Source organism: Silurus meridionalis, chromosome 13, assembly GCF_014805685.1.
Source record: "Silurus meridionalis isolate SWU-2019-XX chromosome 13, ASM1480568v1, whole genome shotgun sequence".
Lineage (NCBI taxonomy): Eukaryota > Metazoa > Chordata > Actinopteri > Siluriformes > Siluridae > Silurus > Silurus meridionalis.
This window is the reverse complement of record NC_060896.1, coordinates 13,903,215-14,170,027: the sequence shown is the minus strand read 5'-3', so window position 1 is coordinate 14,170,027 and position 266,813 is coordinate 13,903,215. Positions and strand designations below refer to the sequence as shown.

General features: G+C 37.3%; 14 protein-coding genes across 25 annotated transcripts; 9 read left to right on the top strand and 5 right to left on the bottom strand.

Moving 5' to 3' along the window:
• Positions 1-8,114: 8,114 nt before the first annotated feature.
• Positions 8,115-17,017, top strand: calb2a (calbindin 2a). Its single transcript, XM_046863855.1, has 11 exons — positions 8,115-8,296; positions 9,444-9,520; positions 10,275-10,364; positions 10,565-10,645; positions 13,084-13,140; positions 13,949-14,026; positions 14,410-14,465; positions 14,556-14,595; positions 14,674-14,727; positions 16,120-16,179; positions 16,274-17,017. Exons 1-11 carry the CDS (start codon positions 8,215-8,217, stop codon positions 16,391-16,393), a joined length of 795 nt encoding a protein of 264 aa, XP_046719811.1. The 5' UTR covers positions 8,115-8,214; the 3' UTR covers positions 16,394-17,017.
• A 4,215-nt stretch (positions 17,018-21,232) lies between these two features.
• On the top strand, positions 21,233-27,009 carry got2a (glutamic-oxaloacetic transaminase 2a, mitochondrial). Its single transcript, XM_046865179.1, has 10 exons — positions 21,233-21,420; positions 23,435-23,591; positions 23,818-23,946; positions 24,094-24,153; positions 24,241-24,402; positions 24,808-24,912; positions 25,049-25,199; positions 25,456-25,621; positions 25,807-25,957; positions 26,050-27,009. Exons 1-10 carry the CDS (start codon positions 21,338-21,340, stop codon positions 26,170-26,172), a joined length of 1,287 nt encoding a protein of 428 aa, XP_046721135.1. The 5' UTR covers positions 21,233-21,337; the 3' UTR covers positions 26,173-27,009.
• A 2,659-nt stretch (positions 27,010-29,668) lies between these two features.
• Positions 29,669-34,292, top strand: si:dkey-12e7.4 (uncharacterized protein LOC558132 homolog). Its single transcript, XM_046863817.1, has 6 exons — positions 29,669-29,967; positions 30,398-30,449; positions 30,550-30,737; positions 32,475-32,633; positions 32,934-33,044; positions 33,792-34,292. Exons 1-6 carry the CDS (start codon positions 29,821-29,823, stop codon positions 33,903-33,905), a joined length of 771 nt encoding a protein of 256 aa, XP_046719773.1. The 5' UTR covers positions 29,669-29,820; the 3' UTR covers positions 33,906-34,292.
• Positions 33,933-42,727, top strand: syt19 (synaptotagmin XIX). Of its 3 annotated transcripts, none has more exons than XM_046863816.1 (8): positions 33,933-33,951; positions 35,903-35,997; positions 36,337-36,532; positions 36,716-36,771; positions 38,702-39,106; positions 41,207-41,326; positions 41,607-41,718; positions 41,828-42,727. In XM_046863816.1, exons 3-8 carry the CDS (start codon positions 36,358-36,360, stop codon positions 42,130-42,132), a joined length of 1,173 nt encoding a protein of 390 aa, XP_046719772.1. In that variant the 5' UTR covers positions 33,933-33,951; positions 35,903-35,997; positions 36,337-36,357; the 3' UTR covers positions 42,133-42,727. The 3 variants fall into 3 exon arrangements, with proteins under 3 accessions (XP_046719772.1, XP_046719770.1, XP_046719771.1); XM_046863814.1 differs by having other exon boundaries at positions 33,937-33,951; positions 36,698-36,771; XM_046863815.1 differs by lacking the exon at positions 33,933-33,951 and having other exon boundaries at positions 35,907-35,997; positions 36,698-36,771; positions 38,702-39,094.
• Positions 42,728-53,957: 11,230 nt separating this feature from the next.
• On the bottom strand, positions 53,958-64,283 carry chka (choline kinase alpha). Of its 2 annotated transcripts, XM_046864467.1 has the most exons (12): positions 63,534-63,899; positions 63,151-63,259; positions 61,968-62,015; positions 60,515-60,628; positions 60,202-60,335; positions 59,501-59,605; positions 59,325-59,383; positions 58,101-58,188; positions 57,074-57,179; positions 56,499-56,605; positions 56,049-56,130; positions 53,958-55,622 (listed from the first exon to the last, which is right to left on the bottom strand). In XM_046864467.1, exons 1-12 carry the CDS (start codon positions 63,716-63,718, stop codon positions 55,563-55,565), a joined length of 1,197 nt encoding a protein of 398 aa, XP_046720423.1. In that variant the 5' UTR covers positions 63,719-63,899; the 3' UTR covers positions 53,958-55,562. The 2 variants fall into 2 exon arrangements, 1 of the variants encoding a protein (XP_046720423.1); XR_006927668.1 differs by lacking the exon at positions 53,958-55,622 and having other exon boundaries at positions 57,057-57,179; positions 63,534-64,283.
• Positions 64,284-77,285: 13,002 nt separating this feature from the next.
• LOC124396052 lies at positions 77,286-85,635 on the top strand. 2 transcript variants are annotated; one of them, XM_046865007.1, is made up of 7 exons: positions 77,286-77,368; positions 80,001-80,070; positions 80,367-80,436; positions 80,576-80,714; positions 81,143-81,373; positions 81,925-81,984; positions 85,440-85,633. In XM_046865007.1, the coding sequence occupies exons 1-6, from the start codon at positions 77,306-77,308 to the stop codon at positions 81,979-81,981; spliced, it is 630 nt and encodes a 209-aa protein (XP_046720963.1). In that variant the 5' UTR covers positions 77,286-77,305; the 3' UTR covers positions 81,982-81,984; positions 85,440-85,633. The 2 variants fall into 2 exon arrangements, with proteins under 2 accessions (XP_046720963.1, XP_046720964.1); XM_046865008.1 differs by lacking the exon at positions 77,286-77,368 and adding an exon at positions 78,146-78,198 and having other exon boundaries at positions 85,440-85,635.
• Positions 85,636-89,510: 3,875 nt separating this feature from the next.
• kmt5b (lysine methyltransferase 5B) lies at positions 89,511-100,088 on the bottom strand. The gene is made up of 10 exons (XM_046864190.1): positions 99,507-100,088; positions 97,813-98,119; positions 97,516-97,663; positions 97,221-97,386; positions 96,627-96,736; positions 96,376-96,542; positions 91,668-91,687; positions 91,434-91,570; positions 91,159-91,355; positions 89,511-91,032 (listed from the first exon to the last, which is right to left on the bottom strand). Exons 2-10 carry the CDS (start codon positions 97,964-97,966, stop codon positions 89,693-89,695), a joined length of 2,439 nt encoding a protein of 812 aa, XP_046720146.1. The 5' UTR covers positions 97,967-98,119; positions 99,507-100,088; the 3' UTR covers positions 89,511-89,692.
• Positions 100,089-101,445: 1,357 nt separating this feature from the next.
• On the top strand, positions 101,446-106,134 carry si:dkey-12e7.1 (uncharacterized protein LOC557553 homolog). 3 transcript variants are annotated; one of them, XM_046864192.1, is made up of 3 exons: positions 101,446-101,661; positions 103,644-104,829; positions 105,940-106,134. In XM_046864192.1, coding segments are annotated over exons 1-3 (1,218 nt in total). In that variant the 5' UTR covers positions 101,446-101,630; the 3' UTR covers positions 105,941-106,134. The 3 variants fall into 3 exon arrangements, with proteins under 3 accessions (XP_046720148.1, XP_046720147.1, XP_046720149.1); XM_046864191.1 differs by lacking the exon at positions 105,940-106,134 and having other exon boundaries at positions 101,447-101,661; positions 103,644-105,912; XM_046864193.1 differs by lacking the exons at positions 101,446-101,661; positions 105,940-106,134 and adding an exon at positions 102,919-103,221 and having other exon boundaries at positions 103,644-105,912.
• A 3,634-nt stretch (positions 106,135-109,768) lies between these two features.
• On the top strand, positions 109,769-119,614 carry anpepa (alanyl (membrane) aminopeptidase a). 5 transcript variants are annotated; one of them, XM_046864516.1, is made up of 21 exons: positions 109,769-109,941; positions 110,251-110,882; positions 111,563-111,702; positions 111,913-112,058; positions 112,327-112,447; positions 112,534-112,688; positions 112,802-112,915; positions 113,076-113,219; positions 113,325-113,390; positions 113,530-113,595; positions 114,100-114,233; positions 115,611-115,693; positions 115,890-116,023; positions 116,148-116,203; positions 116,378-116,525; positions 116,618-116,706; positions 116,785-116,889; positions 117,786-117,953; positions 118,034-118,174; positions 118,408-118,489; positions 118,617-119,614. In XM_046864516.1, exons 2-21 carry the CDS (start codon positions 110,290-110,292, stop codon positions 118,773-118,775), a joined length of 2,844 nt encoding a protein of 947 aa, XP_046720472.1. In that variant the 5' UTR covers positions 109,769-109,941; positions 110,251-110,289; the 3' UTR covers positions 118,776-119,614. The 5 variants fall into 5 exon arrangements, with proteins under 5 accessions (XP_046720472.1, XP_046720471.1, XP_046720470.1 ...); XM_046864515.1 differs by having other exon boundaries at positions 109,769-110,081; XM_046864514.1 differs by having other exon boundaries at positions 109,769-110,113.
• A 443-nt stretch (positions 119,615-120,057) lies between these two features.
• Positions 120,058-125,503, bottom strand: arpin (actin related protein 2/3 complex inhibitor). Its single transcript, XM_046864518.1, has 6 exons — positions 125,309-125,503; positions 125,128-125,203; positions 124,591-124,723; positions 121,652-121,858; positions 121,383-121,546; positions 120,058-120,249 (listed from the first exon to the last, which is right to left on the bottom strand). The coding sequence occupies exons 1-6, from the start codon at positions 125,398-125,400 to the stop codon at positions 120,241-120,243; spliced, it is 681 nt and encodes a 226-aa protein (XP_046720474.1). The 5' UTR covers positions 125,401-125,503; the 3' UTR covers positions 120,058-120,240.
• Positions 125,504-129,733: 4,230 nt separating this feature from the next.
• On the bottom strand, positions 129,734-135,368 carry fam169b (family with sequence similarity 169 member B). Its single transcript, XM_046863901.1, is given in 10 exon segments — positions 129,734-130,347; positions 130,583-130,638; positions 131,060-131,188; positions 132,628-132,699; positions 132,702-132,809; positions 133,244-133,418; positions 133,595-133,680; positions 133,763-133,865; positions 133,957-134,075; positions 135,292-135,368. Coding segments are annotated over 10 exon segments (888 nt in total). The 5' UTR covers positions 135,329-135,368; the 3' UTR covers positions 129,734-130,344.
• A 6,344-nt stretch (positions 135,369-141,712) lies between these two features.
• Positions 141,713-230,142, top strand: igf1ra (insulin-like growth factor 1a receptor). The gene is made up of 21 exons (XM_046865138.1): positions 141,713-142,801; positions 156,353-156,913; positions 206,377-206,680; positions 207,310-207,446; positions 207,715-207,859; positions 209,209-209,417; positions 209,608-209,734; positions 210,104-210,330; positions 210,643-210,810; positions 211,474-211,681; positions 215,287-215,570; positions 215,894-216,036; positions 216,123-216,288; positions 216,506-216,608; positions 216,698-216,768; positions 217,347-217,576; positions 222,393-222,500; positions 223,343-223,505; positions 223,692-223,821; positions 227,342-227,476; positions 229,577-230,142. Exons 1-21 carry the CDS (start codon positions 142,651-142,653, stop codon positions 230,001-230,003), a joined length of 4,197 nt encoding a protein of 1,398 aa, XP_046721094.1. The 5' UTR covers positions 141,713-142,650; the 3' UTR covers positions 230,004-230,142.
• Positions 230,143-232,926: 2,784 nt separating this feature from the next.
• On the bottom strand, positions 232,927-240,469 carry pgpep1l (pyroglutamyl-peptidase I like). Of its 2 annotated transcripts, XM_046865140.1 has the most exons (6): positions 239,607-240,469; positions 239,487-239,526; positions 239,309-239,361; positions 238,142-238,258; positions 237,407-237,633; positions 232,927-235,709 (listed from the first exon to the last, which is right to left on the bottom strand). In XM_046865140.1, the coding sequence occupies exons 1-6, from the start codon at positions 239,673-239,675 to the stop codon at positions 235,484-235,486; spliced, it is 732 nt and encodes a 243-aa protein (XP_046721096.1). In that variant the 5' UTR covers positions 239,676-240,469; the 3' UTR covers positions 232,927-235,483. The 2 variants fall into 2 exon arrangements, with proteins under 2 accessions (XP_046721096.1, XP_046721097.1); XM_046865141.1 differs by lacking the exons at positions 239,309-239,361; positions 239,487-239,526; positions 239,607-240,469 and adding an exon at positions 238,658-238,875.
• A 147-nt stretch (positions 240,470-240,616) lies between these two features.
• Positions 240,617-248,027, top strand: synm (synemin, intermediate filament protein). Its single transcript, XM_046865139.1, has 4 exons — positions 240,617-241,562; positions 242,765-242,889; positions 244,259-244,320; positions 244,442-248,027. The coding sequence occupies exons 1-4, from the start codon at positions 240,765-240,767 to the stop codon at positions 246,682-246,684; spliced, it is 3,228 nt and encodes a 1,075-aa protein (XP_046721095.1). The 5' UTR covers positions 240,617-240,764; the 3' UTR covers positions 246,685-248,027.
• The last annotated feature ends 18,786 nt before the right edge of the window (positions 248,028-266,813 follow it).

Here is a 266,813-nt window from a genome sequence, read left to right as displayed (position 1 = left end):
ACCTGAGACTGGGACGGAGATTTGTCTACCAACAAGACAATGATCCAAAACATAAAGCAAAATCTACAATGGAATGGTTCACAAATAAACATATCCAGGTGTTAGAATGGCCAAGTCAAAGTCCAGACCTGAATCCAATCTAAAATCTGTGGAAAGAACTGAAAACTGCTGTTCACAAATGCTCTCCATCCAACCTCACTGAGCTCAAGCTGTTTTGCAAGGAGGAATGGGCAAATATTTCAGTCTCTCGATGTGCAAAACTGATAGAGACATACCCCAAGCGACTTACAGCTGTAATCGCAGCAAAAGGTGGTGCTACAAAGTATTAACTTAAGGGGGCTGAATAATTTTGCACGCCCAATTTTTTAGTTTTTTATTTGTTGAAAAAGTTTGAAATATCCAATAAATTTCGTTCCACTTCATGATTGTGTCCCACTTGTTGTTGATTCTTCACAAAAAATTACAGTTTTATATCTTTATGTTTGAAGCCTGAAATGTGGCAAAAGGTCGCAAAGTTCAAGGGGGCCGAATACTTTCGCAAGGCACTGTACATATACATATACAAGTCATTACAGATGAGAACTAAATAATACAAAACATAAATGCATCTGTGGACATTTGAAGGGAAAAGAAGTGTAATTTTTCATAAATGATGTTATTTGTATGTGTGTCATATAAAAAAAAAACATGTTTGCATTTATTCTAATATTTAATAGCATGTAGGTTTTAAATAGCATGTTTTAAAGCAGATTAATTCTGGTATTATTCATCTTTGCAAAATATTTTGGACTTTTTCATTTGTCTAAAATTCTTCATTTATCTATTTTGTAATTTATAAACTGTTTTAAAAATATAAAGTGAGCCTTTTAAAAAAATTTACTGATGACCATATCAAACTTTATAGATGATTTTTTTATGGTTTAAACAGTAAATATGTCAATTGTAATTAATGGGCTGAGGCACAATAAAGAAGACTTATAAATGAGTAATATAAAGCAAAATGTCATAAGGAACACCAACAGCTTCATTATTTTTAAGAAACATTGCCCAGCCACACATAATAACTCATGAGGATTAAACCACTCCACTTTCTTTAGACTGATTTTTCACCATCCACTATGTGCAATAAACAGCTCTCGGTGATTGTACCAATGGCATACACAGGTTTAAATTTTGAAGTTGAATTTTAAAATTAAAAAAATCTAAATAGTAATAATAAAGAAAAGGTGATATCATTCAATTATATTGATTTAACCTTTTAACAATGAAAAATGTATGTGAGTAAAGTAACAATAGTACACATAGTTTGCTACTATCACTATTAGTGAATACCTTCATAGAGAGTGAAACAGTGAACAGAATTGGCCTATAACACAGTAATCCTTTGGGATGTTTGATTGCTCTTTATGTCATTCGTACAACCATCCCTGAGGACTATTAATTTGTTAAGTATGTCTATGAATGATGCTTTCACTCAAGGAGGTCATTGAAAGTATATTACATTTGACCAGGCAGTATCCTTGCTTGCTCTCTGAAGAATTTGTATTGGTAATGCTATTACTGGTGAAAGCATAATGAGACATGGTAGACAGATTTATGCTTTTCATTTGATGTTAAAGTAAGTTTGGTACAATTGTTATTGTCAAGTTGTATATTCCACAGTAGTCTCAGCAATATTGTTTCATGATCATGATCACAATCATGATTATTGTTCTCCTCTGCCAACTTCAGCACTACAAAACATTAACTGGTGTGGTAGAAAAATCTTTGCTGTGTTGCTGTGGTTTCAAGTGATCAAATCAATCAATCTAAAGCTCTCAGGGTTTTGATGCCAAAGAATGACTTACTTGAAAGAAGTAATGCTGAGATAGACCATTGAAAAATTCTAAAACACACTCTTAGCAAAATTTTTTAAATACATTTTGAGCATCACTCGTTTTTTTTTTACTTTGTCGCAAATGACCAACAGTTTTTAATCTCATTATCTCCTTATCTTCTATTTCAGTTGTTTGTTATACAAAGACATACCATTCTCATTTCTAACTAACGCACATCTTTTATCTCAAATTCATACATAATGGTTATTTACTTTATAATAAAAATAAAATTATTAAATCATGTTTAAAATGGTTCACTTAATCATAATCTGAATTATTCATACACAATGTTCCTATATGCACATTGGATTAAATTATTTGAGCAGATAAAAAACAGACTCAGGACACACTATGGGTATCTGATCCTCTCAGCTGATTCGGCACTTCTGTTATTTATGCTTTATGAAGGTTGGACTTTCAGTCCACTAAAGTCCAATAATCTTTTGTCTTGCATGATATCTTTTTATCAAACTGCTATGACAGATATCTGCTATCAATTCAGCTGTGTCTTTACAATGTGTTCTCTGAAACATAGTGCTACTCTAGTTTTTCATTCAGTCAGCTTCTATTATCAAATCAATTGACAGTCAGGAAGAACGGTTGTGCAATGGGCAGTTATCTGATATCATCTACAGGACAAAAATGCCAGTCAGTGTGTTCTGAAAGTGACAGTAAGTTAATATGATGCGTGAGGGACACTGAGTTAATAGCCCATCTGGCAGCCCCAACGCATGCCTCTTGGCTGGGCACCACTAAGGTGACGGGTGAGATGAAGAGTGTAGAAAGTCAATGTTCAGCAGACATGTCAAATTTTATTTCCTTGGCTGCTTTTGTGACTGTGAAATCAATCACTCTGAGAAGTTTATTGAGGAGGCAAGGATAAATGGATTATCATTTTAAAATGAGATGCATTACCATGGGTAATGCAAGTAAGACATCGACCCCTGCAGTGGATCCACACTTCAGGTTTTTTCTATTCATGCCTTTGCCTCTAGATAGTGGGGGTATTGTCTGTCAATCTGCTCATCTATCCATCTGGCATGTTGGCTGTAAAGTTGGTCTAAAGGGTTGGTCTAAAGTTATACCTAATTTCTTCTGAATCCCATCTTTCTCTACAATAATAATATGTTCTCCTGCTTTATCTGTGTTTTGCAGTCTAGATAAGTTACTCTAATGTACTATAGAAAAGATTGTTAATTTAATTTTGTGCCTACAGTGTATTTAATTCAGTGTTGCAGGCTACGCTGGATAAAGGGATTTTCCTGTGAAGTTTATGAATGCTTAATGCAGCTTTGTCTCTTGTGCTGTCTCTTCCTTTTCTCCTTTTTCTTGTGCTGCCTGTTCCATATATAGGCAGGCGTTTTTTTTATAAGTAGCAAGGATTGGATTAGTACAAGATGAAAAAGAAAAAAAAAGGCCTGTGTTTTGGGAGCATAAAAGGAAATAATGTACTATTTGCAGAGAAGAAGAGCAAAAGAGCTCCTTCCTTTATCTAAAAATTGATTTCAGTGATGTTTGTCTGTGTGTGTGTGTGTGTGTGTGTGTGTGTGTGTGTGTGTGTGTGTGTCAGTGTTGTGTGCATTACTAAAGTACAACTCTTAAAATGATCCAACCTCCCCCTTTAACACTTTTATTTCTCATATTTTTTAAATATCTGATATCTTTTACATTTATTACACTACATGCACTGATGCCCAAATCTTCGCATGACATCAAGAATGCTGCCTGATCTGGACCACTGATGGATCAGTTTATAGCTTGAGACAGCCCTAAGAACAGAAGAAAAAAAAAAAAGTCTCATTATGAGCATCTACAGTTATAATAAATAAATGCAAGTCATTCAATATGAATTTTTAGCATAACATAAAAAGCATGGTGTTTTAAAAACAATATTCGGAATAACATTAGGTTTGGTGGTCTGAATTTAATTCATTTTACTTATTTAAAAATATTTAATTTGAATATATCAAAATGGGCCATTAACTATTAAGCTACTGAAAGTCCTTAAACATATTTATTTTTATTTAATCAATTATTTTGAAATTTTATGAGTTTACTGAATTGTCATGAATTGAAACACATGCATGGTAAAGATCAAGTACATGTGTAAAAATGGACATATATGGTAAAAATCAGGCAAGGGACACAGATCAGGTAATTACATACAGTATACAGTTGTGTTCAAAATTATTCAACCCCCAATGCTGTAAATGGTTTTAGGGAATTTAGTGTACAATTGTAATTGTATTCAGAATGAAATCCTACAAGGACTTCTTAAAGAACCATATGCAACTAAAATGACATCAATTAGTTTTGTAATACAGTAGTAAATGTTACTTTTGTGAATTCTTCATTGACATAATTATTCAACCCCTTAAAGACTACCACTCTGAAGAACAGAGGTTCAATGAAGTGTTTTCAATCAGGTATTGAAAACACCTGTGGATATCAGGGAGCAGCAATAAAGCCTAATAAGCACCAATTAGGCAGCTTTAAAATGACTGTGATACTCAGCTCCTTCTAGACATTTACTGGTGTGGTTACAAACATGGTGAGGTCAAGAGAATGGTCCAGGAAGACAAGAGAACAGGTGATTACTCTTCACAGGAAGGGCAATGGCTATAAGAAGATTGCAAAGATGTTAAACATACCAAGAGACACCATAGGAAGCATCATTCGCAAATTCAAGGCAAAGGGCACTGTTGAAACGCTACCTGGTCGTGGCAGAAAGAAGATGCTGACTTCGACTGCTGTGCGCTACCTGAAGCGTAGAGTGGAGAAAAGTCCCGTGTGACTGCTGAGGAACTGAGAAAAGATTTGTCAGATGTGGGTACTGAAGTTTCTGCTCAGACAATACGGCGCACCCTGCGTAATGAAGGCCTCCATGCCAGAACTCCCAGGCGCACCTTGCTGTCCCCAAAGAATAAGAAGAGTCGACTGCAGTATGCCAAAAGTCATGTGGACAAACCACAGAAGTTTTGGGATAGTGTTCTGTGGACTGATGAAACAAAATTAGAACTGTTTGGGCCCATGGATCAACGCTATGTTTGGAGGAGGAAGAACAAGGCCTATGAAGAAAAGAACACCTTGCCTACTGTGAAGCATGGCGGGGGGTCAATCATGCTTTGGGGCTGTTTTGCTTCTGCAGGTACTGGGAAGCTTCAGCGTGTGCAAGGTACCATGAATTCTCTTCAGTACCAGGAGATATTGGATGACAATGTGATGCAGTCCGTCACAAACCTGAGGCTTGGAAGACGTTGGACCTTTCAACAGGACAATGATCCCAAGCATACCTCCAAGTCCACTAGAGCATGGTTGCAGATTAAAGGCTGGAACATTTTGAAGTGGCCATCGCAGTCACCAGACTTAAATCCGATTGAGAACCTCTGGTGGGACTTAAAGAAAGCAGTTGCAGTGCGCAAGCCTAAGAATGTGACTGAACTGGAGGCTTTTGCCCATGATGAATGGGCGAAGATACCCGTAGATCGCTGCAAGACACTTGTGTCAAGCTATGCTTCACGTTTAAAAGCTGTTATAACTGTAAAAGGATGTTGTACTAAGTACTAAGATTGAATGTCACTTGGGGGTTGAATAAAACTGATAATGATGTGAGCTCAGAAAAGACATTTGTGGTTATTTCATTATAAATGTTATGTTATATTTGTCTGACCTACACGTGCCTCTTTGATTTAATTGTAAGCAGGATGACTGAATGATCATAATCAATGTCAAACCGACCAAAACAATCAATTTCAGTGGGGGTTGAATAATTTTGAACACAACTGTATTAAAATCAGTGGTTTCTGGTTTTACAGAAGGAAAGCACATGAGAAAGAAACTTGACGTACCATTGTATTTTATGGTCAAACAAGTAGAAGCTGAAGACATCTACAATACTAAAGCTTGCCACTAAATGTCAAACATTCTGACATTAGAAGTAGTTTCCCCTTTTTTGCTGGTTTAATCTCATGCTTTCACACATGCATAATTCAGCATGCAGCTGGCCTTCTGCAATCTGCAGCACTCACTACCAGTCATTAGTAGCGCACAGCAACCACCATGTTTCTTTCCCCCTAAATGAAAAGGTGTGCTTAAACAGCTAGTGATAAGGTATGCGTCCAGTTAGCTCAATTGTAATAATGTCAGATGTAGAGCAATGTAAGAAATACAGGAAAGCTATATATTTTAATAATAAGAAAAGAACAAATGTAAACTATAAATCGTTTGGTTTCTAATAGATGAACATTCACCTTTTGTACTACAGTCTTCCTCTATTCAAAACCATTTTTCTTTCTAGAAATTTGTTAAAGTTTTGCATTTTTATATATATATATATATATATATATATATATATATATATATATATATATATATATATATATATATATATATATTTATCAGGTCACTTTATACAACTGCTCCAACGAGTCATTGCTGATTTTCAAGTAGGACCATGTATATATAGTACTACACAAGTGCCACACAATCAACTGACCAGAAAAGTCTCTCTGAGCAGGATTTGGTGTGCTGTAATAATTAATTCATTATTTAAGTCATTACCCCAAGCATTTCGCCTAATTTGTATAGATCAACTGCCATTTCTTTCCTAAGGGTTTTCCTGTGTCAAAAACGTATAAATATCCTTTTTTTTATCCTGATCCTGGTCTGAGCCCTGAACAAAAAGCTTAGAATCTAGATTCATATCAATGTAATATTGTGAACCTAAAGTAGATTCTCCCCAGCCAGGGCTTGTGAAATTGTGTAATTAGTCTGGCCTTGCATGAGTCAGTGCAGGAAAACGCTTGTAATTGGCGTTAAAACTTTTGAAGCAACACATGTGCCATTTTTTAGTTCTTTTTCAGCAGCAAGCGCTCTGTAATTACTACGAAGCTGTCACAGTCCCTGTGGTAGAAGAGCTTTGGGCTACTTCTCCCATGGTATGCTCCCTGCCACCAAGGCTCTGTTTCATGGAAGGTGCTGTAATCTACATGCATGAGTGCAATGGAATAATTAGCCCCTGATGCTGCAGACTCCACAGAGACTGATGCTTTTCTTATCATATCTGTAAACATCTCATAAGGTATTCAATGGTCAAAACACCCATCTTCTCAAATTTGTGCACTATTTGTACTGAAGATTGTGGACACATTACTGTACCATCATACCCATATGTGCTTGTAGTATATCCCAATTAGGTTTCCTTTTGTGATAATAATAACCTCCAGTCTTCTGGGAAGGATTTCGAATACATTTTAAAATATGGCTGCAGGGACCTGCTTATTCAGCTACATGAGTATTAGTAAGGACAGGTTCTGATTTTGAGTGAGAAAGTCTGGGTAGCAGTCAGTTTTTACAGGTCATCAGAAATGTGTTCATTGGGGGTTGAGGTCAGGGCTCTGTTCTTCCACTCCAACCTAGGCAACCTATTTGTATCATGCAAAACATGTTGTATGTTCCATGCTGGAATTTTGACTCCTTAGTTCAAAGTGAAGGGAAGATCTTAAAGCTACAACATTCAAAGACATTTCAGTGCTTTCAACTTCGTGCTAACAAATAAGGCAAGGCTGAAATATGGCTGACATAATCAGACATCTGCAAAACCTTTAGTCATATTCTCTCTCTCTCTCTCTCTCTCTCTTTCTTTCTCTGTCTTTGTCCTGCACACACACTATAACAAATCATTTTCCCTTAAGTTCATACTCCAGAGGAATGCATGAAAACCTTCATGCTACAAATAAACTGGATTGGTTTCCAGAAATTGAATTTAAAGCCACATGCAATGGCATTTCCCATACTTTAATATGCAATTAAAATTTTAAATGCATAATAATATTGTGCAATTAAATGCATAATAAACAAAAAAAAAGCAAACATTGATTTCTTAGAATTATAAACTTATCTCAATTATATAGTGCAAGGATAATTACACACGCACACCGGCACAAACATACAGAACACGATCACATTCCTTCTAATGAGCCATGCTTACATTTTTTTTCATATATATATATATATATATATATATATATATATATATATATATATATATATATATATATATGAAATAACAAACGCGAATGACATCATACTGGATGTGCATCACGATCTAGCACTCTATGGTGCGCTAGGGTAATGCATCAGTGTGTGTTTGTGCAGCCCTGATTGTTGTGGGGGACAGTGCGCCACCCGGCCGCCTGCGGTGGCACTGCAGCCTGTAGCGCTCATTTAAAAGCTGCGGCGCGCATGGGGAGGGGGAGAACCAGAATTGACTGTTGGACGAAGTAGAAGTTCGCCAGGGATTTGTCTTTCTTGAGAGCAGCAGGGAGAAGAAAAAAACATGGCACAGCCTCCTTATCTTCACTTGGCGGAACTGACGGCATCCCAGTTTCTTGACACCTGGAAACATTTTGATGTTGATGGTAAGTACAAGATGAGTTCGTGGAGACTTTAATAAGATGCTTAGGATGAGACACAGTATAAGCGGGGTTTCGGTGTTATGTGGATAAGGAAAACAGGACGGACACGCCGGTATATATCCAAGTACAGTGAATTTCAGTCTTTTCCACCGAGACTGGTTATGCTTGTGTTTTCTATTAAAACTAACATATAATGCATTTTAATGTTAATTTCGAGGAATTTCCTTGGTATTTTTTGCTAGACCTATTTATCAAGTTAAAATATGATTGGCTTATTGCCATTATTTAACAGTAAATATTTTTATGTCTGTTATTTATTAATTTTAATATACTTTATGATCAATTCCATTTTAGTAAATGACAACTTGCAGATTAATTGAAAACACCAACCGGATAATTAACTGGAAAAATTACAAATGTACATTAAATCATATTTATACACAAGAATAACATGAATTAGGTTTCCTGTGTACATTAGTACAAAGTATGTGTGGTCTCTTAGCTGTAGACACTGAGCCAGGTCTGAAATTCTGCATAATCCAGGTGCTGTCACACGGCTGCACTGCGAGAGCTGACAAAGTTGTAATTATTTTTTCATCATTTTAAAATTGGGATGCTTGCTAAAATGGTGTCTTATTGTTTTATGCTTTTTGTACACACCACAGAGAGAGAGAGGATCCTCTTCGAATATTAATTTTCATATCTGCGAATGTCACTGTTGTCAGACAAATATACTGACATCCTCATCAAGATCCCACATGGAAATATGATGTTTTGTGTATTAGCATAAACCAAATGAAAATGCTCTCTTAAGCATCTAGCTGCAAATCAATCCTTTGTAATAAATAGAACCCCCCCAACTTTAAAAAAAAAAAAAAAATACAAAAATATCATCCCTTCTACAGCAAGGCCCTTAATCATTCCAAAATCAGAAAGATAAACATTCAAAGCATGATTGGGAGAACAGCTGTCAAGATTTTTTAATTAGGTTCTGTTGTTGCTCTGATTTTGGGGCCAGTCAAAAACTCTTTAAAGTTAACAAGCATTATAGATAGGACATCATCCAGAGAAATAAACATCATTTAATGCAAATTTCATGTAGTCCTGTAATATAAATCCTAGATGCTTGTGTAATACTGATCTCCTACAGGTAATGGCTACATTGAGGGCAAGGAGCTTGAAAACTTCATTACTCAGCTGGAGATTGCACGAAAAGGAGCAGGTGTGGTAAGTAAACGAAGGAAAAAGCAATGGATTTGAATTTGTAAAAGTCGGAATATGAAATCTGTCAAAATATAAAACATCTAGCAGAAACAAAAATAGGTTCAGTGCTGTAAACCAAACACACTGAAAGAAATGAACAGGAACCACTTTTTTTCTAAGCAATAAAAAAAGATTAACAAGCAGACAGATGGGATACTGTGAAATCTTTATTGCCATCCATTAGCAAATATAACCTAAAATATAAAAACCCATTTAAAACATTGGTGGGTGGGGTAATGGCACAGAGACTAGAACAACACTAAACCAATTCAGTACTGAAAAACCAGGAGGTTTAAAATCGATGACTTTGGAAAAACAAGTGGTAGCGGATACAGCATTGGTAGTAACAGAGATGTCAGGGAGATGTTAAGAATTCTGTTGCAAAGGTGAGACAAATTAAAAAGTAAAAGAAAATATTTCCTAAATGACTGAGCATATGGTATTTATTTAGAGGATCTGGCAAAAAGCATTTATTTCCCTGCATGTCATATAGTTAAAAACCAGGATTCATGTGAACCTCTGGACTATGTTCTGGAATGTGATTTATACTTAGACTTATGTAATCAGTACCTATTTAATAGGGGATTTTCCCTATTAACAGTAAAGAGCACAATTATATTCATCTAACATTAGTAATGTGAATAAAGGTCAATGGTGTTAGCGGAGATCTAAGGCTAGATCTTGACCAAAGCCCTCTTGGTATGCTTGTCTCTTTCAGGACCCCTCAAATGCATCTTTCAGAGACAAAATGGCAGAGTTCATGCAGAAATTCGACAAGAACAATGATGGGAGGATTGAGCTGTCAGAGGTAAGAAATTGCATTGCGATTGTCTGTCGCCAGTGCACTTGATGAGGTCGGACTACGAATCGCCTTCAAAATTGCAGATATTTAGAGCCAACCTGCCTATTTTCAGTGCTTAAAAATGAGAGCAATTTAGTGTCACTTTAATTTTCACACTTGTCATTTAGATTCTAGAAGCATTCATTCTCATGTTATCTATGTCACAGCTGGCCCAGATTCTGCCAACAGAAGAGAACTTCCTGCTTTGCTTCAGACAGTTTTTAGGCTCCAGCTCTGAGTTTATGGCGGTAAGAGATCATACAGACAAATTTCCACAGTACATCTTAGCAGCTTCGCTTAATGTTTGATTTGATCTTTTTTTTTGTATTCCACTTACTGAATACACTGACTAGTTATAAAGGGAAATGGTACAACAGATAGTGTGGCTAGAGATATACGTTCCAATCAGTCATATCAACTGATAATCAAAATTAGAACAAATACAGCAGCAACACCAGCCATAGACTAGTAAAGGTGCACATACTGTCATACAGGCATATATATTACAAAATATGTTTACAGTTAGTTCTGGATAAGTGTGATCACATAATAAAACAATCGGGATCAGACAGCTGAATGTGAGTGGAAAAGCAAACTGATTGTATGAATTCCTTTGTCAGGAGTGCTTGGTTTGAAACAATGTGAAGTGCTTGAACTCTAGTCCTGCTGTAACCTCTGTGTGCTGATGCACTTTTCCTACTCATTCTACCACAGTAATAGCAAGTAAAGTATGACATATTTGAAAGCTAATTTTAATCCTAATTTCCCCATAGTTCATATGACAATCAATATGGTTAATCATCAATCTGACCTTTCTGTGCAGACATTGCTGCCATGAGCAATTTTATTGTAGACCCTGAAACAGACACTTTTATTTGAAGATCCTAAATATTGCAGGATAAATGATAAAGCATTTATACCCAGAGTGTTTCACATAGTTTACATTCAGCTAATGTGTAGATGCAGCAAGTAGATGACCCTTTATGCTAGTGACGGGATACTGGAGTCACTCCTATTCAGAAGGAAGTCAGTCTAAGACCCATATTTCTTCATGTATGTGGTCTACTGTAACCAAGTGACCTGTTTACCCTCACAATAAGTGAGTTTACTGTCTGTTCAGAAACATCCACTTTTCTTCATGTGTATTGTTACTGAAATAACTGATACTGATTAACATCCTTTTTTTTTTTACTTTACTTTTTCTTTTTGAATGCAATGTTTTTTTGGATGATTACCTGGAAACATTTGCCATTATGATATGGCTGATTTCTGAGGTTCAGATTGAATAAACGTCTGTGATTTAAGCTCTTATGTATTTTTAGATGTGCCTTTTTGCTTTTAAATTAATCAAGTTCAAGAAGCATGGTCATGCTCTGATCTTACAATAATCAGTCTTTAATTGAATCAAGTGAGTCAATAATTTGAACAAATCAGTATTGGACACTGAGTTCAAGTACTGTTGTGGTTCATTCAGTACACCCTGTAGATTTCCAGTACTTTAGGGGTGTAATTGTAGAGTTGGCTGCATGATCAGACTGCACATTTGGGCAAAGTGTAATTGAATGTATCATTCGACTAAACAGAATCAATTAACTTGAATCAGAATTTCAAATTAGTTCTAGGTGTAAATGTATGTATACATGCAGCAATGAAGTTGGGCTATTTGTTTCAAGGATAGGTTCAAGATCTGACCTCGTTCCGGAAATGGTTACCAAAGATGAATGCATGCATGCATGGATGGATGGATGGATAGAAAGATGGATGGATGGATGGATGGATGGATGGATGGATGGATGGATGGATGGATGGATGGATGGATGGATGGATAAATGGATGGATGGATGGATAAAAAATGGATGGATGGATGGATGGATGGATGGATAGATGGATGGATGGATGGATGGATGGATGGATGGATGGATGGATGGATGGATGAATCCTTAAATGTGAAAAGTCCATTAAAGGCTTATAGTAAAATGAGAGGTAAAAACTTCTAATTTCTGAGTAGTACAATAGGGAAGAGCCACATAAACTCTTTACAGATATGAAAAGACTGGTCGGAGAATTTATCTTTGTGCTCTCTAAGCTGAGCTGAATAGAAGATGGGGTTAAATAAATGAAAAAAATTTAGTAAGCTTACTGCATTGACACTTGCATGGCTCCCAACAGTTTTTGCTCCTTTGCACCTTTGATTTTGGAAGGGAATAATTAAAGCCTGGAAATGGAAACTGATCATTCTTAATTATGCTTTTTTTTTTTTTTTTTTTTTTTTAAATTTCAAGTGGAACTTGACAAAATCAATAAGGTGAACAAATTAGTATTGGAGACTAAGTTACTGTACAGGCTCCTTTAGTTCAAGCTGTAGATTTCCAGCACTTTAGGATACATTATGGATAAAATGATGCATATGATGATGCAAAGGATGCATTATAGATAGATTGATGCATATAGGCTACACATATGGGCAAACTGTAATTGAACATATCATTTTACTTCACAAACAGATTCAAGAATTTCAACTTTACTGGTAAAGTAAGGTAAAGGTAGCCTAATGCTACTTTTGTCATGACATTTATACGATATCATTTTAACTGGCAATTTTATCATGGGCAGGAAATTGTTGTGATTAAATAAAGTGATTATTTAACTGTAATGCTTTGTTTTGTGGATATTTGTCAATTTGTAGGCCTGGAGAAGGTATGACACAGACCGCAGTGGCTTCATTGAAACAAATGAACTCAAGGTAATATAATTGTTTACATGTTTTTATATACACTATAAGAACAAAAGATTGTGGACACCTGACCATATGTGTTTTTTAATCATCCCATTCCACATTTGGTCCACGTTTGCTGTTATAATAGCCTCCACTTTTTAGTAGGTCTACAGAGCTCTACAACAGGACTCTCAAGATCTTTTACTTTAACACATGTAAACTATCTTCTTTGAGCTCGCTTTGTGCATAGGGACATTGTCTTGCTGGAACAGGTTTCAGTCTCCAAGTTCAAGTAAAAGGAAAATGTCATTCTAAAGGCATCCATGTGAAGAACCACAAACTAGTAGAATAGTCAGGTGTACCAAAATGTTTGTATTTATAGTGTAAAATATCAATCAAAATTTATTTCTAAAAAATTATGCAATTCATTAGAATGCAATGTACAGTGGTATAGTGTATATACGTTGATCAGTGTGAGTTATTGTTCTAGTCTGGTTTGTTTGACAGATTTCAACCTGAGTAAAATCTGTCTAATCTTTGCTAGTTAAACAAAATGAAAGCACGCAAATCATGCTGGCCAAAGCAACTGCCAGTCAAAGGAAATATTCAAATCTCTCAACAGGTTCATAAAGTGCAACCCTGTAATTACATGCTGGAAATCAATTTTTACCATAGTTATAACAGTGTGCAAATTTTACACTGTCAGCCAGATACTTTTTTAAGGATGGCAGTAAATCCTTGAGAGGATCAGGCATTTTGGTAGACATAGACAGAGAATAATATTTTCAAAGTAAATTAAACCATTTTCTTTCTATTTTTTTTATTTTTTTTTTAGAACTTTCTCTCAGACCTCTTGAAAAAGGTGAACAGGCAATATGATGACCAAAAATTGCAGGAATATACACAGACAATTGTAAGTATGTCATTAGGAAATGTTCATGTTGCCATATTAAAAGAATAACCTCAGTAAAATCATCTGTTACTTAGACTGATACATTGGTGGCTATACTCCGTGCTCTTATTAGCATGGTGTACAATTGAACTTTTCACTAGGACTCTATCAGATGACTGTACATCTTGTACACTGCAACATTTTGTCATAATACTGTACTACTTATGTTATCTTGACAAAAGAACTACAGCTCTGTTATAATTTATAAGACTAATTACACTTAATAACAACTCAATCCTACTCCAACATACTCAATTTGTTTGCATTTGTGACACAATATATGAAATGACAGTAAGAAAAGTAAACATTGGTCCAATTATTTTGATCTATTATTTTACTTTCAGCTCAAGATGTTTGATCTGAATGGTGATGGGAAGCTGGGGCTCTCTGAAATGGCAAGGTGGGCTTAAATCTTTTCCACAGGTAATTAGATAGCTCATTCTCTCTTTAATATATTGTGCTGATGGACTGTTGCTTGTTTACATTGAAGGCTTCTACCAGTTCAGGAAAATTTCTTACTGAAATTCCAGGTGAGTTATGTTCACAATTTGTTCTGAAATTCTAAAGGAATGAATTGCAACCTAAATATTGATTTATCTGTGTTGCAGGGCATCAAGCTGACTGCTGACCAGTTCAATAGCATCTTCACATATTATGACAAGGTAGTGTGCATTGTTACACTAAAATAAACATGAAATGCAAGAGCCTTGTTATTCAGATGTGACTGCAGAGAAATACACTGCAGTATTTTTAGACCGAAGGACTACACTTCATTTATAATTAAGTATCTACCCCAGTTCTCATAACAAGCTTTCTTGAAGATAGTATGTGGAAGAGATCACATCAATCTCTAACTTTGGTAAAAACAGTTAATTTGTATTTATTTATTTGTTATTTTTTTAGATCATTTCAAGTAAACTAATGTATCATTTCTATGTTTGCTCAATTAAAGGGTGTCTTCTCAAAACTAAGAAATCATAATGCTTAATAGCAATAATGGTGCAAAAGGTCATCTGACAGTTTGGATTAGCTCAGCAAATGAAGAATTTGCTCATCTTTTTTTTTTTTTTTTGTACATCTGATTTCCCTCACTCTCGTGAATCCCTTTTGCATGCAGATGAGTACGTTTTCCATTCACCTGAGCAAGTAAATAACCACGAAAGTGCACCTGCTGTTAAAACATTTGACTAACAATTTGGTAGATGCGCCACTAGAGGGTGTGGTTGAAATTCTCAAAAAAGATAAATTAATTTCTTTAGTTTTTTAATTCGTTTGATAATGCATAAGCTTGGTGTAGAAAATTTACATAGTTTTAGAGTGTATGCTCTTTTCTGTACTGCTTTCTTCCTCTAAACCAAATTATATGAACACTCCCTAAATGTATGCTTCTGGATTTTAGCAGTAATATTTTTACCAAGCCTGGTTTTGTTCATCAGGGTGGCTGCATGAGTCCAGTCCTGCCAGTCCGCAGCAGAAATCATGGACAACTTAACAAAAAGTTTTTATTGAGCAAAGTTGAGATTGACAGTATATCTTCTTGTATGACATTCTTGCTATGAGAACTAGATGCAGATAAATGAACTGTAGCCTTTCAATCTAAAATTTCTGCAGTGTATTTCCCTGGTATCCTATCCCTCCTCCAGTCTGATGCAGTCACATTTGAATCATAGGTATTTCCAGTTGCCACAATGAAGTCATGTGTAAATAAATAATAGCATGAGTGGAAGGCACACCAGGTCAACTAAAAACTGACACACCTCACAGTGCCTGAACAGGATGCGCTGAGCTTTGAAAGAATGCAAATTGTCTGGCAACATGCAAAGCAAAGCAACTCACCCAAAGATGCAAAAGAAATAACAAGTACCTTCTCTCCTCTGCATTGTTTTAGAGTTATGACCTCATCCAAACTCATCCAAACTACAAATAAATAGACTATAGAATCCTATGAATTGATAAATAGGAAGGCAATCCACTGTGTAAAGCCAATACACTCCCTGATTTAAGTCCAATATAGACAGGGGTAATTCAGTATAACCTCTTTTTGTGTTTTAAAGGATGGAAATGGCTACATTGATGAGATGGAGTTGGACTACCTTCTGAAGGACCTTTATCAGGTGAGAAAAGAAAACCAATAGCTTTAAGTGGGTGTAATTTGAGGTAATTAATAATAATTAACGATGCTCTATGTGATTATTTTCTTGATTTTAGGAGGCTGCAACACAGGATTTAGCTGGCTATAAAAAGAGCATCATGGCCTTGTCAGATGGGGGTAAACTGTACCGCACAGAACTGGAAATCGTACTGTGCCGGGAGCCCATTGTACTGTGATTATACTGTGCTAGGAGCTCTGAATCACATTTCTCTTTCTGCTGCCTGACTACTGTAACCATATGCATGTGTCAGGCACTTCCACTTTCATTTATGTGTGTTTTGAATGAATGTGCACTACAAAGCACAAAAAAAAAAAATCTTCATTTTTTAATTTTCCGCCTCATCCCTTTAATCCCTCCTGCTTTATGGCACATTGCTCAGCTAAGGTGTTGACCTCTGCTAAATTTTTAAACAGCACATTTCAAATTAATCTTATTGAATCTTGCTGATAGAGAAATATCAGTAGTATGAATATGCGGATGATGCTATTATTTATTCATTTGTACTGTCTATTTATTTATCTATATTTTCATTTATTTAATTGGGTCCCTCTGCATCCCCTGGTATTCTGTCAGGTTTTCTTTTTCTCTTTGGTTTGATTATCTCGCTATTGTTACATTACAACTGTTTAAGGTAATGGCATTTTATTTCTTAGGCTGATACTGTTAGAGGATATTACTGAAAGAATTAATAAAAGACTAGGTTATGTGAAGAATATGGTGTTTTTATTAATCTAATTATTTGTTTATTCATTTGAGGGATTAATTAACTGGAATCGGGGTTAATAAAAGTTGGATGAAAAATAAACCCATTGGTCTCTTGGTCCGAATTGGTAAAGATTGGTTTAAAGGCTATGAACGGCTATGTTGGTGTTTACTTTGCATAATCTTACACTGAAAACACAATGGAATGATAAACTCTAACTAAAACATGCTGTAAAACTTAGGTTGCTAGTAAACTACTGTTCATTTTACAGTACACAACTAAAGAAACATTTACAGTAAAGTAATATAGTGTCTTAATGTTGTACAAAATAACACATAACCCAGCACACACATGCTTATTTGGCTGATACAGGATGCAGCGGGGCTGAAGATCAGCTACTGTATGAGAGCTTGGACAAGCTGGGATTTGAATACCTTCAGATCAGTGCCTCAAAGCCTTAACCACTGATCCACCATAATTAAATCACATCAACACCACAACTAGCTTGTACTGATTTCATTACTTCTACCACTAAATTAACACCACTAAAAGATAGCATTGCATCAATGTAAGATAATTAGAATAGCTGTGGCACAGATAATAAGGTATGTGTTAAAAATCACTGCCTTGATTAGGTTTCTTGAGGTTAGTTGTGTTCTGCATTGTACAAATGTATTGGGTTATTTTCTACTATGTACTTTAAAGTTGGGTACTGTATTCTATAGCACTTTTATTGGAAACCCAAGTTGCAGTAAAATACTGTAAATTTAACAGGGTTTTTTACAGTGTAAATGTAGAGTTTAAAAGAAAAATCAAAAAGTGTTTTTAACCATGTGTTAAAATTATTTGCACTCTTTTAATAAGTTCAGTGTATAATATAGAAAAGGGTATAGTGTAGTGTTTTGTATAATACTTAATAGAATACAAATCAAGGAATTTAAAAACACACCTCTCAATCTAAAATCTCTCATAATCTTATTAGATCACTTGCCTTCTCCATTGGACTGCTCCTGTTTAGTGTACCTCACAAAGAGGTTTTCCAGTCCCCTGAGCTAAAACGAAATTTAATTGAATGTCGAAAGTTTGATTCTGTGGTTACTGAACCATTCGTCTCATTGCCTTCCTGAATATTTAAATTGTAACCTGGTGAAAAAGGCAGCAAAACATTTTAGAATCCCCTGATATTTTATAATGTCTAGGATGCTATCTATCTTCCTATGGCCAGACAAAACAGCTATACTATTATAGATTTGAATTCTTTCTTTCTCTTTTCACCAAAGCCTCATTTAAGTAGTGTCTAGTGAGCTACAAACATTTATATTTGTGGCTAGTTCAAAAAGAATTCTTCTCAAGGTATTCCAAACAATTTCTTTGGCATAGAGGTCATAGGTAATTGCAGATCTGTAGACTGTGTTGCCATAGAAAACATCTGCAAAATCCAACCATTAAAAATAGATCGATTTTTTACTGTATAGGCATTTTCATGTTTGAAACCATTTTTATTCATTACCTGATTACAAAAAACTAATAACAGCGAGTGCATCAAAAACTGGCAGGACTTATTTACAGTATGAATGAATTTGGAACATTTTGAAGGTTCAACAAAATAAAAAATAAATCATGAAATTTGGAAAGTAAAGCAAATGTATTCTGTAATTTTATTCTTTATATTTCATTACTGGAATGCATAACATGAACCACCTGTCATGTTTTCCTTTGTAAGTTTTTTGATCAGCTATGCATTTTAACATTAAAATAGTGACAATTTGGCTTAAAGCTTTGAAATTAAATGAGCGTGCATTACATGATAAATAAAACAAAATGTGGATCAATGCATTAGAAAGATGTACTTTTACAAAGAATTAGAAACTATTACTTCTACATGTTACAAAACATAAGAATTGTTACAAAAACATATTGAATGTTTGAACTGAGGAAATGTACTATTTTATTGAATTTGGTGGCTGTAACATATCTCTAAAAATTTGGGAGAGAGGCACTTTTGCCATTCTGAAACATCCCCTCTCTTTTTAACAACAATCTATATGCATCTTGTACCTGATTCTACATACTCAAAAAAAGTTTTTAAATGTTTCCAATAGGTGAAAGGTCTGGGCTGCAGGCATGCCAGTTCTGCACCCGGACTCTTCTACTATAAATCAATGCTGTTGTATTAGATGCAGTTTGTCGTGAAGCATCGTCTTACTGAAATATGCAAGGGCTTCCCTAAAAAAAGACTATTTGTGGAGCTACATTGCCACCAAGTGGTTAAATTGTGCTGTTACACAATTTCAAAAAAAGCTCAATGCAGTGTATTTACAGGATTGTGCAGCTTTAGATCTTCAGAAAACGACAAAAGACAGAGAGGTTAGCACAGCGGCGCATAAAAAGAAATATTGTGGCATTTCTTCCACGGGTTTAATTAAATTTATAAAAACATTGTTTAATTACCAGTAATTTTATGCACTACAATGGTAAACTATGTATATTAAATTATTGCTGACAAGAAATGTACGGTAGTTGAGCTGCCCTAAAAGGATTCAAATCGACATATGGATTTCCATTTCTACATGATTTGGCAAATTTGGGTTTGGTTGCGTTTTCTAGAAGAAATATTATCTGTCTAGCTACCCGACTCCATAGCCCAGACATATGTAAAATACAAGAGATCATACAGAGAATGAACAGTACTTGTCAGATATTTCTACAGCCCATTTAATGTTGCTGTGGGTTTTTTTGGAAACACCTTTAATATGTTTTGACGTGTCCTTTCATCAATTTGAAAGCAACCTCCTGTTTTGTTGGTTTCACTCAAGTACATCTATTTTCTCTATTTTCTTGATGATGGCCTCCACAGTGTTCCAAGGCACATCAATGTTTTGCAAATCTCCTCTCCTGATAAATATGTTTTGACAATAAAATGTATTTTCTGTAAGCTCTTTTTAGACACTTAATTTAACAGTTGAATGTAAACTAAGAAGATGTCTAGACAATTAACTTGAAACCTTGTGTTTGTCATGATAAATATGAATGTAACTGTTTTATTCTGAGGACAGTTACATGTCAAATTGGGTAATTTGCCATATTAAAGGTAAAAAAACGATCTGACATTTTTGTTTAGCACAGAACCTTGCTAGTGGTAGTATGTAGGCTTTTAATATCCACTTTTTATATCCAAATATGTCCTGTTCTCAGTGGTGGACAGAAACAAATTATTATTCGTTCCTCTAACAATAGACAACTCCTTAATTAAAAAGGATTTGATGTAGAGAATAGAACACTGAATTATTTTTCTTCCTTTCTTTCTTTCTTTCTTTCTTTCTTTCTTTCTTTCTTTCTTTCTTTCTTTTTTCTTTCTTTCTTTCTTTCTTTTTTCTTTCTTTCTTTCTTTCTTTCTTTCTTTCTTTCTTTCTTTCTTTCTTTCTTTCATGAATCAATTAATTAATGGACAGTAAGGAAGGTGTGTGTGTGTGTGTGTGTGTGTGTGTGTGTGTGTGTGTGTGTGTGTGTGTGTGTGTGTGTGTGTGTGAGTTCCATTTCAGTTCTGTGTATTGAGCAGGATAAAAAAAAAGCAGGAAAAAGCTGTTACACAGTCTGGATGTGACGGCCCAGAACCGCTTTCCTGATGGCAGGAGGGTGAAGAGTGTGGGTGACGGGTGTGTGTGTGTGGTTGTCCACAATGCTGTTGGCTTTGCGGATGCAGCGTGTGCTGTAAATGTCCATGATAGAGGGGAGAGATACGTCGATGATCTTCTCAGCTGTCCTCACTATCCTCTGTAGGGTCTTGCGTTCCCAAACCAGGTAGTGATGCAGCTGCTCAGGATGCTCTCAATAATCCCTCTGTAGAACATGGTCAGGATCGGGGGAGGGAGATGAGCTTTTCTAAGCCTTCTCAGGAAGTAGAGACGCTGCTGGGCTTTCTTTTTTTTTTACTGACACGCTGGGGCGAGTACAATCTCCTTTGCATTCAGTTGTATTTCCACGCTTCACCACTAGAGGCAGACATACAGTTTACCAAATCATGATAAGTTGCCTTTGACATCACAGTGCATGATTCCAGTCATTCAGCAGTGGCATTCTGCATCGCGCAACCTACCAAACAGCAGTTAGCAATTGACAGCAAGATTTTTTTTTATTAATTTCTTTATTTTTAAGTATTACTTAAACAATTACTTTTTTTAATCAAACCAATTGAGAAATAAAAAAAAACCCCGACTATTGCACCAGAATGAGACATTTTCCTGTGATCGGTGTCAATTGTCTGTGCTGTTCCGGTGCTGTCCTGTTGTAGGCGCTGTTCGCTCTGTGTGTGCTTTAATAAAAAGCTGTGCTGCTAGTGGTAGCTTTTCTCTCTCAGCGTGTGAGTGTGTGTGAGTGTGTATTCTCCTTTAGCTTTAATCACGCACTGCTGCAGCAATGGCCCTGCTGAAATCGAGCAAGGTTCTCTCAGCTGTTGGGGCGTATAGCCCCGCTCTGGGAGTCTTTCCTCTACGGGCAAGGTAAAGTCTGCTTTTTTGAAAAATGAGCTTTAAACTGTAGCGTTGCAGGAGTTTAGTTAGCCGTGTTAGCTTCTTTCTCTATCGGGTCATTCCCATCATGCATCTCTGCGTTGGCCTGGAACCCAGCGATTTTATTATGTGGCTGCTTTATTTCTATCCTCGGTAATTAATGTGCAGGTTTATACACGCAGTGTATGCTAAACAAAGTCGGTAGTTATGAAGGTCACAGCAGGTAGCTACCGGCTAGAATCAGTGAAAAGTTGCTAACAGTCAACGGCGCTTCCTCGGTGTCACCTTGACGAATCAAACAGCGCGTGCCGCTAGCTTCCTTCGCGTGAACTGATTAATGACCTGCATCTGCTACGACTTCCTAGTTAACCTGCTAATCCAACCACCAAAGTAACTTGTGTGGATAATTCAAAGTCTTTATTTCATATTAAAAGGCCGCTTAGCTATTTTGTAGGAGTCTTGATTATGATTTCTAGGCCTGCTAGAGTGTAATCAACTTTTCATAAAAACTGCTGTGGTTCCAAGTTCCGGTCTGCGTGTTACGACCCACAAGTTTTAGATCGCAATATGTTACTAATGTTATATTGGAGAATGGATAAAAATGTATGCATAAAAAGTGCATTCTTAAAAATGAATGACAGCTTGATCAATATCCTGTGTCTGTATGGATCATCACCATCCTGTGCCCATGTATGCATTCCTTTTATTTTCCTCCTTTTCGACTGATCTCTTTTAACCAAAACAGATTAGATGTATACCTCTAATAATGGTTTCAGAAGAGTCATTAATGAATATTGTGCATCTTTATAGGTAGTCTTTATCCTTCCAATTCCACAGACTTCCACAAAGATGTGATGTAAAAACTCGTGTAGTTTTTTTTTTTCTTAATAATCTTTAATCAATACATTTGACAGAAAATGGTGCACTAATTCTTCTTTAGATTTCTGCTTGTTAGTAGTAGTTATATTATTAGTCATTATGTCAAGGCAAGTTGCCTTGGGATGTGGTGGTGTGATGTCAGATACTGGTTCTTATTACAGTGATGTCAGGCAACAACAACAAAAAGAAAAGCACAAAGATGTTTGCTTTGATTTATAAATAATAACTTGTAGGCCATTGTAAGTTTACCTTTTGTGGCTATTGGAACAGAGTTTTACATCATGTCTGTAAAGTGTTTGGACCTTGGAGTGTTTATTGAGTGATTGCTTATTACTAGGAGGGTGTGGATTTGAGTTGTGCATCTCATTGGATTATCAGTCTTCCTGATGGGGGTGGAGGTGTAATAACTACTCCCTATGTCTAACTACAGGCTATGATGAGCTACATGAATGAATAGTGTAGTCATGCAAAAAAAAAAATATTTTTTTAACTTTTTATTTTTATTTTTTCCTGAATGTGAACTGAAAAACTTGTACTTGGTGTAATTGATGCATAATAGTAGTTGTAGCTGAGAGCAACTAAGGTGGAAGATTAATATTATGCAGTTAACTCTTCTCTAGCAGCATATGGTCATAGCAATCAATCTGCAAATAAATATAAATATTAGTGATGTTCTACACAGTATACACTGGTAAGGCCAGGTACAGGAAGCAAAGAAATCTTTAGGAAAATGTATTCTTGGTGTTAATGCCACATGAATAGTAGGGTGGTCCTGAGAGACTGAAAGACAGACTGGACTGTAAGTTGAACCCTAGATATTGGCAGAAATCCAGATTCCATAAAGATTAGTCTATGACCCCGGGTACATGATAGGTTTGCTGGTCTTTGAGTCCTGCAACAAATATTTGACCTTTTTACAAGACCATTACACTATAGACTTAGTTTTGTTTATGGAGACTTGTTTACAGAATGAATACTTGTATGTATTTTAGAAATAATATAATATGCAATCCTATTTTGTGTTCTTATTTTTTTATGGTGCTATGTTACAGAGAAATGTCAAATCTAGTTTTGCTATACAGAGGGCAACATTGGTGTAGGTAAAATAATTTTATCTGCATTGCAGCTCGTGGTGGTCTGAAGTACAGATGGGCCCACCTGACCCCATCCTTGGAGTGACTGAGGCCTTCAAGCGTGATACCAACCCCAAGAAGATGAATCTTGGAGTGGGGGCTTATCGTGACGATCAGGGAAAACCCTATGTTCTCAACTGCGTCCGCAAGGTGAAGCCTAAAATATCTCTTCCGTTTTATATAGGGGCTTAGAATAAATTCTCATAGTCTTCACTAATCTATCTGACACTGACTGGAAAGTTAGGGGACCAACCCAATCTCCTATTTATTGTTTTTAATTTCTTGATATCTAGATCTTCATAAAGATTAATCTTCATCCACTGTTAAGACTGCTATTATTTATTTTTCTATTATTTCATATGTAACACATTTTCAGGCTGAGGCCCAGATTGCGGCTAAGAAGCTGGACAAAGAGTACCTTGCTATTGGAGGCCTGGCAGATTTCAACAAGTCCTGTGCTCAGCTGGCTCTAGGAGCTGACAATGAAGTCCTGAAGAGTGGCAGAGTAAGAAATGTTATTTGTGTGTGTGTGTGTGTGTGTGTGTGTGTGTGTGTGTGTGTGTGTATTTGCAGTTTTGTATGATTTTAAGTTTTTGATGGTTTGTACTTGAAAATAAAATAATTTCTTAAATAAAATGATTCTTTCCCTCAGAGTGTCACTGTCCAGACCATTTCAGGAACCGGATCTCTGCGTGTTGGAGCCAATTTCCTGGTTAGTAATTTGTGAGCCTGTAATTTAACCACATAATTATGGATCTATTGTTATCTTTACTATTTTGTTTCTCCTGTTTCCTTGCAGTCTCGGTTCCACAATGCAGCGCGAGATGTGTACTTGCCCAAGCCTTCATGGGGCAACCACACACCCATCTTCAGGGATGCAGGCATGCAACTGAAGGCTTACACCTACTATGACCCAAAGACTTGCGGTTTTGATTTCAACGGAGCCATTAATGACATCTCGGTAAGGAGCACTATAGTGTTTGTCATTTTTGTTTAATCAAAGTGACTCTCACCACAACAATTATTTATTTATTTTCTTAATTGGATTATAATTTTTAAAAGCTTTTAAATTTTAGGTACAGTTTTATTTTATATAAAATGTATGTAGAATATTTTAGTAGAATATAACCTGGAATATAATTTATTTGGTTGCATTTAATTACTTTGTAACTTGGTGTTTTAAAGACAAATTGTTTCAGTTGATAAAGTCTGAATTGAAAGTCCTGTTAACAATAAAGTCTATATCCAAAAATAATTAGTAGTTAACAGACAGTATATATCTTATGTTTTTGTAATTTGTTTAATATGTATTAAATTACTATGGAATAAAGTTCGGCTAAGGTTTTTTTGTACTTCTTTTCTTTAGAAAATCTCAGAGAAGAGTGTGATTGTTCTGCATGCATGTGCTCACAATCCTACTGGAGTTGACCCAAAACCAGAACAGTGGAAAGAGATGGCTGATGTGATCAAGGTGCTGGATTTATTTATTTTATTTTATTTTATTTTTGCACTTATGAGAAAATAATTTTGTAAATAAAATGGGTAAAGTTTTAGAACACGTTAAGCTCGTTATTTGTAAATAATATCCAAGTTTTTCTTTTTGACAGAAACGAAATCTGTTGGTGTTCTTCGACATGGCCTACCAGGGCTTTGCGAGTGGGGACATTGACCGGGATGCTTGGGCTGTGCGCCACTTTATTGAACAAGGCCACAATATTGTTCTCTCCCAGTCGTTTGCTAAGAACATGGGACTGTATGGTGAGTGCTGATCAGAGTGAATAGTCTTTGTACATACATTTAAGTTATAATTGGTCTTTTATTTAAGTTTTTGTGTCCTTACTTTTATGCATTTATCTTTCTTTAGTGTTTTGTTAATTGTATTCTAATTGTATTTGCATAAAGTGACTAGAGTCGTTTTATTTCTTTGTTTACTCGCAACTGCAGTCACTTCCAGTGATGTGATTTTTACTATTGGATACAATGTAAGTGATCTTTGGCCATGTCTGATGTCCAGGTGAGCGTGTGGGAGGTTTTACTGTTGTGTGTAAGGATGCTGAGGAGGCCAAGCGAGTGGAGTCCCAGCTGAAGATCCTCATCCGTCCTATCTACTCAAACCCACCTATGAATGGAGCTCGCATTGCAGCAACCATCCTTAACACACCTGAACTCTACAGTGAGTGGTAAGTGTTGGCGTAGTGTACAGCTGTGTTTGGGGTGAATTGGATTAGATTGGAATTGGATTATTACCTCATAAATGCTCTTTAGGTTAAATGAGCAAATCGCCACAGCAATGTTCAATGTTCTCAAAGTCTAGTGGGAAAACGTTTAGGAAAAGTAAACAGAATTTGTGTTTCCTATCTCATAGGTTGGTTGAGGTGAAAAGCATGGCAGACCGCATAATTAAAATGAGGGAGATGCTTGTCTCAAACCTTAAAAAGGAGGGCTCTACTCTTAACTGGCAGCACGTCATTGACCAGATTGGGATGTTCTGCTTCACTGGCCTCAAGCCAGAGCAGGTTAGTAAACTAAAAGTCGGACTTTACATATTTTTTCAGTAGTTCCTAATCGTATATCTTTTTCTTTTCTTGTTCCCATTCTCCTTTTTCAGGTGGAACGTCTAATTAATGAGTACTCTGTCTACATGACAAAGGATGGACGTATCTCGATGGCAGGTGTGACCTCCGGAAACGTGGCCTACCTTGCACATGCCATCCATGCCGTTACCAAGTAAATCAAATCTGTTGATGTTGTATACTGTAGTGAAGATAGACACGAAAATGCTTCCCTTCATTTAAACTGGGATTTATTTTGGAAGGGTGCTAAGTAGGACTATCCTGTTTTCATGTCAACTCATCTTGATATTATTGTTTACCTGTAAAATAAAGAAATTAAGGATTGAAAGCAATGCACTTATGAATTTCACTTTGAGCAATGATAAAAATCTGACTATTGATATTAAAGTTCCCAAAGAGCAGTATTTCTTTATGGCTCTAGTTTTAATATATTGTCTGTTATTTTTCTGAATTTAAAGCACTTAAAAGTAAACTATATAAAGACATTAGCATGAGCCAGCTGGTCTGCCCATTTACAGCAATTGCAATTTATCTAATGATTGGATTCATGTTCTTTTGTCCCAGTAAACTCATGGGTATTTAATTCTACAAGAAGCAAAAGCACTTTTTTTTAGTGGGGAATGAGTTCAGAAGCGGTGGATAACAGACTAGCTGCAGGGTATGTATTGGATGTCATCCATTGTGTGTAATTTGTCATTGTTAAAGCACTTGTTCTATTCCGCGAAATGTAGATTGTATATCTACAAGTTGTATACTGTTACAGCTAAATCAACATTTTGGCAAAGAATAATCATAATTTCAATTATTTTGCACATCTGATTCAACTACTGGTGGATATGGATTTTGTAAGTTTAAATACATATATAAATATATAAAGAATCTGATTGGTCATCAGTTATTTAAAAAAGTCAAAATGTTCTCAAATGTGAAATGTTCTATGTATAACAACTCTTATTATGTGCAGTAAACAAATAAAGATGAGCCTATCAAACCAAGAGTTTCTGTCCAGAGTTTGTTTTTTCTTGTTGTAGATTTGAGCTAATATACTGTTACTTAACATTGGATGGATGGCTGGATGGATATCCATTTATCTATATATCTTTAAAATGCTGCCCAAGGTGGCCAGCAATGAATTATGCAACTTATACCTTTAAAGTGTGGTACAACGTAAATTGGTGCACAATATTGACAGCAAACTGCATTCTGTGTGGCTGAATATCTCTCCGTGCCTTTAGAGGGCGCTGCAGCATTTTTTACTGGCCAAGATACCGCATTGAAAATGCAGGTAGACTATGTTGCAGATACGAGTCCCTTTCAGAAGCTTGATTTGGTGAACCTTTTTGCAAATTCATTAGAACACCACAATAATAGAAACTGCTCCATCAATCTTAAATCTCTTGGAGTCAAGGTTGCTCTGTGTCTCCTCACTTGTTTCTCTTGGCTGCACAACTTCTTTCTTCCTTTCTTATTTGCAGTTCTGTTCATTATAAGTATTAGTAATAGGTATTAGTATTGCTGACAAAGGTATTACTATATTCTTACCAGGCAGCTAGCAGATGACCCTGCCCTTGAGCATATTAAAACCTTTTCTTTTTTTTTTTTTTATCTAAATCTTGATAAATGTCAACTGTTAGCCATTAACTCCAGTTTGTCTGTTACTTTGTTTGGTATTCCAGTTAAGCCACAAGTGACACATTTGGGTGTAGTCATATGTAAGGATTAGAAGGTTAGATGTGAATTCAATTTTGACCCAGTGGTTTAAAAGGCCAAAAGGAAATTACATTCTTGGTTACAGAGAGATTTATCTCTGAGAGGTCGAACTCTCCTCGCTAAAGCCGAGACTGACCTGCCCTGTTCTCTCCTTTTATGTGGACAAATCTGTATGTGCTGACATTGATAGTGTTGTATAACTTCCTGTGGAAACATGAGACATATCAAAAAGTCTGTGGTTAGTAGTTATGAATATTCTTTGTAACCTTGTTTTCTCTAAGTTGGGTGGCCTTCTTTTCTAATTATTGTGTAATTGCAATACTGTATATCTCAACTGACCCTAAAGACCAATTTTCATAAGCAAGTGCTTTTTATATATATATATATATATATATATATATATATATATTTTTTTTTTTGCCAAATGATCTATAAACATAATTTTAGTCCTCATAATATTTGTTTGGTCTTAGTAAATCAGTCCTGATGGTCACCTACTCTTATTTTAAGTTTCTGTCTACATTTAAAATACCGGTTACTCCATGGGAGTTTGCTATTGTAATGGATGCCATTCCTAATAGGAGTTATGTTGCTTTTTAATAACTCGGCCAGCTCTCAGGACTCTGTCTTATAGATCATACTTTTGAAACTAGTATAGGAACTATCTTATTTTTTTTTTTTTTTTTTTTTTTTTCTCCACTCCTTTGGTCATAATAAACAAATCAAACATCTGTTTCAGAAGGAGATCGTTTATTTCCCCATATGTTGTGTACTATTGGAATTTTTGGAATTATTTAATTGCAACAAGTTTTATGATGTATCTTATTACATACTTCATCTCTTCTATCCTAACAAGCTTTATTTTAAATAAGATATTTCCGGCCATTGACACTTTATGTTCCTTCTGCGGAGCTAAGGATGAATCTGTTTTTCATCTCTTCTCATATTGTGCACATAGTTTTGTTTTGGAAGGATTTTTGCATCTTTATTTGTGCATTCTTATCACAGAGTTTTTCTTTGTCATGCAAAGAGGTTCTGTTTGGTTGCTTTGACATAAACTAAAAAAGGCAATATTTTTTGATAAACCTATTTATTTTTAAGTTTTTCTTACACAAATGTAAATTGAAGTGTGCTAAGCCTCATTCTTCTGTGTTTTGTATGGAACTTAATCTTACCTGGACATTCTCACTACCACCAGCAACTCCAAAGCCCTTAAAACTGTTTCACTGTGTCATTTGTTTCATTTTATTTTATTTATTTTTTTTACAACTTTGTAACATGTCATTTTAATTTGTACCCGTTTTGTAGTTTTCAAGTTGAATAATATGAAACTGTATTTTATGTTCATAGTACATAGCTGTAAATTACTGTTTAAAGTAATAGCCAAAATAGCAAAATTTTGTTTATAGCACATACCCTTCTGTAAATTTCAGTTTATAGTAATAGCCATCTGTATATTATATTCATAGTACATACACATCTGTAAATTACTCTTATAATACCATTTTATCTCATTTATATAACTCTTGTAAACACTCATTATCCTGCATATCTTGCTGCTATTGCACTTCTGGTTAGACCTAAACTGCATTTCGTTGCCTTTTACTCGTGCATGTGTAATGACAATAAAGTTCTTATTATTCTTTAGACTCTTAAATATAATCTAATAGTCTAATTACTAACGAGCGACATCTAGAGGTCTTCTATCGTATCTGCAGCATTATTTAAGGTGGAACGGGGCAGGTTGAGTTAGAAGGTAACTTCACCCCGTGTGATTTGCTGCATGTTGAAAAAAATGCGCAGTGCATGCTGTTATAAACGTGTTCATTTAGTTGCAGGTGTAAGTGGTTGGTTAAATATGGGTCAATACGTGTATGTGCCACATGCAGCTCAGATGTCCTGCAACTGAGCACCACTGATCTGGTGTTTGCAAGGTCAAAGGTTTAGATCGGCTTACTGTAATCACCTGAGCGAAATTATTTAACGTGTCTACTTTGGTTTACTGAGCGAGCACATTAAATTAGACAGCAGACTGCAAGGGACCTCAACCCCCTCCAAAAGAAGGAATTGATTAGGTGGGGGGTGTTGATCGCATCATGAGTGACGCGTTTAAAGTCTGCAAAACTGTCCTTGTAACCGGTGCTAACCGAGGCCTCGGTTTACAAATAGTTAAACGCTTAGTAACTGGGGGATGTTTTCCAGGAAAGATCATCGCTACTGCGCGCAATCCGGATGAAGCGAAGGTAAACCGCACTAACGCTGATCCATAGGGTTGGGCAATACCACTGACTGCCAATGTCAATACCAACAATACCAATCCAATACTGATATAGATTTAAAAAGGGGACAGTTTTACTTTGCAAACATTCATTTGAAGAGTTGTATGCGAAATAAATAGAGTATCAATCTGTTTGCATGCAAAAGGAAATGGTGGAAAGTGAAACCAGTAGTTCCTTCAAATGACTAATATATATATATTTTTCAGGTTCACCTACAGTTTTTTTTTTTTTTTTTTAAGCATGCAGTATCAATCGAATAGATTTTTAAGATAAACCCAGCCATGTACACTCACACACAGCAGCACAAGATCCAACCCTCTCAGTACCTGGTAAATAGCTCATGCAGGTTTTGTCAATAAATGAGTGCAGCTTTGGTTGTCATTTAATTCAACAGGAATTACAGAGCATGTCCAAGGACCACCCAAACATACACATTATCAAACTTGGTAAGAACTCAAGAGTTTTGACCTTTAAATCCCACTGTTATGTTGACCACATTGCATTAATGTTTGTTTGTTGTTTTTCCGACCCCTTCCATCTGTCTAGATGTTGTCAGTGAGGAGAGTATAAAGAAGGCTGCTGTAGAGGTTGAACAAATTGTGCAGAAGGATGGCCTCAACTGCCTTATCAACAACGCTGGCATCAACATCATAGCCAACTTTGAAACAGTGACCGCTGAGAAAATGTTGGAGAACTTTCATACAAATTCTGTAGGACCTCTCATGATCACCAAGGTGATTTGTCTATCTGACCTACATAAATAGGCATTCCTCACTCCTGTAACTACATGACCCACAGTAGATACTAAACAATAGGCTTTAAAATTAATAACTGAATACTAAATTGGGACATTCCTGGGGGTTAAGACAGTCCTAGTTTGTACTTTTGGGGCTGTCATTATTGAGTATTTAGATAATTGATTAGTTGACCTCTTATTTTTATTAATGATTATTGCTTGTACAGACAACTTTCTCCTGTAGATAAATGCTACAAATGAATGCAATCTAATTCTTAATATATATTAATAATATTCTGACTATTTAATGTGAAATAAATTCCCGTTATTGCATTTTTATATAATGTATATGCAAAATCTTATATAAATCTTATTTTTTGAACAGAAATTCTAGTGTGTATATATATATAGTGTGTATATATATTGCTGCTCCTTTCTGTAAGTGAGAGAAGCAAGAGAAATAAAAATAATAATAAAAAACTCATAAATCAAATAAAGAAAATAATGGATATAAAATAGATTTATAATTATGACTGTTATAGGCAAATCCATTAAAATTAAAACAGACTGTGAGCTTTATTGTTGCAATGTTACCAATTATTATTAGTACTTGTTATTGTCAAAGATGATTAGAGTACTATGAGTTATCTTATAGAGGTACTATAAGATCAAGTGTTAGGATTACCATTACTAATAAAACAATTCTTGAATAGAAAAGAAAATGTTGTACTCCAAATATCTGTCTGAATAAGAAAATGATTAATTGAAATAATTTGTATAATTAATGATTATTCAAATTTGGCCCACAATGACCTTTAACGTGGCCTGTTATGCCATATATAAAAATAGTTTTTAAAAAAGAGATCTTTATTTCTATTTTAACATTTAATATATTTATTTATTTTTGAGCTGCAAAAGTGTATTTTAAAATAAAATTCAGAGCATATAAATGAATGTCTTATACCAATTTGGAAAAAAAGGTTTTAAAAATTAGGAACAGCTTCATGTCTTTCATTGCAGGTCACTGATATTACAAGTGGCTTGTTGCTTGAATAGCTGCATTAGGCTTTGAGCTCAGCTATAAATTAGATTTTTCTGTGTTTTTATTGTTAAGTTCCAGTGATCTACACAACTGCATTATGAAATCATAAATGAGTGGAACAATTGTAACTTTAATTTGAATCTAATACATTTTGATATAACATTTACTTTTGTTCCATGGTCCTCAATCAAGTTAAATTCTTTAGCCTTCATAGAAAAGTTTGTGCTTGCTGGAACATGACTATACTGTAGCATTTAGCTTTATCACAGAGCAGGGCATCACATTCAAAGCAGAATCATCTAAAAGTAGTTTTATGCTGGTTACTGAACATGCTCATATATTCCCACAGACACAGCATAAAAAAACATAAACTGTCTTTGTTTTAGTCATCCTCTGTTATCTCCCATCATCTACACTCCAACATGCATGGGGATAGAGCAATAAAGAGCGTTGCTTTCTGTCATGATGATAAATGCCTTTTCTCATGGTTTGATGACAAGACATTTTGTGGCTTATTATCGCCACCTTTTGGAGTGTCACTTCACTTAGATTTCCAATTTGTCATTGATTATTCTCTGTATCCTCATCCATAAACTCAAAATCTATTTTAATCATGTATTTGTGACAGCCAAACAAAACACATGCCTAGTTTGTCACAATGGGTTTTAGACTCTTGATGGTTTTCTTTGTTAGGCGATGCTTCCAATGTTAAAGCTGGCTGCTGCAAATGCAGTGGGAATGGGCATCCACCGAGCTGCAGTCATCAACATGACCTCACTTTTAGGCTCTGTTGAGCTCAACTGGGGAGAACGTGCTAAGGACTTTAAATGGTACCCATACAGAACATCAAAGGTATGATCCCTTTAACAGTCTTCATTTAACATCCTGTGTACAAAAAAAAAAAGAAAAAAAAGAAATAAACACTGTAACTTTGTAATGTTATCAGAACATTAGACAAAATTGTTTATGTAGCTGAACACCACAAGACTTCTTTGAGAATGGATTTGGCATTCTTAATGAGCCTAAATTGCAAGGAACAGAAAATGCAGGCCATCATTTAAAAAAAAAAAAAAAAGATTATTCATAAGCATAATTTATTTTTTGGAAAAGAAAAAAATAAGATGCTGCTTTCTGATTTGAACAATGTGACAGAGTGCACTGAACATGATCACTAGATGTATGGCAGTGGACCTGGAGGCTGATGGGATTCTCTGTGTGGCTATTCATCCTGGCTGGGTGCGCACAGATATGGGAGGTCCGGAGGTAAACACATTTCATTGCTGCTTAGTTTCTGAGATTTGTACTTATGGAGTTAGTTAAAACAATTGTATTCAGGGTATTACAGCTTATAGTACATAAAACGCATGTCATTATATCCCTTGAACTGCTAGAACAAACTCAGGCTGTTCCTAAACTCATCAGTCATGCTCATAACTGGTCTCATCTAGCATCTGTTTTTTATTTACACAAGGAGACTAATTTAAACCCTGTGACTCTATGAGGAAGTTATTAAGGATTAATAAATGAACACAGTAAATGTTATGACCTAATGACAGGGTTTTTTTTTTTATTATTTGAGCTTTGTATATGGCCGGTTGTTGTACCTGCTTGAAGTAAAAACTTCCTGCACAAGCAGCCTTTATTTGTTCCTGTTCTACATGAACCTAGTACTGTTGCACACTTCAGCCAGATCCCTTGGAACCTTTCTGACTAGCTACCTGAAAAACTGTTCATTTAGAACATATGATTTGAAAAATTGTAGTCATAGTTGATTAAATACAGAGTTAATTTTTTAAACAAATTAAGAAATAAACGTTGACTGGTTTACCACCAACAACTGCATGTTAACATTTAAGTTAGCCAGTGTCTATTATATTCAGAATTTGTTGTTCTTGGAGCTGAAAATGGATATTTGTACTTTACAGTCCTGTTCCTGTAGTATTGATCCACTTATACCTAAATGTAAAAAAATAATATGTAACAAATGCTTGTTTTGCATTCTCTCTGTAGGCACCATTGAGTATAGAAGAGAGCATTAGTTCTGTCTTGACTGTGATTAAAGGCTTGAATGAGAAGGACCATGGCACGTTTCTGCATTACACTGGTGAAGCTCTGCCATGGTGATTTTGCTGAAGAAAATATACATTATAAATGATAAAACTGCTAAAAGGTTTGTGTTATTTGTTAGTATGCTTCATTTCGTTACTAAATGTTCTCTAGGGGACTATTCTAACCTTTCCAAGTTCATTTGCAATAGTTTGAGTAATACTAATTTTTAAAAAAAAAAACGAAACGAAAAAAACAAAACAATACTGTCAAATATAAAATAAAGGCAAACAATATATAAAGAAAAAAAAAATTTAGTGGCGGGCCGTGCTTTTGGTCCCTGGGCCTTCAGTGAGATCTTACCCGACTAAATCCACCTCTTAATACCACCACTATCATGTTGCGATTATAGAATTCAATTCAATTCAATACATTTTTATTTGTATAGCGCTTTTAACAATGAACATTGTCTCAAAGCAGCTTTACACAGATAATGTGGTGATTAAACGTAAATATGTTCTTTGTAAGTAAGTTTGTCCCTGATGAGCAACTGTGGCAAGGAAAAACTCCCCGAGATGCCATAAGGAAGAAACCTTGAGAGGAACCAGACTCAAGAGGGAACCCATCCTCATCTGGGTTGCACCAAATGTCCATTTGAAGCAGATATACAAAGTTGCGGGGTACAGTGATGATAATCAGAAGCAAACTGCACTCCCGAGTCAGTGCAGCAGACCGCCGACACCAACTACAGTCCAATCCGTCCTCAAAAGCACCCGTTCTACTCCGGAATTACATGGAACCACCCAAGGTGTTGATGAGAGACCGTCCCAAGCTGCACAGAAGTGTGAAGATCCACGGAGGGGAGAGGGGCAGGAACAGTGGTCACTGGAACCTCAGGAGCATGTTTAACTCGACCGAGAGAGAGAGACACCATTTTCAGAAACCATTAATACTATACAGAAACACAATATAACAACGCATGGAATTTCAGAGAGAGAGGCATTTCACATATAGAGGGTGAATATCATTTTACTAAAGCAAGATCCTAACCTCTACACTACAACCGCAACTGTGCCACCTACATCATCTGGAGCAGTACAGAATCAATATTTGTCTAATAACATGACAAAAATATAAATAAAATACAACCTACTCACCAGAGATGCAGAATCAGATGTATTATTGTGTGCAGAGCTACAGACGTGTTTTGCTAGTCAAACTTGACTGTAACAATTTCCCTCTGACCAACCAATCAGAGGATGAAAAAATGCTGACGCTATTCTGGGCCAGACAGCTGCCCTGTGAGGCGAATATGAAATCTAATTGGTTAAAGAAACAGACCCATTGCTAATAGAGACTGAGGTAAAAAGGCCAGCAGTACTTTGAAGGCCCTGGGCAGATTAGATTCACATGGCAGCACATGATATACGTGATATACACGTACTGGAAACAGTGCAGCCAAGGGAAACGCTAAGAAATGAAAAGAATAAACTGTTGAGAATAAATTAATACAATTTCATTGAACAATTATTAGAATTTAGGTTGTAAATGTAGGTCAGTGCTTCTGATAGTGTTTAGGCCAGCAGAGAAGGCTTTGTTGGCCCAGACGGCCCACCACTGAAAAAAATAACATTTGCTTTCAGACAGAGCAGAGCAGAGCTTTTATATGTGATCTCTGACGTAAACATCATTGTCATTGGGGCGTGTTTACTAGCAAACAAACCTAAAACCTTACACCTTACCTTGTTCCTTCAGCCACAGTGAGCTCTGTTTACTTTTCTTGTTAGTTATTGTTATCTGTGTTTTTCATTTAGTTACCTGTTATATTGCTTATTGTAAAAAAAAAACATTTTATTTATTGAATGAAGTTGCATAGTGCACATATAGAGGAATGCTAAACATGGTTTACAAATAAAGAAAAGCAATAAAGACATTTTGTTAAACTGGATGCATTTGCATATGTGAACATACTTCACTCTGAGTTCAGAAATTATAAAGGTAAAGAGAGTTTCACATCTGGTAAATAAAAAAGTGCTCTGACTGGTTTTCCCTGGTGTTTGCTGATCATCTGTCAGCTGCCTGCAGTCAGCCTGTTTGAGGATTAATACAAATTGAAGCCACCATAGCTGAAGCCTGTCGACAACCAAAGCTGAGAATCTTATTTTAAAAGGTACAGTTTTTGTTCAATCAAGGAAGAAAGAAAACCAATAATATTTCAAAACCATTATATTTTAACCTAAAAACTTAACAGTTCTAAAAGTAATTGGTATTATTATTGTTTTGAGTGATTCTTATGTAATACTATATACATTTATTATCTTCAAGTTTGTCTTGTTTTTAAAGTTAGATAAGGTTGACATTAATAAACTGTGCATTTGTCTTTTCTCTCAAAACTTATATCACCAAACTTCTGTGTTCATGTTTTGTATTTTAAAATGTTATCTGTAATTTAAATAAGATCAGTTAGTGTAACATACAGCAATAACACCATGTGCCTTCTTCATAATAGTGCTGTAGATGGCAGAGGAAAATGTTGCTGTCGACTGCTTTACAGAAGTCCTTGTGGGGCATTCGGATACCATTCTCAGAAGAAGTTAAACACTTGGCTTTAGCGATTTCCTTGTTTCTTTTTCTTATTTCCATCTGTATTTTAATATGGCAAATCCATCGATACTGCACACAACAGACTGCTTCCAAGCATGCTGGTATGTTCTCCTGCAAACCTCATAATTACACATTTATAAGATCAGTAAATAAACATTTGCTGTTATATTGTTGATGAAATCAGGTGGACAATTATTTACGAAAAGAGACACCAAACAAGTAATACTGTGAGAACATGGTTAAAATATTTGTATATTTAATTGCAGTTTATTGTTCACAATCAGACAGCCAGTCTGCAAAAAGTGAAATGTTTCAAAACTCGCAGATGACCAACAACCAGGTGAGTAATACAGCCATTCTGTAATGTAAGCGATTACTATAATTAGACACTAATGTACCTCTTCCCATGGTATATCATTTATAGCATTGTTATTTAGAATTTGTGGATTATGGTGTTTTATCTTTCTTTTTTATTATAATCTGAATTAAATTAATATGCATTAGTCTTGTAAGTAGCTATTTCATATCGAAATATATTACAAATTAAAATTCTACCAGGCAATAATTTTGTCAGAATTAATAGACTGATTCAATTGTGAACACAGATGGCACAGTTGTGATGATCACAGTTTTATAAAAGTTAACTAAATAAAAAATTTGTTAAATATATTCATGGCACAATTATTGGCACACGTTTAGCCATTTGCCAAGACAATAGCTCTCATCTTCTTCTATAATGCCTGATGAAGTTGTTAAATACATGGCAAGTTAAATGAGACCATTCCTCCATACAGAATCTTTCCAGGTTCTTTAAATTCTCTCCTTGTTAGTCATCCTCATAGACTATCTATGGGGTTCAAGTCAGAGGACTGGGATTAGTATAACAGGACCTTAATTTTGTGGTCATGAAACCATTTTTGTGTTGATTTTGATGTACAGAACTGTGTAAACGTTTTCATGCAGGTGCTGTCTAGAATGTGGTAAAGTAAGAATGCCTTCAAAATAAAAGTGGTAATAGTTTATTTTTATCAATTAACAATTTGAAAAGTGTATAAATGGAAGAAAAATCCAAATCAAACCGATATTTTGTGTGACTACCCTTTGTCTGCAAAACAGCATCAATTATACTTGCTGTTCATGGTACACTGGCACACAGTTTTTGAAGGAACTTAACAGGAAGAACTACCCACAGATCTTATGGGAATGTAGGCTTCCTCAAATTTTGAGACAGACTCAATGACGTTAAGATCAGGGATCTATCTGAGTTTGGCTGTTCCTCGCACAGTTCCTCGCCACCTATAAAGCTGGTTCTGTTTGTCAATGACTGTTTCATCCTAGATATGAGATTGATGACCATCAGCGTCTGCTTGGTATAATTGCTGAATCATACACCTGTCTCTGAGCTTATAAAATCCCTGACTTTGTGCAAAGGTTTACAAAGTGTACAAAAGTAAGAAATGAAAAATTTCATTTGGATTTCTCTTCTGTTCATTTACCTAAATTTTTTTTACATTGATAAAAAATAACCTATTAACACTTTCATTTTTGAAAGCATTCTCACTCTAAAGCATTTTTCAAAACTGCCCAAAACTTTTGCACTGTACTGTATGTTTTTAATTATTGTCCTGCTGGAAAATCCAACAATTTATTTAAGCTTTCTGACAGAGGCAGTCATGTGTTCATTTAATATCAGTTGATATTTAATAGAGTACATGATGCCATGTATCCTAAAAAATTTCCATATTTAACTGTTGGCATTGGGAAACTTTTCTATATGGCTTCATCTCCGTGTACAGTATGTGTCAAGCCATAATTTGGTTCCATTTGACCAAAGAACCCAATCTTATTTAAAGTTCCAGTAGTGTGTATTCATATAAAGACACTTAAGTTTGTTTTTTCAATGAGATTAGAGGCTTTATCCTGAAACCCTTTCAAACAACTTCTGTTATCTAAACAATGATGTGGCAGCAAGACAATTTATAGAATCATTGGAATACGTTCAAGAATTTTCAGTTATTGTTCAACAGGCAAAATAGGGAAATACTGTTATATTAGTGAAGAATATATATATATATATATATATATATATATATATATATATATATATATATATATATATATATATATATATATATATATAAATCATATATTCCCCAAACAAGTAATTAATACGATACCAATTATACTGTTAAGATTTTAAATGGAATTTTACTTATAATCATGGACTGGAATTAAGCTTATAATCATATATGCCAATGCTCCTATTAAAGCTGTATCTCCTGCATGATGAAGAGAGACCCTCCTACCTGAACAGCAGCTCTGATCTGGCTGGCAGTACAGACAGTCTTGGGAATGTGGATGAGGAACACATTCAAGGGACGCTACGTTTCTCACTCTTCTATGATCAGCTGCAGTCTCGGTTGGTGGTGACTGTATTGGAGGCAAGAGGCCTTGCAACACGTGCATTCAGCCAGAGTGTGGACCCATTTGTTCATGTAAAAGTGCTATGGGTAGCAGTGGAGGGTAAAGAGCAAAAGCAAAGTTGTGTACTTCAGGAGTGGCAGACACGCCCAGTCAAAGACAGCTGCAATCCTAAATTTGGGGATCAGTTCTTTTGCACAGTGACTAAGGAAGACGTGCCCATGATCACAGTGCGGCTAGAGGTGAGGAAGAAGGTGTGGGATTCTTGTCTTCTACAACGAAACAGTGGCTACTGCTGAAGCGTTGCTTTTTGGAATTTTACTAAATAATGCTTTTATACTTAAAATCTCATTGTTAAACATGTGCAAATTATGTGGTAATGTGGTAGTGACCTTATTATTTTAGCCTCTGGATTAGTTTCCTTGGCCATTAAAGTTTAACAATGCTCTTGATCTTGTTAAAAAAATCATATGTTTTCATTTTATTGTATTATAGCAACCAATCATTTGGAGGACTGGTTAGTCTCTCATAAATCTTGCTTCATGGCACAGTTCTTAGAAATATGAACTAATCACTAGTAAAATGCCTAGATCTGTCTCAAGTTTTTCTTTGTACCCCTTCAGTATACAGTAATCCCTCGCCTATCGCAGGGGGTCTGGAACGTAACAAAAATAGGCAAAAATCTGCGAAGTGGCAACCTAATATGTATACAGTACAGTGTACAGAATACCTGTTTATCTTAAGGTTTTATAAACCTTTCCTCTGCTCCTAAACACTTTTAATATTCTAAAACCTACGTAATTTTAACATAAAAAATTGTTAAATGGGTACTCACTAGGCTATATGGGTACTCACCAGTGAAGATGCAACTTGAATGATGAAGAAGATGATGAATTAGGTGTGCAGAACTAATGATGAAGGTGATGATTATTTGAATATACTGCATTACAGCTCTTCTTAAAGGTTTTGTTAGGCAAGAAAATGATTATTTTACTGCAAAAATAATTCAAATAACTCAACAATACTACCTATATACTACAAAATCCCACGATACAGCGAAAAATCCGCAAAAAAAAATTAGATATGTTCCATGTAAAAACCTACGTTTCTCCACAGAGCTGTGGAGAAGAACAGACTTGCTGTTGTAGAGCTTAACTTTGGTTCTAATAATACTCTTATTAGACGTAAAGATGGAATTAAATCTGCTTTGAATGCAGAATCTGGCTTAGATGTACTTTTCTGTCCTGCTGCCATGTTTGATTATGCTGGCTGATGCTGAGGCCTACTGTATCTGCTTTGGGAAAGTTCTGCACTCTGTCTTCTCTGGTAGATGATTTTCAAAACTCTTGTTTATATAATCTTATCACTTTCTGAATCCAGCCTGCCCTTTTCTGTGCATGCAGTCTAGTGCATTATCTATACATAACAATAAGATCTTGACAGAATAATTATTAGGTTTACTTCTGAGCATCAAAAAAAGGACAGTTATGTAAGAATGCTGTTCATAGACTTCAGCTCAGCATTCAACACCATCATTCCTCAGCACCTGATTGTGAAGCTGAGCCTTTTGGCTCTAAACACTTCCCTCAGCAGCTGAATCTTGATCTTTCTGACTAAGAGACCTCAGTCAGTCCAGATCTCCCTAGGGTTGTGTGCTCAGTCCTCTGCTGAACTCACTTCTGATTCAAACTGTGTAACAATGCATGGCTCAAAGTACAGCGTCAAGTTCATCATTAGCTAATAGACTGACACCTCTTCCCCTCTGGCAAAAGGTACCAAATCTTTTAGGCCTTCATGTCTTGACTGTGTAAAACAGGGGTCACCAACCTTTTTGAAACTGAGAGCTACTTCTTGGGTACCGATTAATGTGAAGGGCTACCAGTTTGATACACACAGTTTTCAGTATGATCTAAGATAACACATTTGCTCAATTTACCTTTTATTATATGTTATTATTAATAATTAATGATATTCATCTATGTGAAGACACTGATCATGTTAATGATTTCTCATAATAATTATCAACAATGATTTAACAAAGTAGGAAACAGCTATTTTTAGAAAAGGCCCGCTGGCTACTCATGTGGTCCTTGCGGGCTACCTGGTGCCTGTGGGCACCATGTTGGTGACCCCTGGTGTAAAAGATCCATCCCCCAGGACTTTTTAACAGAAAGAGGCTCAACTGATACAATCATACACATTTACACATACACTTAATTACAAAGAAAAGTAATTTCAGATGATTATCACATCAACATTGTGTCTCCTGCTCATAAGTCTGACCCATAATATCTTCATTCATTACACATATGACTGTATGTTGTTTCTGTATTAAGCTTTATTTGTTATTTTAGGTGAGAGATTTTGATAAATACTCCCGACATGGTATCCTGGGGGAGGTCCGTGCATCTCTGGATGGTCTAAAAATCTCATATCCATTGGAAATGCAGGCAGACCTACAAAAACCAAAGAAAGTGAGTCTATATAAGATGGACACAAATAAACAGTCTAAAACATGTTTTAAACCAGAAACATTACCTGCACCACAAAGTTGCAGCACAGTTTTGAATGCTTCTATCATTATAAATGTTAATTGATTAAGTCTTGTGATCTGCACTTCTGATCTAATTTCATAAAGATAGTAGGTAAAAATGAATTTAGGTAGCATGCTGAGAGAGACTAGAGAACTTGCTAGAGAAATTGCGGGAATCTGGTAAAATAGCTTTTGTATTGATTTGTATCCTCAATTTGCAGGACATTGTTGGTCAGGTCCTTCTGTCTCTCAAATATATGCCTACGTCTCATAGACTAGAGGTGGGAGTCCTGAAGATCCGGACAGTTTTCCAGTCTAGTAAGGTGAAAAGAGGTAGGAGGAGCAATTCTAGAATGTTTTGTGAAATACTTGAGCTAATTCAGATTGTTACAATTCACATAAAGTCACATAATGACACTGCATTTTTTGTTTTTGTTTTTAGCTTTATATGCCAAAACCAAAATTGTGTGTAACCAGTGCAGGATTAGACATCAGAGAACCACTGAGAGGATTTTTTCAGACATGACTGTGTTCAATGAGGTCCTGATCTTCAGATTACCAGAAGGTCAGATTAATGAATTCACCCTCGTTTTGTCTGTCTATGAGCTCTGTCGTCGAAAAATATCCAAGCGTCTAATTGGTCAACTAAGCTTTGGGAAGACTGAAAGCATGGAGGACGAGCACTGGAGGTTAATGATGAATGCACTTCGACAGCCAGTAGCCAAATGGCATTTTCTCTACTTGTAAATGTAACCACACCATGGACTTAACACAATGAACAGTATTGTGTTATTAAGGTAATAATAAAAACAACATAAGGTAGAAACACCAGCGAATTGTACAATAATTAAATGTTAAAAATGTATTTAAAAAACCCAAAGATTTGTTTTCCCAAAAATCTTTCATAAAGCACATCCTGCAACATCTTCATAAATTTAAGGCATGGGCTTTTTGATCAAAACATTTCATTGTCCATTATTGTTTTTTAGTAAATGATCATCATTTATCTAAATTCTTTTTTAAAGATTTATGCTGTATAATAATTTATATTTTTATTTTCTTTTGGACCACAAGGCAGAAATCGCAGTACACTGAATTAAAAAAAAAACTGTCAAAAATGGAATAACAATGTACTTATATGAAATTTAAATAAATGCAAAAATAGTAGTGTAAAAAATATACACAAAATATATTTGAAAGCAGCTGACAATATTTACAGTTAGATATGTATTGTAGTATTGTAAATAAGATTGTATGCCTTTTACAAATGTTTACACATTACTGTTAAATGTACTTTTGCTTAGAAGTTAATTTCATACAATAAATATGCTCGTTAGACACACACAACGCTGTTTGTTTTTACTATGAATAATTTGAGATGATAGATTTGTATATACAGAGATAAAGAAAAACAACTTTTGAACAATAAATATTTTTAGTTGAAGAAATGCATTGACCCAGATAGTACATGGCTGCTTCTGGGGCATGCTCATTATTTTTTAATGATAATTTAACATTGCCTGCAATTTCACAGAGAAAGTCCTTCAATCTAATTGGAAGGTACTTCATAACTGGAAGGAAAAACGTTTTTACCAAGTTAATCAACAGACCTTAATACAATTGAGCATGCATTTCACATACTGAAGAGGAGACAAAACCCTCCCCCTAAACAAACAGTTAATAAAAGAAGATGTAGTACAAATTGGAAAACCATCACAAAAGAAGAATGTAACAGTTGGTGATGTCAGTGGGTCACAGTCTTGAGACAATTGACTAGAAATTAGGTGGTCTGGCACCAAATGTGTCAGGTTAAAAAGTGTTTTAACAAATCTAGACGCAAATAGCAGTTATATAAAAGCAAAAGCTAATGTCACAAAAAATGCCTTTCATTTCCAAAAGTTTTTTGGAGGTGACTGTGTGTATATGCACATAAATTTCAGCTAATTATTTCTTTTTTATAACCATTTTGATCTGTCTTCATGAACACTGCCAGAATTTTAAGAGACGGCTGTATATTTGTTGCCACAAGATGGCTCTCCAAGTACATCAACATAAGCGTGTATGAACGTAATAGGCAAATGACGAGACATGGGAGAGCTCAAAAAGAATTCACATCAGAACAGATCAGAACTTCCGCTTATCCTCTTTTTAACAGTTTGTTTATTATGTTTTAGCCTATTATAACCCAAATAATAGCAGATCCAGTTTGAGTTATTGTTATAATTTTTTTTATTTTATAATAGTTTGATAGCAAAAACATGTTTACATTTTGAATAATTTCATCACATGCTAAAAAGGCACATGAATAACTGTCAATATCGGAGATTTTAAATGATAAACTGTGGGCTACTTTGCTTTTTAAGGCCTTTCCCACGGATTCCTCTCAAAGATGTGAGATGTGAAACCATCCACTGTTTGCTAAATATGAGCCATCAGGTGGGCCTCCAGTAAGAAAAGCACAGTTCCACAGCCTTGGAAATGATAAACACCCTCCTAGTTTTTGCTGACCTTTTTGTTATTTACTTAGTAAATGATTCTTCACCAACTTTATATAATCAAAGGCATAGTCTAATCCTCCTGATGGCTTTCTGTAGAATGTCCATGGAAAACTACAGAGGAGTTGCAGTCTTCTTTGAAAGTAGCAGCTCCAGTTCTGTAGTTTTCTTATACACTGAATACAGTTTTTTCTGACCACGTCTTCCTCAAGGATGATGCTTTGCCTCTATCCTTCTGGGTTTTAACAATGTTCAGGTTTAACAATGGATAGTGTCTAACCCAATTTTAGTTGTTTCAACTGAGTCTCCTTAATTTTTAGATGCAGGCCAATAATTTAGCCCTTTTGAAAAAGAGTAACTTCTTTTCCATGACCACAGGATATGCCTACTGACATGGTTGTTTAAGAAATAAGAGGCAACTTACTGCATAAGTTAGAGTTAAATAACTTGTTGCCAGCTGAAAAATATCAATCACTGTAGTAATTGTTCAGTCGAAGGCTCTTAACTATTTTCTTAGAGTATTTTTGACATCCCTTGTTTCATTTGTTTTATTTATAATACAAATGACATTTTGTATACTTCAAACTCTCTGTCCTGCTGTAAATATGTGAATTTTACTTTGGAAAAAAATATCTATCTACAGTGAGGAAAATAAGTATTTGAACACCCTGCTATTTTGCAAGTTCTCCCACTTAGAAATCATGGAGGGGTCTGAAATTGTCATCGTAGGTGCATGTCCACTGTGAGAGACATAATCTAAAAAAAAAACAAATCCAGAGATCACAATATATGATAAACAAACTGTTTTGAAATCATGCATGGCACGGAAGGTTCCCCTGCTTAAACCAGCACATGTCCAGGCACGTCTTAAGTTTGCCAATGACCATTTGGATGATCCAGAGGAGTCATGGGAGAAAGTCATGTGGTCAGATGAGACCAAAATAGAACTTTTGGGTTATAATTCCACTAAACGTGTTTGGAGGAAGAAGAATGACGAGTACCATCCCAAGAACACCATCCCTACTGTGAAGCATGGGGGTGGTAGCATCATGCTTTGGGGGTGTTTTTCTGCACATGGGACAGGGCGACTGCACTGTATTAAGGAGAGGATGACCGGGGCCATGTATTGCGAGATTTTGGCAAACAACCTCCTTCCCTCAGTTAGAGCATTGAAGATTGGTCGAGGCTGGGTCTTCCAACATGACAATGACCCGAAGCACACAGCCAGGATAACCAAGGAGTGGCTCTGTAAGAAGCATATCAAGGTTCTGGCGTGGCCTAGCCAGTCTCCAGACCTAAACCCAATAGAGAATCTTTGGCGGGAGCTCAAACTCCGTGTTTCTCAGCGACAGGCCAGAAACCTGACTGATCTAGAGAAGAGTGTGGAGGAGTGGGCCAAAATCCCTCCTGCAGTTTGTGCAAACCTGGTGAAAAACTACAGGAAACGTTTGACCTCTGTAATTGCAAACAAAGGCTACTGTACCGAATATTAATATTGACTTTCTCAGGTGTTCAAATACTTATTTGCAGCTGTATCATACAAATAAATAGTTTAAAAAATCATACATTGTGTTTTCTGGATTTTTTTTTTTTAGATTATGTCTCTCACAGTGGACATGCACCTACGATGACAATTTCAGACCCCTCCATGATTTCTAAGTGGGAGAACTTGCAAAATAGCAGGGTGTTCAAATACTTATTTTCCTCACTCAATCTATCTATCTATCTATCTATCTATCTATCTATCTATCTATCTATCTATCTATCTATCTATCTATCTATCTATCTATCTATCTATCTTTGATGAAGTCTTATGTTGACAGTGTGTTTTAGGTCATTTTTATATTGCATGATAAAATTGGTTTGTTTGCATTTCTCAATAAAAACATCAGATTAATTCCATAGACTTCTAAATTTATTCTGCTGCTACCATCATGAGTTAGTACTTCTTGCTGCTAAAATTCCAATCTCAAAAATTCAATTTTTTATCTCAAACCGAAATCCGAGATGTGGCAAAAAATGGTTATCTGCTGCTGCACTTTTTTCTCACACCCTCTTATCCCTTATAGGCAAATTTCACAGTTTTTCTGATGACAAGAGAAATTGCTTCTGGGACTTACAAGTTGCTGCTTAGTAATTAATCATTTGTGCAGTGTAGCATAATTTGTGACTTTTGGGTCTAATCGGTAGACCACAGATGTTATGTAATGCCCTGTGGTGGTGTTGTTATTTGGTGGTGTTCTTGGAACAAACTTAGTTTTATTCTAAGTTAGTGGGTAGGTGTGTGCCTATTATACATGTTACAACCTTGCACTTACTTCAAAACAACAGATACTGTTCTTATTTTATGATTGTACAGTACAGTTATATCAACTTGGTATATATCATTTTATTAATCATATATTTTTAATAAAATAAAAGTAATACATCAATTTTGTGTCCTCCTTTCAAAACTGGTAAACATGATTACTTATGTAACACAGTGGCACACCATATGGTAATTTTGTATGATAGCAAAGTTCGTGAAACCATAAAATGTGTTCACTTAGGGTGTGCTCACTTTTGTTGGCAGGTATTTTGACAATAATGGCTGTATGTTGTTATTTTTAAAAGACATTCAATCTGTACTGCTAACGTGTACTGTTAATCTGTTTTATCCTTCATGTACTCTTTCTGACCCTGACTCCTTTTCCTATTACCTCTTAGCCACTGAAGCATTTCTCTATTTTTTTTCCCTCAAACATATACCTCCTCTGTCCCCTGACTACTAAACCCAAGAAAACGTCTTGTCCCGCCCCCTGGCTGTCAGAAATTTTGGGCAGCATTCATCAAGAACTTAGATCAGCGGAGAGAAAGTGGAAAAAATTGCAACTTTATGAAGACCTTTGCCTTCCTCTATGCTCTCCTGACCAAATTTCTTGATGTGACTTCTGCTAAAACTGCCTTCTACAAAAATAAGTTTGAGGCCTCTGCACAAGATCCTCGGAACCTTCACAACATTTACTCTTCCCTACTCAACCCCCTGCCACACCTGCTCCATCCTCCCTGACTGCCAAAGACTTTGCCTCTTTTTATGAAACGTATCTTTTTAGCAAGGCCTACGCATAACACATATCACATATCATAAGCTTGTGCTCCAGTACATCTGATCAAATGCACATTATAAACTTGTGCTTGTTAATATTATAAACAGCAGCTACACCAATTACTCTCCACTGCTTATCTTTCTCTACATATCCCGAGGCATCCTGAGGTTGCGCCAGCTCCAGTCACGTCCCACCTCATGAAGATTATAGACCTTTAAAGAACTAGATGCCGAACCCTCAAACATCCCGAACCATCTAAAAACATACAGGCGCCATTTGGATTCCACTTCATGTAGAGTTCCATGATTATCTCAAATGTTGAGCTATTTTATGAGTTGTTCAGTAGCTCCTGGTTTCATAACCTCAAATGACTGTAGAAGACTGTAGAAAGGACATCGATAGTTCTCACTCTCCAGTGATTGTTTTGTTTTTAAGATTTATAATCACACTCTTGATCACCCAAATGAGGATTGGTTCCCTTTTTGAGTCTGGTTTCTCTCAAGATTTCTTCCTCATAACATCTAAGGGAGTTTTTCCCTACCACAGTCGCCATGGCTGCTCATCAGGGATAAATACACAGCGTTCACCTTAATTTTGTAAAGCTGCTTTGAGACAATGTCTGTTATGAAAAGCGCTATAGAAGTAAACTCGATTTGACTTGACTATGATAAGAAGATTGAGGAAATCTAAAGCAAGTCTTGCTTTAAAGTGGCACATTCCACAGAGCCGGCCCTTTTGGCTGTCACTGAGAAACTACATGCTGCTCGATCAGCCAAGCTGGCATCTGTACTTATCCTCCTAGACCTTTTAGCAGCATATGATGTAGTCAATCATAAGATTCTCTTGTCTACCCTCAGGAGCCTCAGTATCCATGGATCAGCATGGGAATGGTTTGCTTCCTACCTGGAAGGCTGCTTATACCAGGTAACTTGGAGGTTGTCCACACCACGCAGACTCTCATACTTGGTCCTCTCCTTTTCTTCCTCTATACTCGCTCCCTTTGTTAAGTCATATACCAACATTCATTGTATTACCACTGCTATGCTGATGGCACTCAGCTCAGCCTCTCTGCCCCTTCCTCAGATACCATAGCTTCCACTTGGATCTCGGCATGCCTGGTGGACATATCTTCATGGATGAGTGCTTATCAACTATAACTCACTCCCAGCAAAACCGAACTGGTCGTCTTCCCAGGTGATTCAACTCCAGGTCAGTATCTCGGAATGTCTCTTTATAACTCTCTGCTCTCCCCTTCAGTCACCGCTTGCAACATTGGGGTTATGGACTATGGACAGTCAACTGTCCTTCTCCACACATGTTGCTAATGTGACTCCGTCTTGTTGATTCCTTCTTTACAACATCAGAGGCTGCTCAGATGCTTGGTTAGGTCTCTTGTCATTTCAAGACTTGTCTACTGCAACTCTCCACTGTCAGGTCTACCTCTGAACAATATTGTGTTTAACCTGCCCAAGTTCTCCCACATCACCCTACTGCTGTGCTACATCCACTGGCTTCCGGTAGCCGCACGTATCAGATTCAAAACACTGATGCTTGCCTACAAAGTAAAAAATAGACCAGCACCATCTTACCTCAGAGACCTCATCACTCCTCACACAGGACCACACTGCATGAGATCCTCCAGCACTGCTCGACTGGTACATCTTCTCTCAGGGTAAGAGGTAAATATACTGTTCTGTAAATGCATACTGTTAAACCTGTTCTGGCACTGAGGTGGTGGAATTAACTTCCAGTGTCTGATCAGCGGAGTCACTGGCTATATCCAAGTGACGGGCTAAGACCTAACTTTTTCTGAAACAATTAAATTAGCACTTTTCCAGGTTTGCTTTGTTTTATACATTTTAAAAAATCCTCTAAACAGAGTTGTAGGATGATTTATCTCAAGTTTGTTGTCTAGTGTATCAGTTTAGATTTATACATTGATCGAGATTCAAAGCCATTTTTGATGTCGCTCTGGACAAGGGCGTCTGCTAAATGCAATGAATGTAAATGTAAATGTCTGTACAAGATGCACAGTGACTAAAATATATCCGAGTTTCATTTCTATTGTATTGTCCCTTGAGAAGATAAACTAAAATGGTTGCTGAAATGTGAGGCGTGTGCTTATTTTTCTGAGATTGAGAGTGTACATACTGAACTTTGTTTAGGGTGGGACACTGTCTTTATTGCTGTGCGTTGTTGATGTGTTTGTTAATTATTAGACTGTAATACCTAGTGTGCCGAATCTAGATTAGATTAACTTTACATTTATGGCAAATTCACTTTCAATTTACTGCTGGCTCTGTTTTGACTGTATGTTTTTGTTGTTTTTTGTTTTTTTGTTTTTTTAAGTGATCTGTTACATAACATGCTGCTTTCTTTATTGACACAGTTTTGCAATCAAGGATTTTCATATCCCCACTCAACAGTGAGTCCGTTCTAGTTTCTGTCTCAGGGCATTTACAGTTGCCAGCATACTTTGTTACTCAGGCACTCTTTTTGTTTTGTTAATGCTGATTGACTCTTTGGTATGCCATGGCTTGGACTCAACAATCCTATCAATAAAGAGATCCGGTCTAGTAAACAGATCACACAGTAGTCCCATCACTGTCATGAGCAAAGCCTCCTTCCACCCACAGTAACTCATTTGCCATTTGTAGGAGAAACCTTTTTTAAAAATTAAAAAAAAAGCCAGCTGTATGATTTATTCTCATTATTGCAATATTGAGCTGTCTGGAACCCACACACAGTCACATTTATTCTCTGCCTGTATCAGAGGAAATTTTAATGAAAAAGTACCTTCAGGAGACACTCAACCTTAACCCTGATAAGACGAAAGTACTTTTACTAGGACTACATGCAGCTAGATGTAAACTTTCGGCTTATGTAGAATCTCTGGATGGTCTTTTCATCTCAGTGTGTACAGCAGTCAAAGACCATGGTGTGATTATTGACTCTTAGTCTTATAGTCTTTCCTTTGAGGCTCATGTAAATAACATAACAAGAATTGCCTTCTTTCAACTTAGAAATATTGCTAAAATTAGAAATATGATTTCATTACAGGATGCAAAAAAAATAAATAATGCTTTTGTTATATCTAGATTAGACTACTGTAACACTTTACTGTCTCGGTGTTCAAGTAAGTGCATAAATAATCTTCATTTAGTCCAGAATGCAGCAGCAAGAGTCCTTACCAGATCTAGAAAATATGACCATCACCCTGTTTTAATCAGTCTACACTTCTACATTGGCTCTCCATAAAAATCTTGATTATAAAATACTAATACTAATGCACTGAAGAGTCCTGTGCTGCAGTATCTGAGTGAACTTCTGTACCATTGTGATCCCCCATGCCTACTTAGGTCAAAAGGGGCAGGCTATTTGTTGGTATCTCAAATAATGAAGACAACAACAGAGGGCTGAGGGGGCTTTCTCCTACAAAGCCCCACAATTATGGAACAGCCTTCCAACTAGTGTTCGGGGCTCAGACTGATACACAGTATCAGTGTTCAAGTCAAAGCTGAAAACATATTTAGTCAAGCCTTTTTTGGTAGGTTTTTCTTAAAGAAGCAGATCATGGATATAAAGTGTTCGGTGAACTGGGATATTTGTATGCTGTTGTCCCCTCACTCTTATGTCTTCACTCAGGTTTGTTGACGTGATGTGGTGAGTCGTCTCTTTTCCCAGAGATCTCTCATGTCTGTGTTACTTCCTGGCTCTCCATTTTAGTTATGCTGCCATAGCGAGTCTCGTCAGAGTCCCCAACTGCACAATGTCCTTTACTTTTATACAGCAATATGGATACTTAATAATCCATATCTTTCTCTCCCTGTCACCCCTCTTCTGTTCTTTCTCTCTCTCACTCTCTCTGTCAAGTTAAACATGCTCCTGAAGTACTAGTGACCAGTGTTCCTGCCCTTCTCCTCGGATCTGCCCACATTGACTATCAGGGTTTCAAAAGTTTATTCACAAAATTGCGCAACATACAACCAGCGGCACATCAGGAAGGGGATAAGTAAAAGACAGTGTTTAGTAGCATGTCAGGCCACCTCAGATATCTGGTCTAGCCATATGGGTTTTCTAGTGACCCCTCTGTTTTCCAGTGCCTCGTGAGATTCCTGTCTGACCTCTTCCTTCAACCTGTCCTTCACCACTGCAAACAGTAAAGGACTCAGAGCCAATCCTTGATGCAGTCCCACCTCCACAGCGAACCAGTCTGTCGTTCCTACTGCACAATTAACTGCTGTCACACTGTCCTGCACCAACCTCACATACTTTTCTGCCACACCCGACTTCCTCATACAATACCACAACTTCTCTCTTGGCACCCTGTCATACGCTTTCTCTAAATCCACAAACACACAATGCAACTCCTTCTGACCTTCTCTATACTTCTTTATCAACAGTCTCAAAGCAAATATTGCATCTGTAGTGCTTTTCCTCGGCATGAAACCACACTGGTGCTCATGGATGGTCACCTCCTCTCTCAGCTTGGCTTCCACTACTCTTTCCCATAACTTCATGTTGTGACTGAACAACTTTAGTCCCCTGTAGTTACTGCAGGTCTGCACATCTCCCTTATTGTTAAAGATCGGTACCAGCAAACTCCTTCTCCATTCCTCGGGCATCCTGTCCATCCACATGCTTTTTTTCCCTGACTTGCAGCAAATCTTTCCGAGCTTGTTCTCTCTGCCTAGTCAATCGGTGCAAATTCTTTTCTCCTTCCTAAGTGTCCAACTTCACATACAGCTCCTCATATGCCTTTTCTTTTGCTTTTGCCACATCGCTCTTTACCTGCTGCCACATCTCCTTGTACTCCTTGCCATGAGAACATCTATCTGCCGATCCCAATTCTGTTTTACAACCTCTTTCTCCTTATGATTTCCTGCACTTCCTCATTTCACAACCGCATCTCTTTGTCTTTCTTTCTCTTTCCAGGTGTCACACCAAGTACCTTCCTAGCTGTCTCCCTTATCACTTCTGCAGTAGTTGCCCAATCATCCAGCACCTCTTCACCACCAACAAGCCCCTGTCTGACCTCTTCGCTGAATCTCACACTATAGTCTTCCTTCTTTAGTTTCCACCACCTTATTTTTTCAGTCCTCACTCTCCTCCTCTTCTTCTTTTCTCCAAAGCCATTCTACAGACCACCATCCGATGCTGTCTAGCTACACTGTCCCCTGCATTCATCTTACTGTGTGCACCTTCTTTCGCTTCTTCACCTTCTTCCGCCCTTATACATCACCCCTTCTTCTTAAAATAAGTATTTACCACTGCCATTTCCATACTTTTAGCAAAATCTACCACCATCTGCCCTTCCATATTCCTCTCCTTAAGGCCATACCTACCCATCACCTTCTCATCACCTCTGTTCCCATCACCAACATGCTCCTTGAAGTCTGTCCCAATCACCAATCTTTCATTCCTAGGTAAACTCTCTACCTCTTCATGTAACTGACTCCAGAATCTTTCTTTCTCCTCCATCTCACAACCCACTTGTGGTGCATAAGCACTAATGACATTTATTTTCAACTTCCAGCTTCACGTTCATCAGAAACTCTCTTCACCTCCACACTCTCACTGTACTCTTCCTTCAGGATCACCCCTACACCATTTCTCTTTCCATCTACACCATGGTAGAACAGTTTAAAACCCACCTTCAAGGTTGCTGGCCTTACTTGCTTTCCACTTGGTTTTCTAAACATACAACATAACTACCTTTCTCTGCTCCATCATATCAGCTAACTCTCTTACTTAACCAGTCATAGTACCAACATTTAAAGTACCAACCCTAACCTCCACTCTCCTACACTTCTCTCTTCCCTGCTGTCTCTGTAGACGTCTTCCTCCTCTCCTTCTCCTCCTTCGGCCAACAGTAGTCCAATTTCCACCGGTACCCTGTTGGCTAACATTACCTGTGGCGGTCGTTGGTAACCCGGGCCTTGACCGATCCAGTATGGAATTTAGTTTTGTGATCCGCATATTTGATTTGGCATGTTTTATGCTGGATGCCCTTCCTAATGCAACCCTTGCCATTTATCTGGGCTTGAGACCGGCACTAAGAGTGCACTGGCTTGTGCAACCATAATGGCTGGGTTGTGTATAGGGCTTCCGTTTTGGTACACATTTGGTATCAAATGCAATCGTTTTTAAGTGCGGAACATAGTTAAAATTTGGGTTCCCTCAGGAAGGTATAAAGTGATGGACTGCAAGTTTGTTTAGTCTCTGTCTCGAGGTTTGAGCGCTTTTTCTCTTTTTTATTATTAAACTTGCAAACATAAACAACAACACCAGGGGTATTAAAAAGAAACAAGAGTTAGCACAATGTCACTGTGGCTACTCACCCAATATCGGAAATAAAATTCGTTTTGCGCATGCATGAAAACACTAAAGAATCCATAGCGCTAGCACTGGCCAGGAAGTGGCCAGCGGCTAACCCTAACACTATGGATTCTTTAGAGTGTCCAGCTTAAAGAATTTCTCTTAATGAAGGAAAATGAAGAATGGAAGGAATGAAGACATTTGTTAGACTATGCTGAAACAAGTAGAACAGTTAGGTAGAATCTAAGTAGAATCTTTAGAATCTATAGACATCTTTAAATTAAATATTATAAATGTAAAACATACACACACTTACATTCACATCTGTACAACCCAAACGGTCTAACAAATGTAAACTATTTAATTTAATTTTTCAATTTATTTTATCATTTTCATTTGATTCTTCAATTTAATCAATATAATAATAAAATGCATTAATTTGATCTATTCAATTTTGTTTTTATAAAATATTATTTTATATATTTTTTAACCAAGCAGGCATTTTATTTAAAACTGTTCAGATGGGGATGATCAAAAATAATAAACTGTGTTGATAAAAAATGACAAGCAATTTTATGTATTACATAATTCCCTCTAACCGTACCAAAAATAAAACCTAGGTACGTACCAAACTGTCAATTTTATTTATAATAAATAAGACATTTCATTTGGATAGTTTTGCATATTTTTATTAATACTTCATTTTACTACAGAACATGGTTAAACATTTTTTTTTAATTGAAAAGCCACTTTCTTACTTCATTACAATACAAAAAGAGTAAACTGTAGCACAAACTGTAGTTTGGCTTTAAATTGTCCTGTAAAATTGTACATACATGAAGTCAGATCATGTCTGCAGTATATAATTTATACACCATTGCATTCACTTATATATATATACAACTATTTGTTTTCCATTGGCCCCTTGTTTTTATAGTGGAATTCAAGATTACATTTTCAGAATGTGTATGAATTTCTCTCAGCTTAGGAAAAAGGTTGACTAGGCACACTGAAAAGAAAAAAAAAGGAATTAGCAAGATTTAAATGCCTTCACAAAACAAAACTTTCTTATTAAGGAAAATCCCTCTTCCATTAAAGGACAAAACCCAAATTCCACTTTTTACCAACCAAAGAAATACTTTATACATGGCTCATGAGTGACACACACTAAAGTTAAAAACAAAATTAAATACTGTAATATACACCTGCAGCTAAATATAACAAAAGATATACTCAAAAATAGTAGCAGAGAATGTAAAATATTAAAAAAATAATTTTATCACAGTTAACACAGTTAAGCTTATACTCCAGGCAATTTATAAATTATAATACATTTAAAGAAATGACTTATGTCATTGCGCAGTTTAAAAATCAATCAAAAAATTGATCTTATGTGGATCAAAGAGTGTTATCTATGAAAAAGGGAAGGATCATTAATATGTAGCACAAGTTAATAGTGAACACTGTATACACAAATTGAAATCAGTTAGTGAGTTAGTAAGCTAAAAAAAAATATTTTTCAGACTCCAGTTTCTAATTTAAAATCAGATCACATGCATGATCTAATTTTCACGTGAATACAGGTGATCACCTTCCACAAAGTATTTTTGATTTCTTACACTATAGCCCTCTTAACCTACTATTATAAAAAAAAAATTATAATCTTTCTAGTGGGTCAAGTATAGAAAAAAAACCCCACACCAAACACATGATCATAAGGCTTCACTAAGAAAACAAGTTGAATGTCTAACATCACTGAAAAGCCATAGTGCTGAATCAGTTTGGTCTGTCATGCCACCATATAGCTCAAGGTCCACGACTGTAAACCTCACGTTTTCACATTTCCTAGTGCAGGCTGTAAAGATAACACAGCAGAGATTGCTTGCCATAATAAAAGCAGACACGCGTAACTCTTTGGGGTCAAATACTCCCACCTAGCTGAGCTTCTAAATGTTATTGCAGTAGTTGAATCAGTTTTTTTATTCAAGAGTCAACCCATGACTTTATATGTATTAGGTTTTTTTTGTTTTGTTTTGTTTAAGTTGCATAGAAGCTTTCAGAATTAAAAATGTGTTGAACTTTTCGATCTAAAATACAACACTTGGATAAACTCTGACAAGTAGCATAGTACACATTTAAACTCTCTTTATATAAATGTGCAGCACCATATATGCATCATAGTAGCAAAGCATCACTTTAAGTTGAATTCAAAAACCAGGTCTGCTGTTTCCACTTCACGCTTCTTCGCTTTTTTGTATCTTCTGTAATAACATGGCTTTTAAACTCCCAGCTCCTTTTTAAGTTTGAAGAATGCCTTAAATCTAGCTATGGCATAGTCCTGTCAGGATGAGGGGGAAAAACAGAGGGAGGAAACAGAGGGGGTGGTGAGAGACAGTATACTGATCACTTTATAAATAAATAAATAAATAAACAAATAAATAAATACACACGGTGTAGTTCTGCTGTCAGCATGACATTTTTATCCCTTAAGGTATTGCTGGCAAATTTCCTAATTGTTTCCCTTTACAAGTAAATATTTAGCTGCATAAGGTTTTGTCATGCCACCCTGAACGGACAAATATTTGAACTTTGCTCAGCGGCAGTACTGCATTAACCATGTGTACACACAACTGTTCTATTAATAAACTGTTCTGCTTCCTTTCTATTGCAGCCCATATGCACTGAATTACAATTTACAGTTTAACTGTCTAAAACCCACCTGAATGTTTAATTTCCATAAACTCTATTAACCAAAGAAACTCACCAGGTAGGGAAACTTGATTGTGGACAGTCTTGCCTGAATTATAGACCACAACCCCCAAAAAAAGTGTGATGCAAGACCAAACCTATGACAGAGAGAAAGAAAAGAGATTTATGTCACACATTGTGGAAGCCACATGACTAAAAAGAAGCTGAGACCCATTTTGAGGCCTCTTTCTTGGAAATAAGCATCACTCTTGGACGAGCTCCAAATGGGGGCTCAATCTCCAGCTGTACAGTAAAATGGAGGCCCAGAGAGTATTTGTACAATATCATATGCTAGTTAACAGTTAAATTAGTTTATAAAGCAATTATAAAACCAAGCTTACTTCTTTAAAGTGTAATAAATAGATTCTTTATAATTCATATCCATTCTTGGTATCCTCAATGAAATGTGAAAGATAATAATTGTCAATGGAATTAGAAATACGGAAATATAAGAAAATATTCTTACCTGCTAACCTCCACTAACACATCCTCAAAAATTTTTATCTGGTTTTCCTCACTCAAGTTTTTCAGTTCAGGGTCATATTCCAACAGGTAGCTTTTAATAAAATGCATCTGAATAGAAAGAAATAGAAATATATATTTACTGTGTTGATATTTTAGTGAAGGTTAGCTCACAGCAGCATAGGTCCATACTCAAAATACTAATTTTAAGATTTAAAACAATATTCTTCTAGAAGATTAGAGCTTGGTTTTTTTATTATCCTGATCTGACAAGCTTGTCATTAACTGTCACAAAGTGAACATGGAGCTGCATGATTCATGCCCAAGTTGGCTTCTATTGCCACGTGCAGTAATAACATTTTGGCACTAAACAGGCCAAGTGACTCACAACATCTATATATGAAAGCATTTTGTAAAACATTAACTTTTTTAAATTGTTGGTCACTCAAAAGAGGTAGTTAATAGTTCTGCTATAAATTCAATATTTAGTTGAAAATGAGGAATCAACATTTGCTGCACAGTTGATATGGTGTATCTGCCTCATCTATGAGGTAAAGTTTACCTTTTCAAATTCCATACCTGCTGAGATCTGTTTGGATAATTCTTGGTATTTACAGTGAAAAAGGGTGCGTCACAGTGGTACTGGTACATCCATTCACAAAAGTAATTTGCTATGTCGAATTCTCTGTAAGAAAGATATAATCATTTTAATGACGTACATTACACAGTTTCCTGTATACATTTTGCAGGGTTTCTGATCTATCATAAATTTCAGTGTACATGGAGCCAGAAAATGTGATAATCTGCTGGCAGAGCACCTCAAACTAAGCAGATCTTTCACGCAAGCCTTACAACTGCCATGGAAACCTAACAAAAGACCCATCTGACTTGTCTTGAGGCCGTGTACACCCAGCCTCTAATGCTACACTCAAACTGTAAAACTCTCCTTAAGCGATTTTATGACCCAGGAGACCAACTTGAATGAAAAGCTTGAAAAACAAATCATGCCTGCCAATGGTTGGCCTTTTCAGGTTTAATTCTGTCCAAATATCCCCTCTTCAGTGAAGCCTTAACCAGCTAAAAGTGCACTATATTTTTTAGTTGGGTGCCCATGGATTATGAGTAAAACCCAATCCATCTTGAGCTATAACGTGGGAATGTGAAGTCGTGACAAAAATATTTTGACTGGCCTGTTGGATGACTGCCCCAGGTTTCAATTGTAAGTCTCTTTGAAGAGAGGGGTTCTTGCCTGGCATTTTAAACATGAGACTGCCCTGGGAAACCTTGGAGGCAAAGACCGAGAGCACTTTAGTAGTCTAAATGAATCTATTTGCTCAATATATTACTTCAATACAGAGCTGGGTTCTTTTGATAGCAGGCATTAAGAAAGGGCACAAATCTACTGATGTGCATCTAATTTTGTCAGGTGTAGGCAGAGGATGCTCCTTTGCATTAAGCTACACAAAATCAAGAAAATTGTAGTAAAGGATTTCATGTGGCTATGCACTTTAAGAACAAGTTCATTGTTTGACTCATTTGGCTTGAACTAACTGTTCATTACACACTGACAAATCTCATAAGAAAAACTACAATAAGACATACAGACCTGTAGTTGTAGCTGCTGTACTCAAAGTCAATCAGCATAAGCTTCTCCTTTTCCATGTTTTCCTGGTCACTTACAAGAAGGATGTTTCCTTTAAGCAATAACAAAATGTTAAAATCAATCAATCAATCAATCTATCAATCTATTAATCTATCTATCTATCTATCTATCATATATATATTACACACGGAATACCAGGCGTCAGAAACCGGGAGTAAAGCAAGGTGAAGTTTATTGATCTTAACAGAGTAAACAAGGAAATATCAGAGAAGGGAGTGCTGGAAATAATGCCCTAACCCGGGGTCGGGGACCACCCTGGAGCCTCATCTCAACAGAGGTTGACGGCAGGTACTTGGGACGAATGTCCTCCCCTCAGGGTATTCCGTTTCAGGTTCCAAACGGGTGGCCATCCTAATTTGGGACTGAGGATGAGGTCGGGTGGAATGATGAATCTGTGGGATCGTCGTGCCCTTGAAAGGGCATCCGCTTTACCAATCTTGGAGCCTGGACGATAGGTAATGGTATAGTGGAAGCGTGTGAAGAACAATGCCCATCGGGCCTGACGGGGTTTGGGTGTTTTGCTTCCTGAGGGTATTGGAGGTTCTTGTGATCAGTGAACACGGTAAACAGGTATGTCGCCCCCTCCAGCCTGTGCCGCCATGAATGTAGACCTCCACATTCTGGGATGGATAGCGGGTAGATTCGACCCTTTGGCAGTTTGGCACCTGGCAATAGGTCGATAGTGCAATCCCATGGCCGATGAGGTGGTAAGCAAGTGGCAGTCTGCTTGCTGAACACATCCTAGGAGGACCGATACTCGGGAGGGACCTCCGACTGGACTGGATCCGTGACCGGAGTTGGTTGGGGATCCATGGAGATCAGTTTTCAGTCTGATCTTCTGGAATACCAGGCGTCGGAAGCCGAGAGTAAAGCAAGGTGAAGTTTATTGATCTTAACAGAGCAAACAAGGAAGTATCAGAGAAGGGAGTGCTAGAACTTAGCTGAAGCAAGGTTCTCGAGAAGAGTAGCAAGGAATATGGGAAACAGTGGGAAATGCAGGATCCGTGGGAAGTCCAAGTGATCTGACATATGTATACTGTAGATCGGAATGCAAGTGAAGGGGAGAGGAATCTTTTAAGGGTGCTCGATTAAGGGCAAACAGATGTAGGGTGATGAGTAGGAGGGAAAGGCTGAGTGGAAGTGTTGAGGGGTGGTATAACTTTTTACCTTCTTGTAAATCATTGTGGCAGAAAACAACAGGAGACTTGGAGGGCTCCAGAAGGCACCTATAAACACAATTAGCCCGTGTAAGACTGCAGCACTGATGCACTGAATCACTGTTAATTCAATGGTAACACTCCAACAGTTGTTACTCTTAAAATAAAATTCCTTCCTTTATTTACCTGAGGTTCTCCATCTCCTGAGGTAGGTTGTAGCTCATAAGGAGGTTGAATTTTAGTGTCTGGATCTTACTGTTAAAGGTTAGGCTTTGTATCTGGTTCATATACCTACGATGTGGGAAGCAAATAATTATGTTGAGACAGGAGATTCAGGCCATAAACATTCCACCAGTTAGAGGTCTTCAAATATGTGAGGATTCCCACCTAGGCCGAATGTTTGTCTATGTTCTACAAATCAAGATAGATTTGGTGTCAGTAAAAAATACATTTTTGGTTTTTGGCTGATTTTAAGGCATTGATTTAGGAAATTCTGAATTACATGAACCTTTTAATATACTTTAAAGTTGGCCTATATGCAAAATACCAATCCAGTTGACAGTCCAAATCTCACTCCAACGGGCTTCCTTTTTATAAGCCTGACTCAATCTGGTGCACTTTATCTTTCTTTTACAGAGCTAATGAAACTGTTTTACCTCTGTTAGGTTGATTCGGGTAACCTTAATTGACAGTGTTGCAAGGGTTGGCTTTTACAATTAAAGTTTTTATTTATAAATAAAATCTTACTGACAAGAGAGAAGTAACACACAAAGGTAAGGATTAATCTATTATTCAACTACTGCAGTCACCCATATTATAAAATATGACATCATAAGATAAACTGTTAAAAGAAAAAAAAAACAAAAAACAGTTGCAGTGTCACTCACTTTTCCATCGTGCCAAACAGCCATTTGGGCTCTTTGTTCAACGGCATCTTCATCTTGTGGAACCTAGCAATTTTCTCTGCAATCTCAGTAGATAAACTGAGACTTTTCTGTTCCTCTTTGGAAAGATTGCAGCTCTATACAGACAAAAAATAGAATTGAGAAATGGTTGGAAATAGTATCTGGATAATATGTAATAAATTTTGCTACCAGTGACATCTGTATTCTTTTTAATATTAATGAACCAGTTATGTAGGCTTGCACACACTGACATCAGCACTCGCTGAGCCATGAAACTCCATACTATAAGACTTACTGGGAAATACTGTTCCAGTCTCCCTTGGGGAAAGATGCCATAGAGCTTAGGCCCAAGCTGCCTTTCTGCCAGAATGGCAAACATCACACTTTCCAGAACCATAGAATCATCTCCCTGCATAACATACACACATTATTTAAAATATGCATGCACGTTTGACCTTCAGAATCAAAGATAAAGTACATTACAACCGATGTTTTTAGGTTAATAGAGCATATCCCCAGGTATAAGGGTTTGAAGAACCTTAGAATATTAAAGTCAGTAAGTGTAACTACCTAAGCAATCACACACACACACACACACACACACACACACACACACACACACACACACACACACGCAATTGCCCACATTTAGTCTGCTAATAGTCACGCCTCATAAAATTCATCTTTCAATACTCAGAAATTATAACATAATTTTTTTTTGTCCACCATTATTAAAATCTATCCTTTAATTACAATTAATGCAAAGCAATATATAGTTGACTAGTGATTAATAAAATTAGGTATTATGCGTATAATCACAGCACAATGATAAACACATGCGCATATGGTGTATAATCTAAATCGTCTTGATTTTTATTAAATCTAGACTACCATACATAGCTTTCTATTTGTCTTAATTAGCTCTGTTTTCATTTTTTATATTTTTTTATTTAGAATAGAGTAAAATATTACTTATACAGTAGTTGCAATGTGGTAAATATCAAAGCCTCCAGAAAAAAAAATCATGCTCATAGACAGAGCAAAAGATTTTTGCTGGGTAAAACAATAATTTTTAATGAATGATCAGTGTTTTGTTCTTATGAGAAACAATTCGCTCAATTGTTTGATCTCTCTTTCTCTCTGTCCGTCACTCTGTCTCTCTCTCTCCCCTTCACTTTCTATAACAAAGCAGTCATGTGCTTTCTGGGCTTGGCAGCAGCTTGGGGGATTTTCCATTGCTTCATGCACCATAGAAAACAAGCCATAACTAAATAACCATGCACGTATTGAGCTGAAAGTGGTCCACAACATGCAGTAAGCAGTGACAATTTAGCATGGTGTTGTGACTGTAATAAAGGTGTATTATGCTTATACATTTGCATGGAGCACAAGTAACAGACTGTTTCAAAACAATTAAATCTACAGTAAGAGATACTGAAATGCAGAGAAGACATGTAAGCTACCTGACATCAAACAACAAGGGATAAAGTGAAAGTAAGCTTCTACAGGATCCATGTCATGTGCCTTTGCTGACTCTGGGAGTTGCAATTTCTCAAAATGTATAGCGAAAAAGTTTTATAATAGCGTGGTCATGTATTGTTGATGTAAAGACCTCTTTATGGGTGAATCAAAGGCATGATTTTTGAAGGTGCTTAGATTTAAAGGACCACTGTCAATTTACATGCAAACAACACAATTGACATACATGCAAAAACAGCACAATCCAATTTCGAAGATTTTGAACTTACTTGAGAATGATTTTCTGACTGTCCTGAGTCTCCTTTATTACAGGACATCTAGCAATTAGAGAAAAAGTCAAACACTTACCATGAGTACACAGTCTTACTGGTTTTTTTTGTTAACCTTTTGATCTTCATAAAAGCGGACGCAACACACAATGAAAAGTTTTTCGCCAGTAAAAATGCAATAACAACAGTATATGCTACAATAACATATGCTACGATAAGGGAAGTATAATTTTCAGCTGTCTTTGCACTCCTGGTTGGCTTTGTAAATGTTATTTGTCTCACATCTGGAGAATTTGTTTATACGAAGCAAAAAAAGAGAGAGAACATTTATGACAGAGCAACACACAAAAGGTCAAATGTCAAATGGTTAATGCGTTTGATATTACGGCGAGAACTTGGCCGACAGTGCTTTAGCTTCTGGGATCTAATACTGTACCGTGACTGGTAATGGTGGACCACCTGGAAACAAGAGTGCTCAAGGCACGCTCCTTGGGCAAGCCTACGGCAAAGAAGACACGCAGGTACAGGCATGGAGGTACATCACCCAACAAAATACGGCATTCCTCATTCAAACATCCATGCTCTCACCCAACAAGCTCTCATACATACTTTCTTTCTTATGCATACACACAGTATAAAACATGCACACACACTCCCTTTCTCATTTGTGAAATACAAATTAGTTTACCATTTAGTGAAATGTTTGAATTCTTTTTTGCTTTGATTCGAAGGACAACATTTTTTTTTATATAAATCTTTCAGTAAAACAGTGGTAAGATGATACGCGCCCTGAACTGCATGTTATATTGTTCTTTTAACTGTCCAAACACCCATTTTCCACCTAGTGATTTACTTTTTAATGAACTGATGGGTTCATGTCATACATGGCTGGATAACTGCTGTAAATTGGCATATATTCAATTGAATATAATCAGACACAAATGAGTTATGTGGAGTGTAGAGGAAATGAGCATATTTGAACTGTTGATTAAAGTCTATTCATTTTGCGTTGTCCTCCATGTATCCAATCAATTTGTCCAATGTTTTTATTGTGGCTGCTGACTCTATGGGGTGTGTGGACATGTCTTAATCATTTGAATGTTTTCCCAGTGCAAATGTGGATCTAAGTTGCGCAATGATTAATTATATTGTGGTATATAGAATCGTAACATGGGAACCACACCTGAAGTATGGCTCCATATAGGCGAAGCAGCACATTCCTTGGCTCATCCCCAATGCTCTGCTGCACCTCGGGTAATGCACAGAGGAACAGCCTGTTGCTGAGACCTCCTCTGCCACAGACAAGAAAAATATAAATAAATTATATATTTATGGATGGATGGATAGACAGACAAAGATTTGTATTTATTATGATTTTTCTCATTTGTAATATATAATTAGAATTTTGTTAAATATTTATATAAAAGTACTACATTAAAAAATATATAAACATAATATATATAATAAAATAGAAAATCAGTAAAAAACAGGATATGACTTGCTGCTAACCCAAGAATCACATTCCTGCATGCCGATGGGGATCGCTACTGAAAAACAATGCTCTACCTGACTGCAGTTATCTGAAAATCCTCTTCATCTATACACTTCCAGGCTCCGTGCAGAAATTCTTTACACCACAGATAAGCGTTGTGTTTGGTCTCATGATCGGGCTCTTCAGCTTCTAGAGTTGTGCAGAATGGCTCGGTTTCATCCTGGAGCGCATTCCCATTTTCCAACAAATCTTGAGACATGGAAGGTGATGTATACAACGGGCTGATGAACTTAATGTTTAGTCTTTAATAGAGAATAAACCAAAAAATGTATACAAGGTAAAAAAGGACTTCGTGCTACGAGTCTTTTTTTTTTTTTTTGCTTATCACGACGTTCGCATGTTGGAGCCCTATTTAAAGATGCTGCTCAGAACTTTACGTCATCAGAATCTGTTCACGGCTTCTCTGATTGGACGTGTAGAGCAGGCCCTCTTCATCCCCGCCCCAACAAGCCACGCCCACGCCGGAGAGCTCGTGAAAGATTAAAGGACGTAAAAGTTAAAACGCAGATTTTTCCTTGAGTTTGCCCCTCTTTGCCAAGTCACGTAAAAATTGTATAAAAAAGTGCAAGAAAAACAGCAAGTACCGACATAAAAAAGCATGTTAATGGAAAGGCAACTCTTGTATATGAGAATATAAGTATATAATTAAGAAATAGTTGAAGAAAGTTGGATGCTTATTAAAAGTTTTAGTTCCCCCTTTAAAGATCCAGGATTTAAGATTTTGAGCAGGTAGAGGGCGCCATACAGAGAAGTGCATATGAAAATGTCTTTAATTTAAGGTACATTTATTTACTATGAAAATATTTCTTTTTCTATTTTCTTTTTAAATGACCCTGTGTATATTGAGTAGGAGAAAGTTTTACACTCAATTCATATGCCATTATATTCACATTATATTCATTATGAAAAATAAACACATCAAAAATTCAATATAAAGAAATTTTAATAAAAAAGTTTTAAAGCCCCTATTGACTTTTTTGAGACTGTCAGGTGCAGAAATTTTATTTTCTGCTTAATTTCTATATGCTATATATGTTCCTATGTGTTATCCCCTCCTTTTCAGAACTTCGAACTTCTATTGCATATGAAAATTGATATGGTGCACATTCAGAATACTGTCTGAAGACATTTTACTGTAAAATTTTACCTTTAATTGTAGACCTGGAAATGTAACATTTGAGACTGTCAGATGCAGATAAATTTGAAATTATATGTATATAACATAAATATATATCATTAACAAAAACATCTGTAAAATCCAATTGCCCTGCTACCTTGAGATAGAAGTAATTGTGCCAACACCTATAGTAACTAAGAATGGGAGCAAAAGCTGGTACATTGCAGGGCCTATCTATATATTCCACAAGGCCTGGCTGTGAAGAAAGAGAAAATAACTGGCAGTTTCTGTTTATAGATAGATAGACACATGGGCGTAAATCCTGGGGGGGACGGAGGAGACATGTCCCCCTCCATCCGAGGGTTGTCAGATGGAGACTAATTGAGACAAGAACAAACAAATTCAGTAAAACAGAACAACGACACCAACCAGAAACAGAAGACTAAGTAGAGAATCCATGGTTGTGATGTCAAAGTTTCAGGCTTTATTCTCGCAGAAAACAAAGTCAAACCGTTCCATGGAAGTGTTCAAAGTTACAGCCCAACACAGCCTTTTTATACTCTTTTTACAGCATGAATAACAACCCTTATTCTTATTTGTCAATGGTTACCCTCATCCCCAAGTTTTAATTTGACAAAAGCTACGTCGTCTGGCACCATTATTTTCCAAAAGGTACGGTACTTTCTCCTTCTGATGATTAAATGGTGGTGGAGCCCTTTCATCTTTATAAAAAAAAAATCAAGCCTGTACCAGCCGGAACCAAAACTCATTGTGTGGGAGCAAAAACTCCCTATAAGGCTGCAAAAGGAACTACTGACCATGAATGCGACTTATGCTTTCACCCACTCACACATAGGTCTTACTTGTGGATATACTGAGTGCACTTTTTTTTGCTTATACTGAGTGGTACACATATTAAAAAGTAATACAAAAAGTAATAACACTGTGAATGTGAAATGTGCCACAATAAATAATAACAAAATAAATCACAAGGAATAACATAATAAATAACTAAATTATGTGACATGTGCTAAAGTGATATGGGCTACAAAAAATACCATATATTCCCTCTTCTGAGGCTTAAAAAGAATCACACACAAAGCTAAGAATATACTAACGGAGAAGAACAATGAAGAGGCCCAGTCCTTTCTTTTACACAAACCTCTTGAGGCCAAGCAACCTCCAAATTCAATACTAACAACATCCATTTCTCTACTCTGTTCTCCTTCAGGAATCAGGACCAAACATCTCCCCCCACACTTGTCTAGGGAGGAGTAAAAGATCCCTCGTCTTGCCAATTTGTGCACGTGTCATATGCACAATGTCTTGCACACATTGTACACACTTGCATGCTTATCCAGCAGTTTCAGACATGCAGTAGTCATGCAAATAACTATAAACTAATTCAATACGCAACACACTAGGTAAAATAGTTGGTACCTGTCATTAAGCTAGGATAAGATTATCCAGTGTATCTTGAGTAAACATATCATACTAAAAGCATATAAATGATCAGTAACATGAGCACTATCAAACTTCAAACATCTTTTCACTAGACAAAAGTCCTTCAACCAGTACCTTCAGCATAAAGAATTAATACATTCGAACAATAATTGAATTTATACGAGCATTTATGTAAATGTACAGTACAGACCAAATGTTTGGACACACCTTCTCATTCAAAGAGTTTTCTTTATTTTCATGACTATGAAAATTGTAGAGTCACACTGAAGGCATCAAGGGCTATTTGACCAAGAAGGAGAGTGATGGGGTGCTGCGCCAGATGACCTGGCCTCCACAGTCACCGGACCTGAACCCAATCGAGATGGTTTAGGGGTGAGCTGGACCGCAGAGTGAAGGCTAAAGGGCCAACAAGTGCCAAGCATCTCTCGGGGAACTCCTTCAAGACTGTTGGAAGACCATTTCAGGTGACTACCTCTTGAAGCTCATCAAGAGAATGCCAAGAGTGTGCAAAGCAGTAATCAAAGCAAAAAGTGGCTACTTTAAAGAACCTAGAATATGACATTTTTCAGTTGTTTCACACTTTTTTGTTATGTATATAATTCCATATATAATTCCATGTGTTAATTCATAGTTTTGATGCCTTCAGTGTGAATCTACAATTTTCATAGTCATGAAAATAAAGAAAACTCTTTGAATGAGAAGGTGTGTCCAAACTTTTGGCCTGTACTGTATATGTGTGGGAACATGCATAGTATATATGTGTGTGTATAAACATAATTCAAAAACCTTTCAAACAATAATGTGTGCTTTGTTAATATATGTATGAGTGTATATGTGTATGTATAAGTCCAGAAGTCCATGTGTGTGTATGTGTGTGCATGTGTATGAATATACGTAAATGTGTTTATGTGGATGAGTGCATATATGTAGGTAAAACAAGTCACTGTGAACAAAAACAAAAGTGCATAGTCCAATTTATGTGTGTTAAAGTCTAACGACCAAGTATCAGCAGTAGTCAAAAACCAAAAATTAAAACCAAAAAGTAAATCCATGTCCAGAAAATCGTATATCCAGTTCAGAGATCAGGAACCAAAAATCCAAACCCACTGATTCTTTGAGCGTTTAATCCACTGTATCACTGTCCATGTCCTCATCTTGCTATATAATCTTGCCCAAAGACAAATAATAAAGTCTAAAACTGTAACTCATTCAACAGAGGTGCCGTGGCTGCTATACCTTCTAGTTCAGGTTCTTAAACTAGAGGTGTTGTCCATTTATAGATCCCATGCATCTCCAGGTACTCATCAATTGCTCCCTAGTCGGCCGTGTGCCAATCAAAGACCTCATTTAGAGCACCAGGAACGTCAGCAGAGTCCACGAACCCTTCAACCGTGTCACAAGAGCTCACCAGCTGTTTTTCTGTGTTTGGAGCACCTCACATCACTGTCATCTGTTTCACTGTCACCGTTATAAAAAAAGATAACAGGAATAATGCAACAGAACAACAAAGCCACAGCAACTAATACCACAACTGCAATTACTCCAATCCTAGTCAATATCCAACCCCATCTCTCCCAAAGGTTCCTTGACCAGAACCATGTATCAACTCCCCTGCATTCTACCTGCAACTCCTTCCTGCCTTAACCTTTTTTTCACAGTGTTCATTACTAAATGGATTGGGTACTACTATCTTAGATCTCATAAGTGATAAAGTACACACTAAGCAACTATCCTTTTCCATGTCTGCTACCATATACATAGCCCACTGATACCAGTCATTTTGAAAAGCACCTGCAAAAAGGGTATCACCATTACCAGGACTTGATACGTCATTTGTTTTAGTGGCTTGGGGACGGGTCAAATGGTGGTGACCATTCAAGGGCAGAAGGAGACAAGTGTGGAATTGGTGGGGTTTCTCCATCTCTTGTTCCCAGTTCAGGCTCTCCTTGTCTACCCAGGCCACTAGGCCCAGGCTGTGGTTTATTAGGTATATCAGGCACACGTCAATGTCAAAGCATGTTAAGTGTCATGTTCAGTGTCACTCTCATACCTTTCAGCAGCAGCCTTAACTGGAGGTTCTATACCTCTTTCTCCTCTGGTGCTTCCTCCTCTTGGTCAGGAGTGTCTTCTACGTCACCCGTTGTTACTTCACGGGGTCAATCCTTTGGTACTCTGGTGCAGTGCTTCAGCTTATACCAAGTGGTACTGCCTTTAACTTGCACTGTAAGTTAGCAAGTAGCAAGTAGTGCCATTCACTTGCTCTACCATCCCCTGCGATTGTGGATGGTACACACATCCTGGCCTCTGCTTTATCCTAAATTGCTGCAAAACCTGTTTCACTGTTCTCTGGATAAAAGCTGATACATTATCTGAACTTATCTCTGATGGTATGCCAAACCTATGAATCACTTCTCTTGTCAAAAACTTAACCACTGTTCCTGCTCCCTGGTTTGCTGTTTTTTTTTCTGGCATTCTTCTGGACACATACCTCACATGTAGATAAAACCCCATCTACTGTGGACTGCAGATATGGAGATTAATACCCCTGCTGTTTGATTTTCTTAAGAAATTCACTCCTCCCACAGTGATCCATGAGCATCTGCAATCAGAACCTGCAAAAGTGGTGTAGGGGCAACAATCATACCTTCATGTGAACGCCAAAAACCACTTGCATTCTTTTTTAGCCCCTTTCTGATTAAACATGCTCATCTCATATGGACCTGCTTGCTCTTGAATGCGAAAAATATCATCTGGCTGTACCTGGGGTTCAATTAGTACCTGAGAAAAGGTGTCATCATGGCAGAAATAAGTTGACCAATCTGTTTAGCATACTGGACTGGATACATAGCATGTTTCATGCAGACCTAAACAAATGACACACTCCATGTGCATAGGCACAATCAGTATAGATGTTGGCTAATTTTCACTTAGCCAACTGACATGCTATAGTAAGAGCTTTTAGTTCTACTAATTGTGCTGAACAAGGTTGAGAACAATGCTGTGAATCAACATTGTCAAACTGATCACCATCTTTTCTTACAACTAAATAGCCTGGATGCGAACCAAGATGATCTCTGAAACATGAGCCATCTACAAAGTAATCTACATCTGCATTAGGAATGGGTGATGACTCTAAATCTGGGTGCAAACGAGTGAATGCTAATAAATATCCCATACAATCATATGTAGTTCCCTCAAACTTTAAAGTAAGCAAATCTGTTGGATTTACGGTTGTACATCTTTTAATTGTCACATCAGGATACGTCAACAAAGATGAATATGAGAGTGAACAAGCCTGAGTAAAAAAAAACCTTCCTTGTTCTAATAGTTCTGCAACTTTTTGGTGCGCATAAATAACAGGATAACCTGCTTCTACCTTAACATTGTCATGGTAGAAGCTTGTCCTCCTTGAGCAAGTTTAGTTAACACCATGATAGAATATTTATGACACTGTTCCAAAGATAAAGAACAAATTAGAATGTCATCCATATACTCTAGTAACACACTATCCAACACTAATTCTTCTAAGTCTGCATTTAACACTTAATTAAACACATGCGGTGAATATGCGGTGAACATATGCAAAAGAAAACAAATGTCCACTTTCCTCTGCCAGAAGAACCCTAAAAAGTCTGAACAGAGATCAATAACAGTGATGTACTTAGCATCAGGTGGAACAATTAGCATTTGTCAGCAACGTGTGTGGATTAGGAATCTCTGATGGGTAATCTTCCACAACTTCATTCACAGCTCTTAAGTCATGAACTTGGTGCCATTTAGATTTGACAGCTTTAGCAACTGGCAATATTGGTGTGTTACAGAAGCTGGATGTCTCAATTAAAATTCCAGCTTTCTGCAAACCTTATATAGTCTTATGGATGCCCTGTTCTGCTTCAAGACGTATTGGACACTGTTGCCTTCGAGGCAAACGAGCACTTGGCCTAACTTTAATCCTAATGGAGCTGGCTGACTGTACCAACCCTATATCTGTGTCATGCTGAGACGATAGTTCAGCTGGCACTTCCTTCTCCATTTTAAAGAATAGCTCATCTTATCTAGATATGCTTGTAGTTTGCATGTGCATACCATCTATAAACATTACTTCTCTAGAAGTACCTATCATTGGAGTACCACACAAAATTTTTATATACATCTTTTCTCTTGAAAATGAAACATTTTGTAGAGATTTCATCATTTTCTCCACAATTTACCTATATACAAAGAGACATGTGGAACTGAATCAGGCATTTGAAAACATTTTTGAAAAAATGTACAATTGTCTATTTGTATGTCTGCCCCTTGATCCCCAATGATTATATACTGAGACAAAATTGGTACCTTCCTTTGTCCTGTTTGTTGTTGTCATGCCTCTTCCAATTCTGGCTCGCATATAGAATCATAGATCATGGTACAATGATATTCAGCCTTAGGTAATCTAGCTTCAGGTAGCTGTGCTTCAATATATTTAGCTTATTTATCTACATTGTTCTGTACATCAACCCCTCACTGTCCCAACCAATACACATTAGCCCTAAACTTAGTCATTACCATCTGTGTCTTTACAGCACTCTCCCTATTAAATCAATAGGAGCTTGTTCAGATACCAGAATAGGAAATACAGCTGTTCTATTTTTTATTTTTGAGACACCCGGAGCTGTCATTGGAATTAACTGAGTTTGTCCCAAGAATCATATTATCTTTACGAACTTACCAGACGTAGGGAGGTGTTTTGCATAATTTGGACACGTGTAATTCCATGATTACAGAATTCTTTGTGAGTTTTAGAAGTCAAACTGACTACATCTTCCAGCTTGCTTTTCACAGATGCTGGCATAGCATCCATGATGGATCGCCTTCTGTTTCTTGCTTTCACCTATTCAGTTGTCTCTGCACATGGGTGATTGTATTCTCATTCTCCCCAGTTGTTCTAATTTTTTGTTCTCACTAACTCTGGAGGGATACAGTGTCCTTAGAGCTAGCTGTATGTCAAGGGACAAAACCTATACCATCCTGCAGGGGATCATAAATTGCACTGTCATTGAAAATCTCTGCTATCTATGAAACACTTACAATCTTTGCCAGGAGAGTCTTCATATCACACAACACGTGAAGCTCCCCCATGGTTTCTTCTTAGAAATCCCTGCATCTACTTCCCAGCACCCTCGTGGATTGTTCAGCCCATTCAGATCCTGGGATGCTCATTGAACATATTGTCCTCTTATCCCCTTAATTATTTTTGGAAACTGTCCTTTTGGTGTTATGTGTGGTTCTGAATGCCAGCCAGATTTCAGCCTTCCTCTTTTTATTTAGACCAGTATATTTCTCTGACCGCATTCCTGCTCCTGTAAAAAACAAATGTCTTCCTAAAATCTGCTTTTCCTCACCTTTGTCTTCACCTTCCTCTCTCCTTCTATGCTTGTAAAATCGCTTTGGTTAACTCAATTTCTCTAGCTATTTCTTTACGTGTCTCTTCCATCTCATCTGATACTTCTCTCACACTTCTCATCTATTTCTATATATAATATTTTTCTAGCATGTTTTCTTAAACTTCTCAATGTGTCCTATGCTTCCTTTTTAAACATATTAATCACTTTCAACTTTCTGCTTCTCTTTAAATCCCTCTTTTTACTTTTATTACTTGCTTTGTAATTTCTAATCAGTTTCCATCTTCTCACACAATGCTACATTGAATGCACCACCTTCAAACTAGACCTTCAGTGTCTTTAATCTCTTAGTTCTTTGTTCCCACTTTTGAGTACTTTGATAAGTTTTTTGATAATGTCTCTGCTCAATGGATGTTTAGCTCCCAACACCTTTACCGGTGTAGTAGCCATTTTTACACTTCTCTTATTCTGGGACTTTCCCAAGCTAATCTTTCAGGGAGACTGCTTTCTAACTTATTAGGGATTATTGTTATAAGTAGACTTTTCAAAGTTGAAACTTCCACTTCTTGGTGCACCATCAACTGCTCTGGGTCGAGTTGACCACTGTGCCTTTCTGCAGTGGTCCGTTTTATTTATTATCTGAATTTGATGTTTAATTTTGGAAAATTAGCAGAATCTCTTCGCCACATCTGTATATGACTCACTCTTGAAGCATGTCAAGATGCTTGCCTCGGTCACATGTCTTACCTCCAGCCACTACCTTCTTAAAGGGGCTGCTCCGGCCGGTAACACATAATACATTACGGCTAAATTGAAACCCCCAAGCTAGCAAAATAAACAAAAATCATGTTTATTATTATATTCCAAAAAATACCATTATAGATATAAACATAGTATCATTTTATTTTGTTGTATTTATCCGCCACACCTTAAAGGCCGGTCCGTGAAAAATATTGTCTGACATTAAACCGGTCCGTGGCGCAAAAAAGGTTAAGGACTGCTGCCTTACTGGATCTACTACAATACTGGAAATACTGGAAATACTGGAACTACTACAAAGTGAGGTTCTTCAATCTGTCTACCTATTAATCCCTTACCTCGGCTGTATCCCAACTCCTCGGCTTTGTCTAGATATGGTTCTACCTGTTGTGTTATGTTAAAATATCCACAATGCAATGGCACTACAGGATTGGAAACAATATCCAAAAAAAAGTCTAACTATTCTTGGCTTTAACAACTTGTCTAAGATAGCTACCCAACATATATATGGCCACTTGTCTAATATTCCTTGCATGTCCTTTACAATCACGATTATACCCAACAAATCAAACTTCTTCTCTAAAGTCAAGACACGCACTCTCCCATATATGTCCTTGTATAAAATCTCTCTCCAAAAGTGCATATAAATACCCTTAGTCTTGTGCTGTGCAATGGGGTCAAGTATGTCCTCGTAGTCCTCTATTAAATCAAGAAAGTCCTCAGCCATACACTCAATCGCCTTCAAGGTCAATACTAATTCCTTGTAACTTTCAACTACTGCATTTACTTTTTAGCTTTAAATATTTTATATTATGGAAGAGACTAAAATAAATGCCATTTATTAATAAAAAATTGGCTTAGCTCAATTTATAGCTTCTTTAAAATACGATAACCCAAAAAATGTATCCATTAATTTTAGATATACTTATTCAATAATCAAACAAATAGTATTTATTTTAACAAATGTATTGTTTCACCATTTAGATTACACTTCTTACAATTCACTATCCAAACAATACAAAAACCAAAATTTATACAAAAATAATTATTCTCCCCTGAGAATAATTATTATTTACTGGTTGACCAATAAATCTAAAATACAGTTTGCTTTCTTGAGTTTCTGCAAAATAACTTTTATGCAAATTACACAACTCTTAACCATGCATAAAACTCACCAGAACCACAAACAACTGATCTTATTCACACCACTGCTTTGATATGCTGTCACACACACACACACATACACAGCCGGCAAACATACCCTTTTCCTTTCACACTCCACTGCGCAGCAACACACATTCACTCCCACACACTCTCACTCTCTCTGTCTCTGCTCTCTCAGAGACTCACCAAGGAGAGGAGTTCAACAACTTTATAACCTCAAAACAAAATATACAACACAAAGACCTGCTCCTCAGGTGCCTGCACCTCCTCTAGGAGTGATTGGAATGATCTGCCTCCTTTCACCTAAAAGGCAGTATTCACAGGATTTGGCATGCAATACTGTTATCCATCAAAGCCCACTTAACAGTATACTAAAAAAAGTGTATGTACTATAGCTTTGACATCAAAACCCTGTTGACTGGTTATGTTTTTTTTTATGTTTTTGGTTAACAGAAGCTTTACAAGTGTTTTCAGTACGACAGACAGGCCACCAATCAATCCCACAAGCACCAATTATACTTATGCAAATATGCTTACCGTTTAGCGGCTGCTTCCTGGGGAAAACCAAATTGTCCGCCTGTGACAGCGAATCCACCGGGGCCCACGGCGTGCCCTGGCTCCTTGCCTATCCTGCCAGCAATGACAATGAAATATGTCATGGCTAATTGAGACAAGAACAAACACATTCAGTAACAGAACAACGACCCCAACCAGAAACAGAAGACTAAGTAGAGAATCCAGAGTTGTGATGTCAAAGTTTCAGCCTTTATTCTCACAGAAAACAAAGTCAAACCGTTCCATGGAAGTGTTCAAAGTTACAGCACAAACACAGCCTTTTTATACTCTTTTCACAGCATGAATAACAACCCTTATTTTTATTTGTCAATGGTTATCTCATCCCCAATTTTTTATTTGACAGCAGGTACGTCGTCTGCCACCTTTAGTAGCAAACGGTAAGGTACTTTCACCTTCCAATGATTTAATGGTGGATGTTTTGGAGACAAGGTGAGAGAGGCACGATTGAAATGGTTTGGATATGTGCAGAGGAGGGACATGGGGTATATAGATAGGAGAATGCTAAGGGTTGAAAGAGGCAGATGTAGAGGACGGGGGGTGTGGAGACGGATGATCCACTGTGGCGACCCCTAATGGGAGCAGCCAAAAGAAGAAGAAGAAGAAGAAGAAGGAGAAGGGGCTCTTTCATTTTTATTAAAAAAAAAAGAAACGGGCCTGTACCGGCCAGAACCAAAACTCATTGTGTTGGAAGTGAAACTCCCTAGGAACTGCCAAAGGAACTATAAACCATGAATGAGACTTATGCTTTCCCCACTCGCACACATTAGGCCTTACTTGTGGATATACCGGGTGCACTTTTCTTTGATTATGTGTATGTAGATAGTTTAACAATTCTGAATGTGTTAAGCAGAAATGGTTGTGTGGCATCATCCAAAATGAAAACATAAGTATGCATCAACCGCCAAGTTCATGTGTGTTTTTTTTTTTTTTTTTTTACAAATTCCAATAGTATATCCCAAATGGAACAGAAATAGTGAAAAAGGAACCTAAGAAACCTATGAATGTACTTTAAGTATGTACTATATGTATTCTATATGTAAGAATAGGTATATACATATACATATCGTTCTACTACGTTAATTCTTTAGGTGAGCTTATGTAGCCAGCTATGTAGTATCTTCCATTTAGGTATCTAAATGACAAAAAAGAGCTGTAATGGAAATATTTACACTCTCACCTCCATGTTTCTGGCTTTATATTGTAGCTATGTAAATAATATATATCAATTTGAATAATGAAAATGGATTTCCCTACTTAGTTTGTTATCCAACAATATATACAGTATCTTTTTTAATTTTCACAGAAGCAGTAATGGGGCTTCAATCTGGTGTTTCTACTCTGTACTTGCTGATTGCTTAATGTGTCTATACTTTACCATGTTGTTAGACCACGTTGTCGGATTAAGGTAACAATGATGAGCGCTCGGTGGAGGTCAATAAATTACCTAAATAAAATGAGCACACCCAAAGGCTTCACACCTGAGGAACATGAGTGAAATAATGAACTTGTTTGCCAACACACAGTGCACGCCGTCAGTTTAGTAATGCATGGTTATTTATTACAGTCATGTTCAGTCATACGTGGCCATTTCACTTACCACACCCTAAGTGTTACAAAGTGCTTCTCAGATGGAAGACTGCATTTTATTAGCGTTTAAATGTTGAGAAGAATTATTAGCCTGAACTGTTTGTAGATGCAGTTACACATATTTCTTTATCACACAACATTTCTTTTAGCTATGTAGTAAAGAGTAAAAAGATAGAAGTTGAAACGAGTTTACGTATTCACCAGCTTCTTACTTTTATTCGTTTCCAATTTCTGACTAATTTCTATACAAATATCATCTCATCATATCTTATCATATAAAATATCTGTTGTTTATACTCAGCATTGTTTGCATAAAATTCCTGTGGGTTTAATAATGAGTTATATAATAAGGAGAGAGTAGTGTAATAATAATGGTGTAGAGACTATTTTTTAAAAGTGTAGGAACTAGGAAAAGTGCATGATTTCTTTTTGAACGTTTTGTAGAAGAGGAGATAATGGTGTGAAAAATTCTACACTGTACTAGTGGAGTTCATGGCACTCTCAGGTGCGTGCTCGTGAGACCTGCTCGTTTTCAAGGTTCAACAGAAAATCTGCATAAGAAGCACACTCTTCCTCATACTTAGCTAACGCTCTCTCTTTAAACTTCTATTCAACTGGATGGCATGAAATCGCTTGTGTGATAAAGAAATATGCCTAAATGTATCTTCAGACAATTCAGTGGCTATTTACTACTTTTTGTCATCTTTTACATGAAACTTAAATACACTTTCCCTTCTGCTAAGCACTTAAGATCTGTTTATTCCTCCATATCAGAGACAGCTCCACTTTTGATAGGGTTGGGTTGGCTAACTTTCAGAGAACTGCTAAGTATGCCAAAAGTCAGAAGCAAGAGATTGCATAAGCAGGAGAGTCATTTTAGAAGTGTGAGACAATTCAGTGCTTCATATTTCAATAATGGTATTTTATAAGCAGAGAAAGGGGTTATTTGGTCAGTTCATCTGGTTCTGTTAAGGAGCCTTGATGCTGCATTCTGGTTTAACCGCAGTTTGTTTCTGCACTTGCTAGAACATCCAAACAGTAAAACATTACAAGAAGAGGTAAAAATGGCATTTTCTAGTTTTTAAGTGGAGTGTTTTAAAATGTACTGTGGACATTTGCCAATACTGAGAATTTAAAGCTGTCAGTGATGTGTGTAAACTTACACTTGACTAAATTATTACAAATCATGGTTCATTTTTCGTTTTTTTTTATTTTATTCATTTTTTTAATCTGTTTACGTACATTACAGGAAATTAAACATGAGGAAATTGAACCTCCACCTTTTTCACAAATTGATAATTGCAAATTGTATATATATATATATAAATAAATAATAATTATATAACATTAAAGGCTATATAATATCTATAACTCATCTATAATTGCTAATCCTTTGTAGAGTTATTGCTATCATCAATCTTTTATTGGTATGCTGTTATATTATTGTACTATTCAATACACACTATTTTATTGTTATTGTCTTCTATTCTGCAATTAATACTCCATATTCTATTTATTATTAATTCATTTGTTTTATTATTATTATTATTATTATTATTATTATTATTAGACGGCAAACGCGAATGGGGTGTCTACTGTATGTGTATTTTGGAAGTACCACTTGTGGCGTTGTAGCACCTGTGACCTCACTTCACCTCCAAACGTTTTGAAGTGTTCTGTATATAAGCTGCGTTCTTCGCGAGGTCTCGAGCATTCGTACGGTAAGCTGTATTGTATGCACGAAAGACTGTTTAAGATGCCAGAACGAGTAACTGCTCGTCATTCGAGGCCATTGAGGGTATTTACGTTTACATCAAATGCTATAGATAGATAGAATATGTAGCAATCGTGCAAAAAGTGCAGATAAATATGTAGCATATTTACAGCATGTGATTTATGTTAGCATATGTACAGTGAATAAATATAAAGGCTATAACAGTGCAGAGATGTGTGGACATCATTAAGAAGTACAGACAAATGGTTCTAAGGCTATGGCATTGAAGAGGAATGTGCAGAAGTGAAAGGTTATATGATTATGGCATTTAAAAATGTGCAAGCTGAATAAACAAGTACTACTACTACATGTATAAATACATATACAGTGGAACCTGGTTATGTCGAGGGCCTAGGGGGGTGCCAAAAGCTTCGAGATAACTGATGAGCGAGATAAACGAAAACCAATATATTAACGTGCTTAAAATTTCTTTATGTACATAATGTGCGTTAATAAATGAGAATGTGCATGCACGTGTTTTTGGAGGTTTTTACACAACAGCGTTGCCGCGATTTGATTGATTGTTCATGCGGATCGAGGTAACCTGTAATGCGGATAAGGAGGCGGAAGCCGAAGTAAACGCAAACAAAGTTTATTGAGAATACTCAATAGAGAATCCATCAATACTTGTAGCGAAGCAGTAATATCCAGTGGTGCGCTCCGGAATCGCGGTCCACGAAGTTCTGTGAAAGCAGAGACAGTTCGTGTAGAGAATCCACGGATCCGCGCTATGGAAAGCGCAGCGCGGGGCAGCAACGGATAAACGTGGTGCAGACAGCGTGAACATGGAAAACAGCAGGACCGGGGTAATCCGGGGTGCAGCCGTTGAGAGAATGCGGAGTCCGAGAAGAAGGGTACGTAACGGGATACGTATACGCGATTACACAGACCGCCATGAACCAACACATACGATCATGCACAAACAATAACGGACCGCGAGTGTGTGGAGGTGAGGGGCTTAAATAGAAGATGGGATGAGTGAGTGAATGAGAGTCAGGTGTGTGTGATCAGCATGACTGCGACGAGTTCACCCGCACAGGAGAAGAAGCAGGGTGCTTCCGGGAATGCCGCCGCCGAAGGGGGCGTGGCATGGGGATTCCTGACATAACCGACGTTAAATGGCAAATTTGCCCCCCTTGTGCTCGAGATATTAGGGTTCGGCGACATAAAAAAATCGACATAATCGATTCAAAAATGCTAAGACAAAGTGAGAATTTCAATATAATTATTAAATAATTAATAATTATTTTAATAATTAATAGGGTTGGCGAGTTAACCGAGGTCGAGATAAGTGGGTTCCACTGTATGTATATATATATAATATGTGTGTGTGTGTGTGTGTGTGTGTGTGTGTGTGTGTGTGTGTGTGTGTGAAATGTTGGGCAGAATGTACAGTAGGGATATATAGATACATATAGATAAAAAATGTATGTATTGCAAATGTAATGGGGAGTAAAAAAGATATACTATGTAATATGTACATGCATAGTACAAAGGTTATATGCAGTGTTTTGTTTCGTTTTTAGTTGTCTAGCGGTGTAGTGTAGAGTTAAGTAATGTGATGGTGGATGGAAAAAGGCTGGCCCTGAACCTGCTGGTTCTGGTGCGTATGTTTCTGTATCTCCTTCTTGGAGATACAGAGGAGGTTAAACTGTTTATGACTGGGATGTGAGGAGTCCTTAATGATATTGTGAGCTCTGTGCAGACATCTGCTGTGGTCAAGGTGCTCAATGGCAGGTAGATGGGTGCCAGTGAGCGTTGGGCGGTTTTGACCACCCTTTGCAGGGCTTTACGTTCACACACAGTGGAGCCTCCGTACCATACAGTGATGGAGTTGGTCAGGATGCTCCCGATGATGCATGAGAAATTCGTAAAAATCCCTGGGGACAGTTGAGATTTCTTGAGACTTCTCAAGAAGTACAGGCGTTGTTGTGCTTTCTTAACCAGAGCTAAAGTGTTCTGCTGCCAGGACAGATCCTCAGAGATGTGAACTCCCAGGAACTTAAAGCTGGAGGCTTGCTCTAACTCAGTAATATTGATGTTGACTGGTAGATGTCTCCTGCTGTTGGATTTCCGAAAGTCCATAATGTGCTTATATAGAGTTTATATCGTAAATGTCTCTCTGCTATTAAATGCAACGCTGCAATTTGTTTTGTGTTTCCGTGCGCATATGGGAGGTACAGGTCTAAATATTATTGGACAGGATATCAGTATGACACAATCTATACGACCTAAACTGTGCTGTTGATCTTGGAGCAGCTAAGAGAAAAAATAACCATACAATAATCAGGCTAATTAGAAACAGAGACACTAATTTTTATATTAGGCTTAATAACGAAGTGTGATTATTTTCTTATCCTAATCATTCTGATGAATCCCATTCAATTTCCTCTGAAATGACAGTTATTGGTCATGAAAGCTGGTGTGAAGATTATCTCCTTACACCTACTCCACATACTGCAATTTCTTAGGGCATGTCAAGTACTGTAAAAAAACAACAACTATGGCTCCACCATGATTGATACATAAACATAATATTTTCGATTAGCTCTACAAAATGACTGCATTGTTCTGAATGCTGTTGCCTGGATTCTCCTCCTAAAACCGAGTTTATTTCTAACACTTTTTTTGCTCTCTCTCTCTCTCTTTACTTCAGAGGCCTGTTATAAAGATGGAGCACTTCTGCACAACCCAGCCACCTGCTCCACCAGCTGTCTCCAGAATAGGTACCCGCTAACACCATAGCCTTTTTTAAACACTTTATTGTTCAGTAAGCATGCATACTTCATACAGTAAGAGATAATTATAAAAAAAAAATCGAAAGAAAATGTTACAGTACCTTTAAAAACAAAAAGGAAAGCTCTAGTCTAGAAGGTTCTTGTGTGTGTAGATTGTTTTAAAATTGGCATTCATTAGTTTGTTTCACATGTAAACCAGAAAGGGACTTGAATGCAATTTTTACATTTTTTATACAATATAATGAGTTTTCAGTACAGTCTATGTGATGATTGTTTTCTTGAAGAATGTATGTTGAGGCAGGAAAGGCAGGAAATACTCAAGGACTTAAATCAGCCCAACATGCACACAGCATGGTAACTATACAATAAAACACTGACTGACATCTTTAACTTGACATTGTACATATATTCTTTGTCACACTTAGGTAATTTCTTCTAATTATCTCTTGGTTAAATTGATTGCTTCCACTCTTACACTCTTTCATTGCTATAGTGAATCTCATTGGGTGACTACTTATATGGAGAGCTATGGTCCCCAGGGAGATTTACCTCGTGCTATAAGGACAATGAAACCGCCCTTTCAAAACACTCCTGAACGATGTCCAGTGTACCAGGCCAACTACGGTCGTAAGGTAAAATAATACTTCATGCTAATCACAAAATGGCAAATACACGTTATTTATAGTACTTACAATGATTTTTATATGCCAAAATATTGGAATGTCTACTTATTTCATGCTGGTACAAGTAGATCAGGGATTAAGAATATTATAAAAGTAACTATGGAGATATGATCAAGACAGATACGAGCTCATATCATGATTGACACTGCTGTGTGATGCTCAGACATTTGTTACATTTATGATTTAATTTATACGTCTGAATTGCAGTTTCTTTTTATATAAAAAAAAAATTCCTTATGTGATATGTTTTGTAGCATGATTAATAAACATTTTGCTAAATATATCATGTTTGCTTCTTACACAGTTTATAGCAAGAAATAACTGTTTTTGCACATTACCATTGAAAATGACCTTATGCCTATTGTGTTCTCTTACAGAAAAAACAGAATCTATTGCCATCTTCAGCTGAGAAAAACACCACCGGTTGCTTCCAGTGTATTAGCGAGTCTAAGTGGATGACTCATTATACAGAAAACTTTGGTTTTCAGCGAGTTGTCCAGCAAAAACCCCCCAAAAAAGTTTGGACTTCAACTTTTAAGACTACACCTGACACTCTGTTTGTGGACAAATATCGGCGCACGGAGTACCAGGCTGTCTACGGTCCCAAGGTAATATAACTTTCCACTCTACTTACAATGATTTCCAAACTCCATCACATGTATTTGGCAGGCTTTCTTATCCACAGCTACATTTACACTATAAAACTAAAACTGTCTTGGGGAGAAGAAAAAAGAACAAAATAAAAATTCATTTGTGATTATTTTGTTATTATATTGTTTATTTAAGTGCTTGGTGAAACACACTGGGCTAATCTCAAGATGTTCTTCATTTTAATATTTGTGATAGTTATGAATATTATTGATTTAATAATAAAATTATTGATTGTTTACTCATTTAGGCCGTTACTTCAGCATGTAGTGTGTAAAGCTAAGTTTCTCTGTTCTTCCCACTATTGGTACTATATACTGTCCCACCATTATTTTTTACCATTTGGGTGGAAACTTGTATGTTACTTTGGATAGAAACCTTCTTCCAAATGAAGGTTATTAGATCTCATTAGGGCATATGAGTTAAATTACTTCTCCTTAATTGGAAATTGTAGCCATAATACATAATTCTTCATTTAACACTCTTTTTTTTTTTTTTGGTTGTTGAGAAGTTCCGGACAGCACATTTCAACACTACGCTGTACAGACAGATCCACGGAACAGCTTAAATGGTAATTCATCAGAACACACACAGCAATAATACAAGCAGCAGATTACATGGTTCTAAAGATGCCAACTTCAGTTCATAACAGTCACCATAACCTTTTATAAAATCATATCACAGCATCACAGCCCAGTTATAAACTGGCTTACTTATTTAGCTAGTGCTTTATTGATACCCAAATTACAGCACAACACAATCTACACCAATAATATTTCAATAATATTCAATAGTATCTCACCATATGGTACAGTTTACATTGGAATTGGAATTTCTTTTCTTACACATTATGTAGGATGTCAACATTTTTAAATATCTTACAAAATCTTACAGGATTTTCTCTTCTCTCTAGAACAGGACATTTTGAATTCTCGTTTCTTACATACAGTGGATATTAGAGATTTAAACCCCTTTACAAGAAAACCTTAAATATTTCTGTGTTGTAAAAAAAAAAAAAAAAGACACATAGTAAGAAATATTACAACCCCAATTCCAAACAAGTTGGGGAATATGTAAGATCTACAAAAATTAATATAGCCACTGTATGTTCACAAAGATTGATTCATGAAGCATGTTGGAGAACAGAACATCAACTTTTTTATATACAGTGGGTACGGAAAGTATTTAGACCCCAAAAAAAATTTTCACTCTTTGTTATATTGCAGCCATTTGCTAAAATCATTTAAGTTCATTTTTCTTCATCATTAATGTACACATAGCACCCCATATTGACAGAAAAACACAGAATTGTTGACATTGTTGCAGATTTATTAAAAAAGAAAAACTTAAATATCACATGGTTCTAAGTATTCAGACCCTTTGCTCAGTATTTAGTAGAAGCACCCTTTTGATCTAATACAGCCATGACTCTTTTTGGGAAAGATGCAACAAGTTTTTCACACCTGGATTTGGGGATCCTCTGCCATTCCTCCTTGCAGATCCTCTCCAGTTCTGTCAGGTTGGATAGAAAACGTTGGTGGACAGCCATTTGTAGGTCTCTCCAGAGATGCTCAATTGGGTTTTAGTCAGGGCTTTGGCTGGGCCATTCAAGAACAGTCACGGAGTTGTTGTGAAGCCACTCCTTCGTTATTTTAGCTGTGTGCTTAGGGTCATTGTCTTGTTGGAAGGTAAACCTTTGGCCCAGTCTGAGGTCCAGAGCATTTTGGAGAAGGTTTTTGGTCCAGGATATCCCTGTACCCTGTACATTCATCTTTCCCTCGATTGCAACCAGACGTCCTGTCCCTGCAGCTGAAAAACACCCTCCACAGCATGATGCTGCCACCACCATGCTTCACTGTTGGGACTGTATTGGACAGGTGATGAGCAGTGCCTGGTTTTCTCCACAAATACCGCTTAGAATTAAGGCCAAAAAGTTCTATCTTGGTCTCATCAGACCAGAGAATCTTATTTCTCTGTTTTTTAGCAAACTCCATGCGGGCTTTCATGTGTCTTGCACTGAGGAGAGGCTTCCGTCGGGCCACTCCGCCATAAAGCCCCGACTGGTGGAGGGCTGCAGTGATGGTTGACTTTCTACAACTTTCTCCCATCTCCAGTGATCAGTGATCAGTGATCTTTGGGTTCTTCTTTACCTCTTCTTCCCCGGTAGCTCAGTTTGGCCGGACGGCCAGCTCTAGGAAGGGTTCTGGTCATCCCAAACGTCTTCCATTTAAGAATTATGGAGGCCCCTGTGCTCTTAGGAACCTTAGGTGCAGCAGAATTTTTTTGTAACCTTGGCCAGATCTGTGCCTTGCCACAGTTCTGTCTATGAGCTCTTCAGGCAGTTCCTTTGACCTCATGAGTCTCATTTGCTCTGACATGCATTGTGATCTGTAAGGTCTTATATAGACAGGTGTGTGGCTTTCCTAATCAAGTCCAATCAGTATAATCAAACATTTCTGGACTCAATGAAGGTGTAGAACCATCTCAGGGATGATCAGAAGAAATGGATAAATCTGCAAAAATGTCAACAATTCTGTGTTTTTCTGTCAATATGGGGTGCTATGTGTAGATTCATGAGAAAAATAAATTAACTTAAATGATTTTAGCAAATGGCTGCAATATAACAAAGAGTGAAAAATTTAAGGGGGTCTGTATACTTTCCTTACCGACTGTATGATGCCCCATACTTTATGGATTATTTAGCCTCTTCACATCAAGACACCCAGTCTATTTGCACAAAACAGTACTCCTTAAACACTAGATCATCTTGTTTTTAGAAGAAGAGTAAAGGAAAGTTCAGAAGAGAGTAAATCAAACAAATAAATTAACAAACAAATAAACCAAAAGAATGATTAGGGGTTTTGTATTTTTTGTGTAAATATATAAAATAAATGTACTTCTTTTCCCACAGCATACCTGGTTAGAGCAGTCATAATTGGAAATTAGACTAGATTGGATTAGAATTCTTAAAAATATACATTAATTAATCACTTTTCTAGTCTTGTTAGAACCTGCAGACCTGCACCATGTTGCTAAGTCAGTTGTCTTGCACATTGTTTTGTTCTTTAACCATGCCCAGTGACAGTCGATGGAAAATGTAAAAAGGTCATGTTAGAAGAAATCATGTTCTCTGATACATTTACCGCTCAGAAGCCATTAGCAGGAATTGTACATAACTATAAGAGTTCGTTAGTTAACATGATAAGGACTTTAACACAACACTTAGTCTTGCATGTATTAAAGTTATGCTACAATTTGATGTTGGGGGATTTCTTGATTAGATGTCTAGATTTCTTTTTGGCTGATTCTTAAGATCTAGTTCAAAGTATATAGATGGGGAAGTGGGTGGGGCGTCCAGAAAAACTATTCAAATGATTATCCACAATAATCTGCTGTAAACATCCCTGGATATTGTGACAATAACATTTTATATTAACATTCATGATGTTAATATTTTTATATCACAAACAGTTGCAGTGCTTTAACTACTGTTCCAAGTGACAGTTGAGGAGGAATTTAAGTTTCCATAAATTTATTTAAGTAAATGCAACATAGACTTCTTCCTTACCACTGTTGCTCTCATGGGATTAAGACACTAGCGATATTATATAGGCAATTTAAATTTGATCTATTAAGTGTATCCTGCAATATTGACTTGCTTAACAATATCAAGGTGTAACATAGAAGTTTAACCAGTGCGTTCTTGTAAATAAACAGAATTTCCATATAGTAGAACTCAGTACGAGTTTATCCAAAGTCACAATATTAAACAGAATAACACCCAAGAGACCCTTTTCCTTTATACTGAAAATGATCACAGAACATATTTACATTTCTCACATAGATATTGATTCTTTCTTAGTTTCAAGCATGTATAAACCTGTATATAGTATATATAATAGCTTAACCAATGGTGATTTGTAAAATTCATGATACCCACAGCCATGTTGAAATTCTCATGTACCTTCAATAATAAGCAGCACCAGTAAATATAAATCTTCTTCTTCTTTTGTATTTTCCTATTAGGGGTCTCCACAGCGGATCATCCGTCTCCATACACCCCTGTCCTCTACATCTGCCTCTTTCATATTTAAATAATAATAATAAGTATAAATCTTATAAAACTATTTTGGGGAAAAACAGATATTGTGATTTGATTCATATTACTTTAATTGTTGTTTTTTTTTAATGAAAACATTTAATATGAAAATTTCTCTGTAGTATTTACCCCCTTGAAGTTTTTTACATTTGGAACTAAAATTTTATTCATTGGTTTTTATAGTCATTGAAAAATAACTAAAAATGTATTTAACTACAAATAGTCTAGACTAGTGTTTGAGAGCGATCAGTATTGCAGTATTCAATGCGGCATTATTTACATATAAAATTCCATCCTAGTTCTTTAATTGTTTTTTTTTTTTCACTTTCTTACCGTATATATGCCCAAAGTTATATTAGTCTGTTTAGCAACAAAGCCATTATGGTTGCACAAGCCAGTGCTCTCTTAGTACCGGTCCCAAGTCCAGATAAATGGGCAGGATTGCATTAGGAAGAGCATCCAGTGTAAAACGTGCCAAATTATATATGCAGATCACAAAACAAAATTTCATACTGGATCGGTCGAGGCCCGGCTTACCAACGACCGCCACAGGTATTGTTAGCCAACAGGGTACCGGTGGAAATTGGGCTACTGTTGGCCGAAGGAGGAGAAGGAGAGGAGGAAGACGTCTACAGAGACAGCAGGGAAAGAAGGTTCCATTTATTTTTATTATTTATTATTTTTTATTAATCAATTTTATCTGTGCCAATTTAATTGATTACTCAATCAGTGAGTTAAAAAAAATTAAACTGTTGAAATATATAAAGCCCAGTTGTATTTTTATTTATAACAGATATGCATGTAAACAACAGTAATTATACATTACCCTTAATTTGAATATTTTCATATATGCACCATATGCTTAAATGTAAATTTTTTTATATGATTCTACTCTTTAAATGACTACTGTGGCAATTTTTTTAAGCACAGCACCATTACCCATTAACATGTGGAAGGGAATGTCATAAGTTTAAGTAAACTAAAGCTTTACTCATACAGCTTGCAGAAGAATCCAAATTGTAGAACAGTATCAGGAACAAACAGAAGGCAATGGTCAGGAGACTAGCAAATAGCATAGAAAGGGCAAGACAGGATTTAAAAATAGATTAACCAAAAAAAAAAAAATACAAGGGAGCCAGCCCTGTACCGATCTAGGAAAGACAAAGAGCGTATATTTCACAGTGAGATTCTTCTTTTTTCGGCTGCTCCCATTAGGGGTAGCCACAGCGGATCATCCGTCTCCATACTACTCTGTCCTCTACATCTGCCTCTTTCAAACCAACCTACCTGCATGTCTTCCCTCACCACATCCATAAACCTCCTCATTGGCCTTTTCCTCCTTCCTGGTGGCTCCATCCTGAGCACATGTCCAAACCATCTCAATCTCGCCTCCCTCACCTTGTCTCCAAAATGTCCTACATGCGCTGTCCCTCTAATAAACTCATTTCTAATCTTGTCCATCCTTCCAACGAAAACCTCAACATTATATTTCACAGTGAGATTGTGGTCTGGAAATGCTTTTAAAGGCCATCTTGGCACAGTCTGCCACATCAGCAGCACGTACTGCATGTCGCAGGTCAGGCACACCCCCCTGATAAAGATTGTCTATGTAGGTGCCCGTTTCCTCCTGTTTTATTGCCCTCCTACATCTTGGACAAGATTCTTGGGAAGATGTCAACTGGCCTTTAGGTTGGAGATGTTAATCTGATGGCCAGGCATTGTGGGAACAAAATGGTCAGTCTCCACTTTTTGTGTTACCCACAACCTTGTTTGTGCTGCTTGGCTTTGGGGCATGATTTGTAGAAACATCTCAAGGCTGATCGGTGGAAACAGGATTCCCCTGAGCTCAATCTTACTGAAATTGTGGTTTGCAACTGATTAATCTGGAAAAAAACAGACCTGTCAAAGAAAGTGAGTTTGAGGAGACGCTATTGTGTGTATTATTACATTGCAAGTGTGCAGCCTGTTAATTTTATTTTGGGTATCCTTTTAGCCCACTTCACATGTACATATACAGTCTTAAAATCATTTTTAGATCATAATTAAAATACATTCCATGGGACAGAAGATGAGGCATCAAGAAACTACTCTCTGCAGTATATGACAGTGAGACATATATAAGGCAGTCCTAAGTCTTTGAGGCTCAGTGCAATGTAGTGTCCCGTACTGCAAACACTGTTATCTACTTATAAAGCAGTATATCTGGCAACCACAGTGATGACACAGGGTGCACTGAAACCTCCTTGATCCTTTGACCAAAGTATGTCACCTATAAGGAATGTACTCATTCTTAGAATTCACAAGAAGGAATCAAGAAAGAGAAAATATGAAGCTTTTGGAACAAATACACAGGATACGTACGCTTCCTGTACTATCCTACAAAATAAACTTCCATAACAATGCAGACTGTAAACATTGCCGCCTCGAATTACAATAACACACACAGCCTTAAATAATGACTACCTTCACTTGCATCACTACCTATTTGGATTGCGTTGTAAGAGTTTCCATGAATACGCAGAATAAACTCCAGACCTTTTATCTCCTTTTATGTAAAAAAAAACAAACAGATAAAATCTGGCCAATAAACAGCTATTCATATAAATGTATACTTTTCAGCTGGTTAAAATTATAGTACAGTACAATGTAAAAAATAAAAAAAAAAAACACTTAAATTATATCTTAATTGCTGCCTTTAAAAATCTATTTCGTTGGTACACAACGGCAAAATTGTGCTGTTTTCCCAATATTTATGGATTTCACAATATGTTATGAGGTCTATGGAAGTGTTAGTCATTTAGCAGCATATTATATTATATACAAGTATTTAAGTTCTTATCATTACAAAACTGCTTAAAAGGCAGATATACAAGTGCAGAAATGTTTTATGCATTAAACCAAGAACATCATTACCACTGCTGCAAACTACACAATGCACTGAAATATCTCATTGTTGTGCATCAGAAGCTGCTTATGTTGACAACTAGTGCATATGAAGCAATAGCCAGACATCTCAAAAATGACTTTAATATTTTCAAGTACTCAAAAAGAGTTAAATAAAAACAGGTTCCAGAATATACAGTGAGCAAGCCCCCTCCCCCCCCCAAAGTGCAGGTATACATCACATATGTCCATAATCTAAAGAGAACCATTTTGGTGGGATTGTTGTGAAAACTAGAGTCTGGGAAACTGTAGCTTATAAAGAGCATTAGGGGTACCAGAGAAATAAAAAATTGAAAATAAACAAGTCAACTGTCAGCTGCCTACTCATAAAGTGAGAAAGGAAATAAAGGACTAAATGCTTTCAATAATTACCTCATTCACAAAGCACAGAACTACAGGCCCAAATCATGTTATACCCTCATGGTATAAATTTGTGACCAGACTACTCATGTTTATTTTCGTTTTTTTTAACATGGCTCAATTTCGACTGGCGTTTGTTTTAAAACATTTTCCTAAAGGATTTATAGAAACATGTCAGGTGGATCACAGGCCACAACAGTGAGCACCATGGCCTTTGGGTGGACAAAATAGTTTGATGCAAACATTCAATCATTAGTCCAGTTGTGAGATTTCTTCTTTTTTACCAGTTTACCAATTAGATTTTTTAAATATTCCCTTTAATCATGTTGAGTCAAGCAGGATCCTGCACACTGCTGCTTTAATAAAAAAAAAAGCTGATAGCTAGCGTTGAAGGTGAACACATGCATCGTGTTTTTTAAAAACAATATGAACCGATTCCAGCCCTTTTACCTCCCACCAGACTGAGATGTTAAAGAAATAGTTTCTAAAAACCTTAATTAAATTAATGATTGAAAGTCTGCAGGTCAAGTTTGAAATGAAACTCAGATTACCCCAGCTATGCGTTTAAACCACCCTGTTAGCTTTTTAGTGTTGATTGAACTATCCCCCTCTAATGGAATAAAAACGGCAAAGCTGGACAAAACACTGATTAACATCTGCACATTAAATTGACAAATAGAATTCATACACATCTGTACAGTTTCTACAATATTTATATATTTATGAAGAATAAACAATAAAGAAGTGCCACCATTAAAATGTAGAGAAAGATATCTTGTGTTGATTTCACTGTACATTCGCCATTCTTATTCCACATTTAAATTAATTTATTCAAAATGAACACATAATTGGTAGGATTGAGGGTTATTTACATAGCTTAGGCATTGAGTCTGAGTGACTGGTCCTCTCTCCTTCTTGAGGAGATGTCAATATCTATGGAATCTTTGCCCACAATGAGCCGCAAACGTTTCGCTGGTGGAAGAGGGATAAAGTCATCCTCATTGTCAAAGTAGTCCTCCTCTTCATCTTCCGAAGTCAGCGAGTCCTCTTTGAGGTTCCGACCCATCTGAACTCCCACCTCTCTCTCCAGAACTTCACCCTCCTCCCTTTTGACTAAACCTGTAAAGGTCACATCCTCTTCACGCTTTAGCTGAATCTTTAGCTTGGTGGAGCTACCATGAGGTCCATGACCAAAGCCGTTGTTCAACTTGGCCACATACAGGCCAGCATGCTCATTTTCCCGCTCTTTGCTGAACTTGATGCTGATCTTTGATGAGCCTCGCACAGCTTTGGTATCTCGATGCTCTTTCTTTTTGCTGCTGTTGCTGTCATGTCGCCGCCGCAGTGTTAGCTTGGGGATGCCTGTGTTGTTCTCTAAGATAAGTTGTGCATCATAGCGTGTGATACGCCGCTTTTTCTTGCTGCCTTTCATGCGCCGTGATACCTTGGAACTCTCGGCCAAGCCTTCGTAATGCCGTTCTGGTATCTCAAGTGGCATCTTGGCACAGTCTGCCACATCAGCAGCACGTGCTGCATGTCGCAGGTCAGGCACACCCTCCTGATAAAGATCGTCTATGTAGGTGCCCGTTTCCTCCTGTTTTATTGTCCTCCTCCGTCTTGGACATGTCCCTTTTTTGGGACAACTGGCCTCTAGGTTGGAGATGTTAATCTGATGGCCAGGCATTGTGGGAACAAAATGGTCAGGCTCCACTTTGAGGGCCGTGTTACCCGCAACTTTGTTTGTGCTGCTTGGCTTTGGGGCACGCTTGCCTCCATCACACTCATGAGCACCAAGAGAGGTCCTGCTGGACCTGCGAGTTCTATATGGGCAAGACACATTGCCCTTGCAAGCTGAAGCACCCTTGAGGGAGTTCTGATTGTTTTCATGATTTGCAGCAGGCTTAATGCCACCCCTGCAGCCAGGGAACTGAGAGACTCCTCGACTGTCTGCCTCTCTTTTGCAAGGCTGCTTGAGGCCTGAGGCCCCTACATTTGCCCTGGTGGACGATTTTAGTCCTGCTGTTTGAGGCCGTCTCCTTCCTTTAGACAAAGGCTGTGTGGGTTTTGACCGAAGTCTCTTTGGTAAACTTGAATTTATTGTTTGACTTCGTTTATGGGGTGAGGTAGAGGTAGGAGTGCTTGGCCGAGTTTGTCTCGTCACAGCTCTGCCTTTGCAGTGCGCTTTGAGACAGGGTTGCGACATCCTCTTCCGTAATGCTAATGGGAAAATAAAGTGAATAATTAATCCCAACTCCAAAGTTTATCAGAAGCTTAACTTTCTTCAAACGACAAAATACCCCCATATACTAATGTCATCAAAGGCCAGTCTCATCATGTTCTTACATGTCAGTCCACTGGGTGGTTCCTGAGACTCTGCTTCAGTAGAGGCAACAGACTGGCTGTCTGATTTCTTACTGCCCTCTTCCAGCTTCTTTAGTCTATTAAGCCTCTTATCAGTCTCCCTCAGGCCATACTTGCTATTGATCACTGTGACCTCAGCAGGCGGTCCTGCTTTTGACTTAAAAGCACCAGTGCCACGCCTAAAATCACATAAAAGATGTGTCAGGTACTTGTTTTCAAAATTACTTCAAAACATTTAGTTGCCATGTATACAGTACCTTTCACATGTATAGCATTCACAGAATTCGTTGTTTTCTCCAAAGAAGCCATCTCCATAGTAACATGAGATCTCTTCCCCTGGTTCAATGTCTCGCAGGACCTTGACGCATGCAGTGTCCCGACCTGTGGACACAAACTGTAACAAACATTCCTATTAGTTGTGGGGTTTTTTGGCCCTACAACAAACCTCAACTGAAGCAATGCGGCAGTAATGTTAATCAATGTATACTAACCTTGCAATTTGGCCGGCAATCTGTAACAGAAAAGACAAAAACATTATAAGTTAATTAAAAGCCAATTAAGAAAAGGCAGGGAATAGAGAGTATGTGCAGAACTGTAACCATGTAATATTCATCACAAAAATAATGTTGTGAACAGATATAGTGGTTAACTGTGATATTAATTATGGTCTGCTCAAAAGCAATAAATAGCATCAATTCTCATGTAATTTAACAGAAGATGAACCAGATTAATTTGAAGGCATCTTCTTATTTTTCATTGATTCACCACATTAATACTCCAGATCCACATATAGCTGCATGTTTGCTCACAAAGTGACAGAAAAAACTATATTGTCTTAAAACTATATATAAAATATATTTAAATAAATGGATATATTTTATTTTATATATATATATATACATATATATATATATATATATATATATATATATATATATATATATATATATATATATATATATATATATATATATATACATACATACACACACACACACACACACACACACACACACACACACACACACACACCAAACTTTTGGTCTGTACTGTACATATGTTATATGTACAGTACAGACCAAAGTTTATATATATATATACAGTACAGACCAAAGTTTGGACACACCTGCTCATTCAAAGAGTTTTCTTTATTTTCATGACTATGAAAATTGTAGAGTCACACTGAAGGCATCAAAACTATGAATTAACACATGTGGAATTATATACATAACAAAAAAGTAAACTGAAAATATGTCATATTGTAGGTTCTTCAAAGTAGGCATCAAGAGAATGCCAAGAGTGTGCAAAGCAGTAATCTAAGCAAAAGGTGGCTACTTTGAAGAACCTACAAAATGACATTTTCAGTTGTTTCACACTTTTTTGTTATGTATATAATTCCACATGTGTTAATTCATAGTTTTGATGCCTTCAGTGTGACTCTACAATTTTCATAGTCATGAAAATAAAGAAAACTCTTTGAATGAGGTGTGTCCAAACTTTTGGTCTGTATTGTATATATATATATACACAATATATATATGATGTAATATGGCAATTAAATGCACTAAAAAACAAATGAGAGAACCCTTCTTTTATATATATATATATATATATATATATATATATATATATATATATATATATATATATATATAAAAAGAAGGGTTCTCTCATTTGTTTTTTAATTGCATTTAATTGCCATATTACATCAATAATAAAACATTATAAATAAATAAAAAATCATAAAAATATACATTTCAGATTACTGTTTCCATTTTTCTTTATGTTTTAGTTTGAAATGATGCCACAGGAAACTTTCTGGCTCTTTCTTTAGCCTGAATTTGTGGAAGCCCGTTTCCACCACAAACATAGTTTGCCTAATAATTACTTTATTTCTCGCAATTTCGACTTTATTTCTCGTAAACATCCAACATTTCGGGTGCATCCACCGGTAACCATGTTGTTGGCCTGAAGTTTGAAGCTGTTGGTGTATGAATGTGGCCTCATCTGCTTTATCTGTCAGAGGCTTAGTTTGATACCATGCGATTCTACTGATTGTAGACTATTTCCAGTGTAAAGCTTTATGGTACTACAGGGGGGGTGACACTGCCTGATTGGCAAACAAAAATGGGCTACTGTTGGCCAAAGGATGAAAAGAAGAGGAGGAAGACATCTACAGAGACAGCAGGGAAATGAGTGTAGGAGACTGGAGGTTAGGTTTGGTACTTTAAATGTTGGTACTATGACGGGTAAAGGGAGAGAGGTAGCTGATATGATGAAGAGGAGAAAGGTAGATATGTTGTGTGTTCAGGAAACCAAGTGGAAAGGGCGTTAGACCAGAAACATTGGTGGTGGGTTTAAACTGTTCTATCATGGTGTGGATGGAAAGAGAAATGGTGTAGGAGTGATCCTGAAGGAAGAGTACAGTAAGAGTGTAGTGAAGGTGAAAAGAGTTTTGATGATGAAGCTGGAAGTTGAAGGAGTGATGATAAAAGTCATTACTGACTATGCTCCACAAGTGAGTTGTGAGATGGAGGAGAAGGAAAAATTCTGAATTGAGTTAGATGAAGTGGTAGAGAGTGTACCTATGAAAGAAAGCTTGGTGATTGGGGCAGACTTTAATGGGCATGTTGGCAAAGGGGAACAAAGGTGAAGAGGAGGTGATGGGTAGGTATGGCCTTAAAGAGAGAAATAAGGAGGGGCAGATGGTAGATTTTGCTAAAAGGAGAAAAAGAGAAGTAAATGGCAGTGGTGAATACGTATTTTAAGAAGGAGGAGCATAGGGTGATGTATAAGAGTGGAGAAAGGTGCATACGTGGACTCTGTTCTATGTAGGAGATGCAACCTAAAGGAGATTGGAGACTGTAAGATGATGGCAGGGGACAGTGTAGCTAGACTATAGGTCTGAAGGATTGCATGGGAAGTGATGAGAGGTTTTGATGAGTTTAGGTCCCTGGGGTCAACTGTGCAAAGTTAGAGAAGTGAAGAAAAGCGTGCAGGCAGGGTGGAGTGGGTGGAGAAGAGTGATAGCAGGAGTGATTTGTGATAGAAGAGTATCTGCAAGAGTGAAAGGGAAAGTTTATAGGACTGTGGTGAGACCTGTGATGATGTATGGTTTAGAGACAGTGGCATTGAGTAAAAGACAGGAGGTGGAGCTGGAGGTAGCAGATCTGAAGATGTTGAGGTTTTCGTTGGGAGTGACGAGAATGGACAGGATTAGAAATAGGATTAGAGGGACAGCACATGTAGGACATTTTGGAGACAAGATGAGGGAGGCGCAATTGAGATGGTTTGGACATGTGGAGAAGAGGGACATGGGCTATATTGGTAGGAGAATGCTGAGGATGGAGCCACCAGGAAGGATGAAAATAGGAAAGCCAAGGGGGTTTAGGAGTAAGAAAGTTGGAATTGCAAGAAAAAAGTCGGAATTAAGCACATTCATTTCATATATATGGCGAAAACGGGTTTCCATATGAACTTTTTCCTTGCCCCTTACTGTTTTCTCCACGTATCTCCATTTTTTGTTTCATTCTGCAGCATTGCTGCCGTGTTTACTTGTCTAGAACGCTCCAGAGTTTATCGGGTGGTAAGTCAGTAATAATGCTCCGTGGAGAAAACACAGCGCCATGTGTAGTTAAATGGACTAAACAAAAAATTTTTGTATTCAAATTACTCGAGGAATCGTTTCAGCCCCAGTATCTGCTTATCAGGTTCTCAACTCATGAAGTAGATAAACATTACGTTCAGAAAGCTTATTTTGAAAGAGTCATTTCACAAGGAAGTGATTCAGTAGTGGATGATAGAAAAATAGTAGTAGCGCAAAAACCTCCTCTGTGCATTTCATATAATTCTTATCAATTAAAATCTTCCTACTTCTGCTATTGCTTTTACCTGCTCTTTTTCCCCCTATCCTCCTCCTTCTCTTCCTCTACTTCCTCTCTCTGTTGTTGTATTTGATATTTCCGCTGATTCTCCAGTGGCTCTTCCTCATTGCCTTCTTACCTACTAAAGCACAATTAATTTTGCCAGTAGCCCTGCACTGTTATTTTCTTGCCATATACACTTGCCAGTCACTTTAATTGTTACAGCCATTCACCTACTCAGACTGACCAGACGGGTTGTTTTGAGTATTTTAAAAACTCAAATTTCTACACACAACACCGTCGAGTGTTTACGTGGAACACCCTGGGAGGAGAGGGTCTGCAGGTTAAAACACCTTAATGACACAAAGCACACAATACATCAAACTTTGGAATGGATGGACTACAGCATCAGAAGACCACATCAGGCCAGCCTCTATGTTTGTTCTTAGATATCATGGGCAAAGCTTCATCAAAAGCAGACAGTTGAAGGCTTCAGAAAAAGACTGATTTCTGTGAGCCTGTGCCCAGTGTTGCTACAGATTCTTGGCAGCAGGAGTGGAACCCAATTTGATCTTCTACTGTTGTAACCCATAAACATCAAGGTTTGATTATTCTGTGTATAATGAGACAGTTGTAAAGTGATTTATATAAATTACTAAACCTTGCTGGCATTTAAAAATGTTAACGGTAAAAATATTAATACCATGATCAAAGTCACAGAGCTCACACCTTTTTGCCTAAAGTGCTTTACTGGTGCCTGCATGGAAATACTGCAATACCTGCAATACTGGCACATATTTGGTTAGATAAGTATGAAATTCATCTAGCACAACATTCGATTTAATTCATCAATGCCAAGTAATGTATGGCCTCCAGCTACTTTACTGAAAATATATTCTTAAAATCTAAACATTTTTTTCTGAAATGTTTTCTTCAGTATACTGGCTCATTTACAGAGAGAATAACTAAACCTGGACTAATTAGCATGACCTACCTATGATTCTACTTTAACTGGTGTGCCAGAATGCCCAGTGGAGAACATATACTAGTGCTTGTTTGGTGAATAATTGTGAATTGTACATACATACTGTATATGGTCAATGATTCTACCTGTAACAAGGATATAAAGCAGGGGTCTTCAATGTAATCCAGAACCACATCAGATTTCAATAATCTAATCAGTCCATCTTCGTCTCCAAACAACTACCAAAGCCTGCAGTCACACCAGCATTTTGTGGATAAGAGACTAAAGACCCCTTGTCTAATGGGAATTTTCATGTAGTTAGAGGCATATAGTGATGACATCAGATGGCAGCAATATATATAAAATACATACCATGATTAATAAAAGCAGCAGGTCCCAGCCAAAGCTGAGCACAGTTCTTGCGCGTAGAGTACATGACACTGAAGTCATTCTCTCCATGGCGTAACAACATCTTCTCTTCATTAGCAGACAGCTCAGCAATGCAACCCACAAGGTGTTCAATTTCATCATTCCTTTTCCTTAAGTACAAGAACAGAAATAAGGCACACTTGCAATAAACTTACAATACAAAAGGCAATCTGATCAGATGCCATGCAGCTTACCAAACTTTTGTTGCTACAATTTTGGCTCCATTTTGCTCAGAGGAATAGCGACTGCATGGAAGAATTTCAAACCCACTGTCTGTTGCAAACATGCGCAAGTAAACGAAGACCTGCACAGAGAAAATTGTGCTGTTTAAATTGATGCCCAGCTGTGAAAAGGAATATGCCAGGTTTATACTTGCTAAAAATGAGTAGGCACATAGTAGATAGTATGCTCTCCATGTACATTAGGTTCATATACCCAAATAAATTGTGTCTATCCAAATAATTAATAAAAAAACACTGAAAATCTACCTGGTATACTACAATGTGAACGGATTTGAATTTGCAAAAAAAGGGTACAAAATTTTGTATGTACCATTTAGGTTAGTGAATTTGCAGTTTTGCTTACATGATCCAGTTCTTTAACATCAGTCGAACAAATGTGTGCATTAAATTGCTTAATAGGTTATTCTGTTCTGGCAACCATATAAACAATGACACTCATGTAGCTAAGGAAACTGCAGACAGCGCTTCAGTCACAAATCAAGTGTAACTCTGGCATTATTGTGTCCACATTTTATTATTTATTGTAAAAGAAAAAAAAACAATTACATGTGCTTTAAACAGCTTTTCCTGGGCCTTTGTTTTATTGAGAAAATTATGCCTTCTCCAGTCTGAAGACGTCAAAGCCTGGAAAGCTTTTTCCATGTTGTCGTTCTTCTTAAAGCTTTCGATCACTTGTCTAAGCTCCGATTGTCGACCCTTCATTGGGCGAAACCTAAGAAAGTGAATCATACTAATGTTATGCGCATGTACCGTCCGTCTTATCTGAAGGCTGGCCAGCAGTTATAAAACTGATGTAGCAAGTTTAAAAAAAGTTTTACTTAAAGTTTTAAGATATTCAAACCTCATATTCATCTTGTGAGTCTGAAAACCCAAGTAAGAGTCCAGAATCAGGCTGGTGGATAAGTCGTCATATTCACACAGCTCTTTAGCAGTCATCCCTGATGAGGGCACATGGCGCCTCTCTGGCTCTGGAGCTGCACCACTGACACCTAACAAAAAATGAGGCATAATTTGATAGCAGATTAAATCAGTTACAATGATCCTTGCAATCTAAGAAATTATTTGAGGGCTCTTTTTCTTTTCTTCCTTTTTTGTTGTATTTTATTTGTTTATTTATTTTTTGGACAGGAGCACTTACGCCTGCTGCATCTCCTGCCACTAGGGGAGCTTTTGCTCTGGCGCAGGTGGGCCCTCTGGCTATTCTGCAGCCTGGTCTTCCCATTGGGCTGATTGCTGGAGAACCTACTGCCATGTCTCCTTCCATTCAGCACCATGTTCTTGGATTCTCCCATCTACTTCATACCAGCAGGCTTTCTGCTGAAGGCTCATTTAGCTTCTATGTACTTGTGAGAAATCATAAGCAACATGCAAGTAGCTTTTTCGCCCTTGCTCTCTGGGCAATCAGAATATATGCTGTAGTGTGCAATTTTCAATCCAGCTTGCACCTGTTAAAAAAAATTTAACTAATTTATTGCAAATATTTAGAACAAGATAAAAGAGCACATTAAAACCAAACCAAAAACTACAAATTAAAACCAACCAATGTGTGAAATAGCGCACAAAAAAATTATAAAGTAGAGTGTGATTTGAGTTTAAAAATTTGGTTTAAAAACCTGATATGGTCTGGGTTAACTGTGAAATGTTACTTTATGCTTTAAAAAGCTTGAAAGTGCGTTATGTAGTTTTAAACAATAATTGATTATGTAAACCTGACGGGTTAAAAGGGTCCACCACCTATTAATGACACCTCTAACCTGGGTTTGAAGAGAAAGCAGACCCCTTTGGATTATTATTTTTTATGCTATTTTCAGAACAGTATTTTTGCAATTTATTGTTCATTATTAAATATAAAAGTGATGCAAACGCAGCTCTTTGCCCATCAATTTAAATACAATATTTCAGAAGTACAGCACTGACAGCTGATAAACTGGCCCAGTTGCTTAGTAACTATAATAAGTGTAGACCGCCGCCTAGCGGCTGCTAAGAGAATCGAAACCACATGCTTTAAAAAGGGTGTACGGTTTCCAAAACATTGTTGGCGTTATGGTCTATTGCCTACTCGTCATTTGGGGCGCTTTTCTATAATTATAATTAATTTTTATTAATAACACGTTGTGACCGAATGCGTGTTTCTGTTTGCACTACCTACGCGCCCAAGCTAACAGGCAAATGCTGCGGTCCTTTTAACTACCCAAACGACGCAAAAGGGCGGTGAAGCCCAAAAAAAAAAGCAGCAAAACTTAGAACGCAACATGCAATCTATCGTCTGGGGCATTAAATAAAAGCGAGCGCTAGCATGTGTTTTGTTATCTTTGATAATGTGTAGGATAGAGACAGCTAGTTTTAACTAGCTCGCTATTTATCTATCCGGTTAGCATAAGTAAATCGACGATCATACAATATTGCTCTAAGCCTGGACGCTGACTAAAGAGCTGTCCCTGTTCGCTGCTAGTTAGTGTTTGTAAAGAAGTAACCACTTGGCGTTTTGACACTTTGCCCAGCTGCCATATAGCTCACTAGCTAGGTTGCTAAAAGTCACTAAATCAATAGGCACCACAATAAGAACAGTGGCTGCCAAGACCGGGTTGAAACGTGCTACATGGCGCTCTGAGCCACGCTGTGTCGAATGATAGCCACATATTTAGGCGAGGAGCAGAATCCAGGCCTGCACACTGCTAAGTGCTAAGCCTCTTGCTAACCCAGTCCTGAGTGCTAAGCTAGCTAGCCAAGCCTAGCTGATAGCTCATATGCTACCTACCCAGCAGGCTAAACCGGACCAGGAAAGTGATAATGTTTCCGATAAAGAGAGCGACTGTGTACTTTAATACTCACTCTATCCTTTTTTCCTCGGGTTAAGCCATACCCGTTATAAGAGGCCAAAATGAGCGGGATATCACCTAAAATCTTCCATATAGCAAACCTCAAAAAAACCCTGCAAGATAATTTACATTAAAATTCAAGATGGCGACAGGGTTTGGCTATAGTAGAAAGATAGGCCACAGAACCTCCTCCGGAAAAAATAGACCCAAAAAACCCTATTGTTCCTGTCGTCTGGCTTGATGTACGCTGCTTTTAAATCCACAGAAAGCCCGAATACCCTTCACACGCACGCATACAGGGGATAGTTTAGCGAATTCTTGGAAAAACCACGCAAAAAAAACTTGGCTGTGTACAGAGAGAGCGTTGTTATTTCCCTTTAAATGTCCACTGGTGTGAGTGCGCAGCTCGCCGGCGTGCATAGCAACAACATCCTCTGTCTATCAGCGACTCGAGTTCCCTGTGAGCGCTCCAACTCCGCTCCTCACACAGTGCTCTGTCTGTAAGAACTGCTCGAACATCACACTGTGCGACAAACATCACGCCGTCCAGACATGACACTGTTGTTGTTGAATGGTGCCACAAATAAACGGATTTGACGTTTCCTCAACAAAAAAAGTGCACTTTTACACGCCATGTTATAGGGTCATGATCAAAGTGGAGCGAGATGTGGCCCAACGCGATGGTTTCTTACACAGCATGTCCAACAAGTGTTTTTCTGCCTCAGTCATTATTCAATTTTTAACCTTTATTATTCAAACTAATCTTGATGCTTTAAAAAATATTCCTAATCATACTCATTTATAATCACTTATCATAAAAAAGGCTTTTCTTTCTCTCTCTCTCTCTCTCTCTCTCTCTCTCTCTTTCTCACATACATACATATATATATATATATATATATATATATATATATATATATATATATATATATATATATATATATGTATGTATATCTAGAGAAAGAGAGAGAGAGAGAGAGAGAGAGATTCTTTCTTTGCATACAGCACCCCTGGAGCAAAGAGGGTTAAAGACCTAAGATTGGCAGTTGCCATACTGAGGCTTAAACCACCAACCTTCCATCAGTAAGCCACAGCCTTAACCACTAAACTACTACTTACTTTAGCAAGGAACATTTTAAAATATATAATGTTATTCTGTTCAGCTCCTATCAATGCACTTTAATCTACAATCTCATAGGTTGTCTATCTGATTCTACACAATCATGCACTTTCATTCTCTCTCTTTTTGTTGATCTTGCACCTCACTAGCACACCTTATTTACAATCACTTAAGTTCCCACCTGTATATACAATCATGTACAAACAGTATATTATTATTTTTTACTTTTTTAATGCACCTTAAATGTACAGATCTCAGGTTCCCAACTGACTGCACTAATGTAAACAGTGTATCATATGGATTTTTTTTTTCTTCAATAATATTTCTACCCTCTTTGTGATTTGGATCTTTTAATCAAACCTATCTTTAATGTTCTACATCTTATTGCTTGAACTTTATTGTATGTCGCTGAACTTTCTGCTGTAACACTGCGATTTCCGTTTGGGATTAATAAAGTACTCTATCTCTAAACCTTTGTTTGCTTGCCTCTAACAGATTGTTTTTGCATTTTCTTGAAGACAAAAACATCTTGTCATATACCAAGAAAAATTGAGCTTCTAAAACATTTTTGCATAAAAATCCTCTGGGAGAAAATGTGGTGGCTGTAACACTGCACAAAAACTTGAGACTCCGTCCTCTATAGAAAATTTCAGACTTTTAGACTAATTAACTTGGTAATTAGAATCCTTCCAATTTACCCATTTGTATATGTTATTTTTGTTATTTATTTTTTTTCACTAAATCTTCAATATACAAAAGAAAATAAGAAGTCTCTCAAAATGAACAAAGTTACTTGTTTCCTTTTTAGATGCATTTTTTATTGATGAAATTGCATTCAAGAATATCTGTGCAAACTAAAAAAAAGGGGTAAACGCACTGTACGGTGTTTTCTTTATATTTTAGTTTAAAATGATCCCAAACTTTGGAAACTTTCTGACGTTTTATTTGGCCTGAATCTTCTCCTCGTCCTTTGCTGATTTCTCCCTATGTTTCATTTAGCAGCGTCTTCTGGGTTGTATGGAAGCCCGTTTTCGCCACATCGAAAAAGGTTTGCCTAATTTCGACTTTATTTCTCACAAACATCCAACATTTCTGGTGCATCCACCGGTAAGCATGTTGTCGGTCTGAAGTTTAAAGCTGTTGGTGTATGAACGAGACTCCTCTGACGAGGCTCCTCTGCTTCATGTGTCATGCTCCGTCTGCACCTGAGCTGATTGATATACAGAGTTTTCTCCAGGAATCCGAGGCTTTTTATATACCAAGCAATTCAATTAAATCTAGCCTTTTTCATTTTTAGTGTGTAAAGCTTTCTGGCACTACAGAGCGGATGACGCTGCCCGATTGTTTAAAAAATGTTTGGCATTGCGAAAAAATAAAGTCGAAGTAGGCAAACATTTTCTTTAATATGGCGGAAACGGGTTTATTGTTTACCTGTCCAGAGCTGGTTTACCGGTCCAGAGTTTATCAGGTGGTACGTCAGTAATAATGGTCCGGAAACCCAGTGACCCGTGTGTAGATAAACGGCCTAAACGAAGAATCGAGGCAAATCATTTTTGTATAGGAATTGCTCGAGGAATCGATTCAACCCATCTGGAGCTGATTTTGTTCTCTGTATTTGGCTGAATTCATCCTTCCCTCGGGTGGAGTCATTTCTACTGTCTCTGCTGCTTATCTGTTAATAGGCTTTAATGATGTTGGAGTTCACATGGAGTTTACACATACACATAGTTTTCCTAGAATTTCCATTAATACCAAACAAATTTCTAACGCGAGAAATAGCAAAAATGCAAGAATAAAAATTAGTTGTAGTGTGCAGTGTCTTACCTGTGAGGGTGTATTCAATGTACTGTTTTTGTTTGTTTGTTTGTTTGTTTATTTGACCGATTTACATAAACAAGGACAGCTGATGCAGAACAATGGGCTTTAAGGTCTTGAGTACTTTATTAACCACAAAAAAGTACATTCATGTAATTATACATTTAATCCATGTTTGTTTGTTTGTTTTTTCAACTGCCATGGTATGTTAAAGACTTTTAATACACCTGAAGTTCAGAATGAGATTAAATACAAATTCAGAGGATTTGAGATGAGAGATTTTGCTTACTTTGAAATTTATATATATATATATATATATATATATATATATATATATATATATTAGATAGATAGATAGATGATGATTTTTTATTTTATTTTTTATTTTGTTTTGTAATTTTTTTAGTATTTCACTTCCTGGTTTGTAATTCCCATTCGGAGATCGACGTTCTTTCGAAATCCGAAACTGGGAATTACGATTTTTTTGCCGCTTATGATATTAAAGACAGGGATATGAAGTGTTTTTTTTATTATGTAAGCCTGTCAAGGTGTATAGACAAATAAGAATAATGTGTTTATTTACAAATATAGTTGGGAAAAAGATCAATATGTTCGTTTTTATTGCTTTTTGCCGATCAGCGAATACACAACATTGAACAGTCCACACTTAAAGGCGGATCTGCGCAGCACGCTGATGATGTCATGAGCCTCACAACAGCAACAAGAAACAAACCGCTGAAACACACAGTGTAACATCGGCCTATTTAATATATGCTTAAATGCTTGATGCAAAGTAAGTTAACCTGTTAGGAGAATTGCAAATGAGTGTGAAATGACCTCTAAGATGATATGCGGTTTATTTTGAAAGCGCTCGGAACCGAGGCTCAGTTAGCTAGCCGTGGTTTGTTTCTCTTCTTTACTAGCTGTTCAGCATACTGGTGTCACCAATTTCGTGTTAACCTCGATGTCATTGTCAGGAGGTTTAACAAGTCGTTTTGATTGTTGCCTTTAGTGCACAATGCAATGTTTGGTTGCATAAACTTCTCATCAGTTAGATAGCATCTGTTGATTTGTTTATATGCTAGCTAGATTCGCGCCTAGCTGTCAGCCATACTCAAAAGAAATATTGCTCTTTCTTTATATAGACGTCTGCAAATTGTGTCCACGAATGTATCGGGAGTATGCCTACGAAATGTGCTATCTTTTCTGTCTTAGGAGCGGACAGGTGTAAATGGGTCAGTGACAGAAGTAACAGAGGTATGGTATTCCTGTCGGTCATAATGCCTCCAAGGAAGAGACCCCTCATCCCTGCTAGTGCAAGACGGCGGCCAAAAGATGACGACGATTACTTCCCCTTCAACTTGCTGCCAGTAGAGTGTCAGCTCCATGTGCTTTCCTTTCTGAATGAGGTGGACAAGTGCAACTCTGCGCTCGTGTGCTCGAGCTGGAGCTGCCTGGTGCGCTCTGGGAAACTGTGGAGAGTTGCAGACTATTCGCGTCGTGGCGTATTTCGTCTTGGACAGGAAGGACTACTAGTGTCCAACAGAGAATTTGAGCGCTGGAAGGCATGGGTTCACCACTATACTCACCATCTCATCTCCCGTGGGGCCAGTTTGCTGACTCTGAAAGCGAGCTTTGATTTGGGGGACCAGTGCAATAAATGGGGAGAACTCCTTTCTCATCTGTTAGAGAATGTCCACTGTAGGGACCTCAGTCATTTAGACTTGAACTGGACCTTCACTCTGCTTGAGCCGTTGGACCTCCGAGTCCATTCGGGCTCTAGCTCACACCAGGATGTCATCACTAAAATGGACCAGGTCAATAATTTCCAAATCCTTCTAGCCAAATTTGCCCAGAGCTGCCCGCGAATCACCAAGATGCGGCTGCACTTTGATTGGTCTGACAAGTCCATTGCTTTAATAGCCCAGTTTCAGCACTTGCGCATTTTGGAACTTAAGTACTTCTGGGTTTTTAAAGGGGTGAGCCCAGGTATTTTGCAGACACTGACTAAATCGCTGCCTAACCTCAAGTCCCTTACTCTCAATGTTCTAGTACCACTAAGGAATTTGGGCATTTCATACACTCTGGAATCACTGTCACTGGAGTTTCTTGATGTTTCTCTTAGCCGAGGTCTGGTCTTCTCTTGCCTTAAACTGCCTGCACTGAGAGAGTTACGGGCTAAAAAGATTGTACGGGGGATTACTTTGGACCGCCGGACCCGTCTCCGAATCCAAAGCAGGTGGCCATGCCTATATCAGGTCTTGCGAGAAGGGACGCCCAAGCTACAGATGCTCAACAATGAACGACTCCTTCCAAACTGGAAAGATCAGCCTTACGACGAGCTCACTTCCATTCTCCAGCAGTCTTGTTACTGCCTGCAGCATCTGGATAATTGGATCTGGTAAACAAACTGTCAGAAATTAAGATACAGAAGTTGAAGCGAAGATGACTGGAATCATTTGTGAAACTGATTTTATTACCATTTATTAAATGTATATACTGATTTACAGTACAATAACCACCATAAAAATGAGAGAGATAATATAAAGCACAGATGTCAGTGCATTAGTTTTCCAAATACTTTGGGTCAATAACAATATGATTTGAGGACTAATTACATTTTTATTCTTAATCTGGTGATTTAGATTGCTCTGCTCAAATAAAAAAAAGAGACAAAATCATATAACATGTTGGATAGAAGGCAATGAGTGGTCTAAATCCTGGTTTGCTCGATACAGAGGCCTGGGAAAATATTGTCTTTTTTTAATTTCGATATTTTTCTGCATACAAACAGAAAAGCAGTGTAGCATTGGTTTAGAAAGGTTGTAGTAAACAGGCCTAAATATTTTCAAGATTTGCAAACAATAGTTTTACAGATTTCTTTTTTTTTAAACTTCAATTTTAAAAAATCCCTTCTAAACTTTCCCAATAGGAAAATTCACAGGGTTGATTATGCAGCAGGTCAATAAAAGGATAAAGCTAACATGTTGATCTCACAATTTATTGTAAAATGTATTTATTTAAACAATTTATTTTTAATGTATCGATGACCAGACTGACCATTGTGCATTACAAAAACATTACAGTTTACAAAGCTGTGTTAAATCTCTCTTTCTCAAGTATAATGCAAAAGAATAGTGGGGCACAGACTTGCAAAACCTCCAAAGATCATAAGGACCAACTGATGTGAAATGTTTTCATTTGTTTGATGTACATGTAACCCCCACATAAGTGTTTTTCCATACATTCAATATTTTACGAATAGAGAGAACCAGTTTTGTATGTGTAGTGCTTCATACTTATCTGTAGAGGTCCTCTTAGCTTCAGGTTTTGAACTACTATCATTTTCCTTTGTGCTTATTACTCTAATTTGAGTTTGCACTGATTTTTTTTTTTTTTAGTTAAAGGCAATCAAGCAATTCAGTGTTTATTTAATATTGAATTGTTAAAGACTGCCAGAATAAAATTGAATGGTTTGAGTGTCCTTATAGTTTTTTTCTGTGTCTTACAGATACTGTAACAGGCATTATAATATGTGACTGTTGTCGGAACTCGGAGCCAATCTCCAAGTGGACATTCAAAGGGTGGCTCATGCCACTCTGTTCCTGAGGCTCAAATTATTTATCGCAATTTAAATAATAAATTATTATAGTAAATTGTTCTCACAAATATATAGAATAAACAAATAATGTTTAGAGTTGTTTAATTACGTTTACTTTAGTCTTCATGCCAATACTGTTTAAATTCAAATTCCAAGTATTAAGCAAATTAGTTTACTTAACCAATCTCACTATACATTATCTTCACTAATGCTTAATCTTCAAACGTGGATGGGAAGTAGCAAGCTTGTTTAGCAGTCAGTCAGCAGGTTTCACAGAGCTCTCAGAAGGCACCTCACAACAACAATGGCACACCCCAGCAGTTGCAAGAAAGTGCGCCTCAAGTGAAATTTTCCCCACTTTTATCCTCTCAAAAGTCGCTTTGTCAGCATCTTTTAAACACTTTGACTCAAAATTACTTTATTTTCCATTTCCTTTTCTGTAAACTCTTCCTGTTTTTCAGCTTTATGTGTACTCGGAGTTTAAACCCCTAATTTTTGCTTACATAAGTACAATTCACTTCATGGTTTCCTTTCATATGATTTTTCTTATATTTTCTCTAGTATTTCCAATTTCCCAATAAAGTACTTTTATTTGTAACTTATAGTTTCAAAACTATTATTGCTACACACTTTATATGTAGGATTCTCTATTTTCAGTGCTTAAACGGAATAATAAATGTAACTATTGCCAGGTTTGTGTTAAGTACTGTTAACCTGATTATTATTGGAAATTGCTACTTACTAATGCTGCTACAATAGATCATTTTTCCACACTGTATCAACCTTACTTTTTTATTTGTATATTTTGAGATCTTTCCAAAGTTTCCAAAACCTGTTCCAAAAGAACAATAATAGTTTATCAGTGTGCTTTAGATCTTCCTGTATCCCTTCTTGACTACTACTTCTTCTTTCGGCTTCTCCCATTAGGGGGCGCCAATGCGGATCATCCGTCTCCATACACTCCTGTCCCTGCCTCTTTCAAACCAACTTACCTGCATGTCTTTCCTCACCACATCCATAAACCTCCTCCTTGGTGTTCCTCTTTTTCTCCTTCCTGGTGGCTCCATCCTCAGCATTCTCCTACCGATATACCCCATGTCCCTCCTCTGCACATGTCCAAACCATCTTTATCTCGCCTCCCTCACCTTGTCTCCAAAACGTCCTACATTTGCTGTCCCTCTAATAAACTATTTTTTAATGTAGCCTGTCTTGACATTCTTTTATAAATAATTTTTAAATGAAATCTAAAAGAATCTAAAAGCTTTTTCTAGAAATTTCTTCATGTAATTTGACAAATTCCTAATAGGATATAAAGGTGACTGTGCTGAGATTTTTATTGATCAATTACTTCTTTTTCTTAAACAAGTTCCCCACTTGGATGATGCTGGATTATAAGGATCAGGAAGTTGGTAAAAAATTCAACACCTACAACATTGATTCATCCCAAAGCCATAAATCCACCCCCTTTGCCCAGGAGTCTTTTTGTCTTTTATTGACCTATTTTCTTTTTGTTCCCTCAGGACTCTAGAAATGCCCACCTGTGATAATTCAAAAAGCACTTTTTTATTTTGAATATCCTTCATGCAACAAGGTTTCCATGACATGCTATGCTCATTCTTGGTTTTTCAATACATTTCTCACTTCACCCATTCACCACCAGATTACCCATTAAGGGCAACTGTATTTAAACCCCCCACCAAAAGGGATAAATCCATTCTAATTATTTGCTAATTGTCAGAATATTTCATGTTAGTCTAAGTAACACTTTTTGATTACTTGTGTCTATGTATGGAAAGGGTGCTTGGAGTATTTAATGAACTGTTGCACTCCTAGTATTTTTATATCTATAATATAAAGAGTTTACACAGAATAAATAATATCCCTGAAAACATACAACCTGTTGGTAAGCAAGATCAGAGGAAAAAGGCCAGATACATTTGAGCTGACTGGAAGGATGTGACGATTCAAATTTTTTTACAATTGAAATGAGCAGAAAAGCATCTCCAGATGTACAGCACATTAAACTAATGAGCTCACCACATCAGGTTCCACTTTTGGTAGCCAAGATCAAGTATCTGATGCTGCAATGGCCACAAACTCACTAAAACTGGACATTTGAAGATTGGGAAAAGACCAGTCAATGTTTAAAAATACACCCCATTAAAAATCTACAACAACAGCTCTTTGGTTTTATTTTAGAATCCACAACAGCTCGTTGGAAACTTTTCAATAACAATCTTTCTAGTACAGATTGTGCAGGTCCGTCTACAATGTCTAAATCCAGCAAACCTCCACAACTGGGGGAAAAGCAAGACACCTTCCCCTTTGTTTAGAAAGAGGATACCTAGAACCTAGACACGTTAGCAGCTGCCGAAAAACCTTTGACGATGGGTCATATCGCTGGCGCTGGAGCTCACTGTGCCCTAGGAAGAGCGCATGGACAGGGACAATGATGGGAAGCATGCAAAGTACCAAGAGCTAGTTGAAGGCTGGCAAAGTCTTTGTGAGTCCCTGGAGGTGGACTGTAGAGGGTTTGCAAGGCATTCACTCTAAATGATGAACAGCAATCACGCTATTAGGTATCACCTGGGAGTCAAAGCGAAAGGCGATTAGAACCGCAACTGAAGTCACAAAGAACGCCACAAGGTGGCTTTAGATTGAGAAGACAGAACTGTGGGCAATCATTGCTGGGACACAGGCCAGGGCCTAATTAACCCCGGCTTGGTCGCCTGGGTGCGGGTGTCTGATGCTGAAAGACCCAAAACACCCAACGACCCCAGGATACATTACTGAAGTATCTTTTACCTAGCATCTACAACAGCTCTTCTGAAACCCTCAAATAACAACCTTTAACAACCTTTCAGTCACTAGTACAGACTGTGAACATTATCAGAATTGACAATAAATTAGTATTGGACAATTAAACAAATCCAAGATATATTAGAGCTTCCACTGACAAAACATAACTCGTGTTAAAACTTGGACAGTGATCTGAAAACTGAACATGCTTTGTAGCTATAAAACGTCTAAAGAATGATAAATTTTTCATTTGAGAAAGTTTGTCTATTAAGTTCTATTTAAATTGCTATTTAATTTGTTAAATGTGATCATACAGTTATGCAGCATAGAGAAGTAGTGGCTCTGTATTTTCTGATCTGGTCTACATGATATGTATCTTGACAAAACTTTAGTTTTAACTCTAGTGCTTTTCTGTTTCTAACCTGGCAGGTTTGTCATTCACATCCAAAATAAAAATACATTTTTAGACTAATTTACCAATTTGACCTAGAATAAAAAAGCTGTTTATACGAAGGACCAGGAAATGTTTTGGCAATGAACAAAGTACATTGCAGGTTAAACTTTGTACATAAACCATAAAGATATAAAAGGGTTTCCTGTACAACTCATAGACCTCAGTTTAACATCATTTTAATATCCCTAGACATTTAGGGCTATATGACATACACATTACTCATTTTTTCTTTTTTCTTAAATGAATGTTTTCTTAAGTTTTGTTTGCCACATCCAGTTCAAATACAAACGGCAAATATTAATTACACAAACACAAAACCCAGCGTCTTTTAATTTATAGTTGCCTTAGTCTGGATTTCCACTTTTTTCTTAGCTTTTTTCTAATGCAGTTAAGAATGTGTAATCCAGGGAGGGGAAAAGGAGCTACGATCCCCTCCCCTTCTTTGATACTCTTTTTACAGAAACAGATGCTACCAATTTGATTCTTGTATGTGCATTAGACCAGGACTAGTGAAAGACCAGAGCGTTACAAAGTTTTAGGAAACCTACAAAGAATATGTAGCTTTGGTGAGTGAGAACGTAATTTAGACTTGAATGTAATCTAGAGGGGCGCAGGATGGAATCAAATGGCAACCTGTGGAAACATCACTTGCTTTATAGGTTAGTACCTGTACTTAGAGAAGGAGACAGAAAACCATACAGCTCTTTTTTATGCCAGCATGTTTTAATACTTTGATCATGTTTGTGGAGCAAAGCTTACTTCTTCCTCCTTGTTCTGGACTCGTCTGTGGTGGGCAGAGGTGAAGACAAAATCCTGACAAACATATGCAAAGTACTTGATTATTTGATTACCTATTCTAGTTAATGTGTAATCACAATGTAGGCGGTGCTGTCATGCCATCCATTGTGTACAGTTCCTTGATTTACGGAAAAGTTCATAGTCTAATTAAAGACTGCGGGTTCCTCTAGGTTGGATTCAAATGTTGGAGTTTCTCACATGGGACAGACATGGCTAAAGGAGTGTACATCTCTAAAACTCTGGCTATTGCCACAGTGGTGCTGACACTTTCTGCGCTTGGTGGCATCATTGTTATGGTCACCCTGTACCAGATGCAAATAGCAAGAAACCGACCAGTGCGTCCACCGAGCCCGGTTCCTACTACACCGATTCCAACAGGACTTCCACCAACTCTGAGACTTCCAGAAAATTTGATTCCGGAGAGCTATGAACTCAACCTTAAACTACACCTATACACGAGACTGCCCAACGCCACTGAGCAAGATTATCTTTTTGAAGGAAACTCAACAGTCAGGTTTAAATGTGTGAAAGACACATGGACTATCTTCCTTCATGCCCTGGATCTATCTGTTGAAACAGTTATAGTGACCCAAGAAAACACAAGAGAAAATATAGGAGTAGAGAGATACACTTTACACAATGACTCTAATTTCTTTGAGATCCTGCTTAAAAAACAGTTAAAAGGAAATGGGGATTATTATGAACTTTTCACTAAATTCAAAGGGGAACTTTTAGATGATTTGACTGGTCTTTATCCAAGCCAGTACACAGAGAAAGGTCATGATGATAAAGAAGAGAAAAGGTAAGCATTTTGAAATATTTAATTCCCCTATATTAATATGTATTATGCTTTTGTTGCTTAAATGACTGCTTTCTCAGCCTAGTACTATGTGGACTCACTGTTCTACATTGTTTTTGCATTCCCTGTTCCCAACACACCTGTCTGAGCTCATAAATAGCTTAATACTTAGGTAATGGTTTGATCGGATATTTCAGTCGAAGAACCTGAAGCAGTGTAGGGCTGTGGGGCTTGATGAATACACTGTGTAAAACGTTTATTCTTTATTTTGGCTCTGTTTTTATTATGTAAATTCATTTCAGTTTTTTGGCAGTTCTTTATAGCATGATACTCATGGAAATCATGCATTCGTGAGAGTGTGTGTATGTGTGTCTCCAAAGAGAGAAAAGAACACGGAAACTCACACATTCCCTTCCAAATATCAGATTACCCAGAGCCATTTCTTGGCCATGGCAGTATTTATGTAACTGTGTTTATTGTAGAAGGAGCCCCCAACCCTGTTCCTACCCAGTTTTATAGCTTTCTTCTTCACCTATTTCCAAGGAAGTTATCTCAGCTGTAATGCTTTAAGCAGAGCTAATGTTCTGAATAACACATGATTGTATCCATAACTAATGTGACAAGGAATGATTCTTTGAAATGTTTGGATTTCCTGTCTATGTTTTTGGACACTTTTTCAACAGATTTCTCGTCGCAAGCCAGATGCAAGCCACAGATGCTCGAAAAGTATTCCCTTGCTTTGATGAACCAGCTATGAAAGCAGTTTTTAATATTACCATTATCCACAGACCTAATACCAGAGCCATTTCCAATGCTAAATTAGGTAAGAGACACAAAACTGGTTTTGTGATACAATCTAAATAAGATTAAGTTGGCAGTTTGTCTAGGTTGATGTCATAGTTAACATGATTGGCCTTGCTATGATAACTTTTTATTTTATATTATTTACATTGTTAATTACATTGTTTGCCTCAATCTAGTTTGCCTTTAAACGTGGATAACAACAGTTTGCTTTGTATGTTGTATCCAACAGACAATGAAAGATATGTGGAAGAAGAAGGAAATAAGTGGATTGCCTCTACATTTGCCACAACACCAATCATGTCAACATATCTCCTGGCTGTCACAGTAAATGAATTTATGAATGAGCACGATGAACATGATAAGAAGGAAATATCGGTGTGTTACTGTATAATAATATACTTAAAAAATATATATAATTTGAGTATATTCATTTAGTTAAAAATGCAGTATAAAACTGTTGATTTTGTCTATAAATACTGGTATACAGTCTGACATTTATATGCTGACATTTATATTTACATTACATCTATAATTTATATTATATGATAAAAGTTGGACTAAGATTGAATTTGAAACTTCAGGCAATAAAAAAAAATCTATAAGTTTGACCATCATTTTCAATCTGTTTTCTTTGTTTTTAAAGATCTGGGCCCGACCCGAGGCTGTGGCTGCTGGACATGCCACATATGCCATGAGTATCACTGGGAAGATTCTAAGCTTTTATGAAAAGAAATTTAACTTAAAATACCCATTAAACAAACTAGGTGAGATTAAACGCATGGGTTAAGAAAAGTAATAAAGCAAGTAGCAAGCAACTGGTCACTTACACCAAATATGCTTATATTTATAGATCAGGTTGCCCTGCCTGACTTCAGTGCAGGTGCTATGGAAAACTGGGGTTTAACAATGTACCGTGAATCAGCTCTGCTGTATAAGGAAAGTGTGTCCTCTTCTTCCGATAAAGAATGGGTTGCCATTGTGATAGCACATGAGCTTGCACATCAGGTACATTTATTCATTATTAAATAATTATTCTGTATGAGACACTATGTGTGTACAGGCAATGGCACATTTTTATGACAGCATTAATTTAATAATTTTCATTGATGAAAATACAGTGGTTTGGAAACCTTGTCACGATGAAGTGGTGGAACAACCTTTGGCTAAGTGAGGGATTTGCAACGTACATCTCATACCTGGGAGTGGATGACATCGAGCCTACGTGGAACATAGTATGTTTTAACCATTTAAACAAATTATTGTACATTGACATTTTAATTTACAGATAATTAATAATTTTCCATTTTCTGGGCATCAATGATGCTTTAATTGAACTTTTTTCTTAACTTTAGCTGCCACACAGGAAATTACATCATACTGTTATTTTTTTAGAGGGATATGTTTGTGCTGAAGGAAATCCAGCCAGTTATGGAGCTAGACTCACTGAACGCTTCTCACCCTCTCAGCTTGAGCGAGTCAGAAATTGAGACAGCATCTGAAATCTTGGGACTCTTTGACAGCATCACCTACAACAAGGCTGGTTTAATGTCTCTTCAATTTAAATTTAAAGGCCCGTGTATACATTTACTAGAAATGATTTATGTGTGATTTGGTGAGCAAGATTTTCTTTCCTCTCCATAGGGTGCAGCTGTGCTTAGAATGTTGTCAGCATACATGGGGGAGGAAAAGTTTTTTGAAGGACTTAGGGTGAGTGTTGTGTCTGTCAGTGGTTATAACAAGTCTGGAACACTTGATACAGTTATATATTTTTGCTTTATGCTTTTTGAAAACCTGAATTAACATATAAAGTATATTTTAATACTGTATTACAAATGTACTATTTTAGAAGTACCTTGAGAGATACAAATACAAGAATGCTGACACTAAAGACCTGTGGACGTGTATGAAGGAGGTAAATGTGCTGTAGCTACTTTCACCCATATAAAGAATACAAAAAAATAAACAACACAATAGCAAAGAATAAACTTATATTTGTCCCTGAAATTTCACCTTGTGGCCAAAAGTTTGTGTACACCTGAGCTTTTGGAAAATCTCATTCCAGATTTTGTTATAATAAGCTCTATTTCTCTGGGAAGGCTTTCCACTAGATTTTGAAATGGGGCTGTGTGAATTTGCCCATGCATAACTATGTCTTCATGGACTTTGTGTTGTGCACAGGTAGCATTTCAATGCTGTAATAGGATTGGAAGCCTTAGTTTTAGAAAAGAAAAACGCTACAGCATACAAAGACTACAATAACCAGCATGCAATTTGTGGAATTTTCAAAATTGTCACAAGCCTTTGGTCATATAATGTTAATACCATATGAACATACCTACTCATCACTTAATAATGCAATATAAGGTATTGTCCTTATCAGGTTATATGGTATAATATAAGGTATTGTCCTTATCAGGTTACACATGAGGAAATAGAGAGCATTATGACATCATGGACTGAGCAGGTGGGCTACCCAGTCATCAACATAAATACCACCACTGGAGAGATTGCTCAGGAGCAGTTCCTTTTAAAGAGAGGAAAGGACCCTGGGTGAGCTACAAGAAAAATTAGATATTTATTTGAAATCACTTATTTATATATAGATATCTATTTATATTTGATATTTATTTGAAATGGCATTTTATAAAATATTTGAACCTATAAATTATTTAAGATAAATATTCATTCATTTATTCATTCATTAATTTATCTTCAATATCCACTTTAACAGTTGAACTAAAGGTTACTCGACTTACAATACGTGTAAGTCGAGTAACGTATCTCCAGATAGAACAACATTGCACACACATTTAAACCTAAGGAAAATTGAGCAAAGTTGAGCTGCCTAACTGCAAGCATTTGGACAGTGGGGTGGAAACTGTGCAAACAAATAGAGAACACAGACAGTTACCCAAGTTTAGGGTCAAACCAGGATTTAGAGCTCTGAGACAGCAATGCTACACATTGTAGGACAATCCCACCTAAAATACAAAAAACACAGCAATGCTACACATTGTAGGACAATCCCACCTAAAATACAAAAAACAATCTTCTGTATTAAATACACCTTTATAACAGATCTGTTTGTTTTAGTGCTTGTCAAGCAACATTTAACTTATGTTTCTGTAGGAGTTTGTATAGACTGGTATTCATCCTGTAACGACTATATATATATATATATATATATATATATATATATATATATATATATATATATATATATATATATATATATAAGTAAAAAATGTAAAGTAAATTTAATCACTCTGCCTTGTGTTACTTTAGTGCAGAAAGAATGCATATCCCTTGTAGTGCATGTGCAGTGCACTGTGGGTAATGTAGTAAAATATGCAGGAAATAATTTGTCCATCACAAAAAGAAAATGTGGCAGCATCCCAAAGTTGTTGTTACATAGGGAACCGATTGCCACAGTGAAGTTCAAACTAAACTATACACTGTGGGCTAAGAATAAGTAGTTATAGCCTACAGAGACATAAAACATGGCTCACAAGCTGTGGAAATATTTGCGAATATTCATTGATTGAGTAGACACTGGTGTGCTTTCAACGGTCCGTTCTCATTCTTAAATCCTAAGTTCCATCTTGGCAAAGAGTGCAGTGAGTGACCTCAGACTGCAGAGAGCAGAATCAAAACTTTGAACAATCTCAGAGGTTGAGCACCTGAGTGTTTTTTTTATTGCCCAATAAGTAATCTGTATTTACACTGAATAATTGTCATAGTCAATAAAGTAAGTTATCTTTAATACTGCACAATTTCAAAACGAAATCACCGTAGTCATCCACTCATTCATAGAACCATGGTAACCTTCCGTTGTTATGAGCCAGTGTGAACATATTTTGTTTATGGAAAAATTGACAAGCCCGTTCTGTATTAAATTTGAGGCGTAACTCTTTTCTGTTTTTCCAGTAGACTTGAATGGCAGGTTCCAATTACTTATATGAAATCGGATTTTGTTCAGAAGAAAGATTTACTAAAAGATAAGGGGCCAGGTAAATCTCTCTCTCTCAATTTACTAAATCTTTCTGTCTGTCTGTCTGTCTGTCTGTCTGTCTGTCTGTCTGTCTGTCTGTCTGTCCAAAACTGTCAGTGAATTATTCAATCTGTTCTTGTTATAGGAAACAAATATAGAAAGCATCTAATATGACTTAATACTAATGCCCACAAAAAAAAAATGTTTATCTACAGTTAGAAAGCCTGCTTATGAAGTCACTGATGATGGATGGTTACTAGTCAATCTAAACTGCAACGGTTATTACAGAGTGAATTATGATGAACAGAACTGGAATAGACTTATCAATCAACTGGAGACCAATCATGAAGTGAGTATGTTCTTTTCCTAATTTAGTGCAAAAGGTATTGATGATAATCTAACTGTTGTTCTCAAAACCAACAGGGAACAGTCATTTCAATCCCTCCTGATAGTATGAATGTGCTTCTTTCTAGGTTATCCCACTCATCAACAGAGGCCAGTTAATTGACGATGCATTTAATCTTGCTAGGTAAATCCATTATAATTTTTTATCTGATTAGAAATGTATAATGATTTTAAAAAAGAAGTGATTATTTTTGCATCGTTTATATCACCTTTAACAATCACATATCCTATATCAACATTGTTCTCTCTAGGTACATTACAAATGTAATTTACATTTATGTTACCTTGTTTTGTGAAGGGCCAAATACATCAATGTCACACTGGCATTAAGTACAACCAAGTATCTGATAAATGAAACCGAGTATTTTCCATGGGAGTCAGCCGTAAACAACTTGGATTACTTTATTCTCATGTTTGATCGCTCCGAGGTCTATGGCCCTATGCAGGTGAGTATAATGTACAGTACACCCGTAGACAGTGAGTTCACAGATGAGTTGGGGACTATAGATTGGTCTTTTATTCCATGCTCTGTTTACAGAAATACCTGCGAATGCAAGTTGTCCCGCTTTACAATTACTTCCAAGAGTACACTGACAATGCAACTGTTCCAAGGAACCTTACTGACCAGTATGTATCTGTCTGATGTATCTATGTTTCCTTAAAGTGTTAAATGCTTTGTGTAATCTTTTTTTAATCTGTCTGCAGATATAACCAAATCAATGCCATTTCATTGGCATGCAGCAATGGTTTTACTGAGTGCACAGACATGGCAACAAAGCTTTTTAATGAGTGGAAAAATGGGACAAATCGGTAGGTGAATTTTACATTTACTGAACAACATTATCATTTATGTTTTGGCTTACTATATTCTGAACTCACATTAAATGTATTAAGCTAATATATTAATATACAGTGGATTTAGAAAGTATTTTAACTTTTTTTGTTGTTGTTTTTTTTTCCAATCTACCCTCCATACCCCATAATGGCAAAGCAAACCATGTTTGGTGATAATTTATTGTGCAAAAATATTTAGACCCCAAACTGACCAACCATGTGTGAAGGGTCTTAGTAAAAAAGAACTCAGAACACAGCCACAACTCTACTTTAGCTGCAAAGACCCGATGAAAAAAGTCCTTCCATTCAAGAATTGTAGAGGTTGCTGTGTTTTGGGAACCTTCAGTGCAGCTGAATATTTTTGTAGCTTTTCCCAGATCTTTGTCTCAACACATTCCTGTTTCTGAGCTGTGCAGTCAGCTCAGTGGTTTTTGCTATGATTTCATTTTCCGGTCTTAGACCCTATAAAGAGGCACTTTCCAAATCATGTCCAATCATTTGAATATGCCACGGCTAGACTCCAATCAAAATGTAGAAACCTCTAAAATGATTCAGGGAAAGGGGACATAGCTGAGCAACTTTATAGTGTTATAGAAAAAGGTCTGAATATGAATATGATATTTCTGGTTTTTCCTTTAAATAATAATCACAAATCATTTTTTGTTTGTTTGTTTGTTTTAGCGTTATACTATATGCTGTCATTACACTGTCATTACAGTGTAGATTCATGTTAAACAAATTAAAAGCATTTTAGTATAAGCAACATATAATATGAAAACATTAGGGTCTTTGAATACTTTTTGGATGCACTGTATAAGACAATAAGCGAAGATATTTGTAATTAATATCTTAACAATATTTCTCTTGTTAAGGATTCCAGCTCACTTAAAGCCCACCATCTACTGCAATGCCATAGCAGCTGGAAATGAGGATGACTGGGATTTTGCATGGAAAAAATATGAAGAAGCTACACTTGCAACAGAACAAGATGTCCTGAGATATGCACTCTCCTGCACCAAAATAATTTGGCTCTTAAACAGGTAAGCATTTTGCAACACAATGCTCTAGTTTCTTTGGCTACACATATTCAACACTAATAATGCCATTCTTCCCAACCCAGATACCTTGAGTACACTCTAGACCCCAACAAGATAAAAAAAATGGATGCAGTGTCTACCATAAACTACATTGCCAGAAATGTAGCTGGACAAGCTCTTGCCTGGGATTTCATTCGGGCCCAATGGACCTACATAAGTCATTTGTGAGTTGGAAACCCTAAATTCCTGTGTACAAGCTTGTAGAGTTTGACCATTTCTCATTTCTATTTCATAACCCATACTATAAAGTAATAAGAGCTACGAAGCTATCCAAGATTGCAAGCAATTCAGCGATCGAAGGTTAAGTTCAGCAGTTAGTGAGTGCTCAGCGTTTTTGTTCCCTTAGTTACTAGGTAATACAATTATCCACCTGGCTAACACTCATTTCATTAAACAGGTATGGAGGTGGGATAATATCTGTTGGTGGGATAATTGATGATGTGACCGAGAGGTTTTCTACAGACTTTGAGCTCCAACAGGTGATATATTAAAAGTTACCAACCAGGGTGACATTAGATTACTTCAATGCTAATGATACTTTCTATTCCGTAGTTCCACCTCAGAACTCATGATTTCACTCACACTTCTCTTATTGTCTTTGTCTAGCTAAAGCAGTTCCGAAATGAACTTGATGAAGATGGCCTTGGGCCAACTACACGAGCTCTTGATCAGGCAATTGAGAGAACTGAAGCCAACATTAAATGGGTGAAAGAGACTAAACAGACTGTGCTGAACTGGTTTATAGAACAGACACAGATTCACTGAGCATTCACAGGTTTGCACAACTCAGTATGCATTGTACAGCCTGGGCAATGAGAAACAGATGTAGAGTAATGGTGCGGTTAAAGAGACAACATCCTGTGTTTCACAATAGTTTTTTCCACAAGAAAAGCCTGTTTCATAAGGAGATCTGATCATTTTGAATCGGAACATAAAAAAAACATGCATTTTTCTCCCCCTAGAACTATCTGATTAAAAAAAAGAAGAATTATGTAACTATGCAATTTATCCTCTTCTTTTTTAACATAGTTAATAGGAGATTATCTCAGATAATTTTAATATCAGCACATTGCTTTGAAAATAATTGTAAAATTGCATAGTACAGTGCAATTGTATAGGTATTTAAATAATACTGGTGCCAGTTTTTGTCTAATTGGCACCAAATTAAATATAAAATACATATTAGTCTTAACATTAACCTAGAAATTTTGTAGACTTTATGGCTTCATTCATGTGTAGTACTGCAAATTAAAAAAAATTATACAGATGAAGTAACAAAAGTATGTTACTTACTTAGGAATATTGAGCATTTTAAATAAATATATTTATTTACTCAACATTATATTTTGTAAGTATAGTAACTAGTATAAATGAATATACTCCTTGCCTTAAATCTGTCTGTTTCTGAATGCCAATTAAATTATAAAACTTTTGGATTATTTTTATTTTCTTAAAAAGGATTTTCTATTTGGTTGATAGTATGTATGTATGTATGTATTTATGTATAGATCAATATATTGGATCCACATGGCCTTTATGTGCATATATCAGCCATTTTATCAGGTTCACTTACCATAAACTTGACCGTTGTGGGTATAATGCTATGTCAGTTGTGCCAGTTGTCTTCTCTCTGTTAATTGAAGAAAGACGTCAACACTACCCAGATGTTTTTCCAAATAAAATCCTATAATTTCTTCGGCACTAAACACACTTCAGCAAAACAAACAAATGTGCCAAGAATGCTTCACAGCCCAAAAAAATTCTAGTTAGTCATGATCACATTCCAGAAAAGAACTGGTGGACTGTAGCTAAAAAACACCACTAAAACAACAAAAAATCTGTTAAAATCTTTTTACTTGTACTCATAGCATGCAATTTAAACAACTGAAACCTTTTTGCATTGAATAATTTTTGCAGTTAAACATATTCTTCCATTATGTTCAAAATAGCCTCATATTTTTAATCACTGTACATTTGTATAATTAATAAAATCATAACATTTTACATAATCCGAGAATTAGAAAACCCAGCACACAGACACAAAACCTCAGTTATTAATTAAATGCCATTTATTAGTACAGAACATAAAAAAAGATCATGCATGAAAGAATTTATGGTATAAATTATATCTTTGTGGATAGTATAAAGTATGTCTGGGTAAGAAAATGCTCTTCACAATGTTTCGTCATTCTGTCTTCAATGTTTCACCATTCTCTATTTTGTATATTGCTCAGTCCTCCTGCAAAATGGATACAGCCAAATGTGACACAAAATGTAAACACAAACTTATTTATATCAGGCAAATTTTGAATTTACAGTAAGTTATGGCAGCACATTCTATATATTTGCATCTAAAACACTAAAGAAACAACATTATTGGGACAAATATTAAATTTAGCATGACAGTACAACATGATTTTCAATTATGCTTAGTGCTAATTATGCTTAGTGCTATTTTTCTACACACACACACACACACACACATATATATATATATATATATATATATATATATATATATATATATATATATATATATATATATATATATATATATATATATATATATATATTAGGAGTGTAACGGTACACAAAATCCAGGGTTCAGTATGTACCTCAGTTTTTAAGTCACGGTTTGGTACGATTTTGGTACGGTTATGGAGAAGAAATGCAAAACATAAAAATGCTTGTGTTTTTTTTTATTAATGAAATCTATTATTTGTAACATTTTGAACATCAACAGTTTACATTTTTTAAACAATTTGAAATAAAATGCCTGCTTGGTTAACTAATATATAAAATAATATTTTATAAAAAATCAAATAGAATAAATCAAATTATGCAATAGGCTTTTTTATTATATTAATTCAATTGAGTAATCAATAAAAATACAACAAATGTAATAGATTAAATACAATTAAATAAATGAAAACATTTAAGTAGTTTACATTTTTTAGACCCCATTTCTGAAAAACAGATGTTTGTGTGTGTGTGTGCAAAACAAATCTTATTTCGGGTATGGAGTGAGTAGCCACAGTAACACTGCGCTAACTATTTTCTTTTTTTATAACCCTTGCACTGTTGTGTATGTTTTCAAGTTTAATAATAATAATTTAAAAAAGCAGAGACTAAACAAACTTGCGGTCCTCCATTTAATACGTTTCTGAGGGAAGTCAGATTGTAACTTTGTTCCGCATGTAAAAAGGATTGCATTCAGTACACATCTGTACCGAAAAAAATCGTGTACCGTTACACCCCTAATTATAGATATCTTTAGTTAATTATACAATTCTACTGGTAAACACAGCCGGAAATATGGCCGGCTACATAAGGCATCACCGGGATTGATAGTCTGAGTAGTCACTATCTTACCCACTCGTCCTCCTCAGCCCCTTCACCAAGTGTGGCTGGCTTTGCTTTACATTGTGCATCTCCTTTGTTTGCCATTATTTTGTCTGTCCATGATCCCCCAGCTGCTTCATCTCCTGCAAAATTGCACTTTGTCACTGTGCCGGCATCCAACTTTGCAAAAGAGACTTGAAACACACAAAAAGAAATAATGCATTGATAGGTTTATATGCATCCAAATCTAGCTATATATCCCAACAGCTACTGTAACAAACTGCCATGGTAAAACTCACAGATAAAGGGACCATCTCCTTTAGTCTTCAAGCGGATATCCTGTCCTATCTCCAGTTCTGTCTTCTCCAGTTCAGTCTCCAAAATCCAGAATGCAAAGGCCTGGCTGGGACAATGCTTTTGTGTAATACTAAGTAATTCTTTTTTGTTCACTATGCCCTTCAAATGCTCCTCAGTAAGACGATCTGATTCACCTTTAGCCTCCAGTTCTGTGTAATAAATGCATGATCATACACAAAATCAAGTGTTCAAATGTATATCGGCCTGATAAGAACTGAATAATTTTCTTGGTATGAAGAGCTGCTCTTAATGTGGAACCAAGTCACTTCTGCAGACACATCTGGAACTAATGGGATTTCCTTTTAGAAAAAATAGGATGGAATGTTGGAATCTCTTTTAGACAATTTACAAATAAAATCTTTTGCATTCCAGTATCTGTTTATAATAAATCTAAACGTGAGGTTATATGTCTGCCTTAAAGTGTTGGCCAACTGAAAACTGAGAATCATATAGACTGCTAAGAAAATGCTATATATTCACCAGCTATTTTAATAGGAAAATTTTCTAATCAACCAATCACTTGACAGCAGCTTAATACATAAAACCATGAGCTTTAATTAATATTCACTTCAAACAACACAATGGGGGAAAATAGAATCCCAGTAGCTTTGTACTTGTCACAGCTGTTGGAGCCAGATGGGCTGGTTTGAGTATTTCCAAAACTGCTGGTCTCCTGTGATTTTCAGCCACAACAGGCTACACTGAATGGCATAATAAACAAAAAACATCCACTGTCTGGCACAAACAACCATGCCACAGTCACACTCTCAGAGGTCCCAGTCTTCTATTCTCGTGTTTAGTGTTAACATTACCTGACATGCTTAACCCAGCCATTATAGTTGCATAAGACTCTCTTAAGTGCACTCTTAGTGCCAGTCTCAAGCCCAGATAAATAGGGAGGGTTGTGTTAGGAAGGGCATCCAGCGTAAAACATGTGCCAAATCAAATGTGCGGATCACGAAAGAGAATTTCATACCGGATCAGTCGAAGCCCGGGTTACCAACAACTGCCACAGGTATTGTTAGCCAACAGGGTACCAGTGGAAATTGGGCTACTGTTAGCCGAAAAAAGAAAAGGAGAGGAGGAAGACGTCTACAGAGACAGCAGGGAAAGGAGAAGTGGAGAAGAGTGGAGGTTTGGGTTGGTACTTTAAATGTTGGTACTATGACTGGTAAAGGAGAGAGATAGCTGATATAATGGAAAGGAGAAAGGTAGATATGTTGTGTGTTCAGGAGACCAAGTGGAAAGGGAGTAAGGCCAGGAACATTGGAGGTGGGTTTAAACTGTTCTATCATGGTGTGAATGGAAAGAGAAATGGTGTAGGGGTGATTCTGAAGGAAGAGATTAGTAAGAGTGTAGTGGAGGTGAAGAGAGTTTCTGATGTGATGAATGTGAAGCTGGAAGTTAAAGGGGTGATGATAAATGTTATCAGAAAGCATCAGCTGGTGGGCTGTAGGATAGCTTTGGAGGTAAAGAAGAGAAGGAGAGTGAAGACTGAAAAAAGAAGACTGAAAAAAGATGGTGGTGGAGACTGAAGGAGGAAAACTGTAGTATGAGGTTCAGGGAAGAGGTCAGACATGTGCTTAGTGGTGGTGAAGAGGTGCTGGATGATTGGGCAACTACTGCAGAAGTGATCAGGGGGACAGCTAGGAAGGTACTTGGTGTGACATCTGGAAAAAGAATAGAAGACAAAGAGACGTGGTGGTGGAACGAGGAAGTGCAGGAAAGCATAAGGAGAAAGAGGTTGGCAAAACAGAATTGGGATTGACAGTGATGAGAAAAGTAGGCAGGAGTACAAGGAGATGCGGCAGCAGGTAAAGAGGGATGTGGCAAAAGCGAAGGAAAATGCATATGAGGAACTGTATACGAAATTGGACACTAAGGAAGGAGAAAAGGATTTGGACTGATTGGCCAGGCAGAGGGACCGAGCTGATGTGCTGCAAGTTAGAACAATAAAGGATGCAGATGGAAATGTGTTGACTAGTGAGGAGAGTGTGTTGAGAAGATGGAGGGAGGATTTTGAGCAGCTGATGAATGAGGAAAATGAGAGAGAGAGAAGGTTGGGTGATATGGAGATGGTGAAGCAGAAAGTGGCTAGGATTTGTAAGGTATTAGCTATTAAGAGGGTGAAGAGTGGAAAGTAGGTAGGACCAGATGACATACCAGCAGACGCATGGAGATATTTAGGTGAGATGGCAGAGGAGTTTTTACCCAGATTGTTTAACAAGATTGTGAAAGGTGAGAGGATGCCACAAGATTGGAGAAGGAGTTTGCTGGTAACGATCTTTAAAAATAAGGGAGATGTGCAGACCTGCAGTAACTTCCCTGGAATAAAGTTGCTCAGTCACACCATGAAGTTATGGGAAAGAGTAGTGGAAGCCAAAAAGAAGCCGAAAGAAGAAGAAGACCTGACATGCTTAAAATGTATTTGCATACACTTTGCTGCTGCCACATGATTAGCTGATTTGGATAATTGCCTGAATGTAGAGGTGTTCTCATTACACTTGGAAAAGGGTATACTGCATTCATTCATGCATCTGCTGTAAACACTGTCCTCTGGTCACTATAACAGTGGCTCTGGAGCCGGTTCCAGTAACACTGGCCGCAAGGTGGAAGAATTTGTTTATTGCCTGGCAATATGCATTTACAAAATCACACACTTATTCACACCTATGGACAAGTTAGCATAGTTAATCTGCCTCCTTGCATGTTATTGGTTGCATGTTATTGTGGTAGCAGTGTTTTTTTTTATTATTTAATATATCAGTAACTTGGCTGTTTATTTGTTAGTATTACATACTAATCTATCATATATTAAGTACAAAGGTTAGGCAGTTACAGGGATTTCACAGTAATCATCAGCTGCAATATAAGTACTTACTGTAAGATGACATAAGATAGCCTGTGTTGACTTTCCTGGTGTCACTGAAGTTGGGCTCTATCTCATTGCCCTTGGAGTCATATTGTCTGCAGTGGATTCGACTTGGCTTGACGTACAAAATGTTATATCGCACCTACAAGGCAATCAAGCAGTGTTTGCACTAGAACACATTGCAATAATAAAATAACAAACATTTTGTGGACCCTGTATATTTTATACCCGGCAACAAAAAGTACTTAAAACGAACAAGACTGTGATGTAAAAGTCTTTTTTTTAAGGCCCATACTTCATTTTTCCAATAGGCTCTGGCTCTTCCAATCCTGTCCCTGCCACTGATGACCAAACTCCTATGTCTACACTGTACATTTAAAATACGACAAAGGGTGGTGATGGGGAAAAAAAAAGTAAGTCTGACGTCACTACGTTTTATAGCAGGCCTTATGTCCATTTTGAAAAAGTAAATGAATTGACGTTTTTATTAAAGGTCCCCAACATGTCAAAGACGTGACGTCACAGTCTGCTCCGCGTCTGAGTTACCTTTTTATTGGTGTTGTCGATCAGAGCATGGCGAGACACATCAACAAATGTCCCCTCTAAAATAACTCCAGGGCCACTGAAACGAACATCAGTCAAACTTATACTCGCGTTGTTTTTGTGCTGAGCAAGTGATTCAGTCTGCTTGCTCTCCAAAACATGTGCCAAACGAACACTTCCTTACCTCTGATAGACAGATGGCTCCCATAAAGTAGACAGTTTCTCGTTATGAACAGGTTTATTCTGTAACGCTGCGTTGTCATATATTCGACTCATTTTGCAGGATTAGCGTAAAGGTTTTAAAATAATAAAATTGACCAAACAAGAAAAAAAATCCTTATTGTCCCTTCCTTGTTTTACGTCATCAGGAAGCGACAACGTTCAGGAAGAGGCGAGGAGGTGTATTTGGATTACGGAACGTCTAAGCATGTCTGTGTACAGTCACTGGTTTGAATCCTTACAAAATTATATAATATAGTTTTAGGTTAAAATTAAAACATAGCAGAGAGACTTGCCAGCGATTACTAATTTTCTTAATGATGAATGAAAACGCGTGCGTTTTGTAGTTTATAGTTATCACCTCATAGCAGCTATAAACCATCGAGAAACAGGAAATCACAAACGTCCCTGCCATAAAGAAAAAACACAGACTATTACAGTGGGATCATATTTGAGTCTTTCTCTTTAAAGGTATATAATAGAAGCGTTGTTAGAACAAACGCTTTAATATAACCCTGTGATTTGCCCTGCAGCTTGCACGAGTGCCACAGTAATACTGTTATGAAAGGAATAAAAGGGGTGATGGTGATTAAAAATAATAATTTGCCATAAATGTGATATGGCAAAGTGCAAAACAGGGGTCTTGACCAACTATTTTATACTATGTATGATTACACTTAATGCAGCTTGTCATGTTCCTGAGAAAACTGAAAGGCAAAGTAAACCGAAAACTCAAATTCTTCTGCCTCTTCATGTAATCCCAGACAGACTCAATGGTCAGAGCTCCATGGTGGCCAAAACTATTTCTTGCTAGGAGTCCTTGTTCTTCTCTACTTTGAATAAAGTTCTTAATTACATTAGCCTTCATTCCAACCTCCACCATGCTTCACTGTTGCCTGCAGACACGCTCGATTTTGATACAGCCAAATATTTCAGATTTTGACTTATCAGTCAAGAGCACCTGCTATTTTTCTGCACCTCAGTTCCTATGTTTTGATGCATAGTTGAGTCGCTTAGACTTGTTTCTACGTCAGGAGGTATGGCTTTCTGGCCTTAATTCTTCCATAAATACTGGCCAGATTTCTTAAGACAATAGGGTGTACCTGGGTCCCTCTGGTTTCTGCCATTTATTTGCTGATAGCACTGTTGGATATCTTCTGATGTCAAAGTGAAGTAAGCAGGGTGTACCTTTCATCTGCTACAATATATAGACTAGGAAACTCTCTACCTCATCCTCACATTAGCATCTGAGCTGTTCCTCGCCCAGCTTTAAGCCTCTAAGCCACCAGTTTCTGTTAAAGTGAATGACTGTGTCCAACCTACATATGATATTGATCTGCTTCATGTGGAGTTTGGACACTGGACCTCCTTGAGTGTGTAAAGGCTCTGGCATGGAGAAGCTGGTGTTGGATCTGTGATGATCGCAAATGTTGAGCTGTTTTATGAGTTGCTCACTAGCTCCTAGTTCTAAATTCACAAATGACTGTATAAAACTGTAGGAAGGACATTACTTATAATCTTACATTCCAGTGCTCATGTTAGTTCTCACTCTCCAGTGTTCTGTATTGTTTAAAGACTATAATCACACTCTTGATATCACCCAAATGAGGATGGGTTCCTCTTTTGAGTCTGGTTTCTCTCAAGATTTCTTCCTCATAACATCTAAGGGAGTTTTTCCTTGACACAGTCACCATGGCTGATCATCAGGGATAAATATACAACGTTTACCTTAACTGTAGCTTTAAAAGCAGCTTTGAGACAATGTCTGTTGTGAAAAGCGCTATAGAAATAAACTTGACTTGACTTAGGTATATTTAGTTAATCATATGCCTAACGCTGATCCTACAAAATCCCTGATTTTGTGCAAGTGCACAAAGTGTATTCACACCAAATATTGATTTGATTTGGATTCTTTTCTGTTCATTTCCATTTTTAATTAATAAAAATAAACTATTACTATTACTTTTAAAAGCATTCTCGGTATATGTGAGGAGTTAGATATTTTAGTTTCCAATTACCAGATATAGAATTAAGCAGCACTTTGTTATAGGACATTAATGTTTAAATGCATTATAAGTGTAGATCAGTTCATTTTGTTAATGCCCATTTTAATTTCATGTCTTTTAGTTTGTCATCAATGTTCTATTTCCACCAGAGCTGGGCCACATTTTTCTATTTTAAGCAAGAGTAAATTATAGTATTATGCAATTCGCAAGCAAAGTACACAAAACATTTTCAGCATGTTTGATATTCTCAAATGGCAAGAATAAGAAAAAGAATGCAATACAAAGCCAACAAAATGGATTTGCTGCCTTTCAATAAAAGTGACAGAATTAATTATTTGTCTAAATCATACTAATAAGTTATTTTATACCATTAGTGCAGTTGATTTTTTTTTTTTTTATCTGTGTGGTCAGAAATTGTTCTGTCACAAGGCAAATCACACTTTTATATTTATGTGCTCGTTCTAAAAGGCTGTTTGTTCTAATACAGCTCATTCACAGGAACTTGCAAGGTGAACATCAATACTTTAAATCTTTTTCAGGGAAACTCGACTCAGCACTTTTTGCATTTTCTGATCTCTCAATTACATTAAAAGCTAGGTTTTTTTTGTCTCATTTCAAGGCAGAAATTTCAAAAGAGGAAGAAGAAAAAACACTGTGGATTATCTATCTATAACACCTCATCTTGTCATGTATTGTTACTTAAATAACAGTGTGAAGTAGGCTTGAGTGTAAGAATAATTGCTTGGCACCACAGAGTTTATTGACAAATAATAAGATAGCTGATATGTTTAACCTCACCACAGTTTTTTCAGGCAGCAAAAGTGGACATTGTTTATAGACAGGTCACTGTTGAGTTTTTATTTTTGGCAAAAAACTTTGTGTAAAATGCAAACAGTAAACAAGAATGGCAAAACTGCCCAGGATTAATAAAACAAGTGACCACGGCCAAGTCGCACTCCCTCCAGTCACTAAGAAGTGCAAAAGGCTGGTTCTACAGCACAATAAATCTAGTCTCCCACCCTGTTTTGACCCTCATCAGTTTGCCTACAAAGCAAAAATGATCAACAGAAGATGACATTGCTCTTTACACTGCACTAAGTCACCTTGAACGTCAGGGGAACTATGTGAGGATGCTTTTACTAGACTTCAGCTCTGCCTTTAATACTTAATAATCTTGGGTATTCCCTACCCATGTGCCACTGGATTAAGGACTTTCTAACAGATCGCCAACAGTCTGTTAGACCAGGCCACTACCTGTCCTCCACACTTAAGATCAGCACTGGCACCCCACAAGGGTGTGCGCTGAGTCCTATCATTTTTGCCCCTTACATTCAGGACTGTGCATCAACACAACCCAACATCAAGTTTGCCGATGACACAAATGTGATTGTTTTCACTGTTTCAAAAACAAGAACTTTATCATAGACTTTTGTAAGCATAGCACTGTTCCTGATCCGATTTACATCAATGGGGACTGTGTGGAAAAGGTCACCACTTTCAGGTTCTTGGGTACAAACATTGCTGATGATCTCACATGGACAACAAACACTACAAACAACAAAAACCACAAAAGCGAATCTACTTCCTGAGGATTCTCAAGAAAAACAACTTATAAGAGGATCTGCTGTTGTTTTAATATCGCTGCTGTATTGAGTGTTCTGACATACTGAATAATTGTATGGTAGACCAGTTGCTTTGCAGCAGAAATGAACAAACCCTTCAGAGGATTATCAACACCTTCCAAAAAATCATTGGCTGCTTATTACCCTTCCTGGAAGAACCATTCAGCTCTCGCTGCTACAACAGAGCAAACAACATCCTGAAAGTCCCAACCCACTCTGGACACCATTTGTTTGACCTTTTACCCTCTGGTAGATGCTTCACACACAAACAGATTCAGGAACAGTTTTTACCCTGGAGCCATTAGAGAACTGAACACCAAAAAACACAACCTGTAAATGCTTAGACTATTTGCAGCACACATCACAGACTTCGAACTTGTTTTTATTTCTTTTCAACCACAAACTGTATAAAGACTTCGAATGTTCAATACCTTAATATTTTAATGGATCACATGTTTACATTTTTAAAACTTTTTTATTTTTATGTACCATAAGGATTAAAAGTTCATTTCTTTGTACCCTGTGCAATGAAATAAAAAATAGATCTATCTACCAAGCAGTAGTGAACCAAGAAAAGGTTGAAAACTTACCATATTTATCTTTAAAATGAACACTGAGACATGGTCAAAGCTCCATTTATGCGGTTTGAATGTTAAACATTTAGTAATGGAGACCCAAGTATTAACCAAACCTCAAATACTATGAGGATTTATTCAAACCTGTAGTTTGTAAACCACTGCAATTTCCATTCGATCCAAAAAGTTTGGTTAACATTTTTATTACATTATTATACATTTATTACAGTATTTATTACATTTATTACAAAAGAAATGCAGATTATTTATCCCAAATTATAATACAATTATATTAAATACTTATACATTTTGACAGCAAGTAAGAAAAACAACATGTGCTTTTTGTAAATGTGCAATATGATTTATTGTTTTAAACACTCGGATTATAATTATTAGTACCAGTTTTAAATTTACTTCACCAGTGATATTATGTACATCCTGAACACTTGGAAGCAGGCTGTGTGGGTTGAAAGATTCATTTGTATTTCTCGAAAGGAAAAGAGTTCCAGATGTAGAAAAGGGTGCATTAAAAATGACAGCCAAACTAGAAAATATATATTCTTTTGTCATTGTTATAACCTTCAGTTAAATGTGTTTTCTGAAATAATCTTTTTATAAGAGATGAAATGCTACATAACGCTCTAGCTGACAGTTCACTAATATGGTTATAGATTAGTTTAAATTTGAATGTTTAATGTTTTGTAATGATATGCGCATGTCAATGATCAATGAACTACCATTACTGCTGTTAAATCCAGATGTAACTTCGTTTGAATTTTTCTCTCTCTTTTTTTTTCCTTACTGGTGGCCCATAAGGAAGGTGGAAACATAAAACAGTAAAAGAGGATTTACTAAGAAGCTGTCAATAGTTGATCTTGATTAGAACAGTCCCAAATGGTTTTAACTAAAACTTTATCATTATTTATAGTTTTTATTTATTGTACTTGATTCACATGATGGTGGATAAACACAGCAGCACTATGAACTTTCAGTAAGCAATGATAAACTCATTTAAAAGTGGATTATATAACCTTACCTTCACTTTATTGTCTGTGAGCTGCTTGTCAACTTGGGTGGTGTGTGGATTTTCATCTGAAATTCATGTACACACGATTTATACATTATTGCTAAGGTCACACACAATATGATAACATCAAAACTATGTTTGTCACCTAAAACAGTAAATTAAAAAATGTAGTATTATTGATATGCTGGTGTTTTCTGTAAGAGGATGTTAAATAAACATTGATAAAGGTTACTCCATTACTATCTATTACTCTCTGTTCATCACTGTTTATAGCTACTATAATGTGATTTATTGTAATACCTAACTATGTTGCAAAAAATTCAATAGTTAATAAATGTAACTAGAAAAAAAAATGCTGTTCATTAATATAGAAAATGGTAATCACTGATAATAAGGAATTAAACACTTTTGGAGTCTTTGTTTAGATTCACTTTCTTACTGAAAATATTTAACTAAGTAATCACCCCACCACTAGAGCATGCTCACCATGTCTTGGCCCATGCTGGACTCGGACTCTCAGCCACACATTGCGCCGCTGACTCCAATTCCCAGGAGCCTCCACCTCATAAAGGCGATCTCTTTGTTCCTGGTGAATCTCTAGGTACTTCTTGCAAACTGCACACAAAGATTATGACAACATGCATAATAAAGGTTCCACAAATTTACGAAATTGGAAGATTTGTGGACCCCTGACCATAAGATGTGTATCATGATGCATTCTAAACATCAAATTCCACTCCCTATTTCTTGTTATAATAACCTCCACTCTTCCGGGAAGATGTTCCACTAGATTTTGGAGTGTGCTTGTGGAGACTTGTGCTCATTTATCCAAAGGAGTGCTAGTAAAGTCAGTCACTGATGTTCAGCTAAGGATTCCTGGGACACATTCAGTGTTACAAATCATCCAAAAAAGCTCTATATCAGGCCATTCAATATCTTTTACTCCAAACGATGTAAACCATATCTTCATGGAGCTTTCTTTGTGCAGGGGCATTGTCATGCTGGTGTGATGTGATTGGAAAATGTAATATTACCACATCCGAATACATTTTATACAGTTCTTTGACTCCAACTTTGTGGAACAGCCTGAGGAAGAATCACACATTTGGAAAATTCAAATGAATCAAAGAGTTCTCTCCAGGGATCGAACGCTTAGATTGATACCATGTGTTTCTATTGATTGTAGTTGTGTAAAGTGTTCTGGCACTACACAGGGGGTGACGCTTCCCAATTGACAAAAAAAATTCGGAAATGCAGAATTGTTTTTTCCGAATTAGATATTTTTTTATGTAGCAGAAACTGGCTTCCATATGAATATTCTCTTCGGGCCATCGCTGTTTCCAGTGGGATTAATGTATTCAGTACTGTATATATTCAGTATGTATTCTGTTGAGAGAGTTTACCGGGTGGTGCAACAGTAATAACGGTACATGGGGAAACACAATGCTCCATGTATAGTGAAATGGACTAAATCAAGCATCGAGGGAATCTTTTTAAAATCTTTTTTATCCTTTTTTGTATTCGTTTTAGCCCCTATATGTATAATGTATATGTGTTTGTGTAAGTGTGTTGATAACAAACCACACTTGTTTTATAAATGATAAAGAAGGCCAATAATTCTGAATTATTAGCCTCACCATCAAAGCAAATCATACATTTTTACAAGCACACATTGTCAGGATAACTTTCCTCTGGCCTTGGCAATAGTCTACTTCACTGAACCACAGCTATTATCTCCAAATCAAAAACAGTTGGACAAGAAAATAATAACAGGAGTAGCCAGCCGGCCAAAATTTCTCTAAGGAAGCATTGACAACTCATCCAAGAAATCACAAATGCTTCCAGAACAACATCAAAAGAACCACAGGCTTCTCTTTTTTCAGCTTAGGTCAGCGTTCATGTCTCCACAATAAGAATGAGACTTTATATATGATTCATGGGAGAGTAACAAGGCAGAAACCACTTCAAACTAAGTGAAACAGTCTGCACACATCGGCACACCCGCAAATTGCATTGAACATGGCATTTTTTTTTTTACCTTTATCTTATCTTACCTGCATACATACTGGGAGATATGGGATAGCTAATGCCCAGCACCCTCTGTGTGGGCATGGACATGCAAAATCCTGCAGCATCTGCATAGCTAGGCCTTTCCTCCTCCAACGGCTGCGCACAAACACAGTGTCCAGCACAGAAAGAAGGTAACTCTGACCGGTGCAGCCATCGCACAGGCTCCCTTGAAGAACGAGAAAAAACAAATATTAAAATACACAATGGTCCTGTTCAACTCAACTATGGAGGAACAACAAATTGTATTGCAAGAGATGTTTTTTATTTATTTGTAACAGCATGGCTCTCAGTTTAGTTCTAGCTGTAACATAAATCAAAGATTTATATCATCTGCTTATTCTAATATGTTACAATAGTAACAAAGATTTGTATGCCAGATAATTGACATGATTTACGGCTAATAATAATCTTATTTTTCACTTATTTAAAATAATAATAATAATAATAATACACCATAGCTCACATTAATGTGAACTGAAATGTAGGATCAGGTTTGTGTGCATATATATATATATATATATATATATATATATATATATATATATATATATATATATATATATATATATATATATATAAAATATACATTTAGTGTCAAACCTTTCTTTTTAACAGTGTAAAAGCCAACTGCTTCTCCATCCTGCCAGAAGACTTTGCCATACTCTGACACAGGATGAGCTGAGAAGTACATAAGTTCGTGTGGAGACCTTTCCAATACACCAAACACAACTTGATTTAGCAGGTAAAGGATAACTCTCTCAATCACTGACTCCACCTATAATGATAAAGGTAATAATTTTGATAAAATGGCTGGTATCAATATTTTTATTACTATGAGTCATACTGTAAAGAAATCTAACTTATACACAGGGGCAGATTCTCCTTTTGCCTACATCAGAAAAAAATATTTATAATTTAGCTAAATCTTTTTTAATCATGTGATCAACTTACAATCACAAGTCCATTTCTGGATTTGTCTGATGTCTTCAAAACATCACTGATGGGCCACCATCTTTGATGCATGTATACAGCAACCACTGAAACAGCAATTTACATTACTTTAGAAAAATATTTTTTTTTAAATAACTGACTTGAATAAAAAGTCATAAAGCTGTGAACCTTGGGTTTCCTCTCCTGGTAAATGGAGGGCAAGAAGTGAATGAGGTGGATCATCTTCATCAAACAGTCTGAGATGGCCTATATTGTCATGAGATATTTTTACCTGTAACCAACGATCTTACAATTTATCAATGTTCTTTAACAGTATAGTAGGTTATTGTTATCTCTACTGCTGCGTAGTCATGAACACCGACCTCTGCACCACTGGGAAGGTGGAATGACTTCGTGCCTGACTCAAGACTTGACAGGAATTCATGGTCAAGACGCAATGCGTCATAATCCTGACAAGGCAGATCCACCGGGTAGGAATTCCCTGGGGCAATTAATTTAATGCAAAATATGTTAGAACAATATGATGGTATACATTGTCAATAATTTTCAATTAATTTTCAATCATTAATAATATTTTTTTAAATAAGACTTTGAGCAACTCATGAAATATTTTCCATAAAATAAAAACAGACTAGCCTTTTTTTTCCTTACACTTTTCTTCTTATTTTTAAAATTCCATTTCCCACCTATTAGCTGGTACTCCCTATCGGGTCAGGAATTTAGCAAGAATTAAACAAATCGAAAAAGTAACTTGTTATGGGATGATTTTCCTTTGGTTTCTTGCAAGTAAACCTTTAGATAACATTTTTATAAAACAAAGAGTAAATGCTTAATTCACTGCTGCAAACTTCAAATGCTTAAATTTTAAGTTTGTGCTGATTTTTTAGATTTTAATGGTCATTGTTTTACCACTGCATGCAGGAGTGAATGTCCCTGTTTCTAAATCCCTCTAAAAAGAGTAGAAGCAAAAGTAAATGAGCAACTATGAACACACAAGTTGTCAAGACTGCTTTGTATAGGCCATCTTTCTGTCTATAGTGTTTGTAAGATAAACATTTTTTCCCATGGTTTTATAGATTAATATTGATAGATATTATTTTATCATTTGCATTATTTGTTATCTATTATTTATTTGCACAACAAATAAGAAAGGAAAATGGTCTTTTATTTCTTTTATAAAATAAGTGACCGCCTCCATGCAATGATTTGTTTGAGGGGTTTTGGGAGGATGGAGACCTCCTGTATGTGAAGCATGTACATTTTTTTTCTCATTTTAAAACAGGTTGTATGCTCCAAGTTGGTATAATAGTAGTAATAATAATAGTAATAGAACTGCAGAAAGGCGGCGCTAAAACAACCGCGTAGTGTAGTCAGCGTCATGACGTCACTACGTCCCTAGGTACAAATAAAAATATCTGAAGTTAAAAAAAAAAAATTAAATCAAATATATGTTTCGGTAGTTAAATTAACTAAATAAACTCTATTACAGGACTGACCCTTTTATTTCCAAACTGTTTGTTTTAGAAGTTTGGTGGATAAAGTCCATGTTTTGCGTGGCCCAAAGCTTCAGACTGTGCGCACAAACTACTTCTCCTATTTTAATTGCGCATAGATGACTGTTTGCAATAAAAAAATTTTTTATTATTATATAATCAGTTTAACGTTGGATCCAGTCCAAGCCAGTGGTTTATTCTTACCTTGATTTCCGACAGACAACTTAGAGTTGGATTCCATTTTGTAGGAGCAATAACCTTTAAAATCAGTACACTTGAGAAACAGCGCCCCCTGCTGCATCATAGAAGGACAGCGATTCATCCATTTTACAAACTGTATGTTAACGTGGTATGACTACAATTTAAACAATATATTACACTTTTAATAAATAAGTGATCATAATTTGAGTACACAAGAGGTCTGACCCATCACCAGTACATCAGGTTATCATTAGTGCCCTACTGTGCCAGTAATAATGTATGAGTTACCTGATTTATTAGTGAGGAATTATTGATTATTGTCTATGTAATCTGGCATTGTCAACTTTTATACTTATATCAATACATATATATATATATATATATATATATATATATATATATATATATATATATATATATATATATATATATACTTATATATAACACAACTGAAGCCACCCTAAGTGATTACAGCTGTACATCACTTAACCATGCAAAGCCACATGTCCTATTTATCATGTTCATGACTCTTTCTGCTTGATAAGACCATTTAAATTAGATTATCTTGTATTTAAACAGTTAAAATGAGCTGCTTTGAGTACAATTCCCTTATACTGACCACTGGATGTTCTTGCTGTGCATCAGGTGCAACAGCTGCTTAAAAAAACAGATGCATGAGTGCTGCCAGCTTTGCTTTAGAGGTTGCAGAAGCAGAAGGTCCGCTTGTCAGCGCTCAGACCATGTGCAGCACACTGCAAGAAGTCGGTTTGCATTGCCGTTGTCCCAGAAGAAAACCTTTTTTGAAGCTGGCTCACAAGAAAGCCTGCATACAGTTTGCTGAAGAAAACCTAAAACCTGGAAAATAGTGGAACCATGTCCTGTTGTCTGATGAAACTAAGATAAACTTGTTGGTTCAGTTAGTGTCCAGCATGTGTGGTGACACCCTGGTGAGGAGTACCACGAAAATGTTGTCTTGCTTACAGTCAAGCATGGTGGTGGTAGCATCATGGTCTGGGGCTTCATAAGTACTGCTGGTACTCGGGAGCTGCAGTTTATTGAGGAAAACATGGATTCCAACATGTACTGTGACATTCTTAAGAACATGATGTCCTGGGCCGAACGGCCAACTGGGCCGCATGACACTTTTCCAACATAATAAGGACTCCAAACACACCGTCAATATGGCAACGTATGTAGCCAAGTATGTCGCCAGACCTGTACCCTATTGAGCACCTGTGGGGCATCCTCAAGCAGAAGGTGGAGAAGCACCATAAGTGGAAGAGGATCCCAGCAACAACCTAGTGAATCCCATTCCCAGTATGATTAAGGCAGTGCTAGATTTAGAATATTGACAGTTTAGACACAGTTTTGACATATTGACTTAGAGTGTCTTTTGTTGTCAGTTATTTAGACAGTAATGGCTGTATGTTGAGTTATTTTCAGAGGACAGTAAATCTGTACTGCTAAACAAGCTGCACATTTACTACTCTAAAATATATCCAAGTTTCAAGTTTCATTTCTAGAGTATTGTCCCTTGAGATGATATACTAAACTTTTTTGGTGTGACCATCCTTTCACCTGCTGCCATTTATTTCACCCCGGTTCTTATATTTTTGTGCATAATTAAGTCACTTAGCCTTTTTTCCATGTGAAAGGTATGGCTATTTGTTTGCAATTCTTCCATTCTGGCCAGATTTTGTGTGAATAGGTGTGCCTGGGCACTGATGGACATCTTCCAATGTTGAAGGTACGTAAACATGATGTGTCTTTTACCTACTGTTTCCTTGGCTGACCACTGTGTCTATAGCCCTTCTTTGTATTTTTTTTAAATAGCTTGAAACAACACATATTGAAATCCCAGTCTGATTTGGAAATCTATGCTTGAAAGACACATTGCTGATGCAGTATAACTACCTTGGGTCTTCCTGTTGTGCTCAATCTTGCCATGGTGTATGGCATATAACATAGTATTGTCTTCCTCAACCTCACCTTAGTAGCAGAGTGTTTCTGTTTTAATTAATGTTCCAACCTACATTAATTACCCGAAATTGATTATCATTTGCACCTGCTTGGTGTAATTGGTCAATCATACACCTGATGCTGATCCTACAAAATCCCTGACTTTGTGCATAGTGTGCAAAAGTAAGAATTAAAAGCCAGAGGATGTTCACACAAAATATTATATACATTTAAATTTTGTAATGTGATAAAAAAATACATTTTTAACACTTTTATTTTTAAAAGCATTCTCACATTACAGCATTTTTTGAACCACTTCCTGGTTAGCGGCTAACACCAGATCTATGGATCCTTTAGCGTTTTCATGCATGCGCAAAACAAATCTTATTTCCAGTGACACTGCGCTCATTTAATTTTGGTACCCCTGGTATTGTTGTGTATATTTTCAAGTATATATAATACACGTGTGTACACCAAAGCGTGCCCTGTACCTGAAAAAAATATATATTTCTTGTTCTGCTCCAATTGTGTCTTTCAACTGAGGATCAAGCTACAATGCTTTAATAAACAATTACTCTATATTAAATAAATATATATATATTTAATATAGATAGAGTAATTATATATATATATATATATATATATATATATATATATATATATATATATATATATATATTCATTCTTTAATATCTTATTACCCCACTGTTTTCTACTCTATTGTACAATATACAGTTCACTGTTATAATGTAAACAAGGCAAAAAAAAGTACAAAATAGAAAGAAATTAAATTCATTGTTGCATTGTTTAATTTTTTTAAGCTAACATAAAAGAAAAAAAATGAAGGAAGTTATTTCAAAGAACTTCCTATTCTATACCATGTACTGCTTTAATATAATATTCCCAGACAATTTATTGTAATTTAAGAGATTTATAAAGTTTAGTTTGAGTTAAAATGTAGTTTGTAGTTCTCCCACTAGATGGCCGCTATGTTGAGTTAATCACAAAGAGTCTGTGGATCTGCATAAATTACAGAAAGCATGTTGTGGGTTTAGGTATACGATCTAGATCACATTGCTTTGTTATCTGTCTCTGCTCTAACTCAATTTCTCTAAAAAAAATAATGAGCATCACTTCTATAGTTGAAGTGACTGTGTTAGAGTGGGAAAAAGAACATGTGCAGCCAGATTGTACTCAGGGAATAGGGGATTGGGAATTGTTTGCAATGCTGCAGAAATTAATTGAGACATGTCAAAATTTGATTTTGATATCATATTTTTTTCCTTATTGTATCATCAAAAGTACCATCAAAAGAACCTAATACACCAACCACTAAGATGGGAGGATAAAGACACTTGTATATAACTGTTTACTGTACAATTATGTATATTCTATTCCTGCTATGGTTTCTTTGGTGCTGTGGATAATAGCCACTGGTAGCTTACAGTAAAATTGGATGCACACTCTGAAATACTCTTCTTTCAGTTTCTTCAGTTTTGGGTTCTTTCATCTAATTACACATAAACCACCAACTTCCCACTGAGAAATTGTTCACATTTCTGGAATTCCTTTAACAGGGAAAGGCGAACGAAGCCTGCTGAATTTGTTTTTGTTCAGCTGTGGTTTTATGATCTTAAGGGCTCAACTGTCACCCATCTGTTTAGCAACTCAAGTGTTTTTTTGTTTTTTTTGCCATTGTTGCATTTGGAGCTATTGGAAGGAAGGTTATGGAAGGAAGCTTGTCTAATGTGTCTACTGTTAAAAAACACCTGCAGCAATGTTATCTGAAAGGTACTACAGCAACAACAGACCCCTGTTGCTCCTAGATGTGTTTCAGATGTGATCTGTATATTTTCTTAGTGTTGTTATTATTTGTGTGTAATGTACTTCATGCTCAGTGTTGTGAATGTCTTCCATTCTGTCACATTAAAAGACTGTCATAAAGTGAGTTAAAATTATAAGACAAAAATAAAAGGAAAATAAATTGATAGTCGATGAAGCTACCGTATAACAATTAAAATGAATAATAAAATGATCTGTCTTTAATTTTAATTTATACATTTCATACATATTATGACTTGTAGTAGAAGCTGATATATTTTGCCTTATATATATATTTAATATAGATAGAGTAATAGTTTATTATAGCATTGTGGCTTGATCCTCAGTTGAAAGACACAAATGGAGCAGAACAAGAAAGAGAATAATTATAGTGTCACATACCAATACAGCACACCACTGCCAGCTTGAATATGTCAGTTCTAATCATGTCCTCTTGCTTCAAACTTGCCTCTATTTTCAACCTTGTGATTTTCAGGAATTTATTTCTGGCATATAATATAAGACATTCACAAATTAAAGTGGAGAGCACCACCTGGGGAGTGTGTTTTTGTGGAAAGTAACTTGTTTTCCTCATAACTTCGATAATGAGGACCTGACTCTAATCCTTTATCTTTGTTTTTTTTAGCTGGAATGTTGTTGAAGTTACATGAAATTTAATGTAAATGCAGTTCATGATATCTGTAAAACACATGATATTTTAATACTAGACACTGTACATGGGTTTTGCTCTATTTTTAAACATTGTTTAAGAAAACATTGTTATTCAAAGTTTAATAATTGTAGACCTAAAAAGTTTAGTTTACTAAATTGTATATTAAAATTGATTAATTATGAATAGTATTAGATATTAATTGGGCGCATTAACATGTATTTAACTTAAGAAATATAATGGTCAGACTTTTTATTAGGCTTTTTTTTTATTTGTAAAAATCTCGTGGAAGCAATTTTTTATTAATCTAAAGGGGGCGCCAAAACAGTGAAGATGATGATGATGATGATAGTACAATGATGAGCATCAATATAGACAGATTTTCGGATGCATACTGAGTGCATACATTTATGAAAATCTTGGTCATGTGTTGCAGTCTTGAATTTGAACAGATCAGAAGGGGCTTATAATAAACATTTTTGGTAACTGCCCTATTTGCACCATTTGATGAGAGACAAGAATCACTGTACTGTACTGTGGTGTGCATATATATATATATATATATATATATATATATATATATATATATATATATATATATATATATATATATATATAAAACAAAAATTTGCATCATTTTTGCAATACCAGGTGGGGCCACTGGGAGGCGCAGATCACAGTTTAAAAGAAAAGCACTGGCTCAGCATCTGCTTGTAAAGAACGAGTCCATATTTCGTTTTTTATTATTAGTATTGAATATCTACATAATGTTATAGCTAATTTGTATTATGGCTCATTCACATATGAAAGCAGTTTTATATACCTATTCATATATATATATATATATATATATATATATATATATATATATATATATATATATATGAATAGGTATACTGCTTCTGTTCTCTACTAAGTGTATGGAGTAAACAGATCCATAATTATTCTTCCTTATTTACACTGCTGGGGGTAAATGAATCAAGGCTCAAATAATAAACTATTAAGCTTTTAATGGTCCTAACGACAAAGCATTCGACAGGAAACTGTAAAGCAATATAATGCATTTAGCATAATGCACGAGCCTGTGTTGTTGCAGTCAGTGATGACATCAAGTACATAGTTGAAATAATCTGGGAACTCAAACATGTGTTGAATTTTACATCATTTTGATAAATTCAATGCTTTACCTTTACATACAAGCCTATACAAGTGAATCCCCCCAACACCCCCCCCCCCCTTAAGGAACAAAAACAAAAACAAAAACAACAACAATTCAATGCGGCAAAAGTTGCAGAAAGTGCCACAAGAGGTCTATTGGCAATTCCTGCTACTCTTTTCACCAATGATTTTGTTATTGTGACCATTCCGAGCTTCATATTTAGTCATTGTCGGCATATATTCTCGCCCTCCCTATCCCCCCACCCCACCCCCCAAAGAGTTTCCTTGTATGAGCGAATCTGTCACACAGAGACATGCTGGTTTTTGTTTTTGTTTTTTTGTCCAAAATTTTATTTGACAGGTTTTACAAGCCTTAAAGCAGAACAAGGAAGCAGGTTAAAAATGAAATGGTTGTTCTCTGTCAGATCTGTTGGCTCTGATCTGAGAGAGAGAGAGAGAGAGAGAGAGAGAGAGAGAGAGAGAGAGAGAAGCGTTTAAGGTATCAAGCTATTATTTTGCTTCTCCATACCACAGGGGAGCTCCTGTTTCCACTGTAAACCATGATAGACCATGTTCTTGGTGTAGAAGATGCTTGAGGACGGTGGGCTGAAATGCTGAAATGTGCATTCAGATGCGAAGTACATAAATGGACAGAACGAAATACTTCAGTAGAAAGAGATAGTGTGTGTTCATGGAGCTCAGGGGTGCGCGACTGTAAATGTGCTGGAGGATTCCCACACTGGCCATGTCGACTCCATTCCGTTTTTTCCTGCTCGCTGTACGTGTGTGTGTGTGTGTGTGTGTGTGAGAGAGAGAGAGAGAGAAAGAGAGTGAGTGAGCCCGAGTGTTGTTTACAGCGGTGATCCTCGGAGCAGCACACACACACGCACGCACGCGCGCGCGCGCACACAGATCACAGGAGTCTGGGCCGCTGCAGTGCAGCTCGTGCCGCCGCAAAGACCTTCAGCACCTATCAGTATAATAACAACAACAACAACAAATCGTTTCTATTAGTCGACGTGGAAAAATCATCCGCAAAGCTCGGTGTTTAAAACGGATTATTTCTACTGCAGGAGGAGGAGGAGGAGGAGAAAAAAAAAATATCCAGGTCGTGAGAGCGATCGCAGACGGAGGGAGGGAGAAGGAGAGGAGTTGCAGTTGGTCGAAACCATTTTTGTCCTGGCGGATATTTTGGATGTGGCCCTATTGGGAAGCTCATTGAACGGAGGGGCTACGTGTTTTCATTCATAGCCCATCCAAGTGATCCTCGGCTGAACCCTGAGCGCGCTGGTTTCCTATCAACAACGGTGGCAATTAGGCCGTGGAGGAAAAATAAATACATGCATATACAAATAAATTAATAATCCCAGTGCGTTTCGAGTAGTGCATTTCAGTGTTGGATGAGAGATTATAGATCTTTTTTTTTTATCCGGTTGCCGAGTGTGAAGTGAACTCGCTCTGCGTTCTGTGGGTTTTTTTCCTTCTCTCCGAGAAATGGAGGCTGAAGATGCGGATTGTCGTGCGTGTGAAATGCACGGCTCGAGACGGTTCAGATGTCCCAGGCGTTGGCAGGAATAATGAGGCTTCGTTGATATGAATGCGTTCTCGACACGAAGATTTTGATCCCCTGTCCAAGTCTGTCCATCTTGCAACAATTTTTTTTCCTTTAGTGAATATAAAAAAGACGGAGATCGGAGCTGTTTTCTTCTTTAAATGTGTACTGTTTTTTTTTAAGATTATCTATTTATTTATTCATGTGGAACAAGGTCTTTCTGTTGTTCAGAAACCCGTTAAATGCGACAGGAATGAGATCAGGAACAACAAGAAATATTTCGACCTTCTTCTGGGGTCTGGTGCTGTGTGTGGGCACGATGCGCCAGACCGCCAGCGGACAGATCGGAGAGAGTAAGTGTGTGTTTCATCTTTTCCAGCGGTTATTATTCTCACTAAAACATATACGCTATATATTTGATAACCCCTAACGTGGTCTTTCCAAAGTGCCCCCGATGCACGTGGAGTGTGGTTGAGTGTTTTGGCTAGGCCTGGTGGTGGGATGCAGGTATTCCTCTGCTGATGGTGCATCCCATTTTGGCCAATTCAGTTCCTCTGTATTGCGTTGATTGTTGTCGAAAAAACAACAACAGTTGTAGGAAATCTAGGCAATCCACAATACAATCTTATGGCAAGCTTTCTAACACACCTGTGCTCTCGCTGCTTCACACCTGGGGTTTTCATCACCATTCCTGGAGACCCTTTAACCTGCAGAGCTTCATGGTCTTTTTACAACTGAAGAGCAAATGTTCGTGAGATAAGGTGGAGCAGGAGCAGGCAAACCATGTACCATGGAGCTGAGAAGCCTTTTGCAAGGGGACAAGCAACTGCTGGACACACCAGTGCTTTTGTGTATAATGGGAGAAATAAAGGTGTTTTTCTGGAAGGTGTGGTCTATGAAGGAATATCAGCAGAACATATAAAGTATATATATTTTTTTGTAATTCCTGGCAATAAAGTATTTACAGGAGAAACCACGCAGTCTTGTAGTGAGTTTTTGTCGAGGAGAAGTTTTGCATTGCAAAGACAGTTTTAAGTGGGTTGTGCTTCACTTCATCAGGTTAAGTAGGCTGGATCGCTGTGTCTCCAAATGATTTGTTGTGCTGGAAAATGTTGCTGTTGTTTTTGTTTGCTGCTTTATGCCATGTGATTTGGCCTTCAGCCTAAACCAAAATGTTTAAATATTTTGGTAAGAATAACTTTTAGTTGTTTTGGGTTATATCACTTTTTATATAATTTAATACTGTCTTCAGTTATAGAACGTTCGAAGGACCAAAAAAATAAAGCAGACTAAACAAACTGGCTAATGAAAACTGCAGTGCTGTCAAGGTCTTTCATACCATAATTTCTAACTCATACAGGTTTCCACTTGTGTGTAGTTTTAGTGCTCAGAAACATGCCCCAAGTTGGAATGGCTACTCAAAATTGCCTCTAGGTGTAAAAGAGTTTGAATGTGCATGTCTGGCGCCTGGCAAAGACCTGGTGTTTCATTCTCAGTGTATTCCCGCCTCTCACCTTGTGTTCCAAATATGGGTTCAGGATCCACTGTGACCCCCTGACCTTGATAAAACAGCTGCTGGTGATGAAATAATCAAGTTTGAAAGAACCTTGCTAGAAACTCACTTGTCGCATGTTAATGCTGCCTAAATTCAAAGTTAAAAAATGTTTGTGGTTATACCTTTAAAATAGTTTTAAACCAGTGTAGATAAGAATGCCACATGTAAAGAACCAGCAAAACTGTTTTTCTACATTGAAAAGAAAAATAATATCCTGGAAGCTAAGAGCATTCATCTTAGTGAGACAGCTTTAGACACTGTAAATATTCTGCAAAAAATAGACCACACATGCGCCAGTATTGGATTACTTTAATTTCACAGTTTCATCTTTTGAAATGTGATAGTCTGTTTGTGAGCTTATGGTGGATTTTTTTTTAATTATTGCAGAAAGGTGTGTGTTTTGGGGAAGTTGTTTTGCTTCCAGACAATAAAACCATATATGTGTTTGCAACTGATTCAAAAACAAAGTTAGGTATTGAATAAACTATGCTGCGATGTTTGCGATGTTTATGCCAGACACTCAGGTGCACTGTATTTAAATGCACACACTTTTCAAATTGAAAGTTTGTATTTTATTGTTTATTATTTATTATTAATATAATGAATATTTATTATCGATTATTAATCGATAATACATGTTGAATTAATGCCATTTCTGTTTTTTTTCCATTTTTAAAATGCGCTCTTAGTCATATCACATCTACATTCAAGCCTATGAATGAACACAGAAATATTTCTGTACAGAATGGCTTTAATCAGTACACATATCTGGTTTGATTTATTAGACTACAGGAAGGACAAGCAGGTTATGAAAGCACTTTGCTGTTATAAACTGCATTAACTGCATATTTTCCCTCAAACCTAAACAGAAAGAATATCTGTTCTATTTGTCTGAAAATTATTTAAGAGTAATTTAAAGTAATTTTAAGAATAACCTTTTTTATTGCTTATTGGGAATTCAGTTACAGGAAGGATTCAGTTATAGGAAGGATTCAGTTATAGGAAGTGATTTCATGTCCAATAATTATCAGAGAACTGTTGGTCTTGGGCCCTCAACAGCTTAGCTATACGCTTGAATTGTTACATATATTATTGACAACAAAATTGTATTTTCTTTAGAAAAGTTTACAAGAGCTGTTAAGTGTTTTTAAAATTCTTTTTAGTGAATTTAATCAGTGAATTTTTCAATATTCGAATATAGTCTCTCTTCCTCCAGATATTCATAATCATGTAGAGTGAAAAATCTGCCTTGAAATATTCACTGCTCAATTAATGGCTATGTGCCATTAGAAAGTCCTCATTGGTCTCATAAACTTTTTCGTACTGTTCATTTTAATAATCTGGTCAGACTAATAAAATGTAATTTAGCCCCTTTCAAGTTAAACCGCAGCGAACTTTCCATGCCTTTTTTCCCCCAACTGTATGGCAAACAAGCATCTACGGTTCATCAAGCAAGAGGCAGTGGAGAAACTCAGGGATTTTAAAATAGAACATGTAAAAATACATGGCCAGGGGAAACAGACAGGGTTTTGTTGATCATAAGAGTGGGGAGTGTGTGGACTGTTTTGCTGGTCTTTGCCGTTCACGCAGGTGGTCTCTGGCCTGCCGGGCTGCTTAACGTGTGAGTCGGCACCCAGGCTGCTGTCAGACTCTGACACACACAGTATTTAAAGATAAAATCTTTCTGCTGTGCTTCAGGATTAGTCATTAGTTTGCCGCTGTGACTTCTTAGCTGGAATTTTGAACTCGAGTGGATCAGTGGATGAGAGGCGAGATCGAGAACTTGTATCTGTTCTGCTGGACACTTATTTCAGATTGTCTAATCACTGGGTTCTAAAATGCCATACCGGCAGTCATGTGCTATGGTTAATTCTGTAGCCATTGCGGCTAAAAAAATGGGCAGAAATGGCTGTCACCAAAGTGATATTCTGAAGGCAGAGTGTTTTTTTTTCCTTTTTCTCAAGACCTTTTGTCTACCTTGAGCTCTGCAGTTCTGGGCAGTTCTCTCGTTCTGTTTTTGCTGCTCGTGACTGAGACAGTGTGGGCCTCTGCTCTTATGACTCACACACTCTGCATTGGCCAGACTGTCAGACACACTTTTCTCTCTCTCTCTCTCTCTCTCTCTCTCTCTCCTCTTCATTCCTCCTCTGCTGAAGGGGTACCAGTAAGGGTGGGACATGGGGGAGCATTTGTACTTGCTCTGCCTGCATAACAGGGCAGCGTGTGAGTCATCAAATCTGTGTCACTGTGCTAGTTTGTGCCTTCAAAGCAGTTGCAGCGGGCAGAGCATCTCTGCCGAGCAACTAGATGAGCTTTACGGCTTTTAGTTTAAACAAGGAAATCATATTATCCACTTGTAAGTAATCTAGGAGCCACACATACACCATCAAATACAAGGAGAGTCATTTAGCCTAATGGGCCAAAATAAACCACTCCTCACATCTCATTGTTTTCTATAGTGCAGCATAGCTGACTGTGGAGACAGGCTTTATTTTTACAGGCTGACTTACTGTTATATTTGCTGCCTATAGAAGTGGTGAACTGTTTCGTACATATACAGTACAGACCAAAAGTTTGGACACACCTTCTCATTCAAAGAGTTTTCTTTATTTTCATGACTATGAAAATTGTAGATTCACACTGAAGGCATCAAAACTATGAATTAACACATGTGGAATTATATATGGAATTATATACATAACAAAAAAGTGTGAAACAACTGAAAAATGTCATATTCTAGGTTCTTCAAAGTAGCCACCTTTTGCTTTGATTACTGCTTTGCACACTCTTGGCATTCTCTTGATGAGCTTCAAGAGGTAGTCACCTGAAATGGTCTTGAAGGAGTTCTTGAAGGAGTTCCCCGTGAGATGCTTGGCACTTGTTGGCCCTTTTGCCCTCACTCTGCGGTCCAGCTCACCCCTAAACCATCTCGATTGGGTTCAGGTCCGGTGACTGTGGAGGCCAGGTCATCTGCACCCCATCACTCTCCTTCTTGGTCAAATAGCCCTTGATGCCTTCAGTGTGACTCTACAATTTTCATAGTCATGAAAATAAAGAAAACTCTTTGAATGAGAAGGTGTGTCCAAACTTTTGGTCTGTACTGTATATTTAAGGCATGGAAACGATCATAGATACAGCCTGATAATCAGTGCTCGAAGTTCAAAGTTACATTTATGCAATGACTTGGTTTGGTCAAATGAATGTGACATTAGTGGCATACTGAACATTTTCAACATTTTGTAAAACTACCTGTCAGTTTATATATATAAAAAAGTGTGTTCTTGAATATCAAGAGATCTTGAAAGTAATAAGTAATCATTTTTTTCTGCCTGAATCTCAAGTGGAATTCTCGTAGAAATCGAGCTAACTGTTTTCAAAAGTACTTATGTGTATTATTTCAGCAAATTACATTACAAACATATTGATTGTTTATAAAGCATGACTGGGTGAACTGGGTTAGATTTATAAAAAGTCAATAACACTTGGCTTGCCAGTTCCCACAATCATTTTAACTTTGATAGAGGGTATTCATGTGCACCGAATAAGCACAGATGCATGCTAACCAATCATATTGCATCCTATCGGTGATTTATTGACTGAATAAGATTCACCCCATCATAAATTTCTAAACTTTTAGCAAGCAAGCTAGATGGAAATGCTAGTCAAGCTGATAAGATTCTCATGTGAAGATAAAAGAGAATTTTGTAACCTGGAGGAGGGTGAATGTGTTGAAAGGGAATAGGAAATGTGTTAATTGCTTTGCCCTTGAACAGCTTTTCATTCACCTCAAATTCTAAGTAATTGTGGTAGCTTAGTGTTAGTGTTTAAGGTGTTGGACTTTGGATCCGAAGGTCATGACTTTAAATCCCAGCCACACCAAGCTGACACTTCTGGGCCCCTGAGCAAGGCCCTTAACCCCAAAAGTTAAATGAGAATATTGTAATTTGCTCTAAATAAGCCAAATGCCTTTGCATGTATGTTATGTGCACTGTTATTTGGTTACAATATATAGAGTAAGTTCTTTGCAAATGAATAGAATTTACACTATCAGTCTATATTTTGTAACTGAATAAAATATAATAAATAATATAATAATAATGAAAAAAAACCACGAAAAAAATGTTAAAAGGGTATTTATATATTTATTATCAGTATTATATACTATAATTTCAGCTTGAATTCAATGAAAATGTTACATTAACATAGTTTCCATAAACTTTCCTATTTGTTTCAGCAGTTGACTTTTCCGTGTTTGTTTTGTATTTTAATTTTCATTTGAACTTTTCATTTTCAGTCCTTATGAAAATGGCAAATAAAAAGAGTCAAAGGACTGAAATGAACGGCAAATTGAAATGTGAACCTAAAAAAAAATTGCAAATGATAGAAGATTTAAATAAACACCAGAAAATTTAAATTGAAAAGAAACACCAAACACACTGACATAATTCTGATATATATTTTTGGAACAGAAAATGTATATTAGTGTTTAATGTGTCAAAATATGTTCTTGTCGTTTGTTTAAAGTAACGTTTTTTTTTTACAAATTGTAAAATATATTTTTGACCATTTGTGCTTTTCTCTGTAAGGAAGCACTGCAGCCATATTTCCCAAGTAAACACAGAGCATAAGGTTTAAGCGACAGGTTTGTGTGATGTCTAGTCTGTCCTCCAGCGACAGAGTTCATGCAGACCTAGCAGGGGATCAGGAAGAAGTAAAGCTGGTGTTGTTTGTAGCCGGACTCTGACACATGAGCTCATACTTTTGATGTGAGGGCCACAGAAGGGAAGTGTAGCACAAGACCAGTGGTCAGATGACTTCCAGCATGTGGGGAGGATTAAGCACAGTTGAGGTGGCAGGTGCAAGCTCTTTTGGGGGGAAGCCAGAGTCTTGCTTTCGTGCCTCTCCACGTGAGAGTGGTGTTTGCTCGATCCCATCATCTCTTGGGAGCAGTCCAGTGCAAAACATTTTCTGTAATTGAATTAAATGGACGGTAAACGTTGCTGCTTTTATTATTCAACAAGAAATGCACAGACTTGAATAACTGACTAGCGATGGACACAAATTCAGATTTATTGTTACATAAAAACATTTCAGCTCACTTAACATTAATAGACAGAAGGAGGCCAGAAAAAGGCAGTTGTGTTCTCTTGTAAACAAGTTACCTGCTAATAAATGCTACCAGTATCATCGGATACTGTGATATTACTATTAACAGCTACTGATTAATTAATTAATTATTGATTCATTTATTCTTTTATAATTTTTTTTATTTTTTATTGGGACAGTGCCTAATTATTAGTTATTTTTTCATATTTTGAATTAATTAAGTAAGCCTATTATCTAATTTTTTGCTTATAAACGGCTAAATTGGTTCAGTTGGCTGTCTCACTGTCTCTTAGGGTACTTTTACTCATATCAGACCTTTTGCCAACTTTGTCATCAGAGTGAAATTCCTAATTTTGGTTTACTTGCTATTCGGTTTAATTTGGTGTTAAAAATCAACCCATTGAACACAATAAAAATAAAGCAAAAGGATAAAAAAAAAACATTGGCTAAAGGAAAAAAGTCTGAAAACATACTCAGAAAACGAATTTATCCATTAGTCAGAAATATAGTGATAAAAAAAAAACTTTCCCACATATGGACCACAAATCACAAAAATCAACAGTTGGTTCTAACAAAAAAATATAAATTTGACAAACTTTTATGTATCGCATGCTGTTTTTATTTCATGTTTTTTATTGGCTTGAATAATCAGAATGTGTTCTTTGGCTTAGTTTCCATCTAAAGGGTTAGTTTAGGAGCTTGTATCTAGAATAAAATGTGTGTTTGGGTTGGGTTTACTTCCTGCAGTTGGGTCGATTCAGAGTCAAATCTTTTTATTACTACAATCAAAACATATTAGAGTTTACTTGGAACCGGACTGAGTCCACCTCAGACTGTGGTGTGCACTGGAGTGTGATACTCACCTGCCTAAATGAAGGGCATCAAGAGGGAAAATATATAGCCTTTTAATTCAGATGGATTACAGTACACATGTGAAAGCACCTCAACAGTACAGGGCAAGTCTAATCACCTTAATGAGTGCCAAACTAAATCTAACCATGGGTTACTACTACTAAACAACAGTCCCTTGATAAATAAAAACCTTTCGGCATGCAGGGAAAATTTTTCATTGGAGCAAAACAGTCATGATGAGTTGAAATTGTGAATTTCCGCTAACATTCCTCCTGAGCACCTGGGAAGTACTTGTGAACCATTTCATAACAGCCGTGTTTGCTCAGGTGCACTATGGCTTGATCACACAAAGGAGACCCTCGTAGCCTCCCCTGCTTTAGAGATTCCTGTGGAAGGCCAGGGTCAGGTTATCAAACACAAACAGTGGATGTTGGATTTCCGATATGTCTGTTTGCTCAGCGGTGTGAATAGCATGCTGAGAAGAAGAGACGCCCGGCTTTCTGTTTGCTTTTTCTGAAGCACTGTGGACTCTAGACTTATCTAATGGACGACACTACGCGCAGCCTTTCGATGCCACGATTAGATTTCCTGCAGCTTCGTGTTGCTAATGAGCGAAGTAAAAGAGTGTGAGAGGGTGTGGACTTACTGTTGCATGCTGTGCATCTTATCTCATGTATCTTACAAAAAAAGATTGATTTCCCTGCTGTGACGTTATCACTGCTTTCAATGGTGTCGAATTCAGGAAATGCTGTTTTCACATACTTCTCAAGTTCAGAAAATTCCATGGTGTGAGGGTTTACTAAAAATGGTAAAGCTCTAAAATAATTTTAATGTCAGACATTTATCTTAAATATATATCTATACAAAATGACTGCTTTTTGATAAGTGTGTAAAACAATACTAGTGAAACACATTATCTCTTTTCTATTTTTATTTGGAAGTGACATTGAACAGAACTGATGAAAATAAGAATGCAATGCAAATGAGAGACCAGAAAAAACAACACGATTAAAACGAGAGCAATATAAATTACAAAAATATATAAAAAAGTAGATTAAAATTCTCTATTCAGCTTCTGGTGTCAGGAATCCAATTAACACAAGTTTGTTTATAGTGAAGCTCTGACCTAATGACAAGTTGGCTTTTGACTATAGTGAAAAAAATCTATCGATGGACACGTTTCTATCGACCTGAGATATCTTATATCCACATCGCATATCTCTATATAGATTGATTGAGTGCACAGTGAACTGATTCACAGTTAAATACCCCAAAACACAAAATATCCTGGGATATCTAATGTTTGTGCAGGAGAATGGTATAAATGATTCTCTTTTTGTCAACATCTGAAAATTGCTAAATCAATTTTTATGTTTTATACTTTAGTGACTTTTTTGATTAACATGACACCCTGTCTAATATATATATATATATATATATATGTGTGTGTGTGTGTGTGTGTGTGTGTGTGTGTGTGTGTGTGTGTGTTAAATAAAGCATGTAAATTCACACACTATGGTTAAAAAGCACATAAAAACCTTTTGATCTGAGTTATTTCAAATGTAAAGGTTCTTGAGTCAGTAAAAGCAAATCAAAGCAAGTGTAGGCTAAGTGGTTTAAGTCAGAAAATTGTGAGCTCAAACGTTTGTTTACGTTTTTCACAGCCAAAAGACCTTTTGCAAATGTCAGAGTATATAGTCTGTGATATCGAAGTTACTGTATCTCAGTGCTTGCACCCATAATGAGGAGGTAGTGACTATTGGCTGATCTAAGTAACACAGAGGGAAGGTTAGATTTCAATTTTATTTCTTATGAACACACCTGTGCAATTAACTCCCATATAGAATTCTTCGCATCTTGGCAGACCTTTTATTTTTCATTACAGTGTGTTTCTAAAGTCTATGGGGCCCAGAAACTCAAGGAGGTGAACAGGCTTACAAAAAGATTTGAATAATGCAAATATATCAATACATTTTTATCCAAGTACCTTAATGTTATATTCTTTTAGGCCAATTATCCGAATATAAAAATCTCCATGAATTGACACCTATTAAGTTCAGATCTCATGGTCTTATGCCAAAACCTTTGAATATAACCTTCAAATTTCATTAGAATCATGGGTTAATATGCATTTGAACTTTTTTTTTTAATAAGATTTGAGATTTCACATTGAGATCTGGTCCCAAAGCCAGTATGTAAGAGAAGCAAGAGGATTTTTATGTTCAGCTTATTGGATTTCAAGAATTGGAATATTGTCATATTAAAGTACATAATATATACAGTATTTAATTAAAATTGGTATTTTTTTGTAAGCCTGTTCTGAGTTCCTGAGCCTGGGTAAAAAAAAAAGGATGTGAAGTTTGTGGTTTCAAAATTAAATGATTTATATAATATTTATGTCCAGATGTGTGCTTACTGGCGAGAAATAAACATTGATGAGACATTGCTTGAGATCAGTTTTTAGTCTGTTCCCATTACCTCAAATAAGTTCAAACAAATAAATCAGGAACTCCGCGCAATACCAAAAAGTTTAGTAGAGTTACCATTCAGACACCGACAATCTACAGCTTTATAATCAAAGGCACATTTTATAAATATCTAAACATTATGAATGATTATTGAAAAATACCTATACAATTATCAGTTATTTATTTATTTAAGTCATTTTAAAATGACAAAGTGGGGACTTTTGACAGGTCTTAAGAATTTGAGGGATTGGAAAAAAGTTATGTTTGTTTCTGGATAGTATTTTTTCCCATCACTCTTAACATGTCAAACAGAAATAATAATATACTAAATAATTGGTATACAATAGTCAGATATTTTGAAAACTGCAAAGACTTTGTCTACTTTGAGTTCAATGCAGTCCTTGTGGGCCGGACCAGGGGAACAGGGCATTAGATGTATTTCTCACTGAGCGTGTGTTTACGGAAGAGCTGGATCTCCATAACAGGAATGGGACTGGAATTGGAGCTAGGAAACAGGTCTCAGATCCCTGTTGGATTTACAGCAGAGGTCAACTGGTGGGCACATGGCTGTGTCAGTTGGCTCCAGGCAGGTTGCACAGTACTGCCAATACAGACATTTTGTTAAATGTCTATATAAAAGTGTATATAAGAGAATAATTGGTATTTTATGTGTTGGAGCTGAATTGTTTCGATTAATTAGTTGTATGCACAGATCAACAGATACTCTTCCTGAACCGTTTCATTCATGTAATGCTAGACTGATTTCATTAATGAATCCAACAGGAACCGAGAAGCAGAGTTTCTCTTTACCAACAAACAAATTAGTCTTTGTGTTTATGCCAATCCAGCCCTCCTCCTCCTCTCTGGCAGCAGGAAGAGAAAAAGAGAACAAAAAAAAATCCAAGGATGAAACAAAGGGGACATACAACTCCCTGGCTTCCGAGCACGGCCGTGCAGTGATACGAGAAACAAATACTATTTTCTCATGGAGCAGTCATTTCCGTTCTAAATTTGGATGCCCCACCAGGCTGACAGGAGCTTAATAAACAATGTGCTCACTATTTTGGGCAAGCTGGGTGAATGAGAAATGTCAAATGGGATTCACGTTCTTGGCAGGGTGTCATAGGGGTTGTTCGACTTCTCAGATGTGTGTGTGTTTCTCCTGAGATTCTTCCTCATAAGAAAATAACACGACAGGAAAAGACCCTCTGTAAAGGGTTTCGACGTGCTGAGATTATCTGCAGATTTGCCCTCAGTTTTATTACTGCTGTAGTGTTAGACACATATTGAGATAGTGTTTTGGATGTTTGGAAGTGATGTGTGATACTAGCTGTGTGAAGCAGAGCTACCCAAGTCTTGCCAGGAAGCTAAAAAACAAACGTAAGGAGTGCACTTATTCACATGTCTTGTGTGCCACTTAAGTTCTAGAAAACAGCTTAATTTTTTATGTAGTTGTTTTAGTTTTAGTATAAGATTATTCTTTTGTTTTATAATGTTAACTAATGTTATTTACATTATCTGACTTTTTGTGATTGCGGTTTGATCATATCCGTTGGTTAAGATAAAGAAGGTACTGTTCAGTTCATGATTTCTGATAGAGGACCAATAAGCTTGTGCACAATATCACAGCTTGCTTGTCTAATATAAACTATGGGAGCTTTTGTCCATACTCAAACTTGACTCTTCACCAGGACTTTTGTGTAACTGCTAGTAGCTTCTTCAAATTGCTGTTTGAAAGCAGATATAAGTTTTCCAAAATAAAACATAGATGCTTTATTTGTGGTCTTTTGTGTGAGTGAGAGGAGTGGATAAAAAAAAATACTGGGGCTCTAAACTCAGGTTTTGCATACAGGTTGCTTTTTGTGTTACTTGTAGACACGGGTGGCCTTTTTTAAACACTGGGGTCATTTGCGGTGAAAAACATTTTTTAGAAGACTCTTGGATCCCGTATCCCACAAAACTATACAGAGAACATGAGTCTCCACATAAATGCCTGTTTTTTTGTTTCCCAACACATTGAACTGCCACACTGAGCTTGCCTTAGTTGACTCTGTCTGTTGGCACCACTTCATAAGAACAAGAAACAAAAGCTATAATGCCACTTGTGTGTCATGTGAACAAAATGTGGATATATTTAGGGCTAATGATTCTTTTGATTATTGATTAATAGGGTGATTTATTTTTCTTGATTAATCAGATATAAAAATATGTTTTATCTTTAGTTTTTTGTTGTATTAGATGTATTGTTTATTATAACTTTATAAAATCCTAATTCAGGGTATTTCTGTATAAAAGTGTCTTCAAAAATGCAAAAGCTAGATATTGAGTTTAACTATCTTAATGGCTGCTTGTTAAGAAGTGCTTTTTTCTGCTTTTGAACAAATTCACTCATGCTGTGATGTTTCCTTCTGTAAAAAAAAATAAATAAAAAAATAAAGCATTTGAGTATGCAAGGTGAAGCAATTTGTGTAAATCAACATTTGTATTGTATTTCGCAGATGGCAAGTTGACAACCATGTTTAAAAATAATCAATATAAAATACAATATAACATTGTTTTGACAATTGTTTAAAAAATACACAGATATTTTGTTCATTTGTGAAGATATAAGCATCTAGAAGAAATAATTAATTTAATTTGGTATAATAATTAAATGATATGTGCATAAATTTAATACAGAAACATTGAAAACAAGCATTTGCACAGATAAGCCAACTGTTATAGTAGACGAAAGAGAATGGAACGGAGAAACGCAGCAAGCTAACAGGCTTGATTAAAAAAATAAAATAAAAATAAACATGCAATGGTGTAAGAATGCATAAGCATTTGCGGAAAAACCACAACAGTGACTTTTAGATTTAGATGCTTTTAAATGTAGTGTTTGTTCGCACCATTTTAATGGAACCCATCACTATGTCGTGAGCGAGATGATTGCGCTTGAACTTGATGCTTGTGAGTCATGACAGAACAGATCCAGTGCGACCGTCCCGAAATTAGCAAACAAACAGTTTCCACAATAGCACTTTGTTGACTGTTGACCATGTACTGTTTGCCATTTTCGCATGTATTATCTTTTCGTCATGGTAGCCCGTAACTTGAGCAGCCCAACTAATTGATAACGGCATTCGTTGACAACGGATTTCATTATCGATTTTATCGATTAGTTGTTGCACCCCTAGATATATTTCAGCAATATTGCACAACCAAGTGTACAGTTTTACTAAATATTGGCATGGTTGTGATTTGGCTTTTGCCACTAGTCTGCAGGTGCTGATATTTAGTATAACAGCATAATTGAAATTGTAAAATTACTTTTATACAATGGTTTTATGATGAACAGACACAATATAGGTAAATAAGCTTTTATGTTTGCTTTGTGAGTGGAAATAGATGCTGAAAAATTCACATTCACCAATAATTGTTTGGATATCTGGGTTGCAAGCTCTGTGATTTGTACATTTCTGTTAAAGTTGCATCTGGTGAAATTGGGTTCCATTTTTCTATTTCATTCTTCTATTTTGGCCAATGAGCTTTCATATATAAATTCAGTATGAATTCTTTGACAAGTCAGCTGATGATGTCTGAACTCTACCAATCTAGTAAAGGTTTCAGTGGGAATACTGTCAAGTGGAGTGATGCACACAGCCATATATTCCAGTGTGGTTATACTAAGTATAATTACTCTTTGAAAGCCACTCGTCCGACCACGTTAGTACATTGGAACTGACTCTATAAATATTTATGTAAAACCTTTTTGACCCCTACCAGCTCTACTGCAAAACCTTACATTTCAAATATGATAGAAAAATATAATTAGGTATTTAAATCTGTAAGTTCCCAAATATAGCAACGATGATGCTAATAAAAATGTCCACGTTTCTTCCCATTTCGGATATCTGACTGTATTCTCTCTTTTCCAACAGTCTGTGGTCCTCACATTGATATCCGCAATGACATCAGTGAGTTCAAGAAGCTGGAGAACTGCACAGTGGTGGAAGGCTACCTGCAGATCCTCCTGATAGGAGACAAAAACCACAACCCTCATCAGGAGTTTAGAATGCTTAGCTTCCCCAAGCTCACCATGGTCACAGACTACCTTCTTCTCTTCCGCGTGGCCGGCCTTGACAGCCTCAGCACGCTCTTCCCCAACCTCAGTGTCATCCGAGGACGCAACCTGTTCTACAACTATGCCCTGGTAATCTTTGAGATGATCAGCCTGAAAGACATCGGCCTGTACAATTTAAGGAACATCACACGGGGTTCCATTAGAATTGAGAAGAACCCAGAGCTGTGTTATCTCGACTCGGTGGACTGGTCGCTCATTATGGATGCAGAGTTTAATAACTTTGTTGCTGGAAACAAGATGTCCAAAGAATGCGTCGATGTCTGCCCCGGCATTATGGAGGAAAACCCTCAGTGCTTCAGGACCAGCTTTAACGGCAATTATAGCTACCGCTGCTGGACTTCCAGCCACTGCCAGAAAGGTAAGATTGTTGGGATTTGTGTTAATATCAGATGATCACTATAATATAACATGATGATTGCCTTCTATCTTGTTGATGATGGCTAGGATTGCTGAGCTCTGCTGGGAAATATGCATTGAAACAGTGAACACTTCTTAGTTTATCAGCTGTCAGTAATGAATAGCTAGCCGGTAATATGAAACATTGTGCTAATCCAAGTTATCTTAGACCCTGCTCATCTGTCACATGGCACATAACTCAGTAGGTAGTCATTTTTATGGCCCAGGACATGGAGCATGTGTGTGTGTGTGTTGAAGTGTCTTTCACTGTGTGCAAGTTGAGGGAGTTTACATTCATATAAGTTGGTTATTAACTGTTGGTGTACATGTCTGCTTATTATGCAGTCACCGGTATATTACTAAACATTTTATAGACTGGCTTGTCTTACTTTGTATAAACTGTCTAATTATTAATATTCTAATAAAATCTGTTACTGAAATATTAGTTTTATGACAGTTACACTAATATTGGACTAGCTGCTACAATACTACTAGTAGTAAGCTGGAGGTCTGTCTGACAGTTTGAGTGTTATCGAGTAAATGTTTTGCTAACCTTATCTAAGTTCTCTTGATTGACTTATGACCAAGATGTCATAAAAGCTGTGACAAAAGTTAAAGGTGGTGGTCGGTATTTCCCCTTTTAAAAAATACAGAGATATTTCTGAATTCTGGTGACCAGGTTACTAGAAAATATTTGTGGCGAACAACATGACAGTTATGCCTTTTCTTAATTACATACTATCTTTTAAAAAAACAACAGAGAGATCGATACTGCTCTTTTTTTTACAAGCTCTTGAAAGCAGCAGACTGTATTTTTCAGTGTAACACATCTCAATCTACATGCCTTTATTCATGACTGGTTCACATTAATAGATGCCAGCATGTCTCCTCACATCTGGCTGAGGGTTGTCTTGGAATGTCTGGGAAACTTGTGCATTGTGTGCCCTCTTTTCCTTTCTCAAGTACACTAGCATTCTGGAAAGAAAAAAAAGCATAGTAGAGAAAATAGGCTGGAGCTCGCTCCCAGCCTTGGCCATCAGCAGTGCCTTTCGGGTTCTTTTATGGTCTAGATGAGCTAAGCTGATCTCTGCCCCTCCTCTTCTTTTCCTCCTAAACAAACATGAAGACAAACGCAGGAAATCAAACCTTCCGCACATACATATTGCGAGATATGTGGGAAGCAGAGGGTTGTGTACTGTTGTACAGAGTCGTTCAGTATAAGGAGAATTGGTGCTGAAGGACGTGAGGTCGGACAAGAGTAATGGATGTAGCTTGGTTTTTCAGTCACCCCCTGTGTGCTGATACTGGCAGTTACCAGCAGTCTTTCGTAGACGTGTCAGCACCTGTTTCTCTGCACACCTGTTTGGTATGATAATGTTGTGTCTGAGTAGTAAGTCTTTAGGGGCTGTGTGAGTCATCTATATCCAAGGCTCCCTCAGCACCACCCAAAAACAAAGCAAAGGGTAGGTAGGCACAACAGAAAGAACCTGCTGAAAGTCCTGCTTAATTCATGGGTGGTTAGTGCTTGATTTACAGGAACTAGTCATCATCTCCCACCTGGCTGAGGGCGTTTTTGTTCTGTCTCGGTTTGCCCACAAAGCATCAAAAGGGGTGCAAAATTTGCTTTGGGAAGTGGCACCACATGGCTTTATGCTCTGTGTATATGCTCCAGGCTCTACCATTGCTGGCGAAAACAAAAAGAAGGTAAAAGAGATGAAGTTGGTAAAAAAGGGCAGCTAAACAGCGCTTCCCAGACATACTTACCCTGTACTTATAGTAAAGTAAAACGGAGGTAAACTCAAACAAGAACATGAAAGAACAACCTTGAGGTTTCAAAGAGGAAGATAAGGCCTAATGGGATCAGGTTGCAGATAGCAGATAGAAATCCAGGCCGAAGCGGGAAGAGGAGGGTGGCACATGTTGAAGGTGTTTATGTTGCCTGCTTGTGGGCTGTACCGCCCCTCAGTAGCTCTCAGGTCCAACCTCTATAATGCTTTTTAAAGGACATATCCTTCCCACTTTTCTTTCTTCCCTCCTGCTACCTCGTCCACATAATTGACTTGTTTTTCTTAAGCCCAGATGTTTCTTCAAGGGCACACAGTGGTTTTGTAGTCGGCCTGGAGATGGCTTCTATCCGAGAGTTATGCTCTCTCTAATTATGCCACAGAGAGATGCTGTCCTCTACCACTCACTCAGCTTGCTGGATTTTTCTTTGCATGTGTGTGTTCATGAGTGAAATGGGATGTGGGATGTCTACTCGAGATCTATTGTGTTTGGTTTGAACATTTAAAGCATTGGATCACATTCCTCTGCTTGTTCGAGCATGTGCTTGCTGATGTTTCCTTATTGCATGAGGGTCTGTGTGTGTGGTTTGTGTGTGAGTGGAAAACCTCTTCATTTAAAACTTTGATGGTGCTCATTCTTGGTTGCTTGGTCTCCGTTTGTTTGTTGTTACACAAAACTGCAATTAAAGAAGTGTCTCCTTTCTGTCTCCTTAGGACAGGAGGAATACTTTTTTAAAAGGGTCTCAGCATTACAGAATCCATTATTTCAATGCTTACACAAAGATGTTTTTCCCTTAATACAGACTGTGACTGTCTAAAAGACTGATCATCTTGATGGATAATAGCTGTGTGTTAAAATATGTGTTTGCATGTAGGTTGATAGGAAAAAGAACTTTGTCACTTAAATTGTCCATCACAGATTCACAGCACAATGTTGGGGAGAGTTTGAGCAGACCTGCATCTTTGCCCTTTGACCTCCCCCTTATTCTCCATTCTTCTTACCATCGCTTAATTCATCCTTTCTGCCATCACTGCTCATTCTGTCTTCTGGTTTACTGTTCCCTCCTGAGAATTTTTCCCTACCCCTTTTCCCCTCTACCCTACCTGTAACCCCTATCTGACACTGTTAAAAGCAACTCAGCCAACCTTTTTTCTGCTGTCACATCACCCTGTTTAAACACCTTGATGTAGTCACTAGCAAGGGTTCATCCATGCCAATTTTTTTAATCTGCACAAAGACAAGTATTTAAGACAATTTCAGACCTCAAATAAATGTCAACAAGCCTTTAATTAGCAGAAATGTATTTTCACCGTCAGTAAACCATTATAGCAACATGTGACTGTTCTGTGTCACATCTATGTCATCTTTCACATAACCATAACCCTAACCCTTAGTTTTTGATGTTCATGTGTATATGCATGGCTTTTGAGCCCAAAACAGAATTTAAAAAAATACATTTAACTAAATGTTTATAAATGCCATTTTAAAGCCTAATGTTTGGAAAGTGTATTTGCTTATATGCAGTGGTGTATCTACTGTATAATAGGGTGGAAATAATAATCTAGCCATTATAGACAATTTGCCACAATATGTTAATTTATCCATAATTAGAAAGCACCTAAATATAGCTTTAGGCGCCAATAAAGGAGTTACTGGTAGCGTGCGTTGACTTGCACAATAATGATTATATGTCCATTTTTTCATTTTCATTGTTTGAAGCCAGACTTTCTTTGATGCTAAATGTATTTAAAGGAGTTTTACTTGGCTTACTTCCCAATTCTGTATGCTCAGGAAAACAAAATAAACCTATACAAAGTCATGAAAGCAAAGCAAAAAAAAAAACATAAAAAGCAGCTGAACAGGAGATCGGAAACCACACCCGCACGTGCACCAAATTTTTTAGAAGTTAAGTACATAAACAAATAAATCAGCTTCCTTTGTATTTGTTTCTGTAGGAAAAACGATTTGGATCGAATCCTCTTTGCTGTCTCATTTATAGATGTACAACAAATTTCACACAGTCGGATTTCACATCTAATGCCAACCAGCTAGCAGTTTTTTAGTCAGAAATGTTTAAACAGAGACATAATAAACTTGATCCGTTAAGTTTTTTTGTCAGATTTGCCAGCATTATTAAACATCTCCAGGCATTAGAGAGGTTTCCTCAGCATCCAGAGATTCAAGCATCTCACCCTCAAGCAGACTGTCTGACTACTTGGCCTTGGCCTTGTGCCGTGTGTGTGTGTGTGTGTGTGTGTGTGTGTGTGTGTGTGTGTGTGTGTGTGTGTGTGAGTGCATGCGCGTGTGTTTGTAAGAGTGTTTATGTATATGTGTACACGTATCTGTGGTGTCTCATGACTGCATCTGCTCTGTGGACTGGTTTCATTTGGTTCCTGTGTTCCAGACAAGCATGTCGTTAAGTCACCCCCAACTGGGAGAGAGGGAAAGAGAAAGGCAAGGAGCAGAGGGGAGTGGTGGGTAGTTTGCTGATGAACTGCAAGGTGACGCAGAGAGCCTCATGGCCTTACACACACACACACACACAAACGAGCACTCTTCAGGGATACTCCAAAGGCGATTTTCCCCACCAAACACCGACAGTTTGGCTCTGGCTTGCATAGCTGACATTTTTTACATTCCTCAGCAGCGGGACACAATACACAGACAGCAATGATTTGGAAAAATACCGAAAAGTCCTGAATACTGACGAAGTCGTTTGCCTCACCCACAGACCCTCTACTGTAGAATATTCCTGTCAGCATTGTAACAAAGGCAACTGGCTGCATGTGGACTTGCATTATTTTAGTTTTTTTAGACTAGAGTGGATAGCTAGTTACTACATCTTGTGTCTGCATCCTGTTAAGGGTTTGTGCAATGCATTTTCTCATTGGTTGGGTCAAGGTTGTGTCGAGTTGACTGGACATGAGGACTGCAAGGTCAAATTTCTCCACTTGGGAAAAAAACTTGGCCTGTCTGTCTGTCTGACTGTCTGTCTTTTGTTTTCTTCTGTAATCTGCCCCGAGGTTCTGTGCCAAAAGACAGCTTTGACAAACTGATAGCATCTCTTATGAAAGAGAGCTGAGGAAAAGGAGGGATAGGTCACTGCCTTTTTGAATAAACGTTGCATCTGAACTAGGCCTACAACATTGAAGTATTTGAGAATGGTGATCTGGTGTGCCTTTGTATTTTTTGTAATAGGAGATACTTGTGTCCATGTATATTAGAAATAATGTATGTGTGTAGGAGTTTTATCATGCAGGAGCTTTTACAACTATAGTCACTGCTGTAGTGAGAGCATGAATGAGAGGGAACTGCACGGCAGCCTTGATAGAGAGAGTGTGTCTGTGTGTTTGTAGGCACAGGCACGCACAGACACTGTCGAGTCCTTTGACAAGAGGATGCTGGGAACATGTTTTTGTTCCTTTGTGTGGGTGGGTGTATATGCATGTGCATGTGTCTGTTTGAGTGTGTGTGTGTGTGTGTGTAAAGGGGAGGGGATGCATGTTTTTTATTTTTTTTATGCCATCACTCTAGGTAGTGTGTTTTTCTTAAGCAGCATAATCTTACCAGACATGTGTGGGAGGCTTTATGTTCTCTGAGTTTTGGAAGATCTGCGTAAAGAAAACCGCAGAGAACAGATGACAGGCCGACTTCCCGTGCAGCCGAGGTGGCAGAATGCAGTGCTGTCCTCTGGGTACGCTAACTTTAGCCGCAACTCAATACGACTATTCTCAATCCAGAACAAAGCATCGGAGCAGAGAGAGAAAACAGAAAGGGATGAGAAAAGTAAAACACAGATGGACAGGCTTCCTTATTCTTTTTCCAAAGTATGCTTGATAGATTACCCAAACAGCAACATGTTGAAGCTCTTCACTGTAGATATCAGCCATATGTGGAAAAAAGAGACGATTTGAACCCATCATCAGCATAACTGTAAAAGATTTTTTATCGCATCCAACAACCTTGATTTTGAATTTTACCAGGATGCAAACTTTCATTTAAGTTTCCTCTTGCACAAGATGTGACAAATCCTGCACGAGTTAGATTTGGAGGCTTTAGAATTGATTGAATTGTACTTTTTTGCAGTTTATTCACTGTATTAGTATTAAAGGTGTGAGCAGGTATTTCTTGCTAAAGTAGCCTTTTCACACACAAGCCTCCCCGTCATTGGCTGAAAGTGTTCATCCCGGTCAGTTGCTGTGTTAGTTTTTCATTCCCCTTCACATTAATCGTAATTAAAAGTTTGAGTGTAAAAATGTTAGTATGAAGGCGATGCAATTTTTAAAAAAAAGAGAAATGTTTGTACTTATGGCTTAATCTGGGGTTTAGGAAGTAGGGCAACTGTGAATAAACGGTTTCAGTTTGTTTTTGTTGGTTTACACATTTGTAGTATTGCCCTGTTGCTTATGGCAGTAAAAATGTATGCACAATACAATAATGCCTTTAAGCTACTAAAATTAACACTAACATCATTTTAATCTTTTTTGAGCAAGTTCAAGTTAAATTTCTTTTTTTAACCATTAACACATTTTCCTTTAGTTTAGTTTATTTTTTCTTTTTTTCTTTTAGTTTTGTTAAGAAAGCACTTATATATTTATATACGTATATTTATTTTGCTATGTTAACAAAACTATGCAAGAACTTGATAAGTACAGAAATGCTTACTTTGCTTGCAAGGTTTAAGACATCTATTTGTAGACTGGGTGCATTTGTTATACCAGCTCTTTATTTGGTGTGATATTGGCAGGACGATAGACAAGGCAAGGTTAGTGAGTAGCCCAAATAAAAACGTTTCCAGATTGTTTTGCCGATATGTTTTTTTTTCCATGAAGTATAGATGTAAAAATATGTTACAGGCAGAATTTTTTTATTATTATTATTATTATTTTTATCTGTCATCTCTGTCTGTCTGTTTGTCTGTCTGTCTGTCTGTATGTCTTGAGTAACTCTCTTAAATACAAGAATAAGTCAAGTACAAAAATCTGCAGAATATGAAATATTAGACAACTGACAGCACAAATAGACAGAAGAAGTCATACTGGACATTACTGTTCAATCTTCACTTAAGGTTCCTAATAACACAATGTGTGTTTGCAGAAAATTTTGCTATAGGAGCCATATAGGATTTTTTGCTATGCTTATTGGAATAATGTAATGACGTTGTTTTCCGCAATGTAGTACTTACTCCCTAACGGCAGCCGTGATGGAAATCAGTGAAAACACATGTTCACGCGAGGTGTAAATGGGGCTGCAGATTGGCTTGGGCACAAAGGCCTTTTCTGCTTGATTGAGTTTATTGGATTCTGTTGGCTTGTGTGAGCCGTGGATGTTATCAGTCATAGGGCAGTGCAGGGCTGCTTGTACAGCATGCCTCAGTGATGTAGGGGTCCATTTAAATGTGAGAAAACGGCCCCGGTGTGGTTATTACACCTCTGACATATGTGCTATGTTGAATATAAGTATTTTAACTGGTCGTCAGAACAAATGACAAATCACTTTGACACAGACCTCCTACTCATTTTTTTTGCTCATGTCTTGCTCTTTATGTCTTTGGTAGAACTACACACACTGGGTTTCTTGCAGGGGGGTCTATTCGGGGCAGTGTAGGGTGCAGAGCTGCATGCTGTATGGAGTGCTAATGTTGTACTGAAGTGGTGATTCATTTGCCACTCTTTACACACATCCTTAAAAATCTGGGAAATACTACTTCCGGGCTCTTGAGTGTTCTGGGCTCAGAGTCAGTCTATTACTCTCTATTTCTTTCTGTGTCTTGCTCTCTTTTGTGTGTGAGAGAGAGAAAGAGAGAATGTGTGTGGTATATAGCATTGCCAATTTGATTACATGCTACTTCTCATAGTCCTCCTTCCCCTTGTAGTGTAGAATGCAGCTGCTGTGTTGTTTCCATCTTAAATAATGACATGTTATTAATTGCACTCCAAACCTAGAAAAAGGCTTTTCCCTAAGGGGGGAAAAAAATGTGACCATGTGACGTATACCATTCCATACCATGCACAGATGTTGCATTGCATTTAGAGCAGTTGTGAATGGAGATCTTAAGCTTAATATTATATTAATATCTCCTTAGCTTTAATCTGCCTGGTTTTAATACAAACTTTCTGTAATTTGTTCCGTTGTAAATATTCACATGTCAAGTTTTCCTATAGAGCTATAATTACCATGCCAGTCATCATGAATGAAACATTATCTGTGCATCGAAGCTAAATAAGGTGCAGTTTGCTGAGGCTTTTCCCAGATCCTATTGGATTGTTGTTTTCCAAAAAGCCACATAAACCCACTAGCTCCTGCTTTGAAGTGCTCTAGGGTTCAGCAGAGGAAGTGACTCTAAAGCGGTAATGGTGATCCTGTTGCATGCTGCAGCAGTGCTCTTTTTTTTCCCCCTTCTCTTTGTTTCTTCTCGGAATGAAGTGAGCAGGAAAGTCTTATTGTTTCCTTTCGGCTACAATTACACGCTACTTGGTGGCACGTTCTACAGAAGAAAAAGAAATGTGAAGAGTAGCCATCTGTGAAGGATTGAGTGTGCGCATCTGTGTGTTTTAGAGCAAAAAAAAGAGCAAGTTGGTGTTTGTGTGCATTTTTCCATCTTGTGGTAGAAAAGGCATATGCTTGTGTACTCTATATGATTAAAAGGGTGTGGGGGAACATACATGTTTATAGGCAAACATTTTGGTGTCTGTTTCTAAAAGACAAAAATGTTGACAAGTTAGAGTCTTGGCTAGTTTGTCTGGAATGGATGGAAGATGGAGGAACATTATGTAAAAAACAACAACAAAAAAAACCCCCACAAAACCTGTGTATTTACTCAGCTAACTGAAATCTTGCTGTACATACCCTGGGATTGATTTGTAAAAAAAAAAAAAAAAGATAGCATTGATGTTTGAGTTCCTGCAGGCTGGTTGTTTTTATCATACACAGGATCTGGTTGAGTGTTTGTGTGTGTGGTCTTTCTCACAGATCTTAAGGACATTGAATGAGCATTTCTCTAAAACATGAATACATACACGGTGATTATGGTTAAAACAAAAACATTGTCAAGTTTTTTTCTTCTTCTTCTCTATAAAACCACTCCCTCTTTATAAGTTCCCCTTCCTCCCCAATGCCTGAGTGTGTATGTGGTTGTCAGCACCTGGTCGAACAGGCACAGGTGGTAGTGGGTGCTTGCTGTGTCTCCCCCACAGCAAACGAACTGCTCCTTGGCTGGCTTCTACCTCTCGTAGGAATCACCAGTTGGCACATTGGCTTATGAGGTTTGCCAAGGGTGAGACGTGCCATCTCTTTTTCACACCCAGTGTCCACTGTCCATTCAACACTTTCCTCTGATCAAAATATCTGGTAGATTTCCTTAAATGTTTTTCTGCTTTGGTTTACTAGTTATCACTGCAAAGGTGCTGTAACCGAGTGGAAGTAAATGAGGTCATGCTAATTTGCTATCATTAGGTAGAAACACATTTACAACATGAACCTCTGAATCCAATGTCATTAGCATCCAGTGTAATCTGAAGTATGATTGGAAGTAACAAATATTTTCTAATGTGATGGACAAACCTGTGAATTTAAAACTTAGCTGATTGATAGAAATGTAAATTAGTATTCATTGACCATTTTTTCATTATATTTGCTGTAAACAGGGTGCTAAAATTTATAAATTAATTGTAAAGCTTTTTATTGAGGTAGAGTGGGGTGATGTCTCATGAGCCTTTTCTACTGTGAGTTTCCTTTTATTATATCATTAAAATAAGTATATCTTTAGCCTATCCCTGTGGCCTTATTTGAGGTAGTATTTTGCATAAAAACTGAAAGCAAAAGGATAGATTTCCCCAATTTCCAGTATGATATTAAATCACACTGTGGTCACACTCTTTGTTTTTAACAGGCTGTAGTGCGGGTATATGTGTGGCCTTGATAAACAGCTTGTGATCTGAAAGAGAGAGAGAGAGAGAGAGAGAGAGAGAGAGAGAGAGAGAGAAGCATCTCTGAGAAAGCAGTGCTGTACTCTTAGTGTAAACACACACTCACACCCACTGTTGTCTGCTTGATCATTTACTGTGGCAGATCATCAAGCATCATGCCTGTGTCCATTGCCTGTGGTGAATAAAAAGTCAGGCCAAATGTGGCTAAGAGCTTCTTTGTTTCCCGGCACCTTGTGTGTGGTCTGTTTGCCGACTGCTTATATGGCACAATTCCCTCTAGTGTGATTGGAAATGGTTGCTGAAGGTTAGGAGTTCAAACAACACACAGAAACAAAGCAATACTTCACTCAGAAAAGCTTACATTACTAATGATGAAAGAAGTGTAAACCAGCTAGTATTGTTCATGCTACATTTGACTGGTCAGTAACCATGTTAACCATTTTCTGCCATAGTGTTTTAAAAAAAAGCTTTTTTCACAGTTAACACAATTCCAGTCGGAAAGCTCTCTTGCTCTGTTGTGTCCAGTAAAGCTTGTTTAGACCATCCAGCTGCCCCTCTTGTGTGGCGCTTGTGCCTCTTTGGAGGCAGTGGAGGCTGAAGTGAGCTGTTGCAGTTGAGAAAGCGGGGGCAGAGACACATTAGCCTGCTTTTCATCTTTTCTGCCACTTGTGTCTGAGGACAGAGAGTGAGTGCACGCTCATGCTGGTAAACACAGCAAAGCCTTTGAAATCCCTCCTTCATCATCAATTACTAAATACCATTAAGTGTGTGTGTGTGTGTGTGTGTGTGTGTGTGTGTGTGTGTGTGTGTGTATACGCATATGCAATAAACACAACAGGCATGAACTTCTTATCACATCATGTACATAAGGAGGTGTCTAACTATTAAGTAAAGTGTGTCTCTATGGCTGACCACACTGCTATAATTCTGTAATCATCAGCTCGACATTTTGCTGTGGTCTGGCTTTATAGGGTATTTTTCTGCTCATGAAAAAATAATGAATAAACATTTGTCAATAAAGTAAATTTATACTTCAATAAGAAATGACAGGTTCAGTTTGGTGATCCAAGCTGAAGAGGATGTTTATCACATTTTGGACAAATCGCCAGTCACTGGCTCATGTTTTTGAGAGTGGCAGAATTTTCTGCTCTCTCTTCTGTTTACTGTTACTATGTGCTTTGCTCAAGGTAACTAGCACAAGAAGATACTTATAAATAAGTCTATCCTGAAATTCCTTTCCTCCTGATTTGCCTGTCAAACATAATTCAGCTTAGATTTGTTATGATGTGTTGGGTAACATGGGGAAAAACCCACAGGATTAACACACACATCACACTTTTTAAAAACACCTCGCCTCCTTGACGCCTGATGACACGTCGCTGTTCTTCTTAGAAGCTTTTTCCTTCTAAGTTCATCCGCTGTCGTTTCATCTTGCACCAGATGCTTGCACTTAAGCTGACAGAATGGCAGCCATTAATGCTAAATTGAAAACTCCAGCATTTATACAAACATTGCCATAAAAATCAAAGAAGCCCAGCCCTAGATTTTCATTAACAGGTAAGGAAAGAGAGAGAGGAGAATGAAGAGAGAAAGGAGCAATGCAGGAAGAGGAGCGATGGAGTGAGAGGAGAATGTTTAGCTTTCAGTGTGGAATACAGAGTCAGCTTTGTTTCAGGGGAGTGGAAGTGCTGCAGCATTGTGACTCTCGATGTTTTTTTCTCGGCATACACGAGTCATTCATCCGCAGTACGGAACGCTCTTTTCCTGTGGGTAACATTTACCCATGTGTATTGACTTGATCTGCTGCCTTTCCCTGCATTTTATGGACCACCGCTTGTTTTCGAATGAGTGCCTAATTTTGTTTATATCATTTTCATTAGAGCTGGGTGACTGTAGTAAGATGTTGGCTATTAGTTGAAACTCTTTGTTGACCTTCCACCCTTTTCCAGATTATAGCAGTTAACAGAGTGTCCATCCATGCTGTAGTATAGGGATTATCAATTTGGCTAAACCCTATTGCCCAATAAAAAACAAAACAGCTGACATAACATTGTATTTAAAATAGATACTCACATGCAGGCTGACCTTAATACATTTGCAAATTCCCAACTAGCTGTTCTCTATCACACATCATCTACTGGCAGGGAGGGCAAAGTCTAAATCATGCTTCCACTGAGACACATGAAGCTCATGCTTCATCGATAGGGTGAAATCTGTCTACTTCTTCCACATACATGACCACACAGACACCCGCTATTGGCTATTGCTGCTATGATTGTCAACAGAGAGAATGGCATCACTCAGCCAGTTTTGCTCTTTTGGTTTCCTAGTAAGGGATTGGCTTTGTCATCATTAGAATTCAAACTCCTGATGATAGGATAAACCACCATCACTGCTCAGTATGTTTAATACTAAACTTGGTGATCTGAAATACCGAACTAGAGAAGTGCTGCACCTTTTCAGCACCAAAATTTCCTCACTTACTTTTTTATTCCTTGCTGTTTTTCTGAATCTTGGACAAACAGTTTTCAGTCTAATAGGTTACAACAGCATTTTTGGCAGTTCTCAGGAGTATGTTTTCCAGCTGTAGTCCTGATCTACACAATATTGTTATTCAATACTTATATTACAGAGGCTACTTAACAAAAAAAGGTGTTAAATGATGGGTGGTGCTGAGAAAAATTCACCATTCGATCCTGTATGTGTAGTCATTATAGATGAAATCTGAAAGTTCTCCTTTTCCCATTGAGCTTGTTAAAATCTCAGAGCAGTCTAGAGGAAACAGCACCACTGTGGTGACAGTGCTGATGGATGGCATTAAATCAATGTGCTTCCCTCTCCACTTCACGCCCTTCTGTCCTTAAGCTTCCGATGTGTTGACGGATACAAATCAAGGAATGGCAAAAAAACACACACACACACACACACACACACACACACACACACACACACACACACACACACCACACAACTACGTGAAATAGGATCCGAGAGGAAAAAAGAATAACAGGGGGAGGACTTGAGGCAGCAGAGACAGTCGACCAGACTCCGCTGTGCAGTTTGCAAAACAGAGCAGTGTGAATTCGCCAGACCCATTGATTTATTTGTTCTCACTGTTATGTGGGTGAGAGACGGCTGAAAGCACTGCTACGTTCTTCCTTTGGTGGGATGCAGTTTTGAAAAAGCACCATGAAGCATGGATGCTTTTCATTACATACATGCATGAATAGAGCTTTCTTGCTCACAAAGGAAAAAATTTAATCACCTTTATGTCACGTTTGGAGTTGAACAAAAGGAGTTTGGATCAGACCCTACTGTTATTTTTTAAACACCTGCTCGAAAGCTCTTGGAAGTGTTCATTTGGGGTTTTTTCTTTTTCTCTCTCTCTCTCTCTCTCTCTCTCTCTCTCTCTCTCTCTCTCTCTCTCTTTCTCTTGCTAATATCTTGTGATGCACTTGTCAATGCTTTAACAAGCTGAGAAACATTACCAGCTTTAAGCTGTAAAGCACAGAAATATTTCAGACCACCTGGGAAGCTTCAGAAACAGACCCTTTTCTTACTGTAACTGCTGGATTAAATCCTGCTGGTAACGGTTTATTTTGCATCGTTTGTGTTTATCCGTCGGTTATTAGGCACAAATAACAAAGCCCAAAGCCTTAATCACTTCCTTTACTGCTTCCTTCGAGGGCACTCATCCGTTTTTATGAGGAACTCCCCACTACTAATAAATAAACACAAGACTTATACAAGAATGCTTAAAGCACTGATCGTTATGTAAAATGGTCAATGAGAAGGGCCAATGCCAGTTCTTGACACTTGCCCTTGCATATGTGTTTTAGTCAGCATGCTCTATTTCCACTGATCCTATGGAGACAGTTTTGCATATTGTCCTGTCAGTGCACAATGTCTGAGTGTGATTGGGGAGTGGTGGCTTTGTATTCTGTACTGCCAGGGTGAAGCAGCCTCGTAAGCCAGGAAGTATTGAATGTAACAGACTTTCATGTCACGACTGTCTCTGGCAACAGGAGTGAGATATAGAAAGAAGGGTTGCAGGGTAGTTTATGATCCTCTGGAAAAAATTTGGATAAAAGAGGTAGAAGTATTTAAATAGAGCAAACAAGAGACAAGTCAAAGTGACAAAGTCACTTATGACATAATGGTCTTCTTAATGTTCAAGGTTGACAAATATGCAGTTGTCTGGACACACACACACACACACACTTTCCCAATACTATTGCACATTGGAATTGTTTTAAATTGTTTGTTCCATACCACAATTGTTTTTATAATTTTTGAGAGGCACATGCGTTTTTTTTTTTTTTGTACCTACCAAAAAGTAGGTAATTTAACAGTATAAAGATTTACTTAGACCAAACAAATATATAAATGTACAGATTAATTCGAAAAATCCTTATGCTTACATTTATTTTGTTAAATCCAAAAATAAATTAGGACTCATCTGTCCATAGAAAATTCCCAATTTATTTACTGTCCAGTTTTTGTGTGTTTTTGCCTTTTACCTAATTGGTTACATATAAGCAAAATACACGTCTCAAAAGAGATAAAAGTCTAGGCATTTCAAAACTTTTGACAGGTATGAAAACACTCTTGGTGATCAGCTATAAAACTATTGGTGCTTGTTACTGTTTTTTTTTTTATAAACACTACTTGCACAGGGGGACTGATGTCCATCAACCTAGTTGTTGTTCTGTATTCGGGCAAAGCTTACATTCCCATGCGTATACAATGAATAGCAAACAATTGGGAGATATAGTGTAAGACAAATCTGCCTTCCTGTCTCACTGTGTTGGAAATTGTAGCCTTGGCCTTGGGCTGACTATAAATATTATTATGTAACCTTTTTTAAAGATTTTATTTAATTTTTGTTAACTGACACACCCACCAAAGGAATCTGCTGTGGTTTTGAGTCATTTTGGCATCTTGGTATAATTACATAATGGCATATCATTTGGCATTAGTTGGGTTATCATAAATAGACTCTGATGTGCCTCAGAGACCCTTCAGACCTGGCATGCACCACAATTGAACTCACAAACGCCATCCGTTTTGTACATCATGTCATTTTCTCTCTTCCATTTTAAGTAGGGGATGGAAAACCAAAAACACTTTCGACAGCTATTGGATTTGTCGCCCTACTCTTTTGGCATCTTGGCAGCCGAGCTGATCGATGAAGCAAACATAAGCACTCTCTCTCTCTTTTACAATGCAGTCCTTTGTTTTCTCATCAGCATCTGAACCATCAACCATTTTCTAAATAGTTTCCAGCTTATTAAAACGGTTCCAGACTGACTGTTGAACGAGCGAGTTTCCATTTAATTGTTTGGCATCCGTCTTGCTAGTGGGTTGCGGGCATCTTTTTCAGGCAGAAGGCATTACCCTGGCTGGAGATCACTGGTGTCACCTCATGCCGGTGCTGTGCAGTAACACGTGCATGATCTCACAAATGGATGATTCGAAATCATAAATCTCATTTGTTTACTATTTCCCCTTCCTCGCCTTCTTTCTTTCTTTCTTTCTTTCTTTCTTTCTTTCTTTCTTTCTTTCTTTCTTTCTTTCTTTTTACATTTCTTTTTAGCCTTCCTTGCTCCGTGTAGTCATTGTTGCTGTGACAGACTAATATAGTCACAGCTAAACCACAGCTACAGCAATGAGTCAGCATCAAAGCCCAATACTGACATTACAGTATTTCATTCTGAGGAAAAAAAAAAACCATTTTGTCATCTTAATGTACAGATTGATGGTGTGTTTGCTTAATCTTTAAATAATGCAGATAAAACCAGTAGTTCTGGGTACCCAGTAAATTAGGGTAGAACAAAAGAACCTTGAAAGATTTCTGTTAAGTAATGGGATATAGATTGTATAAGTTGCCTTTTGTAAATATTCTAAATATCTGAGGATAAAACTGCAGAAAAAGGTGGTTTAATTTTATGTCAAATAGCAACAAATACGTTCTGTTTACAAGCAATAAACATAGAAACCATATGCTAAGACTAGATGACCTGAGTGCCATGACCACAGGTGGAACTACAAGGCACCTTCATCTTATCTGTTATTGGGGAGACATAAATCTCCTAATTGAGTTTTGAAGAGCATGCTGCTCTGTTAAATACGAGGTGAACACCATGTTGTAAGCCTAAACAAGACCTTGTTGAAACCCTTTCTACTGATTTAATCGTTGCCTGGCTCTCCTCCTGGTCTTTCAACTGCCTGCAAAACCTTTTATGGCTTTTTTCAGTATATAGGCCATTGCTTTAGGGGACGTGAGTGTGTGACCTAAAGACCAGTTGAGTGCAACAGTACATCTGCATGGTGCTCACAGTTCTTGTTTTGAAGCAGATAATTTCAGTTGTCTATGCATGCTTAGGTCAAGAGGGTGAGGCGACAGAATAGTTGCTTGTTTGTCCTGGAAATTGGAGGTAGAAATTATATTCTCTCTGGAGAGTTTGGCCTTCCATTTTGTTTGACCTTCAGGGCGAGATCAATGTCCACATGCACACACACTCTCCTTGTACAGTTCAATTCAGCCAGAGGTCTGTATTTTTTGGGAGGCCTCCTAGGGCGTCATGTAAATTCCTGAGACTGTCTGGGAGATAAGTGAAAGCAGACAATGACTTTGAATTGTTTAGTAAGGGAGGGAGAGTATGGAGATTTCAGTCAAGTGCAGTTCATCTTCAAGGTTCTATAGAGCATGAAGTACTTTGTATGCTAAAGATCATTGTTTCTTTTCTCTCACTCAAATGTATTTCTCCACAATCCTGCTTCAAATCTGTTTATTGCCCACATTTAAGATGCAAACACTTCCGATTGTAAAGTGCTCTGGGAGAGGATTCCTAGAATGCCCCATTGCATTTTTTGTTGATTAAATTCAAGACTTAAGTCCCTAAAGTGTGAAATCTGATAACCATGGGAGCTGGCTCCAAAACATTCTCATTCCTTTCTCCACAGTGACCACAAATAAAGATTGTTCTCTTTATGTAGATTTGTACCTACAACATTTCACATTTCAAAAGCATTTCACTGCATGTTGTACTCTGTAAGTATGTGTATGTACAGTATGTGTATGGGACAAATAAAATTTGATTTGATTTGATACAGTTTGTATTCTTGCCTCCGTATCCACTGCCACCTTGACCCAGTATAGGTGTTACAAAAGATGAATGAACAAAATCCTGGTGGAATTTCTTATTCGTTCATAGCTGATGGTGGTTAACTCATTGAATACTCATTTTTCATAATGGGGGCTTATGGTGTTGCTGTTGGATTGGATTTAAAATGTCATGTGATGCTTGGACTGAGAATAAAGTAAATGGACATGCCTGGACTGTCTAGACTTTCAACCCCAAAACACTTTAAGTATGGATGGCTTGCATAATATTTGCATTTGTGTTTAGGATGTTGGAAGTCCTTCTGTACTGAATACAGTCAAACTTAACAGGCGTCAAATGGCTGAGAATATTGTCCATGTTGTATTTGCCAAAGAATACAACTTCTGAATATGTCTTCAGTAATATATGTGTGTGTGTGTTTGTGTGTGTGTGTGTGTGTGTGTGTGTGTGTGTGTGTGTGTGTGTGTATTTGTGGCCTTAGCTTTAGTTGGCATTAATATCCTAAAATAGCACAAGAGGAGATGCCAGTACACACACACACAAACACACACACACACACACACACACACACACACACACACACCTCTTTACACTCTCTCCCTCTGTCCCGCTGGCCTTGTGCCCCACCATCCATTCTCACATGGACCATTTAGGAATTTAAGTTGTAAATAAAGATGGAGTGAGACGTCCTCCTCCCCTCCCTCCCCAAATTCTGAAAGAATTTCTCTCCGATTAAAGCACCTGCATCATCACCCTGTTTGAGTAATAGCTCAGAGTGCACTCATGGGAACAGCACAATTAACCATGTTCAAATTCCACAAATTGTTTCTACAAATGTTTAGACTGCTGAAAACTCTGAAGTTTCTTAAGGCACAGTGTCTTATGTAAACACCATGATATAGTATATTTTTACGTACAAATTAGAGCTGTCTTTCGGGAAATTAGTAATTGTGTAGGGTATGCTAATCAAGTTTTTTTATGTGCTGATGTTGATTAGGCTACAGCGCTCATAGCATCAACTCAGCATGAATACAATCCTCCAAGCTGCCTTAAGCCTACACAAATTCATGGGATGCTTTAACTACTGGTAGAATAAGCATGTGTGTGATTGACTGTGTGTGTGGACGGGTGTGTTTGTCTGTGAGGAAATCCCTTTGGCATTTGCACGAATGAGTAGTTGACTCCTTCATGACTCCCCAGACTCCAGCTAACAGCTGCAGCAACTTGAGAAGTAGACGAGCAGGAAGAGGAAAATTGAGGAAAGGGGTGAAGAGTGTCCCTCTTCCTGTGGGAGCTTTGGTCAGGAGGTTAAGTAGCCTTCCGCTCTCTGCTGTTGCTGGACACACACATGCAGAGATGAGGAGAGGCAAGGAGATAAGATGTTTCCACAAGATTATTAATATTATTTTTTTTTTTTTTTTTTGATGATCACAGGGATAACACTGCAGGGTGCTTCTATGCACTTTACAGAAGCACACACATTAGGGACCATATATGATGTGGTATATTTATCTTATTTAAATTTTTTTTGGGATCAATAAAGTATCTATCTATTTAATAGATCTAGATTTATTGATCTACTTAATCTAACCTTGGATAGGGTGATATGCATTATATGTAGGAAAAATATATCATAATATATATTTTAAAATAACAATTACAAACTATGAAAAATATTTAACAAAATTTTAAATAGAAACAATTCATTATATATTTTTTAAAAAAGCCTGTTTGTTTGTTTTTTTCTTTTTAGTGTTAATATATTTCGTTGACAAATTCTTTTTTGTGGAAATAAAGGTAAATTTTGAAGTTTCCTGTTCAAATGCAACACCGCTGACTTGTCAAACCAGTATATTGCAATACATTTTTGGTAACATTGTCCTCAAAACTTAGATATTTTGGTCACATCATTCACTCCCAGTTCAAATAATTTATATGTTTGTGAAAGCTATAAATCTGCTAGACACAGTGTTATTTAGTGATGACTGTGACATGGACAGATATGTGAAGACGTGCTGGCACACTCTGTTCCAGCTGATCCATGACTTGGCTTGATTGTGGATGTAGGAGGGGGTGATGGAAAACAGCATATTGTACGCATACACTTCTCAATAAAGAGCAGGTTCTCTGTCTGCCATGCTTGACTGGACAAGATGGAAGAGATTCAAAGTGATAAAGAGTCAGTTGGAAAACAAGTAGTGTGGGGGATTAGGGAGGGGTTCAGTGTTTTATTTTGATTTTTGGGTACACCCTCCTACCACAAATGGTGGTCAACTGTAATTTTTCCCTTGGTCACTTTACCTCTTCCCGGCCTCTCGCTCATGATCTCAAGTAGCACATGGGCAGACGGACAAACAGCTGGACAAACAGCCTTAAGTAAACTGTAGCTATAGTCCAGGCACCACATAAAATCAGCTCATCTGTGAAGTCAACTCGCTATTTTATTGGTCAGTTAGATGCTAGCTCAGATGCAAACATTTGATGATTAAGTGACTTTCCTTTCTGGGTCGTTGCATAATATTGTTTTGAGCACATTATTCTAAGTTATCAGTCAGTGGTTGGATAGACAGAATTTTAAGAGCTGAGATTTTGTTAGTGATGTAGTCAGACTATATTTGACTTTGTGTAGTAGTATGTGTGGATGAAATAACTGTAAGAGGATTTGTGTGTGTGTGTGTGTGTGTGTGTGTGTGTGTGTGTGTGTGTGTGTGTGTGTGTGTGTGTGTGTGTGTGTGCATGGTCTCTTCTTAATCTTTTTTTAATTTTTACAATTATTATATTGTCACTAAATTTGTTGCAGTAAAAACCACACTACATATTCCACTTCATGTGTCATTTTTGCTCTGAGTAGCCCTAAGGCATTTTTATAGTTGTTTTTTTATCATTATTTATTTTTTTTACATGGATGGATAGATGTGGGAAGATTAAACCTCCTTCACCGACCTCTTTTTAAACCGTCACACTGTCAGCTTCCCACTGCTGCTGTGTGAGTGTGTTGACAAGGTCTGTCCTACTGTGAATATTACCCAGACTCTTAAGAGAGTTATGGTAAATGGGACAGTTTGTCACATCAGTTAACATCACCAAGTGTACAGCTAAGAAGAAGAAGTGTTTGAACAACAGGATGAATGATAGCATGTTATGGAATCAGCAGCGCCTGACCAGCAGCAATTAGAAGGGAGGTCTTATCATTCTTTAACTAACACTGCACTGTAAAATGCATCGCTTTAGTCTTAGAACAAATGTATTATGTGGGACAGAACAAAATGTGCCAGGTATTGGTGTCAGATGATAGAGTTAACAAGGCACAACATAAAAACAAACACTAAGAAAATGTACAAGCGCTAAGCAGGCATGGAATGACACACAAGCATGAACTGAACATAGAAACGCGTTGCTCCTTGTCAGAACTGCTCATTAGTTTTGAAGATGACTCAGGTGAATGCAGTTTTATTTGATTTGCAAGGGGTGATGGGTAGGGTAGTCTTGTATCTTGTATTTTTATTATTATTTATTTATTTATTTATTTATTTATTTAGTTCATTTTGGGAATAATCAGCAGTGCTGACTCTTCATGTTGGGAGGAATTTTGAATTATTTGTTATTCTTCTAAACAGTTTTTTCTTTTGGATGTAAATGTGTGTATCAGTAATAACATAACCTCATATTTGCTACTGTTAGCATGACTCAGCATGACTTTTCAGTTTTGCTGTGATAAGTTTGGTGAACCCAAGCTGAAGCGACCTTGGGTTCTGCAGCAGGACAATGATACAAAACACACCAGCAATTCCACCTCTGAATGGCTGAAGAAAAAACAAAATGAAGACTTTGGAGTGGCCTAGTCAAAGTCCTGACCTGAGTCCTATTGAGATGCTGTGGCATAACCTTTTAAAGCTGGTTCATGCTCGAAAACCCTTCAGTGTGGCTGAATTGCAACAATTCTGAATAGATGATGGACCAAAATTCCTTCACAGCGCTGTAACAGACTCACTGCAAGTTATCACAAACGCTTGATTGCGGTTGTTGCTGCTAAGGGTGGCCCAACCAGTTATTAGGTTTAGGGGCCAAACACTTTTTCACACAGGGCCATGTAGCTTTGGATTTTGTTTTCCCTCAATAATAAAAACCTTCATTTAAAAACTGCATGTTGTGTTTACTTGTGTTATCTTTTTACTAATATTAAAATTAGTTTGATGATCTGAAAAATAAAGTGACAAATGGGAAAAAACAAAAAAGAAATCAGGAACACTTTTTCACACTACTGTATATGCTTTCCATGGAGAAATAGAAGCAATTTTGTAAGTTGCTTAACTATGAACAGTAGCTATTGTACCAGGCTCACCTCATGTATGTAACCTTTTGTATGTAGATTTGCTAACTGAATTTGATGTATATGAAAGTAGGCATACACTGGACACAAGACTAGGACTTAGAGTAAGACAATCACTAGTGAGTGCTAGTTCATATCACTCCTATTCTCAGTCTCCATAGTGGGTTGACATCAGAGTTAACAAAAGCAGGCTATTCATCACCATGGGGCAGAACACATTTAGCCTTGCTCCAAAAGCACTCATTGTCATTCAGGCACAATGTTTATGGAGGCGGCGGGGGTGTTGAAGAGAGGGAATGACAAAGAACAAGAGAAAGAATGAGACCCAATCCCACAGCAAAATGTATTGTGCTAGAATCCTGGCCATGTATAAAATATATGACTATAGCCCCATGTTTACATTTCACGTTAACAGAAACATAATGCATAAAAATGCTTAGAAGTTGGTTCTCTTTAATAAGAAACAACGATTTACATAACCAAGAGGAATAACAGCCTAAATAGTAAGAAGAAAGGATAATGTAATAAAGTTCTGAATGGGTGTTCGGATGGTGGGAGCCAAGGAATATTGTTTATTTTTGTTAGGTATTTTTCAAGATGGAGAAATTGTTGTGCTAAGCTGTCCCATCCACTGTAAGTTAATTCTTTAAATGTGTCAGGAGGTAATGTGGCTGTCTTTCGTTGGTTTACATATTGTTCAAACAAAAATCCAGAGAAGGCAACATTTCAAAATCTTGCATCTGTAACTGTAACTTTAATGTTTAACATTAAACTAACAGAAAGCACTCTTCATCCATTGTATGCATTTATCTAATGGATGCAAGTGCACACATTTAGATTGTAATCAAGGTTATATTCCAAGACAATACACACTACAAAGTAGTAAAGCTAAATAATAGACTCCAGTGGTCTCATAATATAGTATTTAGTGTAGCATTATGCCTATTGGTATGCACACCAAATATTCACAATTTACTTAATGTCACAAAAGTAAATCTTTTTCATTATCAGTGTGATCAGAGTTACTGAATGACAAATTTAAACAAGAGCCTGTCTTTTAGCTGCCATCAGCTGGTAGGCTCTCACTCTGTCTGCCTGATTAAGCAGCAGCGCCTGACAATTTCTGACCTGTCATAGTGTACATGCTCATTCTGCAAATAACCTACAGAAAGAAATGGTTACTGGATACTAGCTTGATTTTTCAAACATAAGATATGTTTAATGAATGATTAACAGTTAATAATTAATTGGCATGAATGGGTCTCATTTCTGTCTATTAAAATTGGATAAAAAAAAAAAAAGGGAAAAAAAGGCTGTTTTGTTGGTGGGGGAGGAGCAAACATATAAACCGTGCCACCCGCTCTCTGAGTTTACCCCTTGATGGGCCATTGTGGCCTGAACACTCCCTTGGCATCAGCCAAACTGAAGACAGCCATGGTGTTGTGGAGGTAGCAGCTTTGTGGGAACAGAGAGAGAACCTCCTCCACACCGTAAATAAGAGTTGGATGGACTAATAGGAGGTTCCTTGCAAGCAGTGTATGCAGGGTATTGGGTGAGTGAGTAAGCTGGTGGTGTGGAAGATATAGAACTTATTCGCATGTAAAAGATGTATTTTAAACATATCATGAAGCATGGCAGAGATTCCAAGGTTTTTAAACAAAAAGAGCTGGACAGGGCTGTAGAAGGGCACCAACCTGGCAGCTGAACCTGTATCTACTCTAAGTGTAAATATGAACAGGAGGAACACTGCCAAAGCCCTACAAAAAAAACCTTGAGCAGGCTACTGGTGGGCATGTCTTTGACCAAACAGTCAAAACCATACTTAATAAGGGTGGCATGAAAGGCCCAAAATCCTCTAATAGGACCTCTTCTCGCAGCCCAGCATTGTGTAGTTCAATTGCCATTTGCTAGAGAACGCCAGAATTGGCAGGGCTACCCCTGTGCCAAATTCTCTTAACAGATAAGAGCATACTCACGCTGAGCACATGTGGCAGGCGTGAAAGGGTCTGTAGTTGCCTTAGGGAGCATCATCCATCATGACTGGTTTGGCAGTCGGTCAGTGATGGTCTGTGAAGGAATATCCTTGGAGGGTCACACAGGCCTACTACTTGCTGGCCAACAGTACCCTTACTGCTGTTAGGTACCAGGATGAAATCCTTAGAGCAATTTTCAGAACCTATAGTGGTGCAGTGGGCCCTGGGTTCCTCCTGGTGCATGACATGAGGCCAGAGTGTGAAAAGAGTTTCTGGATTATGAAGACAATTCCTTTGTCTGGCCTTCACGTGCCCCAGACCTGAATCCAATTTTAGAACCTCTGGGATGTTATGTAGCAGAGAATCTGAAGCAGCCAAGTAGCACCACATACTGTCCAGGAGCTCACTGATTTCATGATCTAGGTCTGGGAGGGGATCATGATAGCATACCCCATCTAATCAGGAGCGTGCCCAAATCTTTTCAGGAGTGTATACAGGCACGTGGGTGCCAGCCACGCTAGTGACTTACATTGTGAGTTGCCATGATAAAAATCATGCAAGTTGGATCAGCCTGATAATAAATAAAAGGTTAAAAAAGTATTATTTAAACAACCTACTCAATACTAGTGACCATGTGAAATACTAATAAGCAAAATAACAGGTTAATAAAAATACACATTTTCATAATGTTGAATTATGATTTAAAACCCCACTTCTAATTCTAATAGGTGGATGAATACTGATTAGGTCTCTGTATCTAAATTATCTGTATACAACTCTAATATCCTTCTATCTAGCACTCTTTTGGGTTCTCCCAATTGTGTATATATAGAACTCTATTGACTTAGGTACTCATACAGTTTTAAACCTGCTCCTTTATGCTATTGATGTGGGTATTTTAGGGACCCCACTGAAAAATGCCAACTTTGCCCTGCTTACTGAGAGATGGAAATACTTTGGCAGTAAAAAAACCTGTTGACCAAACACAAACAGTGGCTTAGTGTTTGTCTTTGTACTGCCTGTATTGAACAGAACACCTCTAGACTCACCCCATATAGCCACCCCGAGATTTACTAGACTGTGTCTGGTTTATTTGTTTATTGTGAAATCTGAGCATCCAATATAGCAGTACTATTAAGCCAAATTGATATTGCATTAGAATTTCATGAACCAGTCATATATTTAGATAATCTGTTTGAAAGGTAGATGTTTTAATGTCGTAGGTATAGGCACAATGGAAAAAGAGTGCTGAGTAGCTGTTATTAATCACACACACACACACACACACACACACACACACACACACACACACACACACACACACACATTTTTCATAGTCACATACTCTGAGAGAGCAAGGTTTTACATATTAGTATTACAAACCGTGTGTTGTATGCAGTGAACAATTAGGAAAGTACAGAGCAAAAGAAAAAGAAAGAAAACTAATAAAAAAATACAAAAGCAGGTCCCTTTACTCCCTTCTTGCCTGCCTGAGACCTCTGTAAACCCCTATGTCTGCAAGTAGTGAGTGTGTGAGGGGTGGGGGTCTGAGAGAGAGAGAAAGGAGGGAGGCCTGGATTTAGCATGTTTTGCCGAGTCACAAGTACAGTACTTCCTTAAAAGAACCTTTCTTTTGGATTCGTCTGTAGCTAATCCAAGATTCTACATAACAAATCCCAGGAAAACCGAACCAAATGCAGAAGCAGCCCGATTTGAGTCATTATAGAAGCTCTGTAGATTGTGTGTGTGTGTGTGTGTGTGTGTGTGTGTGTGTGTGTGTGTGTGTGTGTGTGTGTGTGTGTGTGTGAGTGCTGTATTACATTATAGTGTGTGTTTTATCTGAGCGAAAGTTCACTTGGGAAAAACAATGAGCTAATGTCTCTGGCTTTGATTTAGCTCTGGTTTCTTTTCTTCTCCCTAGTTTTCTTTTTATACCCTAGAATTAAATGGCCATATTTGTATTATCTCCACAATCTAGCCATTGTCTTTAGAAATGAACCGAGTGGTTCAGGAGTTCTGAACATGTGGCTCTTGGGGAGATGAAGGCTTTTCTAACAGCAAGAATGTCCCTCTTAGCCCTGACTGTCACACAGGTTGTGAGAGCCATATTCACAAAAAAGCTTTCTTCAAAGTGTTCTCCTAAGTGGCACTAAATGTTCCTCCTTAAGACCTGCTCATGTAAGCTATGAGAAAGGGTAGGGTTTACTGCATTTCTGTGAATGCCTTTATATTTCGTGAAAAAAAAAATAGGCACTGACAGGCATCTGCACAGGCTTTGAAAATTGAGAAAGAAATTCCCTCAACAAATAACTTTTTGGTATAAAATACCTCAGGATTGCATGCAATAGTCACTAAACAATTACTTTTAATCACAAATTACAGTTTCATCACAAAGGAGCAAATAACTACAAAGAACAAAAACTATGAAATTATAAGTTATGAAACTTTGCTGACTAAACAACAGTTGTAATGCCACACAAATTCCTATTGGGACTCGAACGTCTTCAAAACATAGTTCTCTTTTACAGAAGCATGTACTTATCAGTAGGAGTTGTGAAGGAAATAAACACCATTGACAGCTAATGGTTTCCGAGCTTTCTTCTACTTATCTCTTCATCATTTCTTTGCTTATTCTGCGGGCTAACAAGTTGCATTCACTCATGAGGTATGTGTGAATGTTGTGACAGAGAGAGGCTGCAGGAACACATGCATGAAACAAGTTGCAGTAAATATATTAAATAATAGTTCAAATATGTTATTTTCCATTTAGTTACAATCCCAAATTTAAATGCACACAGTGAGCCAGTAATTGTATTATAGAGCAGCTACATTTATTTAGTCTATTAATTTACACCCTTCTTACACAGCAAATTTAATTATTGTGGATCCAATTTACTTTTCCACAGACACAAATTTAGGTCTTTGTTCAATGCAATGAGTTCTTATCCATCAGTTTCCTGTCAAGGTCTCCATATGAAGCATCTTTTCACACTGTTTCTCTATAAGAACTGTAAATAAACCTGAACTTGACTACACCATTGACCAACAAGAGTCAATTATGTTCTAGAATCAGTTTTTTAACTCCAGACTCGAGTTAGAACAAATGATAAATCTTTAATTTATTTTGAGAAAGCACTGTCTAACACTGTCTAGCACTATGCTTATATGGAGTGCCATAATTTTTCAGTTTTTTTTTTTTTTTCTGAAGTGTGGTTAAAACAGTGGCTAAATGTTGTGTCTTTGCAGAATTCAAGCCACCGAAGGTCATCAGGGTTAGACTGATTCATGCTGGGAAATGTTTGAATGGGGCGGGAGGGCAGAACAGACTGAACCAATTCCTCATTTTTAGCTACTTCCTTTCAAATTCCTGAATAATTTAGGACATACGGTGGACAGTGGTCCTGTGCCAATAGAAAAAATAATCTTTTTTTGAGAATTTGGAAAACTTGAAAACTCATTTTGTCTTTTAAAAGTGAGCATGACTGGCTTGTTGCAATGTAAACAAAGCAATTCAAAGCATTTGAACATCCTTACTAGAGAAATGAGCAGACTCAGGGTTTACTTAAATCTATGATGTCCACAATTGAAAGACCGTTGACCGGTAAAGGTACAATTGAAATCACTATGCATGGGGTATATTTTGCAGACTTTAATCTTTAAGCAGACTTTGAACAATTAAAACTTTGGCTCTTCTGGATTTTTATTTTAAGCATTTAAAAGTCCCTTATATAATCCCTTTATATAATGATACATGCAAAACTGTCAAATGAAGATGCAATGGGCCCCCAATTTTACTGGAAACACCTTTAAAGAGAACATACACATCAGTGTGCTACCCAGCATGCTATAAAGTTCTTCTTTGGGATCTATTTGCAATAACAGAGCAAAAATTAGCAGAAGGTTTTGCTGTATCATGTGCAAAATGTCACATAATTGAAATACATTTCTTGCATATAGAATTGTATAAAAGCAATAGCATATTTATAATTGGGAGTAAAATTCAGCTATGCCGATATTCAGTGTAACCGCTGTACAATTCTTGCTTGCTAAAGTATAATGAGGTTTGGCTTATTAACAGAGATCTATAGACATGTTTTCTCACTCTGGTCAGACGTCTTGATTTGAGCAGACATAAGCATGCCCCTTTAACCCATATGGCGTGATTCAATATCTAACAAAGGAATTTGCTACAAATCAGGCTTGACAGATATTATGTACAGCATGTCTGGATGTCTGGATGTGGAATGTTCTGTGTTTGAGTGCTTTCACATATTTGAAATGGAAAAGATGTGTAGGAGGTGGTGTGTCCTTCATAATAATCTCACTCTTGAGCTCTGAGCACTAACAGACAAGTGAGAGACACGGAGAGATACATGGAGCAGGATGCATGTGCTGTATATACTCGAGGTGTGCAGCTGTGCGCATCAGCCAGGAATTTCAACCTGCAGGCATGCAAATGGAATTCACCTGCATCCTTAATGCTATCACACACCTTTTTTCTGCTGCTGTGGTTTTTTTTTTTTTTTGAGAAGCGCCTTTATTTGTCACATATACATTACAGCACAGTGAAATTCTAATCTTCGCATATCCCAGTGATTTTAGAAGGCTGGGGTCAGAACGTAGGGGCAGCCATGATACAGTCCCCCTGGAGCACGAGTGGCAGACCTGGGGCCCTGACCTTCCAATCAGTAACCCAGAGCCTTAACCACTGAGATACCACCGCCATATTTATACCATTGTGCGTAATGTGAATAATTTCCCATCCTCTGCTGTATATTCTTTTAAAAATGGCTACAATTTAAACCATCACAGACTGATAGCACAAGGCTGTGATTTATCTCGTCAAGTACAGTTGACTGAAATTGAAGTGTTTCCCATAACTAAAATGATGATTGGCCATTTTCATGGAGGAAAGCTTGTTCCCTTCAAAGTGAGTGTTTTTATAGCCTTTTCATCACAACTTTTTGACAAGATACAGCTGTAACATTGTTGTATTTTCCTGCATGCTTCAGAGCCAGTGTAAACCGTGATCTAGCATATGATAAACATTACATAAACATCTGATAAATGGTTCTTCAGTGTTTATATGTGGTTGTGTTCACAACACAGATTTCACTGAAGTCTCAGCAAGTTGTGACATGACATCAGCTGTTGTAGTGGTACACTGCACAGAGGCAAAAAAAAAAAAAAAAAAAGACAAAAAAGAATTTAAGAACATAAGAATTTTTAAAACAAAAGATAACATAACATCTTAACATAAGATCCGTTTTAAAAAGCTGCTTCACCTAGGGTATGTCATACAAAGGTTTTAAAGAGCAGTTTTCTTTTATTTGTTCCAAGGATATTTGTTCATGATTCTGCAAAGGGTTAAGAGATTGAATCAACATGTCTGTACGCTTGTGCAATCTGATTCAAACAGCCAAATACTCCAGTTGTTTATAAGTGTAAGAGCAATTAAATGCTTAAATACTTCATTTATTAGTAGTCAATTAAATTTATATGATAGCTATTGTATTGTGACTTTTCTCTGTTTAATAGTTTACATTTTTTAACAAGTGTGTCTTTCTAGATAATGTACGTTTTTATAGTTTCTTTAGAGAGAGATAAAGAATATGAGTTAGAAAATGTTCAACATACATACTTAATGTTTTCTGTAGTTTAAGTTTTGCTGAAGATTTGATTAGGGTTATGCTGAACACCATAATGAAACAGGATTCAAGAGATTCTGATGTCGCTGAGTTAATGACATGCAATGAGTTGTGCCTGTATGTTAATATTGCAATATCAGTTTTCTTCTTAATTTATTTGGAAATAAGTTCATTTATTTGTTTACACATTTTCATTGTGTATTCAAATAGAATTTAGTCATCGTAGGAACGCGATGAAATCTGGAGTCGCAACCTTCTGTTCTTGATTGGGTTTTGTAGAGGAAGTTCTACAGATCATTTATCTATAAGAACAGGGTGTTCTTGGTTGAGAACACTCTTCCTCTCTTACTCTTCTTTATAAGAAAAAACATTTATTTGTCACATATAAATGATGGTTACGCTGAAGATGTGTTTTTATATATCCCAGTGTATTAGGATGTTGGGGTCAGAGCACATGGTTACAGCACCCCTGAAGCAGAGAGGCTTGCCCATGCTTAAGGGCAGTACTAGAGCTTAAAAATCTAACCATCTAAACTGTAGTCCACAGTTAACCACTGAGTCAAGGGATCCTGGTTAGTAAGTGTGGTTGAGGTTAGAGTTAGGTTTAGGTGTAGCTATAGGAATTTATGAATGGAAGGTCCTCACAAGGACAGTTAGACAAAACATCTGTGTATTTGTGTGTATTACTGATTGGTGTTTGAAGAAGTTGAGTTGAGTTGTACAGAATATAGGAAACGCCCTAGGCAGTGTGTTTGTGTGTGTGTGTGTGTGTGTGTGTGTGTGTGTGTGTGTGTGTGTGTGTGCGTGTGCATGTGTGCGTGAGTGAGTACGTGTGGTTATTCCATTGATTGAGCTGTATGAATGGGACTGAAGAGGGCTGTGAGTGACGAGTGCTTATTCAGGCTCCCACCAAACCCTCAGGAAACACTGGCCTGCCTTTGTAGCAAAAATACATCAGCTGTCAACCAGAGACGGCTGTCTGTGCACTGGAAGTTGCGGTTGGCTTATTACATTCAACAAAAGGCTCCTCCATGTAGGAGAGCTCGCTGGAGTGCAGGTCGGACAATGTGGTCGTTCTGAATGCCTAAAGTGAAATGTCATTAATTCAACATATCTAACGCTTGTTGGCTCTTGAATAATAGCCTTAATTGGTGCTACATGTGTTCATCATTAATTGCTGTTTTTGTTTACTTGGCCGTTCATGAAGTGCAGACCTAAGGGGTAAAAGAAGCCGTGCCTGGCACAAATATCTCTATGCTGTTCTGGCGAGTGAACGATTTACATCTTTGTTTGGCTCCGGCTAATTATACGGTGCTTTTGCCTGAAGCGTCACCCATCCTTGCTCTTTTTCTCTTCCTATCCTTCACTCTCTCTCTCTGTCTCTCATGGAGGTTTCATGATACAGAAGATCCTCTCTGTCCCCCTTCTGTACAATAATGGTACTGCATGTTAAAGAGCAGTGAGTGCCTGTGTTATTTTGGGGGGAAGGTGTATGATAGCCTCCATGGGGACAAAAGGCATGTTTTTGAGAATGGGGGCCCTGTAGTGGGCTGCAGCTCTAGCCCTGCCATGCCTTGTTGGTGTTACTGCTGCGTCATACCGGAGTCTGTGTGTACGTGCATACGTGAAGGGGGAGTCAGTCCCTGGTTTTTCAGACTGTGTCTTTATGTCAGACCTGGCTGTGTCTGTGGCACAACACTGCACAAAGGGGACCATTGTTTGTTTGGGTGTGTGCGTGGGGGCGTGCTATTCTGTTTCAATCATCTCTGGAAATCCTGTTTCTTCGAGGTGGTTAATGCTTTGCCTGTGGCTCTTTCTTTCCCTCTTCCTTGGATAGCCGTGCATAAGCAACCCTTTATCCCTCTTACCCCCCACCTGTGCTTGCACAAGAACTGTTGTTATGGTAGTCTCCTGGGCATTGGGCAGCATGTTGCTATGTCTAAGGAAAGCATTTTTTGTGTGTGTATGTGTTTGTGGGTTGGTGGGTGTTAGGGGCCAGGCCTGGTGTTGATTGCAGTGCTGATTGTAAGGGATCTGATGTGGGGTTTTCTGCTGCACTGTAAAGCGCCAACGGTGTTTCACGTCTCCAGCCTATACGGAAAACAGCCAGCACTCCTTAATCTGACTAACATCTAATCATGGGGTGGGGGCTAACACACAATTTCCTTTTGGCTTTACTTGTGTCTGTTCTCTCTCTCTCGTCTTCTCTCTCCCCTCTCTCTGTCTCCATCTCCCTCTCCCTCTCTCTTTCACTCTCTCTCTCTCTCTCTCTCTCTCTCTCTCTCTCTCTCTCTCTCTCTCTCTCTCTCTCTCTCTCTCTCTCTCTCTCTCTTTCTTGCTTCCCACTCCCCATGATCTTACCAGCCAAATAGCCAATAGACACCTGTCTAGTCAAGATATCAATCCATGCTATTCAGACCTGTCTACACTACCCACTGTGTCTGAAATGAGTTGTACTATAGTGGCTGTTGTTTTTCTCAAGTGGGCTTTGTATAAAACTGCAGCTTTTATCAGGATAAAGCACATAATGAAGGGAAAATAAAGAATTCTAACATGCAGTGGATTTATAAAAAAAAGTCTGTCACACCCCCTCAATTTGTAATGGCTGATCTTATGAAAAATTAACAATAAAAATTGCTGCACGTGTACATTTTTTTAATATATATAATTAGGCATGTGGTAGTGTACACATGTTCAAATGCAATTATCATATATCTGTCATCAATTAAGTGATTCTTATTAACCTGAAATAAAGAGCAGCTGCATCTATAGTGTTTTCTGAGTTATCTGAGGGCTTCATCTCCCTGCTAAAAATACTGATTAGAAAAGGGCTACAAAAGAATTTTCAGAACATTTAGATGTATTATTGAACACTGTGAAGGCTATCAAAAAGAGAAGAGGCAAAAAAAATAAAATAAAAACGGGGCATCACAGCGACATCAGCAAGAACAGGATGTCCCTCCAAAATTGTCAAAGAGAAGAGATGAAATCTTATAAGGAGGATACCAAGAGACTTGCAGCATCATCAAAGTGCCTGCAGGAAAGTCTACTGGTCAGTCATGTCGGAGCCAATGGATAGAGAAAGAGTTTCTCTTAATAACAATAATAATTACAAAAATTAATTCAAGCCCACCAACAGCTGAATGATTTAGAGATCCACCTGCAGTTTGTAGATATTGTTGAACTCACAAAAAGAAATAGTCTAAGTGATGTGTTACAAGCAAAAGGCACTTCAACAAATTATTACTTAAGCAATATGCACCCAAGATGGTGAAAATAGAAATCTGGCAGTATTCGTTGCATTTTTAACATTTAAAAACCCTTAGATTTTAACAGAGGCATATAGATTTGTAACTTATTAACAGACCAACACATTATCGATAGCATAGTGACCTCTTTATACTACAATTCTTTATTTTAAATAGTCAACTAGTGTTTTAGTAGCTTCTCTTCTTTTTCTCCTTTGGCTTGTGATACTGTACACATTTCCTACAACCAAATGACAGAAAAGTCCTCATACTTCATACCTTCACATTTCCTATATGTCCCCTGGGCAGTATATCAGCTTAGACAGTGGAGGAGGACGTTCTAGTTCCCCACCCTATGTGTCCATGAAAGGCCATCTGCTATATGACCCTTGGGAGACATCAGAGGCTCCCCTGTCAAGCCGGGATTCGAAATAACCGTAATGATTGATTTCATGGGTTCTAATTAAATGGCTTTATACTTGTGGGTGTGTGCATGTGTGAGACTTGAGAGAGAGAGAGAGAGAGAGAGAGAGAGAGAGAGAGAGAGAGAGAGAGAGAGAGAGAGAGAGAGAGAGAGAAAGAGAGAGAGAGCGAGAGAGAGATGACCAGTCAGTAAGTGTCATCAGTTAGACTGTGTGAGTGCTTGAGACACTCTGACTAACTTTGCTGGAATCTGAAAGCTTTTTTTAATTAAGCAGATTGTAAGAACAACAAAATGAATAGGGCTGTGTAAGAAAGAGTTTCAAATCAGAGAGGAGGACAGAGAGAAAGTTTGGGCTGTAGACAGAAAAGGTGAAATGGGGAGAATAGAATAGTGATGTCATCAGCAGCCAATCATGAGTGGGAGCTGGGGAGGGCTGTCAGCTGTCCTGTTCCATCCACATCATTCACACACACACACACACACACACACACACACACACACACACACACACACTTTACTATCCTTGTAAAGAACTTTCAATGACATAATAATTAAAGTTATTTCTGCACCCATATCTAGCCCTAACCTCAGAAACTGAATGACTTCTTTCGATTGTGTAAAAATAAAAAATCTTCACAAGGTCAAATCTGTTACTCTAACTGAAATATTTGTGACTCCTATCATATTTGTTCCTTTTGTGACAGACCTATTAAATTTTCTCATAAAAGAGCACAGCTGAATGGCCACTTGAAGTCAACTGCTATTGTTAATGTCATATTTGATTAAAGCTTACAGATTGGGGGTGATTTATATTTAAGTCACATTTGAGTATGCTGAGTATTTAGAGAGGGTGAAAATTAAAGGAGTACAGTTTACACAATTTGACTCCTGTCTTTTTTTTTTAAATAAGCCAACACTAAATAAGTGCACGTTATAGACCTGACTTTTTTTTTTATACATCTCAGTAATAGTTGCTTGGTATTTGTATTTGTAAAGTATTTGTATGGCATCCCACCCACCTAAACAATATGTGGCAGAAAGGGGTGTTAAACACAGCTCATCAAACCACCAGTTTGAGGAAACAAGTGCAGATGAAGGGAAGTCATTAAATGCCACTCACTTCCTTCTTTTCATTTAAAAAGATGGATCTGTGGATCTTCTGACAGCTGTAAAGGGAAAAAAAGGAAATTAGTTCTCCTGCTTTGTGAAATCCCTTATGCAATTATAATGTCTTAAAATGTACAGAAATGAAGCACATTTCATAAAGCTGCATTTTGAAGTTGCACCAAGTTTTCCATGACAGAGGCCAAAAAGAGGTTTTTGGGCTATTTAGCTGTGGCACGTCGCCACAGTTACCGGTCGAGCCGGAGCCTTGTCAGCGGAGCACACATGAAAGCAGGGAGAAACAAAAGCAGAGAAAGAGACAGGGGTGGCCGGGTTTACTCGGCTCACTCCAACCAGCTGCTGTTTCTAAAGAGGACCACAGCACGAGGCTTGTCCCTCTCTTAGAACAAAAAGGAGGGCCACACACATTCGCCTTATTTTTCTCTTCTGTTCTTCCAAATTAAATAGTATAAAAGAATACAAGTGTGCCATGAGTGTCTGTGTGGGGAGCCAGATGCCGAATGTTAAGTAGCTGGGGATGCCGGAGAAAAATGTGGCAGACGTGCACCGGCCACTCAAAGACGTACAAAAGAGAGACGAGCCAATACAACAGGAGAGCTGTAGAAGGGCGGGAAAGAGGGAGGGGATACGGCAGAGGGAGTTCAGATTTGGACGAGGCATCCTTTCAGACAGAGTGCCCTTGACAGCCTGTTGAAGTCTCACCTAAGATGAAGGAAAAACAATTGCTTGCGTGACATACATTTGTATACTGCCAGTCTCGTTGCAGCAGATCTGTGCCTCTAATCAGTATAGGTTTTGTTATAGACACTTAGAACATGTATTAAAATATACTAATGACTGGTAACTCGGGTTGATTGTCAGCCTCAACATGTCCCTTAGGATAATGATTGTTTCTGTTTCTGTCTCTGACGTACCTGCAGTGAACTGTGGCTTCCCCCATAGGAGCAGTGTATACTCAAAGCTCTGAGCTGCCAGGAAACTGAATCTAATAAAGCAGATCTGAGAAGTGGAATATTTTTAGCAGCCCTGTACACTGAGAGTAATGCTGCTGAATCTAGCAGATGCTTTAAAAAAGGCATATTTATTTGCATTAGCTTGTTAGCAGCATGCTTTCAGGATTGCAGCTCTGGCACTCTCCACGTCTCCGCAAGGTTGCTAAATAGCGTCAATTTAGGCTTGGAACATGAATTTGATGGTCTGTTCCGGTTTGTGTTAGAGGTGTGTGCAGGGAGAGATGTTTCCCTGTTGAGATTAGAGGACTGGATTAACACTTGGGGCAGTGGGGGGGATGGAAGGACAAGCCTCGTTTCCTGATAGTGAGCTTGGATAAAAGAAACTATGACCTGTTTTTCACAAACAGGACTTCAGAGACCTGGATGAGCCAGCTAGAAACAGAGAAAACTTCCTGCCTTAATGGAGGATGTAGAGGGATGTCTTGGGATCATTATACACACACACACACACACACACACACACACACACGCACACACACACTCACAAAACACAACATTGAAATACACAACAAAAGGGAAATGTGAGTCTAATCTCAGTTCACATGTACTTTTCAGTTAGAAAAGAAAATAGTTTTATGTTAAAATAATAACATTTATTGATAAAAATATAATTATTCATTATAAAATGAAGTAAAATGTTAATACAGTACAGTACTGTATACATAAAATAGCATTATTGAATTGGCGTTTGTTTATCGCGTTTTTTTGTTTATTCGCGGGCGTTTTTGCGATTATTGGGAATTACTGTATTGTTGCCATTCTCATTGGCATTTGGGCCTAACAGTTGACAGTTCTAACTTTCAAGGTTCTGAAGCCCAACAATTTGACCATGAAGCTACGACTTTCCCACAATTGAATTGTAATACAAATAAATTGCGATTAGTAGCTTAATTATCTGTTTTTGGTTTAAATGTTTTAGTAGATCAAATTTACAACTTACTAAAGTCAGACCTGCAATATTGGTTGATTTGAATAGATATAGACTATTTTGATTAACCATTTTCTGGTAACCTTCTGGAATCTCCTCTTTTTAACACTTATAGCTTCAAACAAAACTTTTAACTTTTTGCAAGATTATTTGCTATCTGTGAGCCAAAAACCTAATTGTGTTGGAGTGATCACAAGTTTGTTTTGCCAATAGAGCCTAGAAGCCAGTATGCAATGAAGTATGGTGAGCCATTTAGTTTAAAATACATATGACATGAGCTGCAGCTAGCAGACTGTCTGAGACTGAGACTATGTAAGAACAATGGACTATTGCAAAAACCATGTAAATAAATAGTGTACTTGCATAACCAGATCACACAAAATTACTAAGTTTTAATGCCAGTTTGGGGAAAATTATGTATTATGAAAATACAGTATGCAATTTAATGTTATACAAAATCTTTTCAGTAGTTTTATGGAAAGTATGCCACTGATAAATAGAATGAAGTCACATGAAAAAAAGAAAATAAATCACAAAAAAAAGAGGAAGGTTGTCATGGTAAGGAGAAATGGTGCAGAAATGGCACACACATAGGTTTAAACTATTGAAATATTTCTCAGCAGAAATGTAGTGAAGTTAAAACACATACTTAGCACTGCAGAGAGACATGCTGCTGTGAGATATGTAACAGCAGAGAAAAGAAACATGGAGTTCTGTAACAGATGGCATGGCCTACATTAAACCCTAATCATCAAGGCTGTTTGAGACCTGCAGAGACAAAAGAAAGTGAGATAAAATTTGCAGAACTGTGGCGAGTTCTCCATGCTGTTTGCAACAGTGAACCAGCTGGTTATCTTAGAAAACTGCCACAAAATTGTACCATTGAAAAACTGATTAAATCTTGATATTGATAAATTTATGTATTTATTATTTTTAAATGCATTTTTTTTCTTTCTACCGTAATAAAATTTTTTTTTTTTAATAACTCTTAATTTATGGACAAATACTAAACCAGACTAAAATTCTCTGACTTCTTGTTCAAATATAATGTTAAAATAAAAAGAACTGGACCATTACTGTGATCTATACAAATCACTTTTATGTTTATGTTTTTCTCGAAACAGACTTAAGTGGATTTACCCACTGTGTATCTCTCATCTCTTAGACATTTCTACACCAACATTAACATAGATAGACTCCATTTAAGCAAGGTCAGCATTCATATATATTTTATATATATATATATATATATATATATATATATATATATATATATATATATATATATATACAGTATATATAGGTAGTCGTCGACTTACGACCTATGCACCTTACGACCATTCGACTTTACGACCACAATTGCTAGCTGCGAAGTATGTTATTTTTTTACCAGCTTCCGGCATAATATTACAGTACTGTACATATAGCCTACTCTACTTATGACCAAATCGTGTTACGCCTGGCGTACGACAGTGCGTACCAGCTTCCGGCATCATTTTACAGTACCGTACATATAGCCTACTCTAATTATGACCAAATCGTGGTACGACCGGTCTGTCTGTCCCAATCGTGGTTGTCAACGACTACCTGTATATATTGCTGTTTTAATACTGTTCCCTCTTCTGGAAAGAAGTTGCACTTTATTTTTAAGTGGGGTTGTGGTGATTTGTGCTTATTTATCCACAACAGTATTAGTAAAGTCAATTGCTGATGTAGGGTGAGGATCCCTTGGGTACAGCATTCCAGTTCATCCCAACAGTGTTCTGTAGGGTTGAGGGCCGAGCTCTATAACAGGACTCTCAAGATCTTTTACTCCAAACCATGTAAACTGTATCATCTTTGTGCACAGGGGCATTTTCATGCTGAAACATTCGTGGATTCGTGGAGGGTAGGGAAAATGAATGCTACAATTGTGTGCCTTCAAATTTGTGGTAACAGTTTGGGATAGAACAACATATGGTTGGAAAAAATCAGGTGTCTTTAATTTTTTCCATATAGAGTATGTAATAAAAATTAGTGATTTAATATTAGTGCTTGTATAATTGATTGCACTTATAATGTGTGTTTAAATAGTTTCTTTACAATGTACATGGTGTGCTTGTGTGTTTTGCACTCTTGAGGGGATACAGATACATTAAACTCCAACTGTGTATGGTATGTCAAGTTTATGTAAACTTTCCTTTCTTCCCCAAGGCTGCAAAATGTGTGCACACTATACATACAGGGCCTTTAACATATTGTGTAGTCATTCATTTATCTTCAGCAACCACTTTATTCTGGCCAGGGTTGCCGTGAATATGAATATATATTAAACAATATATTAAACAAACAGCTCAGGTGCAACTATAAAGAGGATAGAAGCAATGGTGTGGGAGTTGAAGAGTGAATCAGAGTTTGGGTCATGGGAAATACCATGCATACCTAAATGTAGAGACCACTGCATACTTTGTTTCAGAGTAATAAGTACATCTGTATCTGTATCTGTGTATGTGTGAGTCTGTGTATATAGGAATGTTTTTCTTTTTATATATATATATATATATATATATATATATATATATATATATATATATATATATCTTGGTGAGGACTGTGTACAAATGCCAGAACAACTAAATAACATTTTTTTTTTTTTTAAGTTATTTTTTAACGCTACTGAGCTCTATTAATGCACCTCTGGTATTGCCAGTTTTCAAATGAGCCGTTTAATAGCAAAAGACAACTATTTGTCCCACTAATATTAATCCTAGTAGTGCACAGAAACATGAACAGTCAGGTCAAGCTTTAATTGGTGCTATATTGAATGGAGGAAACATTTCTGAGAGTCTGGACCATTTCACTGATGCACTCTGTGTAGGATTTGCGTTCCACTCTCAAAAAGACTTATGTAACCTGAAGTAGGTCAGAATGCAGTTTCTATATAATAGTAGGAATTTGTAAAGGTGTTGTTTTGACCATTATTTTACTAAAGTGTTTGCATTCCAGCAGAACAGAACAGAACAGAACAGAAATTATTTCTGCTTGCTTCCTAGTTGACAGATTAATAAGAACAAATTAATTGCCAGAGCTACCAGTCTTTTCTTCGTACCTAGCAAGAGGCTGTAAATTGTTTGCTATGTTTTTGTAGAAGATTTGTACCAGACTTAAGATAGGAAGATAATAATAACACTCCAGCAAGCGGAACTGGAGCAAAAACTGTATTCTCCAAAGTTCAATTTGTTTCCTGATCAAGTTGATGTTAATATCCTTGTGTAGCCTTTTAAGAAATTGTAGTTCTCAATAGCTTGAAGGTCTCCCCCTGAGTTAGAGTCTACTGTTTTGATTATGTTCAACCACATGCATTTGTAACTTCCTTGAATGAAAAGCTGCTTAATCTGAATTTCAGTGATCTTAGCTTTTCCATTTTCCGTATGATGTAGATATGAGATTTCTGGGAACTACAGATCTGAACCAGTATCCTCACAGTAACAAGGCCATTTTTCTGCGGTTTTCCCTTGCCAAGATCTAACTACATTGTGGCTGTAGAGTGATCTCATACAAGTTCTCATGCAAGATCTGCATCATGTCAGTCAGCCTAACACATGTTCATGACATAAAACAAATCAATGTAATGGATTATCTTTTCCAATACTAAATAAACTATTTGAGGCCAGTATGAGTAGCAATATCTATACTCTGTATTGGATGAGTAGTAATTACAATTGAGTTATCATTTGGTTACCAATGAATTACTGCATCAGTTTGAAAAATGACATCAGATAACCTGCATTATATGCTTGTTTATTAAAAAAGGTCAGTAGAAACGGTATAAAAATGTACACCTTTTCACTCATTAAGAAATAAGAATTCAATGACTTGGCTAATTTAAAACTTACACATTCCTACACACTCCCTTCTTTTCTTGAAAAAACTGTCACATGGTTTGTATTTACCTATTGAGACCTAGAAGGGTCTTATATTTTACAACACTTGACTTTTTTTTTTTAAAACTAATTGCAATTTTCCATCAAGATTTTCCATTTTGTTTCTTAGAAGTAGGAGGTAAATGAGTTTCTGCAAAATGATTTACATATAATAACACATTTTTGGCATGTACTGTTGAATGGTGGGTATGGACTGTAGGATGAGTGGTTGGGTTAAACAAAGTTCAAGTTAATGCATCTTGTGGACTGAGTATTCTGACAGTTAAAGGCAAATCTTCACGAGTACATGTTGTTCCTGCATGTTGAAAAGTTTAGGCTAGATTTTAAAAGCCAGGACCATAAATTATAATCAAGTTTTCAGCCCTGTGTAGTGTTATGGCTGGATCTGTGTGTTTACATATTAACTGTTTCTAAGGTCATTTCATGGACAACAAAAATAACTTTTAGTCTCTCAGCATTTTGCACACAGGGGCACAAAGCATGGTCTTTATGTGAGCTGGGAGGAAAAGAGTGATTGCACAAAATCGCCTGTTACTAAATTAGAAAAGCTATCCCGGTTAATTTTTCTTAGTAAATCTAGAGTGCTTTCTCTCCAATAAAAGCGCAATTCCATGCAAATGTCGCTTTCGCCATGCAAGAATAAAATTGCAAGTACAGACAAAATTTTATTTTTTATATATTATCCACTTAGGTCTATATTTAACTGTTCTAACCGCAAATATAAGACACTTAGCCAGGGTATACTTCAAGAGAGATAGCCATTAGCTTGAAAATTCAAATCATGACCATGACACAGCCATCCGTGACCTAGCCAGGCCTTGCTCTCTTGGTGGGAGGTATGTCATTAACTGTAAATCACAGCAACATGGTCAACTCTAAGGACCATTGGGTATTCAGACTAGGGTAGATAGCAATTTTCTTTAATTGTGTTGTGCTGTACTGTGATACAGTATGAGCAACAGTTTGAATAGATAAGAAGGAAGCATGTATTTGCCATTGCATTAATAGAGGAGAGCTTGGTGGGATTTGGCAGGTGACCAAATTAGGGAGAAAAAAGTAAAAAGTCTACATTCATACTGTAATATGTAATATGCATATTATATGTAATATGCATATTTACGCTTTTGATCTAAAGGGTTGCAAAAGCATAAAAGTAGAGTTCCACTTATATGAGACCCTCAAATATTAAAAAAACTAAAACATGTATATTGCTGGGACATTTTGAGCACTTCCGGTTCTGATAATAAATCACCGATAATTTATAATGGTTGTTTACTACATTAATAATCTGAAGACAGTACAGCCATATCCATGCTAAAACACCAACAGTTCGTATCGAATGCCAGAAAGTTGCATTGTTTCCCTAAACATTTGTGCCAAATGTCTTTTAAAAAACATGCTGATGATGTGCTGTGAGCTCTCATACCAGTATTTCACCAATAACATTTTGTCTGATGCTTTAAACACAGCTTATCTGGCTGTTAGGTCACGCCAGGGAGAACTTGTTTACCACATTTCTCCTCCAGACTCAATAACATGTCAATCAGTGACAGCCCCCTCCTTCCCACCAAGCCCGCTCCTGCTGCTCTACGATTGGTCGAGCTAAAATTCCTCTCAGTTTACCTCGTAGCCCTGTTGCCCTCACAATGGGTGATCAGATCTCGAGCAGTCTAACTGCATTTACACCATCAGCATGTGGTTTTAACCATCCAGGCTGCGTTACTTAAACTTGCAGTTGTGTAATTATTTTGCCATCCGTCTATTGTTTATATGAAATTTCACAACCTAAAGGTGAAAGTTACGGTATTTAGGCAGATCAGATAATCCATGGCAGAACAATTCAGCTGATTGATAGACTGAAAGTGTTTTAAATGCAATCATTGCAATCAAGAAAAAACAGCTCATTTGTGTTGTAGATTACTACTTGTACAGTATGACAAACTTTGGCAAGTAAAAACATATTTTAGCTGAAATGGCCTTATTTAAAACAATCTAAATGTGAAAATATGACTAAGTAATATGTTAAATTGAGAATTAAAAATTAAAATGTTTAGAGATGAAAAAATATATTTTATTATTCTTGATGTTATTCTAGTTGTAATCAAGACCAAACAGCATTAAGATCCTATTAAGGTCTGATAGTAATAAGATCCACACAGCTTTCACTTTTCTTCTTTAATGATTTAGTTGGTTTTTCTGGTAAAAATGCTAATAAACTCCAGGTAACTGGCATTGTATATCACAATCTACACATTCTTTAAAAACTTGAAATTTGAATTAAAATTTGAGCCGTCATGTAAATAGGCATAGTAAATCTATAAAAAGGAAGCCTGAAAATGCACAAATAGTTTAATACCCTATTAAACGTTTTTAAATGACTGCAAATGAATTCATCACCATCGAATGCTCACTGAACATGAAATGAGATACTGTCAGTGTTTTCCATTCTGTAGTGATGAAGCCTTCACAGGGGATTTCCACAACAGCCGTTTATAGGGTTATTTCAAACACTTACAAAAATATACTTCTTTAAATCAGTAGTTATTTAAGGCACCAAGTAATGAAGGCTTGGCTCACAAGATTTGATACACCTTATTTATTTTGCAAAATGGAAAAGAAATTAGCCGCAGTTAACAACAATTTGGCCTACAAATGTAGGTCAGGTGTGAAACATATTAAAATTGCATTTTGGAATTGTGAATCTAGTAAAACCTTTCAAAGGAAATGCTATGGCATGTTAAGTAATGTTTTTAGAAAATGGGACCAAAAAAAACAAGACTGGTACATAAAATTGGTGGTAGCAGGGATAGATTCTGTCTCTTTAGTCCCGCTATTCATTATATATATTTGTGTTACTTTTCAATTGAGCCTCTTTTCTGCAAGTACAGGTATTGTACACACTTATCGACATCCTCAGTTTTTGTTTGACGCATAAACAAGCCAGCACGTGCCTAGCTAGTTGCATCCAGCAGTTATACAAGTGACATTTTAGAACTAATATGTGTTGCCAAAAAAGATTTTTTTTCTTGCCAAATATATTTACTATCACTTTAAATTTCTGCAAATTTAATCAAGTTGCTCAGCCATAGAAGGATGAGAAACAATAGAGCAAATGTGTACTGTGCATTGAGGTTTTTATGTTTTCTCTGCACTCATGGGTTTCTTACAGATTCCTCAGTTTCCTCCTAAAATATGCTGGTAGATGATTTATCTAATAAAATAAAATTTTGTGGATTTTGTGATGACAAGGAAAGGTAGCCATGGCCAGCATGACCCACCTTACTAATATACGGTCACTAAGGACTTTATGAAAAATACCTGTACACCTATTTAATAATTATTGAATTATCCAATTAGCCAACAGTGTAGCAGCTGTGACAACAACATGACCAGTAACTTTGAGAAATGTTTACATTAGACATCAGAATAGGGGAAAATTGAGATTGCAGTGATTTTAAATGTGGTTTGATTGTTGGTGGTTCCTGAGAAATCTGCAGGAATTGAAAAAATTTATGAAACCATGTCACAATGGACAAGAATTAGGAAAAATTATTCACATAAAGGAATATTTCCAACATTTTGTGGAATCAATGCAATGAGGAATTGTTTTAGGAGATTGTTTTAATAGCAAGAGGCCCAACTCAGTACTAGCATAATGTTTCTAATAAACTGCCCAGTCGGGATGTGCGGTATAATGGTACTGGACAAATAATGGTATCTATTATATTTTAAACGGTTTTATATAATTTTGCTGAATTTGATATTTCATGTGATGCTATTCCGAAATTAACCTACAGGCGGCAGTGCTTCCCAAATTGCTGCGAAACGGTTAAGATATGCACATGCATTAATTGTGTTACTTTGGTTGCAATTATTTTTTTTCTTCGAAGTAAAAAAAAACAAAACCTTTTGTTCCTGGTATTTTTTTTTTTTCTCTGTTGTGTTCAGATGATTTTAATACATTTTCATTGTATTACAGTACTTAAGTTTTATATATAAAGAAGGTATATATATATATTTTTATTTCTATTATTATTTTGTATTTTTTTCCCACAAAATTAAAATGTAACCCATGTTCCCTGGTTTTTGTTACAGTTTGATACAAAGGTATTAAGATATGAATCTATTTTTATTTTTAGTATTATTATTTTAATAAAATTGTTTTCAAATCGCTCATCTTTTGAGGCTGGTTATTTGTCACTTATGGTATTGATTTAGTATCGATACCAAGTTATTACATTCTGGTATTGTACCAAAGCCAAAACTTTGGTATCGAGCCATCCCTACTGCTCAGTAAGTGTACAGTATAAAACCAAACTTGCATATGACTATAGCAGGTCTGAGTGGACGTCTAATACTGGTCTGTATGACTGAAAATCTTATGTGAGAACATCCCCTTATTCACAGGCATTCCTGCATTAAGCTCTCCATACAAAAAGCTTTGTTATTTGCCACTTGGACATTGGTGCTAAAGAAAAGAATGCAAAAAAAAAATCAAATGAACTTTGTGCGTACCGTTTGTAAACCTGTGTGCACCAAATGCCCTGCAGAAGTGCACAACTTATCCATGGTTTGGAATTAATTCTTAGAATTCTCCTATGAAAGCAAACCTGTGATTATGAGTTCTTCCCCTCAAACAAGAGCAGAATCCAAAGCAGCATATTACAAATGCATTTTAAGCATGAATAAATTACATTACTCTTCACTTATACAATAGTATGCTTGCTTAACTTCTTTAAGTGAACTGGACATATTATTTGGGTAAAAGTTACGATTATTTTTAACAAATCTGAGTAGTGTAAGATCTAAGATCTTTACCGAAACTCATGAGGAAACATGAGATTAGTGGGAATTTCATTTCTCAGGAGAGCATCTTGAGAAAAAGGAGACCTCAAAGGAAGCCCTTTCCTTATCATTTGATCTCACCACTGTCTAGGAGAACCAACGGAGATCTCGTTTAAGATTTTAATTTTTTAAGAGGCACAGACAGAGCCTTTATTTAAATACATGTGTCATAATGTATTCTTTGTACATCCCATTTGTACATGATTTTTATTGCTGGTGCCATTATAGAGTAAATAAATAAAAAAAACACATTTAGCTTGCTTATTTTAGCTGACAAGGCTGTTGCGAATAAAGTGAATGCATTAAAATCAGTCTTTTTTTATTAATAAATGTTGTAGTAATAAAATAACACCAGTAATTTGTGTTTGTGATGTTAGCAAAAGAAAGGCTAAAGAACTTGTTTTATTAGCAAGCTTAATAACCAGTACAGTGTGCCCTGGAAAAAAATATAGGACAATGCAGAGGTTGAGTGAAGATAGGGAGATGGAGCACTTTAGTTACGTGCTTGTGTAGAAGTATGCGTGACGAGAGCGACATTTCAGTCAGAAACATGGAGATGACGCACATCGGCGGACCCGAATTTTCTTTGCTCCATTCTCGCTCGCCAGTGCTCAAATAGTCTAATGGTTCTCCGTGTGTGATTCGCTCCACGCTCTGCAAACCACTATGAAGAGCTCAGCAAATGATAGGATACGGCAGCCTTCCAAGTAGTCTGAATAAAAACGCTCTTATTGTGTTCATCTTTAACCGTTTTTTTTTTTTTCTTCCCTGAATGAATTTGCAAACAGTGCTTGAAATTGTTTTTTTATAATGCTGACCCTTGCTGAGTGTGTTATTTTACCACTGAATTATAGGAAATGGAAAATAAAGTCTGTCGCCGGTGATAAGAACAAGTGGATTAACATTCTGCTTTCTGATTATGCGCTTGCTTAGTACATTGGGCAGTGTTTACAGCATGCTGCTAAAAGAGCACAAGCCCACGAATCGGAATCCAAGTGTGTCAGTGGGTTCTTGCCAGGCCACTAATGCTGTGTTTTTATATGCTCCTTATTTCCTGTGCTCTCTCTGAGGAATGTTACAGTGTGGCGGCTGGAAGAAGCCCTTGTGCCCACAATTTGTTTCATCCCCGAGGCGAATGTGTATACGTGCCACTCGGCATATTGCAGTGATTTGGAGTGCAGCAGTGGCTGTGTGCTGTCTGACCTGGGTGTTTTCACAGAGAAGGGGAGGGCCGTGCTCCTCACTACTCAGCGTGTGCCTGTGTTTTTGTTTTCTCTGCAGTGCCAGTCTGAAATGGTAGTGAGGAGGGGTTTTCTCTCTCTCTCTCTCTCTCTCTCTCTCTCTCTCTCTCTCTCTCTCTCTCTCGCTCTTTCCTGCATAGATAAAGAGGCACGAGCCATTTCATCAGCTCACGTCAGGCTGTGTGTTTCTCTCTTGCAAAATTTGTACGAGCAACACAAAGATCAGAACTGGAGTGTGCACTGGTTCAGTGTAACATCAGGAAAACCTCTTCCACATGCATGCGAGAGAATTTAACACGGTTTTCCGATCTTTGACTCTCCGATCGATTACAGCCTTGATCGAAATAATTTTTCATTGCTGTGTGAAATATATTTTACAATGACACTTTTACTGATGTATTCACCATAAAAATCTATTTATATATCATGTTTACCTCAGTACTCAGAGACAGCTGTGGGTTTTTTTTTTTTTTTTTTTTTTGCTATAATTGCTTTCGTCAGATGATTAAAGTTCACTGGTGTTTAAAAAACAAGCCATGAGGTGAAAGGAAATGTCTAAAGGTCTCTGAGGAGGTTGGCCATTTTTCTGTTGAAAGGTTTATCATTAGATGAGTCACGTCGAAGCAAAAAAAAAAAAAAAAGTTATTAAATAAACAATGGGTATTGTTGAAAAACTCTGTAAGATCTGCCTCATGGTGCAGATTTGGGAAGGATACCAAAATTGTGCAAATTTTAATGTCCTTATATGTCCTTAATAATGCAATATTTTACCCAATACATTTATTTTTTGGGGGGTGGGAGGGTGTATTTGGGACATCACCAAAAATAGAAAAAGAGGCAACACTCAGTAAAACATGACTGCTTGTCTGGGGTTTTCCCAAAAGGCAAACTGATCATTCAAGTAGGCAAATGCACGCCATGCCTGACATAGCTGCGTGTGGAGCACAGCCGGTTGGGAACAGGCATGTATTATGGAGCTGCTTAAAAAATAAAGAAGTAGACCCTTTTCTCTGTATATTTGTGTTTTCTCACTGGGAAATGAGGCCAGCTAAGAGTACACAGGCTGTGAAACGGTACATTCTCCCTGTCTCTCTTTCAACATCATCACCGCCTCCCCTTTCCCCTAGAACCTCAGCAGAAGGTATGCATGTTTGAGATGTTTTCCCCAATCAGGGACTCTGTAGAAGCAGTGTGAAGCCTTTTTTGCTGCAGAACGGTGACTTGCATTTGTCTTGACTGCCCCCTTTTGGTCATATTCTGAGCAGCCTCCTCCCTTTTCCGCTCCTTCCTCCTCTCCTTTGCAGCAATGCTGACATTCTCCAAGTTAGGTATAACAGCGAAAATCTCCTCCATGCAGCCTCATTTTTGGAGAATTCAAAAGTAATGCCATTCCAGGTGAGAGTAGGATATTTGTGGGAAACACAGTGTGCACTTGATTGCATCTAAATTTGGAGCCCGGAAAAATTGCAGCTATTAATAGCCCATAAAAGGCCAACGTGGCTATTTAAGGCAGAGCACCTCTAGAGTGACTTTAGAACCTCTAACTTGGTGTACTAAATCTTCACCACACTCTTTTCGGCAACACTGCCATTAAATTATGGCATTGAGAAAGGTGATCAGAATCCGATTTAACTCACAAACCGAGGCAGCAGACATGATTACAAGCAGAACAATGTTAGATTAGCATTTTTGCCATGCTCTGTCTTACCTGTGACACAATTATCCAGTAATTTCACTTTGATTAGTGTAGCTTGTGACAGGATGTAGGGAGTATAAATGTGTGAGTGATTTTGTGTTTATTTGTCAGCTATATCCTTATTTGTGTAACAAGATATTATGTGAAATATTTACATCTAGGCTAACTCTGATTGCGAGTGTAGTGTATACAGTATATGGGGATCACTTCAATATAAATGTTCTAAAGTACACACACATCTGCACAGAAGCAGTATTAACTGCAGCAAGAAGCACTAAATCTGTCACATTTTCTCAGACTGTCAGAGTGCTACACGTCCATAAATAACGAAGGGAAATGTTTCATTCGGACACGTTGTTGGTATTGCCTCTGCAGTGTGCCACACACAGTGCCAAGAGCTTGTTGCCTGGCAACCATGCTTGCCCGTCTTCTTGCTGGCGTTGTCTTGTGGAGCTGGTTGTCTAGCACAAGACTTCCAGTGATGCAGCGGTGCTTAACATGTGTTGTGCCTTCTTCAGCATTCTGGGATGTGTTTCCAAATATGAGCGTCTTGGGTGCATTTAGAGCTGACTAGCAGCAGCTAAGGTCACATTCACTTACGGCTTTCTTGTGAACGGGCGGGACTTTTGTCTGTCTGTTGTTCAATAACTCAGTCTGCCAGAATCATTCTCAAATTGATCAGAGATTTGTAGACAATAGGGTCAGTTCCCTCAGCACTCCAACAATCCTTACTGACTTCATCTAAACACTGAAAAGTCAATAAGATTCTTTGATGAACACCTAATTCGAAACACACCCATTCCTTGTTCTCCTCTTTCTCTCCACAATTTTGTTTTACTTTCAAGTTTCTCACGCTCTAACGCAGGACTTAGATGCAAGCGAGCCAACGGCAAATACTTGGACACCAGATTATATGTTCTTCTGGAAATATCATGGTGTCACCTACCACTCCTTTAACACATCATTGTTATTTAAAAGTAATTTTCCATGTTTATATCTGCTCCTAGAAACAGGAATATGTAAAGACTAAGTTGGCAAGAAAGCATTGTAGAAACAATGTGTTTAATGTGAACATATATGAGAATTTCTCCAGTGAAATAATTTAAATATCCTAGCTATTATAAATAAATCAGCCAATTAAGTAAGAGAGAACTTACACGGCTGTCATCAAGGCAAGAAATGAATTACCAGAAACGTTTTTGCTGCATGTACAAAGATGCTATAAAAGGCGTGCCAGCACACCAGTTATGAAATGAGCTGTCATCCCTTTTTACCATGTCATTCCTTGCTGTGTGGTTTGTTTAGGAATAATTTGAGCATTCTTTATCCAGCAGGAGTTATTTCTCCCTAAAGCCAGTTTGATGAGAACACAAAGTGCAGATTATGGTTAAAGTTGTTCAGTAAAAGCCAGGGTATCTGCAGCGATAGGTTATGCAGCGATCTTATGTTCTATAACAATTTACATTTCCATCTTTGTAACACTTTTGCCCTGCAGGCATGTGTTGAACAGCCACCAACTAGGCTGTCTGGGGTCATTGTGTAATGCCATGTCTTTAAAACACTTAGGTTTTAGTCTGGGTCTGTTCACTTGAAGTTCCAGGGCTGCTGACAGGCTTTGCCTTTGGGCCTGCAGGACACTTTTCCACATGCTGTCGGAACAAACTGCATTCAAGTGGCTGTCATGACACTGGATTTTCTTTAATCTACTTATCATTCTTTCTTGACTTTCCCCTTCTTTTCAGTTTCTTTAGCAATCCCTATCTGGGATAATATTTATTTAGTCAGGCCCCAGCAGCAGTTTACTAAAAAGGCTGTCACAAAGCAGCAGGGGCCCTATAAAAACATGCCATACAGTACAACTCGAAGTGGCACTGCCTCCATTTTTTTTCTCTCTTCAGGACTGTTGTACAGACCACTAATCAGTCAACTGCCTTCCAAACTTCTGGGAGCAAAGCACAAACATATGTGCATGTCTTAAGCTTTCAGTCTAATTGGTATCTTGGTAAAAGATCTAAACATTCCTGTGATATAGAGTAGAGATAATAATTAGTACTCATTAGACTGTTTCAGCTTTTGGCAAAACGAAGAGTTGTAGCTGTATTGTAACATGAATTTATGGTCTGGAATGAGGACAATACATCATTCAACTGTCTGCTAATTCTCTTCGTATTTTTGGGTTTTATTTTTCTAGCATGTCTATCAAAATGTGAGGGTCAAGCCTGCACGGATTCAGGCGAGTGCTGCCACCCACAGTGCCTGGGGAGCTGTACGGAAGCCGGAAATGACATGGCGTGTGCTGCCTGCCAGCATTATTCCCACGAGGGCCGCTGTGTGCCAGACTGTCCTCCTGGCACCTACCGTTTCGAGGGCTGGCGCTGCATCACAAAGGAAGTATGTGCCCAGGTCCACCTGCCCAGCGAAGTGGACTTCGTCATCCACGATGGCGAGTGCATGCCCGATTGTCCACCCGGCTTCACTCGCAATGAGAGCCAAAGGTTTGTTTTGTTGTTTAAATGTTAGAACTGAAGTTAAAATTTAGTTAACATTAATTTGGTATCCTTATGTTGCATAATATCAAATAAGAATTGGAAATAATCTGTTTTTAAATCTTTCATTTTGAGGTGTTTTCATTTAGAGGTGTTTTTAAATGTACTTTTAGAGAGCTTGCTAAGAGGCAACAAAATAGTAATCTAATGAAACTTTCTTGTGCCCACATCTGCCCTGCTTACATGGCTAACTATTCAAGCTCTTTGCCCTTGCCCTGATATGGAAGCGCTCAAGGCAAAATGTGTTGTTTTGACATTAGTGAATGAAGGAAGTGGACTGCCAAGTAAATAGGGACTTGTGTTTCAGTTCTGCAAACACAAGCTGTTTTTTTTCCTCTTGAACTTTTATCTTTTATAACCTTCAGAAAAAAACCTGCAATTTACTTTGCTGTTTGAAGTTTAACCATTACATAAAGTTACATGTTGGTTTTACTTTCAGTCAGGAAAGAGAATTTATATTATATAGTATTCCTGTTGAGGTTTACTGGAATTTGTCAGCTCAGAGTGTTCTGGTCTGTCCTTGACATTTTCTTTTATATTTTTTTTCTCCCTCTTTCTCTCTCTCACTCCTCTTACAGTATGTTTTGTAGTGCGTGTAATGGCCTCTGTGATAAGGTCTGTGAAACTAAAACCATCGACTCGGTGGATGCTGCCCAGTCCCTGCAGGGCTGCACTGTCATCAAAGGCAACCTGCACATTAATATTCGTCGAGGCAGTAAGTATTAAGGACAAAGTGAAAACTCCTTCCGGCACACTTCTTTTCAACTTATTTTAGAGTACTTTATTATACTGCATTATTGCGATATGTACTCAGCATACACTATTGTTTTCAAAGCCAAATTAACTGATATGTACCATATCCTTACTATTCAGTGTGAGGCTTCACTACTTTATATTACTGTTCAGTGTGAGGGTTTATGACTGCATTTACTGTGCACTATAGTAACAAGTCTTTTCACCTATCTTTCTGCATTTTTCTCTAGACAACATTGCTTCAGAGCTGGAGAGTTTCATGGGCTTGATTCAAACAGTGACTGGCTATGTACGCATCAAGCACTCTCACACTCTGGGCTCACTCTCATTCTTGAAAAGTCTGCGCTACATTAATGGAGAGGAGCTTTTAGACCAGTAAGACTCTACTTTTCGTGTTGTTTTGTCCATGATATGTCAGCTCTCATTCTTTTTGTGACTCCTGAGGGGTCATATACTTTTACTAAACCATTTACACACAGTCTAACAGGTCACTCTGCCATTTTTCTAAAATTATATTTTTTTGAAAATGGGTTTAAAACCTGCATGAAACTAGATTACCTGCAGGAGATGCTGGTGTACATTTATTTTTCTTTATAGGAACATGAGGATTCATATAGCATCAGGAAATAAAAAAACTAATCCAATTTTTTCTTATGCATCACTTTTTCCTTTGGCTCATTCTAACTGCCTGCTGATTCAAATTATTCACTGGCACAGGATTTGTCAACGTATTTTTTTTCTAGTCTTTGGATTTTTTAGGTTTCTAATGGAATGTGTAAAATGTCATAAGCTATCATGCTTTTTGGCCTACAACTCACTCACATATTGCAGAAAATGATTTTCATGTATGTAACTCATAATACTGCAATACAGTTTTAAATACATCTGCTGGGAGTCTGTAAGTCAATATATTTAGTACATGCGATTGAACAAGTTGGAGCTAAATTTGGGCCTTAGCATGATGTCAGACACAAGTAATTTTGCTTCAGGTAAAATGTCTAGGAAGTTTAGAGGACGAAGGTGAAAAAGGTCGTGAGAAAGCCTTTCTTTGTTCTCAGGTTTCATCTTGTAGGGGGCCTGTATGTGTGTGATGAGCATTCCCCACATTCTTTAGATGTTTTGTTGAACTAAACATACCCAAAGTGCAGATTACTTCCACACAGGCTCAGTGTGAGAATGAAACACAATATCTCCACTTTAGTGGACTCAAATCACATAAATGTTATGCCTGATTTTTTCAAATACAAAAACACGGGTCGGAGATATCAAATGTGTTCAGTTAGAATAACTGTAATATAGCTGTATTGTTTTGTCCTCTTTTTAAGAGTAATATTATAAGTAGGTACATGAATGTACAAAAACGCTACAATTATACAGTAGTAATAATACAATCATTCTATTTCATTTCCCTGACTGCCTTTGTACCACTTTATTCTGAAAGAGCAGATTAAACGACAGTTTACTAAAAAAATATTAATGTACTATAATATTCTATATCACTGGGTTTGGACTCTAAATGGTCATATGTGTGATCCCCATTGCTAAAGTGTAGATTATGAAATGATTAGAAAATGATTAAAGAGTCTGTAAATAGATAGAAATTAGTTTGTAGTGTAAAACATTTAAGTTAGAAGACACACGGAGCAACACAAGTACTCTTGTTCTGATAGTATGATCTTTTGGTTTTGCTAACACTTACTCTTGGTGTTATTTGTGTGAAACAGAATGTATGCCTTCTCAGCACTGGATAATCAGCACCTACAGTATCTGTGGGATTGGAGCCAGCACAACCTTACAATCCGTGCAGGGAAACTTTTCTTCCGCTCCAACCCTAAACTCTGCATGTCCGAGATTCGCAAGATGTGGGAGAAGACCGGTGTGAGTGAGAAGATGAAGGAAGATGATGTTCGCAACAACGGGGAACGAGCTAGTTGTGAGTGACCTTAGGATTTTTGTTTTGTTTTTGTTTTTGTTAAACAATCTAGATCTAAAATCTTGTCACCATGTCTAAAGTAGAAATTCAGCAAGATTGAAGTTCCATTACATTTCTTGAGGCATCTGCCAGTGAACAGTGCCAAGACACAAATCTCGAATATGGATCTCTTTTGTGTTTTTTCCCTAAGGTGAAAGTCATATTCTAAAATTCAAGTCCAACAGCACACAGAGCAATCGAATAAAACTAACCTGGGAACGCTACCGACCACCAGACTACAGAGATCTCATCAGCTTTATAGTCTACTACAAGGAAGCGTGAGTGTTTCTGTTGGCCTACATTCATATGTGTATTAGTTTAAAAAGTCTGGGACAAGGCTCAACTTCTGAATAAAATAAAGAACATTCTAAAATCTGTTCCTGGTTAGCAAATCAAAGATGTGATTCCTGCTCTGTAATGATCCAATCTGCTGTTAAGACAATAAACTCTAAACAGCTTTCAGAGGAATCCTTTTTTTTATGTGGCTTCATTAAACAGAAAGCATCTTAGGGTTGCACAATGTAATAAGACATGTCCAATCCTAAATCAAAGTAACATGCATTTACCAATTTCATCTTTTCAAATTGGAAAATATTAAAATGCTTCTATATTTAAAATGCTTTTAATGATTGGTTTCTGTGACACAGGCCATTTCAGAACATCACAGAGTTTGATGGACAGGATGGCTGTGGGTCCAGTTGGACCATGGTAGACGTGGACCTCCCACAAGAGAAATCATTGGATCCAGGAGTTCTACTCTACCCATTAAAGCCCTGGACGCAATATGCCATATTTGTGAAAGCCATCACCCTGGTGATGGAGGATAAACATGGAGCTAAAAGCGAAGTGGTCTATATCCGTACCAAAGCTTCGGGTAGGTAACCAGCTAATGATCCAAAAGAAAGCAGTATGTGTTGCAGTCATGGTTAATGAATTTATATAAATATATGTGATGTACGATCTAGTGGAATTTACTATACTGGAAATAAATTAAGTCTTTTTAATTTAATATTATTGATGTGATTTCTTGCAGTAAAAACTTTTTTAACAGTGACTCATCGCAAAATTTGTACATCAGATTTGCTTTTTTATAAGCTTAAAGAGCATACATAGCTGCTGTCACCTTTAAACCGACATTATATCTTTTGTTCAAAAAGGAAAGATTGATTATTTGTTCACTTCACAGAGCCCTCAATGCCTAGGGATGCCCGTGCATATGCAAATTCATCCATGTCTCTAGTGGTGAAGTGGTCTCCTCCGGTTTCCCGAAATGGAAATTCTACCTTCTACCTTCTTCGCTGGCAACAGCAGCCTGAGGACCATGAGCTCTATCAGCACAACTACTGCTCAAAAGGTAAAGAAGCACTCTTTTGTCCCAACCTTTTTTTCTTTTATTATATAACCCTCAAAAAGCCTTCATATTGCACCAAGCATTTTGTTATTGACTTTGCTCATTGTTGTGAATGAATTTTTCCAGAAGTTCCAGAAGTACTTGTGTGTATAAAAAAACAAAGAAATTGTGCAATTATTAACTGATGTCTGTGAATTTAACCATGGAATATTTGTTGGTGCCAACTGAACTGGACTACTATTCAGTAGGTCTTTGCCCGTGATAGCCTCCGATTCTTGTTTGTACGTGGCAGGAATGAAACCTGATGTGCTTTTGTAGTCCTTTTACTTGTTTTGCACACTCTGCGTTGCTGTTCACATCATTTATAAAAATATTTTTCTGTTGTCTCAGGCTTTCTGTCAGCTCAAACCATTCTGGCCATTCTCCTCAGACCTTTGTGGTCCTTAAACCTTTTTCATCTGGTAGAACTGCTGCTCACTGGATGTTTTTTGTTTTCTTTACTCTGCGGCCAATTCATTTTGTATTCTATCCTATTATACCTGCATTTACTTCACCATACAGTTTGTAGGTATATAATTACAGACTGCTTTCTTCTACTCTGTCCATGAGTGGAAAGTGACCACAAGCTAAGTGTAGTAACATCATAGTAACTTTACTTGCCCACAGAACTGAAGATCCCAATCCGCATCTCAGCCACATCTCTGTCAGAAGTGGAGGAGGACACTAAGCCCACTAAATCAGATGTGGCTGGTGGTGAGAAAGGCCAGTGCTGTCCGTGTCCCAAGACCAACGAAGCCATAAAGGCAGAGGCAGAGGAGCGTACCTTCAGCAAAGCATTTGAGAACTTCCTCCATAATTCTGTATTTACACCCAGGTACAGTAATTTCTGACTCAGGAGCAAATCTGTTTTTTGTTTTCCTGTATTTAATTGTATTTAATTATTTTAGCCCAACATTTAGTGGCAAATGTGCAACACTTAGCTTTATCTTAAATTAGCACTCTTGGTTGCAAAATTTAATAAAAATGTACAGTGTATACAGTACCAGCTAGTTAGTAGATTGAATCTGAATGCTAGAAACTTGAAGAGTGAGATGTTGGCTAATTTGATTACCGTATTTTTCGGACTATAAGCCGCTACTTTTGTCCCACGTTTTGAACCCCGCGGCTTAAACAACGAAGCGGCTTATGATTTTTTTCTGGGTTTTTCCCGGTTTCACAAACTTCAAGCCAAAAAACAGAACCCCATAACATTAGACCAATGAAATATCCGAACGGAAACGAAAAAATGCACCTCACCTGTGTTCTGAGGCGCACGGCTTCGGGAGAAAAAAGTTTTTTTTTATCTTTTGGCACGACGATGCCAAAAGATAAACTCCCGAGAGAAATAGTTGTGAAAGGAAGGAGGAAGACAGTGAACAATGACTTTCTTGGTAGGCTACTGTTTAGATACAAGCCGTTGTAACGCGTTGAGTCTGGGTGAAGGGAGAGCTCGCTAACTTCAGTTGCAAACGGAAATCATATACGCACAGACAGGTTTCCAAAACCCGTGCTTTTTAATTTTTCTTGGCAACAGCGTTACGGGTTAGTAAAAGAAACTTAGAAATGAGCATCAGAAAATAATAAGGACATAATCCTCAGTCTTGCACACATGCAGTAATAGCGATAAAATGCGGCAGCAGGCTATTCCCAAAATACTGCTATGCTTCTAAAGGAAGCGCAACATATTTCACCCGTTACACCGTGTAACAGACACTGTCTTTCGTTAAAGCCTGTGTAAAGTTCATTAGTTTGTGGCTTATAGACAGGTGCGGCTTATTTATGTTTAAAATAAAAATCTTTGTCAAATTCAGTGGGTGCAGCTTATATATGGGTGCGCTTTATAGTCCGGAAATTACGGTACTCTTGATACTTTATAGAATCCTTAAGTAGTTTGGTTAATAACTATTTAAAGTAATTATACGCATAATCTTATAACAACATATTAAACTAGCAATCCCAGGAATTAATCCCTGGCCAGGATGCGGTGGTTATTTAAAGTGACTGAATTAATCAAGTTGCATAATGTAAGATGCACTGGTAGCTTCCTGCCTAATATGCTTCATACTCTTCAGGCTCCCACAAGGAAGATGGCACTATATACATCTCAAAGCAGCACATATGGCACTGGTGATTGAGAGTCAATTAAAAAGATATTTTTCTCACTTCCTCTATTTCTATGCTACTCCTCTATCGTTGCCTCACACAGTCTTTTATTGTGCAGTTGTTTAGCTTGGAGTGACCCTCTGCCAGGATATGTACAGCACATTCATGTGGAATGTTAATGAATTTTACGGGAAGATCCCCACTGAGAGAGCCAGTTGAAAGGCAGGGGGAGAGAGTAAAAAGAGGACAGAACAGAAGAAGATTTGCCCTTTTTGGTCCCCTCATTCCCGCATGGTCATAGATTAGCTGTCTGGGCTCTAATCCAATTAGAAACCTTTATAATCGCTCAAATCACGGATGTGAGGTGTCTGCATTCTCTTTTACACACAGAGGGCAGGACCGAAAGGGAAAAGCATAATAGAGATCCACCCCAAAGCAATGAATCTATACACACTTCATCCTCATTTTTACCACCTCAGAGCAGGAAGCTGAGTTATCAAAGGATGCTTTGTGTTGTAGCTGTTGAAGCATTCCTGAGGTTTGCAGGTGTGAAGTCTGCCCTTAGGGCCTGGCATGGATGTGTATGTCTGGATGAGTCATTCTCGCTTTCTCAGCAGACTTTGTCAGGTGTCTTCGCCCGTCAGCATCTCGATTAATGTGTGTGTGTGAGTGTGTGTGAGTGTGTGTGTGTGTACGTGTCTGTGTGTGTGTGTGTGTGTGTGTGTGTGTGGTTAAATACAGCAGGAAGCAGGCCTATTCTGAGGAGACTCTCAGCCCTGCTTAAGATGGAGAAGGTGGATTGTCTTTTTTAACCTGAGTGTGCGTGGGTGAAAACGTTTGCGTGTAGGCTCCACATGAATAATTTAGGAACAATTCTGTCAGTAATGCTTGTATAGATTTGGATTAGTTTTTATGGACAGACATTAACCTCATTATTGAACAATCATTAATAATTATGGCACATTCAATTCAAATACTTAACCAGATGTACCAAAGGCTCCTGTAAAACTATCAAATGTAAAATCTTCAAGTTTTTGGAATTTATATGGGTGTGACCGGTAGGTGTCCATATATTTTGTCTGTAGAGTGTATATGCACGTCCATTTTTAATCACTTCATCTATGCATAGGCTGACATTATTTGCATAGGTGAGGTGCTTCAATACTTAAATGATTTAAAGACAAATAGAAGCCCTGATAAGTTACTCTTCCGTCATTTTTTATCTTCATAAAAGGTTCTTGGGGAAAAAAAACTGATTATTTTATTAATTGTTTTATCTTCTATAGTTGTGTGTCCTTCATGATCATAATCTCTGTCTGTATCCCACTTGTACCTGTCAATCTAATACTTTTAGTCAAACTCTTCATTACCAGTCACATCCATCTTGTTTTCTCATATCCAAGATCATTCCCTATATAGGGTCTGATTATAAATTCTTTGCAGAGATCCAGAACGAGCGAATCGGTACATGCCACCTAAAGATGGCGCTAGATAAGGCTATGGCTGCTGCACTTAAGCTTCATCTGTGAAGTGGCAGTGGCTCGATTAACATCTGGTAAACCGCAGTCTTTGGTGTGGCATGCATGTTTGAACAGTGCCAGGTGACCCACAGCTTTACCATCACAACACACAGGCATCCCTCACTTTGATGGGAGGAGAGTAAATGCAGTCATTCAATTTGAGCTGTGGCTTTGTGTTATATTGCGGCAGCAAAATATCAAGTGGTGTTGTGTGTTTCATAGCTCAAATGGTTGCATTGATTCAGTAGTTGCATATGCCAGTCAAGCTGTTTATTAGATTTGTACCCACCAGGAGTACGTATTCTTGCATACATACCGCAGACAAGCCTATTATGCTATAACATTATTTGCATCTAACAATGGACATGTGTGTATGTGGAATATCTAAATAAGTGTATTCTGAGTTGGATTCAGAATGTTCAGGTTTCAGGATACCAGCTGTTTTTTAGCCTTTTATAGTTCAGGTTCAGTGAATAGCTAATTTTAGTATTTTGTAGTGTCATGCTTTTTTTTGTCATACTGATTTACTCACACGTAGTGCATCCCACAGGGTTGTGCCATCACTGTGATTAAGTTTCAGATGTTGTGCTTTTTGAACAGAATTTGTTTGTGTGCTTTGTAAAGCCATGTAAAGAGTGCACTGGAATTTATTGGCCTACTGGTTTCATTCTTTAAATACCTTCTCTTCTCGTCTCGTCTCTTCTCTTCTCTTCTCTTCTCTCCTTTCTTCTCTTCTCTTCTCTTCTCTTCTCTTCTCTTCTCTTCTCTTCTCTTCTCTTCTCTTCTCTTCTCTTCTCTTCTCTTCTCTTCGACACAGACCACACAACAGCAGACGTCGCCGGGAGCTTTTTGTTGGGCTTGCTAATGATACATTGTCACGAGGCTTGGGTCAGAACGTGACCGCATTGGAAGGCAACATGACTGAACCAGAGCTTACAGAGCGAGTGTATCCATTCCTGGAAACCACATCTCAGACAGAGTTCATAGAGATCTTCAGCCTGCAACCATTCACTATCTACCGTATAGACATTCACGCATGCAACCATGAGGTCCAGCGATGCAGTGCAGCAGCCTTTGTCTTTTCCAGGACCAAACCTGCAGGTGGGGCCATTCAGTTTGTTTGCATCAATCCGGGTCACATTGTGGGCCCTGAGGAAAATGCCCTTAGTAGGGTACTGACAGGGAGCTTTCAGACAGGCTTAAATTTTAAAGCCACTGATCGTGTTCTGTTATTCCACAGCTAATAAACCTTTTATGCAAGCTAATCAGCAGTGCTAATTAGCCGTTATTGTGCTCATCATTGGCTAAGAATCCTGTACTAGATTGGGTACCTCAGTATTGTTATTTGTGGGTTAGAAGCTATGCTCATTACCTCTTGCGTGTGTACCGTGGCTTATATTGATTAACAACATTTGCTCCTCCAGAAAAAGCCGACAACATTCCCGGCCTGGTGACCCATGAGATGGATGAGAAGTCAGAAGGGACAGTTTTGTTGAGATGGCCCGAACCTCCACAACCCAGTGGTCTCATCCTCATGTATGAGCTCAAATTTCGCCTGGGCTCAGAGGTGAGTAACAGCATTAAAACATCCAAATAACACTCAGAATGACAGCACAGACTGAACATTTGCATGTACTGTATGTGTGTTTTCAGCCTGAGAAGCATGAGTGTGTGTCACGGCAACAGTACCGGGATCTTAGAGGAGCACGGCTGACCAACCTCGGTTTTGGCAACTATTCTGTCCGTGTGAGGGCCACCTCACTGGCAGGAAATGGCTCCTGGACTGAGCCAGTCTTCTTCTATGTACCTCAGTCCCAGAGTAAGCCACTCATTCACACTCTGTCTGACTTTTATTATAGAATTGATGCTTAACATTAGGGTTAGTACACCTTTCATGGAAAAAATATCCAATTGCAAAATACTAAGCCACTGTAGTTGAAGGCATTAATATAAATCAGTATATTTATTCTCAGTACATTTATCAGCATTTATTCAGTTTGATTTTGTGGTTATGGTTTTGTTATTTTTTTTAACAGAAGCCTATGACAATATGGTCTACCTAGCCATTACACTACCTATCATAGTGCTGATCCTATTTATCACTCTCATCGTCACCATCATCTTTGTCAAAAAAAAGAGGTGAGAAATTTGTTTTGGAACTTAAAACACTCAATTGATGCTAATATAATGTTAATGTAACCATTGTATCCTGTTCAACCCTCTCATAGGAACAGTGATAGATTGGGAAATGGAGTTCTCTATGCCTCTGTAAACCCAGAGTACTTCAGTGCAGCGGAGAGTAAGTACGGCTTTAACTGCATTCAGGTGATGTTTCAGATTGAGTAATACATTTATGCTACAGCAAAAAGCAACATAAGCACTGGACTCTTAAGTAGCGTGTGATCAATGTACAATATACAATGTCAGGTATTTTTATAGTATATAGACTAGAGATGCCCAAACCTTTTCTTATATAGAGGCCAAAAAAATCTAACTTGATTTATAGCCATGTGCTAAAAATGAATTGTATTATACCACCATAACATTATATTTAAATTAAAGATGCCATGGTTTCTCTCATTTATCATTTTAGAGCATTATTTTTTAGAGCATCTTTTTTCTATGCTTGCTTGATGTAATTTCTTTACATGCATTCATTTTCTGTAACCACATTTCCTGGTAATTTCCACATGCCCTTTAAGTTTTTGCATGTTTTTCATGTGCTGTATTTAATAATGTAATTCCACTGTGACTCAGACAAGACAAATAGATATAAAAATGCCCTTTCTTTTTAATATAGCACTGTATAGTATGGTATGGCATGAGTGAATGAACATTAAACAGAAATGTTTTGAACAAATGTTCTTTTTTGCAAAGTGTATGTACCAGATGAATGGGAGGTGGCTCGTGAGAAGATCACTCTGAGTCGAGAGCTGGGCCAGGGTTCTTTCGGCATGGTGTATGAGGGCATTGCGAAGGGTGTGGTCAAGGATGAACCTGAAACCAGGGTGGCCATCAAGACAGTTAATGAATCTGCAAGCATGCGTGAACGCATCGAATTCCTCAATGAAGCCTCTGTCATGAAGGAATTCAACTGTCATCATGTGGTAAGAAGCTGTCCCAGGACTGCGCTTGACTGTAGTTGATAGAGTAGTTTCATAATAGGACATGAGTTACTCCAAGAGGTGGCAAAAGTACACACATCCTTCACTTAAGTAGAAGTACAGATACTGATGTTTTAAAAGACACTGGTAAAAGTTGAAGTACTGGCTACACTTTTTTACTTACGTTAAAGTAAAGAAGTTTGGGCTCTGACTTGTACTTAAGTAAAAAAGTAGCCATTACTACTACCTGTTTTAGTGTCACGCTGGTAACTGGACGTCACATCATTGATTATATTGATACAAAATGAATTTCAAATAGCACACAAGCAGAAAAAAAGATGATAATGATCAGGTGATCAGGAATGTCTCTGTTCTGTCATGGTTACATTGCTGACTCCCTCTGTCTTATTCATGTTACCCCTAGACACCTTGTTGCCTTCGGCCTTGCTCATTATTAAGCTTGCCTATGTCCGTGGTGCGTGAAGGCTAGGAAAAATACACCAATGGCAGATTGAAAAAGACATTGACATTTCACCAAATAGATTAAAACTAAAGTATTTGAAAATGTAAGAAGTAGAAAGTACAGATAGTTTGTAAAAATGTATGAGTAAAAGTAAAAAGTTGTTAAAAAAATTAATAGTGAGGTAAAGTATTGAGACCAGAAATCTACACAAGTACAGTAACTAAGTATTTGTACTTCGTTACTTTCCAACTCTGGTTATTCCTTTTAAGGGGAGTGATCTTAACTCATTAACTCTGGATATTCAATTGAATAAATTTTTATTTGTATCGTGCTTTTAACAATAGACATTGTCTGAAAGCAGCTTGACACAGATAATGCGGTAAGAAAGAATGAATAATGGATCCTCAGGCCGTTGATGTGAAACCAGCCCCAGCTGCACAGAGTGGCCTCCGATCAAAGAGAACACCATCCAGAAGCAGGCCAGGACGAAGCAGGCAGATCCGAGAGGAGAGGGGCAGGAACAGTGGTCACAGGAGCAGCATGTTTAACTCGACTTAGAGCGAGAGAGAGAGAGAGAGAGAGAGAGAGAGAGAGAGAAAGTGAAGAGAAGTGACAAGGGAGGGAAATATATGGGTTATTAAGTATCCTTGTTGTTGTATAAAAGTTAAGGACACTGAGAATTTGGGGACTCCAGCAAGACTCGCTGTGGCAGCATAACTAAAAGGGAGAGCCAGAATGGTAACACAGACATAAAGTATCTCTGTGATAAAAGACGACCCACCACATCACTGTCAACAAACCTGAGTGAACATGTGAGAGTGAGGGGACGACAGCATACAAATATCCCAGTTTACCAAACACTTTATATCCATGATCCCTCCAGATCTGATTACTGATAAAAGACTTGACTAAATAAATATGTTTTCAGCCTCAACTTCACACTGAGACTGAAATAATTATGGGGCTCCGTATAAGAAAGATCTGCCACCTGCTGTAGTCTGTATTATTTGAGGTACCAACAAATAGCCTGCACCTTTTGATCTAAGTAGGCGTGGGGGATCATTTTGGTACAGAGTTTCACTTAGACACTGCAGCACGAGACCGTTAAGTGCTTTATACGTCAGTAGTAGTATTGTATAATCAATGAAAGATTTAATTGGGAGCCAGTGTAGAAGTGTAGACTGATTAAAACAGGGGTGATGTGGTCATATTTTCTAGATTTAGTAAAGACTCCTGCTGCTGCATTCTGGACTAACTACAGCTTATTTATGCACTTACTCGAACACCCAGATAGTAAAGCATTACAGTGGTCTAATATAGACAAAGTATTTTTTCTGCATCCTGTAACGACATCATATTTAAAATTTTAGCAATATTTCTAAGGTGAAAAAAAGGCAGTCCTGGTAATACTATTCACATGAGCCTCAAAGGACAGACTATGGTCAATAATCACACCAAGGTCTTTGACTGCTGTACACACTGAAACAAAAAACACCATCCAGAGATGCTACGTAATCGAAAAGTTTACTTCTAGCTGCATGTGGTCCTAGTAAAAGCACTTCTGTCTTATCCGAGTTGAGCAGTAGAAGGTTATCAAGCATCCACTGTCTAATGTCCTTTACACACTCCATAACATTGTTAAGCTGATTTCTCTCATCTGGCTTTGCTGAAATATACAATTGTGTATCATCAGCATAGCAGTGAAAGCGAATACCATGTTTATGTATGATTTCACCCAGAGGCAGCATATATATTGAGAAAAGCACTGAGTCTAAGACAGATCCTTGCGAAACATCAAACTTTACCTCAGAGTGTGTGGAGAACTCACCATTTACATCAACAAAAAGATAGCAATCAGTCCTATAAGACCTAAGCCTGGAGAGAGCTGTTCCCTTTATTACAACAACATGTTCTTGTCTAGAAAGGAGGATATTATAATCAATGGTTTCAAAAGCTGCACTAAGGTTGAGCAAAACAAGTAAGGATACACAACCCTGATCAGAGGCCAATAGCCGGTCATTTACCGTTTAGCCAGTGCTGTCTCTGTGCTATGATAAGGACTAAATCCTGAATGATACATTTAAAAAAGGATATTCCTAAGTAGGTGTGAGCAGAACTGCTGTACTACAACCATTTCTAAAATCTTGGAGATAAAGGAGATGTTTGATATTGGCCTGTAGTTGGACAGTTGACAGGGGTCAAAGTCGAATTGAAGAGTTTATTATTTTTCAAACAGGTTTAATTACTTCTTGAATTATCGGTTTTAAGAAACTAAAGAATACAAGTTGTTGATTTTTAATGAGGAAATAAATTTAATTATGTAATTTTGTCTGTTATAATTATAGTGCTATCTATGGGGTTATTTATAAAATAGTTTGGATTTATATTAATCTTTTGGATGTATTGCCTGGTGTTTTCAATTTTATTATTGAAACAGTTTTTAGAAATCAAGACTTCCTATTGATGGTTTGCCTGTGGTTTGCCTATGCCCTGTTAATTTTGCTACCGTATTAAATAAAAATCTAGGATTTATGCTAAAATACTGTCAGTTTGGTTTGCAGTCATTTACTTTCTAATTTAGGAGTGGTCTTTTTTAAGGTGTGTGTACTGTGAGGGAAAAAATTATTTAATCCACATTGATTTTGTACGTTGGCCCGCTGACAAAGAAATGATCAGTCTATAATTTTAATAGTAGGTTTATTTGAACAGTGAGAGACAGAATAAAAAAATTAATTGATTTGCATTTTAATGAGTGAAATAAGTATTTGATCCCCTATCAATCAGCAAGCTTTTTGGCTCCCAGGTGTATTTTATACAGGTAACGAGCTGAGATTAGGGGAGTGCTCCTAATCTCAGTTTGTTACATGTATAAAGCATGTCCACAGAAGCAATCAATCAATCAATCAATCAAATTCCAAAATCTCCACCATGGCAAGCCAGAGAGCTGTCAAAGGATGTCAGGGACAAGATTGAAGACTTACACAAAGCTGGAATTGGCTACAAGACCATCACCAAGCAGCTTGGTGAGAAGGTGACAAAATTTGGTGCGATTATTAAAAAATAACTGTCAATCTGGCTCGGGGTGGGGCTCCACGCAAGATCTCACCTCGTGGAGTTCAATGATCTTGAGGACGGTGAGAAATCAGCCCAGAACTACACAAGAGGATCTTGTCAATGTTCTCAAGGCAACCAGGAGCATAGTAACCAAGAAAACAATTGGTAACTTCTGCAGCGCCTGCAAGGTTCCCCTGCTCAAGAACGCACATGTACAGGTCAACGTTGAAACCTAAATGATATGAAGAGGATCTGCAAAGAGGAGTGGGAGAAAATCCCTCCTGAGATGTGTGCAAGTAGTTATTTGTAGTTATTCTGTCTCTCACTGATCAAATAAACATTATTAAATGTAAACAAATTCAAATTATAGACTGATCATTTCTTTGTCAGTGGGCAAACATCCAAAATCAGCAGGGGGTAAAAAAATCACTGTATAAAAATTATACAACGGTGCAAATTTTTTCTCCCTGATCATTTTGGTTTTAAGGGGCGCTACATCATCTAGAGCAGTGGTCCCCAACCCCTGGGCCGCAGACCAGCACCGGTCCGTGGGTCAATTGGTACCGGGCCGCACAGAAAGAATACATAACTTACATTACTTCCGTTTTATTTATTATCTGATTCTGAACAATGTTTATTTTGGAAAAATACCAGATTCTTTCCACCACATCTGTCTATGACTCACTCTTGATGCATGTCATGATGCCTTGGGCACATGTTTTACCTCCATCCTCTACCTTCTTAAAGGGGCTGCTCCGGGCCGCTAACACACAATACATTACTGCTAAATTAAAACCCACAAGCGAGCAAAATTAACACAAAACAACACAGTGGATTCACGTTTATTATTATATTTAGAAAATACCAGTTTTTATGCCGGTCGTGTCATTTTATTTTGTTGCATTTATCCGCCACACCTTAAAGGCCGGTCCGTGAAAATATTGTCCGACATTAATCCGGTAAGTGGCGCAAAAAATGTTGGGGACCACTACTCTAGAGTGTAACGGAAAGCTGATTTCAGGCATTCAGTGACCCAGTCGAGCTCTGCGAGTTAGAGATCTAATTAATGCCCATAACTCCGGAAGATTATTGATAAAACATGCTGCTGTATAGTTGAAGTGAATGTACGCTTAAGAGGGTAAAGTGTCGAGGTACTTTTGACTGAGACTGATTTACTGAGATACAGTAATGATCTACAATAGTTTCAGACTGTGGAATTATGACTAAATCTTTTCAGATCATATTACCACATGAGCAGGACATGCTGGTGTTCATAATGATCCTTATCTGTTATTCTTCAAGGTACGGCTGCTGGGAGTTGTTTCACAAGGCCAGCCTACCCTTGTGATAATGGAGCTGATGACACGAGGTGACCTGAAGAGCTACCTCCGCTCCCTGCGCTCAAAACAGGTATTGGAGCCCTCTACTACTCTTCATACTTTTTGCCTGCATATAGAGCTGCCAAAACCATCTTTTGTATAGAAGTGAATGTGATTTTCAGTTTTTCTAAATTCAGGCTTTAGATCTAGATGCACTTTATAGTCACAAAAATATGGACACCCAGCTATTACCTGACCATTCCAGCATCACAGTGCCACTTTGCACAAAATGAGGTTTACTGGTGTGAAAGAGCAATAATGATCTGCACAGAGTCTTAGCTGAAACCACACTGATCACTTTTGAGATAAATCGGAATGCTCTCTGCCCCTCAAGGCCCAACCTTGCTAATGTTTTTTAGCTAAATGAGCGCATCTCCACACAAACATGCCCTAGAATAGTGGAGGTTTTAACAGTAATGAGAACAAAATCTGTAATGAGATGTTCAAAAACATATCACTATGATTTGTCAGGTGTCCATAAACCTTTGGCCATCTAGTGTATATTACACTATCAGACATTTTCGACTTTCTTTGTGAAACAGACTCTCAATACAATGTACTGTACTTACTGTATTTACCACAATAATGTGGTTTGTTCATTTACAGAACATGCAGTATTTTCTGCACAGATCTTTTGTGCTTATTGTTCTTAGCAGTAACAATGTTGCCAAAATGTTTGACCAGGTCTCAGTGCCAGTTCATTTGTGTGTGTGTCTCTCTGTCCCACATTCCCTCCTTTTCTTCTTGCATTTTGTGCTGATAAAAGCTTCATATTATCCTTTTCTGTAGTGCAGAAACAACAGTACAATGAAAAAAAGAGTTGTAATCAAATAACACTTTATGTATTATGAATTATTTTCTCCGGCTTTACAGCAAGGTTCATGCAGCCAGGCCCTCCCGCCGCTGAAGAAGATGATTCAGATGGCCGGTGAGATATCCGACGGCATGGCATACCTCAACGCAAACAAGTTTGTCCATCGGGACCTTGCTGCCAGGAACTGCATGGTGGCCGAAGACTTCACTGTTAAAATTGGAGGTGATTAATAGTCACACATACTCCAGAACCATTCAGCAAGCCAAATGTAATCTTTTAGTAGAAGTTGAGGGCACTCGGGAACAGCCTCATAAATCTTACTGGGACTTTAATGCAAAGGTGCTGAAAAGAACCAAACCACTGTATTATGCCTGCTTATTCATTACATGCTGTTTTTTCTTTTTTCAGATTTTGGCATGACACGGGACATTTATGAGACTGATTATTATCGGAAAGGAGGCAAAGGACTGCTGCCGGTTCGCTGGATGTCCCCGGAGTCTCTAAAAGATGGCGTGTTCACCACAAACTCTGATGTCTGGTATGAGCACACCCACAGTCCTCACTGGTTGTGTAAAAGTGTGCATGTATGTGTGTTTTTGGGTAGCAAGCAGATCTAAATTACATGTCTCTAGTGCAAATATTTCAGCAGCTCCCATTTTCTAACTGCCTGTTTCTATGAAGTGTTAATTAAGGACGCACCGGTTGGCCAGCTATAATTAGTCTTTTTTCCGATTTTTCCGGAAGTGTGTCCGCGTGCACAGACTACATTTGTAGGCCTAATCATTATTCCGATCAGTATTTCAAAATCTGTGCACAGGACATGACGTTTCTGCAGTGTCTGCAAAGGACAAGTTAATCGCGGAGGAACAACAGTGAAGACATTCGTCAAAACAAATTTGATCAGACATTTAAAAGTTCATCCCATGCAGAGCAAACTCGCTGTTGGTGATGCACGATGAGATTTCGGAAGAAGATTCTAAAGTGATTTAGGATACAGGCAGCCTGGAAATGCAAAGCTACCTGTCTGAGGCACAGAAACCAAAAAGCAAACAGTCGTTGGGTTTCCTTTACACCAAATTTAACGAAATAAACGAAAACAAATGCTGAATGCTGATTAAATAACATCTTTGTTTAGAGTGTTGAATGCGTTTTAATTGAGTTGTTTGGGTTGTGGATTGTGCGGTTGTTGCCTTTAATTTTACATGGTTACTGTTAATGTTTTCATTTAAGGCCAGTTTTAACCCAATTTAAAAACAAAAGCTAAATGCTTTTGTCAGTACCATCTATGTTTGTATTGAATGTAGGCGCTTACTGCGCAGTTACTGCTGTTAAATTCAGATGGTTACAGTTATTGTTTTCAATAGTTAAAACCAAGTTTGGCCTGTTAAATGACAAATAAAGATTTTGTTTATGTATACTTTCATGCCACTTTATTCAGCATTGACATAATGGTACACCATTTCTTGTGTACAGTTTTCCAATCGTGTGTGTATTGCACCAGTTTGATGTATTACTGCACTCTTAACATCCTCCAGATGTGCGCTAATGATGGGCTCAAGGGTAAAAGCTCCAACCCCACTGCCCTGTCTTTGTTCCGGATGGGCCGCTTTTGAAGTCCTCCGCATGAATGCTCATATAAACCTTACCCTTAGGTGTCTTCATTTGTTCCTTGTTTTTTTCCTTCCTCTCTAAAACCGTCCCTGCTTTGCTGTGGTTTTGCTTTTCTACACAGTTTCGTTGCAGCCAATTAGATACAAGTCACTGTTATAGCAGGCCCACTTTAAGAGCGCTGGAGCTGTGCCTCAGATCCTGGGCCAGTGCAGAAAATGTGTCCACGGAGAGTTAATGAATAATGACTAGCAATAGGGAGAACTGTAAAAGTGCTATTTGTGTATGTGTGCTTGTTCTGCTCTGCTGCTGCTCTATCTTTCCTGCTGCTTGAGAACATATAGATGTATTTGCATTTTTATTTTTTTTAGATGGCCAAGAAAAGTACAGCATATAAATAAAAATAGTAGTTATTGTGGTAAATAAATGCTACAGAGGGAGTTGTGTTTATATAGAATTTGCGTATGAGAAACCTCTATTTTCCAGGTAAGGGATTGGAAAGGGCTCACAGAGTCCCACTGCTCTGATAAACTTTTGCCTTAAAGGTGCATCGATTTGATTGGCTTTTGTTTGCCATTGCAATCGAAGAGCCAGAGGACTTATACCACTGTCATGTGAAGTAAATAACATTATCTTTTTAAAATGGCACCTGTCAAGGTGTGGGATATATTAGGCAGTAGGTGAACAGTTAGATCTAAAAGATGATGTGTTGAAAGCAAAGAAATTCTGAGTGGCATTTCGTGATGGTCGAATTGTGTTGGCTAGATGAGTTTGTCAGAGCACCGAAAGTGCTCCAAGGAAGGTGAACCTCAAACCCAGCAAAACCAAACTGCTGGTCCTCCCAGGTGATTCATCTCCAGGTCAGAATCTCAGAATATCTCTTCATAACTCTATGCTCAATGCTCTCCCCTTCAGTCACTGCTCACAATCTTGGGATAACTATGGACAATCAACTGTCCTTCTCCTTACATGTTGCTAATGTGACTCGTTCTTGTGGATTTCTTCTCTATAACACCCGAAGGATTCAACCATTTCTGTCCACGCAGGCTGCTCCGATGCTTGTTAAGTCTCTTGTCATTTGGAGACTGGACTGCTGCAACTGTCTGCTGGCAGGTCTTCCTCTGAGTGCTATTCGTACACTGCAAATGATCCAAAACGCAGCTGTGTGACTTGTGTTTAACCTGCCAAGTTCTCCCACACCACCCTACTGCTGTGCTCTGGCTTCCGGTAGCTGCATGTATCAGATGCAAAACACTGATGCTTGCCTACAAAGCCAAAAATGGATCAGCACCATCTTACCTTAGAGACCTTATTACATCTCGCACTGGACCACACTGCCTGAGATCCTCCAGCACTGCTCCACTGGTACCACCTTCTCTCAGGGGAAGAGGAAATATACCTCAAGGGTCTTCTCTGTTCTGGCACCGAAGTGGTGAAATGGACTTCCCCTAGATATCCGAGCAAGTGACGGGTGAAGACCTTCCTCTACCTAAACACTTAAACTAGCACTTTCCAAATTTGCTTTGTTTAAAAAAAAACTCAACGGAGGCTGATTTATCATAAGTTTGTAATCTAGCGTACCAGTGCAGATTTATTCATTGATGGAGACTCAAAGCACTTTGTTACGTCGCTCTGGACAAGGACGTCAGCTGAATGCCACAAATGTAAATGTAAACCTGTCACAGGGTCATCAATTTTTGATGCACATGGGGAGTGAAGGATTGGCTGTCTGGTCTGATACAACAGTAGAGTTACTGCAACACAAATTGCAGAAAGATTTAATGCTGGCAGTGATAGAAAGGAGTCAGAACCCTCAATTGATCACAGCTTGCTTATATTGGGCTATAGTAGCCAAGAATGCTCTGTTAGAAAATCTTGGGTTCTAGCATTTATGTGAATGTTACTTTGACACATATTACTTACCTAAACCTTGATGCAGACAAAGAAGTCCCCTATATAACAAAGGAATTCCCTGTTAGGAGTGAATGAGGATGGGTAACCCTTTTGAGTCTGGTTCCTCTCAAGGTTTCTTCCTCATAACATCTAAGGGAGTTTTTCCTTGCCACAGTCGCAATGGCTGTTCATCAGGGATAAATACACATCGTTCACCTTAACTTTTAAATTTTGTAAAGCTGCTTTGAGACGATGTCGATTGTGAAAAGCGCTATAGAAATTACCTTGACTTGACTGGACCTCTTTTAGCAGAATAATGCTTCCTGCTCAGTTTTTAATGTTATGCCTGATCGGTGTATTCTCTGCCTCAAACTCTAATGACCTTGTTTTCATTCTGTTAAAGTGGATCAGGTTATGCAAGTAAGGAACAGATTGCTGCATGATTTAGCAGTCCTGCTGAAGGGACTGAGTGCATGCGTGTGTCCGAATGTTGCATCTAGTTGTTCTTTGTTCATTATTTTTTACTCTCTCTTTCTCTCTCCCTCTGCAATCTATAGGTCATTTGGGGTGGTGTTGTGGGAGATTGCCACCCTTGCTGAACAGCCCTACCAGGGCATGTCCAATGAGCAGGTACTGCGCTTCGTCATGGAGGGAGGCCTACTGGACAAACCAGATAATTGTCCAGATATGCTGTAAGTCTTTTTCATGGTTATTAAATATTTACTGTATCGCAACAAAACAATTAACAGCTGCTAAACTATCTTAGCTATCGAAAACAAATACGATCAGTGGCAAACAATTTTGTTTAGTGATGAGTTTTTGTATTTAAATCTGTACATATCGAAAGTGTATAGACACTTTTACCAACAGATTATTGAATAGTAATTAATCAACAGATTAGGATCAGTTTGAGATTGATCAGCCCACTGATTTTACATCATAAAAGACTTAATTTAAAGCACAAGATGTTATTTTTCATTACTTTGTAATGTAGCACAGGTTCAGCAAAAAATCATCAGATAAATCAGATTTATACCATTGTACAGAACAAATGTATACTAGTGTGTTGTATTTGGTTTATATAATTCACTACTCATTACTATCCAAAAAATTAAAGTCAGTTTTTCTTACACTATTGGCCATCTAGGAAGTTAAGGAGGAAACACAACAGAATCTTAAACCATAAAGTCAGCTCTGGTACATACTCCAGGCTCTGCTCATGTTCTGTTTAAGGATCTAGTCAATAGAATGCAGCTGTTACGTCAGTAAGTGTGTATGGAAGGGATTCACGTCACATCTTAAAAGGAGTTTACAGTGTTGGGAAGATCCCAATGCCAAGTAAGATGAAGCCCATAGAAGGGATGCCATCCCTCATGGGTAAGAATGCCAGCTATTTCACCAGCCAGATTAGGATGACCTGCGCACTCCAGAAGGGCTTAACATATCCACTTAATTAGCACCACTTACTGGGAAGATCTACCCCTCTGTGTATGCCAGTGTGCATTTCTCCTTTTGTAGGCTGATGTCAGCAACCCAGCATGTGGTCTTTCTCCTCATTCGCATACTTCTCACTTTCTTTTCTCCTTGTTCTCTATAATACTGGCTTCACTTTACAGAGCATGGCTTCTGTTTTGGTTTCCATGGCAGCTCATCCAAAAAGAGGCCTGTTTCTATTAGAATGTGTGCAAAAAAGTAGTGAGCATGCATTTAACACTACATGAAAGCGCTATATTGCCAGATACAGCCTGAGTGGCCTTCTAATGTGTGTTCTTACCAAAATGCCTCTGAACATACTCCGAGCTCACTGTTCCACTGTGTTCAAATGCATGTTTTGTTTGTTTGTTTGTTTGTTTGTTTGTTTTTCCAATTTTGCCATGTTAGGCAATGATCTATGAAAAATGGGTGTTTTTGCATATTTGCATATTTCTGAATATTTCAAAAGTGAATTTACTTGTCCACAAATTTTGGGGGATTTGACACCAACCCAATAATTCCTGTAGAGAAATTCGAGACTAGACTAGAAAGTGCAAGCCTGGCTCCAGTAACTACTGTCATCAATCAGCTATGCCCAGTTTAAACCAATGGTATAATTACCTTTTTCAGGAGCCCTCAATGGAGATCTTAAAAAAGCAGCCCCCATTATGGTGCGCTGCTTGACTTGAGGCGCGTGCCCTGATATGTCTCAGTGAGGCTGAAGAGGCCTGTTACTCCACAGCTGAGCCATAGGCATTTATTTCAGTGGTCTGGACAGATATTCTTAGCATGTTTGTGTAATATGTGAGTGCTCCTGCACCACATCAAGCTGTAATGACCCTGTTTTTTTTACAAGGCTGTCAGCTTATCATGATTGGCTGAATGGACTTAGCAGTTTGGAGGGTGTGTGGGTCATAACAGCACATGTAGCCTTTACTCTGTGTATGTCCTTAAAATGTTTTGAAGGAACTGTACTTAGTTTCATGGAGGTCTGGTCAACACTGCCACCTGTTGATCAAGCAGCAGTCATTTAACTCTAAATACAGTGGCCCATTTTTCTATAATAGTTAATGATGATTGAACATTAAAAAAAACTTTGCGGGTATGGGTATGTTTCCTTTATTTTACTTCTTACTTAAAATCATTAAAAGGATGTCTTTTTCCTTCAATATTGTTTAGATTTCTGATATCAGAGATTAAACAAATGTGAGATGTTTAGGCAATAAGGTAATACAAGCATAATTATCAACAAGGTAGTGAGTGTTATCACATGCCAGCATTCCGTATTCATGTGTGTGTTTCCTGTGAATGTTTAACAGATTCGAGCTGATGCGCATGTGCTGGCAATACAACCCCAAGATGCGGCCCTCCTTCTTGGAGATCATCAGCAGCATCAAGGAGGAGCTGGAGCCGTCCTTCAGCGAAGTCAGCTTTTTCTACAGCGATGAGAACAAGCCACCTGACACTGAGGGGCTCGACGTAGATGTGGAGAACATGGAGAACATCCCGCTGGACCCGGCCTCCACCCTGACTCCTCCCTCCTCTCAGGGGCTTACAGAGACTGCTACATTGCCTTCTGCCCCCATGGCCTGCACCTCGGTTCCAACACCCTCCACCTCGCCCTCTTCCTCTACGGCATCCCCAGCCTTGGACTCACACTTCGACACCACACAGCCGTACGCACACATGAACGGCGGCCGCAAAAACGAGCGAGCGCTTCCGCTTCCACAGTCGTCGGCCTGCTGAATCCCCCCATGTGCACACGGTATCTCCTCACCCATGTTTGTGGTCACATGTACTTGTGTTTTTTTCTCAGTCAAAGAGACAAACTCAAGGAGCAAAGGTGGAGTCAATACACAGATAGACAATGTCCTACTGTAAATCAGTACATTGCTTACTTATTTTTATGATGGTTATTATTTTATGGGGTTTTTTTTATCATCCCAGTGGAAGATTTATGTGTGGGACACAGAAAGGCTGCATAATGCTCTGGCAATATTTAAAATGACTAGCATAACCATCACACTGGGGAGCTGCAGCAAAAACGTCTTTTGTATCATATTTTGTTGCTTTTTAATTTCCTAGAGGAAGTTTAAAGACATATAAGCATATTCTCGGCCAGAGAATTGTATTTAAAAAGAAATTTTGCGTATCAGCTGACAAGCCCAACTTCTGAGCACTTTTTAAAGGGCTTGTTTGTGCGCGTGTGTGTGTATGTGGGTGTGTGTGTGTGTGTGTGTGTGTGTGTGTGCGCGCGCGTAAGCCTAGAGGTGTATGTGGGTTTGGCAGTGTGGAAAATCACATATTCCTCTCTGCCATGCTGCATATCTCTCCCTCACCTGCTCTCTTTTTTTCATTATAGTTCTCTTTTAAGGTAGAGTAGTGAGCATCTCTGCTAGGGATTGCTTGTTCTTATGTCAGAACTGTTGGCCTGGTTGGCCACGTTGCCCTTGCTCTAAATTTTTAAGTAAAATAAATAAAATAAAATAAAAAGAGAGAGATGGGGCTTTTTGAAACTGCCAAATTTTTTTGCCAAATCTGTACTTCTTTTTCATATTTATTATTCAGTATGTTTATGTTCCCTTCTTACTTCCTCAATTTTGGTTGGACAAGAAAAGTATTTCCTTCAAATATCTATAGCTCTTACACTGACCTCATGCTTTTTTAGTTCTTAGTAAAACAGTAGGTTCTGCGCTCCCTCCTGGCATAACTCTGATTGTCCAACTGTGACATGAACGTATCCACTCCAACATACACAAGATGCTCAGCCGCGATGTGTTGTTTCTAATAGCATAAAAAAAACCCAGTCTGACAGCAAACAATAACAAAGTACATGCTCCAAGTGCTGAGCCAGATAAGAGGCGTACAAGATCGTCCCTCATATGAAGCAAACATTTCATTTTGCTAAATGGATCACCAGTTCTGACACTCGTTTGCCAAGACTTTAAGGCATTGTACACAGCAGGTATTTTGTTGAACTAGTCATTTGTCTCTATACAACTCCACCAATCCTACGAAGGTCTTACAGTTGTATGTTAGACCACCAGATCATTTACACACATCATTGGGTTTGTCACTTTTGATAACTTTTTTACGGCTCTGATGTTTTTTGTCTGTACAGAAAGAAGCTGCTATTTTATCCTTTTTTTTTTTCTTCAAGGATGTTATATATATAAATATATAAATATATATATAAAGAAATCCTTCAGGTTTAATATTTTATGATCTCCACTACAGTCCATTTTCTTATGCTTTATACTCTTCTAGCAAAAATTTAAGAAAAACAAAAAAGAACAAAAAAAGGAAGAAAAAAAAGTATATTTAATAAACAGTTTTCCCCTTCCACTGAGAGATTGTCAAGATTGCCACATACAATCCATTGCCTTCTGTTTTTAATGTATTATTATTATTATTATTATTATTATTATTATTATTATTATTATTATTATTATTACTATTATTTTTACTGTGTTTGTGTAAATGTAAAAAAAATGCCCTTGGTCTGTGTGAGTAGTTTTGGCACCCTTGTACCAGTTGTCTAGCACTGCACCAAGTCCTGCCCCTAGGTGCAACTGAATCTCAGGTCAGAGTTAAGATTTTGCTCTTTCCACATATCCTTGTCCCTTGTTTTGCATCTAATCTGTTGCTTTGTCTTTTGTATAATGGCGCTCTCCTCTCTCTCTCTCTCTCTCTCTCTCTCTCTCTCTCTCTCTCTCTCGCTGCTCTGCCTCCCATATGTACAGTAGGGTTTTTTTTTCTGCTTCCCCCAGTACCTCATTCTTAAGTCACGACTTTTTTTGTTGTGTTTTTTATATATATATATATATATATATATATATATATATATATATATATATATATATATATATATATATATATATATATATTTCACTTTTACCCCATCTATATAATTGCTTAGCATCGGACAGGGCTACTTGGGTTGTCTTAGGTTGCCTTACAGACCCAAACTGATCGCCTGCACTCTACAACATGCTGCTGTAGGCTTTCATTTTACAACACAGTATAGTCTCTCTCCCCCACGCACACACACACAAAACAAGCGCACGCTTCTCCTATGAAACATCTGGAAACCAAATACAGACAGGCTTGGTCTGAACTCCAGCACAGTGGTCTTGTCATTTCAATGAAAGAGTTTCGTTTTTGGTTTTGAAATCTTTTTTTTTTCCTATTTTGAAGGATTTCTCTTTGTATTTTGAGAAGTGTCACCCATGTATGATTTGTCCCTTTATAAAAGGCTGTTTTCCTTTTCTGTAGGGTTATTTATTCTTCTTTCTAAGTTTAAATCACTGTAAATGGCCCAATGTATATGAGTTTTTATTTGTATTTTCCATGATGTCATGACTGGGGGACTTTTTTTTTTCCATTTCCTTCAAGCATTTATCTACCTCACTCTTGTTTTTTTCTTTTTTTCTCCTTTTTTATTATTATATATGTATGTGCATAAAAAAAAAAAAAAAGAAACAAATCTCACTATTTTCTCATATGTCTGTAGGAGACAAACCTCAGTCTCTAGACGAAAAACCTCATCAGCATCACAAACCACATGCTCTCAGAGGACAGGAGAGAGGAGGGCTGTACAGCTTAATGCAAGCCTATGAGAACCACCCCAAATTGCATCCCACATAAATGCCCAAGCTCTTTCATTATCATTCCTGCGAAAAAAAAAAAAAAAAAACACAATATACTATAAAGAAATGTAGGAATCAAACTAATAATTACAATTCTAGGCTTGGGGAGAAAAATCTAAATTGATGCTCTAAATTGCATCTAAATTGCATCAATATAGAAAGGAAAACTATATTTTCCTTTCTTTATTCCCTGCTGCACATGTTATTGCATGTGAGTATAGGTAGCTCATGTGTTTATAAAAGAAGTATAAATAGGACAAGGCATAAAATATTTGGGACAGAGCTACATAGCTTTAGCCGTCCTCTCTCCAGTCAACAACGTGATTTCCGCAACCAGGCATCCTCAGATCATGCAGCTGGCTTCGAGGGTTTGGTGTTCATGGTTTTATTCATATACTGCTGTGATTGATTTCTTGCCTAAACACAAACTGTTGAATTTTTAAATCGAGTTCAATTAAGTTCCTAAGCTGGCAAAACCACTATTTAGCTTTGATTTTTGTATTTATTTGGGCGACCTGTTATTTCATGATCCAGGCATGAAACAGTCACAATTTGTGGTTCTTGTGCTAAAAAAATCCCACCTCGTTCTTTTTACCTGTCCAAGCTTTAGCAGAGACAGAGAGCAAGTATATTAGTATTGTTGTTTCATCCCTACACTAGGTCCAACGTCCTACAACCGACATACTGATATCATTTTTTGTCTTTATTCCTCATTAAAAACAAACTGCTTTGGCTCTTTCAGACTGGCTTTAATGGCACTGATTAGACCTGCCTCACTTTTAGCTGTAAAGGTTCCACTGCATCATTCCTCCATTTTAAACACTTTAATCTCATCGACCAGACAAATATTTATACAGCCTTGAGCCAATTTCCATTAAATGATTTGTTTTGCATTATTTGAGCATATAGTGATGAACACACACTATAAGAGATTGTATAATATGCATTACACTCTGCTTGTTGGAAGCACAATCTTCAAAAACGTAAAATAAGCACCATAGATTGTGCTTTTGGTAAATTGGTATGGAAATATCTGGCCCTTTGGACACTCGAATGTTTCTGCATCCTGTGCTGGTTTAGTTTAAAGCTTTCTTTTGTATGTGCAAGACATTTCACATTGTTGTCTATTCCATCTTATTTTCTAGAGATAAAGAAAGACAGAAGGGACTTGGTTAACGTGTCTGTCTTTTCTAATGCTGCTCCAAATATGCTGCTCTTCTGTTTTAAAGCCTCTCCATTTCAACCGGAGCTTTGGACAGGTGCTCAATCTTGGCAGAATGGTTTTCCAAAAAACGTGTTCGCTGAACTAAGCAAGGCGTTAGACCATCAAAGTACACAAAGCACACATAAAACGTTTACGCTCCATAATATCTCTCCAACCCTGAACGTTCTGCTTCGTAGCACTTAATGTTCTTTCTATCTCTTGTTTGTAAGAAGAATTTCAGGGCTAAAAGTGTGGCCAGTGATGGGGAGACCTGGTTGAGGGATCAGATTGCTGGAAAAATATGGTATGGGGAAAAAAAGAGAGACATAATCCAAATCACCGTTCTTTGAAAGGCCTTTTATTTGTGTTGCATATGTATATGGATGGGAGTGTATCACATGTAGATGTAGTGGTGTAGATTTTGATGTTTTTATATTGAGAAAAAAAATTACTATAGATCAGTGATATTTATTTGTTTGATTTTTTTTCTGTAATGAAATGGACAAAAGGGTTGGCTTGTTCCAAAGTGAATGTCAGTTTTTGTTGAATGCTGCCAAGGTCCCTAGTTAACTGTAGATTACAAATCTACTTCAGAAACACAGACACAAATAGGACAGTGATGTCCAGTAGATTACGGGTAGTCATGAGAGAGATTTAACATGACTAGATTTTTTTTTTAAACAAACGTTTACAGTAGATATAGCGCTTCTTGCAGTGACCGTTTTTTGCAAACCTGAAGATCGATTGACTGAAAGAGTTTGGCTTGTTTCAATTATTTTTTTTTCTTCCAAGTTTCATTCATTTTTGTTGTATTTCCTCAGAATACAAAACCTCAGGTTTAGAGAAGATGCATAGATGCATTTGAAATTGCAATAATGAGCTTGAGGTTTTATATACATCGTTTTCCAGGCACTGTTATTTTGCTTGGCATTCCGGACTTAAAAAAAAAAAAAAAGAAAAAAAAAAAGAAAATGTAAAGGGGCCTTGTTCTACTGTACTGAGATACTTTCAATCAATACTGCTTTGAATATTTTTTCTTTTTTTTATTTTGCAAAGAACTCTTATCTCTGTGTCAGTGAACTGATTGGTAGAAATGGATTTGGTGAAACAGCTCAGCTGGTACTTGTCTTCTCGTAAATTATGTATCCGAACCCTCCTCGCTTTATTTTTTATTTTCTCCTCACTTCTAGTTCAGATGTTATACTTTTTACATGACATTGGCTTAATGTGTATCTGAAGAATTTTCATGTATTTTCTTTTTTTTTTCTTAAATTTTGAATTAAAAAAGTGAATGGGACAAAAATGCCAGTGTTGAGTTTTATTTCATTTGTCTTTAACACAAGTTTTTATTTTTAACGATTAATCTATTTAGACTATTTAAGCACTTTTTTGATTTGTTGTTCGCTGCATCTGCATTCTGATGCTGCAGGCCAGAGCATTTGTGTGTCAAGATGGCATAACATGACCTGGATTATGGCCTGAAGCTGAGGCAAGAGTGTATCTGGATTTGCCAGACCAACACAGGCAGGCACGTGGATGAATGCTGCTCTTCCCTGCCCATAATGGAGAGAGAGGTAGTATACAAAATCACACAGATACCTGCAGACAGGAGAAACACACATTTGCACTTAACAGTGTCACAGATTTTAGAATTCGTATGAAAAATTACAAACCCGATTTAAAAAAAAAATTGGGACACTGTACAAATTGTGAATAAAAAAGGAATGCAATGATTTACAAATCTCATAAACTTATATTTTATTCATAATGTTGAAAGTGAGACAAATGTCATGCCAAATATTGGCACATTTTGGATTTTATGAGAGCTACACATTCCAAAAAAGTTGGGACAGGTAGCAATAGGAGGCCGGAAAAGTTAAATGTACATATAAGGAACAGCTGGAGGACCAATTTGCAACTTATTCTGTCAATTGGCAACATAATTGGGTATAAAAAGAGCCTTTTAGAGTGGCAGTGTCTCCACCAATCCCCAAATGCTGTGGCGAAAAATAGTGGAGCAATATCAGAACGGAGTTTCTCAGAGAAAAATTGCAAAGAGTTTAAAGTTATCATCATCTACAGTGCACAATATCATCCAAAGATTCAGAGAATCTGGAACAATCTCTGTGCCTAAGAGTCAAGGCCGAAAACCATACTGAGTGCCTGTGATCTTGGGGCCCTTAGACGGCACTGCTTCACATACAGGAATGCTACTGTAATGTAAATCACAACATGGGCTCAGGAATACTTCCAGAAAACATTGTCGGTGAACACAATCCACCGTGCCATTCGGCGTTGCCAGCCAGAACTCTATAAGTCAAAAAAGAAACCATATCTAAACATGATCCAGAAGTGCAGGCGTTTTCTCTGGGCCAAGGCTCATTTAAAATGGACTGTGGCAAAGTGGAAAACTGTTCTGTGGTCATACAAATCAAAATTTGAAGTTATTTTTGGAAAACTGGAATGCCATGTCATCCGGACTAAAGAGGATAAGGACAACCCAAGTTGTTATCAGCGCTCAGTTCAGAAGCCTGCATCTCTGATGGTATGGGGTTGCATGAGTGCGGGTGGCATGGGCAGCTTACACATCTGGGTAGGCACCATCAATGCTGAAAAGTATATCCAAGTTCTAGAACAACAAATGCTCCCATCCAGATGTCGTCTCTTTCAGGGAAGACCTTGAATTTTCCAACATGACAATGCCAGATCACATACTGCATCAATTACAACATCATGGCTGCGTAGAAGAAGGATCCGGGTACTGAAATGTCCAGCCTGCAGTCCAGATCTTTCACCCATAGAAAACATTTGGCACATCATAAAGAGGAAGATGCGACAAAGAAGACCTAAGACAGTTGAGCAACTAGAAGCCTGTATTAGACAAGAATGGGACAACATTCCAATTCCTAAATTTGAGCAACTTGTCTCCTCAGTCCCCAGACGTTTGCAGACTGTTATAAAAAGAAGAGGGGATGCCACACAGTGGTAAACATGGCCTTGTTCCAACTTTTTTGAGATGTGTTGATGCCATGAAATTTAAAATCATCTTATTTTTCCCTTAAAATTATACATTTTCTCAGTTTAAACATTTGATATGTCATCTATGTTGTATTCTGAATAAAATATTGAAATTTGAAACTTCCACATCATTGCATTCTGTTTTTATTAACAATTTGTATTGTCCCAACTTTTTTGGAATCGGGTTTGTATATGAATACATACAGCATATTTTGAATACATTACATTACATTAGTACAATATGTAAAAAAAAAAACCATAATATAAAATCCACAAACCTTCCAGCATCCCTAGAGTAAATCACATCCAGTCCAAGCACTTTCAAACTCTTGGCAATTGTCTTCATGTCTATAATTGAGTCTAAATGTTCTGGTCCTCCTTTGATACAGCAGTTATCTTCTGGACAGATGCCACACGAATCTTTGTCCTTATAGCCACTGTTCTTGCCTGTCTGTTCCAGAATAATGCATTTGGCTCCTGAGGCTATGCCCACATGGATAGCAATCTGATCACCAAACACCCAGTGTGGTCAGGAACAGATCTTTACATGTATTTTTAAACAAATATTTTGATGCACTGCAAAAATGATATTAATTGAACAAATATACACTCATATGTATGTATATCTTACATAAATATGTGAATATTCAACCTATTTTATAGTCTACTAACTGGGAGTGAAGCTAGAGCACAAGGCACAATAAACACACACATATATTTACTTATGCAATTTAGCATAGTTCAATTCACCTACCAGCAAGTTTTTTCTGAGTTGCTAAAAAAAATGGAACCTAATGGAAATTCACATGAACCCAAGAAGAACTGCGACTGTGGAGCTTCGCAATTCAATAAGTCATTGTGGAGGGATTCGAATGAGCAGGATTGACTCACTCACATTGTAAATGCAGGAAATATAGTATTGCAGTTTATTTCCCAAAACAGCCAGGGGGTGAGACGTCTGGGGCAAAATACAACATGCCATAAATAAGTAAGAAATGTCCTTGTTTCCTTACCTTTGGTTTCAGATTGTGCCATATCTCAGCAATAGCTTGGTGAGCTTTTGAGTAACACACAGGAATCTCTACAATGTGAATCTCAGTGTTGGCTCCAAGGACCTTTTTCTTTAAACCCTATGAAAACAGGGTTTTTATAGGTTCATTAATCACTAGGTACATTTGAATGAAACCATTTAATTTGCTATTAAATAGACTGATTGTTCAATTGTGCATTTTGTTTTTATTTATTTAGTAAAAAATCTGCCTAAAATGGAGTAATAGAGAATTGTATGTGTGAAAAACTAAGTGAACCTTATTATTCAGTAGCTTGTAGACGTTTAGCAGCAACAACTTGAAGTAATGTTATTTATGACAGTCTGTCACAATATTGTGTTACAATATTGTGGAATATTGTAATTTTTAGCATACTCTTATTTACAGTGTTGCTTCACTTCTTTGAGTTTTGTGGGTATTTGTTTATGCACAGCTCTATTAAGTTCCTGCCACAGCATTTTAGTCGGGTTGGGGTCTAACCTGTGCCATTGCAGCACCTTAATTCTTTTCTTTTTTTAACCATTCTCTTGTAGATTTGCTGGTGTCTTGGGATCAATGTCCTTTTGGTCTTAAATTGCCTTATAACCCTTCCTAGATTGATGTGCAGCAACAAACCTTTATAGAGGTGATCACACTTGCTATAACTTAATTAAGGATATTTAATTAGAAGCACCTGTCTGCTACTTAGCCTGTTCAATTCAATAGAAGCAGCACAGCTGTGCATAGGTTTCCTATGCATGTTTTTACATTTTGGCTTTATTTTCATATGTGATATGTAATATGTCATGTGTTGTTTTTGTATATCAGAGGTTGTATTTACCTAATTTTAAGACCTGCTAAGGACCAAATTATTTATTTTTTTGTCCTGATACATAAAACCATAGAATTCAAGGAAGGTGTACTTTTATTTTCACATACAGTAACTATGTATATATTGCAATTTAATTAAAATATTTACACAATACATCTAGAAGAATATTTAAATTCTGAACTTGCAACGTTTAAGGTACATATAAACAGTAATCTCGAAGCCTGCATTCGGATTCAATTCATTTAGATGAATAAGAATGTTTGCATATAAACATATCTAATGTTTTGAACCCTAATATAAACATAAAATCCCTTGACAACCTTAACTGCTTCCCAACTTGGATTCACCAGGTATTGCCGGAATGGACCAAACCCTATGGGAATAAAATGCATTTAATTCATATTAAAATGATGGGCACAACACAAAACAAGAGGCCAAAGCTTAAAAAATCTATAAAATATAAATCCATAAAATATCTAGATATGCCTTTTCACACACCTGTAACCACAATCAGCTTTGGCTTACAAGAGTCCATGTCCTTTGTGAAGTTTTAGAAATAAATACAAAGCTTTATTATTATTTATGTTTACTGAGACGGTCCCATTTTTTCTAACTTACCTTACTTGTACTTTCGGTTGGACTTATGTTTGTGTGAATCAATGTAACTATGCGATTCCTCAGGGTCATGCTGAGTGATTCATCAGTTCTTTTCTGAAAGTGTCATTTGATTCCCCCTCTCCAGCCCTAAAAACCCAGTGCTGCAGCACACCACTGCTGTACTTAAATAAATGTTTGAATAAGCTACTTATACATTACTCCATTAAAAGTAAAGGTAATCCTTTTGCAACTCTACTTAAGAGTACACTTTGAGAGATCTTAAGTAGGGTTGTCAATATCATTTTATGCAATGTATAGTCTCTTTAAAGTAGCAGGGAACGGTATGTTTTCCAAAACAAATTTAGTCGATTTAAAAGTTAACGACAAAAGAAAAGACATTACGCATTAAATTGTAGTGAAGTTTCCAAAACCAGGAAAAGATTCATAATATTTGTTCTTGCTAATTTGAAGACCAGTGGATTGTTGTTAAGGCCTGCATTTCCCAAAGTGTTGTGTGGCACGGACCAGTTTCAAACAGTTTTCTACTGGGCCTGGGTTTGGCCCTTAGGGGGTTGTCAATACAAGGGAAATAAAATAAAAACGAAAAAGGTTTATTCCTTCTGTGTGGCCCAGTACTAAATGATATATACGATTCTCTGCTCGGTGGTTGGGGACTCTTGGTTTAGGCCATTTTTATATTTTAACATTTTTAAGCCATTTTTTTTTACCAGAAATAAAGCGCTAGTGGTTTAGGACCCAGTGAAATTTTGATCATATCCTGTACATAAATCACTTCTCATAGAGGCGAATCAAATGAATCGATACTACAGCTCGATCACTCGAACGTGTCATTTAACGAGTCAAATCTATTAAACGAGTCGTACGACCCAGCATGTCGGAGAGGGAATGGTTGCATAACTGAGGTCAGCTCAGTCTTGCACTGTCCATCTTTGTCCACATGGGAGAGCCAGATCCCATCACAGCGCTCCTGAAGTGTTCTCCTCGCATTTGTCTCAGAGGAGTGACCCATTGGCGCGCGCCTCCCTCCTGCACCTGAAGAGTCACAGCAGCAGCAGCAGCACAACGCGTCCTGCACACTTTCCGATGATACCAAAGCCGTAGTTTCCTTCATACCTTTTTTTTAATAGCAACACGCCGATTTTCAGACTTTAAAATAAAATGTTTCGGTTCAAGCGATCGTTCGAGGGAGAAAAGCTTCAACTGCAGGAACTGAACCAGAGGCTCGGGCACTACCTGTCCAGAGCGAAACTGCTGGAGCAAGAAAACGCGCGTCTTGTGGCAGAAATAAACACGATCAGGCATCACAGGTGTACAGAATGGGAGAACACACGCATGGCCGAGCTAAGGGAGATGAGAAGGCTGGTAGAACAACTGTCTTTGGAAACATGCAGGGCGGAGATGGAGCGGGAGAAGCTGCGCAAAGAACTTCAGCTGATCCAGGCCATGCGCTCCGACGAGTCCGCACTTAGCACAAGTCTGGATGGCGAGCTGAAAGGTTGTGAAAAGCAGCTTTGTCAAGCTCTTCACAACAACGGCGTGTTGGAGGAGCGCCTGCTTCAGCTGCAGAACGAATGCGCTCTTTTGCACGATGTTCACAGGAACGAGGTGGCGCGCCTCAGGAACCAGGTTCACACCCGCGTCTTACCTGCGGTCACCAGAACTTATCACGGGCCGCCAGCGTTCACTACGGAAGAAGTCCAGGATTATGCGCTTAGCCTGTCTGAGAGCTGGATGGAGACCTTTGAGATGTATCGCCAGCAGGTTGAAGAGATGGAAGAATCCATAAAAGCGGACCAGGCGAGGCTCGAAGATATGAGGAGAGAGAAGATGGGGTACGCTTCAGAGCTGAAGCAACTGCGGGCGGAAATGGAGAAGCACAGCCAGATGCAGATGCAGCTGGAGGAGCATCTCATGGACATGCAGGAAAAGTTTAGAAAAGATATCAGCCAGTATCAGGTGTGTGAACTAAATTATTATTATTATTATTATTATTATTATTATTATTATTATTATTAGCAATAATAGCAGCAGCAGTAGTGGTCTTTCAAGGCCCACGCCCACTTAGTGGAGAGCCGGAGACCCGGCCACGCCCTTGAAAAAGCACTGCATAAGAAAATAAGCTAAAGACATATAAAACTCTATAAAATAATAAAGGAAATTATAATATGCTGTGTAGTAAACTTTGATCTCCCAAATGCATGGTAAAACATCATGCTGATCTGTAGGTACATAAATGAGCCATGTACAAGACACAAATGTTTTGTCTTAAGACTGCTCTCATGGAAGCTTTCAGAGTAGATGATTATGCGTCTATATTTAAACAATATGAGTCATGCTTTTGCTCCACTTGAGCCACCCAATGTGTGATACTCGATAAAAAGCAGTAAAACATTTATTAGATGGAGACTCATCACATGTCTAAACATTTTAGCTGATAGATTTGTTTAAATCAAAGATCAAGTAGAACCAATATCAACTGAAATATCATAAGAACCCCTTTAAGAACTTTGTTGTTCTGAATTGTATATGCATTGATTGTTTACATTTATGGCACAGAGTCCAAATGACTCCAAATGTCAACCATTCAAATTTTTACTCAACAGTGTTAGAAAAAAGGGTTCTTCAGTGGTTTTTCATTTGATAAATAAAGGGTTGTAGCTTTCTCAAGGGGCGCTACTTGAACGTACTGACGATCATTTGAAGTGTCCCCTAGAGGGACAACTGAAAAATCTTAAGTGTGTGATTGCCCCTGGAAGTTAAGTATAGTCATGTGGATCCAGACTGCTTTGACAACCAACAGAACAGGAGAGGATTTAAAGGTTACTATGGCATCCTGTGGGGTTTGATGTGCTCGAGTAATCATTTAGTGACCTACTTTAGGCATGTGGCTATGAGCCAGTTACCAGGGATCAGGCTTTAAATCGAGAAATGTAATGAAGTAAGGGGTTGTAAGAGATCCTCAACAGGTGCATCATCACAAAAAAATACATGAAATATGGTATCTTTTAATATTGTTTTGATAGTCCATGATCATCCATCCAAAGGATACTGATAATATATTCCTATAAACATCACACCAAAATGTTCACAAATAACATTTACATCAATGTAGCATAAAAACCAGACTCGAATAATAAATAAACATTACTATTTTACAGATTATCATTGAAGAACTGGAAGAAGAGCACATGCTTCTGGGTAACACCATTTCAGAAAAGCTGAAGGATCATCATGACCTCCTACAGGTCAAAATGGGACTTGGCATGGAAGTAGCTGCATACAGGTGGAACTTTTGTGATTGGCATGCATAATAATATACAACTAGGTGTCAAATATTATCCAGAGTTCTGTTGTGATTATTGAAATTAATTCAAACCAAACTGTAAACAGAACTTGTTTAATAACGTGGCTCCTGCTTGATTGGAATGACAACCCGATCCACACTAACCCTTTGCATATTAACTTTTACAGGTCTGCTGTATGGAATTCTTCCAGGTTTTCTGTAGATTTGTACAATAACTGGTTTCGATTCCAGAGAACCGAAAGCTTTTTTGTACCTTAATTTCTTTAACTAACATTCCAGAAGCACAAAGTATAAAATATTTAGATTAAAATGTGGATGTATTTATAAAGGTACGGGTCCACTACGGTAGTAAAATGTTAGTCAAATTCAATAGACATTTTCATTTTGTGTATTTTCTTTTTCTTTATTTTGAAACTATGTTAGAAAATATGTACACTGATATAAACAAACATAATGAAACGCTTTGTGTTTAAGTACATACTATATATATATATATATATATATATATATATATATATATATATATATAATATAATTTCTAGGTTAGTAATGTAACTAGGATGGGTTTCAAACAGACACTCGCCTCCCAGTCATGTACACAAAGGACTTGTGCACCACCAGACCTTTTATAGAAGATTTTATTGAGTTGCTAATAACACACTCCTACTTTGCTGGCGTTTGCCATTTTAAAAAGCTTTTGATCATTTTCTTGATTGTTTTTTGCCATCGTTTTGCTTCGCCTTAAAATATCTTGGAATATTTACCTTGGAATACTTATAATATCTTTCTTGGCAATGTAGAAGAGAATGCAAACAAATCTTTCTGTGTGTCTGTCACAGCTTCACATTCTAAGCCATAAGGGAAACAGAGCACAGTGTGGTTGTTATTTTTAGTTTAGCCATTGAACAGTTCCCTGGAGAACGTCCACAGGGACTATACTGAGCTGTATTTCCACAAAGTTTTGCTCTAGGAGTGTTAAGGTAGGTTTAAAAAGAAGGACAAAAAATATGCCATGGTAAAGAGCAATCTGTAATTGGCAAGTATATTTTGTATCTGTGGGAGAAGGTCTGTGTATGTACCTTGTCTTCCTTTCAGTTTAAGGTTTTGTTTGGTGATGACAGAGCACGGGGCTCAGCATACTAAGGACAGGTGAATTAAATAACCCCATTGGTTTGATTGATTTTTTTTTTTTCGCTAAACATTGATTTTTTTTTTAAGAATATTTTATTGATCCTATAGGAAAATAATTTGGTTGCAGGGGGATAAATAAAAGTATTCTGATTCTGCTTAGCTATTAGCTAGTTTAGCTATTTTTCTTGAAAATTAGTTTTTTTTGTTGCTTTTTCAGGGCACTGCTTGAAGGTGAAGGTAAACATCCTCAGATGAGGTCTTCAAGAGAAAGAATAATAGGTACAGAGGATTCATCTTTCCTTCTCTGATTTACTGTTTGTATTGTGCAAAATAAGCGTTGCTAAAAACTACAATAACACATAAGACTTTTGAATTCCAACACTTGCCTTTTCTTTGGCAGATATCCAAATGCCAGCCCATTCTCACATGCCAAGAACCTCTACCTTGACAACTAGTCGTCCAGACGTGAAACGGAATTTATTCGGGTATGATTTCCGGAATAAAGAACCCATTTCCAGCATGAGAACCTCCACCGTATCCAGGCAGTTTGATTCCCACAAAACGTCCAGGATTTTGCCTATCGCTATTTCAAACCATGGACAACAGACTCCTGCTGCTAGAAGAGACATGATTTCTTTCACCAAAGCTAAACAGGCTTTAGGCACGCCAAGCACAAGCAAACCAGATGTCTCTGCCACTAAGACTACTAGCGAAAAAGTGAAGGAAGAACAGAAGGTAATTATCAAAGATATGACTAAAAGCCCACCAATAAGTTCACCTGATATTTTCCAGACAGAAATCCAAAGCAAATCATTCCCCACTGCACCATCAACAGTTGAAATAAAAACAGTCAAAGTTGTGTCACCACCTATGATGAGCCTGAACATTAATGCAAAAAGCCCCCAGGAAGTTGTTGATAAGAAATATAAACAAGAAGATGAGAGCACAAAAGATCATACCAAGGCAACAGTGCAACCTGATGCAGTACCATTTATCCAGCAAATGGAATCCAATCAAGAAAGTGAAAGAGATTTGAAAGATTCTGGAAATGTGGGACCAAAGGTATTTGCAGGTGAGGAAAAAGTTTTGGACTCAGTGTCCATGAAAGAAATTATTGAAAAGGTCATAAAGCCTGCTGGCTTTGACACAAAGATCAGTTCATCTCCTGACTCAAAGATCACATACCATGTAGAGAAAATAGAGCAAGAGGATGGGAACACTAAAACTCAGATTGTACTGCAATCAAAAGTCGAAGAGGACCTGGATGTGTCAGACAGCTCAGTTCTTGGGGAACTCCTTAGTGAGGGGGTACATAAAGTCTCACTGGAGGACATTAAGGGGACTCCAACAGGAAGCATGATAGAGAACCTTCTGCACCTTGGCCTTGATAGTGAAAGCTTAGAAAACAAGTCAGTTAAAGTGGAGATAATGGAGGCACCACTAGAATCTCATAGTCATGAAGGGGAAGCTGAAATTAAAGAGACTGTAGAGGTTAAGTCAAAACCTTACTTTCAACCTTCATCAATGTTCTTTCACATCGATGAACCAGAGAATGAACCTCAGCCAGCTGAACACCATGAAAACACTGACGAGCCTGGGGAAACCTCAGGGTATGACAAGAGTGGATTTGTGCAAGTGCAGGACGTGTCCAAAGATGAGAGTTACCCATACTATTCTCAGGGCCAAGAAACACAAGAATACTATGTTTCCACCCCTGATGACAACATGTCTGAATCAGAGGAAGGTGGCGGATTTATGTCTTATGGACATTATGGAGTGGTGGAAGACCTTTCAGATGAGAGATACTTCCAGGAAGAAGGTCTGCCTGCAAACAGGAGGTATTCTGAAGAAGGGGAACATGGCAGTGAGTCACCTGAATATGTCAAAAGAGACAAAGCTGGAATCTCAGAGTGTATTTTTGAAGAGGAAGTGCATGTTTCACCCAGAATGCAAGAGTCCATGCTGGAGATCCTGCAAGAAGAGTCATTAGACCCTAGAGAACAGCTAAAGGAAGCACTGGAGCAGCTAGAAGGCACTGTGTCTGGAACACTAAAAGAAGAACTTGTTTCTTTCACCAGATCTGGTCAAAGTCCTGAGAACATGTCTGTTAACATCCAGAAGGTGCAACAGTCCCCAGATAGTGGAACAACGACCTTTGTGGCAGAGCTTAATATTTCCCAGAGTCTGGAAGAGTCTGGACTGCTGCAAAATGAGGAAGATGACCTGCCACAGGAACAGATAATGGCAGCACTGCGGTCCTCCAGCTCCGACTTCCACCAGGTGCAGAGTGCTGGAACTGGTGCTGAGTACACCATCAGACTCTCCACCGAAGAGGTCCAAAAAGGGGAAATGCCATGGATGACCAACCTTGAAGGAACTGAAGCCATGCAATTAAGTAGTGAAATTAGCAAGACAGAAAAAGTCATTAGGCTGGGGCCTAATGAGAGATCCTTTACGTTCCAAATGGACATGAACAACAGTGGATCTGCAACGGGTGTAGAAGGGAGGGATTCTCAAGAAAAAAAGGGTAATGGAGCCAATGGGCAGGAATTTCTACAGACCCATAAGAACGAACCTGCATTGTCAGTCTACCAGGAGAAAAAAATAGCTACTGTTTATCTTGAAAAACCCCAAGAGGACTAACTGAGGTCAATAAAACCATCTATAGCTGAGATCCAAATAAAATCACCTGTTATATAAGGTATGGTGAAAAGTTCATTACTGTCATTGTTTTTACAGTGCATGTAGAATGTAGCACATATCAAGGACAAGGTTTGGTTTTAAGACACTTTTGGTTTTGTGCCATTTTTTTGCTGTGTAAGCCTCAAAAAATTAGTCATGTTTATTATATTCTTAGCCTGGAATGACATAATACATTTTTAAAATAAAGTTTTCTGATTTGCATAAAAGAGCAATCAATATCATTGGATTGCAAGAACACTATGTTGTAACACCACACAATATTTTATACCAAACTTCAAATCAGATACTGTAGCACACTGTGCTAATCCTGTATTCAACCACGGCTTCGTATATTTCCTTATTCTACTTTCATTTACTCCGTTTTTATATTTTACCTTTAACATATATCATTTTAAATGTATTGTGTATTCTATGGCAAATGCACTACCATCTTTTACTTTGATAATATTGTTTTGATGATTGATGATTTTACATATTTTTTAATTGGTATTCTTTACACTTACTAAGGTCCACAGCTTTATCTAGTCAAATATATTTTGTAAACAAATGTATGATGCCAAGAATATGTAAAAACTCCTAAATTAATATAGAGCAGCGGTGACTGTTCTTTTTGTCTGTGCTTATTATGGTTTGATATATACAAGTAAATGATTACTAAAATTGGGTATAGAATTTGGTGCATTAAAACATTATTTTATTTTCAGTATTGATTATTGATTATAGACTAATAACAGACTTGATTGCATTTAAAATTTGGCTTTGTGACAGGTAGAGATTTCAGACTACCCTTCCTGCCATTCTTAGTTCTGGTAATCCTTAAATGGTATTAGCATGGCATTCACTAATCAGCTTTCTTGCTCTCCCAAACTAAGGTAGGACATTTTCATTGAGAGCAAGAGAGAGAGAGAGAGAGAAAGAGAGACAGATAGAGACAGAGGGAGACAGAGAGAGGAAAATGTGTAAAAGCAGGTTTCTTTAAAAAAGCAACAGTGTCAGAGTAGCGATCCCTGAGGAAGTGTGTAACAGCATGTTTGCATAACAAGTGTATTTTGGGAACCTTACTCTTGCTTCACATAGTGGTAATGGAGAAAGTGAGAGGAAAGAAGAGAGTGAGTAAAGCCAGGGTACAAGTAATCCTCTTTAGAGTTCTCTATAAACATAACTCCTGAAGAGTTGTGTATTTGTGGGTATTTAGTACAAGTGTTGAATGTTGAAATTTGCAACAATTAATAACAATACTGTATAATAGTCATTTAATAATAAAGAGACTGTTCTCTGTTTCAGACTAGTGCTGTAATTTTTTGTCACCTTGTTTGTCACTGGTGACAGTGTTATAGCTGATACTAATGATGTAATTATAGACATACTGTATATACTGGTAAACCAAAGCCTTGCTTAGCAGTGGATATTTAATGACATTATTATTTGTTATTATTAGTAATAAATATTTCCAAAATAATTACATGCTTGCAAATAATGTGATACCTAAGCCAACACTTAGGTAATTATTGACCTATGTGTTGCAATAATAATAATAATAATAATAATAATAATAATAATAATAATAATAATAATGTTTGACAATATTGTTAAACATTAATAATAATAATAATAATGTTTGACAATATTGTTAAGTGAGGCTTTGTCTCTTGTGTGCTTTTTAAAAAAAAATTTGATGTCAATTAGAAACGTTCTTTTTATGCAAAACATACACTTTAGTATGTTGTTTTATCTCTATATCACAAAATAGGTGTTTTTGTGGACACCTAACACATTCTCTTCCAACACCACTTCCACACTGACTGGGTATTAATTTATGCTTCTACAAAAAAATGAACATAAATCCTTCAGTGTGCTTGGAGTCAGTTTTCTTTAAAAGTTTAAGCTTAATATGGAGGTGGTAGCCTAGTAGTTAAGGCATTGGCCATTGGATCCAGGCTGCCACACTTGGGCCCTTGAGCAAGGCCCTAAACCCCATGGGTGCTCAGTTGTGGGCAGTGGTGGAAAGTAAGGAAGTAAATGTAATTTATTACTGTACTTAAGTAGCTTTTTCACATATTTGCACTTTACTAATGTACTTCCATTTGGGAAACTTTTACTTTAACTTCACTACATTTCAAAGTGAAATATTTTACATTTTACTCAACTACATTTGGGAAATCAGTTGTTCCTTTTTATTTATCAGTGGATAAAAATGTAACTGATCAAGCACGCAGCAAGCCACCAATTAGGGCAGAGTGTGCGCTCTGTTTTGAACTTGTTTTAATTGCCGCTTGGTGTTATCTACTCAGCATGAACATACAGTTCAATGTCCGTTCAACAGCATGTAGAAAATCTTGAGAGGAATAAATAATGGAAAAAACCTCTAACTTTCCCAGCACATGTGGCCTTATTTGTGTGATTTTTTTAAAAAGTTAAAAAGGTTTGGGGCTCATGATATTAGTGTTTGACTCATCATCATTCTATTAATAGATTGGTCTGCTAAGAGTAACGTTAAAGTCTTTTTACATTGACACTGAGTTGGTTGAGCAAAAGTCTTGTGACAAAAATACAATATTATAGTCGTAATAAATCATACTACATTGGACACTTAAGTACATTTGAAGGCAAGTACTTTTGTACTTTTACTCAAGTGAATGTTTTAAGGGAGCACTTTAACTGAAGTAATATTTTACCTACTGTATTGCTACTTTTACTCAATTCCATGCTTTGAATACTTCATCCAACACTGACTGTGGGAATACTGATTAAAAAACTCTGCCATGGACTGACCCAAAGCACGGGATGCCCGGGAGCAACTATTGAAACGGTAAGTAAGCCATCAGGAATAAAAAATAAATAAAAAGGTTTAATATGTAATCCAAGACTCTTTCCTGATAAAAGCAGATAAAGTTACCTAGCTATCCAACTCAGAATCTTAATGGAAGGACAAAAATACAGTTCAGGATGCCTGGTGTACTAAATGTTTAAATATGGACCTTCCTTCCATTAGGAGCTTTCTGCTCCTGAAGACGGGTGAATGTAAATTAATAATCTCTTTTCCTAGAAAGTTAGGAATGTTAGCTTTCACTTTTAATGAGAAAATAATGTAACCCCTGTCATGACTTCGTTGTCTCAGCTGTGTTTCTCACAGACATTTGTATTTCTATAAAAGGGAATGACTGTATTAGATCATCATGGTAGCACTAACATTAATGCTAAGTATTTATTCACTACTGGAGAGTTGGCTGCCTGTTGATTTAATTTGTCACATAGATATAACAACAGGTCCAGTGCACTTTGTTTCCATAATAAAACCTTTTGTCAAATTTACCTTGTAAGTTCCAATCCCCACTCTCTACTTATGCTTACACACCATCCAGATGACCCGAATTCCATATTTTGAAGGCGAATAAGGATTTTATGACATTTCAGATGAATTTGGCCATATCTACATATAAATACACAGTTCCACAATATTTAAACAGTAGTTAGTGGAATAACAACCATAGCAAAGCATTTCCTGTACAGAATTACAGCATGTCACATCAAGGATATATAAAACGCTAACAATATGCCTACAGTTCAGTGTTTCCTTAATGAGCAGAGAGTAGGAAAAACTTTGGAAGCTTGAAGCAAACTCAATGCAGTGTTTTCATCACTTTGTGCCTTGATTGTGCCTCAAGGCAGGAATGATGTCATGGCAGACTTAAATCAGGAAAGCAATGGTAAAGCAGTGCGTCAGCGATTCCAATATTATGTTTGTATTAGACATCGCTTATACAAGTAGTCTACTGTCTCTTGATAGGACTTCTATCTTCAGTAACCATTGAAACCTCGGCAGTGTCAGTGATATGGAGTCTCTTGAGAACACTAGTCAAAAGGAGGGAATGCACTCTGAATGGAATACAAGTTCATGATAAAGCACCATGCATACATGGTTTACACCTATTGGCAATCTAGCCAATCGACCTACATGCATTTACATTTTATTTGCATTTATGGCATTTAACAGACGCCCTTATCCATAGCAATTTACAATAATGGGTTAAGGGCCTAGCTCAGGGGCCCAGGAGTGGCAGATTGCTGTGGCTGGGATTTGAATTCACAACCTTCGGATCCAAAGTCCAATGTCTTAACCACTAAACTATAACTTCCCAAACTAGGCAGTATCCAAGCTGGACTTATTATAGGTCCCCTCAACCATTATATAATCGAAATACTGCGGTTCTGTGTTTTCCTAACGGATATTATCTATATATTAAAAAGCAGCGGTGTGCTGCTGTGGGCAGCATCTGTTATCCTGCTTACAGGAATAAGAATCTGATCCGCACACAACATTATCTCATATGCAATATTCAGCAGCCTAAAGAAGAGCCCGTCGGTGATACACAGCCTGAAACATGGACCTGTCACATGCTTAGTTACAACAACAAAGCAACAACAAAGCAACGAAAGGCCTCACAGGAATGTGGAGGCTTGATACAAGAACCTCCAACCTCCAATATAATTTTTTTGTGGCTTTCTGAAAAAATTGTAAAGACATAAATGTCACTATATGTTTCTAAAAAAAGGTTAAATACTTTGACCTTTAATAGGCATCTACTTCAGTACAAGATTATTAATGGTGACTCAGATATTAAGCAACAGTTCAAGAGAGAAAACACAAAGGTTACTTGATTTGCAGCAGTATCTCTCCTATTTCAGGTTCGGTGCCAAGAACCATGATTGCAGAACATGTGGGCAGATGAAAGAAGTATTTTGTGATATTAATAGTATCTATCTATCTATCTATCTATCTATCTATCTATCTATCTATCTATCTATCTATATATATATATATATATATATATATATATATTAATGAATTTATGAATCTCTTTTGTTAGCATTCCCTAATACGGTAAGTCTGCTCTTTTGACTGACCTTCTGATGTCTCTGAAGTTTAAATACCCTTGGCTTTAAATAAAATGGCATAGTACATTGTCAATCTGTGTGACATTTTCCTGCATAACCAGGCCAGGATAAGAGCCTGGCCATCAAATCGCTGTCCCTTGGAGACTCGGGTAAAAAATAGCTGATACTACAATCACACCGGCACAATATATTTAATCATCACTGTCATGATCTTAGCTTACCACATGTTTAACGGTTCTCTCTGGGAAAAAGCATAAATGTAATGTGAGCTTGCACAGAGCTATCTTAAGTGACATGACTCTACACTTGTGCTCTGTATAAGAAAGTACATAGCCTCTAGAAGCAATGCACATACACACTGTCTTGCATAAATACCCTCTATGCTTTTGACTAATGCTCTCCTTATCCCAGAGACTAATTTCTGGTAGAGGGTCTTCTGTTCATAAAAATGGATTATACAGCTTTCAGTCAAAATTTATTTAAATAAGCAAAGCTTTCTATACTGTTCCAGAACTTTAATAAAAGGCTTGTTTTGATAGCTTCTTAATATTCATGATGCAAGAAATCTGGGGATTTTTTTTTCTCCTGCTCTTTTGATTCATGCTTTAGTCTATTTCATTGCAAGTTTGTTTTAAGACAAAATGTAGGGGGAAAAAAAATCAAGAATACTAATGTGGACTAATGTACAGTATAAGGCCATCATTTTCTCATGTTATAGCAATCTGTTCTGTATTAAATTACAATTTCCATATTTCAGGGAAGAAGAGGAGTGAAGATAATTATTTAAAGTGCATGATAAGAGATCTCAGCTGTAATGACATCCATCCTCGAATATGAATCTATGCATAAATAATCACAAACCATTACCACTAAGTGCCTTTTAGACTCATCTTCAATTTTGATGTTTCGGAGGAAATGAGGGTAAGAATGTTGGATAGTTTACTTGAACATTTCTACAGTCCCACCTTATATGTAATAAGTTTCTTTAATTCCTACAATATGATACCGAGTGCAATATTTTAAATGTGATTTACAGTATTCAGTAGGTAGATTCTGTCACCTGTGGCATTCCAATAAATATTTATACTAGCAGCCCTTGTTGTACACTAAATACTGGTAATCGGTATAGAGTATAGACCTGTACAGTGCTATACAGTGCAACTTGCCATTAATGCAAAAACATAAAATATGTAATTAAGAATAATAGTAACTAATTGGCATCTCTGATACATTAAGATACTGTACCCTTGATATATCTAGTGCTTCCTTTGAATTAATCTGACAGATGAATATTCGTTTAAAGCTTCTTCCTCAGTGGGAAAGAAAAAGCAGTTGCAGTCTTTTCCCTGTGAAAAGTAAAGTTGCCACAAGGGACCGGTTGCATGCTAAGTCAACATTGTCACTGCTTCCCTTTATTAAATACACAATCAACTCCTATCTCAATATTGCTTTTAGGGCAACATGAGCTAGTAAATCTCTTTTTCTATCTCCGTATGAAGTGTATCTCATGAGAATAGTTAATGAAAATGTCATATTTGGTACATTTAGGTGTTTCTGATCAGTCTTTACACTTTCAACCTTGAAATGTATAACTTTAATAATATGATATGAAGAGGCTATTTCAGAGATCCTGTCTAGGACCTATGAGTCAAGGGTCCTTCTTTCTTGATAGGCAGTTTCATTTAGTGAGACAGGGTGGTGATGAGGTTCTAAAATGGCAACTATGGTCGAGGGACGTGCTGCTCCCACTCTCTGAGTCATAGCTCTGTCTCTTCAGCCCTGAGTGAGAGAAAACATTATTAGATTATAAAGCATTACTAACATACTAGTCATAGATACACTGTCAGCACATTAGCATTCATACTGGTTTTTTTTTCAGGGTGTCTTCTATATTCTATATTTGGTTTTAATGGACTATAACCTAAAGTATGTTGACTGACTGGATGTAAAAGCTTTAACGCTCTGTCCACAGGGGCTGCATGTTTGACCCGTGAAAGCCTAATAGTTTACAAATGGCAGATGGGATGTGGAAATCATATATATATATATACAGTACAGACCTTGTGTGTCCAAACGTTTGGTCTGTACTGTATATATATTATACAGTGGAACCCGGTTATCCCGCCCTGGGTTATCTGGACAACCCTATTAAGTCGACGTTTTTGAAGTGGAACCGCCAAATTCTCGCTTTTTCTAAGCATTTTTTATCGGTTATGTCGACTTTTTTTATGTCGCCGAACCCTAATATCTCGAGCACAAGGGGGAAAAAATTTGCCATTTAACGTCGGTTATCTCGGTGCAGCCGCAGAATAACTCGCGGAAGTGGCGGAAAAAATCAAGGCTTACAGCTGCTACAGGTGTTGTATTGTATACTGGTGAATCTCTGCTGTTAGTTAGTGCACATATGCCTTTTGTTGTTAAATGTTATGCGATGAACGCAAGGCGAAAGCCGCGCTTGGCGGCGCGGAACGTGGGACGAGCAAAATCATAGAATGAACACCGGCAGGATCGGGGGGAATCCTCGGTGCGCTTTGGGAAGAAAAGCGCAGCCGTTGAGAGAGTGCCGGTGGGAAGGCACGTACCGGGATACGCATGAGCGATAACAACAACCGCCGTGAACCAACATATACCAACAATAACGGACAGTGAGAGTGTGGAAGTTTAAATAGGAGCTGGTGATGATGCTAAACGAGCACCATATGTGCGCGATTAAAGTCGGGAGCTTCAGAGAAAGCGGCCGGGAAAGCACCTGCTACGCTGAAGGGGGCCGAAGGGGGCGTGGCAGGTGGATTCCTGACAGATAAACATGTACTGTATGTATTTTTATAGCATGCCTTCATCAAACAAATCGCGGCAACGCTGTTGTGTAAAAAAAACCTTCAAAAACACGTGCATGCACATTCTCATTTATTAACGCACATCATGTACATAAAGAAATTTCAAGCACGTTAATATATTGCCGCCATATTGATTTTCGTTTATCTCGATCATCGGTTACCTCGATGCTTTTGGCGACCCCCTAGGACATCGACATAACCGGGTTCCACTGTATATACAGTACAGACCAAAAGTTTATATATATTATATATACAGTACAGACCAAAAGTAGAGACACACTGAAGGCATCAAAACTATGAATTAACACATGTGGAATTATATACATAACAAAAAAGTGAACTGAAAATATGTCATATTGTAGGTTCTTCAAAGTAGGCATCAAGAGAATGCCTACTGTGCAAAGCAGTAATCTAAGCAAAAGGTGGCTACTTTGAAGAACCTTACAATATGACATATTTTCAGTTGTTTCACATTTTTGTTATGTATATAATTCCACATGTGTTAATTCATAGTTTTGATGCCTTCAGTGTGACTCTACAATTTTCATAGTCATGAGAATTTGAATTTGAATGAGAAGGTGTGTCCAAACTTTTGGTCTGTACTGTGTATATATATATATATATATATATATATATATATATATATATATATATATATATATATATATATATATATATAAAGCGCTGTGTAAAATGTTTAAAATCCATATGTTAAGCACATATGAATAGTGACATTTTGCAACGCAAAGACACTTGAGAGAGCAAATAGAATAAGAAAAGTTTTTAATAAGCAAAAATAAATCAATAAAACGAATAGGAACAGTTCAAACAAAAGTACAAATACAAAAATAAAACTAATCAATCATGTCAGTTTTTTGCATTTAAAGCCTGGAAGATATCTCTTACATGGCACCACAAAATCCACATGTAGATCTGAACAAAACATTATATCACATTACACAATTCAAATCACTTAATGCACCTGTTGCCTGTTCAGCCGCCAACATTTTGGAGCACAGGTTTGTCTGACTGCTTTTACAGGTTCAAACTTACTTCTGTTTTAAATTTAAATATGCCCATACATGTGTCCAAACGTGGTGAATTGTGGTCTAATGCAATTTTTTTTTGTATAAAAAATATGTTAGTACACAATATATCAGTTAGTTAGCGCAGTTAGTTATTTAGTCCTTTCTGCATAAGACTTTGAGCTGTAATCTATCACTTGTAAATATAGTTAGTTGGATTTCAAAAAAGGGCAAAGGGATATAAAATACTACTGGTTCAGAGAATATTGGGTAAGCTGAATTTAGAGCCTGGGCAATTTGATGGTCAATATTCAAGCTTATGGCAGCAGCAGAGCAAGACTTTGTCATGTTTGTTGTTCTTAGCTTTGTTGGGTACATGTGTAAAAAAAACTTTTGGAACATGCACCATTGAGATAGTAAAGCTGAATAATGTTATGTTAATTATGTTGATGTTACGAATCTTGTTAATAAGTGATAGATTATGTTTCAATTACAATCTCAGTATGAGTAATGTTTTGCAAAGCAAATAAAGACTGTACCTTACAGGTGGCATTGGCTTCATGACATAAATTATGTTTTGATGTAAGAAATAACTTGAAATTTAAACATTAATTTATAGTGAACATGAGAAAGTCCAGGGTCGAACCATGTTTATTCACTGATGGATACTGTGCAGTTAATTCCCCACCATTTCAAAACAAGAAATATGAATATATACATATTTACAGTATATATCTTATAATGAATACCTTGCTCACAAAAAGAGAAATCTCTATTATGGAAAGCTAAATTTATTACCTATTAATTATTAATGTACACTCCTTCTAGTGCCTGGCACTGTAGTCTTTTGAAGCTGGCACAGAATTACATATCTCACTATCCTCTTAAATGGATATTGCATCAAAGAAAAATAAACACATCCCGCTGTGTGCACCTCCTCTACATGGGGCTCTTGTCTTTATTAGGGCTTGAATTGCGTTTCTCAATACAAGCTTAACAAAAAAGGTCTGAGCGAAGCGCAGCTTAGTTCCACAAAAAGATTATCGTAAATTGATGCTTGTGCATTCTAGCAATACAGTATGCTGAAAACATTGAATGTGTATTTTCTTAAAATGACTTCATAACTACACCTACAGGCAGTTTATAATAAGATATCTAACTGTTACCCCTAATGGTGTTTTAGTTTAGTGTTTAGTTAAAGCTTTTTTTTTTGTTTTTCTTGCACTTCTGCCTGTTTGTTTTTGTAGAAAAACAAGCTCCAGTTAGCCGACAACACAGTGTGGAGTCTTTACTAGAACCAGAAGCATTAACCACATCACCCCTATTAAATCAAATCTACATTTGCTGTTAGTATGCACTGTGTGTGTGTGTGTGTGTGTGTGTGTGTGTGTGTGTGTGTGTGTGTGTTTTAACAGAAACCAAGTTACAAACATTTAATTGTTGGAAACCCCCGGCAGCCTTTTCAGCTCCTACATCAGAAATTCCAGGCACTGGGTCCCCTTTTAGGGGTGGCTTGGGAGCTAGAAATGGCCATTAGCACCGACTTCCTCCTTGAAAAAAAGGATCATAACACACTGCACTACACTGTGCCAACAAAACCTGCCCACTCCTGAAGCTTCCCAGGAGAAAGGAAAAATATAATAAGTGGGCAGAAATCTAATTTTCCATACAGGCAAAATATAATTAGGAAATTTGGCATGAGCTGCAAAGCTGTGATGAAGCCTTCTGCTTAGCAATTGTTCCCAGACTAAATGTGACGTAAACTTACATAAAGGCCTTGAACCGGGGTAATGTTGCATAGCAACCAAGCAAACACAAAAAAATAGGCACAGCTATAAAGAGGGGTAAAAAGCTGTACTTTTTGCCTAAACATAACAAGATACACATGTTATGGACTGATCTGTTGATCTTTATTGCTTGATCGCTATAGTGAAAGAACATTGAGTCCTGTTGTACAGCAATTACAGGTGCTTCTCTATTTCGTCATGCAAGACTGTAGATGACATCATAGTTTGTTTTTTTTTAAACAAAGTTTTTGTTTCAGCTGTCAGTCGACTGTAAATCAAGCATTGGAGGCAGCAGGGAACTTTAGAATACAGTAATAAAAGAAGAAGCTGATCTAATGCATATTTCACATGTAAGCTTTTTTGAAGTGCCTGGGAATGCGCAAAAAATGTCCAAAATGCACATTCCTATATATATATATATATATATATATATATATATATATATATATATATATATATATATATATATATATATATATATGAGTACACCCTAAGTGATAACAGCCATAGGTCATGTAACCATACAAAGCCATGTGTCCTTTTCATCATATTCATGTATTTGTCGGCTTGACAGGACAATACAAATTTGTGTATTTTGTATTAAAGCAGTTCAAATTTGGTGCTTTGAGTTCAATTCTCTTTTTTACTGACCACTGACTGTTCAACATGGCACCTAATGGCAAAAATCTCTCTGAGAATTTGAGAATTAGAATTGTTGCTCTTCACAAAGATGGCCTAGGCAATAAAAAGATTAGTACAGTTTCCAGGGATGGGCATGTCATTATGGAGGAGTGGAAGAGGATCCCAGCAACAGCTCTGGTGAATTCCATGCCCAGGAGGATTAAGGCAGTGCTACATAACAATGGTGCTCACACAAAATATTGACACTTTGTACATAGTTTTGACATGTTCTCTTCAGGTGTACTCACGTTTATCACCAGTTATTTAGACAATAATGGCTGCACGTTGAGTAATTTTCAGAGGACAGTAAATCTGTACTGCTGTACAAGCTGCACTTTAAAATGTTCTACTCTAATATACATATTTTTATTTCTAGAGCATTGTCCCTTGAGAAGATACTCTAAAAATCTTTGCTGAAATGTGAGGGGTGTACTCACTTTTGTCAGATACTGTATAACAGTGTCCAGTTATTTTTTATATAGTTTTTAAAGTTTTATTTCAGCACGTTTTGAGTAACAAATCTCTCTCTCTCTCTCTCTCTCTCTCTGCCACACCCACACTTTCAAGAATAATAATAATGAAGGCACAGAACAATCTGAACCCCATTGCTAATATAAGCATCTGACTTCACGAACACTCTTCGAGAAACCAAGATAGGTTACAATGTGGTGTCCCTCCATTTGCTCTTCAGAAAATGCTGCATCCTGTAAGCTTCGTGCAAAAACAAAAAAATTCATCAGTTTTTTACTGATAGAGCAGCACCCCCTAGTGTTTAGTGAGTTTATTAAGAAATACTGTTTTGGAGACATCAAAGAGTAATAAACAACATTCCCATGGCTACTGCAAGACCCCATATTACAGTAAAGGCATGGTACTAAAGAGCAATAAAATGCAATACAGCGCTAGAAGCTAAAAAAAAAAAAAAAGTAATTTAAAAACGAATCTACAGAGGTTTTGCTTTAACGACTAACGTGGAGTTACGCCAGGAAGTATGTTGACCTGGTACTGGATACTCTAGCTGTCATGGGAAATAAATAGAGCAGAGCATGTGGTTCTCTGAGGAGTTTGCTCATGTTGGCAAGATCATAAAACCTCTTGTGAAAAAGTATATGTACATACTTATATGTGTATATAGATGTAGTGTATATAAGGAATACATACGTACAAACAGACAGGGACAAATGTGTTGGTACTGCAAAGAAAAATATAAAAATAATTATAAATTGAACTTTAGAATTGCATAAAGTTCTAAAATGCATATTGGCTTGCTTCTGGGAGAATGCCATTTGGACAGATGAAACACAACTGGAACTTTTTAATAAGGCACTTCAGCAGATGCAAAAATAAGGTTGTCAAAGGAGAAAAACATGATACCGACTGTGAAACATGTGGGGCCTAGTTTTGGCTGTTTTTTAAAGCTGCCACATTACACTGTCCAGCATCAGGAAGATGTGTAAAAATAGCAGCTCATGGGTCCTCCAAATGGACAATGCCCCCAGGAATTGGTAAAAGAAAATACTAGACTATTCAAAAGTGGCCTTTTATGAGTCTTTATCTGTCAATCTAACTGTTCACAGATGCAGAAGTCTTATAGACTAATAGTCTATTAGTTATCCAACAAAATATCAGGTTATGTGTCATGTTTGTCCATGCCATTTTTTATTTGGTTTTATAAGTTAAAATAGTCAGTTGAATCAAAAACTAAAAGCAGTGTCTGATTTTTATATAAATATTAAATGAACAATCATTAATGCCGATTATTTTTGTCGGTTTCAAGTTATTTCAGAAAAAAGTGTGGGTTCCTCTTTTGTGTACTGGGGTTACAGCTAATTTGTCTGTCTGTTTGTGTGTCCACTAAAAATACCTAGAGGTCCTAACCAGCACCCCCAAGTGTCTGGTCTGTGGAATATCAACACACTCACAACCCCCACTTCTGGCTGTAAAGAAGAAGCATGAGGCATGGCATGCAAGCTAATGGTTTACTAAACGATTGTATTAGCATATTCTTTCTTTCTTTCTTTCTTTCTTTCTTTCTTTCTTTCTTTCTTTCTTTCTTTCTTTCTATCTATCTATCTATCTATCTATCTATCTATCTATCTATCTATCTATCTATCTATCTATCTATGTCTGTGTGTGTGTGTGTGTGTGTGTGTGTGTGTGTGTGTGTGTGTGTGTGTAAAATCATTGTAAGGATAACTCTGATGCTTAACAATGGATATAACCAAGTACATAATTTACATAATATTCAAGTGAACAAAAGACTATAGTTTTATACAGTTCACTAAATGAATGATCTCATATATTATATTGCTAAATGTAGCCCTCAGGTGTTACATAACATGAAACATTAAATCAGGGATAAATAGGATCTCAGACAGGTTTATATTTTGATCTGGGTTTTTCACATACAAAAGTCTTTTGAGTTTATGATTTTTGCAGAACGATGCAAACAACAGAAAGGGTTTCCAGTGATTTGCAATTCTACCTGGCAAAACACCTTGTTGACAAGAGGTCACAGAAGACTGGTTTAGGTTGACAGGAAGGCTACGAGATCTTAAATAACCTGTTTTTATGAATGTTGTGATCTCAGATCTCAGAACACACTACATGTCAAACATCGAGGCAAATGGGCTTCAACAGAAGAAGCTTATACTGCAGCCAGGAAGAGTAATCTAAGACTTTGGTGGCCATTGTTAGACTAAATCTGGTCAGACAAAGTAATGCTTGGTCATACCAGAAGATATTTAGAATCCTAGCCTTTCTGAGAAAGTGCATAAGCTAAAACAACATTAACTGTAGATTTTATGTGTTATTTTTAGAGAAACTAAAATAATTCAATAGAATTATTTAGTTTAATGCAGCATATATAGAATTTGAATCAAAACAGCTTCAATGTAACTATACAAATACTGTTCAAGGTTTTAGGCAGGTTATTCTGCTACTAAGTGATGTTTTGGAAAATAGTTTAATGTCACAGGTCATACACCATGGCAAGACTGAGGACAGCTACAAGACACAAGGAAGTTATGCTGCATCAGCGAAGTCCCTCCTTGGCACAGATTTCAAAGCAGTCTGGGGTTTCGATATCTGCTGGTTAAGCTATTTGAAAGAAGCATAAAGATTAGGCAATGTTGAGAACTGCAGACTCAGTGATCGGCCAAGGAAACTTAATGCAGATAAAAGACATAATTACTTCACTTTGACATTGGAAAATGTCCAGCAGTACCATCAGCGAAGGGTGGAAACCAGCAGGATCCAGGTACACCCATCTACTGCCTGGAGAAATCTGACCAGTCTTGAAGGAAGAATTGTGGCCAAAATGCCATACTTTAACATGGAAACAAGGTTAATTGACTAAAATATGCACAAAAAGATAGGAACCGGGATGCAGTAAAATGGCAGCAGGTGCTCTGGACTTATAGTCCAAATTTGAACTATTTGGCTGTAGCAGGAGGCAGTTAGTTTGGTGCAGGTTTCTTGCAAGTTTGGGGCTGCATTTCTACAAATCGAGTTGAAGATTTGGTCAGGATAAATAGTGTCCTTAATGCTGAGAAATACAGGCAGATACTTATTTATCATGCAATACCATCATGGAGGCAACTGGTTAGCCCCAAATTAAATCTGCAGCAGGACAACACCACCAAACATACAGCCAATGATTAAGAACTATTAAGAACTATCTTCAATGTAAATAAGAAGAGTCAGAAGGATTTGAGGAAGCCTACATCCACAGAAATTCTGTGGTTGGTTCTTTCAAAAACTGTGTGCAAGTATATCTAAAGGAATTGATGCTGTTTTGCAGGCAAAAGGTGGTCACACTGATAATTTATTTGTATTTCTCTTTTGTTTTTGTTCAATTACTTTTATTTTTGAGAGCATTCTTAATTTACAGCATTTTTTCACACCTGCCTTTTGCACAGTATTGTATATGTACACAAAATTTAAATAAAACAAAGTTATAATATTATTACAAACAACATTAATTAAGTACAGGACAGTGTGACAGGCAATGACAGCGCTGCATCATTCCAATAAAAATGCATAGCAGATGTATTGCTGTAAACCCAAATGCACAGTGGTAGTGGGATTTGTGTAAAATGGAATTGCATTATTGGAGTTCAAAAAGTACACAGTACACTGCATCATTTTCAAGAGTTTCAGAAAAAGCATAATTTAGTATGTACAGATTTTCATTGCTTAATACATACTACATTACTACAGCAAGGAACTAGTTGGCCCTATATTAGACTCCTTTACCTTCCTTAACAACAGACTGATATAAGAAACAGTTTAAAACATGTATCTTGACTGAAGAAATTTATTGCTAAGTTTTTGGACAAAGGGATGGAGCAGTAAAGGAAGTGCAAATGAACACGGGCTGGCCATAGCTGATGCCAACAAAAAATCAGTGAGAGCCTGTGTGACCCATCAGTGGCTCATTCTCTATGTGCCAAACTCCAGAGAGAGACAGGAAACACCCTTACAGGAATTTGGCAGGCCTTATTCATCATTTAAAGCTATTCATTGTCTTTTAGAAGCAGTGTAAGCCAGTTTATTGCCCTCTATATCAATCCCCTTTCTGAGTATGCATTGCGTTCTATTGCCTTTTTTGGGGTTAAAATATACTTGAATTTTCTAAACATGTGAACAGTGAATTTGGTCACAGGATAGACTGAGATCACGGAGTTCTATAATTGTGGGTTAAGACCTACACTCCATATAATGTTTCAGTTTCTTAAAAGTCAAGTCAAGTTTATTTCTATAGCGCTTTTCACAACAGACATTGTTATAAAGCAGCTTTACAGAATTTAAGAATGAAGGTAAATGATGTTTATTTATCCCTGATGACCAGCCATGGTGACTGTGGCAAGGAAAAAACTCCCTTAGATGTTATGAGGAAGAAACCTTGAGAGGAACCAGACTCAAAAGGGGAACCCATCGTCATTTGGGTGATATCAAGAGTGTGATTATAGTCTTTAAACAATACAGAACACTGGAGAGTGAGAACTAACATGAGCACTTAAATGTAAGATTATGAATAATGTTCTTTCTATAGTCTTATACAGTCATTTGCGGTTATGGAACCAGGAGCTACTGAGCAACTCGTAAAATAGCTCAAACAATGCTACTAATTGTTTTATCTGTGGATATTGACTGAAAAAGTCAATGTGGAAACAGCCTCTTTAAGAACTGCATCATTAAATCACACTGTACTGCTTTAAAATTAGGTTTAAATTTTGATGTGCCAGTGATATTTCACATTTTATGTGCATGAAATACATACACGTCTTATGTGCAGAATAGTCAATAAATACACAGACGTTTTGAAGTTGAGAACAAATGTGACCACGTATAGGTATAATTCTTCAAAAATGTGACTTATTTTCCATATAGCTCTACTTGACATAGAAAATAACCCATTAAGATTAGTTTCTTGTCAATGCATATATTAAATTTGGTGAATAATTACATTTTTGCATATGCTTTATAACCATCTACCAAGTTTGGCTAATTCCATGTATCCAAATATTAAAGCATTAATAAAAAAATGTACAAATACAGATCAAATGAGTTCCAAAAAGATAATAATATACAGCTTTTGTTTTTTTTTAAAAAAAGCTTCCCAGAGTTTCACAGGACATCTGATTGAGATTGGAGCTTTGCATCAAACTGGGATGCAAAATACTTTGTTACTTTTACTGTTTAAAATAGTGTTTTATTTTGTAAATTCATTAAAACATATTCTGAGCAGGTCCCAATAAAAATAATCACTGTGCAACCTAGATTAAAAGAACAGTCCCATTTACAAAACAGAACAGATCCCATATATAAACTCAAGTGATGTAGCTGAGGCTCAGAGCATAGCATCGCAGGCATTTCTATATTTGTTTTTCCCATGAGTTTCTGGGTGCACAGCAATAAAGTTCATATTTTAAATAAACCTTAAGGCTTAAATCCAAAAATGATACAGGTATTTGGAAGAATACAAAGGCACAGTCACAGCTATCACTACTTTGGGACATTTTTTAATGGGTGGATTTGCAATTTTTTAAAGCACAATCAACAGACTCTTTAAGTGGAGCATCAGTAATCAAGTGACAAAAGCTTGATGCATCTAATCATACAGGTCAAGAGCTTCAGAAGCTTCATCAACTTCATCAAGCTGCCAAAACACTTTGATATGTACTGGGAGTGAAGGTGAGCTGCTAACAATTTAATGCTGGCTATGACAGAAAGGTGTTGGAACACAGTGCATTGTAACTTATTGCGTATGGGGCTGTATAGCTGCTGTCCAGTCAAAGTGCTCATGCTTCCCTCTGTTTACTAACCAAAACACCTACACTTGGCATGTGAGAACCAGAACTAGCAAATAGAATAATCTAAGAAGGTGGCCTGATCCGATGAATTGTATTCTTTTGTGTCATATGGACAGCCTGGTCCATGTGCACTGCTTACCTAGGGAAGTAATAGCACCAGGGTGCACTATACAAAGAAGGAAAGCTAGCAAAGGAAGTGTGATGCTCTGGACAATAATCTATTCCTAAATTGCATGGACCTCTTTTTGTAAGTATGGTGCACCCTGCCACAAATCAAAATGTTTTGAATAACATGACTACAGTGTTGACTTGATTGGCCTCCCGAATTTTTGACTTGAAGGACCTCCTGCTAAGGTCTTGGTGCCAGATACCATTGCACACCTTCAGAGTTAATGCTTCAACATGTTGGACTCAGACACAGTATGAATCTATTATGGCTAATTACTGTATAATCCCAAATAAGTTCATTGCAGTCGCAGGTGGTAGCGCTACAAAATGTGTAAAGGTTTATTCTGAATTGTACAAGGCACTGTACTGAATGTGATTTGAGGCCAGAGGTAAGGTGGAGAACCTGTGTGTTTGATGACTATGTGGTCACCAATATACTGTACACTGGCATAAACTCAATCAGAATGACTGACTTTTCTTTTAATGTATATTTGTCCATGAATATGTATTTAATTATTTTCACTTGGCTGTGCAGTTGCAAGGAGTGTCCAACCTAATTTAATCTGTCACATTACATATTGCCAGTGTCAAAGGTACCTGCCGTAAGGCCTTCAGAAATTATCACTTGGGGCACCTGATTGTATAAAAATACACAAGAATGAAGCTCTTACTTTAACCGAACAGATTGCGAGTTGCTGACTCCAAGTGCATCCGAACAGGCATAATATTATGACCTTATTACTTGAGTGAGTAAGTGAATAACACTGATTGTCTCTCCATCATGGCATGGTTGGTGGGTGGGATATATTAGGCAATAAGTGAACATTTGGTCCTTAAACTTGGTGTGTTAAGAGCAGAAAAAATGGGCAAGCGTAAGGATTTGAGCATGTTTTACAAGGGCCAAATTGTGTTGGCTAGACAACTGGGTCAGAGCATCTCCAAAACTGTAGCTCTTGTGTGGTGTTTCTGGTCTGCTGTAGTCAGTATCTATCAAAAGTAGTCCAACGAGAGAACAGTCATGAACTGGTGACAAGCTCATTGGTTGCCAAGGCTTAATGATGCATCTAGGGAGCGAAGGCTGGTCCGTGTGGTCCGAATAAAACAGACGGGCTACTGTAGATCAAACTGCTGAATAAATGAATGCTGTTAATGCTCAACTTGTCTGGACTGTTTTGGCAGCAAAAGGGGACCAACACAATATTAGGCAGGTGGCCATAATGGTATGCCTGATCGGTGGCCATAAATGTATGCCTGCTCTGTGTACTTACATGAACATTTACAAGATGGAGTTGGAAATGAGGAAATGTTAGCCAAAACATTTTAAAACAGATGTTAAGCTTTTTCAACAACCATTTAGACTTTTGTATTTTCTTTCCTGTAGAATTTGCACAAAAACAATCAATATACCTTCATTTCCATGCCCCAGGAAAACTGTAATGCACTGAAATGTTTTTTGGACAATCTGTGGTCATTTTATGAGGTTAATATTGATACTTCTGCTAGAGATGATGTATGTGGGAGGTGCAGCTTTGGCTGCAGTAAAACGAGACTGGTTGAATTGTGTTCATTGTTTCTTGCTTTAGTAATGATATTCATTATCGCTGCTTAAGGTAGCAGTCTGTGATACCTGTCTTCTCTCTAATATTGATGGTTTCAATAGTCAGGGTGTCATAATGACGGTATAAAGAAGTGGATTGATTTAGATACTCTAGGACATCACTGAAGTCATTGATATGAAATGTGTGGCCTACCAATGTTTATGGCATTTTGGTGTATATTCCCACATATGTTTATGTTGCAGGTAAGGTGTCAAGCCTGCATATTTTTGATGACTTAATTGTGTACCATTATTTATGACTATGTGGTCTCTAATATAAAACCAGGCCTCCTAAACCACAGTTAAACCACAGTGGGGACTTACCCGAATTCATCCACCTCTTAACCACCACCATCACGTCGCAATTATAGAAACCATCAATACTAGACAAAAACGCAGTATGAAAACCCGTGGCATTACAGAGAGGCATTGCGCATATGGAGGGTGAATACCATTTTTACTAAAGCAAGCTCCAAACCTCTACAATACAACCACAACTGTGCCACCTACATCATCTGGAGCAGTTTAGAATCAATATTTGTCTAATAACATGACAAAAACATAATAAAAAAAATAAAAAAATACAACCTACTCACCAAAGATGCATACTCATAATGCATACTCACATAATTTGCAACGCTCCTCAGAGGCTGTAAGCCAGTGGTGCCACTCATAGGTACTGGTCTGGAAGTGGCGAACAACCCTTTTCTGGGCTGAGACAAGCTAGCTATCATCGGATCACAATGTCTAGCTTTTCTTGA

Excerpts from the sequence above, each read along its gene's own strand:
- calb2a (XM_046863855.1), top strand. The coding sequence starts at position 8,215 with ATGGCACAGCCTCCTTATCTTCACTTGGCGGAACTGACGGCATCCCAG. Across the intron at positions 10,365-10,564 it reads GGAGGATTGAGCTGTCAGAG|CTGGCCCAGATTCTGCCAAC; the intron begins GTAAGAAATTGC and ends TCTATGTCACAG. Across the intron at positions 13,141-13,948 it reads TTGAAACAAATGAACTCAAG|AACTTTCTCTCAGACCTCTT; the intron begins GTAATATAATTG and ends TTTTTTTTTTAG.
- got2a (XM_046865179.1), top strand. The coding sequence starts at position 21,338 with ATGGCCCTGCTGAAATCGAGCAAGGTTCTCTCAGCTGTTGGGGCGTAT. Across the intron at positions 23,592-23,817 it reads TTCTCAACTGCGTCCGCAAG|GCTGAGGCCCAGATTGCGGC; the intron begins GTGAAGCCTAAA and ends ACACATTTTCAG. Across the intron at positions 24,913-25,048 it reads AGATGGCTGATGTGATCAAG|AAACGAAATCTGTTGGTGTT; the intron begins GTGCTGGATTTA and ends TCTTTTTGACAG.
- si:dkey-12e7.4 (XM_046863817.1), top strand. The coding sequence starts at position 29,821 with ATGAGTGACGCGTTTAAAGTCTGCAAAACTGTCCTTGTAACCGGTGCT. Across the intron at positions 32,634-32,933 it reads ACCCATACAGAACATCAAAG|AGTGCACTGAACATGATCAC; the intron begins GTATGATCCCTT and ends ACAATGTGACAG. Across the intron at positions 33,045-33,791 it reads CAGATATGGGAGGTCCGGAG|GCACCATTGAGTATAGAAGA; the intron begins GTAAACACATTT and ends TTCTCTCTGTAG.
- syt19 (XM_046863814.1), top strand. The coding sequence starts at position 36,358 with ATGTTGCTGTCGACTGCTTTACAGAAGTCCTTGTGGGGCATTCGGATA. Across the intron at positions 36,533-36,697 it reads GACTGCTTCCAAGCATGCTG|TTTATTGTTCACAATCAGAC; the intron begins GTATGTTCTCCT and ends ATTTAATTGCAG. Across the intron at positions 41,719-41,827 it reads GTCTAGTAAGGTGAAAAGAG|CTTTATATGCCAAAACCAAA; the intron begins GTAGGAGGAGCA and ends TTTTGTTTTTAG.
- chka (XM_046864467.1), bottom strand. The coding sequence starts at position 63,718 with ATGTCTCAAGATTTGTTGGAAAATGGGAATGCGCTCCAGGATGAAACC. Across the intron at positions 63,260-63,533 it reads TTTCAGATAACTGCAGTCAG|AGGAGGTCTCAGCAACAGGC; the intron begins GTAGAGCATTGT and ends TGTCTGTGGCAG. Across the intron at positions 56,131-56,498 it reads GTGTTAGTGGAGGTTAGCAG|GTTTGGTCTTGCATCACACT; the intron begins GTAAGAATATTT and ends TCTCTGTCATAG.
- LOC124396052 (XM_046865007.1), top strand. The coding sequence starts at position 77,306 with ATGCACGAAAGACTGTTTAAGATGCCAGAACGAGTAACTGCTCGTCAT. Across the intron at positions 77,369-80,000 it reads GTCATTCGAGGCCATTGAGG|AGGCCTGTTATAAAGATGGA; the intron begins GTATTTACGTTT and ends TCTTTACTTCAG. Across the intron at positions 80,071-80,366 it reads ACCAGCTGTCTCCAGAATAG|AATGTATGTTGAGGCAGGAA; the intron begins GTACCCGCTAAC and ends GTTTTCTTGAAG.
- kmt5b (XM_046864190.1), bottom strand. The coding sequence starts at position 97,966 with ATGGGAGAATCCAAGAACATGGTGCTGAATGGAAGGAGACATGGCAGT. Across the intron at positions 96,543-96,626 it reads ATTGTAGCAACAAAAGTTTG|GAAAAGGAATGATGAAATTG; the intron begins GTAAGCTGCATG and ends CTTGTACTTAAG. Across the intron at positions 91,033-91,158 it reads ACCACCCAGTGGACTGACAT|CATTACGGAAGAGGATGTCG; the intron begins GTAAGAACATGA and ends TTTTCCCATTAG.
- si:dkey-12e7.1 (XM_046864191.1), top strand. The coding sequence starts at position 101,631 with ATGGAAGCCCGTTTTCGCCACATCGAAAAAG. Across the intron at positions 101,662-103,643 it reads TTTTCGCCACATCGAAAAAG|GAGCGGACAGGTGTAAATGG; the intron begins GTTTGCCTAATT and ends TTTCTGTCTTAG.
- anpepa (XM_046864516.1), top strand. The coding sequence starts at position 110,290 with ATGGCTAAAGGAGTGTACATCTCTAAAACTCTGGCTATTGCCACAGTG. Across the intron at positions 117,954-118,033 it reads ATAATTTGGCTCTTAAACAG|ATACCTTGAGTACACTCTAG; the intron begins GTAAGCATTTTG and ends TTCCCAACCCAG. Across the intron at positions 118,175-118,407 it reads TGGACCTACATAAGTCATTT|GTATGGAGGTGGGATAATAT; the intron begins GTGAGTTGGAAA and ends TTCATTAAACAG.
- arpin (XM_046864518.1), bottom strand. The coding sequence starts at position 125,400 with ATGAGTCGAATATATGACAACGCAGCGTTACAGAATAAACCTGTTCAT. Across the intron at positions 125,204-125,308 it reads GAGCCATCTGTCTATCAGAG|TGGCCCTGGAGTTATTTTAG; the intron begins GTAAGGAAGTGT and ends TGTTCGTTTCAG. Across the intron at positions 121,859-124,590 it reads CTATCTTATGTCATCTTACA|AACTGGAGGCTAAAGGTGAA; the intron begins GTAAGTACTTAT and ends TTTATTACACAG.
- igf1ra (XM_046865138.1), top strand. The coding sequence starts at position 142,651 with ATGTGGAACAAGGTCTTTCTGTTGTTCAGAAACCCGTTAAATGCGACA. Across the intron at positions 156,914-206,376 it reads TTCCAGCCACTGCCAGAAAG|CATGTCTATCAAAATGTGAG; the intron begins GTAAGATTGTTG and ends TTATTTTTCTAG. Across the intron at positions 211,682-215,286 it reads AATTCTGTATTTACACCCAG|ACCACACAACAGCAGACGTC; the intron begins GTACAGTAATTT and ends TCTTCGACACAG.
- pgpep1l (XM_046865140.1), bottom strand. The coding sequence starts at position 239,675 with ATGACCCTGAGGAATCGCATAGTTACATTGATTCACACAAACATAAGT. Across the intron at positions 239,362-239,486 it reads AAAGCTGATTGTGGTTACAG|GGTTTGGTCCATTCCGGCAA; the intron begins GTGTGTGAAAAG and ends TTATTCCCATAG. Across the intron at positions 235,710-237,406 it reads TACTCTAGGGATGCTGGAAG|GTATCTGTGTGATTTTGTAT; the intron begins GTTTGTGGATTT and ends TCCTGTCTGCAG.
- synm (XM_046865139.1), top strand. The coding sequence starts at position 240,765 with ATGTTTCGGTTCAAGCGATCGTTCGAGGGAGAAAAGCTTCAACTGCAG. Across the intron at positions 241,563-242,764 it reads AAGATATCAGCCAGTATCAG|ATTATCATTGAAGAACTGGA; the intron begins GTGTGTGAACTA and ends ACTATTTTACAG. Across the intron at positions 242,890-244,258 it reads ATGGAAGTAGCTGCATACAG|GGCACTGCTTGAAGGTGAAG; the intron begins GTGGAACTTTTG and ends TTGCTTTTTCAG.